The 213850-nt window shown below is 44.2% G+C and overlaps 1 protein-coding gene, 1 non-coding gene and 1 pseudogene across 4 annotated transcripts; 2 read left to right on the top strand and 1 right to left on the bottom strand.

The window, feature by feature from the left end:
* Window positions 1-19465: 19465 nt before the first annotated feature.
* SEZ6L (seizure related 6 homolog like) lies at window positions 19466-188884 on the top strand. Of its 3 annotated transcripts, none has more exons than XM_016129667.2 (17): window positions 19466-19758; window positions 122732-123502; window positions 124331-124464; window positions 126166-126358; window positions 128288-128473; window positions 132034-132199; window positions 135920-136086; window positions 136950-137144; window positions 138592-138730; window positions 160660-160856; window positions 166673-166867; window positions 169019-169210; window positions 178315-178509; window positions 180276-180308; window positions 182045-182156; window positions 183524-183626; window positions 186160-188884. In XM_016129667.2, exons 1-17 carry the CDS (start codon window positions 19665-19667, stop codon window positions 186187-186189), a joined length of 3102 nt encoding a protein of 1033 aa, XP_015985153.2. In that variant the 5' UTR covers window positions 19466-19664; the 3' UTR covers window positions 186190-188884. The 3 variants fall into 3 exon arrangements, with proteins under 3 accessions (XP_015985153.2, XP_015985154.2, XP_015985152.2); XM_016129668.2 differs by having other exon boundaries at window positions 19476-19758; window positions 182048-182156; XM_016129666.2 differs by having other exon boundaries at window positions 19476-19758; window positions 182042-182156.
* LOC118603089 lies at window positions 109795-109913 on the bottom strand (annotated as a pseudogene).
* On the top strand, window positions 124800-124918 carry LOC118603200. Its single transcript, XR_004951130.1, has one exon. It is a non-coding gene; the product is annotated as a 5S ribosomal RNA (ribosomal RNA).
* Window positions 188885-213850: the final 24966 nt, after the last annotated feature.

Raw genomic sequence — 213850 nt, 5'->3', positions numbered from 1 at the left:
GTAAATAGCCAAAAAGTAGAAAAAATCCAAATGCCTATCAACAAGGAAAATGTATAAACAAAGGGTAGTTTATCCATTCGGTGGAATACTACTCAGTAATAAAAAGGAATGAAGTACTGATCCAGACTCTAACATGGATAAACATCAAAAATATTATGTAGAGTGAAAGAATGCAAAAAACCACATGTCGTATGATCTCATTTATATGAATTGTTCAGAAAAGACCAAGTCTGTCAAGTCAGAAAGCCAATTAGTGTTGTCTAGAGCTGAGGGTATGAAAGGAGGGATTGCTACAAATAGGCAAGAGGGATCTTTTGGAAGTGCTAGGAATGTTCTAAAATTGGATCGTGGTGATGATTGCCCAAGTTAATAAATTTACTAAAAATCATTGAATTGTACACTTAAAATGAATAAATTTCATAGCAGATAGATTATATTTCAACAAAGCTGTTTAAGAAGTCAAATATCAGCTTCGAAATATCTGAACTGAAAACTGATAGAACTGTAAGCAAAAAAATATATAGATAAATCTACAAGTAAAGACAAAGATTTCAACATCTCTATCTCAATAAGTAATGGAACAATAGGTATAAAATTTAAAAAACGAGTATTGAGACTTGAAGAACATGGTTAACCAATTTGATCTAACTGGCATTTATGGAGCATCTGCCTAATGGCAGCAGGATACATATTCTTTCCAAGTGCATATGGAATATTTTACCAATATAGACTATATTATTGGCCACTAAACAAGTCTCAATAAATATAAAATGATTCAAGTTATACAAAGTGTATTTTTTAACCATAATGGACTTAAATTAGAAAGTCATAACAGATATCTGGAAAACTCCCAAACATTTGGAGACTAAAAACACGCTTCTAAATAACCAGTGGGGCAAGGAAGAAATTAGAAGAGAAATTAAAATGCATTAGAACTAAATTTTTTAAAAGTGCAACATATTAAAATTTGAACGTGATTGAAGCAGTACTGAGAGGAAAATTTATAGTGTAAAATGCCTAAATTACAAAAGGAGAAATTAATAACCTTATTTTTACCTTGAAAAACTAAAAAAAGAAAAAACACACAAAGTAAGCAGAAGAAAGTAAAAAAGAATAGAGTAGAAACAATAAAATAGGGGAAAAGCAACAAAATCAATTAAAGCTGTTTTTGTCAAAAATTTAGTGAAAATGACAAACCTGTAGACAGAATGATCAGGAAAAAAAGAGAAGACACAAACTACTAGTATCAGAAATGAGAGAGATAGCATTGCTAGAGATAATAAAGATACTATAGATATTAAAAAGCTAATTGAGGAATATTATGAACAATGTTATAAATTCAACAACTTAAGTAAAATGGAAATATTCCTTGGAAAATGCCAACTATGGAAGCTCACTCAAGAAAAAATAGATTGCCTGAATAGCTCTGTATCTATTAAAGAACTTGAATTTATAGTTAAAAACTTTCTTACGCAGAAAACTTAAGGCTCAGGCGAGTCCACTGGTGAATTCTACTAAACGTAAAAAGAGAAAATAATACAATTAAATACAAATCTTTTGTTAGAAAAAATGAGAACTTGCCAGTCCATTCAATGAGGCCAGCATTACCTTGATACCAGAACTAGACAAAGCCATTACAGAAAAGAACACTTAAGATCAATTTCCCTTATGAACACAGACACATTTTTTAACAAAGTTTTAGCAAATCAGATCCAACAATCTATGAAAAAGGATAATACATTGTGACTAAGTGTGGCGTATGCCAGAAATGCAGGATTCATTTAAAATTAGAAAGTCAATAAATGGAAGTCACTATATCTAGAGACTAGAAAAGGAAAATCAAATGATCTTCTCGATAGACACAGAAAAAACATTTGACAAAATTTAACATCCATTCCTGATAAAAATTCTCATAAAATCAGAAAGAAAGGAACTTCTTTAATCTCATAAAGAGCACCTACAAAAAAACCCCTAAAGCTGCCATCATCCTTCATGGTGACACACTGAATGATTTCCCTCTGAGCTTAGGAGTGAAGCAAGGGCATCCATTCCCATGGCCTTTCAATGTTGTACTTATGTTCTAGTCAGGGCAATGAAGGAAAAAAATTAAAAGCATATAGATTGGAAAGGAAGAAGTAAACCTAACATATTTTTTTTGCAGTAGACATGATCATCTTCGTAGAAAATCATAAGAATTTGACAAAGAAAGAATCTTAAAGAATCTTCAAAGAAGTTACTAACAGTAATAAGTGAGTCTAGCAAGGTCATTATGCAAAAAAACAAATTGTATTTCTATAAACTAATAACCCTTTGGAAGTTGAAGTTAATACTACCATTACAGCATGAAGAATAAGAAAGACTTAATGATAGCTTTAACAAGAGGTATTCAAGAGCTGTACTCTGAGAACTATAAAATATTGTTGAGAGAAATTAAAGAAGACATAAATAAATGGGAAGATAAATCATGTTTATGGGTTAGAACATTAAATATTGTTAACATGTCAGCGCTGCCCACATTGATCCACAGATTCAATGCAATTTCAATCAAAGGCTGAGTAGTCCTTTCTGCAAAAGTTTACAAGATTACATAATTCATACGGAGGGACAAAGAATCTAGAAGACCAAAATTAACTTTGAAAAAGATGAACGAAGTGGGAGGACCTACACTCCTGATTTTAAGATGCATTAAAAGGCCACAGTAATCAAGACAGTATCACTGTGGTATTGGCATAAAGACAGGCATATAGATCAATGGAATAAAATAGAGAGTTGAGAAATAGACCCACATATGTATGGCCAATTGATTTTCAATAAAGCTGCCAAGGCCATTCAATGGGGAAAGGACAATTTTTTCATTTAACGGTGCTGAAACAATTGGCTAGCCATACACACAAAAAAGAAAAATCTTGACTCTTACCTTAAACCATATTACAAAAATTACTTAAGATAAATCATAGACCTAAATGTAAGAGCTGTAATTATAAAACTTCCCAGAGAAAACATAAGATAAAATCTTTGTGGCCTTGAATGTGGCAAAGGTTTTTAAAATATGACCCAAAAAGCACAAACTATGATAGAAAATATCAATTGTTAGATGAGATCAATATTTAAATATTTTGCCCTTTAAGATACATTTATAAAAATGAAAAGGCAAGCTACAACTTGGGAGGAAATATTAATAGAACATGTACGAACCAACAAATATTTTTTTAATCCATATAAATAACTCTTACAACTCAAAAATTAAAAATCACCCCCCGAAATGAGTAAAAGACTTGAACCTACACAAAGAAGATATATGGATGATGAAAAAGCATGTGAAAAGATACTCAGCATCATTGCGTTCTTAAGACAAAGAAAATTGAAACTACAATGAAATATGCCCTTAGACACCCACTAGAATGACTTAAATTAGAAAAACAAATCACTCCAAACATTAACAAGACTGTTAAGTGACTGGGACTCTATACTCTACTAGTAAAAATATAAGTGGTACAGTACATTGGAACGCCATTTGATAGTTCCTTAAGTAGTTAAATATACACCTTCTGTATAATATAGCCATTCTACTCCTAGGTATTTAAGTAAGAGAAATGAAAACATATGCTCTCACAACGGCTTGTACACAAATATTTGTAGCCATTTTATTTGTAGTAGCTGAAAAGTGAAAATAATCTGAGAGCCCATCAACAACAGGTGAATGGGAAAACAAATGTGATATAGCCACACGAGGGAACACTACTGACATCTTGAGACTTCTGATCATCTAGCATATTTCAGCACGTTTCCATAAGGGAAGTCAGAGAGGCTAAAATAAACCACTCTGAGGGGATATCCTAAGATCTTTACAGACCTACCCCAGGCCTTCGTACCCTCCATACCCAGAGCCTATATCTCCATCCTGATTGAAGGATCTAGTCCCATTTCCATAATGTTAGATAGTTTTCTTTGTTTCAATATATCCTATTCCTCAAGAATATTAGTAAGCATGATTATATCTTCATACCTATGCAAAATGAAAAAAAGGTACTCTTTTTCAAACCATGCATGGGAAATTTGGCTTGGGAAATATGGTCTTCAGGCTTTGTTTGGATTCCTACCTTATCTTCTCTTGGTGTGCCCTTTCCCACATTTGGATTCCCTAAGTCAGGATGCTTTAGTCTCTGTTGACAAGAGGTAGCATAGTCATATATTACAAGGTAACGTAGGTTCGAAACCTGGCTCTCCCTTCTATTAGCTGTGTGACTTTGGGCAAATATTCAACCTCTCTGTGCCTCAGTTTTCTTACTTGGAAAATGGCAATAACCAGAGTGCTACCTCCTGGCATTGTTGAGAACATGTAAGGTTCTTAATATTGAACCCGTAATAAGTGGTCAATAAATATTTGCTATTCTTAATATAGGAAACCAGTTTCTGGTCTGATTTACCTTATCACACTCTCTTGTAATGATCAGTCTCAATAGATCATCTCCCAGGTGGAGATTGTATTCTAACCCAGTCTTGTCACAAGAAATAGATTCTAACTAGGATTTCAGGCCTGATCAAATAGGGCTGAGTGAAGAGGGACGGTGCGGGGTGGGGGAGGGTAGGCATTATTGTCTAAGACCACATTAGGTCCTAATCCTGTGGGCATCAGAATGACATGAGAAGCTCATCACTGAGGAATAGGCCTGAGAATCTGCGTTTTAACAAACCGGCCAGACACTTCTCATTTTCAAGACTGTTTTAACATCCCTGCCTCTTGCACGCCATCAGAATATAAGCTATATTTTTCACTACCTCTTGTTATTATATTTCTATATTTCTTTCTCCTCGGTATTGTTACTTTTGAGGGAGTGGGACAAAAGGAGGACTGGAGAACAAAGCTTTAAAGATAATGAAACTTAATTACCTGAAAATCCTTTTTTCTTATTATTTTCTTTTCCTCAGGACTTGCATAGATGCATTTTTTATTTTTATACCTCTGTAGTAATGTATATGAAGAATTTTGTATCCTGCCTCCCATTAACATTGTACTATATATATTATTTCATCTTGCTACACTTTTTTCCTCATGCCTTCTTTTCCTCACCTCTTATTTCTCTGTTCAGGTAACCATCCAATGTAGTACAGGTACCTGTGTCCACACTCTTATTTAAATACATAGTTATATCCTTGAACTGAATTTTGGGAGTTAGATATATCTTAGGTTTCTCTCACTGTACAAATTTTATAAAGATTCCGAAATTTTTTTTCTGAAAACTAAGTGAATAAAAACTTTAAAAGTTGTGGTGAGGCTGTGCCAATGCTTAAAGTTTCTCTATAGTGGAGAAGGTTGATTTACGTTAATGAGAATCATATTTACTCTTTTGATCTCACCTGCAGTTATTGGGTGAACTCAGGTCTCCTTAGTTCATTACCACAATTATTACCTGTCAATAACAGGAAGTGTGCCTGAAATGCACAAGTACGTGGGAGCTCAGGGAGTGTTCCTGTGAGGGCAGCTCTGGCCTGAGAGGTAGAAGGCCTGGGGTTTGATCCTATGAGTTACTTCAACTTGGGTCTCTTTTTGGGCCTCAGTTGTTCCATCTATAAAAGATGGCTATTAGGCTAAAGCCATGTTTCTCTCAGTGTGTTCTGTAAACTACCTATTTCAGAATCATCTACACACCAGTTAAAATGCAGATCCCCAGCCCTCACCCTATGACCATTGAACCCCATTCCCTGCTGAGTAAGGTCCAGGAGTCTGCAAGTTTAACAAGTTTCATAGATGGATCTCATGGAATATTAAATGTTGGGAACCACAGATTTGTGGCTAAACATCCTGTGTAGCTAATTTCCAAATTCCTTTTTGTTCCTTCTTGGGCAGGAAGGAGTTAATGCCAGCTAGCCAGTGTGGTGGTCTTTACCTGCACCTGTAGGAACAACATCAGGCTCCAGGGAGGAGACTCACTGACATCTGGCTACCTGCTTAGCTGCTGCCTGGCCTCCCACAGGCCATGGACAGAATCCAGGGTGACCACAGCTGACCTTCGCGGTAATAGCTGAGACCTCAGGAGGCCACTTCAGTCCTGGCTGGGTCTCCAATTTACAGAGAGAAGACTGAGATCTGTCCAGCGGCTTGCAGTCCTATGGGGATTTATCTTCCCTCCTAGAGCCTGAGATTAAGGCTAAAATCCTAAGTGCCCAGCATAGATCAGAAGCACAGTGCAAACTGATGAATGAGTAGAGTTGTGAGTGAGGAGAGTACCCTCAGTGGATAACATAAGGAGAATGGGATTAGATCTTATATATGAGGCCAATAGTGGTGGACAACAAATATTTGTTGGGCAAATGTGTGTCACTTAATAAAATTCAGTTACGTGGTGCACAGTAGGTATTTTAAAAGCTTTTTTGGCAGATGTATTTGGTAGCCTCCCCTTCCCCAAAGCCCCGCCACCCTTGACATTTCATGGTACTGGCCCCCAACTATTAGCATGTGCGTCTCTTTGCTGGAGGGCTTTCTCCACTAATGTAAGCTGTACAGGCCAAAAGTGCTGGAGAATTAGTTCATGACCCCCAGCAGACCTGGAAACAAGGGCTGATTGAAGTTGTTATATAAAAACCCAACTCCCTCATCTCTTAGGAGGATAACTCTGAGATGTGAGTTCTCCCCACCCAGGACTTCAAAGAAGTAGAGCCCAATTGCCCGCGGTGGTATTTGCTTGATAACACACCCTTTTTTTTGGTGGGGGGTGGTTCTTTCTCTTCCCTCTCTTGCCTTTCCACTCCACTATTGATATTTCCCATGATCACTTCCCAAATCAACTACTTCCATTCAATTTCTTGCCTCAGTGTCCACTTCCAAGGTACTTTATGCTAGAATTGTTGTTGAAAAAATGAATGACTAAATGTTGTCCCTAAATATTTAATAAATAAAGCAAGAGGACTAAGTACTATATACTTAGAACATAGTAAGACCTTGTAAGAGGTTGCTGAATGAATAGCATTCAGTAAATGAAAAGTGTTCAAGATGGACGCTTACAAATCCAGTACTTGAATTTCTGGTACAATAATGCTTTGAGAAAGAGTCAATGAATGAGTGAATGGACATCAAATAGAGTCAAGAGCTAGAAGTCCATGTCCCGGTACATAGCGTTTGATGAATGCTTTTCACGTGGATAGGAGGAAAAGGAAGGAGAAAGGGATAAAAAAAAATGGAAGGAAAAAAGAAAGGAAGGGAGGGAGACGGGAGTCTCAGAGGCTTAGAGCCTGAGGTGCCCATACACTGAGCAATCATGAAGGGGCCTGAGAGCCCGTGTGCTCTGGTCCCTGCTCGGTCATCGGTGTCACATCGCATTACTTACTCCCTTTTCCTGACACTTTGCACCAGCCTCCTTTCAGCTCCTGGTCTCTACAAACGCCGTTACCTTGGTCAGGAATGATCTCCCACTAATGATCTGACTACTTAACTCCTGAGATTCTCAATGTCTCAACTAAGAATTTGCTTCCTCAGAGGAGCCTCCCAGACTCTGTTACACGTATTTACGACTAGAATAGCTGTCATCTCATATGACCTGGTATTTCCCATTTATGTAATAAGTTAATTAATGGGTAACTCACCCCAGTTGAATGGAAACTCCACAGAACCTGGAGCATAGTAAGTGTTCAATAAATATTTGATGAATGACATAGGTATGGCACCTGGTCCATCCTTAACCTTAACCAAAGCTTTTTTGGGCAGAGTCGGGGTTGCAGGAACTATCATCCATACACACGGTTCCCAGCCCCATAGGACCCCAAACCAGCCAAATGGCAAAACGTACCCAAAATCTGGGAAAAGCCTTCGACAAGTCATCTTAGAATAGTAACAGCTTCTGTCCCAGCCAGCATTGTCACAGGCAGCTTAATTATGGTAATTAGGACCCACATTAAAACATGATTATAACATAAAATTGGAATTAGCTGTATAACACATCCAAAATTTTTGGTATGCTCATTGATTTTCCTCCCCTGTTAATCAGAGGGCTACAGTAAATTCAGATAGATCTGATATAATTAAAACTGAGCCTGTAAATGCTAGTGAAAATTCTAATTAGCATCTGTCTTTTGTTAAGGACAATGAGGTGGAGATGTATATTTTTATGGAAAATGTAATCAGAGCATTCAGGTTTCTTTTCTGGATCTTAGGTGGGGTGGGACACTCTGTTCTCATTCCTTTTTAAGAACTATTTTGAAAAAAGATGCAACTCATGGGGATATATAAGAAATGCCTAAACAAGAGGTGGTGAGCCTAAAGAAAAAAAAATTAGTCAAACTTCATAATTAGAGGTGTCTGGTGGAGTGGCTTTGAAATTAGGCAACCTTGAGTTCACATCTTAACTTTCTATTTACTAACCGTGCGATCTTAAGCAAGTTCTGCTTTGCGTCTCTGAGTCTCAATTTCCTCATCTGTGAAAAGGGGATGATGGTAGAGCCTATCTTACAGGTGATAGGGAGAATTAATGAAATTACATATTTTTCAATATAAAGTAATACTTTAATAATTAGGAGTCGCCAGCATCTCATCACCATCACTGCTACCACCATCATCATCTTCATCACCATCACCATCTTCACCATCTTTATCATCATCAGCATCATCACCATCATCACTGCCACCACCACTACTGTCTCTATCACCATTAGCATCATCATTCTTATTGTTCTTATAATGCCTTCCATGGCTCTGGTGAGCTTCATGCCATAGTGGAAAAACCACGGCTTTGGATTCAGGAAGCCCTCCAACCTGTGCCACTCATAAAGTATGCAACCTCAGAAAAGTTGTTATAGTCTTCTCGGTTTGTTTCCTCATTTGTAAAATGAACACGATTTACAAGAGGATGTCGGAGACGCGATGAGGAATGTGGAGCTTGCCCGGCACAGAGCTAGCCAGTTGAGCAATGCTGACTTTCTATCTCTAATATTCAGTCTCATCCTCTCAACAGACTGCTTTGGTGGTGGTATATCTCAGGCATGTATAAAATATAAAATAAGGAATCTCCAGGTTTCTAATCACCAGCTGTCACCCAAAGGCTTTTCTGTGCTTCATCCTAGAAGGCCATGTCCCACTGCCGCAGCTTTCATTACGGAAAGTGCTTCTGTGTTCTGTCTGTGTGAAAGAGACAGTAGAGTTCATCAGCTATTTCACGTGCTCCCCTGCATTTCCCAGCCTCCCTTGCAGTTAGAATGAAGCCATGTGACTCCAATAGCCTATGAACAAAAACATGTCACTTGCATTTTCTAGGAAACCACATGTAGAGATAGCAAAACTATAAGATGGAAATGATATAGATCATTAAGTCACTGAAGGAAGAGCAGCTATCCTAGAGAGAAGCTGAATCCCTACAGGAGTTTTGTGAATGAAAAATAAGTGATTGTTACATTAAGTCACTGAATTTAGAAGTTTCTTTGTTACAGCAGCATAACTTAAACTATACTGATTAATACAGTGATTGGTCTTTGCAGACAAGTCCATTTTTTTGTTTGTTCCCCTTGTTCTGAACACACTAATGGCTTTTTGGCTATTGGCTATTCCCAGACTTAGGGCCTTCATTTAAGAGAGATTTTCGATAGGCTGGAGGGTAACTGGGATTCCTGAGTCCAGAGATTTGCTATAATGCTCACACCTCTCTATGCAACCTGCAGCTAATTCCTTACTTTTCATATGTCTCAGCTGGTTTGAAGGATTAAAATGGAAAACCCAAAACATCAAGGTTCTTGCATGGCTTGTTCATAGTCATATAACCCCCTATACATATTGGGATGTCCAATGGAACTAATATGTCAAATACAATGTAAGCTTGTTGGTTTTCCCTGACCAGAATCCATACCCATCCTTATTTCGGTATCAGCACCTTACTTTTGTTTTGAGAACTACTCACTGGATACGAGTCTGTTTGGTGGGCTTGTCAACCAAAAGGCTCCACCCTCCTTTGCCTACGGGGTGGGCACATGACTTCACCTGGGTAGTAACGCATACCAAGTGCAGCCTCTTTAAAGGACTGAGGAGGGTCTCTGCTTCCTGGATCGCTAAAACTGCTGTAGTTCTGTCCTCATGCCTGCTTTTCCAACTCTTCTTTGGTCTATGAAATACTCCTATCCTTCCAACAAAGCCCTTCCACAGTTCTCTGGTTGAATCAAGCCAGTGTCCTTTTCATCAAAGAGTCCTAAATAATATATGATAATGAATTCCACCCAGTATCGACAAAGTCCCTATCATGTGCTGGGTGCTGGGCTGGACTCTATTGCCCTATTATTTTAAGTTTGGAATAAATTTCATGATTGATAGACTAACAACTCAAAGGGTAAGTAAAATATGGACTCATTTACCCATTCAGCAGATATACTAGGAATGCCGATTATGGGCAAATGTACTTCTAGGTGCTGGGGATACAGGAATAAATGAAACAGACCCAAATCTCTGCCTTCATGAGACTGACATTCTAATTGGAGAAGGAAGACATAAAAACACGAATAAAAAAAAAATGCAGAGTAGTCATATGCTCGGAAGGGCTATGGAGAGAAATAAAGCAGGACAGGAAGACGTGGAACATGGGCGGGATAATGAGATTTCAGTGAAACTCGGAAAAGAGTCGTGTGTCATCCTGTTCTTGTTTCAAACTCCATTTTGCAGGTGAGTTGGTTTATAGGGCTGATGTGGCGATATAGGGCCTGACACTTAAAACATATACAATGAGTGACAGCTGGAAAACAAGTGTGAAGGAGGACATCAGCTCAGCCTTGAGCATGTGGGGAGTGCCAGCACCTCATCCTCTGACCCTGAACCGTCACCTGGGGGCTGATGTGTCCCTGAGACCCCAGGCGTAGCCCCGGCTCCTCAGGCCCTGGAAACTGCTGCAGCCGTGGCCTTACACGGCGGTCTGTAGTCACTGATCTCCCGCTCTCCCAGGCTGCCCTAACTGGGCACCTCAGGCAGCCCCAGCTACCGACCGGTACTGCTGTAAGAAAGGGGGAGAAAGGGAATGGAGGGAGAGGATGAGAGAGACAGAGAGAAAGAGAGGAAAAAGGGAGACAGAGACGCACACAAAGAGAGACAGAAAGATGATAGAAAGACAGACGGGGGAAGAGAGGAGAACAGAAAACAACACAGAGAGAGAGGACCTGGGCGAGGCAGATGGCACTCCTCTGCAGCGAGTCCCACCACCACCTCCCTGGGGGACGGGGTGCTTCTAGCACCTCCAGAGTTACCCCGCCCCTCCCATATTCAAGAAATGCTCTTGGGTATAGGCTCTGCACAGAGGTAGACCTGGATTCAAAGCCTGTCTCTGACAATGGCCACACATGTGAACATGGGCAATCTCAATCACTCTCTGAGTCTCGATTTCTTAGTTAAAGTGATGGTTGTGATGTGATGCACGGAAAGCACCTAGCTGCATGCCCAGCCCGTGGTACCGGGATCTTGGCTCAGTCCTCCTCCAGATCCTTGGACCCAGGGACCGGCAGACCCTGGTCTCACATTCACACGGAGAGCCATGCTTGAGGCTCTGAATGAAGGCATTGAACCCAGTGGTTCTCCAGCCCTCCCCCCACCCCACCACAGTGTGATCTCCTGGGAAACTCTGAAGATTACAGGTGCCCAGGCTCCCTCCCAGGGAGAGCATCTGTGTAATTAACTTGGGGTGCAGTCTGGGCATTGAAATTTCTAAAGCTACCAGTGATTCTAAAGGGCAGCCAAGGCTGAGAAGCACTGCTTTGGCCCACAGCTTTGATTTAAAAACCCCATATTTATTCCCAAAGAATGGGATACACTCAGACACCATGTCCTTAGACTGCCTTTCAGACCATCTCCACCCGCCCCCCCCCCCACTCATGCTTCGCCCCAATTAGGTCCGACAAGCATTTATTGAGCATCCACTGTGTTCTTGGCACACTGGTAGACACTGAATAAAACATAGAATTAATGCTATACTTGAGAGGCCCGTGAGAGCAGAGTAGAAAGGAATCTCACCCATGTTGGAGGATGGGCCGGAAAGAAGGGGACTGCAAAGTGACACCTAAACTTCAGCTTGAAAAACTGAGTGGCAGGTGGCCTGGCAGAGACAGAAAAGGAAAAAGGGTAGCCCAGTGACCTATAGAATGGCATGAGCAAGTGTGGGGAGGTGGGAGACCTCAAGGGTGGGAGGGATTTTGTGGCAAGGAGACAAGGGGCAGGAGAGGAAGCCAGAGCGCAGAGACCTTCCAGCCATGCTGAGACCCCTGGCCTTTAAATTGCAAGCACCAGGGAGCCATGGGACACTATAGGTTAAGAGGCAGCCTTTATTCTGTGCATAAGAATTCAGGGTGAGAAGGGCTGCAGTTGAGCGTTGGGGGTGGGGCATCCTGAGAAGGAAAAGCCTTTGTTTGGCAATTTTCCTCCAAGCAATTTTATTCCATTCCTTTCCATCCTGTAGAAACCTGAAGTTAACAGGAGAACATCACTGCCATGGTAACAGTAAGAGAAACAAACAATGCACGCATTGTATAAAATTGTCCATAAAGGCTGTTTATTTTTCATACCATTATTTTAATAGGTGGGGGTGGCAGTGATGGGATAGAGAACAGTAGGCTTTAATGCTGCCGCTGACATCGCCTTTTCTTGCAATGACTTGAAATGCTCACAGACATTGGCACTTAGATCATGTCTCTGGCTGGGAACTCCCGCTGGTTTAGAATCTCACTGCGAGAAAGCGGAAGCGTCACCTGCTCCAGATCCAAAAAGCAGTGTGGTCGAGTAGTTATAAACTCGAGCTGGAGGTCACATAGCCCTGGGTTTGAGTCCCGGTTCTGTCACACTTACTGACTGGTACCAGACTTGGCAAATTTCATCACCCCTCTATTTAATGCGTCTGTAGAGATTCATTCATTCACTTATTCATTCATTCAATATTAAACAAGACTTCATCGAAAACCTCCTATGTGCTTTGTGCTAAAAAAAGATCCTTACATTCATGAAGCTTAGCATCTAGTGGGAGAACACAGATAATACCGTACACCTGCAAACATGTTAGTAAATAAGAAAGATAATTTTAGATAGTGATATTTGTGAGGAAGAATTTAAAACTGATGAAGTTCTCTTGAGAGGTGCCTTTCTAGCTGACCACAGAAGGAACACAAAGAGCCAGCTGTGTATCTATTGGAAGGAAAGGCCTTCCAGGCAGGGGACAGCAAGTGCAAAGGGCCAAGAGGCAGACCTGAGCTGGGAATGTTTGCCGCTGAAGCTTCATAAAAGGAAGCACAAAATAAGGTCAGAGAAGAAGGAGGGACCAGATCCAGAGGACCCTACGGGCTAGCATAGAAGCTTGGGTTATAATAATACAACCACCGAGGGCGTTTGTGAGGATGAAGTGAGCCGTCGAATGGTAAACTCTCAGCAGCTGCTTAAAAAATACCAGCTTTTATGCTCAATGGAAGAATAGATGTAGAATCCTGTCATCTCTTGGGTATGGATACTAATGCCATAGAATGATGGAATTTAAGAACTGGGAGAGCTTTAAGAGATTATTTTCCTAGTTCTATTCCTGTTTTGTGAATTAGAAATCAGAGAGATCAAGGAACATTACAGACATTACACAGGAGTTAGTGGGGAAGCCTCCGGGCTCTCTGACTTTTACCCTCTGTCCCTTGGGCTCCTAAACTGAAGCCCATCCATGATCTCTAAGGAGAAATTCTTTGGCCTGCATTCCTGCTGACAGCAGTGTGGGGTAATGGATAAACGCAGATCCCCTGAGGCTCAGAGGGACCTCAGACATCAGTCCTCTTCTCCCCGTCCTTCTCCCAGGGCAATGGCTGGGCTTTGGCTGGGGAACTGGGAGAAAGGACAGGATAGCAATCAGCATAAACCTGACACAGCCTGGCCTCTTCCGTGTGCCACATTGAAGAGACTGATGAGGTTGGAGAGGAAAGCGAGGGTAGAAGATGTTTCTGCAATTGAACAGGACAAGGCTGCCTTGGTTAATTTCGAGTGAGGCGAGTAACATGAAAAATGTGTTAGATTGGCCAAGTCCTGATGGGCTTGGGAATTTTACTTATTCTGTACCCTTAACCCCAGCTGGATTTTCTTCTGAGTCTAGACATACATAAATACACTTAATAAACCCTACTAGAGAAGCGCTTTTTATGGCAGTTCGGCTGTTTTTCACTTACAATCTGTATAACACATTAAAATTGCTCTTGTTTATTGAGCACCTACTACAGGATGGGCACTTGGTTCAGCACTGAGCATGCGTCTCTTACCATTCCGAGAACCCTGGGAAGTAGTTACTAATGTCCCTCGCTTTGTACAGACAAGGAAACTTGAAAGGGTGATATATTGCAGGAGGGAGCTCTGACTCAAACTCAGGCATGTCTGACTCCAAATAAACCTGCTGGTTCCAAAGGACACGGGCGCTCATGGGGGCACCAAACAGGAAAGTCTTAGAATAGCCCACGGGCGTGTGCTCCTTGGCAAACATAAACTGCTTTTTGTGGTCTGAAAAATGTGGGTGTCATCGTTTATAATGCCAACAGAGCATATAGATATACATATTATCTTTAATTGATTTTTCTGTTGCCTCTGAGTCCCAAAAACATAAACCCAGAAAATCCCTCAGCCAGGGGTGCGGGAACTTGACTGTGAGGTCCCATCAGATCCTATGTGTTTGTCCCTGTCTTTCAACCTCCTTCGCATTTCTCCCTCCCCTCTGGCCAGACAAGATTCTGCAGAATGCAAATCCATCCTGCAGGCTCACTTTGTATTCTGTAAACTTTCAATTTGAAAATAAAGGCATTGTCTCCCTGTCAGATCTCTGCCGTGCACGCGCATTTCTCAGGAGCCAGGGCAGGTGGTATAGGCAGATGAAGCATTTCCAAGGAAACCAAAGAGGCGTAATTGCTTGTTTCCAGGTAATATGAACACACAGGATGGGGTGTCTGCGTCACAGTTGATCATTCCCTTGTTAGTATCTGGACAGAGTGATGTGAGGGCCTCGGGCTTCCAACATAGCTGTACACAGTTTCGTCTTCAAGTTAGCAAGACCAGCTTGAAACACAGGATGAAATGCTGGTTGAATGCCCTGCCTACCCTTCAAAGACCCAGGGTGGATTTCTCCCGGGCTATAGGATTGCTGGGACATTTTTTTAAAACTCTTTCCCTCTCTTTCAAGATGTCTCCTTTTGTATTTCATTTTTATTCCAAGACAAAAGATGTTTTCCTCTCCCTTTTTTTTTCCTCAGTGATAAAGACCTTCTCAACACCAGATGTTCCTGGGGGAGAAACATGATGCTGGCTTTGGGTGGGGCGGGAGTGCGAATAAGAATGGGAACTTCCAGCATTGTATGTTGATGGAGAGAGTAATTACTGAGTATAGACTTCCTGGCGAACTCAAAATCAAGCCGTGGTTAATTATGATTTGTGTGGACAGCGAAATGGCAAATGGCAGGGCAGAAACGGGATGACAATGGCTACCATTTTTTGCAACAACCCTATTTCAGCCCCAGAGCTTGTATTTTCTGTGCCCTCTCCGTGCTCTTTTCCAGTTCTTCACCTGGTTACTTCCTTCTCATCATTCACTCTTCCGCTTAAATGTCTCCTGGCCTTCGAGGCCATCCCCATTCGCTCAGAACTTGCTTCCTTTACTCTCAAACCATCCTGTTTTTTTTTTTTTCCTCATAGAACCTAGAGCTCTCTGAAATTCTTATTCATTAGAGGATTTACTATCTGTTTCTCACCTGCACAAGGTAAGCTCCAAAGATTAGGAACTTTGTCTGTCTTGTTCATTTGTGTATCTTCAGTGCCCAAAACAGCGCTTGACACATTGTAGATGCTTAAAAAAAAAAATGTCTGTTGGAAGGAAGGAAGGAAGGAAGGAAGGAAGGAAGGAAGGAAGGAAGGAAGGATGGAAGGATGGAAGGGAGGGAGGGAGGGAGGGAGGAAGGAAGGAAGGAAGGAAGGAAGGAAGGAAGGAAGGAAGGAAGGAAGGAATAGATGTTTGGATGAATGAACAAACAGGTGGAGGAAAAGTTTACTATACACTACATGCACCATCCTAAATGATTTATAACAATCTAAATGACAACCTAGTTTCACTGAAATAGTTTCGGAGAGGTTAAGTCAGTTGTTCAAGGTCATACAGTTATTCGTAGATGAGAAACTCACATTCAGGTCTGTCAGTTTTCAAAGTCTGCTTTTTAACCAGTCTGTTATACTGCTTCTCCTGTCATAGAACATTAATCTTGGAAAGGATTTGGACACTCATGTTGCCAGACTTACTAGACTGTCAGCTCTAGAGAGCAGAGATAGAATCTGCTGCATCCACAGCACCTAGCACAGAGTTTGGTACCTAGTAGCCACTTGAGAAATAGTAGATCCCTGAAAAACATTTGTAACTAGATGGGATAGATGGATGAGCGAGTGGGTGGGTAAGTGGATAGATGGATGGATGGATGGATGATGAATGGACTGATGGGCTGGGAAACACAATTCTAAAGAGCCTGGTTACAGCAAGTCAGCAGAGGAGGGGTCAGAACTCAGGCCTCCTATCTCAGTGTTTTCTCTCACACAACACCAAACTTCTGAGAATCAAGTTGAGTGTTTTCCTCACAGTCTGAACTGGACTAAATGCTTTAGTGCGTCAGCCCATGGGATCCTTTCTATAACCCTATGAAATAAGTTCTATTATATCTCCTCATGTCACAGGGGTTATTATCCACTTGTGTCAGTCACCACACATGATTAGTTTTATTTTTGTTTCTACCCCTCAGAAAAGGAAAAGAAAGCCCAGAAAGGTTAAAGAACTTGCCCTCTTACCCAGAAGGAAGAGATGAGGCCAGGCTCTAATGCTTCGTGCCCACCAGACAAATTTTTGACCACATCTGATCAAGAGGTAACATATAAAGTAGACAGAGTTGTAGGCACACATCATCTTCTCCTCACAGAAGGTAGTATTTTCTCCTCGGGCAGCTCTGACACCAGAATCCAGGCCAGAGGTGCCCTGTGGTATTAGAGTACAAGCCTGGACAAAAGGTAGAGTATACGATATTTAACAAACCCCAGTTTCCTCATCTGCCATATGAGTATCAAAATTGCGATGGGGGAATATTTTCATCTGCAGGCTGCTCTGGTCCCTTACTGAATTTCATACATATCGTGAGATTTCTTCTTGAAAAAGTCTTAATATTGCTTCTAGAGGATCCCCTAGACGTTCCCAGCATCAGGTCTGTGTCCCATTCTCTCAGGATTTTTCTCAGTTCCATGTTTCAGCTGGCACAGGGAATGAGTAAATTTCTGCCCAAGTATTCGATGGGTTAATGGTTTACGATGTAACTTCTTCCGTATAAGACACCTGCATACCGGCAATGATCTTCTAGGGGCTCAATGCCTTTATCTAAAGGAGCGACTCCGATGGTGAACTTTTAGTCATTGTGGCTTACTGGTAACAAGGAGGTGTTCAAGTGCCAAGGGCCATCCACGGAATCATAGGATAGGGGCAGCCATCAAATTTCCAGGAAGCAGCATGTCGAGGTGGAATGAGTCCTGGCTCTGGACTCAGACCTGGCATTGAATCTGCTTTGACCCACCACTTCCTGGTCAAGTGACCTCAGCTACGCTGCGACCCTCTCTAGGGCTCACATAATGACGACCATACCTCACCGTCAGGATCACTGTGAAACTGAAATGAGCAACCATGCACTGCGTGGTACATGGTAGATGCATCAGGCTAATAGATGCTCGTGAGCAGTAGTTGTCTTGCCTCCAAGTATGGAGCTGGCCTATCACTTTGTTTTTCCTCTCACTTTCTCCCTTTCTCTTTTCTTCCATCTTCCTAGCTTATTTAAGTTTCTGTTCAACAAGTATTATTGTGCGCCTACTGCATGCTCACCCTGTGCAGCCTGAGTGTTTGGTAATGAGGAAGGCAGGCAAGGTCTTTCCAACAGAGCTCTCAGCCTAATACAGCAAAGCAAGGGGGTGCTTCATCTTCCCCAAAGGAGAAATCAGCTCGTATGTACACCTTGCCTCAGCTACCCATCCCCCCTTCATAAAGAACAATTGGCTTTACTGCCAGGAATGAAAACTTCTTTCAGCCAAGGATTGGGTTTTACGGGGGGCTCTCTGTCTCCCAAAACCTGGACCTATAGTGAGTACCCTGTAAAAGAGCATCGAATGAGTGAATGGGGAAGCTTTGCGTGGAAGTGGGGTCCTTTGATCCCATGGGCTAGAGTGCTCTCTCTCCCCTTCTGTCCTCCCCACCCAGTACTCGCCTCTCCCACCCATTCTTTATAGGGACTCCCAGCTCCACCACTCTGCTAAAGACATATTCCTTTTGCTGCTGCCTACAACCTTTTCTCCATCTGCTCCCTCTGCCTGTTCAGGCTACAATGTGTAGATGTTGTGGCAAGGTGGAGTTGGAGAAGAGAGAGGGAGGGCTTCTAACTGGGAGGAGAGGCCTGGGAGACTAGCTGGGTTTGCAAAGGTAGTTCACGCAATCAGTCTCCAAGCCTGTCTTGGCCAATGCCTGTCCCCAGGCATCTGCCAGTCTCCCTCAACTATTGTCTCTGCCCCCCGCCCCATACACACATCTCCATTTGTGAAGAAAAGATTATTTGCTGAGAATCAGGCAGGGCTGGGGATACCCACAGCATATGAGTGTGGGCCTTGAACTCCAGCTCATAGAGGGGAGGAGGTTGTAGCAGGGGTAAGGGGCTGAGCTGAAAGTCTTGGCTGGCTTGGGTGCCTTGTTGACAATGGGATGTGAAAGATGGAGTTCAAATTAGAACATGGATGAATATTAACTCACGGTCTCTGGTTGAACTTCAGAGGGGTATGGAGCCCTCAGGTATTGGTTGCACGATTTGTGGCCATTTGTATTTTTCTAGGGAGATTGACAGCTCTCATTAGATACATAGAGTTTGAGACTCTCTAGGTTATAGGGACTCACTTTGGAAACACGGGAAGGCTGGCAGCGAAGAAGGCTGGTTGGGGCCCAGAAGGGCCTGGGAAGACTTAAGTACAGCGGCGAGAACTGGACTTGGGATCCATCTGGAAGGCTGGGCAATGATAAGCTGTAGGCTGCTCACCGCTGAAGGATGCGCTGGGTGTTGAGGCCTCCATCTCACCGTCTGGAAAATGGTCAGGACTCTCTCCAGCCTCGCTTCGCCTCGCCAGCGCAGGGCTGCTGTGAGCATCCGCCAAGAGGCAACGCTCGGCCCCCAGGACGCAGGGGGAATTGGCGTTAAACTTTGCAGGGCCGACGGGCGGGCGGCCAGAGGAGGAGGCGGGCACCCAGGGCGCGGCGGCCCCTCTCTCTCTCTCTCTCTCTCTCTCTCTCTCTCTCTCTCTCTCTCTCGCTGCCCGCCCGCCCCCTCCCTTCCTCCCTCCCAGCACTCGCTCGGCACAGACTCAGCCCCAGCCCCCTCCCTCCTCCCGCTCGCTCCTAGCTCTCTCGCTCGCTCTCTCGCTTGCCGGCTCCTCCTCACTCGCCCGCCCGCGCCCGGCGCAGCTCGGCCAGAGCGATCGCCGGGCTGAGCGCGTCTGCCCCGGGGCTCCAGCGGCTGCCCTGGCCCGCGGCCCCATCCCTCGCTCCCGCCTTCCCTACCTCGCTCGCTGCCTGCCTCCCTCTCTCCCTCCTCGTCCGGCTCCCGCGCCGTCCACCCGCCCCGCAGCCCGCGGCTCCGCGACCCCCGCAGCCACGATGCCCGCGGCCCGGCCGCCTGCCGCGGGACTCGGCGGGATCTCGCTGCTCCTCGCTCTGCTCCTGGGGATCCCGGCGGCAGCTCTGGACGGAGGTAAGAGCCTGGAGGGGCGGGGCGGGGGAGGGGGCAAAGTTGCAACGAGTGCGGGGCGGCTGGGGGTCGTGGTTGACCCGGGCCACTCCCGCACCACCCACTGGGACGGGAAGTGGGGTCGGCTGCCCCAATTCGGGGCTAGGAACCACGTCCCCTTGGCTCTGGCTGATGGGGTTGTGGAGGCGGGGATGTGTCTGAAGGACTCGGGCGCTTCCCTGCTTTGACTATGGGCTCCCTTTCGGTCTTTCCGGCTGTGGGACTGACTCCCCTTTGCAGCCCCAGAGAATCTCCTTGGAGTGGAGAAGCTTCCAAACCCCAGATTCCCGGAGCTCTCTGCAACAGCACCCGGGAATGGGTGCCAGATAATTCTCACCCTTTCGGGGAGAGAACGGGAAGGGAGACAGCTGACCCGCCCTGCAACTGAGGACTAGACTCAAACGGTGTGTCTGGGGGGGCGTCATAGTGCAGCTCCCTCCCACTCTAGGGCACCTTGCCTTGTTAGGCTGCCCAAGGGACCGGGTTTCAGAACCGATCCCAACCAAGTGTCTAGAAGCCGAACTTGGGTGTGGCTTTCGCCTGGGAGGCCAGTTGAGGGGGCTCGCGGTTCTCAGAACTTGGCAGGGGTGGGGAAGAGGAGATGTCAGGTCACAGTCAGAAACCCTAGTGGACTCCCCACTTCTGCCGCCAACGCACAACCTAACGTCTTTTAACAATATTGTGAATGGTGGTGGTGGGGGGGGGGCGTTGCTAGTTTCGCCCACCACGTGTTTGCCGGTTGGGAAGGGGGATCCAAGTTTCGCGGAGGATGGTGGCTCCCTCTTCCCAGACTTGCAGCCTCACCCTCTCCTCCACCCCGCCGAGGTCCCCCAGGAAAAGTTGAGGAGGGGGTTAAAATGTAAAGAGGAATACATCGCCTAACTCACCCGAAGCTAGCACCGTGAGCTTCGAGGGTTTGGTCAGACCACTAAGACACCCAGGAGTGAAGGAGAACGCTGGTAGACTCGCCTTCCGAAAGGTCCAACTGCCTCCCCCAGAATCCCACTGGGAAGAAAACAGGCAGTTTGCAGAGGCTACCCAGGCTGAAGACCGTCGGAGGGTGCACACTCTGTCCATCTGGAGCCTGTCTCTCGTTTGAACCGTCCTGACCCAGAGTTAGAGGACAGGCGCGATGCCCCTTCTCCTTGGGGGAGTTTTGGACCCCTGGCTCGTCCACCTGCTTTCAGCACCAAAGGCCGCGGACAGCTCTCAGCTTCGTGGGTCCTAGATCAGGGTCCCTTTCAACTCTTCCCCCGCAGCCTGGAGTGCCCTCCGCAGCATAAATCAGGCATTTTATCCCCCACCCCTTTCTCTTCAAACGTGGAGCCCGGAAAGCAGAGCGAAGGAAATAATTCATCACCTTTTGTTTAACAAAGCATATCATTAAAGAACCCCTACTTATGAGGCAGTAATATTCACAATTTACACCAGGTCTGGACAGTTTCTCTGGGAAAGATGGGAGAAGAGAGTTAATTTAAATACATAGTTTCCACCACAGCATGCCCTTTCTTAATTAGCTGTCTCTTTCCAACAATGGCTTGGTGGCATTGAACAGACTCCAGACCTCCCTCCCTCATCACCACCCTTTTGAATCTGTGTTGTGACTAACACACACAAAAAGAACCTAAAGCTATCCAGTGGCTTGCTGGCTTTTCTAACATGATTCTAACCTCCGTTGACCACATTCTCCAACACACCACACTCCAGGAAAAACGTCTTAATGGTACCTATTGAACTGTCATCCAAGACAAGGATTTCGTGTCCTGCTTTCTTCACTGGCTTCAAACAAAATGTATATGTGTTTTAATTTTTAAGACATTTTTATATTATTTTTCTAATGTCTCCACACTATGGCTAGCCAGCATTTATTTTTAATTAATTTCAGGTCACCCCCGAATTAAAGTCAACCAATGTATTACTTCAGAAGGCTCATTAATAACCATGTTGTTCTGACTCTGAGACTGAGTCATCAGGAGGCAGTGAGGGTAGCCAATGAGTATTGCCAATTCTGATGGTGCTTTTGGAAACAATTGACCTTCCACAATAAATTCCTTTTTTAACATGGAGCCCAACTTCCGCTAATGTCAGAGAACTGTTCCTCTAATTCTGTATTGTAAACTAGTCCTTCTGTTTGCTGTGCAGTAAGGGAATTTGTAAATACTTGAAAGGGACTTGTTGCTACATTCTTATGCAGGTCACGTGACTCTCTGGGCCATTTTGCTGTAAGGCATGAATAAGTATAAAGTGTAACTTGTTTTTGAAGAGGCTTCTTATTGTCTGAGATATGCACATGGGGAATAATTGTAACTACGTGCTAAGACTGCAGAGCCCGAGTGTAATTTCTTTTCTTTTTCTCTTGAATTAATAAAGCGAATTGAGTAGTGCTCGATACAACTCAGAACTGCTGCTTCCTCTAGTCTCTAATGTGCGTTGTTAGATTCACTTAAAGATCATTTTCATTATGGATCGCATCCTTTTCCATGGAGTTTTGGCCGCCTGTGCCAAGGGCCACGTAATCCAAGCTTGAGGGATTCTTCTTGTGTTCACATGGCTCAGTTAGACATTAGGAAAGTAATGTTCTGTTTCTATCTTCTCTCTTCCAAGGAACAAGGATGTTTCTTCATCACAGTGGCTCGTTTTCTGATTTTGCTCACCAGTTCATTTCTGTTATTCGAAAAGCTATCCAAGGGGCTCAATTTATGGGTCCTGATATTTGTTCCACAATTTTTGCAACACACCAGTGGTACAGACCTCCACTAGGGGTGCTCAAAGCCATAGTGGTGATGGAGAGCGAAAGAGGCAGTTCTGACCTTTGGAACCTCAGGGTGTGTGCAATTCCAAAGGTCAGCAGAATGGGTCTCTCATCAGCTTGAGGATGGTTGCGCCATTACCTCCGCCCTCTCTATTTCTGCTTACTACAATTGATGCCTGTTTCTCAGAGACAAATCATTGATGACACTTGACATATGCAGTGAAAAAGAGGAAGGAAAGGTGGAAAGAGGACAGAAGAATGCTCCAAGGAAAGCATCATTGGAATACAGAGTTCGACTGCCCTTTTTATACCAGTTCGTGATTTCTTTCATGGAGCCAAAGTGCAAACACCAGAGAGATCATGGCAATGCTTTTCCGGGGAGTTTGGCAGAGCTGGGTGCTGGACTTAGATTTACAGGGTTCTGGTCAAGTATTGTGGTTTTGGAAAGGCAGTGATCTCAGTCTGGGTCCAGCTTTATTGTTTATAAATGTGTGACCTTCGGCAGGACTATCTTCTCTGAGTCTTCATTTCACCACCTATAGAATGAGGATGGGGATTATTGATGGTCCCAGCTTGGAAGGAAGAGTGCAATGATTACATAACGCTTACTTGTAAAGCACCAGGCACTTAGTAGATGCTCAAGTAATGTTTACTCCCTTTTCTTCCCTGCTTTCCAAAGAGCAAATCACCCCTATTTGTAGGAGCCAAGAAAGCAAATCTCTGAAGTTTATGTGAAAAAGACATTGCCATAAGTATCTAGATAATTTAGGCAAGAGTGGAAGGAGTAGGATAAATGAGTAGCTCCAGTTACCTATCTGCCTGTGGCAGGTGAGAATTTTCTATCACCTGGTGCAGAATCTGTTTCTTTCTAAATTCTCATACCGTATTTTTCAAACCTCATTATTAGTGTCAGGAAGCAGAGTTCATGGTACTGGAGATGTAGAATGGCAGGTTAATGGTTGGAAAGAAGACATAAGAAGAGAGTCTTCTGGAAGAGACATCTACTCATTCATTCATTTATTTAACATTTACTGAGTACTTTCTATGCATGCAGCAGGCCCCACATTGGGTGAGGAGACACGGAGTAATATCATAAAGTCCCTGGGCCAGTAATTGCAGCCTAGCAAGAGGGAACTGCAGGTAAACCACCAGTGTACATGATGTGTGATATGTGCTTGGGAGGGGGTATCAAAGTACTATGGAATCCTGTAGGTGGATGTGTTAATTCTGGCCAGAGCTATAGTGGCGATGGAGAGTGAAGTCAGTGAAGGCTTCCTTGAGTGGGTAGTATTTGAGCTGGCCTTGAGGGAATGTGACAAGGACCAGCAGGCAGAGAGAAAATTTCTACAGTGGAGTAGTGAAGATCCTGAAGAAAGAAGGCTTCCCTTTCATAACACGTTACTCACCCATGGAATTGGAGAGAGGGGAACAGGAGTGCGTGGGAGGGGTAGGCAGGCAGGCACGCATGCTCACACATGAATAAGATCATCAGACCTGCCCATTCTCCTTGCGCTCCCCTGGACTTCGTGGGCTCAGAGCTGGAACAAAGGCCTGTGAGTTGCGGTGCTCACTCTTGTCCACTAGAGGTTGTGATGACACCGAATGAATTCTCTCCATAGACAGCCAGGCCCAGCCGCTGAGGACAGGAAGCAGAGCACAGCCCTGAGTAAACACTGCCTTACTGGATTTGCATATTTGTATAAACCTTGGTTACTGCAGTTCTTCCGAAGCCCGAAGCCCGGCTGCTTTTAGGGAAGGATATGAAGATGATGAGTTCAGAGGGCGTCGGCGGACCCGCATGACATAATTTACAGTTGACCCTTGAGTGGGTTAGGGACATAAACATCGGCCCCCCCAACAGTCAAAAATCCACATATAACTTCTGACACACCCAAAACATAACTGCTAATAGCCTACTGTTGACCAGAAGCTTTATCAATAACATAAACAGTTAATTAACACATTTTGTACATTATATGTACATATACTGTATTCTTACAATAAAGGATGCTAGGGAAAAGAAAATGCTATTAAGAAAATCATAAGGAAGAGAAAATATATTTACAGTACTGTACATATTTATTGACAAAAATCCATGGATAAGTGGACCCGTGTAGTCAAACTTCAAGGAAGTATAGATACTGGCGTGGAAGGCTAAAGACCCCAATCCCCCTCATGTGTTTCTTCCTGGGCTTGTTATGAAAAAGTGACAAGATATAACACTTGCTATTTGCCATTTAGTGTGGGCCTACTCTGTGCCAGAGGACTGTCCATGAGCTTACCTTATATTCATTCATTTGATCCTCGCCCAACCCTATCACGTGAAATCATTAACTGGATAGTACAGACGAGGAAGCGGAGTCTTAGAGAGGTGCAGGCACTCAGTCAAGGGACCGTGAGTCAGGATTTAAACCCACCACTGTTTGATTGCAAAGTCCAGGCTTGTTTTAGATGCTAAGGCATGAGGCTATAGGTATCACATAGCAATGGCCAAATGGAGAGCTGATACGAGCCCAGAAATCAAGGTGGTTTGACTGGACGGTGGGAGGGGAAATGTGTACTCTCCCAGTGGCAAATGCCAGGTGTCTCAAGTCAGCTCACCAAGAAGAGAAACAGTTCATCCCAACTTTCCACACCCACTCTGATGACTTCTAGGTGAAGCATTCTTCTTGTCTTATTCACGCTGTTCTTTTAACCTATATTGTCATCCTAGGAGGTTTTGTAGCTGAAGGAGTTCAGAGAGGAATAGATTAAATTCCCAGCTGGCTGATTTTAGCAGCATGATCTTGAGCTATGTGCTTTAGTTCTCTGGACCTATTTTGGACTTTTATGTAAAATGGGATGGTTACGTCTCCCTTGCAAGATTGTTAAGCGTAGTCAATGTGTGTAGATAGGTGTAGCCCATAGCAAACATGAAATAAAAATTTGCCATTATTGCTATTACTCATCTAGTGAACTTCTATTCACCCTTCAAAACCCAGGCCCTAACTGTCTTTTTCTGTGAGACCTTCTCTTGCCTCTCTCCTCTCAATGCCAGTTGAAAGTTATTCTCTGGGCCCCCCATCACATCCTTCTATTTTGGATAACTTATGCACTGAAAATATATGAGTTACCAGTTTATGTGCCTCCCTCCCACGAGATGATAAACTCTTTGAGAATCTCGACTGAATCTTAATTATTGACATTTCTTTTAGCCTTTATCTAACCCAGTGTAAGTGCTCAACCATTTGTAAAACTATGTTAAATTACCTTCCACCTTAATCTTAATTGTGAGGTGGTGTAATCCGAGTCCTGAGACCTGAATTTAATTTCCAACTCTTTCTTCTACATCTTTGTGGTCTTAGGCAGCCTGTATGAGCCCCAGTTTCTCATCTGAAAAATAGGAATAATAATAGTATTTCTATGAGGAAGATTGACGAGATAATAGATGTGAAAAATACAAAAAGGAGAAAGAGAAAGAAAAATTAGATGAAGAAGAAGAGAAATATACTTTGTAAGGGAGGGGGGAAACCTTTGTGCAATGGAGCCACAGACAGGCCACTTAATGGGTTCTTGCTGAAGCCATCTTTCTTTCCAAAGGGAATATTGGCTTCAATTCTTTTACCCCGTGGTTTAGCTCATTTCAAAAGAGAAACTTTCTGGACACAAGACTGGTTGTTGTAGAATTTGCCTTCTCTTGGGTCTCTGGAAGCTGCCAATACTGCAAATGCCCAACTGAAAACTGGGAAAACATAGCAAAGTGAATAAAAACCCAGGCTTTCGAGTCAGGACAACCTGAGTTTATCTGATGCATTCTGTTAGATGTGTAACCTTGGACAAGCCTCTTTGTCACCCCAAGTTGGCATTGGATCTTGTAGAAAGGTGATGGTCTATGCTCTTTCCACTCCCCAGGGATCATGTAATTGGGTTGGAGAGCCTGTTGGCATAAACGTGCACTGCAAAAACAAAAAAATTGACTAGGTACCCTTTCTTGGATCTGTAATAGTAATCAGATTGTACAGTTCTTCAGGGGTCCCTGTTCTTTCCCTGATAATTTCATTTTATTGAAAAAAGAGACCCAAAGGCAGGAAAGAGCGTAGTCAAGGTCCTACTATAACTGAGTGGCAGAGCCAGGACTCAAACCCCTGACTCCTGTCTTCTGACTCCCATTCTAAAATGACTTCTCCCCTATTTTAAGAATGACGGAATCCCTTCTTTCCTCAGTGTATGTTCTGAGACCCAAGGAGATGTGGCAATGAAAGCCTCCAGGGCATCTGTCTCCATTAACTCAATGACATCCATTACCCAAGTTAGGTACTTACATTATGTGGCCATGGCAGAATGACTACATAAAAGAAGCTTTAGTAGAAGCTGAAATCAAGCCATAGCTCCCTCCCCTGCTGACTTGATGCCTGAATCTTTGAGGCCAGTGGACCAGCTTGCACCTGGGAATTGTGCCATCCAAGCAGATGGCTCAAGTCAAGCAAGCAAAAGTTGACCGTGGAGGCTCAGAGAGGCACAGGTCCGAGGCCAGGTGCCCTTCCTGTGCTTCCTTGCTCTCACCATGGGTTGTGAAGAGCAGCTGATTGAGAAACCCAGCAGTAGTGTGGAGTGTGAGAGCCAGGAGAGGATCACGTGAGGCATGGATGATGTGCTCAGGGCCAGCCTTGGGCAGTAGCTGGACACCAGTGCTAATCTGGGGGCCAAAGATTAGAGTAAAGTAAGTGGATACAGTCTAATATATGGGGTCTGGTGCTTGGGACAAGTCTTAGAGGGAAGAGGCTGGGTATGAGCTTCTGGGTGACAGTTTCCGTGTCTGGTCTCACCCCTTCCTAATTTGGAGGCGGCACATGCCAAAGCTTAGCATTGTAAATTGGTGAGTTCGGGATGCCAAAATGGCATTCAGCTCACAGTCTTCCCTGGAGGCATCCCACTCCCGACAGAAACCTTACTTTGGAGCTCCAGTGGCATAATCGGTTAGCATGCAGTACTTATACAGGATGCCAAAATGGAACATTGACCTAGGACTAAGAACCTAGCTGGGCAAGCAGTGTAGCATAATAAAGAATGCAGATGCTAGAGTCAGAGAGATCAGTTCCAACCTAAGTGTGTGATCTCGGGCAAGTCACTTAACTCTGAGATGGTGGGGTTGGGGGTGGGAGGATGATGATGATGGTAGCAATCTGTTGTTACTCTGAGCTGATCTTCCAATTTTCAGATCAGCGTTGGCCTCCAAGAGAGAAATCACTATTTTTTGGCTGTATAGAATGAAGACGCACTCAGGATAGTTCAAGAATAAGAAGGCTTGCTTGTGGAGTACCTCAAATATTGAGCCAGGGATGTTCCAGGGACTGCCTCTTCTCTCCATTTCTCTTTCATGGCATCTATTGCCCTCTGTCATCTATTGCTTCTGGCTCCCTCTCTATTGCCTGCCTGCTTCTGCTCACTCACCAGAGATCTGCCTCGTCACCATGACATGTGGGCCATTATGGCTTCTCCAGCTCAAACTCTACATGTGGAATGTCTAACATGGCAGCCACTGGTCACATGTGCCTATTTAATTTTAAATCTGAGTTAATTAAAATTAAATTAGAAGTAGAGTTCTTCAGTTCCACTAACCAAATTTTAAGTACTCAGTAGCCATGTGTGACTAATGGCTGCCATCTTGGACTACACGCATAGAGAACATTTTCTTATGAACAGAAAGTTCTGATGGACAACACTGCTCTAGATGATAGCAGTCCAGACATACCTTCTAACACTTGGCCTCTTCATGTTTTCTGGTTCACATTCCTAAAAGAAATATGGCTGATCCTGCTCAGGTAGTAGGTTGGCTGTTCATGTTTAATCCAGTCATCTGTGGCTGGTGTGGTAAGTAGGGTATGGGGCATCACACAGGGCCACTTGGGTCTATGTTTTGGGCTGAGTAATCACTGCTAATGACAGTTCACACACTTGCTCTGCTGGCCTTGATAGTTGCTTCCTCAGCTCTTTTAATTTGCTAGAATGTGGCTCTGGAACTCTTTTGCCAGTCCATCCATATTCATCAATCTACGGCCTCACTGATACACATATCGAAGAGAGATGAGAAGAATAACAATGTGTCGTCACTGTCTGTTGACTTTGTCTCCCTCCCTCACAGGAGAGTGAGGTATTTGGGGTCAATAGTTGGCTCTTATTATCTCTATTCTCAGCTATTTTGTTGAATGGATGAATGAGTGAATGAATGAATGAATGAATCACTCAAATTTGGGAGGGCATAGGACATAAAAGCATTTGCAGAAAATGCACAATCTTCACATCATTTGGGTAAACTTGACTTAGGAAAAATAATTTGGGGTAGGAGTATATGAGAGGGGTCCTCAGAAACTGGTGTATTTAGGCATTTAAAGGTGATCCATTTTTTCTGTAAAACAGGCTTGGCTAGAAAGTGAAAAGAAACTTCTAGATAGAGTCTCAGGAACCCTAGAAAGTGAAAAGAAACTTCTAGATAGAGTCTCAGGAACCCTCGCCTTCTTTGTAAAAGATTCATCAGGAATGACAACAATGCTTTTAGGAGCAATAATGGAGATCAATGGGAAAACAGGATGTGCTTTTTGAAACATGTGGTTCTAAGCATGATTTTAGTAACACAGCCGTTATATAATGTGGTTTCTTCAAAGTTTTATTATTATGAAAACATGGGGAGGAGGTGTATAAAGCATGTACTCAGAGTAAACTTGCTGAGAGTGGTGGACTCAGCACTGGAGTAGGACTGAGACCTGCCTGAATGTAGATCCCAACTCTGCCATTTATATGTCTTACGATGCCAGAGAAAGTCACCTAATCAGCTCAAGCCTCAGTTTCCATTCGCAAAATGGGAATATAATGCTTCCTCTGCCTCAATCTACAGGGTAGATTGTAAGAATGCAAATGCATATGGCCACCTTCACTCCCAGCTCCAGGAGGAGCTATTCATACTGCAGTGTATGCGAATGGTACCCTCTGAAGTTAAGCAGTACACAACCTGTGCAGCTGTATGTGGTAGCCCTGAATGGGAAGTGTACCACTCAACTGATCAGCCCTCCACCTCCATGCCCCCTTTTGAAACAGGCTTACCAAGCTGTAAAGCTAATGTGAGACCAACTACCTTAGGCTACTTTGCATGCTTTTACTTCAATTGGAATTTAAAACAACATTTTGTTGTTATTGTTAAAGAAAGCCTCAGCCTCTCTTATTAATCCAAATGTGTTAGGTCAGGCAAGTTACTTAATCTCTCTAGGCCTCAAATACCTCAACTGTGAAATTAGAATGAGAAATGGATCCACATCATAGGACTGTAACGAGGAGTCATGAGATGACGCTGTAAAATTCATAGAATAGTGGTTGGTACATATAGGAGCTCAGTAATTGTAGTAGCGTATGTAATATATGATAACATGTATCATATTGTCATCATTCATTAAACATGTACCTAGTCCTATACTTGCTATCATAGAAAAGTAAAAAGGATGCAATATCACTGTGTACCCAGCCCAAGACCTAGATGCTTGCTAGCACATAACAGGCGTCCAGTCATGGGATACATGAACAAATGGATTATAATCATCATAAATCAATTTCCCACAGATGCAGGTATTCAAAAGTCTTCCTTTCCTTCTAGATATTGAGGTCCTCCCAGACAGGGAATATGTCTCATTTCGCTCTCAGCCCCCACCACCTAACAGTACATCTCCCAGATAACAGAAGCTCAATAAATGCAGAGTTGTTGACTGAATGAATGGATGCTGAAGTGTAGTTATTTTTAATAGTGTGCAGGAAATGTTTGTTAGTAGCATGGTTGTCTTCCTCACAGACTAAGAACTCCTCCTGTCTGTGTCTCCAACATCTACCTTGGAGCACAGCATGTCAGATAGTCAGCAGGTGCTTATTGGCATATGGCCACAGCCAAGAGTTCAGAATTTAGGGTCACAGAGACCCAAGTCTGAATGCCAGCCTTATCACTTACTAGCTGCATAACCTCAGGCCAGTTGTTAGTGCTTTATGGAAAAACTATGGTCAGGGGGAAATGACAGTGCCTTTTTCATCTAGTTGATATGAGATGCAAATAAGGAATTTTCCGTCAAGAGCTTAACACAGTACCTGACACAAATTAGATACTCAATATAGATACTACTATGAATAAATGAATGAATGATCTTTCCCAAGAATCCTGATAGAGGAAGAAGGACTTAGTGTATAATAACCAGCTGGAACAGAGGTCACAATTGCAGGAGCCCCACAGATAAAACGTTCTGTGTGAGAGGACCATTGATTTTACAGCAACCACATCTAAACTCTACTTTCCAGTTTAAGGTGTTTTATTATCTCGGTTAGTAAAACTGAGGTTCCAAGAAGGCAGAGGTTCAGATGGGTGAACCCATCATTCACTGGCTGGTGTTTTATCACCAATGTCCATCTTGGATTATCTGCAAAACCCCAGACAAGGAACCCTGTGGGTGCTGTCAAGGACTTCCAGAAGGCAATGTCTGGGTCTTATCGGTCTGTCTCTCCACTATGCCTCTTCCCTATTTCCAAAGAAAGTAGACTCCTGGAAAGGCTGAGAAGGAAACAAACTTGTATAATGCATAGGGATCCCTGCTGAGGCTTCATTTATAGACTCTCACTTAATTATTAGCTAAATTTCAAAGGTGAATTATAGCCATTTGATTATAGATAAGGAAGCTGAGGCTCAATGGCTAAACAATAGTGGATTAGCTTGCTTGCTTGCTTGCTTTCTTGCTTTCTTTCTTTCTTTCTTTCTTTCTTTCTTTCCTTCCTTCCTTCCTTCCTTCCTTCCTTCCTTCCTTCCTTCCTTCCTTCCTTCTTTCTTTCTTTCTTTCTTTCTTTCTTTCTTTCTTTCTTTCTTTCTTTCTTACCGTTCATTCAAGATCTACTTTTTCTTCCTTCAAGATTTTCTATTCTGTACCAAGTACTTGGTAGAAGCTAGATATGCAGAGATGAATAATATATATCCTTGCCCTCAAAGAACTTAAAATCTAACCATTCTTTGAACTCAGGTATGGCTCAAAAGTGCAAGTTCTTTCTTCTCTCCTCTCTCCTCTCTCTCATATTGCCCTAATGACTTCAGGCAGAGAACTGCCCTCTTCAAGAGACCAGGGCTGGGAGTGGTGGATTCTCAGGGCCATAGCCTGTAGTCCTGGTTAGTATCTACACAAAGCAAACTGGTTTGGTCTTACCTACCCTCATTTCTAGAAAAAAAAAAAATTAATTGATGCTCTTTAATAGGCAAAATAAAGGCATCACTTTAAGAGAACCTTTAATAAACATGCCAGGCTTCACAGAGACAGATGAGAGAACTTCGGCAGGGTCTGCTGAGAGCGATGTTACTGACTTCATCTGCAGTGGTCTCCAACCTTTTTGGCATCAGGGACCAGCGCTCCTATGAGAATCTAATGCCTGATGATCTGAGGTGGAGCTGAGGCGGTGAGGCTGGTGCTGGGGAGTGGCTGCAAATACGGATGAAGCTTTGCTGGTTTGCCAGGGCCTCTCACCTCCTGCTTGCTGTGCAGCCTGGTTTCTAACAGGCCACCAACTGGTACAGGTCTGCAGCCCAGGGGTCGGGGAGCCCTGATCTATGGCAACAATATGTTTAGCGCTTTATCCTCTTGTGTATGTGGGAAAATACATTTTGAGCAGAATTGCGGGGGATTATATAGATGTACCTGAATGTATATGCATAATTAATATGCCTACTATTTCCATAAAGCATAAGCTAGGACAAACAGCTCATGAGATTTGGCCAGAAATAAATTAGTTCTTTTGGGTCCTGGAGTAGTTTTATTCTAAGTAGTTATAAAAATGGTCATTAACTTGGGCCTAGTATGTAACAAAGAGTACCTACCTACCCATTATTGTATTAGACTGTCTTAAACAACTTTGAGGGATTAGCAATATGGAAAATTAGTCCTATTTTTCAGAAAAAGAAACTGAGGGTCAGAGGGATGTGATAAAACAGTTCCTTGGCTTTGATTTTCCTGACATTGACATTTTTTGAAGAATATCGGCTCATTATTTTGTCACATCAACCTCAATTTGAGCACATACACTTTGAATTCTTACAAAATGTCACTGTGTCATCCATATAGGTCTGTAACTCACTTTTCTCCTTCTCGAGCCTTTTTCCTGTGATTGGAACAAGGCCCAGAACTTTCCCAAGTCAGGTCCTCTTCACTGGCTCCTTCCGTCCTCAGTCTCCAATACCCTGTTCCTCTTCTGGGATCCCTTCCCGGATGCCTCCCCAACCTCTCTCCCTTCCTGTCCCTTGCCGTGCTTCTATAGCCCTAGGCTGGCTTCCCTGCTGTAGTAATGAAGCTGCACTATTCTTAGGTCTTCTTTATGCATCTGTCCTTCCCACTAGGCTACAGAAAATCACTGATTCAACCACAAACAGCAAATATTTAATGAGTGTCTGCTGTGCAGTCTGGGCCAGGCATAGGAATAAAACCCAACAGGGCCAGCCTTCAAGGAACTTACACTCTCTGTGATCTTTCATTTATTCACCCATTCGGCACACTCACTCATTCATTTATTCAACAAATATTCATTAATAGTCCACGTGCTGGGCTGTATGCCTTTAGCATGCTAGGCACTCAATATTTGCATATGGGATGGACCACCTTTGCTGTGAGAGAGAAAAGGTTAGGCTGGTTGATCTCACATAGTAGCAAAGAATTCCCGAAGAACTTCAGACATTCTCATGGGCGCTGTATACTTGAAGGAATTAAAAAGAGAGCTGGAGTCTCTGAGAGCATCTCTAACCGCAAAGAGCTGAGAGGGATTCCTTACACTGTCCCTGGGGGCTCGGCCAGATCTGGGCACCTTGGTTCAACTTAATATAACTTCTTGCCATGGGCTTCCAGAAATACCAGCTGACCGAGATTCAGAAATCTGCATTCTGGAGCTGACACAGCTGCCAGAGGTGTGCTTTCTGACCTTGGACCCACCTCGTTCTCTTTCTGGGCCTCAGATTCTCTCTCTCTAAATGTAGTGGTTTGGGCTGAATCAGTATTTTCCAAAATGCACTGTGAGTTGAAATCTCATGGGGAGCTTTTAAAGACACGAACACTGAAGGTAAACCCTGCCTGCTGCCTAAGAAGCTCCACACACACCTCCCCAGAGATTTCTAATGCATCAGTAAACTATGCCTGGATTATTTGACCCCCCAAACCACGACCTATTATAATTCCATCATTCATGATAATTATGCTAACTATTTATATGCCAGGCACATGCTGAGCTCTTTACTCACATGATCTAATTTAAGCCACATAATAGTCCAGCTGGGTAAAGATGATTATCCCCATTTTACAGCAGTAACCACTGAGGCTTGGAGAGATCCGTGACTTGCTCAAGGTTACAAGGCTCAAAATAGACTCAGAGGTGGGATTTTTACCCAAGTCTGAGTAACTTGAAAAGAATTTGCTGCCTCTCTGTAGTTTGGGTGAGGGTGCTTGTCTACTCACCGTGTTCCCAACCAGTGGTCAGTCCAGATCTCCCGGCACCTCTCTCCCATGAAAATCTAGTTAACTCTTTTAATGAACCAAATAAATGTGCCCCGTAAAGTGTGTGATAGATCACACTCAGCATTCCATGAACCAGGCACAGGTCGGCCATGCATCGGGATGACCTCCCTGACATGAACAATTGCTGCAGTCAGCCCTCTTTCTGCTCCTGTGCTTGCAGAGGACAAGCTGAGCGAGGGATGCGTTAGTACTCAGGTTGCAAGTCTTGACTTGGCCAAAGATAAGTCACCCCAGTTTGGGGCATTCGAAGATCTAACAAAAAGTCTTTGTGCCCAGAATATCGAAAACAGGAAGAAGTGGGCAAAATGAGTGAAGAGGTGGATGAGGCCAGATTCTATAGGGCAGGGAGGCTGCCAGAGGGGTTGAGTTTATTAGCAGGTACTTAGAAGCCACATAAGTGGGGAAGTGGCCTGTTCTGGTTTGATGACATTGTCCGTGAAGCAGAGGGGGATTATGTAGGAGGCTGTGACAGACAGGACTTGAAAGAGTTAATCCCACCCCCTCACACACTCCAGTAAGACAGACTTGCCTGTCTCCTGCCTCCCAGCTAATGTCTAGAACCATTGAATCTCAGTCTGCCCCGCCCACCACTCCTGGCACAATCTCTCCCCATCCGCATGGGATGGAGGTAGAGGTTCTGAGCCTGCTTAAAAGTCTATAGCATTCCCAACCCTGGGCCCTTCGGCTATGTTTAAAACCCCCAACTCATCCACTGACTTGTCCCCTCAAACCTGACCTGTGCTTTAAAGACTTTCTTTGTCCTCCCTTCATAGCTAGAACACAGAGAAAATGGCAGAGAGGAGAGGTAAAGAATATAAATTTAAACAAACTATGATGAAATCCACCCTTCCCCTCCTCCCAAACTTGATCAGACTGTACTAAATTGATCTTATATATATTATCACTGACTCTCTGTTTAATGTAGGCCTGACCTTGCTGGGTAAATGAAATGACATTTATAATATAGCTTAAATATAAAAATGTGCTTGGGGCAGAAATTAGACATACCATGCCTTCTTCAGCAAAAGACATTTTTACAAATGCATGAGCACCTGAACCAATTTGGAGGCCCTGTCATTTTGATTTAGAGCCGGGGAAGTGGGGCTGATCCCTAAAGAGGAAAAACAATTACCTGGTGAGAAAGATTTTTAAATTCTGGTTCTTATCACCGAACTGCCTCGAACTCAAAAGCATCGTGTAGAAAAGAGGATTGACTCTTGAGCGAGACCCTTCCTCACCTGCAGAACTCAGAAGTCCCATATGATCGCCACATGCTCATTCTTCCAGGCAGTCTTCCTTGTACCACTACACTGGGTTGCAAACATCTCATTGGAGGATTCACATCCACTTTGTTTCTGTTAGCTAATGCTGCATAACGAATCACCCCAAACTTAGTGGCTTAAAATGACAACCATCTATTTATTATCTCACGTGATTCTGTGGTTTATGTGGGCTCGGCTTGGAGATCCTTCTATTTCATGTGGTGTTGGACGGCGGCACAGTCATTGGGTAGTTTGGGCAGTAAGGTGCGAAGTTCACTCACATATCTGGCAGGTTGAGATGCTTGTCACCCAAGCATCTCGGTTGTCTTTCACATGGCCTTTCCGTGTGACTTGGGATTCTCCAAGCATGGCGACTGGATTCTAAGAGGCAAAAGCTAGAGATCTTTTAAGGCCAGCTTCAGAAGTTGCATGCTGCATTCTTTTGGTCAAAACAAGCCACAAGGCCAGCTCAGATTCGAGGGGAGAAGAAATAGATCCTGCTCTTGGTGCGGAGGAGTGGCAGAGACTTGGCAGCCGTCTTTAATCTATATGTCTCTCATACTGATTCATGCTCTAGAATTTATTGTGCTATTACCATGTGCTTGGCAGTTGCTATGCTAGGTACTCACCACTCTATATGCAGTTGTCGGTTTCTGCCTCTGTCTCCTGGTGCAGAGTGTCCCTTGTCTAATTCATTTTAGGTACAAAAGAAGTGCTGTAGGTTCATGTTCAATAGAGAGATCACAGTCCTGGGCGTTCATTACAAAAATGGTCATTCTTAACCCAGGAGATTATAGTAAAATTGCAGGAATCTGAGGGCCAACATTATATTCTTTAATAGTAGCAGCAGTAATAATAACAGAGGTCATAGTGATGATTAATGATAGTCCATATTAATAGCAGTATAATTCCTACTGCTCTAGTACTAATAACTGTAACACTGCCTCACACTTAGGAAGCATTTGGCCGTTTAAAAACATTTTTATTTCTTTTATCTTACTACCTTATCCAACGATCTTGTGAAACGTCCCAGGATGACTTTCATTATAATCCAAAGTTTATAAATGAAGAAACTGAGCCTGAGAAGGGATGAAACCTTGTCATCGGTCAATCATAATGGATGTAATTTATCAAGAGGCTACTATGTGCCTGGCAAATTACATCAACGATTTAATGCCTTCTTGTAGCAATGGTGTGAGATAGATATTATTAATGCCACCATTATACAGATGAAGACACCAAGGCTCAGAGGTGAAGTTCTTTGCTTGTGAGCGTCATGGCTTGGATTTACTTCTGGATCAGTCTAACTCATGAGTCAATGACTCTTTCCACGAAACTACACTGACTTCCTCCCACACCAACATTTTCTAAATCACTTTGAAGCTGAGAAAATTCATGTAAAATAATGTTCAAAATCAGAGTGAGGGATTCTTCTACGAATAACTTGATAGCCTACCATTTGCAGTGCTTAGGACCTTGGAAGCTTTCATTCTTCACCTGCTTGGTTTCCGGTACCAGAGGCTACCAGGAAGTAAATTTCCAGGTAAGCGAGTTTCTGTATGTGTAAAGTTACATGAGGTTATTGAGATGTGCAGAGAATGTTAATCAAGGATTGAGTCACTTTGAAGTTGTAAATTAAGCACTTCATGGAAGCAAACATATATGTTTTTCAGCATCTATGATAAAACTCATCAGCTGGTATTTTTGCAAGTACTAAAAGGCAGGATATTGCAAAATTAAGCATGCTGATTTGAAATAAGGTCATCTGGGATCAGACCTCATCTCTGTCACTTATCAGCTATATAAACAGGTCATATAAACAAATTATTTAACCTCTTTATGCCTCAGTTTCCTCATCTTTAAAAGAGATTTATAGTAGCACATACTTCACAGTGTTATGGAGAGGATTAAAGAGGCTAATATATTTACTATATGGTCAGACGTGGTTCATGGCCTCATATTTGAACCATCATTGGGGCTGGAGTGATATAGGACCTGCCTGGCCCACACATGGATTGAGAATGGGGGATGGGACTTTCCCAAAAGACAATCGAAATGCTGCCACCAGGAGAAAAGCCACAGAGAAGTCCAATATGCTAGGGAATCAAAGACTCCTTTTTTTTTCCTACCATGCCTCAATTGATACCTGAAGGACTCAGGAAGGGACTAAGTATGTGCTAAAAATAAGATGGCATCCGTGTGAATTAAGCAGATATGTTTCTTCACAGCAGAGTCTACAGAGCAGCTTGTGCCCAGACCCAACACTGCCATTCACCATTCTACCTTCTTCTGGAGACAGCAGGGAAAGTCTGCAGGGAAGATCCTGGGGCTTGGCAAGACAGAGACCTGTCAGTTTAGCAGCAAGTTGTCATCAGTTGTGAAACACTATTCTATAAATATGTAGGGTGTCTGAGAATTAGGCATTTGCCAGGTGTCTCCAAGAGGCAAACATTTAAGCAACAACCTCCTGTTCAATGAGAATAAAGAAAATGTACCATCAGCTAAGTCCCTTCCTTTCCCTGACCCTCAGTTTTTTCATCTGCAAAATGAGAAAATGTACTAGATGATCGATCTCTTGGGACTCTTCCAGTTCTTGTGCTCAAGAAATTGTGTCAAAATTTAAATGGCTTTAACAACAGCTTAAAAGGGAGGAATCAGGGCACATCTACTAACTCAGAGAGTTAAATTGAGCAAGTAACTTCATCCATTCATCTGTCTGTCCATCCATCCATCTACCTAGCCGTCCGTCCATCCATCCATCCATTTGTCCGTCCACTCATCCATCCCTTCCAACTATTCATCAGTCTATCCATTTATCTTTCCATCCATCCACCCACTGTCCATTCAACCATCCATCTTTTCATCTATCCATAAATCTGTTCCTTCATCAACTCATCTCATACAAGTCCATTTTAAGATTTTGGTTTGCCCTAAACAGTCTTATTTTGGAGCCTTGAACTCATGTCATGTCATATAAATTTTTATTGTAACATTTTACAGGAAATATTAAAGTTATGCTTTTGAAATTATTTTGTTACCACAGTAACTTTCTTAATTTATATTCATCTGTATTTTCTTTAAAAATCATTGAGTATACTCAGGACTTCTTATGAAATGAGACTAACCCATCAACTCTTTTTCAAATATAATGAGATTTATATGAACACTAAAATTTTTTAAATACTAAGGTTGATATAATGGTATGTTATGAAGGCATTTAATTTAAGTCTTTATTAATTTTGCTTGTGCAGTTTTCTTTTACCATTTTGGAGCCGATATATTGTTTTTAGTTCTCAGACATTTTCATGGGCTCTTAAAAAGCTCGTATGCCTCCAGCTCTAATGGGTAAAATAAGCCCATTTCCCAGTCCTTTACTATGCTTCCTGCATTTCTTGGCTCTCATCTGAATGAGAAGAGGGAAATCATGCAAATGAATTATCTGGTCAACCTAAGATAATACGATACATAAAGGAAGCACGACGTGAAACACACCAAAGAGATTTCTTCACGTTCATCCTCTACCCCTTTGGGCAGTCCTGTCCTAAATAGAAACAATAATTCTGGACAGATGAGAGAGAAAAATAAAGACAGTTTTGAGCACTAGTCATAAATTGTAATGGATACCTATTCTAGTAAGGAGCATTTTGATTACTTTCTGAAATGCGAAATAGCATATTTATCTTTTCTGATCACATCAGGAACATTTTTTTTTCAACATAAAAAGAGGTTTCAAGAAATGCCGAAAGGTTTAGGATAATGAAGGCAAATTGCTCTTACAACAGCAGGGAATTGTGAGCAGTTTGTATATCTTTGAACATGGAAAAATGAGAGAATTCCCCAGGGGAAAAAAACCCTCAATTTGTCATCAGAAAATCCATGTGAGAAAAACATGGTTTGATGCCTGCGGAATACATATGAATCAGAACTCTTGGTGAATATTCTAGTCCATCACCCTTACTTAAAAATGAAGCAAGTATGACTCAGAGAGGAGAGATAACTTTGCCAAGATCACAAAGCAAGTTTTGTGTCAAGGCTGAGAGCTGACCCTGGCCTGATGCTCTTCTTCTAGCATATTGTGACACATCATCTTAAAATAATGGAAAGTGCCTGAATAAAAATGGTACTCTTTACAATTGGATTTTATTTGATATTTTTGAATATTTGGGAGGCATGTAGAAAAGTTAATTATCTCATCCCCACCCCCACTGCACCAACAAAACCTATGTTAACATCCAATGCCAATCTTTTCTTCCCTTCATTATAATTTTGAAAAGCAATTTTCACTTTGTGTTTCTATATGCTTCTCGAGTCTCTATAATGTTTAGACATTCCATGGCATTTAATTTTGCACAATTCCCTGTAGCTATTTGGGTCAAATTCTCCCAGAAATAATTACCATGCTGGAGATCATGGTGCTGTGTGTACAGTGCACCCGAGTTGGCTATCCCCTTGAGTGTCAGGACTGTGCCAGTTATTGATGGAAAGAAATTGCCTAGGACAGAACCCCTGTCCCCAAGAGACTCAGAGCCTGATGGGGAGGTTGGATGTATAAGTAAACAATTCTGACAACCAGCAATGTGTCCTGTGATAGGAATAAGCTCCAGAAGTCCAGGGATACACCTGACCCAGACTGGGGCTTAAGGAAGTGTTCCTGGAGGAAATGATTCCTTAGCTGAGTCCCAAAGGATGGGTAGCACTTGGCAAAATAAAGATGGGAGAAAGAAGGACATATCTGGCTCAGAGAATAGCAAGCTCAAAGGTTGGAGGCAAGAACTTTGGGGAACAGCAACCTTAGGTGCAACTAGACCATACTCCCATGATTACCATTTCACAGATGGGGAAACCAAGACCCCTTTGAGGCGAAGCTGCTAGTACACAGGCTAACTCATTCTGTTGGCCTTCTTGGCCTTTATAGAAGTAAATGATATTGTCTAGGATGATTATCTTCCAGACTATTGTTATAAGCAGTGCATCTCAAAGCTAGGAAGATGTGGATTAAATGTGCACATGAATCTCTATCCCCACCCCTGAATTCAGAAATTCTTACCTTGCACTGGCTAGTTGGCAAAATTGGACTGCATGTCAACTGACTGATCCACGATTACTGTTTCATCCAGGCCAAGCTGATGATATTTGAGACTCTGCATATAAATAAACCACTGGGCAATACAATAAATTCTTGGGAAAGGGTTGGGGGGTTTTTTGGAGGTCAGGGTATTCCTGGTGGTATAGGAAATAGAGCATAGTTGTTAAAAGCTTGTACTCCAGATTGTTACGTCTCAGTTAGAATCCCAGTTCCACCACTTACAGGCTGTGCATCCTGGAGAAAGTAACTCCATCTCTTTTTCTCCTCACCTGGAAAATGGGGATAGGAATAGTTCCTGTCTGGAGGGACACCGAGTGGATACAAATGCATGTGAAGATCTTGATTGAGTGCTCAGCAAAGTGCCCAACAAATGAGAGCTGTTGGCAGTTATCTTCTTTTAATTCAAGCCAAATTCCCTCAGCCCTCCCTCAGGCCTCCCAGAATTGTTTGGGGCCAGCTACGTCCCCTGCCACATTCTTTTTAAGAAAGGTTTATGGCAGGCATAAAGCAATATGGAGATGTAAGGTGCTAGAGAGCCTCTCAAGTACCCTGCAAAGCCCTCAGGTCGCCATCAGGAATGACTCAGTGTTGGAGTTATTTTGGTTCACCCTTTGTCTCCCCTGCTCTGGTTTTTCAGATAACTGGACTTTTCCTGACTTTGCAAGACCAGCTCACATTAAATGCCACCTCAAGCTCTCAAGCTATCTTTGACATGCCTGCTGCCTATGAGTGAAATAGTCCTCATACAATAAAGTAGAGAGGGGTGTTACAAAGCTCTTCAGGGTATTAGGAATTACATGGTTATTTAAAAGCCCAGCATCGAGAGTCAGAGTAAGCTTAGTTCTAATTTCAAACTAGTCGCTGCCTAGCTGTGTAACCTCAGCTTCATTAGCAACTCTCTCTGAACCTCAATTTACTTATTTCTATAATGGGGAGAGTAATACCCACCTCACTGCGTTATCGTGAAGATTAAATGAGATCAGAATATGTTAAGTGTTTGGCACTGTCTTGCAGTATACTAAGCACTCAGTAAATTCTAGCTGTTTTATTCCCATATTTACTCATTCATTTAGAAAAAAGAACTGTCTAAACATTGTCTACATATGCCATGTCCCAGGATAGATGCTGGTGATACAGTTGCAAGCAAACAGATGTGATCTCTGCCCTCATGAAGCTCAGCCCGTCAGAGGAGAAAGACAATATGCAAGAAGTTTATATATATATATATATATATATATATATATATAAATATATTATATTATTATATGTTATTATATTATATTATATATTATTACATATTATTATATTATATTATATATTATACATTATAATATATATATTACAAACATATTCTTACAAATAGAAAAACGAGTGCTATGAAGGCATCAACCAGGGTGCTGGAATGAGGGAATTAGTGGTCAAGGAGGGCCTCCCTTAGGAGGCGACCTTTAAACTAAAGTCTGATGGATGAATAGGAGTTCGCCAGGCTGAGAGCAAAGGAAACAGCATGTGCAAAGGCCCTGAGGAAGGAATGAGTTTGTCCTGCTTGAGTCAGAACCCAGGCCACTGTGGCTGTAGTATGGTCAATAAGGGGCAGGCATGGCCAAACATGGAGTTAGAGAAATAGCCAGGCTCTGGAACACACAGAGCCTTGCAGTAAATGTTTGGAGGCAATCTAAGAAGAGGAGGAGGGAAGCCATTGAGAGGTGTTAAGCAGAGGAGTGAGCAATGGGATCTGCATTTCAATTGTGAAATCTCCCTTTGGCTCCTAAATAGAGAATGAACTATAAAGGATGGCCAGTTTAGTTGGGAAGCTATTGTAGTCATCCAGTGAGGCAACATGACGGCTTGCACTTGAGTGGAAGCTACAGAGATAGAAGTGGCAGGGTCAGGTCTAATTTGAAATTAAAGTCAATAGATTGGTTGATGAATAAAATGTAGGAGAAAGGATGAAAACAGAATCAAGGATGTCCCTCAGGTTACTGCTTGAGTGACTGGCTGGCTCAGGTGGTACCATTTGCTGGGATGGAAAAAAATTTGGAGATAGATCAAGATCAGCTTGAGGGTTCTTGCAACATAACATTGAATGAAAGATATCTATCAGCAGCAGCGCAATATGTCCAGCTTGTGTATGCATCTTATACACTGATATATTTAGATGGGTGTGTACAAATAGCTGCAGATGTGGGTACGCCCCCTCCCACAAATACACTCAGACTCCTTCTATTACATCCCCTTATTTTATTTCCTTCAAAGCACTTATGAAAAACAGAATTTTCTTATTTATTTTTTTCATGGGTGACGTTTATCTACCCAGCTTTCTCCCCAATTAGAATGTAAGGTGCACGAGGGTGGGGCATTTGATTATCTTGTTTATTGTCAATCCCCGGCCCCTAACACTGCGTCTTGCACATAGTTGTTGCTCCATAAATTCTTGTTGAAAATGTAGGTATATATGTGGACATGGTGATGTGTGCATTTAACTTCCATTGCTTGCCAGATGCTCCATTTCATGTACTTAAAATGGCCAAATGGATTCTCCATAGGTCCTCTCCACGGGCTGTGGAAAACCTGAGGCTGGCCTTCCTAGGCAATCTGCACACTGCCATCTATGTTGTCATACTTCCTGGGAGGAGAAACTGCAATTTTAGTGAGGAGAGAGCCAGGAGGGGTCCTGGTGTAGGGACAAATGAATGTCAAGAGCTTTCTGTTATGAAAATGGGATGGTTGGTGGCCTTCCAGGAAGACTCAACAATGTTGATTGACTACAGGAAGAGTTAATATCTGCACCTAACCCAACCGGGCTCAGTTGCTAAGCAACTGCCTCCCTGGAGTTATATAATATGTAAGAGAAACACATTTATTATTTTTTTTTTGCAAATGGAACACAGGCTTTCTAGGTAATAGGAGCTTTTCACCTTGATGTTCCTGATCTCCAGTTAGACATGGGAGTGACCTTGCAGGGGGTTTTCAAGCTGCCTTGACCAAAGAGAACGCTTTTATCCAATATGGGATGGATTTGGAGAGACATGTGAAAGAGCAGTCTATTCTGTTCTTTACTCACGTGGATTTCCTGGGGAGCTCTGGCATGGCCCCATTCCCCTCTGCGGATTCTCCACAGGGCTTTGGTGGCATCAGATCTCCCTGAAGATTTGACCAAACTTACAGCTGGATTTGGGCAAATAGAGAGAAGCTACTAGTCTTCCCAGGGTCTCACTGGCTCAAGGAATTATTTACCTTTTTGATCTTTGAAACTGTAAACATGTATTAAATAAATGAATATGTAACTCCACAATTATAATGCAGTATTAGAGAAGCAGAGGGTTTCAGGAGTGAATCACAAGCTTTGAAATTATACAGAACTTAGTTCAAATAGGGACTCCTATTTGGCGAATTACTTAACCACTTTGAGCCTCAATTTTCTCATTTGTAAAGTGGAGGTGTTGTTGATGATGATGATGATGATGATGATGATGATGATGATGACAACGACAAAACCAGCCTTAAGCGCTTTTCAGGGCTGTGGCCAAGATCTGTTGGGATAATATATATGAAAGTGCTCCAGAAAGCCTGTAAAGCTATATCAATATTAATTATCAGTAGAATTATGCCAAGACTGTAACTTAGATTTAGTGGTTCCTCTGGAAGTCATGGTGTGAATAGTGATGGCAGGAGCACATATGTATACAGAGATGACATCAGGGGGAAAAATGAAAATACAAACACAAAGGGACCTCCAGGTAAGGGCAGCTCATCACAAAAGTATGACTGTGTCTGATTTGCATGATAGGTAAATCGGGAATTGACTTATAGAAAGACTTCCTACTAGAGTCCTTTAATTCAGTGATTCTCAACTACTCAAGGACTGGGAAAGCTTTAAAATGTGTAGATAAAAAGACCCTACTCCAGTTTGGTAGGGCCAGAATCTGTGCTCATGGATTCTGGAACATTTATTATTTTACTTCTAAAAAAATTCCATAGACTATTTAGGGAGTGGAATGCTTTACCACATTCCAGGCACCATATAAGGGACTTTACATTCAGTATCTCAACCATCACAAGAATCTTATGAGATGAATACAATCCCCATCACTATATAAATGATGAAAACAGGCACAGAGAAGTAACTTGCCCAAGAGCACACAAATAAAATAGGGCTGGACTTCATTTCTAGCTCCCAAATCCTACTCTTAACTCTCCCAACAATATTGTTTCTCCACACACATTGAAAATGTGATTTTAAGGCACAGTAATTCCGTATACTCACATATTTTCAGAATCTTATTATTAGGTAAAGCAAGACTCACCTTTGCATGTTGTGTAAGTTATGAGTGATATTGGATCAACTGCTATGACAGAGATTAAAATAAAATTATGGCTTAACCAAGATAGAAGTCTGTTTATCTGGCGATGCGTCTGAAACTAACAAGGCAGATCTGGAATCATCAGGGACCGCGGGCTCCTTCTAACTCATTGCTCTGACATCCTCAACATGTAACTTCCTTTACATCATCAAAAACAGCTGTTCTACCTCGTGTTGTTGTACCCAACTTCCAGCCAATGGGAAAGGGTACCGAGAGGCTGGCGAGCACTCTCTTTGAGGGCATTCAGAGGGAGTCAGACCAAAATGGTCACATCCAACTACAACGACATCCAACTATAATATGTTAATACTTACGTAGCTTTCTGGCCTTTCTGGAACACTTTCATATGGAGCTGAAAGTTTTAATATATCCTCAGTGGCTATGTCATCAGCTAAAATGAAAGGAAGCCAAATATATGATGATAAAAGGAAATTTAATTTTGGGTGGTGAACACACAATACAATAAACATACATATATGACATATTATTGAATTATACCCTTGAAACCTATATAATTTTATTAATCGATGCCACCTCAATAAATTTAATTTAAAAATAAAATCAAATAATAAAATGTAGATCTTTATTATTAAAAAAAAAGAAGAAGAAGAAGGAAAAGTCTATTGGGGACAATTAGCAGTCTCAACTTCTCAAGTCCTGGGGGAGTTATTCCTAAGAATTTGAGGAGACAATGGAGTAATCAGACATCCAGCTAGTATCCACCTTCTAAGTTAATCTCTAACTTACTCTGTCTAGAATATAAAACCTGGAAGGGAAGGGGACATCTGGGAGCTATTTAACTTGTGTCTATTCATCCAAGAGGAAACCCACAGTTTGATGACGTCAGATGCTACTTAATGCAAAATGATAACTTAAGGGAGAGGCAAAGCAATCTCTTTAATTACATTGGTTTGATTCGTGTACCTGATGCTTTTGAGGAGAGGTTCATTTAATTGATTCTTTCACATGTGCAGTCCCATTACCTCTGGATGTTTCCGGAACATATTTATGCAGCAAAACAAGTGGAAAGAGGTACATCCAGGGCCCCAGGCAAGGACTGATTCTAAACCATCCATGCAGCTTTTCAGTAGTTCGGTGAATTTCCTTCTGCCAATTTGTACTTTTGGCAAAAGAGTAGAGGCCCCTCATGCCAAGATTGAAAGTTGTTGTAGTTTCAGCCCTGGAGGTCTTTAGACCTAACTAAACATACGAAAAGAAGGACAGGGAGCTGGTAGCTACAGAGCACCTCCACTACCCTGGAGGTGAGCCTGACACTTCTCACATGTCACCAGCCTTAATTTATGCATATTGCAAGTCAGGTCCTGGGCCAAGCACTTACATGCATGGACTCCCTGAAATCTCACACTATCCCTCTGAACTGGGCACTGTCATTTCCGTCGTACAGGTGAGGAACTGAGACTGAGTTATTAAGTTACTTAGCAAAGACCACACTGACAGGAAGTGCTGGGAGTGAAATTGGCATGTAGCTGGGTCCCAAGACTTACTGAATCCTTCGCCTTCCTTCTCCGTGCTTCAAACCATCTCCTCTTCCTAAAGTATTTTCTTTTATCTCCCCTCTTTTATTCTAATATTAAAACTTTAGATGTGTGTTGGCACTCTCTATCTGTGGGTTCTGCATCTGCTGATTTAACCAACCATGAATCAGAAATATCCAGGAAGAAAAATGTTACATAGTTTCTGACATGTACTACATAGTTAGGCCTACAATGATTGCGTCTGTACTGAACATGTACAGACATTTTTCTTGTTATTATTCCCTAGACAACACAGTATAACAACCATTTACATAGCATTTACATTGTATTAAGAAGTATAAGTAATATAGAGATGATTTAAAATGTATGAGAGGATGTGCATATGTTACATGCACATACTATGCCATTTTATATAAGAGACTTTATCATCCGGGGACTTTTGTGTCAGCATGGGGTGGAGGGAGGGGATTTTTCTGGAACCAATTCCCCGAGGATACCTAGGGACGAGTATATGTTTGCATGTTTGTGTGCGTATGTATGTGCACTCTCATATGCATGTAACTGTCTGTGTATGTGTGCATGATCCATCCTTTCAATAATTTATTTCTGAGCTCTATGTGGCAGGGTTGGTGGTTGTTGCTGGACACATAGCCTCTGACTTCAGGGGGTTGAGAGGCTAACAGGGAAGGAAAGGTCCTCCCTCTTTCCTATGTCCTGTCTCAGGTCAAGGGTCAGGGCTTGTGGTATCCCCATTGGCCACAGCTTTCCCAGCCTCATCTTCCCCGGGCTAGGACATCACTGTATTTGGACCACTGCAGTGTTCTCTTATTCAATAAGGGGTGGAAGGAGACAGGAAGGCAGTATGGTGCTGTGGGTACAGCCAGTGTTTGGATTCAGTTCACATGACTTTTGCAGCCATCATGGCCCCTGATTCTTGGGTGCCATCAGTCTTCCCCGTCTCAACCAGTTGCTGGATTTGTCATTTTAAAGGAACTCTCTGATCATGTTTGTCTGGTAATTAAATGGACTCTGTGCCTCTACGAGGCTCCCAGATGCAGCACAGCCTTGCCAGCTTCCATCCTGTGGCCCTTGGATCATATCTAACCTCATTCTCACTACTTCTCTCTGCCTACTGCCTCCCAAACACAAACACATCCCCCCTTCTTGGTCTTTGTTCAAGCAAGATCCTTAGCCTAGCTTATCTCTCCCAGCATCCACCAGTCAAAACCACACCGAAAATCCAAACCCAATTGAAATACTTCTAAGCTTCCTCTGGTCCCCCAACAGGGCCAGAGCCCTCTCTCTTGAAGCCCCAAGGCTTTTTGCACCTTTGTCCATATCTTATTTGGAATTTCCTTCCATGGAAGACTTATCTTTTCTCCTTGCTGACCTGTACGCTCTTCCAGAGATGAAAATATTTTCTATTCTGAGCCCAAACCCCTAGCAGAATGCCTGGCATACAGTAGGCACTCAACAAAAATTAACATAATAGATTTAAATGTCTCTGGAGGTGATAGTGGAGCTTAATGTTTAAAAAACAAACCAACTTCATAGATAGAGAACAAGCTGATGGTTACCAAATGTAAAGGGTCGGGGGATGGGATGCAAAAGGAAATTAAGCTTGCACACCGATGCTCATAACAGCATTATTCATGGTGGCCAGGACATGGAAGCAACCAAAGTGTCCTATGATAGATGATTGGCTAAAGAAGCTGTGGTACATATATGCAATGGAATATTCCTCAGTCATAAGAAGAGATGAAATACTGCCATTTGCAACAACATGATGGACCTCCGGATAATCCTGCTAAGTGAAAAAGCCAGACAGAAAAGTTGAAAATCATATGATATCACTTACATGTGGGATACAAACTTAAAAGCAACAAATGAACAGGATAAACAAACAGAGACTCGTGGACATGGACAATACACTAGTGGTTACCAGAGGATAGGGGGGAGGGAGGAGGTAGACAGAGTAAAAGGGGTCAAATATGTGGTGACAGAAAGAAATCTAACTAAGGGAAGTGAACACAGAAGGTAAATATGTATATGCCTTATTGTTAAAATGGATAGCTGAAATTTATCAGATTTCATAACCAATGTCACCATAAAAAAATAAATTTTAAAAAGGGGGTGATTAAGAGATACAAACTATCACTTATAAAATTAGTCACAGGATGTAAAATACAGCATAGGGAATATAGTCAAAAATATAAAAACTCTATATGGTGCCAGATGATTACAAGACTTATCGTCGCGATCACTTTATAAGGTATATAAATGCGTCATCACTATGTCGTATACCTGAAACTAGTATAATATTGTATGGCAACTATATTTAAAAAATAAATTTAAAAAAAATGAAATAAAATAAAAGCATAGACTTTGACAATGACGGTTTATATTTAAAGCTCATGATGCCGGTCTGCAGCAACTACCTCAATTTCTCTGGGCCTCAGTTTCCTCATCTTTAAAATGAGAATGACAATATCTGCCTTGCAGGATTGCCGACAATGGTCAAAAAAGCTGAAACAGCCAAAGCATTTTCACATCCTTGGCCCATAACAGAAATCCACTACATGGTAATTGTTGTTGTTATTATTATGAGTAGTAGTAGTATTAGTATTATTATTGCTACTGTAGCTACTACCAGTAATTTCTAAAGAAAACAGAAGCTTAAGTTTTCTCTCTTCCCTCATACTTTACCTATTTCCACATGTATCCTTTTTTTTAAATCAATTTGTTGGGGTAACATTGGTTAATGACATCTATATAAATTTCAAGTGTATAGTTTTATAATATGACATGTATCCCTTAAAACGGTTAAATTTCTGATTCATATGAAAGCAGACTCTATTGCTCGATGATTTCAATGAGAAAATGGAAAGACCATTCCCAGCCTCCCAGGCCACAGTATGATACCACTGAAAAAGGTCCTCACAGGATGAGCCATTCACAATGGCACATTCTCTAATAGACAGTGAAAGAGGCATGGGCTGTCTCAGGAATATTCCCAGCCTTTGAGATTGATGAATGAGAAGGCTGCCCAGCCTCCTCTCCAAAACTCTCCCTCGAGGCCACTGTCAGACACAGAATCCTGAGCTAGAGGGACAGAGAGGTGACAGAGGTTAACTCTGATATTCTTCTGCCAGTAAACAATTCATCAATTTTATGTCTTACTTTTTTCTGATGAGCTTAGTAGTGGAGGAGAGGGAGAATTTAATGATGATGTGGGCGGAAGGGCAGATCTGCTATTCAATCACAGCCACACAAAAATAGCGAAGACCTTTAGATGAATAATGGGCCCCGGGATGTTTTAGAATATTCTCCACTGACCGTATTATCGAGCCTGCGTGTATTTAATCATAAATCATCATTAACTAACTCTTAATAAAAATAATTTTTAAAAGTTTAAATTGGGCTGCAGTAATTTTCCTTAATCATAATACTTATACGGCACTATTTAATTTTCGAGTTTGTAGTAAAGCTCCTTTAAATGCCATTTTTGGTTTTCTAGTCACCCAACTGAGGACAGATTATCACTGCAGCGCCTCCTGGTGGAGCAATTCCTGGAGTTGCCCTGGTGAGAAGCAGCTTGGTTGCAAAGCTGTTCCTCTGCACCTTGTGACTGATTTGTGAATAGTCAAGGTGTCAGTGTCTAGATCATCTCTCTGGGACCTGGAACGCTGTGGGGTACATAAACATTACTCCACAGACATTTGCTCAAGGAGTAAATGAAGCTGGCAGTCACAACTTGCTCCCATCTCCATGCCACCCACCTTTTCCTGGAATGGCCTTCCCCATCTCTCACCTTCACCTGGGTGGCCTCTCCTTACATCTATCTTTGTGAAGCCTTCCCAGGAAATAGGCAGCATTTTAAGTCTTTGAAAATGCTGTTATACTATCTGGAACGACCTCTTCACCCCGTGCCACTTAGAAAGCTGCTATTTCACCCTTTAGAACTTAAATCAAATTGTTTCTTTTCTCGGTTAATTTCCAGAACCATCTCCTTTTCCCTCCATTCTGACCTCAGGGCAGAGATAGTAGCTCTTTCCTCTATGGTCCAGAGTTCTACATAGCCTGTAAGTTTAAAAACATGTTATTGTTTCCTATATTCCAGCCACTTTATGTCCTCTACATACATTATTTTACCTAATCTTCCAAAAATCCTTCGCCGTAAATACTGTTATTATCATCTCTATTTTGGAAATGAGGAAACTAAAACCCAGAAAGGTAAAGTCACTTATGCAAGTTTACACAGCTAATAAAGTAAAAAGTCAAGATTCGAAATTGTAGCCATCTGAATAACACTAAGCTGCCACCAATAACATGCAAAAACTCAAAAACCCAGAAAAGACACACTGACTGTTGTATGTGCCAAGGCAACAAGATGGTGCAGACCTCCATACTGCATTGTCTCTGTGGTAAATGAGAATAATCAGAGTATTCCTTGAAATAGGAGACAGCACTCATTTGAGGTACCATCACATAACCAGAGAAACTAATTTTAAGCTAAACTATCAGAGAACAGTGAAAGAACCCAGAGAAACTAAGCCATCTCTTTGTGAACAGAAAATCGAAAATGGCATTAAAGCATTGGACTTAAAGCTAATCTAGGCCTGGTGAAGCCACAGTGATTTATTTTGAAAGCTCCAGGGACAATTTATTCCTAAAAAAGATCTCTGAAATAATCCAGTGTTTTTTGAACACTGACAATGCTTATTTCATTTGTAATGCATCTGAAATTTTGTTAAAGCCAAAAGCAAAAATTTCCATCTTAGCTCTCTGAAAGGTTGACATATGAGGTCACTTTTGCTGAAGGCAGACATTGGGATAGGTATTTCTATTATGGTGCTCATTTCCTGTTTTTCTTTTTTCTTTTTTTTTTTTTCAAGTCACTCGCATCCATTGTAATTGTTATGAGATAGCGGGGAGGAGAGTGAATGCCATACTCCATTCTTCTTGCTCTGATACCACAAAACTTGGTAAGGGGCAGGATGCTGCAGAGTGTTTAGAAGCTTTACAGTCAGACCTAAAATCTTGGTTCTCTCAATTATTAACTTCCTCATCTTAGGAAAACTTCCTGATTCTCAGTTTCTTTATTACAATGAAATTGAATGTTTATCTCCCAATGTTGTTATTAAGATCTGATGAAATAATGCAGGTAGGGTAGCTGGTACCTAGTAGGTCTTCAGTATCATCAACATATTCATTTAATAAATGTGTTGATATGGGTGGATTTAAATCTTCCATCTCAGTTTTATTTATTTATTTATTCATTCATTCATTCATTCATTTATTTTGGTCTCTGTTTCTTCTTCTGTCTCTCTTTTTCGGTGTTCTTTTGAATTATTTGAATTTTTTTAATGATTACATTTTAACTTATCTAGTGGTGTTTTAGCTATATATCATTGCATTTTTTGATGATTTGCTAGGGATTACAATGTACAGTCTTAAATTTTCATTGGCGTTAACATTATACCGCTTTGTATAAAATTTAGAAACCTTACAACCATAGACCCTTGTGTTGGTCATGTATGTTGGGAGGATGGGAGTTAAAGTGTTTACTGCCTCATTGACCGAATTACTGCATCGGTGTGAATTGCCATGTCTATGAACTATCTCAAAGGATGCTCTGTGTAAAGCAGTCACATCTTAGATCAATGGTTGAGACTCTAAAGTCAGCTTATAAGGTAAACGTCACACAGCATGAAACAGTAGCAGAGAACCACACACCTTCCCTCTATCAGTCCAATATGGCCAGATTTGAATCCAGTTTTGCAACAGTTATCATTTCTTCATTTAGGGAAATAGCTGGTGTATTAGGGCAAATCATGCTAAGAGACTATAATAAATACACCCTCCACACCTCAGTGACTGAAAACAATAGAAGTTTATCTCTTGCTCATAAAATGTCTATTGCAGACATTCCAAGTCAGCAGGCAACCTTCCTCATAGACATTCAAGCATGCAAATTCTTTCTGTTCTGAGGCCTTTGGGCCTTGGAGTTCTTTGATGGGTCCTCAGCATCTATCTGGAAGACAAGTCAAGAGTGAATATGGAGGACCACATGTAGGGGCTTTTAATAGGTTGGGCCTGGAATTGAACAGAACTCAGTCCATACCTAACTGCAAAGGAGGCTGGGATATGTAGAATCGTCCACCACACTTGTCTCACATTGTGAGGTAAATTCACTCAGTGGAGCAAGATGCTCATACTTTGAGAGGTATGAGAGGACTGAGACTGACTGAGAGGGCAGCGCATACTCATGGCTTGTTGCTTGATAAATACTCATCTTGTAAAATGTTAAACCAAATCGCCCAAATTATTTAACTTTCTTTCTTTTATTATCTGAACTTGTGTAGATGAATTTATATGACTTAAATGTGCACTTGATGTGACTCAACTAAGTGCTGCCTAGCACCGTGCCTGAGAGGTAAAGGATGCTCATTAAATGTTTACTGAATAAAGAAATGGATGGAAGAGGAGGAAGAGAGGGAGGGAAGGAAAGAGTAAGGAAACAGGAAAGAAGGAAGAAAAGGAAGGAAGGAAGGAAGGAAGGAAGGAAGGAAGGAAGGAAGGAAGGAAGGAAGGAAGGGAGGGAGGGAGGGAGGGAGGGAGGGAGGGAGGGAGGGTCAATGGAAATATGTGTCCTGTGAAGCTGTAGGTACCACACACCTATGTTAGCAAAAGATATTATTTGTCTATGAACAAAGGAGAAAAAGTAGGAGGATAACACAGTCCCACCACCTGAAAACTCAGTAAATATAAACCCCTACACTTCTTCAAAACAACAATAAAAGTATAAAGAAAGGAAGGAAGGAAGGAAGGAAGGAAGGAAGGGGAGGGAGGGAGGGTGGAATGAAGGAGGAACGAGAGAAAGAGGGAGAGAGAGAGAGACAGAGAGAGACAGAGAGAAAGACATAGAGAAGAGAAAACCAAATCCCACCCCCCCAAAAAAAAGAAAAAAAAATCTTTTCTGCGAACTAATCAAGAGCCTTAATCAATTCTCCAGTTCTCTTCTCTGCCTCCAGGGAGAAAATTGGAAGGCTTCCATTTAGATAGCTCATTTTCCTGAGTGGGTTCTGTAAAAGGACAGAACATTAGGTTTTTTTTTTTCCTTTAAGGGAACATAGTGCTCCTTTTAGAATTCATTGGGACATTTTGAAACACAAACAACAGTGGAAGGCACTCGTGTGGTGATAATTTGATGTAATTTTGATGTCAGTGACACGCCACTGTGGTCTTAGTCAGCTTCCTCGGAGGCGGTTTCTTTTGTGCTTCTTGCCTGGGAGAGTGGATGCCCGCACACTCATATACAGCCCGGCACCTTCGGGCACATTGCCTCTCTTCCCATTTCCATTCTCACAGTGATTTTCTGATTCCGAATTCAAAGGATTTCTGGGGAGACAAAGGAACTTGGAAATTTTTCCAAACTCTTAATCAGAAGCCATTTCACAAGTCAAAATGAATCCAACTGCATTTGGGGGTTTGGCCTGGAAACATTTTACAATGTTTTAAGTTAATTATTTCAACATTTGCAATAGAAAACTTTTGCATGAAAACCACAAATTCAAGCATCCCTAGAAAAATTGGAAGGGTTAACAACACAGGACCCGCACGCCTTCTCTCTAACAGTTGGCTGGGTAGAGCAGTGGAACGTGCCCTTAATGTGGCATGGGTTCTCTGATATACCATGGTCCCACCTCATCCGCATCACTCATTTGCACTTTCCACCAGCCTTCACAGGCATCCGACCTTAGGAATTCTGCCCTGCCCCGTGGAAGTCCCCCAAGCTCTGGCCTCCCCCATAGACTTGCCCGAGTTTCTCCATTTTCTTGCAGAAGCCAACCAGATCTAGACTGTTGTAATGGAAATTTCCACCCCACGAAGGGAAGGGCCAATTCAAGATATTTTCTTAATTCAAGAGGTTTTGCTACAGTCAACTTTCAGTCCTGCCAAGGCATTTGGTTGATGGCGTGTGTTGGAATGAGATGGGGCCCTTTGTGGCACTAGCCAAACTCTCTGTGGTGTCATGGAAGAGCAGTGCCATCTGGAAACAAGGCTGTGGCAGGAATGTAACCCAATCCCCCTCTTGCCCTGGATCCTGGGCCCGGAAGATAAAGTCTGAAGGAAGAAAGACCCAGCTCTGCCTCCCTGCTCATATTGCTCTTTCATTTTATATGCACCGGAGCTGCAACCATAGTTCTATAAAGATTTAGGCTCAAACAACACTGTACAAGTGATTCAGTCCAGCGGTTTTTCTATCAGGGTCTGATGGAAACTGGAGAAGTAGTTGGTCAGCCTAGGGGGCTTCGGAGCATCCCACTGCATTCAGGCATTCATCAGATATTTATCAAAAACTGTTCTGTGACAGGCAGACAATGGTAAGCAAAAGTAGATAGCAAAGGAAGTCAGATATAAATGAGAGGAGAAGGGCCTGGGACCATGTATTTGTGTCATAGAGATCCAGCCTGGCCTTGGTGACTGGGAAAGACACCCAGTGAAGTCATAAAATCTGAAGGAAAAAGGCAAAGAGGCAGTGCAGGGGTTACAGAATGACAGTTTCTGCCCACACTTTGCTTAGAATTAACTTGTCCTCACAGCAGTCTTATGAGGACCAAAAAAGAAACTGCAAGAGAAACTGATGACTTTTAGGGGTCAGTGACATTCTAGAGTATCGAGGGTAAGGGAAGCTGTAAAGTTTTGTAGTTAAGAAAGAGGCTTTGGAGTAAACGTTATTCAAAACCTAGCTGTGTGTCCTTGGGCAGGTCACCTAACCTCTCTGAGCCCAGTTTCATCACCTGAGAAATGGAAGCAGTTATAGTGCCTCTCTCACAGAGCTGTTCTGAGACTTAAATGTGTACTGATGCCTGTGAAACACTTAGTACAGGGTCCAGCACACAGGAAAGCCAATAAATGTTAGCCATTCTTAGCTAACATCGAGATTCACATCAAGACCCGTTTTCCCAGATGTGACATTTTGCAGGACCCTGGATCCAAGACAACAGATTCCCTGATGGAAAAGAAGAGGGGGATCAACACTTTAAAGTCCTGAGGGAGCCAGAACTATACAAAGCAGGACTATCATGTGGTGTATGCTATATGAGAATTTGCTGGCCAGAGCTCAGATGAAATTTCAGGAAGGAAGCAGCTTGCCCAGAGGAAAGGTGTGAACAGACAGACAGCAACACCTTGTTTTTTAACGATCTTCAACAAAAGAAATTCAGAGCCAGTTGGCCCAGATTTGGAGGGAAGGGAGAAAAGAGTGGGCAGCCTGCAGTTAGAAAAAAGAGATCGAAAGGAAAGATAAAAGTAAATCATAGAATCATGATCTGGGAAATAGACCAGGTATGGCAGGGAGGGGCAGGTTGGAAACGAACTTATAACCTTGATAAAATCATATGCCCAGCTTGAGGTCATGAGCCTGGCTTCTGGTTCCACTTTCTCTCAATCCTTTTCTGTGTGTCCTTGGCCAGTCATTTCCCTTTCTGGGCCTCAGTTGGAAGAGGAAAGGTTTAAATTATGTTAGCCACAAGGTTATTTCACTAGATCGTCATGAATCTAACCATCTAGTTTCTAATACTCTAGACAGGATACAAGCAGGATCTGTTGTCCCAGTGATGGACACAGAGTTGGGGTATAACACTGAGAGGACCTGGTGCTCTTCAATAAGAGGGCATCATCTTGAATCCTGACTCTCTGTCACTTGCTGGCTATGTGGCTTCACTGTCTGAGCCTCAGTTTCTCCAAGTGTAAAATATTTCATCAACTCTAAGATTCCACTGACTATAAGATACTGAATATTTTATGGGCCACTAAGGAAGAAAAAGTGTTGCCAATGAGACTATGACACACTGCCAGTTATAAGATGCATTTCAATTTTGGAGATGTTAAAATGCAAATCTATGTGCATCTGAGAATCAGTGAAATACGGCAATGCCTACTTTATAGGGATGCTTTGGTAGTAAGTGAGATGATGCATTTAGAATGCCTGGCATAGAACAAGTGCTCAGTGTGAGTTATTAGGTATTAATTAGGCAGGCACTAAATAAGTGTTCATTGAACTAAAAAAAATGATTGGAAGGTGATACACACTTTTTAAAGGAGGAGAGTAAAATGGTTTAAGAAAAATGTTCCTCAGAACCTAACTTTCATCAATTTTGATATGGGTGGTATTTGGTTAGAAGAACTGAATTACATATGTGTCAATATCTGTTGTAATTTTTTAAATTTGTTTTTTAAATTATGATGTTAAATCAAATTATTATTGTACAGTCCACTTTTGGCCTAAGACACAATTTTGCATCCTTGACGAGGCCCTGGTTTTCTTCTCCCTTGCTTAAAGAACTTTCTCGATGGACTACTCCCGCCATCTTGCAATAATGAACCAAAACGGCATGGGTAGCTAGCTCCTCTTGTTCTCTATAGGAAATTATCCCCTAATGGAGACGCATAAAGAGGTGAAAGAAAGGAAGAGGAGACTTGATCCAAAAGGAAATTGGAGCACAAAGCTGTGAGAGATAGAGAGATAAGGGGAGAAGAAAAAAAATACTCATAAAGAAGTAAATGAATACAAAGAATTCCTTAGCCAGAGGGTTATGCCCCAGCAGCCTGTACTGGGCTTTGGATCAAGTTTTCAATTCCAGGGGCTTGTCAGGGATCATTTCAAATGCGTTCACCTCTGGGAAGAAGGGCCATTGCTCGCTGGCTAGCAGGGATTTGCGGGAGTTGGAAGCATCTTGTCTGATTAGCTGGGCCTTATCTGCAGAGCTCAGTGAACTACCTAATGCGATGAGCAAGCTTTGCAAAGCACTGAACCATCCCGACTTCTCGCTGACAGAAGCAGAGCTGAGGTCCCGGCTGCTCCTTATCAAGTGACAGGAGCACTTGGTGAAGCCACAGAAATTGGATTTGAATGATTTCCATCCTTTTTTCTCCCTGCCCCCAACCTGGAGCATTCTGATCATTCAGAGAGTTAAAGGACAGCTCCTGTGGGAACAATGCCCAGAGAGCAGGAAACAGAGCCAAGGGGAGCTGGGGCCTTTCCAAGGCCACAGGGTCAGTTGGGGGAGGGGCTGGAAATAAAATTCAGTTCTTTCAGCTACCTCTATATCAGTCTTTCTGTTGAGTTGTCTTAGAATTGATCCTGAGACGTCGCTCTGCCCCTGAGCGAGCATACAGCTGAAACATCTCCAAGGTGGTGGATGCTCAGTTTATCATCCTAAAAAATCATCTGGCAGGTAGAGGCAATGTCCTTAATGTGAATAAAACCAATTTGACAATAATTATAATTATCATTATTATAACTTATCAGACACTATGCTATTAATTTTTATTAAAACTGCCCACTATGAAGTGGTTTCCATTATTGTTCCCAGTTTGCGTATGGGAAAACTGAGGCTTAGCTAGGAAAAGCCACTTGCTGCTCAAGGCCACTAGCTAAGTGTGGGGGGTAAATGGAAGGATTATGCCTAGACCTCAGGCGTCTGGTGGCAAAGCCCGAACTCTTAACCACTGGGCTCTACTGCTTGCCCAGAGGGCTAAATGTGCAGAACCAGGATTTGAACTCATGACTCCTGTCTCAGCCCAGTACTCTTTGACCAATGATGATGACAGTAACTTTTTAATTATTATCCCATTTACTCTGCTCGACAGACTTATGAACTAATAGATGACTAAGGCATTTACTTACCAGCCCACTATTAGTAAGTAATAGAGCTGGGACTCAAAAACGCTCCATCTTTCCTCTCCCAGCCCCCATGGTGTTATTTCAAAACCCAGTCTGATCCTGTCAGTCCACTGCTGACAACCCTCCCACTCTTAAAACCAAACCCATCCTTTTCCTCGGAACTTACGAGACATGCACGATCCTACCCATTTCCTTCTCCATCTGCATTACTAACATTCTTTCTTCACTCTTTGCTTTGGCCAAACTGGCCTTTTGCGGTTCCTCTCACCACAGGGCCTTTGCATGTGCTGTTTCTGCTTCCTGAACATCCTCTTCGGATATGACTCCCTGTCTTTCAGCCTCATGTAACTTCTCCTTCAGATCTCAGCATGTCACTGCCACAGGGAGCTCTCTCTCTTCCTCTTGGGTACCCATCCAGTTTTGATTCTACATTAACGATGTGAATATTTAATTATGTAATTAGTGAAGTTCCCCACTCATCCAATTCCTATCTATATGGCCTCTCCCCTTTCTGGGCCTTGCTCTCCTAATTTGCAAAATGAATGACAAGGCTCCAGGGTTCATTCAAGATGGACTGCTAGCTGGGCAAATGCAATTTGAGCTTCGGGCTTCTGTGAGAACTTTCCTCCGCAAGGGATTTCCATATGGTTCTGCCATAGGAACAGCTTCTAAAATCCTCTTGCCACCACTGCGATGAATGGTGAGGCGCCTGGCTTTCTCTCATGAGAGGTGAATTGAATCCTGAACACGGAAGGCATGCTGAGGCTGGTGCCAACAAGAAATGAACACAGATGTTCGCTCCTTCACCAGACAGTTCCTGGAGTCCCTTCTCTGTCTAGTCAGTCTCCTGGGTGCTGGGGAGCAAAGGTAAATTAGGCAAACTCCCTGCCTTTTATGAGTAGGGAAACAGATGCAAGTATATAAATAAACATCAGGTAGAAAGGAAGAGAAACAACAGTAATATCTGCCATTTATCAAGGGCATGCTATATTTCAGGCAGTGCTAAACACTTTATAAATACCATTTCATTATCTCTTTTCAGCCCCAACCAAAGCCTTCTGACATGCTAGTAATAGCTCCATTTCATAGACACAGGCTCTGAGACCTAAAGAGGTAAAGTAAGTGTCCAGGCCTCATGGAGATCAGTGGGCTTTACTCTGTTACTTTGCCAAAGAGTATCCACTGGCCACACCCAGAATTCTCATGTGTCTTGTGGGAGGCAGCGTGTGTAATATTGGAAAGTCCCAGGTTCAAGACCTGGTTCTGACACTAGTTAGCATGAGACTTCTCTACCCCTTGGCTTCTTCAACTGGTACAGTAAGGACAGCATCATCTTCCCCATGGAGTGGTTTTAATGTTTAAAGGAAACAAATCTTGTGGATATTCCCTGTTCCTTTTCACAGAAAAGGGGGGGAAAATGCTGAAAAAAAAATTGTCCTTGCCCCGGGCAAATATCAGTAGGAAAGCAGGTAGGATGTGATAAACTCACAATGGAAACAGAAATGAGATTGGTTGAGCTCTGTGTACCTTTTTTTTTTTTTTTTTAAACAAAATCTGACTTCCGTATGGACAGTTTGAAAGAATTCAGAGACTAGAACTCGTCGTTGAGCAAATGACTTGTGACTTTCTTTTTCCTATGGACTCTTGTCTCAGACTCTGAGGACCTTTCTGGTGTGACTCTATCTTCTTATCCCAGGGAACATATGTAAGCCAGTAAATTTACCACTTTCTAAAGAAATTTTTCTTAATCTTATAGCATGAGAAAAAAACCAATAATAACAACCAAGCAGAAACTCGAGGAGAACTTCTGGCTGTAGGAATAGTACAGCTGTGGCCTTGGCAATGCATGGTGGCAGCAATTATAATAATAAATAGAACCATGTCTGTCCACCAGGGCACGAGGTAGGAGATGGGGGACTTGGGTGGTGATACAGTCAGCTTTGGTGGTGGAACTAAGCCTCGCGAGAAGTGAAAAGTACTCTGACGCTGGAATCTGATACCTCTAGTTAGACCTCTGGGTCTACCACCTACTCGCTGTGGGACCGTGGGTAAGTAGCTTCACCTTTCTGGGCCACAGAAGCCATTACTGCAAGATAGAAATCATCATACACTTATTCACTTTAAAAAGTACTTACTGAGCACCAACTATGTGCTGGGCACCATAATAGGCATTGGAGCTATAGCAGTGCCCAAGACTGGCAAGTCCCTACCAGTGGCACTCACATTTGTACAGAAGAGTAAGCCAGAAACAGTAAAAATAATGAACTCAGCACTGATCATGTCCTCTCCAATCCTCCACTTCCCTTTGAGGCAGACAGAGCAGCTGTCGTGTTCCCACTGGACAGATGAGGAGACTGAAGCCCAGGAGCACACCCAGCATAAGGCTGAGAGCCGCCTGGCTCTTTCCACTTCACTAATTGCTCTGGGTGAACCAAGTGAGATCGCGAGACAGGTACTGCACAGGCTGCTTCCTCAGTCTAGAATTTATCCCTCTGATGACACCATATGCAGCGTCTGCAGAATCTGTCATGGGAATTGCCATGTGATCCCCTGATCATCTACCTGTCTCTTCCCATTAGAGTATGAGCTCTTCCAGGGCAAAGGCCATTGTATCCCCAGGGCTTAGCATGGGGGCTAGCACCCAGGAAGCATCAGGTAATACATATTGAATAATAGACTAGGTGAATGAGGAAAGAAGGAAAAGGAGGAGGGGGAGAATGAAAGAAGAAAAGAGGCAGGGAAGGAGGGAGTGAGGGAAGGGGAATACCTGTCTTATATCACCTTGGGTGGATGTATAGATAATGGGTGGATGGATGATGGATGGATGGATGGATGGATGGATGGATGGATGGATGGATGGAAGAGAAGAAAAAGATGGAAAGATGAAAAGAGTAGTAATGGAAAGAGGGAGGAAGAAACTTCCTCTAGAAGAGTCAATGAATGTTGAACAAATGAAGAATGAAATGCAACTTGAATCCTTTCTTTCACTTACTTCCATAGCTTAACCTCTGCCTTTGCACACCTTACTCTCCCCACAGCCCTCAACATCCAATTAAACCTTACCTCTGTTGTCTGTTTCAGGCCACAGAGACTGACTGGTCTTGTCTAACCTCGTAGTGTTCCTGTTGTCTAATTAACATCTCAGCTGCACGCTCTTTCTTCCCCTGATTGAAACCAACCATAGCAGTGGTGAGCATCAGGCAATGGTTAAATCACTGGAAGGAGGAAGATGGGCTGCGGGAATTTTGACCCTGCCACATTCTAACAAAAGTAACCGAGAATGTTACTCCAACTCCTGGAAGCTCCACTGTCCCATGTGTGAAATAGAGACACTGTCACACAGAGGTGTTAGGAAGATTGCCCATGAGAAAGTGTGCAACAGGCTTCTTGTGAGGTCCAGCAAACGGCAAGCACTCACTCGAATTAGTTGCTGCTATTATGTGAACGTCTCTTCCACCCAACAACCCTGTAAGGTTCTAAGAGACAGCTAACATCTCTCTCCTCCCAGGACACACACACACACACACACACACACACACACACACACACACCCCTAGCATAGGATTTGGTAGTTGCCTCAGTGGACCCAAATCCAGGAAGTTTCATTTCTAAATGTCTATATTAGGTAAGATTTTATTTGCCAATGATTTTTTTTATTCAGGCCAACTTTTCAGAAATTATTTTATTGCAGGAAATGAGAGAAGAATGACATATGAGTCTCATTACATGTTCTCAACAAGCCTGGAGGGCCTCTGATCACTTGGGTTATGAGTAGGTGGGGACAATGGTAACAGAGCACAGACCCAGTACTGCTTCCATTGGAATCAACTGCAGTGGAGTTGAGGCCCAGTTAAAATGAAGATCTCTAGAATTCAGCCCAGAATTACCAAATCAGAAGATTAGGGCTTAGGAATCTGCATTTAACCAGTGCCCTAGATGATTCTAGTGCATGCTCAGTTAGGGAATGACCGCCATGCACAGCTTTGCAGAAACCTAGAGTTTAGTGCTTGAGAGTTTCTAGTCAAACTTCCTTACTTTATAGACTGGAGAAAGTGAGGCCCAGAAAGAGTCAGTGAACTATGAAAGGTCACACAGTAAGACAGTGACAGGGCTGGGACACAGACCAAAGTCCCCAGTCTCACTACCCTGATGGCTTTACTTTATTGCATCACTTACCTTTTTCTCTGGAAGGGGTCCTTGCTGGTTCTACAAGGGGAAGAAAGTAATTAGCATTTATTGAGCCCTTACTGTGTATCACGCACTTGACAGAGGACCCTCTAGCATTCCTAAGTGCTGGATATTATCATGCACATCATTCTAGAGGAGGAAGCTGAGAATGTGTGTGTGTGTGTGTGTGTGTGTGTGTGAGAGAGAGAGAGAGAGAGAGAGAGAGCGTGCATCATATTTGCTGAGAAACAAAGCCTGCTGGTATATAAGACAAATGCCAATATTACTGGGGAAAATTGGGGAGAACCTTTCCATCACACATGTGGTGAAAATGATTTTAAAATAGCTTAATATGAAAAATCTATTTTTTACTCATGTAAACAGAATATATTATATACTAGAACCCAATAGGAATCCCTAATAGTACTGGCTCATGAAATGTTGTTAGAGTTGTATCCATAGCAGTGATTCTGAACTGTAAGCCATTCTGCTCCCCAGGGGACATCTGGATCCAGAGACATTTTTGGTTTTCGCAATTGGGGACGTACCACTGGCTTCTAGTGAGTGGGGGCCAGGGATGCTGCTAAACATCCTATGATGCACAAGACAACCCCCCATTACAAAGAATGATCTGGCCCCAAATATCGATAATACTAAGGATGAGAAACCCTGAAGGATGAGACGTCGAACTCTTACTTTTGTTGTGATGTTTTTGTGGCCACCTCCACCACTAGGAGGCAGTACACCCCTAGTTCTGGCAGCTCGCCCCAGACTTAATAGTCACATGACTCTTCCTTTGGATGTTCCTGCTTTATCTACAAAATGGGTACATTACGGTGGTGTGAGATGACGTTGGTGAAAAAAAAAAAAGAATAAGGTATATGGGAATGAAGTCTTCTGTCAAAAACCAAACATCTGCTAAGTAGTTAGATTTCGACTTTAAGTCTGTCTAATTCCAAAGTTAATGATTGATATTTCAAGTGTTGTCTCGTGACTAAATAGGTGAATGCCCCATGAACCAAGATTTTGCTGCATACGCCATTAAATTCCTTTGCATCAAACACAATCTGTATTTAACTACATTGTAAAGTAAATTGAGTTTCCCAAGTTTAATTTCAAGCATAAGCTATGATTTGGAACAGGGGTCCCCAACCCCTGGGCTGTAGACCAGTACCGGACCATGGCCTGTTAGGAACCGGCCCACACAGGAACCGGGCCGCACAGTAGGAGCTGAACAGCAGGTGAGCAGGCAAAGCTTCATTTGTATTTGCAGCCGCTCCCCAGAGCTAGCATCACTGCCCCAGCTCCACCTCAGATCATCAGCCTTTGTATTCTCATAGGAGCACCGGTCCCTGGTACCAAAAAGGTTAGAGCCCTCTGACATGAATATCTGCTCCCTGGTCTCCCTTCAGTGGGAGGAAGTACTGCTTAGGGATTAAAAATGCAGACTTTACAGTCAGCCTGAGTGTGAATTCCGGCCCTGCTGATTATTAGCTGTGTGGCCTTGGGAAAATCCTTTTGTTTCTCTAGGACTTTGTTTCTTCATCTATAACATGGGATAATAATAGAACCCAACCGAAAAGATTACTGTGAATTTTAACTCAGACAATGCATAGTAAGTGCTTAGTATAGTATCTGGTCCATGGGAAACACTCAATAAATGTTGATAATAATAATTATTATTATCATTGCTATTGTCATTATGATTAAGGCCTCTTCTAGAATTGGGAGAAGGTGGGAAATTGAGTCTGGGGAATACTCGGCATTTGTAAAGCAAAGCTGGTACGGTCTGGGTCTGGTAATTCATAACTCACTAATCTGACCTGTCATTTATGCTTTTAATGAAAATATATTCAATATTAGAATTAATTACTATGAAAGTGGCCTTGTTATTAAGCATCAAGAGATTAATGGCAGACTCAGTGGGATATCATCATGGAGTAAAACGTCTTGAGGGAGAAAAGGCAGAATGACTACACCATCCTGAATCTAACTTGAAAATTCCTAATAACACTGGCTGCTATTGATGATTTAAGGCGGTTGGAAATTATGAGAGCTTTGGAGGCAGAAACTAAGATTGAAGGGAAAATGAGAAAGAATGCAACTTATTCTGGCTCTCCTGGATATTTCTAAATGGGTGATTCTATAGCCAAGGAGGAGTTGGGGAGATTTGAGACATTCATTACCCCAATGAGGGGTTACTCTGTGGAGCAGAAGGAGAACTAGACTGTGAGTCAGGGTGGCTCAGCTTCTGTTCCCTATAACTAGATGTGGTCACAGAGAGAGAGAGAAATAGAAGACATCAGAGAGACAGGCAGGGACAGATTCCGCAGTACCTGTGAAGCTATGGCAGAGCACGTTTCCCTCCCCCTCCCCCCACCCCCACCCCCACCCCCAAGTGTAATTGGAAGCCTCTGTTGTGTTTAGAGCAGGGCTATGATTACTATGACTGTTTAAAACTCACTCTGGCCACTGGCTGGAGAACAGACAGAAGAAGGATATAGCGGGAGACTAGTAGGATGATATTGCGGTCGTCTGGATTAAAGTTCACAGAGGCTTGCCTTAGGGTAGTGGTGGTAGTGATGGAGAGAGTGCATAGATACAGGTACGTTTCGAAGGTCAAGTCGGCAAGAGGTGCTGATGGATTGGGTGTAGAGAATAAGGGGAAAAGGGGGCAGTCAAGGATGTCTCCCCTAGATTAGAACTTAAGTAGCTACATGGATGTCAATAGCTGTATTGGTCAGCTATTGCCATGATAATGCTGCATAACAAATCACCCCAACTCAGAGACTTAGAACTGAAATGGTGTGAGTCTGCAGTCACCTGAGAATCAGCCTGGCTCAAATAAGAAATCTGTTTTACTCATGCCATCAGCTATTATTACAAAAATTATACAATAAACATGTTTTACATGGAATTTGGGGGCGAGGGGAAGATACCAAAAAATTAAGCTACTCTAAACAAATGGACACATTGATGGTTTGAAGATTTTGTAGTGGTATGATTCTAAAACCACTTGAAAAGATTTGTCCCAGACACCCTACAACTCAGGGCATTGAGAGAGAGGAGCGTACTTCAATTTACCTCAGGCTCAAGCAATTTCTGTTTTCTGATTAGCTTTGTGCAACTAGCAGGAACTTTAATGGGCAGATAGCTTGTCACACCAAATACATGACAAGCCTGTCACTGGTCAAGAAGCAGACTCAGTCAGAGAGATTAGCTTCCCTCCCCCTAATCAATGCCATCCACGTAACACTAATAATCACAACAACTGCCAAGTCAGTGCCAGCTCCTCCATTACTAGCTTTGAGACGCAGGATCACTCAGTTTGTCAAGGAGCCATTAGACTCCAAGGGTGGCCGATTTTGAGAATGAGAGTGGGGGTCTTTTCAAGGACAAGCTGAACATACAGAAGGGAAAAGGGACAGTGGCCCTGGCCAGCATCCATGACTGAAGAGTAAGATCACTCCAAGGAGGAAGAGAACCAACAAGACAATACTTTTTGCCATGTTGAGGTAATTCATCATGTCCCTTGTGGAGCAAGAGAGATTAGGGATGCACTTGAGGAAAATCGTTGCCGTCCCAAGTGGCGATTTGCAATATGAACAGGAAGTAAGTAAATGGGACTTGACAAGAAATGCGAAGCAGCTGCATTTAAGAACAGACAGGGCTAACTGTAGCTGTTTAAAATGTGAGGAACTTTGCAAAGAAAGGGTGGCTTCTAATTCCATACCGCAGGAAACCTTCCCTTGGCTTGCATTCCTCAACCCACGTTTTCCCCTGTGCCGCAGACCTGGTTCCCTCTGTAGTGCTTGCTGGCTTGGGGAACAGTGCCGCCATATGTGTACTTGAGCAAGACAAAAACTTGGAAGTCATCCATTACTCCTTTCCCTCCCCCATTCTCCTTATCAGATGCATCACCAAGTCCTGTTAATTGCGCCTCCTAAATATTTCTCAAAGCAGGTCGTTTTTCCTCCATCCCTGCTGCCACCACTCTGGTCTCAGCCACCGTTATGTCTCAGCTGGCCCAACGCAGCTGTCCTCTCACCGGTCTGCTTCCCAGGTTCCTCCTTTCAATCCATTCTTCACACCACTGCCACAGACATCTTTTTAACACACAGATCTGCCAACGCCACCCCTGTTTTAAAAGCCTTCTGTGGCTCCCCATTGCTTTCGGAATAAAAACTGAAATTATGAATATAATCCACTGTTCCCAGCACTGTCTGGGTCCCTGCCCGCCTCTCACTGCTGCCCAAGCTGTTCCATCAGCCTAGAACATAGTTCCTTCCAACTTTCACCAAGTTCACCTAGCTGTTCCTCAAATTCCAGCTCAGGCATCAATTATGCAAAGTGGCTGTCCTTTCCACAGCCTCCATTACACTTGAGATCAGAAACTTAAATATATACTCAGAGAATCATATTCACTTCCTTCATAGCCCTTATCTCAGCCAGTAATTATGTCTTCATTTTTCTGATTATCAGTTAAAATCTGTCTCCCTATGAGCTTATGGCTGAAACTGTGAATGAGTTTACTGAACGCCCAACCCATTTTCGTCCTCGTTAGCCTTTCTTTGCTGTGGTTGAATTCCCAGCCTTCCTTCCAGCTAGGAATGGGCACGTAACACTGGCCAATGAGATGTAAGCAGAAGGTGCTGATTGAGATTTCTAGGAAAGATTTTCAATAGAGGACAAATTTGACTAGGATACCTTTCGCCCTTCTGCCTCTTCACTCTCTGGAACACAAAGCAATGAAGACTAGTGCAGTAGTCATCTTTCAGCCACAACGAGAGTGGGGGAGCAGAAAGAGAAGGAGCTTGTTGCCTCTGTTGAGTGGTAGGTTAACCACGGTTCACTTACCACTGGCCATGTGACTAAGAGTAACTGAGTTAGCTGATGCACTTCCATAGGACTTGTGTCTTATTCCATAAAATCCTAACTGATACAAGCTCCATAAGGATGTGACCTATGCGTATTTTTGCTCTGCAGACATCCCCAGCAAAGTATCTGGCACGTAGTATATGCTCAGCAAGCATCTATTGAATAAGTGGATGGATGTGAGCTCCAGTTCCTGCTCTCTCACTGGTACCGTGTGTTCCCACTTAACTTCGCTGAGCCCAAATTTCCACAAGTGTAAAACCAGGCTAATAACATTATTTTCAGGGCGTTATTCTGAAGATCTGAGAGATGATGTGTGGAAAGTGCCAGAACTTGACTCGATAAATAGTAGCTGTTGATATTGGGTGATTACGAGTGACTGGCTCTCTCACTTCCAGGTGCCACTCTGAGCACTATGTACAAGGCTCCATGATAGGCATTTGGGGGAAAGGGTCTGCAGAGTGACCTCTGCCCTCCAGGATTTGGCAGCTCAGTTGGTAAGAAAATATTTGCACAAACACAGGGAGAACTCACAGTGCCTCTCAGTTAAAATGTGTTAATGGCTATGGGAGGGGCACAGACCCCAGACATAGTGGGAGTGGAGAACAGGGAAAATTCATTTGCACTGATAAAGTTGTCCCTGGGAACAGCTTGGGAACAGGAAGCCTACTTCCTCTCTGTTCACTTAGTTAACAAGCACTTATTGATGCCTCTACTAGCGGCTCAGTGCTGGGATAAAACAGACACACTCCAGCAGAGGTGCAGAAGCGACTAAATGAAGATTCTTGCCTGCCCGGACAATGGACTAAATGAGCAAACATGCGAACAATGAACCTCTGAAGAGAAGCGAATGAGCTAGAAAATAAATGTCAGTGTTCCTGAGGAAATAACCGTGCTCTGAAAAATGGGAGTTTGGGAAGATGGAGGGCCAGGCTGCAAACGTGTGACCCTTATCGGCGGAGGGAAATGAGGTGAGAAGAGAAGGCAAATGAAGGTGGACGTGGAGTCAGGCTTCACAACACCCCACTCCAAGTCCAGCGTCCTGTCTGTGCTGGACAGCACCCCATCTGTCACTCCACCCATTTCTATTGAAAGCCCAGTATGCACCAACATGGTGCCACGCGATGGGCACCCAGTGGAGGAGACAAGACGGCTCAGCCATTTTCACTTTTCGCCCTTCCCAAGCATCTCTCTCCTTCCCAGTTCTCTCTCTCCTCTCAGCCTGCCAGAATAGTGGAGACAATGGTGGTGGGTCTGATATTAACCGAAGTTGCTGTAGAATGGGGGTTTACTTCGAGGAAGGTGTTCTCCAAACATCTCCTTCATTGCTCCTAAAAACAGTGAGATTTTGGGACCATCATGAAATTGAAGCTCAGAGAGATGACGCAATTGTCCCAGAGTCCCACAGCTAATAAATGGCAGCCCTAGAACAGGAACCCAAGTCTCTCTGAAGCCAAAGGCGGGCCTCTTCATTACTGGGCTCTCCTGTCTGCATTCTTCTTCTAAACCACCGAAGCTCAAAGTTTAAGATGTATACTAGGAAACCTTTGGGGTTTACTCTCTCAAATGCAGTGATGGTTTCATGGATGCATATATCAAAACTTATCAAACTGTACTCTTTTTATATATGCATTTTATTGAATGCCAATTAGATCTCGATAAAGCTGCTTTCAAAAAGCAATCAAAACAATAATATGCATAGCGATCACTCGGTCTGCTTATTAGAATATGTAGACTGTTGGACCCCATCAAATACCCACAGAAATTTTGATTTAACAGGTCTGGGATGACACGTGGAAATTTGTGACTTAGCGATCCCGACTCAGCGGCCCCAATTTATATAACCCGTGGTCTTTAACCACAGCCGTACCTCCATGTAATCTGGGGAGCTTTTACAAAACACTAAAGCTCGGATCCCCCCCTCCATAGCCATCGAGACAGACTCTCTGGGAATGGGGAAGTTCTGCAGGTGACTCAAATGTGCAGTTTGCACTAAGAATTTCTGATTAAGAAGCTCTTTCATCAAGGCTAGGCTGGAGCTACACGAAGTCAAGTGCAGGTGATAATCAATGCCCCCAGCTCTGCTGGGAAGGACAAGTCAGGCCCTGAAAATGTTCCAGAAAAAGACAAAAGCCCAAATTAAACCTTTGTCTTGCTAAATTAAGCCCTTTTCCTCTGCTCTGGAATTGTTCTTAAGGCACAAGGCATAGCATTTGGCCATAATCTGCCAGGCCAAGTCCCTAACAAGCAGTGAACAAAGCCCTAGGCTGCCGTGAAGACTTCAGCTGTGGAGGAGCAAGGCTGAGCCACAGCCCTGGCATCCTTCGGCTTCCCCAGAACAGGCACTCCTCCAGCTCAGCTCACAGGCTGCGGGGCCAAGGACGATGAGACAAGAAGGACCTGTGGTTTCATAGAATCCAGAGTCAGAGCTGGTATGGCCATGACAATAGTCTCGTCAACTCCTATTTGCCATTGAGGAAACCGAGGGAAAGGAACAGTAACCAACCATTTGAGGGTTATTTCTTGATTGTAAAGGTAGAAGAGAGAGAAAAGGGTTTCTCCTCCATGCAGCCTGCCCCGATAGCGCCATCTTTCATGTGCTGTGGGACCTTGCACAAGTTGTTCATGTATTCGCCAAATATTTATTGAGCACCAACTCTGACAGGCATAGGGCTGAATGCCGGGATTACGTGGTGAGCAAGAGAGACAAGTGATCTCCATGGCCCTTATAGTCTAATAGAACAAATCAGGCAATAAACACTTAACACACAGCTAGAGGAACAGAAGATGCAGTTAGGAAAAGACCTTGAAGAAAATCCTTCAAGGAAATAAAAGGGAGACTGACCATGACTGACCATGATGACCAGGGTCCAGAGTGGCCAAGTGTGGCTTCAGAGAGGAGAGGACTTTTAAGCAGATGCCTGAGGAAAGGGAGGCAGAGAGCTCCAAGGAGAACTGGGGAGGATGTTCCAGGGAAAGGAGTCATGAATACAAAGGTCCTAAAAAGGGGATAAGTTTAGGGCATTCAAGGAACCAAAAAAAGGCCAGTGCAGTGAAAGTGTAGTGAGCAATGGAGAGAGTGGTCGTGGACAAGGCCGGGAGGTCAACTAAAGACCAGCACCCACAGGCAGAGCTAGTAGTTCATTTCATTCTCAGTGCCCTGGGAAGCCTACGCAGGGTTTTCTGCTGTAAGGGACCCCTCTGACCAGGGGAGAGTTCGCACCGGGGGCTTAGTTTCTGCTCCACTCCGCAATGGCCCTTAGAAGTAGGCTTTTCCAGATCGATTCTCCTCACCCGTCAGTGCTGCCTCCAAGCTAATGGCTCCACGTCAAGACTCAGGAGCCAGGTTATCCATCACCTGCCCTGACTTCATGTTGCTCTGTGCCTTGGAAAAGAGAGAAACCATTCTGAACTCCCTCCCCTGCCTCCAAGATGCAGAAGCTCCTAGCCTCCTGGCTAAGCAAGTGGCTGCTGGTCTAAATCAATTTCTACCCCAGCTTTGGCCCTTACCCTCACCTGAGCAGGGGCCAGGGGGTTAGGAGGCCCTAGTGAGCCAATGCGGTGTCCTGTGACATGGGGGACACGCAATGGAGAGGAAGGGTACCTGCCAGAGGGTCCCGAAATATCACTCCACAAGGCATTGGGACAGACCTGGGTCTGAATCACAGCTCTGCCACCTATTTATTTGCTCCACCACCCTCAGCGATGACTTAGCCTCTCTGAGTCTCAGTTTCCTCTGCTGTAAAGTGGACTTAGGGTACCTTCCTCCTCATGGAATAGACAAGGAGATAAACGTGAAGGCTGGGCACTGTGCCTGACACCTAGTAAGCTCTCATTCAATCAGAATTCCCTGTCTCCTTCTGGTTTCAATCAGGCAAGGCCCCAGGAAAATTCCTTCCCCCAGAAGAGCTTCAGTTTCCCCATCTATGAAAGGAAGTAGCCATATGCGCTGACCTCTGATGTCCTTCCTGCCCAAAACGTCTTTAAGTTACATGCATGCGCGCGCGCACACACACACACACACACACATACACACACACACACACACACACACACACTCCTGGATATGCTAAGAGCTTGGACCCCAGAAACAGAGACATGTGTTCAAATCACAGCCTTACCTGCCTGACTGTAGCCGTGTGCAAGCTACTTAACCCCCTCTGATCCTCAGTCTGCTCATCTGTAAAATGGGGACACCCGTGTCAGAGAGTGGTCTGCGGCTTCGGAGAGATCCTGCAGGGTAGCACCTAGCACAGGTGTTTTAGAAACCCTATGTAAATGTCAGCTATTAGGCGCTCTCCTCCCCCGCCCCGCGCACCCGCTCGCTCTCGTACTCAGCAGCACTGCCGCAGGTGAATCTGTGATGGGAGCAGAAACGCAAATTTTCCATTCAAAACCCACAGCCCATTTTCGTTGGGTAATAGATTTAAACAAGGTTTTCTCTCACAGCCCTCTTCCCTAATCTTTGATTGTTCCCTTTTTAGAGATGCAATGTCCTTTCGCATTGCTCAAAGGATACAAATTAGATATTGTCTGAAACTCCCTTGTCTTTCGTGGAGTTTTCTTCAGGGGAGTTTTGCTTCCTCTCTTTAGGTGAGGCCTCTTTTCGGAGCTGCCTCATCCTGTCACGTGTGGGGTGGTTCTCGCTGATCTGTCCTTGCAGATGGACGGTGCATGCTTGTCTGGCACTGGGGGTAGGGAAGTGCCCTGTAGCGGCTTCTACAAGTCCAAATTTGAACACTCCACACTCAAGGAAAATAATAATAATAATAATAGTAATAAATGAAACTTCATGTATTAATGACACTCTTTGTGTGAGGCCCATGCCTCCCAACACCACCATGGGGAAGAGAAGTCCATTTTGTCCATTCTACAGATGAGGAACGCAAGGCTTCAGAGAAGCTAAGCATGTGGGCTAATGTCACACAGCTTTTCTTCAAGCTTGGGTGAATGTGCCACATCAGACACTCATTCCTTATTCCATGTGTATTTATGGAGAACTTAGCATGTACGAGGCTCCAGTGTAAGCACAGATACAGACCACAGGTAAGTAAACCCGCACAAAAACAAGGTGACTTCAGATTGTGGCCACTACTGTGCAAGGGGGAGTCACTGTGAGTGCTGGTGGGGGCAAATATGGTTCACGACAAGGGTGGTCACCTCTTGGAAGGTGACATTTGAGCTGACACGTGGGCAGTGAGGAGGAGCCGGCTGTGCAGGGATCTGGGAGAAGAGGGTTCCAGGAAGGACGGCCAGGCTTGAAGACAGGAGTGAAGGAGGCGAGGCTGGGGAGCTGGGAGGAGCCAGTCCGCATGGGGTTCTGAGGCCCGCATAGGAGTTTGGTCTTATTCTCATTGCAACTAGAGGCCACAAGAGGGAAGTGAATGAGCCACATGACACTTTAAGGGACCCCTCTGATCACCCTGGGGAGACTAGAGTGTCGAGACCCAGAAGCAGGAGAATGGACGTGATTCTGAAAGTGTCAGACTAGTTCTCTTCTACAGCTTGGGAGGCACTGAGGAAAGATGTAGTGGAGCGAGGAAGGGGAGGCAAAGAGAGAGAGGCAGGACGGGAGGGAAGGCCAGGCATCCAGGGACAAAGGGCCAGGTGAGGGCTTGGCATGGTATTCTAAATGCCATGGGAAGCTTGAAGGGGATCAACTTTGACACTGGTCCGTGCAGGCACAGGATAGCACCGCCCCTCAGTTCACTAATCAGCCAGGAGAGGGAAGAAGCCATGTGGTGGCACCTCAGGCAAGAGGGACAGTGTGGGATGGGTGGGCGCTCTGTGCAGTGTTGTCTGGAGCCAGGGGTAGCTCTGAGGACAGCAGGGAGTTTAGGGAACCAGACCATTCTCTGCCTCTTGGGCCTCCATCTCTGCCTGTCTGTCTGTCTATCTGTATGTCTGTCTCTGTCTTTGTCTGACTGTCTCTCTCCTGTCTCTCTCTCTCTCTCTCTCTCTCTCACACACACACACACACACACACACACACAAATGATATGACAGATAACATCAAACCACTGGGGCTGATGGCAGAATAGCCTAGCAGTTGAGAAGTGGGGCTTATTAGTCACAACTATTGGTCACAACCTCCTGGGTTTGGGTCCCAGCTTCACCACTTACTACCTGGGTGACCCCTGCAAGTGTCCTAAATTCTCTGACCTTCAGTTTATCTTTCTTTAAAATAGGAGTAAAATAGCATTGACTCCATAGGGGTGTTTTACTAGCTTTATTGAGGTATAATTGGCATTCATTTAATTGCACATGTTTATAATGTACAATTTGGCAAGTTTTGATGTGTATATATGAAACCCTAGAAACCATCACCACAATCAAGATAATGAACACATCCGTCACCCTAAAAAGTTTTCCTGCTGTTTTGTAAAAATTACTTCCTCTTATTTTTTCCCATCTCCACCCCTCCCCCTTCCTCAGGCTACTACTGTCACATTAGTTTGCATTTTTCTAGAATTTTTTGTGAATGGAATCATTTTCTTGATCTTTGTGAATGGAATCATTTTCTTGATCTGGCTTCTTTCGCTCAGTGTAAATTTTTTTGAGGTTCACCCATGTTGTCGTGGGTATTAGTTGCTCATCTTTTTCCAGCTCAGTAGTATTCCATCATATAAACATTCTGTAGTCTATTCATCCCACCACTTGATGAATGGACATTTAGGTGGTTTCTATTTGGGTGCTACTATGAGTAGTGCTGCTGTGGACATGCGTACACATCTTCACATGGACATATGTTCTATTACGAAAACGCCTAAGAGTGGAATGGCTGGATCATATGATAGGTGTAGGTTTAACTTTCTAAAAAACTTTCTGTTTGTTTTCCAACATGGAGGCACCGTTTTGCATCTCACCACATTTTTATGAGAGTTCGAGGTCCTTTACATCCTTATTAACACTTGTGACTGCCTATCTTTTTCATTTTAGCCATTCTAATAGACGTGTCAAGGTGTCACATGATGGTTTTAATTTGCATTTCCCTCATAACTAATGACGTTGAGCATCTTTTCGTATGCTTATTTGCCATCCATATATCTTTGGGGGGCAATGCCTGTTCAAATATGTTGCCCACTTTGGCAGGTTGCTTATTATATTACTATTGAGTTGTGAGAACTATTTATGTATTCTGGATACAATTCCTTATCGAGCATGAGATTTTCAAATAGTTTCTCCCCATCTGTGGCTTGTCTTCATTTTCTTAACATTGTCTTTCAAAGAGCAGAAGTTCTTCATTTTAATGAGGTACAATTTATCAGTTTTTCTTTTTATGGGCACCGTTTTTTTTTTCCTCCTAGGGCGTTAAGATAATTGAGTGCCTGGCACATGCGTAAGCACTTAATAAATGGCAAATACATTGTTATTTCCACGAAGGAGAAAATGCAGCACACTGAGTGAGGCTGGGAGGTCCAGCGCTTCTGCAGCCCTCACCATGTAGCCCAGCTGAGTAAGTTCCCTTCCTCTCCCTGGGCCTCAGTTTCCTCGTGTGTACAATGGAGGAGTTGCATGGCTAAGTGATGTCTGAGGCCCTTTATCCCGGACAGGTCAGAGTGTTAAAATTCTCTAAAGGGTGAGCCTGGAATAGGGAGGTCTCTTTCTAAAGGTCAGAAGCACTGTTTCCCTTTTGAACAAAGCATCCTACAGGTCGTTTCGGATCCTCTGAGAGTACTTGGAAGATACTGAAGTAGAAGCCATGGGAGAACCTCGTACCCCAAAGACCTAAGTCATTCCCAGAACTGCCCAGAAGTTGGGATTCTATAGGCGGGGAAACTGAGGCTCAGAGAGACAAGGTTACAGAGTGGCAGAGCCAGAATTTGAACCCAGGCCTGCATTACCCCAAAGCCTCCACACTCTCAGCTCCCACCCAGCTGGACCCTGGAGCTGGGAAATGACAGGGCAGGCAGAGAGAGGGGAACTTCAGCCAAAGAAATGTTCCAACTGAAAGTCACAGTGCATTCCCTCCCAAGCAGCTGCGAGGAAAAAATAGAGTGGGTCGGAATTAGCAGATCTTTTTTTTCTTCTCCTTTTTAATTTATAGCTTGTTAGTTGACGCGCTCATTGGGAGAACGTCTTGCTCTCTGGCTTGGCAGCAAAGTCAATGACAGAATACTGACAGCTCAGAACAGCCTTCCTCTTCCATGTCAGGTACGGACTGAGGTTGGGAGCTATCTGCACCCTTGGCCATCTCAGCAATAGTGGCCCTTTTACAGGCATCCCTCAGGCTCCAGAAGGTGGGAAAACCCCACCATTGGCTTGAGGGCTGCAAGGGTCCCATTTCTGATGTTCATTTCCCCAAACATTTAGTAGACCACTCAATATTCTCCAAAGTACTGGAGGAATAAAGGCAATTGGGACACTGCTCCTGTTCTCAGACTGAAGGGAACACAGTTCCATATACAAATAATTATAAGATGGTGTGATAGAAATTGTAGTAGCAGAGAGAAAGGGCAGACCGAGCCTGGATTGAGGCATAAGGGAAGGCTACATGGAGGAGGTGCTATCTAAGCTGGGTCTTGCAGGATGAGTAGAAGTTCAACAGAATAGAGATATAACCCCATCCCTGATAGTGGGGGGTGGGGGAGGCGGCACTTAATAAATATTCCTTCCTATTCTGTTTTCTAGGGGTTTCTCAAAGTTACTCTTGTGTGCCTTGCCAGATAATAAACTTACGAGGGGAATTACGCCTTTGCCTTCTCTTTTATTTCCTATAGCAGTGGACATAGGACCTGACAGACAAAGAGGAGTTTCTCAACCTTGTCACTATTGGCTTTTTGGATTGGATAATTCTTTGTTGAGGATGGGGGCGGGGGGAGTATTTTCTGCGCATTATAGGCTGTTTGATAGCATCCCTTGCCCCTCTACCACTAAATGCCAGTCGCACCTCTCCCTCTCCTCCTCTCAAGTGATGACAAAAAAAAAGTCTCCAGACATTGCCACATGTCCCCTGCGGGTCAAATCACACTTGATTGAGAACCACTGTCACCGAATACCCATGTATGCATTCATTTATCCATTTAATTTTCATTCATGCATCCAATAAACATTTGCTGAATATTTACCACGGGCCAGGCATTTTGGTCAGTGTTAGGAACACAAGGACTCGTAAGAAATAGCCACGGCCATTACCCTCAGAGAGCTGCCAGGCCAGAGAAGAAAAGAGACAAGCCAATGAGCTATGACAAAGCATGGTAGGGCAGGGCAGTGGAGAGATGGGTGTATTCCCAGAAGGCTGCCTGGTGGAGGTAACACCTATACTAAATATCAATGATAAATAGACACTAGCCAGGTGAAAGGGAGGGATGGTATTCTAAACTAAAGGGAGAAAAGATATTCTAGACAAGAAAATGAGTTAGGCAAAGGCCTGGAGGATGAGTATGGTGGCCTTTTCAGGGGAGTACAGCAGTTCTGCAAACCTGGAGCACGGAGCTCTAGGGTGTCCGGGGTTGTAGGGTACAGGGCTTCTCATGTCATTGAAAAGCATTTGTGTTCATCCTGAGGGCCGTACAGGAGCCATTGGAAGATTTGAAGCAGAGAAAGAAGGGACAAGATCAGATTTAGAGTAAAGCTCAGTGGCTATCAAGTAACAGAGAAGCCCCATAAAGATGCATGAGTGGTTGGCACAGGGCCTGGGCCCAAGCTCTCACCACTTCAGAGGCGCCTCCTGGCCCTGAGCCACCCTCAGTCCTGCCTTCAGGTTCCCTCTGCAGGGGAGACATTTGGGCCTCACCCCTGACCCCTTGATGGCTCAGTGTCCATCTCATCCCGGCTGCCCTCCACAAAAGCCTCCCCCCCACCCCGCAGTTTCCCAGTGATAAAAAACCCTTCAAGCCGACGTGAGAAAGCACTTTATCTACCCCTGCCGTTAAACTTGTCATTAAGCCCCTGACTACATTTGGAGTTTGAAGGCTGACTGGGGTAGGGTACACCGCTCATCTCCAGAGAGTCACAACTGCCAGCCCATTATGTCCTCGATGCTAAACCAAGAGGGGCCAACCCTCCAATTGCTTGAGAATGTTGGTGTTTTCGAGACTTCCTCATGCCTGAATGACACGCAATCTTCCAGTGTGCCTCAGGCATCTCCAACGGCTCTCAAAAACAGACGGCGTTTTATTTTTTGTATACCCTTTATTTATGTATTTGGTTGATCCATCTGGGAAGGGAAATTCATTAAATATTAGGAAAGGGAATGGGAGTGTTAGGTGGCCAACTTTTCCGAGACTGCGGACTTGATTAATTCCGGTCGTGGCATTTCTTTCAAAAGGGCCCTTCAAAACGGTGGTTACTATAGTCTCCTCTTATCTGCGGTTTTGCTTTCTGCAGTTTTAGTTACCCGCGCTCATCCATGGTCCCAAAATATTAGATAGAAAATTCCAGAAATAAACAATTCATAAGTTTTAAATTTCATGCAATTCTGAGTATTAAAATGAAATCTCGTACCTTCCTACTCCATCCTGTCTGGGATGTGAATCACCTCTGTCCCGTGTAGCCACGCTATTTATGCTACCTACACGTTAGTCACTTAGTAGTCATCTCAGATCAACTGTCTTGGTATTGCAGTGTTGTATTCAAGTCACTTTTATATTACTTAATAATGGCCTTAACGTGCAAGAGTAGCAACTCTGGCAATTCGGATATGCCAAAGAGAAGCCATAGGTGCCTCCTTTAAGTGAAACACACATATACATACAGGGTTCGGTACTATCTGGAGTTTCGGGCATCCACTGGAGGTCTTTGGGCATATGCCCACAATAAGGGAAGACTACTGTATAAACTGAACTGCCGGTTCCCAGTCTGGAGTCACCAGACCCTAATGGTCTTTGAAAGGAGTGATAGGGAAGGTCTGAGAGTTTGGGTGAGAGTTTTGAAAATCCTAATGGGGATTCTATACTAAACAAAACTAAGGTTGAATCTGCTAGCAAAAAGGTCAGGTTTTCCTAGCTTAAAAATTCGTTGATATTGCCTTCAGGATGACACCTTAACCTTGACCTCTGAAGCCCAGCTTGACATAGCCACCACCAGCCTCTCAGACCTCCCCGTCACCATATCCTTTCCAGGTTCCCCCTCCTCTCCTTCCTGGGCGGAAGCCCATACACATCGATCCCCCATATACACTGGTCCGCATATATACAAGCCTCTCTCACATCCAGGTTCCCTTCATCCCCTGCCTCACCCAGGACTCAGATCGCCATCCCACCTCCCAGATGCTACCGCTGACCACTCAGGCTATATCTGACCTGTGCTCCCAGGGGCCTTCTAAAAGCCCTCGAGGTAGTGCGATCTTGAGTTACACATACTTGGGTTCAAATCCTGGTTTAGCCACTTACTTACGGCATGACTTCACCTCCCTGAGCCTTAGTTTCCCTACATGTCGAACTAAGTTTCTACCTCACAGGGTTATCATGAGGATCAAAAGGAATTATCACTGTAGAGACATCAGAGCGGGCACTGGAGCCACTTACCAGCTGGGTGAACCCGGGCAAGTTATTTCCCCTCTCTGTGCCTCAGTTTGCACATCTGCAAAATCGGTATCATGATAGTACCTACCCTGCAGGGTTGCTGGGAGGATGAAATGAGTTAATACATGTAAGGTGCTTGGCACAAAGTGAATGCTACTTAAACATTACTCTTATTTCTCGATTAACAAAACCAAACGACTGAATGATTTATTACTTTGCCACGATGACATGGCTGTGGCCACTGAGGTGGCTCTATCTGCCCCCAATCCCGCCCCACGTGCTCCCAGCCCTCCAAGCAGGTGACTGTGGGGAATAATGATTTGGGATTTTTTTTTTTTTTAATAAGCAGAGTGCTGGAACACTGTTCCACATGCCGGCTGTTTAAGTGTATACCTAGTTACAGCTGACTGCCTTAGATGATTGGTTGAGGGGGCTGAGTTCCCATTTGTCCCCAATCAATTTTGAAACTGAAAAGCGGCCAGAATATTCATTTTCTACCATCAGGCATGCAGCCTGGGATAATTCTTGGTGGAGGAGCTGCTGGGCCCACGTGCCTGGGAGGAGGCAGAAGAGGCAGGTTCTTCCAGATATCTCAGGGCAGTAGGTGAACTGACAGGGGCTTGAGCAGACAATGTCTCCATTATCAACTAGGGCACCAGGGCTCCGGTCTGAGGGCAGGAGAGCTAAGGTGACTTCAGCGTAGCTCTGGGCCCCATGTTGTTGATATCAAGGTTTTATCCTTGACACCATTTAGCCCACAGCGACGTGCAGGCATGTAGGCTGTCATTTCATAAGCACCTACTATGAACTTCCATCAGGCAAAGCGCTTGAGAGAGGAAACACAGAAAGGAGTGTCAGAACTAAAAATACGAGTCCCATCTGGAAGAAACAAAAAGTTGGGGAGCCGTGTTTATGAAGATGGCCCCGTGACAAGATGGCATTCATTCAATCACTCCTTCGTTTACTTTGAAACTGCGGAACTGCACCTACGATGAGCCAGGCACGGTCTTGATGACTCGCAGATGCCAAAGAGAGTAAAATGCAGGCCCCGCTTCCCAGGAGGCAGCAGCGTAAGAGGCGAGATGCAGAAAGTGCCTCAATAACAACGATAAAAGCGAAAATAGTGGTGCCGGCTGTTTATCAGGCACTAAGAGTGAGCCAGGCTTTGCATAACTTAGTTCACTTAATTCTCCCAATAGCTCAGGGAGACAGGTCCTATTTTTACCTTTGGTTTGCACATGGCAAGCCTGAAGCTCTGAGAGGGTTGTCATGACTGAGGCCCATGCAGTTAGGAAAGAGTCGAGATTTAAATCAGTCCCATCTGCCCCAAACCTGTTAGTAACCGCTAGGATACCCTGACTCTCAAAAGAAGTAGAACACAATGTTTTAACTGCTGGCTAGGAACTACAGAAAGTCCAGTGGGAATTCCAGAAGTGAGGGTGGAATGGGATGAGCCCTTGGCAGTGATGTTAAGCATCCCCATCCCCAGCATACACCTTAGTATCTTGCACATAGTAGGTGATCAATAAGCTCTTGCTGGTTGCTCAACGAGTTTGTTCGAGGCCTTTCTGAGCCCCATTGGTCAGGCTTCTGCCCCTTGTTTCTATACTGTCATTCACAACGCATCATTTCATCCAATGAGTCCATGAAGAGGGATTATTTGATTATGGTAATCTTCACTTTACATAGGAAGAAACTGAGCCTAGTGAGAAGTGGGTCCAGACTTGAACCCAAGCCCCCCGGCATCTAAAGCCCAAGTTCTTTCCCTCAGCCTTGGAGGCACTCAGCGTACTGATTCAGGACAAGACCCAGACCCCAGACCCCGAATCCTTCTAGCTCCACATGCTGCCTTCTCAGACCCAGTGGGCAGTTTATCCCACTTGAGTGCAAAGCATTCTCTCTTGTCACTTTCCGCACTGGGAAAATGCATCCTGAACCTGCTGGCATAAGTGCATCCTGAACCTTGGGCTGCTGCACACAGACCCAAGTAGGGAGCCATTCATTTCAATGTCACTCTCTTTCTCCTTCAACCTCTGACAGCTCCCCAGGCCCCAACTACAGCTCAGCCTCAGCGTAACTCAGAACCAGCCTGGGGCTGGGGCTGGGGCTCCTTAAGCTGCAAATATCATTAAATCGTGGAATTTATTTTAATCCTTTTATCGTTCGCTGGTGTTTCACAGGTGCTGTTTCTACAGCAGGGATGGATCTCCTTGTGTATCTCCAATATATTTTTCCCAGGGCTGAGCCCATAGTAGACAAGAAGCACAACTGATTGACCGTCCCCTCTCAATGCCTTTGCTCATGCTGTTCCCTCCATCTGTGTCCCCTCCCCTTCTCTCATGTTCGACTCCTTTTTGCAAAGCCTCCAACCAATCAACCCTTCCTCACTGATGAGCAGGAAGCCACATTCATCAGGTACCTCCTACGCTCAGGATCTTGATAGACAGGGCTGGTGCTAAAAGGCGAACTTCCAACTCAAGCCAAGGTGATGTGGAATTGGCCCTTGCCTCTTGCCAGTCATTTGAATGCGGGCACGTCATCTTACTTCCCCCATCATCCGTTAGACGGGAGTGATAAGAGACCCTGCCTTACTTGGTTGTTGGGGGAGACTGAAAAGGTAATGCATTTAAAAGCATCTGGTCCCATGCCCAGCAGACAGCAGACATCTAATGTTAAACACTTTGCCTGGAGCAATTTAAATAATAGCTTATATGGTGCCACCTATTGATCTACTGCTATGTAATGGGCACCAGGCTAGGTACTCCATCATTTATTCAACATTAATTGAGAACTTACTATGCTCAAACATTGTTCTGGGCACTTGGGATGCATCAGTGAAAGAAAAACACAGGCCATAAATCCTTGCCTTCAAAGAGCTTGGAGGTGGTCAGGGAAGACCTCCTGAAGATAGTAAGGTTTGATCCACGCCCACTGATTCTCCAGCACAGAGGATCTCGCCAGAGGCAGATAGGGAAGAGCGACCCGAACAGGTGTCCAAGCACCACGTGAAGGAGTGATCCCTGTGGACACTTTAGAGAAGAGTACCCAGGCCCGTTCATCCATCCATTCCATCCCCATGAGATGTGTTGAGTACTATTATCCCCATTCGAGAGATGATAAGGCTGACCCTCAGAGAGGTTGAGGTCACATGTGAGGATCACAGAACTAGCAGGGGACATCCCTGGCCTGCTGCGAATCCAGGCAAAATAGAAGGCCTCGTATGATCCAGAGATTGATGCCTTGTGTGATAAAGAGGGGGGGAGGCAGCCCTTACATTGCTGCCACACCTGGGTTTGAGGCATCCTTCCATCTCTACCTTCAAGAATATAGTACCAATTACGTTGCACACATGCCCTCCAAAACCAGGATTGGATGCAGGAGAAGGAAGGGAATGTGTCACCGTCTTGTACTGGGCTTGACTCTGTCTTGGAACGTGAATCTCAGAACATCTGCTCAAACGAGCCCCAGCATATTAAACAGCCACCAAAACTGTATTGTTGTCTCCTTCAATACATAGCAATTACATGGTGTGTTTTGCTCATTAGCAAGAAATTGACACAGAGGCAATCCTGGTTTTTAAATTACCACTAATCTCACTGCACCTGTTTGGGAAAGAGGCAGGAGGAAAAAAATAAAGGTTGGTAATAACCATTTCATGATATTTTAAAAACAAACACTTTCAGATCTCCCTTAAAAAAATCTTTTTGGGCTTTTGGGCTCCCGTCTAATTTTAAGAGGAGTCCCTCTGCCTCGTGCCACAGGCTGGTGTGACTCTCTGTTACCATCACAGGCTCAAATGCCACACATGTCTGGGCAGAAGGAACAAGGGAGGCCCAGAGGACAAGCCTGGCTTCCTTGAGTTATTAAAAGTGAGATGCCATGATTAATCGTGTGTTAAGGGATTTGGTGCACATTAATGACATCCAGAGGCGCATGGAAAACTGACTTCTCGGGGCTGTGGGGTGATGAGGGATGCAGATGCCTCCCCAGGGCTCAGAGAGGGGGGAGTCGCTTGTCCAAATCACACAGCTCTCCTTGAAGCTGGCGTTCTGACTTGCTACCCAAACTGGTTGCGGGGCCGCGTGCCATGCCCAGGACAGCAGCTCACTGTGCATAGTAGGCACTCCATACGCACATCCTAATGGGGCTGCTTCTCTGCTTCCTGATGCCCCGCGGTCTGTCTCATTCTGTAGGAAGCAAGCTGCCCTGGGGTCAAGCCCCTCTCCCACTGGGTGATCTTGGGCAAATCTCTCTAGCTCTCTGAGCTTTTGTTTCCTCCTTTGGAGAATCGAGATAATGATTACGTCTCAAGCTCATTGGTTGGTTGGCGAGGGCGACGTGTGATCTTGGGACAGAAGGTGCTTAAGGAACTGGAAAGCAGTATGGAAACCATGACTATTGCCCTGAGGCTGGTCACTAGTTGGATGACATGCTGGGCAAAGCCTGTGGTTAATGAACTTCCGAGCTTAGCACAGTGCTGGGCACATAGTGGGTTCTTGGTGAAGAGTGCATTTATCCCACTAAAACATATATATTGATAGAATGCCTGGTCTAGGTGCCAGGGACACGGCAGGAAACAAACATACAGTTCTGTCCTCGTGGAGGTGATGATTTTCTAGTCAAGTTCGTGTCATAAAGCTGCTGTAACAAAGGTCCGCAACCTCGAGGGCTTAAAACCCCAGAAATGTATTCTCTTATGATTCTGGAGGCCAGAAGTCTGGAATCAAGGTGTGGGCGAGTTTGGTTCCTTCTGGAAGCTCTGAGGGAGATTGTGGTCCCCACCTTACTCTGAGCTTCTGGTGTTTGGAGGGTGTCCTTGGCTGTCCTGACTGGTAGACGCATCATCCCAGTCTCTACCTCTGTCGTCACATGGCTCTCTCCTCTCTGTGTCAGTGCCCAAACGTCTCTCTGCTTCTAAGAGCACCGGTCATTGACTTGGGGTCCACCTTAATCCAGTATAACCTCATCTTAACTTGATGACATCTGCAAAGACCCCTTTTACAAGTACCAAGGATTACGGTTTGAACATATCTTTTTGGTGGTGACAATCTGACCCGCTACAAGGAGAGAGAAGGTAAACAAATATACATAGACTACGTCAGAGAGTGGTAGGTACCGTGAAGACAGTGAAGTGATAAATGCTCAGAGAAGACCTCTGTGAGGAGGTGACATTAAGCAAAGAAAGCTGAATGAATGAGGGCATGAGCCATGTAGAATCTGCTAGAACAGCATTCGGGTTGAGAGAAGAGCAAGTGCAAAGGCTCTGAGGTGAGACTGGGCTCGGGATGTGCAAGAGAAAGCAAGGAGGTGCTGAGCTGAAGGCGGGAGAAGAGAGGAGACGGGCCAAACAGGACAGCCTACTGTCTGAGAGACCCAGGGCTTCAGCTGTTCCTCAGACAGAGGAGGAGGGTTTTGAGCCATGGAGGGACCTTATTGTCGTTTAAGTTTCACAAGGGTTACTCTAGCTCTAGATGTGCGGAGAACGGACTGTAAAGGGGCCAAAGATGGGAGCAGGGAACCTAAAAGGAGAGGAGGAGAGACCCCTGAAGTTCATCAAAGGACTTGGTCCAGTAATTCCGTTTCGCCCATTAGATCCCTCAGAGAAGAAAAATCAGCAGAGTGGCCCGTCGCCCAAGATGCAAGTGTGTTGCAGCTGTGAACCTCCCTACCATGGACTGAGTTAAGAAGCCCTGAGCACTTCACGGCAATAAGTTCTAGCCACTGGGGGCACAGGGATGAAGAGTGCAGCTTCTCTAAACCCAGAGGACTTACACAGAGAGAGACTTTTTCTGTGCGCACACGCGGCTTGTCACAGTGAGCTCTAGAATAGAGAGGTGCATTCATTCTAAATGGAGCATCTGGGAATTCTTACTGGAGGTGGTGGCAGCTGAGCTGAGCCTTCCAAGGATGCATAGGATTTGGGGAGAATGAGTTGTGGTATGGACCTGCCAGGTCTCGGAGGAGGAACTTTGAGGAAGGTGGTAAATTTCAATGTGTCGCGTGGACAACTGAAGCAGAGAGTCTGCTGATGGTAGGAGAAGTTGGCACTTTTCACTGTTAGTTCCTCTCTCCTTTTTTTCTCCTTCCTGAGTGCCTTCTGTGAGCTGGAAATTATGCTAGGCATCAGGGAAGCGAGGTAGTCCTGGTACTTCTTGGAGCCCACAAATTGGTGGGGTTTTAATCCTCATGTGCAGCTATGTTGGGAGGTTGGAGGGTAGGCACTTAAATACCACAACAAAGAGTTTATGCTAATTCCTTCCGGCATTAAGGAGCCATGGCAGGTTCTAAGCAACGGAATGACATGACTTGAACTGGACAAGAGATAATCATTTGGGCAGCATGTATAGGACGGATTTGAAGAAGGCCAGAGGCAGGGTGGTGAGTGTGCATCAAAAAAAGGAGCTGCATTTGCAACCTGCCTTTATCTGGGGCTCTCTGGTCAATCCTACTCCTGCGTGGCAGAGAGGTGGGGGACGGAGCGTCAGGGGAGGGAGAACAAGCGGCAGGTCTGGGAAGGGATGAAGGGTTTCCATGGCAACCTTTGCTTGCCTGTCACCAAGGTAGCTCTGCAAATTCCCCAGGCATCATTCCCATGGACCTTGAAGCCGGCATCCCTGGCAGCTGAAAGCTTGACTTTAAAAAGACTGGGATGCATTAGACTTGGGAGGGGAGAGGGAGAGCGAGTTGAGGTTAAGTTGTTCTGTTGGAATCAAGGTTCAGGCTCCCAGGCAGCCCTTGAAACACCCCTGTACCCTTCTGTGGGCTCCTAATTCCCTCCTCCAGGTAGGGACCCTCCCAAGCCTGCCCTTTTCCCCTTGGCTTACATTCTATACCATGAGGCATCAGGCCATCTGGAAAATGGGCTGCCAGGATCCTCCTTCAGGGTTCTTGTAATAGCTTGCCATACTGTTTGTCAAGCTCCCCACACAATGCCTGGTCCAAGGGAAGCAAGTCAAAACGTCAGTGGCACTAGGTGTCAGGACACCAGGTCCTTCTTTCAGGCCAGCCCCTTGGCATGTGACCTTGAGAGAGTCACTTCCCTTACCCTTGGTCTTGCTCTCTTTATGTGCCATGTGGAGATGCTGGCCCCTTTCCTATGCACTACAAGTTCTTTGGTCAGATTGCTATCATTGTTACTGTTATTTTTCCTGCTGTTATGGGTACTATTATCATAACCTTTATACTGTTGGCCTCTGATGCAAAGGCAAGATAATGAGTCCTGTAAATATTCTACTTAGCTGAGGATGTAAAATTATTATGCCAAAGCAGACAGTGCAATACTCTTTTATCTTCCCGTAGACATAATTATATGAAGAGTTAATGGAAATTAAATGCTATATCATCAAGTTAGGACTGCTTGAGGGTGTTGAGACTTCCTAGGCAAGTTAATCCTTAAATATTCATTTGTCTCCATCTTAGCAATTGACCTAAATCTGCTGTCCCTGAGTTTCCCACACCAGGTCTGAGTTGTATATCCATTTCCACCCTAAATGACCCTAAATTCAATCCTTTACATGATGCGGTCCCTCCTCCTGAAGAAAAGCTCATTCATAGACCAGGTTTAGTTCACAGCTTGATTCCTACCCCCCTAATCCTGGGTAATGGGCACATGACACTCACATTTGTTGACAGGAAAAAGGGAGAGTTGGGAGGGAGGGGTGGAGGCAGGAGTGAGACAAGTTAATTTCTGAGCCCAACACCCTCCAGTTATTAATCTGAAGAAGGTAGAAGCAGACTCTACCATCTTCTTCTAAGTGAAGAAACATTTTTTTTTTTTTATCTCTGGCCCTAGCCCTTCTCTGTTCCCTCTTACTCACCAACACTCAAAGGAAGAAAAATACATATTTCTAAGATGCAAGAGCATCAAAGTTTCAAACCTGCTAGCATTCCTCTTCACAACAGAGTCAATTAATCCCACAACACTTCTCCTGGGGTTGTCGTCGTTAATTGAATTAAATGAGATAATATTTGTCGAGTACTTAGCACGGTGCCTGGAAATGTTTATTGCACAGAATTGAATCTGTAATAAGTAGTGACTATTAGCTTTGTTGTGGCTGCTCTTAATTGGGGTTATTAATAACCTCCTTCATTAGCAGAGCACTTTGGAACTTCCACCCCATTTTCCAATGCATTTCCTTATGACACCGTCTGGGTCTCAATTTTCCCATCAGACAAATATGGGAAGGGTGATAAAGCAAACCACGTGAAATCATGGGGAGACCATTCGCACAGTGCCGTGGGTAAATGCAAGTTGCAAACTCTGGAGGGTTTTGCAAGCATCGTCTAGATGTGCCGTTTTATGTTGTCTGAGTAGAGAGGTGGAGCTTTCTCTGTCATTATTGTGGGAAGACCCCAGATTTTTATCCCATGCTGTGAAATGACTGCCAGGCTGTGCTCTTTTTCCTATACTAGGTGTGCACAGGGCCCAAGTAAATGGCGGGAATTTGTAGGGTGGAGAAGTCCCAACTCTGTTATTAGTGAACTAGCTAAGAGCACAGACTTAGGCGCCACAGAATCTGGGTTCACCTCTGAGTTCTGCCACTTCTTCGTACAAGTCAGTCATCTCCTCTCCTGGGTTAATAACACCCTCCCCAAATTCACGTCTACCCAGAACCTTACAAATTTGGAAATAGGGTCTTTGCAGATATAATTAATTAAGGTGAGGTCATATGGGATTAGGGTAGGCCCTAAAGACTAGTGTCCCCATAAGAAGTCCATATGAAGCTACAGAGGAGACACACTCAGGGAAGGACACCCTGAGATGACGGAGGCAGAGATCAGAGTGATGCAGCTACAAACCATGGAATGCCAAGGATTACCGGGAGCTACCGGAAGCTGGCAGAAGCAGGGAGAGAATCTTTACCAGAGTCTTCAGAGGGAGCATGGCCCTACAGGCACCTTGATTTTAGACTTCTGGCCTCCAGAGCTTCAAGAGTACACATTTCTGTCATTTTAAACCACCTAGTTGGTGGTGATTTGTTACAGCAGCAACAGGAAGCTAATACGCCCTCTATGGGCCTTGGTTTCCTGTAAAATGGAAACCAAGGTTGTACGAATCTCACATATGGCTAGGAGGATTCTGTGAGATGGGCCCTGCAAAATTCTTTGAGCAGTGCTGAGCATATAAATGTCTCCAGATAATCATGCCTAGACACCTGACTCTGATTAAGAAGGCCAGACCTGCTTCCATGCCTCCATCACAGAGCACCATCCTGGACAAAGAGCTCACTATGTGCATGACTGAGTGCAGGGGAAGTGAGGGACAAGGCAAAACTGCAATAGCTAGACAGAGGCCCTGATGACCACCCAGTGACAGGACCGACTGGGCACCAGGCACTTTGAACACATTGTCACACCGAATATTCAGAAAGCCTTCTGGGCTCAACATCACTATCCTACCTCCTTAAGCCACGACGTCCTCATCTGTAAAATGGGAATGGTGACATGAGTTGTGATCAGAATTGACTATGGAAACACAACACATCACACAAAAGTATTTATTAAGTGGGAATAACTTTCAGTGTTTACATTGTCATAATTACCTCTTTTTCATGTTTAAGAAAGTGAGGTTAGGAGAGGGAAAGTAACTCACCCAAGGCTGAACACAGCCATCAGGCCCTTGATCCAGAACCTGGACAGGGGATTCGGACTCTGACCTCATGTGTCTCAAGTCCTGTCTGGAGAAGCAACTGGCGTCCTGCTTCCAGAAGGAGATGGGATGACTGGAGTTGAGGGTAGGGTCCTCAGCGTTGAAAAACAAATGTTCAGTCGATGGTGCAAAAAAGCCGACTCCGTTTTACTTGGTGTTCATGAACCAGTGGAACAGAAATGTGGTTTTGAGGCCGAGAACTCCATGTAGTAGATCGTACTGCAAGCTTGGCACGAACAGCCCATCTGCAGAAGCTGTTCTGCAAGGCTGCCCCGCTAGTGGACCTGAACCCTGTTGAAGCCTATGCATTTCTTATTCAGTGCTGCATCCCCAGAGGTCAACCCAGGGCCTGAGAAGACTGGAAAAGAGTCAGGCATCACGGGTATGAGTGATCCGGGTTGGGGGAGTGGGGCAGGGGGCCAGGGGGAGGCTTGGAGTCAGCTTTGCATTCAAATCTCATCTCCGCCCCCTCTGATAGTTAGATTCTGGATCCACACATTTTGCCTTCTCAAGCCTCGGTGTCTTCCACTGTAAAACACTGGGGTATGATAACTACTGGCTTATCTCAGGGATACTGGATAGACTCTCACCAAAGCAGAGGGGCTATCATAGCAGAGACCGCTCAGTGGTGTTTGTGAAGCTGAAAGCCTCACCTCAAGGCCAGGGAGACTCACAACCCCTGAGCCAGGGTGGGCGTCTTTCTCGAAAAACACATTTAGACCTTGCTGTTTAGAGCACAGGGACCGGCCTGCATGCTGCCACTCACGCCCTGGCACAACTGTGAATCTGCTGTCCACTACCCCCATTCATCTCCTGGATGCCTTCAGAGTGCCGAGATCACCCCCACCATGTAAACCACTCCCATCTGAAAAGGTCACCTGAGGTCACTCACCCCCATTGAAAGCCACTGGGGCAGCCTGACCTTAAGGGGAATCTGCAGACCAGCAGCAGCAGCCCCTGGGATCTAGTTAGAAGTGCAGAAACGTGGGCCCCATCCCTGACCTACTGAGCCAAAACCTGCATTTTAGCAAAATCCCAAGTGGTTCGTGTGCATATTGAAATTTAAGAAGCACTAGACTAGAGAATTAAAAAAAAAAAGAAAAAGAAAAGAAAAGAAAGGAAAAGGATTGGGAAAAAAAGAACCTGGAAAGGGGGTAATAGTTTTTTAGTGATTATTATATTTATTTTTGGTTTCACATCTAAAGGTCACATTCTGCCTAAGACCTTTGAAAAGTCTTTTGGCAGAACCATTTCTCACACCCAAATATCTGTCCGCCTACAGACAATGTTCTCAAAATTAACAAAGAGTGATATTAACGGTAATAGCAAACAGTATTGGAGCCCTAATTCTGGACCAGGCACTGTGCTGAGTTCAGGGAGCACTATCTCCTTCAATCATCACACCCACCTGAAGGGGCAGGTCTTATTATTCACATACATCCCTGCTTATAGATTTGGAATCTCAGGTCACCGTGGCTGGCCCAGATCATGTAGCTGGTTGGGATTTACATAAAGTAAATTACAAACTGGGCTTTCAACCAGGTCTTTCTGCTCCTGGGCCCCTCTTTGACTACTAAGTGGCCCGGCCTGATGAACTTGGAGAAATTCTCCAGCCTAGTCCTTGGCTTCACCTTGCTCCAGCCAGCAACACATCTGCTCACGGACTTCTCACTTGCTTTGTGGTTGTTGCTGCTCTTGGTGTTATCCATCTGTTATTTTTGTTTGTTTGTTTCCACTGTCTCTAAACCTTTAGTTCAAGCTGTCCCTCCTCCCTCCCACTTACCATGCCCCTTCTCAACGCCCTCATCTATTCACATTGAAAATAGTAGAAAAGGTATCAGAGGCTTCGACCTCTTTGTTTTTGAATCCATAGTGACTAGCTCATTGCTTGTACATACTAGATGCCCAAAAGATGTTTGTTGAGTTTAATTTATTTATTTAGTTGAATCATTGTTTAGTTCCCGATCATGAGCTTATTACCACTTCATAGAACCACTTAAGTGAACTTAGTTTATTGCATGCATTCTCAAGGTCGGTATTGCCCCCACGAGGACAAAAATTGGTTCTTGGGTCCTTGTGTATGTATAATGCGCAGATCTGCATACAATGCATAGATAAATATATGTGCAAGATGAAATTTTTCATAGAAAAATTATCTTAAAAGGCTCCTGGGATGGGTGATTATGAAAAAAATTGATAAACAGAGGTTTTTAACAGAATTCATTCCAAGTTATCATTTTTAAAATCTGAAGCACAAAACAGAAATAGAGTGCATAATTAAATAATTCTCCAACACGAACCATTAGGGGAAAGTTCATGGGAAATATTCATTCTTCATAGAGGTCAAGTAAATGCACCTGAAAGTGCCCTTGAGGGATCACTTTACACTGACTAAATTAGCTTAAAACGTTTAAGCCAGTAACACTGGGTGCTGGCAAGGTTATTGTAACATTGATAAGCTCAGATGTTTAGTAATTTGAAAGACCTCTTAGGGAAGCAATATGGCAATTCAGTTCTGCTATAGCTATAAAAATCTTCATGCCCTTTGACCAAAGAATTTCGTTCCAGGGCAATGGATTCAATGGTAGCAAAAGTTATATGCATAAAGATGCTCATTAGTTATAGCTAGCATTGAGGGTGGAACAAAGGAAGGAAGGGGAGAGGGAAAGAAGGAAGGGGGAAGCATGGAGGAGAGGGAGGGAGGAAGGGAAAGGGAGATATTTGTAATAAAATTAACACAGGAGATGAAGCATCTAATGGAGTGCTGAGCACATGGCGGACACTCCAGAGATGGTGGCCTTCCCATTAATCTCCCCTCTCAACTAGCATTAAGGTAAGAAGAATTGAGCATCTGACCCATCTGGGAAGATTTGGGAAGGAGGGTCAGCATCAGAGGTCATATTGCAGAAAGTTTGGAATACAACCCCAGCAAGCTTAGAGAGTGGACAGCTGCCAAGTCAGGGAGCATCCTCCATGGGTCTTTATCACCAGATGGGTGTGTCCGGGCATGAATTTGAGGGCTCTTTCCTGGCTTCAGAATTCTTCTACCTGATTCTCTTAGCTCATTGCCAGTGAGAAAGCTAGTGTTTCCAACCTCTATAGGTCACTTGCTTTGATTAAGAGGATTCCTATGGAGAGCCAGCCTGGGGTGCACTGTGTAGACCAGTTCTGAAGAATACTGTTAGAATTCTCTCCCACTGCCCATTTTCCTCTGGCCTAGAGGTGTGAAGGCATCATAAGGCATTATGTATCCAAGACCCAGGCAATTGCATTTATAAACTTGCCCTTTGCTCCTCCCAGGAACCTGGTTAATGCTTTAGGAAGTCTGTGTTAATCTCCCCAATACACACACACACACACACACACACACACACACACACACACACACCATGAGGCCTGGAAAGACACCTATAATCCCCTCTGATGTGTAAATATCAGAAGGCTTGGGATTTCAAACTCAGAGAGGTATGCTCCCAAAGAAGATGGCTACCACACACTTCCTGTCCTCTTATACATGGATGAGAAGGACTTTCTGTGGGTTTTGTAAGCCTGGGTCAAAATGCAATACTTGAATCCAGCTTGAGAACTGAGGATAACTTTTGCCAAAATGGTAGGGATTAGGCTTGTCTCTGTCTTTCTAAGTGATCTCACAATCCATCTATGTCTAAAATTACTGGGAAAAGAGTCCTGGGACTGTTGCTTCCATGCCCACCAGTCGCCAGCACCAAGAGCCTTGCCAGAGGCACACAGGGGAGAGCAACTTGCGGCAGGTGTCTGAGCTTGCAGTATTCCTTCAACACAGGGGCAGGCACTGTGCTACATGCTGGAATCCAATTAAAGTAAAACAGACAGAGCCCCTGCCCTCAAGTGAGACAAGTAGTAATCACATAATTTAAAGATCATTGTAAAGTTATATCCGTGAGATCTGCAGTGTTATAATAGTATATGACAAGGATCTGAGCTAGGCTGGGAGATCAAGAAAGTGATGGTGAGGCTGAAACTTCAAGGAGAATTAGGAAGGATGGGGAGGGAGGAGAGGAAGGTGGGGAGAGAGCTCCATGTGCGAAGGTCTATTGTCTTAGTCATCCTTCTCCCGCCCTCCTTGCTCACAAAGCAGGACAGGAAAATAAATGAGCAAAGATAAAAATGAGGAGGGAAGTGAGCAAACAGCTGGAAAAAGAAGAAAGGAATAAGAGACTAGGTGAAGAGTGAGAAGCAGATAAGCAGGTGGGATATTAAGTAATGAAAGGGAGGTGTGGATAAAAGAATAACAAAGGCATATGGGAACAAGGGGATAAGCTAACAAGAGAATGAACTAAGAGGATAAGAGGCCAACTCAGTGAAGGGGAGACCCACACATGATTGAAAAGCAGGTTTCCTCATTTCACCATTTCCCCATGGCCAGAATGGTCAAAAGGCTCTTCCTGAATGAACGGAAGGTAGCAAATGTAGAAGAGATGCTCATGGCTCAGTCTGTACCACAAGGCTGGAAGTCTCAGGCTTGTCTGCAACATTGGAACCACCCGGGAGCTTTAAAAAGCAAAGTCACCTCGGTGCCACCCCAAAAATGCTGATGTAGTGGGTTTGGGTGGGGCTTGGAGTGAGACTGCTAAAAGGTCCCCAGGTGGCTGTCATGTACTACCAAGGCTGGCAACTGCTGCTTTAGGGCACTGGTCCTTGAATTCTGGTCCCTGGACCAGCAGCATCAACAGCACCTGGGACCTCGTCAGAAATGCAAAATCAGACATCCTTCCCCAGATCTGATGAAACAGGAACTCTGTATCATAACAAGTCCTCTGAGGGAGCCTGAAACTGGATCAAGTCTGAGATCCATGGCTATGGAGAGAGTTTGTCACCTGCTGACAGTCTTTCCAGGGGAAGCATGCTCCTATTGCAGCAAGAAAGGTTCAGATTAGATGCTAAGAAGGATGAAGTTCAGAATCCTCCATAATCATCATGGCTATCATGGCCTAGGCCAGGGGTTCTCAGTAGGGGTGGGGAGCATCTGTGATCCCCAAGGGACATACGGCAATGTCCAAAGACATTTTGGGTTGTGAAAAGTGGGATGGGTGCTGCGAGCAGCATCTCTAGCCTGGATTGGCTAGAGATGTTACTAAACACCCCACAATGCACTGGACAGCCCGCACCACAAAGAAGTATCCAGCCCAAATGTCAATAGTGTTGAGGGTGAGAAACCCTGATCTAGATGAACGCACCCAGGAAGGCTCTAGTTATGAAATGCTTTCTTCCTGATCTCATTTCTGTAAGTTCAAAGACAGTGGACCTGGAAAGATCCCTATAAAACCCCATTCAGCTCTCTCATTTTACAAGAGAGGAAACAAGCAGAGAATGGAAATGATTGCTTGGGGTCTCACAGCACTCCATTAATCCATTCCATAAATATTTTTTGAGGATTTACTATGTGCGAGGTACATAATGGTAGACCAGACAGGAATGATTCTTGCTCTCATGGAACTCACAGCGAACAGGACATTGGTAAAATTATAAGGACTTCTTAATTTAAGGTGGCTGGAGAAGGCCCTTCAGAGAAGGTGATTTTTTATGCTGAGATCTGAAGACCCAGGAGGGGCAGCCATGGGGAGAGGGAGTACCCCATGTCAGTTACATCAGCCTACAAGGACAATCTGGCTTTTCCCTATAGTCCACTGTCTGCAGCTTGCTGATTTAGAGGGAGTTGTTGGAACTCAGAGAAGAACAGGCATTTAACTCAGGCAGCCAGCATTCAGAGTTTTATAAAAACCCCAGGGAGTTTATCACATCTAAGACCCTGATAACATCTGTATTAGAAACAAGAATCCAACCAGACTGCTTGTGAAAGATTAGCTTTAGTTCTTTCAAGAGAATAAATGGCTTATACCAACTCTGGCTCACTTTATCAGCATGTTTCTGCCAGCCAGCCGTCCTCTCCCCACGTCGAGATGGCCACACAAGGACTCCTGGAATGAGTCTGTCATTCCCAATTCAGTTGAGCTAAAAAGTCTTTTGTGATCATCCACTCCGCCTGGGTCTGGATGGAGAGCTATGGGAGGGGGACCAGGAGAGAGGGTGTAGCCGAGATCTTTGAAATACACTTGTCCCTTTGTATCCACAGGTTCTCCATCCAAGGATTCAACCCATGAGGATGGAAAATATTTTTTTAAATGTTACATTGTTGCCAATGTGTACTAACTACACACTTTTTTTCCTCGTCATCATCCCTAAGCAACACAGTCTAACAACTAATTTACATTGTACTATAAGTAATCTAGAGATGATTTAATGTATACAGGAGGATGCGCATAGGTTATATGCAAATACTATGTCATTTCACATGAGGAACTTGAGCATCTGCAAATTTTGGTATCTGGGGGTGTTCCTGGAAGCAATCCCTATAGATACTGAGGGACAACTATATACATAGGCTCATAGGAGAGTTTGATCGTTCCACATTCATTTATTTGACAGATGATACCCAAGTATTCCCCTATGCCAGGCACCATGGCAGGCACCGAAGATGGAAAAAGGAAAGACACAGCCCCTAAATCACATGGTGTGTGTCAGACACACGAATGGTCACAGGGCAGTAAGAGAAGTGATCAGGGATCAAGGATTTGTTAACCCAGGCCAAGAATCCAAAAAGCCTTCCTGGAAGAGATGCTATCTGAATTGAGAATTGAAGAGGAGGAGTTAGCAATTAACCAGGTGAAGAAGAGGGGGCAAAAGCACCAGTGTGAACCAAGCACAGATAACACAGCATGTTTCATAGGAATAAAAAGGTGACTGTGTTAAGGGCTTTGTGCTAATTCTCTCATCTGCACTACAACGACGTTCCGAAGTAGGCAATACTATGTATTTTTTTCTCTGTCCTTGGATACAAGGACATGACATACAGCTAGCAAATCGCAGAACTGTATTCAAACCCAGGCAGTCTGACTGTTGGACCTGTATTCCCAAACACTGTGCTTATACTACATATATCTAGAAATTTATATATAATTAGATAATTGAATTATTAAGGATCCAGGGTAGGAACTCAGGGGGAGTCAAGATTATGAATGCAGGCATGGACTAGAATTGAAGGGCCTATACACAATATTTAAAGAAGTCAAAAACCATATTCTTATTTTAAGTCTGAAGGATTTTAAGCAGACAAGTAACATGGTCATATTTAAATTTTAGAAAAATCACCATAGAAGGGGAAACTTTTGGAGGAAGAGACCAGAATGAGGGTAACCAGTGAGGAGGCTGTCATAATCATCCAGACAAGAGATGATCATAGCTTGGGCCAGTGGGCATGACCACTTCGGGGTGGAGGAAATGGTGAAGTTGAGAGAATGAACAATCACAAGAGTTTGTGATTGGCTGGATATGGAGGGAGCAGAAATGGAAGACTCCTCAATTTTTGGCTTGAGACAGGACTACCACAATAATTGAAGTAAAAAGAAAATTATATCTTTGTCCCAAATGAGAAAAAAGAGCTTTGGGTTAAGTTTAGGGTGAGGATGTGAGGATGAAATGGGCTGGCACTCTTGTAGCAGGATCGTAATTATTGATATCTCCCTCTATCTTCAACAATCTTGGAAAGAATTAGGGGCAAATCTCCAATGCCTATAGTAATGATGTTCAAAATAGAGTTTTTCCTTGAAGGGCAATCTGAGGTACACAGGTAAAACTGAGGAACCCATGAGATCACAGCACCAAGACTCCTCTGTTCTAACCAGCTTTATTTCTGAACTCAGCTTGCAAAGCCTGCTAAGAAAGACCAAGAGCACAGATCCATAGGGATCATGGAAAGGCAGAAACTGAGTACAAAGAATGGGACAGCAGGAGAGAGCATGGCAGAAAAAGGAGTCAGGAGGATAAAGAGGAGACTAGAGTTGGTGAGGACCCTGAAATGTCTTAACACAGATGTAGGAGCTTTTAAGGGCACAATCCTTTCAGGAATAGCTCCTGTATTTAGAAAAGGCACCCAAGCGAGTAGCCATCAATGAAATATCAGTGTGCTACAGGGTACTTACAACATCTTCTTCTAATCCTGGAATACTGGTCATGTCTGTCATATCTCTCCCTGTGCTTGTAATTTCTCTTAACTTCTTGATGAAAAGTTTATGATTTCAGTGCTATTGAAGAGAAAAAAATGAGCCATGACTTATGCATGGCCAATTAGGCATCTAATTTTAGGAATATTTGATTATGTTTTGAACCATTACAAAATGACTTTCGCCCTGGGACCTTGGATTCCCATGTCATGATTTATCATCCTTAGAGATCTAATGGGGAAATAAAATACATGTGGTGCAAAGATAAACATCAGTTTGAGGTATGTATTTGGTGTATTCATCCAACAAACACCTACTGAGCACTTATCTACGGCAAGGGATCAGGAAACAGGGGGTATAGAGATGAATCGGGTCCCTGCTCCCATGGAGGGTACAATCTAATGGGGAAGACAGTCATTGAACAAATAGCTAAAGGTGAAATGGATGTTACACATAGGAGTTAAGTAGTGTGGAGCAAAAAAAAAAAAAAAAAGGTTCTATAGAAAGTAACTTCACAGGGTGATCTGAACATAAAATCCTAAATGGGTAGGTCATGGTGGGTTGTTATGCCCCAGGCCTATAACTTTTTAGTAAAAGTTTTGTCTTTGCCTTAAGCAAGCCTTGTCCATTGTTTCTGTGCATCTAGGTTAACACACCTTTGAAATAAGACATAACCACCCTCAAGAGAGCACATAATCTTGTTAATTATCCTATAATCCAATTCCTGCCTTGCTTCTTCCCATCTCCATTTAATTTTCCTTACATTCCCTCTCTAACTTCAAATGCATAAGAGAAGCTGCAGAACCGTTATTCTCCAGAGCATTTGAGATCTTGCTCTCTGGCACATGTCATCAGTTTGGCCCAAATAAATTGTTAGAAAAATTTTCAACAGGTTTAGACATTTCTTATGTTGACAGTAGCATGTACCTACAAAGCCTATGGCACTGGTGTACAAGAATACAAAGTTGGCCTAAGTAAGGCCTCCCCTTTGAAAGAATATAGTTGAGGTGGTGGGGTAGACACAGGTAAAACAAGGATTAGATAGATAGATAGATAGATAGATAGATAGATAGATAGATAGATAGATAAGACTGGCTCATACAAAACAGATACAGGTATTTCGGAGAAGTCCCTTTGAATTGAACTGATTGGGGACAGCTTGAAGGAAGAGTTGGAATTGATCAAGGAGGAGCAACAGAGGGTACCAAAGGGCTTTAATCATGTGAATGTTCCAAGGAGGAGAAGAGCAAGCCTAATGATCCAGAGTCAGAGGGAAATAGGATCGGGGAGTTTAGTTTGGTCCTGTCTTGAAACCCTAGTGAAATTATTTGGATTTCCTCTTGTCTCCAGGGGGAGGGAGCTGGGTTATACTAGGGTGAAAGGAATTCCAGGAATAGGAATCAAGTGATCAAACAGTAATGGAGTATACAAATGCATTCATTCATTTGTTTGTTCAAGTATTTATTTAACTTCTAGTCTGTGCCCATCTCAGAGCTGCTGGTACTAAATTTGTTAGAATAGATTGTGTTCCCACTCTCGGGCACCTTTCCTAAGGGGAAGGACAAATGGTAAAGAAGTAATTAGAAGCACGAGCAGCTCAGGGAGCATGTAATGGGGACTGACCTAGTCTAGAAATCTACAGAGGTGATGTTTAAGCAAACAGCCTGAGTGAGAAAGGGCAAGATGGAGACAAGGAGGACCAACATGTGCACGGTTTGATCGGAGGCTGTTGAAAGTCCAAGATGTGAAGCTCAAATTATTAACCATTAAAAAGTTCAATTTCTAAAGAGAGACCAACATGAGGTCACTAGAATCCCAAAGAGATCAAAAGGATGAGGGAATGATTTGAGCATAAGACACAGAACTTTGGTTTCTTTTCAATCCATAGTGACTAATCTCATATTTTAGAGCTTCCACACCCATCTTCCTTCTTCCCATAGTGTTCTTCTACTAGATTGACTAGCATTCAATCTCAGATCTAATGCCACCCTCTCCAGGGAGCCTCCCAGAATACTCAAACTTGATTTCCTTAAACTCTTATGGGAAGGATTTGACACCAACCAGTACTTCCTGCTGCCCATAGTCTGTCTACTGGGTGCCAGACACCACATTAGCCTTTCCCTTGGTCTCATTCTTACAGCCACCCAGGAGGCAGACATTAGTCCTGGATACCGTAATCACTGCGGAGCCCAAGGGCCTGGATGGATTCCCAGTCCCACTCCACTGCTTAATGCGTACCCCGAAGCTGATACATTCTCCTCCTTGAGCCTCATTGCCCTCTTCTGTGACCCAAGGCTGGTAGTGGCAGCCCCAAGCTGCCAGGGCACATATGAGAGTTAATAGAGACATGGATGTCAATCACTTAGCACACGCCTGCTCATCCATGTCTCCATGTTGCCAGATAAGAAACCAAAACTCAGCTCAGTGAAATAAGGCATCCAAGGTCACTAGGTAAGACCCAGCCTTTGAACCCAGGTCTCTCTAACTCCAGAAGCCACCTTTTCTCCATCCTGCCACAGGCCTCAATTATCTCCTTTTACCTTCTTAGATCATATATTTAAGAAACACAGACTGTATGCTTAGCTCTGAACAAACATTATTGTACTTATTCTTCTTAAGCAACTGAGATCGTCAATTTCCCCTTTCTGCAGTGACCTACATGATAAATCTGATCTTCCTCCCCAAACTAGCCCTTGCTCAGCAGTTCCCTTCCTAGGAGTGTTTCTCTCCATGTGGTTGCTTAAGCAGAAACCTGGGCATCATCCTTGACACCACCTCCTCTATGAACCCCTTCCCTCTCCATATCCAATCCAATCCCAAGACCTCTTAACTCTAAGCAGGTCTGTCTTAAATCTTATTTATTTTTCAGCCTCATCATCTGTCCCATCTCCAAGGTCCAGCCAAAAGTAGAGTGACCTCTGCAAATCAAGTGATGTCACCTTCATCCCCTATTTAAAACACCCTATTGCTTTTGAGATAACACTGAACCCTTCAAGAAGGACAATTAAGATGACCCTTGACCACCTATAAGATCAAGGATTCTGATCACAAAATTTACTGCTAGTAACACAAGGAATAGACTCAACGTCATTCCAATTCTGGATTCTTCTCAGATTCTGAGGCCGCATTTGCTAGGGCAAGCACTGCAGGGGAGGATGTTCATATTGGTGACTTCAAGGACACGAAGGTTGACAACAGAGCACAGACTTTGTCAGGACGCTCTTGGAGGAGCTGCAGGGTGCAGAAAGGGCAGTTATCTTGGAGTTGGGCTCCTGAGATTGTGTCCTGCCTGACCTTGTCACTGTCCAGGTATGTGACCTTGGGCAAGTCACTTAACCTCTCTGAGCTTCAGTTCTATTTACTATACAAACAAAAATGAGGAAGATGAATGAAACAAGCTGTACAATCTCTGGAGTTTAACACAAAATGAGGCATTAGATTAAACCACATGAAATTGCTGAAAATTTGCCTTTCAATTTTCTTTACTAGTAAAATAGTAATGTCATATATTCATACTTCAAACCAAAGGTTGGCAAACTTTTTTCTATAAAGGACCAGATAGTAAATATTTTAGCTCTTTCAGGCCATTCGGTCTCTGAGACAATTACTCAACTCTGCTGTCGCAGCCATAGACAATCTGTAAAAGAGAAAACATGGCTGTGTTCCAATAAAACTTTATTTATAACAGCAGATGGTGGGCTAGATTTGGCTCATGGACTGTAGTTTGCTGATCCCTGATTCCAACCCATGGATTTCCCTTTGTCATTAATAATTTCTGCTGTGGAATTTTCATGGAGGAACTGTGAGTGCCTAGCAGAGTGCCTAGTGAGAAGCAAATGCAGGATGATTTTCTTCCTTGTATCCTCTCCCAAAAAAAGGCAACTTAGAACTGATATGTGGCTATCCTACAGGGCATGATGTGTTCATATTGTACTAGATGTGTTTTTAGGGGTGGAGGAATTACAGAGGACCATGAATCACTGACCCCTCCTTCACTTAGCTCCTACTCTTAATGATATCTGGGACAGTGACAGGGACACAGTGCCCTGGGAGGCACTAAAGATGGTATCATTGGGGCAAGTTTTCTTAAATTTGGACCCTGTGCACCTCTCTAGTTGACCTGAGTGGCTCAGGCTCTTCCCGCTTTGGTCGTCTGGAAAAGACCTCTGAGCTTGACACAAATTCAGATCTGCTCATGCACTCAAGTACTGAGCTGGGTAGGAGATGATTGCTTCCACCAAATTAGGCCAAGTAATACCCATTTTCTCTCGGGGGAAATTATTTAAATAGCATCAAAATCAATTTCCGTGCCATTAAATATTCTGGTCTGTGTTTTAATTGAGACAATTACATATTCCCCAAAAAGAGAAGAGCTATTTGAAGAGCCATTTCTTTTCTCTCTCCCCCTCACTGGAACTGACAAGGAAAGCCCCTCAGAGGGCTGCAGACTGGCAGTAAGCCTGCCTCTGTTCCTATTCATCTTCTTTAGCAGTAACCTGGTTTATTATTTTTCTTTGAGAAATAAAAATGGAGCTCTGAGAGGCACCCGGGGCACTGGGAACTCTGAGTCTCTTCAAATAGAATAAACCAGGTCATTCTCTCTTCTCCTCCTTAAGGGATTGGGCTTTTGGTTCGTTTCAAGGGGTAGATGTTCCAGTAGCTGCCAGGTATGTTTGGTCAAAAGGGGCAGGGGGATAAGGGTCATCCCCAACCTTTGCTGCTCCCAGACCCTTCCCTTATTCAACAAACATTTCAGGTGCATCTTTTATGCTCCAGGCACTCACTCTCCAGCTCCCTGAAGAAGTCCCTGTCTGGTGGAGAAGAGGTGTCTGAAAACAAGTCATTAAAATGCAGATATTAAGAGCAAGAATAGAAACCAGGGCCCAGTAAGTGTTCCCATAGCTCTCAGCCTGATTGCAGTTAATGTCTGTGTCATTTTTTATTTCATGTCTGTCTTTCCTTCTAGACATTCAGCTTCAGGAGGTCAGAGACCAAGTCAGTCCTGTTGCCGCTCTGTTTTCAATGCCTAGAACAGTGGCAGGCCCAGAGTTGGGGCTCAGTTAAATTTTAAAAATAAAGGAAAGAGGAAGGAAGGAAGGAAGGAAGGAAGGAAGGAAGGAAGGAAGGAAGGAAGGAAGGAAGGAAGGAAGGAGAAAAGGAAAGAAGGAGGGAAGGAGGTAGGGAAGGTGGGAAAGAAGGTCAAGGTCCTGCAGGAGGATGGGAGAGAGTCCCTATTTCTCCCAAAGGGATGTGAAAAAGGCTCTGCAGAGAGATGATATCAGGCCTATGACATCTATGATCAGTAGAGGTTTACCAGATGGCCAAGGTGAGACAGAAAGAGAGAGAGAGAATTTCCGACAGAGGGAATAGTGTGTATGAAGGCACAACGATATAATTAAACAAAGAGCTAATAGTTATTGAGTGTCTACTATGTCCTAGACCCTTTACTTACATCCATTCATTTTCTTCTTACAACTACCCTGTGAGGTGGGGCTCTTGTACCCATTTTACAGAGACCGAGGTCACTGGAGCTAACTCTTTAAGCTCATGCTACTGGAAAGTGGTGAAAATATGATTCAGTGGATTCAGTGACTCCAGGTTTGGTTGTGACCAGTACAATTCCAAAACATGAGATTTAGAAAATCTTAAAGATTTTGAAACGTCTGGAAGGTGAGTGCTGGAAGATAGAACGTGAGGCTGACCATGTATTCAAGAATCTTTCCATGGAGAGCTTTGAATGCCAGACTAAAGATTTTATATTTCTGTGTATAGGTCAGTGTTTCCCAGACTGGATTTCTGTGAAAGCCTACTTTACAAGACATAAATAGTGAGATGTAGATAAAGGGAGAGTTTGGGGGGTGGGGTGGAATTCATATGCAAATGACTTGGAGAAACAGCTTAAATTAAGCTGGACACATTTTCTTCTTTTTGCTGCAGGATTTGTCAAAGCCTTTACTATGAAGGTGGGCATTGTAATTATCCAAGAGGAGAAGAAAGCATCTCCAAACTCACACTTGTGGCACATCTCTCACTAGCTCCCAGAGTCGTGAATTTGGGATTGCTGACACAGATGATAGAGATCCACTGAGGGGTTTTAAGGCAGGGAGTGACTCATAATGGAAGTGACTGGAAATCATATGGGAAGTGACTGGAAAAAAATAGAGACAGGAGGTAGAGTTGGAGGATCTGCTGAATTCAAGACCCTCCCAATGAGGATGTGTATAAAGGCCATGTAGGTAGGATGGGGGAGGGAGTACGAGGGGTGTTGCTGGCCTGCATCTGGCCCACTGGCATCAAAGAGAGGCTTTTACTCACAGTGGGTTCAGTAGGGAAGAAACTGAATTCACACGCATGGTATTATCCAAATAAAGCCATGTTACTTCTGTATAGAACAACAGGCTGGATTTTCAGAGTAATTTAATGGCTGTGGCGTATTGCCCAAGCCATCAATTAAATTTCAATCCAATTTCCTCCCAAAGCATTCTCTGCCTTGGGAGTTCCTTTTTAACGTGGAGCAAATCTGGCTGATGAGGCGGGAAGATGGATCAGCCAAATTGTACAATGATTCTGCCTTTCACAAGGGCTAGCTTCTCAGATCTGGTCTCGCCTTCCAAAGGAGGTCACCCAGCATTAACAGAAAATTAAACAGAATTAGATCATAGAATGGTTTTAAAGAGATAAGAGAACTCTCGTTTAGCCTAATCACTCTATCCTTGTTCTACATAAGAAGAAACTGAGGCTCAGAGCGGAGGGACGGCATGGCCGAGTGCACATGTCTCTTAAATTAGCTTCATAAACCAGTCTCCCAGACTGGTTTACTTTTTTTTCATTACAGTCCATTCTCCCTTCTCAGCTAGAGGGATTCAAAGCCTTAATCTAATCATATAACCCCTTGCATTAAAAACTCTCCGGAAGCATCCCAGTGAACTTAGAATAAAATCTGGGTAGGATAGAGTAGGTGCAGAGGCCAGTATCTCTTTGTGTTGGGGGACATTGTAGGGTGGGGAGCAGCATCCTTGACCTCTACCCAATAGATGTCAGTAGCACTCCCCACTCCGGTCATGACAACCAACATTGCTAAATATCTCAGTCACCCCCAGTCGAGAACTACTGGCCTAGGGAAAATCCTAGCAAGCAAGCTGTGATTGAGGGAAGGCTATGGAATGCATGTTGGCTGCTTCGCTTACTGGATGTGAGGCCTTTGGCATGGTTCTTTACCTCTCTGAGCCTCAGTTTCCTCATCTATAAAACAGGAAGGATAATTTCTCCTCTACAAGGTTTTTTGTTCTAAGGTCAAATTAAGCAATGAATGTGACTATGCAGCGTACTTGAAAAAGTGCTATAAAATATTACAGGATCAACTACAATGCAATTCAATGCAACTTTGCATAGTTATAGGGCTATTATGGGATGTAATTTTCTCCATGCCCGAAAGTCTCACAAGCAATGGTTCTCTAACACCAGTGGGCATGTGACTCAGCTGGGGTACTTGGTAAAAGTGCAGACTCCGTGGTCCCATTCCCCAAAATTCTAATTCACTGGATCTAGGTCGAAGCCCAGGAATCCGCATTTGAAAAATCAGCCCAGAAGATTCTGCTGCAAGTGGTCTTTTGAAAAATACTGTTTTGGAGGAAAGCAATACCCAAGTTTTTCTAGTAGAGGATCAGGAAAGTAAATGCATGATTAAATCTTGAGCATGGCGAGGTGTTGCCGACACTGTCCCAGGGTCAGCGTTGGAGCCCCTGGCTTCGTGGCTTGGAAGTCTGAGCATTCATTGAACTTTTTGTGCCCCTTTGGAAAGCTGAGGTTAACACCACTCTTCAAACCACCAGCTCCCACAATTGACTTTATTTTTTATTTACTACTTCCTAAACATATTTGGATGTTAACATCACCCAGTCTCTGATCAAAAATTATGGCAAAACATTGTCTTGTCATAAGGCTAATAAAGCATGTTACCCTGCCTGTCACAGAAGCTGCCTTACAGATGCTGTTTGCTCTCTGCCAGGGCCCTGCATTAATCTCCCTTCCACTCAGCTACAAGGAATAGAGTTTACCTGGGAAGATCGATATTGTATTATCTCACCCACCAGTGTCAATCTAGCTATGGCCAATGAGTTGTCATTCCTATGTTTCAAGCCTACTGCACAAAGGAAGAGGACCAGGAAAAAAGGGGAGAGAAGTCATGCAAGAAGGAGAAGAATGTTCTCAGGAAGAAGAGCACTGAGAAGGACCCAGAGAGCCAAGGGCACAAGACGCAGTTAAAGACAGTTGCCCTGGAAGAGGACAGACCTGGGAACAATGCTAAGCTTACTTCCAGGAGATTTGGAATAATTTTATTTTTCTGAACTTCAGTTTTCTTATCTATAAAATGAACAAAAGCACATGACTTGACACAGAAGTATTAAATAAGATGATGCATGGTAAAGTGATGAGCCCAGTACTTGGCACATAGTAAGGGCTCAATTATTATTGTTGAAATATTGTTATTATTGTGGTTTTATTGTCATCTTCATTACTTCCTGGGTAACATTGGACAAGTCACCTTCCTGGGGCTCAGTTTTCCCAATTATACAGTAAAAATTCTTTTACATGTCTAAAACAAACAAACAAACAAAAAAGCAACAACAAAAGCAGGAAGCTTAAGTAATAATAGCAGAATTAGCAAACGTTTTAGAATGAAGGTGTTGATGCCGATGGTTGCGATGTGTGTGTGTGTGTGCATGTGTGTGTGTGATGCACACATGCTTGCACATGTGCCCATGGTTTTGTGTGCCAGGGAGTTAAGCACATTTGGTGGAGGAAATAGCACCAGCAAAGACAGTGTGGGGAAAAAAAAAAAAAAGGAGGCAAGTTTTCAGAATAGAAGCTATGGATGTCTCCAGTGCCCTGCAGTGTAATGACGTGGACTCAGATCTCTTAGAGATTTAAATTCTGGACCATTGCAGAATTGCCAAATTTTATCTTTGCACCCCTCCTTTTATCTCTTTTTCATCCAAGAGGCAGTCAAGATGGCACACAGGGGATGCATTGCCTCCAGCTCAAAGCCTGGTAGCCAAAGCCTGGACCTCATGGAAAGCACTCTCCGATGTCTCCTGGCCACTTGCAGCTCTGCACTTGACTCTCTGCCTTCCCCACTGTCCACCCCCTACCCCCGCTGTCCCGCCCCTCTACATGGGCAGCCACCTCGAAATCTCATTACAGGCAAGCCAAACCCCCTGGATTTATTTTCTGCTTAGTTAAAGAGGGAGCTGCAAGAAGCAATCCCCACTCAAGGATGTAATAAGGTGTCCACTAATGATCCAGACACCAAAATGAGGATGAAACGTGGCCCGCCATCCTTTGGGAAGTGAAAATTTGCATTGGAATAATGTCTGATTGGCCTCTTTGAGTATTCGCTTGGTTCAAGTTTTTGTCCAAACCATTCATGTGGTGCTCAGCATGTGCCTTCATTCCCAAGTCCTAGAAGGATAGGAACAACAGAACAGCACTGAAAATAGTAATTATTATTGGTATTTATATAAACAGAATTAGGTTTCTGTCAGTCTGCTAGTTACTGCATTGTAGGAAGGCAGCTGGATAGATTTTTTTTATCAAAATCAGAAGATTTGTACTAAATTTTTGGCAGTATCTACTAAAAATGAACATGCCATACTGTATAACCAGCATTCTGTTGGAAATATGCCCAACAGCAATGAGTATACATGTGCACCAAAATACATGTGATAAAATGTTCACAGTTATACTATTCATATAGCCAAGAACTGGAAGCAACTCAAATCCACATTAGCAATAGAATGGATAATTGGTGGTATAGTCATAAAATGGAATACTATGCAGCAATAAAAAAGGAATGAACTACCACGACACTCAACAACGTGGATTAATCCTACAAATATAATGAGTGAAAGAAGTCAGATACAAAAGAGAATATATTGCATAATTATCCAGTAAATTCACAAGCAGCCAAAACTGATCCTCAAACGCAGAAGGCACACTAGGGAACACCTTGAGGGGAATATGACCAGAAAATATAGTATGTGCTGATAACTTTTGCTTCCTGATCTGGTTGCTAGTTCTACAGGTATGTCCAGTTTGAGTAAGCTCATCGAGTGGACTTTTCCATGTATATATTACACTTCAGTAAAAGTTTATGAAAAGCATGAAAAAATATGTTTGGAAGCCAGAGACTCTAAATATGGCCTACATGACCATCTTCACTTTAGGTGTTGGACACAAGGGACCTGAGTTCTCAGCTAATGCTCTTATCACTCAGCCAGGCTCTATCTAGTTACCTTATGCCAAGTGGAAAACTCAGGCCAGGCAGGGGTTAAGAACAAACCCCAAGACACTCCTTGCTCCTAGCTCCACACCTTCAGTTAGGTGTGGGTGCCTTGGAAGGAAAAGCAGGGGTTCTGGAGTTAGCTCACCTCCCTTTCATCCCCACCTCCATCTGGGAACAGAGACCGTTTCCCACATATTTTACACTGCCTTCCATATCGTTGATCTCAGTGCCTGGCACCCAGTGGGTTTTCAGGGAGTTTGCTGAATGATTGTGTAACGGTATAGGTGAATGAACAAATTGCGATTGTGAAAAATAAATAAGACAATGTACTTAGAATGCTTTGAACAGTACCCGAAATGGAGTAGAGCTAGATGTTAAGGGACTTGTATTTCGAACAGACCTGGATTGAATCCCAGCTCTACCACCCCCTCCCAGTGTGTTCTTGGGTGAATGAAGGTTCCTGAGTCTCAGTTTTCCCATCTGCAAAGTGGGAAAACTAACAGTCTTAAATCACAGAGTAGTTCTGAGGATTAAATGAGACGGTGTGTGTAAAACACTTAGCACATCATAAGGTTCAAAACTGGTAGCTGTTATTACCATTACGTAAAATGTATTAGTAGCATCGGGAATGAAACTACAGTTATTGTTCATGAGAAAGGGAGATGGTTGCCTTTCCTTCTTTGTCTCTCTGCATCAATCTCTTTCTCTTTGTTGCAAGCCCCACGTGCGCTGAGCCAGCCTTGGCAGAGTTGGCTGCTGAGTGAATAAAAGAACATCCTTCCTCCACCCATGGAGATGGCCTGGTGCCAGTGTGTACAGGCAGAGTGCCCATGATGGGGGCCAGGTGGGCACCAGGATACTGAGGCTCTCTGTGTAGTCTCTGCTGGTTGGGAGGCTGACAATGGCCACTCTGAGGACTGTCAAATCTGCCCCCTCCAGTATTACCCCAAGGCCCACACCCACCACCTGCCCACCAGGCAGGCCTGGGAGTGAAGGGAGGCTCTGTGCACCACCCCAGCCTCAGGCCCGCACACACCCGAGGCATTGTTCTTATTGGCTGCAAGAGCTCATTAGGCTCTGGGCAGAGGCTGGCTGAACTCCAAGAGGAAGACATCAAGGCCCAGGAGACAGAGATGGAGGAGCCTGGGGTTTGGCATTAGATGGTGCCAGGCTGCTCCTCAGCATACACTGAGCTCATCTGCTTGGTGAGAACCTTGACCTGTGGAAGCTGAGGCTGTAGAAATGTGTGCTATGCATACTGTATTCCCCCAACACAGTGTGTGGTCAATTTGTAATGATAAATAAGATGGGATGAATTGAGATAGGATGGGATGGGATAGGATGGGTTAGGAGGGGTGGAATGGGATAGAATGAGAAAGAGGAGGATAAAATGCAATAGGATGGGATAGAATGGGTGGGATGGGATGAGATAGGAGAGAAATGGGGAACTACAAGGGAATGTTTTCTCCTATTTCTGGCCCAAGTCACCCTTGAAGTTGACCTAGAAGGTAGCCTGCATGGGAAAAGTGGGGATATGCAGAAACCCTAGAATTCTCAGCTGTGGGCCCAAAACGTAAATTGTTCCTTAAAAATCACCTATCTGTATGACATCAGATCTGTAAGGGTATGAGAGACCATTCTGCCCAGTGTTTTACAAATTGTATTCAAATCCCAACTCCGCCAGCTATTAGTTATGTTGCTTTGGGCAAGTGACCAAACTTCTTTAAGTCTCAGTTTCATCATCTGTAAAATGGGGGTAATAAACAATATTACCTGCCTCCCAGGGATGTTGAGAAGAAGAAATGAAATGATGATCCACTTGAAAGCATGTACTATAGGACCTGGTATGTTGTAGGCACTTGCCCCCATTAGCCTCCATCATCATCATCATCATCATCATCATCATCATCATCATCAAAGGTGGTTCAGGTAAAGGCAAAACTTTGAAGGCAGCTCTCAGACCCCCACCCCAACTCCTGATTCAACCCATGTTGACCCATTTTTGGCTGATTATGGGGGTTCAGTGGTTCCCAAGACCAACCTCAGGTTTAATAATTTGCTATAAGGACTCACAGAACTCAGAAAAACCATCATACCCAGAGTTCCGGTTTGTCACAGGGAAAGGATACAGACTAAAATCAACGAAGAGAAGAAGCATGTAGAGCAGAACCTGGGAGCAACTGGGAATAAGCTCCCAGCTGTCCTCTCCCAATGGAGTTCTGTGGACAGTGCTTACTCCCAACATGAGGTATGACATCCACAGAACATTGTCAACCAAGCAAGCTCACCTGAGCCTTGGTATCCAAGGATTTTACTGACAGTGGGTCACGCAGACATAAGTGACCACTCATGTGGCTGACCTTTGTCTGTAGACCCTCAGAGGTTAAACTGATACCAAGCCCAAGGCTCCCATCATAAATCACACTGTTAGCATAGAGTACCTAGCAGGGCCCAATGCCCGCAGGTAAACAAACACATTTTCATCAGGCAGGATATTCCAGGGTCTTAGGGATTCCCTTCCAGGAGCCAGGGACCTTTCTCTAGAAAGAGCAGGGTGTGGACAGTCCACACCTGCTGAGTTAATCCTTTAATGCATAAGTATATATTGTCATTCCTCTTACAGTTTTGTTTGAAGAAACTATTCTATTATACAGAGGGTAAAATTGAGCCCCAGAGATGAGAATGGACTTAACAAAGGCCACAGAGTAAGTTAATGAGGCATCCTGACTGTCTTAATTCAGAGCTTTTTCCTTCACACCACAGGCTTCAGTCTGCCCATCTGTAAAATAGGGATGTTCAGCAAATTCCCTCACCTTGGAAGTGCCTTTGGGTTCTGCCTTTGTAGAGGTTGTTCTTTCACTTTTCTCTGCAGTCCAGTCCTCAGGAGGAGCACCTGGTTTTCTGCCACCTGTAGGGCACAGTTAGTGTTTTCCTTAGTCTCTGGGGAACTCTTGGCTAGAGCAGATCCTGTGCTCATTTGTTTGTACACCACTTGGCATTCGCTCTGGAAGCATCCAGGCCAGGGTTCAGGGCCAACTGGAGGAGAGACATAGAACAAATACAGTTGACCATGGAACAATGTGGGGGTTAGGAGCACCGACCCCCCATGTGGTCGAAAATCCATATACAACTTTGACTCCCCAAAACCTTAACTGCTGTTAGCCTACTGTTGACCAGAAGCCTTACCAATGACATATCCAATTAACACATATTTGTTTGTTATGTGCATTTTTTTTTTAAGGCGAGGCAACTGTTGGTTGACCTCACAGATTGCAAGGCCCTTGTCATCTTACAATCCCTGTTTGTTTGTTTTTTGTTTTTTTTATGCCTACAGCACTTGGTCTTCCTGGGTGGTCTCCCATCCAAGTACTAACCAGGCCAGAACCTGCTTAGCTTCTGAGATCAGACGGGATTGGGCTTGTTCAGAGTGGCATGGCTGTAGATGTTATGTATATTACATACTGTATTCTCACAGTAAAGTAAGCCAGAAAAAAGAAAATGTTATTAAGAAAATCACAAGGAAAAGAAAATACATTTACAGCATTTATTGGAAAAAAAAAAAGTGAACCCGTGTGGTTCAAACTCATGTTGTCTAAGGGTTGACTGTATAGGCTCTGGCTCAAATCCTGACTTCACTACCTATCAACACTTCCTCAGCATTTCAATGCCACAGGTAAAGCCCTGAGAATGTCTTATTTGTCCACAGAAAATAGAGCCATTGTTGTCTGCATTACATCTAAAGGGAGGCTGCCCTCATCTCTGAAATGAAACAAATTAAGCCTTGCAGTTGTAAAGCTGCTTCGAACATCTTAAAACTCAATCACACACAAAACACCCCCTGCCTCCCCAATTTTTGTTTTGTTAAGGTTGATCAGGCAAAGATCACAGTCCTAACTTTGCAAAGCCAGAAATGAAGGCTGTGAGAGAGAGAATTTGCTCAAAGTCACATAGTAATTTGGTGGTAAAACCAGCGCGAAGGCCAGGCCTCCTGACTTCCTAGGTATTCTCCAGCTCTGAGCACATCTTACAAGCATCCTGGGGTAATGATTTGCTCTTTACTTTTACCTGTGAAGCTGAGCAAACAGGTGAAGAGAAATTGTCAGCTTATGATGTCTTTTAAACTCTCTTGCAAACCATCTGGATTCGTCTGCAAGTATTATATTTGTCTATAGGAGTAGAGAAGTAATTGAATCTAGATAGATTTCCCACCGTGGGTTTCCTCTATGAGCTGTCTTGTGTGTCTGTCTCCCAGCCCTCACTCAATGACTCACTGATTTTCGTGTACACAAATAAATCACACTGTGTTCCTCTCCCCCTCACTACCGTCAAGAAATCACAAAGTCCACCATGAGACATGAATGGAGTAGGGGTGGGCAGAGGGAGGTGGGGATGGAGGTGGGAAGGGAGAGGGATGTTTAAATGCTAATCATTTGGCACTGATGTCAACCACAGTTAATCAGATTGTTAAAGATACAAAGGCAGGATCACACCCCTGTGCCAACAGCTATCAGGGCTCATTCAAGGGGAAGATGGATGCACTGCCCGGCTGATGCTCTGATGAGACATAACTGGACATAAAAGAATGTTCAAGGCTTTCTGAACCCAACATGAATTACAAAGGAGGCCCATTTGTGGGGGCGAAGCCAGCTCACAGAGGACAATTATCGGATAATTACTCTTGTAGCCGAAATACTGAAAGAGTCCTTTCTTGCCTACATGATCTTGTCCTTTTAACACCTGCTGCAAGTCTCCTGCAGCCCCCTGAGTTTCTGCAGCAGACTCAGGAGGGGTTGGGGTGTCAGCTCACAGGTGCAGTTCGGTGTGCTGTTTTGGGTGACGCATACCTCACTCCCAAATTTTCCCTCCACCCATGTGACTATAGCATGCTGGACAGTGCCAGGAAAAAAAAAAAATGAAGAGACCAAACAAATTCACTAGCTGGGCTTCTCTCTGCCCTCCGGTTGCTAAGGCAAACCATGTGATTTATGGGGATGGGAGGCCTTTCTACTCTGCTTGTACCGTGATGAAATTATGTTTGTAATTAAAACGACTCAGGTATACGTTACATCTTTCCATTCACGATCTTGTAAACCAAAGCATGCTTATCAAGCATGAGGTTGACCAAGGGCTCACCTTTATGATAGCCGGTAGTGTAAACCATTTACTCATCTACACTCCTCACTTACAGAGGTGGGCCTTATCTAATACACCGAGTCTTGTCGTCAGCCAGCGATGCAGGCACACTCGTGATTCATTAAATAGATATTTGAGGGGCCTACCATATGTCAGGCCTATGGCCATAGACTAGGTCCTAGGGGGACAGTGGTGAATGAAACAGAAGTGCTGTCTCTGCTGGGGGAACTTACGTCTAGTAGGGAAGACAAGAAAGAAGCGACAGGTAAGATAGTGTGATTGATGATGTAATGTACCTTTTTGGTGGTGTTAAGAGTTCAGGGAAGGAGAGTAAATGCAGCGAGAGGTTAACGGCATAATATGCAAAGCAATGGAGCTATTAGAGCGGGGGAAAAGAGAGAGACGTTGACTGAACTCAGGAGAACTGAAATAGTTTTGTTGTGATGCGCCAGGCAGTGAGAAATGGAATGGGGAGGCTTGCTGGAACAGGTCGCCAGGAACCTTCTAGGAAAAGGCAGAGTGTCAAGTTCACCAGAGAGGACCACCGGCCAGTGGCAGGGGATGGTTTGGAAAGATCTCTCTGGCAGGTGGAATGGGCTCGAGTTATGGAGCACAGTTCGAAAGAGAAGCAGAATTTCCATAATAATGGCTATGGGAATAATAAGATAGCTCAAAGTGTCTTCTTTTAAGATGTAACTTGCTCTCTTTGCTTCTCTCATGGTGAGACTTGCGTTCTTTGGTGCATTATAAAAATGAAAAGCTGAGCTCATCCAATATCTCACTGGACTGTATTGAACAGAGGAGCCCTGGTGCTTCAACTGCCCATGGGATCTGGCCTACTGTGTGGATGTTTCCCATCCTCTGTGTGCAACTACACAGCATCACTGAAAATAATCACATTAGACAAGTGTTTTAGTGTTGGATTCTAAGCCTGGTAAAGACGATCACTTAGATGCTCTGGTTTGGGCTGATCCCCTGTTGAGGGAATTTGCATTCTCCTCCCGCAGAGGGTGAACTGCCTGGGAGAATGCAATGGGGCTTTGCTTCAGGGTCTTGATTTTCTTTCCTGTCACCATCCACTGAGGGTCTTGGGCTTTTCCGGTGCCCTCACGAAGGAGGTGTTGAATCACAGGTGCTCAATCAATGACCCAAGCCTTCTGCCACTCATGTCCCTGCCAATAAACTCATCTCCAAGTGGAGGGAGGACATGGAATACAAATCTGTTTATTTCAGTCCTGAGGAGAAATTTGGTTGAAAGAAGGGAAGTTAGAACGACTGGTCCTTGAGAAGGCTGAGGACCAGACCATAGCAGCTTTAATCAGGATGAGTCCTGGCCATTTGGTCTTGCGTTAGTCATGTCTACACCCTGCTCCCCATCATCCCTAAACAGCCACATTCGGAATTCTAGAATTTCTGGGTTTCAGGGAAACTTAATCAGCTCCTAAGGTGCTAAGCACCCCAAGGCACCCTTACTTTTCTTCTCCCACATGTTCACTGGAAGTCCAGTGTGTGCTGGACACTGTGGGAATCCAAAGATGAATGACGGGTCTCTTGTCTCAACTTCCCTGGCTTCTCTCCATCTCTCCTCATCCTTCCTAATCTCCCCTCTCTTCTGCCTTTCTTCCTTGATGAATTCAACAAATATTTACTATATTTCACCTACATTAAAGACACTGTTATAGGTGATGGGGGATAAAATAATGAACGCAATAAATCAAGTTTATATACTTTTACTTTTCACTCAGCACTACTTTAACTTAGATTTACAAGAAGATCCAGGGCACACCACGACTCAGCATGTGGGACAATAACATAGTGGGGTCTTGTGGTTCCCCCACAGCTTCTCAATGTCCTGGTTATTTCACACTTAGGACACATGTAGTCATGAGAGGTGATGCTGTGTGGGTATGGACTATCTTGTGGGGACAGATAATGAACAAAGAAACGAATCACCAAGATTAATTGAGATTGCAATAACGCTCAGAAGGGAATGAGAAGGTAAGGGATAAGGGGGATCTTAGAGAAGGTACATGGAGACCTGAGTGACCACAGGGAGTCATCTAGGCAAAGATTGCAAAGAAGAGAGTTTTATGCAGAAGGAACAGCACGTGCAAGAACTCTGGGATGCAAAATGAATTTAGAAGATTTATGGAGCAGGAAAACAGTGTGTGTGTTCACACTGTTGTTTGAGAGAAGAAAAAGGTAAGAGATAATGTTGAAGAGGAAACTCTAAGGCCAGAACCCAAAGGCTTTGTTTTGACATTATTCTCAGTCTGATGGAAAGCCACTGGAGGGTTTTAAGATCCTATGATCTGATTTACATCTTAAAAGTACTACCTACCTGCCCCAGCTGATTTTTCTAACTTTAAACACAAAATATGACCATTCGATCATTTCCAAGGGCTCGTCTGGTACAATTCTGATTGGGGATCAATTTTGTCCATTATGTTATCTCCCATAACCTTTGGCGGAAAATCTGCATTGGCTGATGGTCTACCTATATATGAAGAGTTCCACCTGTCCTGCTGACAGTGGAGGACCACCAGAGGCTATCTGACATAATTGCAAAGTCAGTACTCCCTAGAAGAGCATGATGTGTGAAGTCCAGGGTACTTGTGCTTAACCTAACTATGGTAAACAAGACAGATCTCTCGAGACTCTGAATTCTAATTAGTCAATGCAGGGTGTGGGGAAGGTTATCACTCACCTCATCAGTCCTCACCTTTGATTTTAATAAACTGGAGAATAGACACAAAGAGCCAGATGGGATCAGCTTTATTGATGAAACTGGTGAAGTTGCGATATGGACCACTGTTGGACACCTATACTCGGTTCTCCCAAAGTGACTTTGATTTTGTGTATCCAGGTACAAGTAGAGATGGAGGGAGGCAGAGAGAGAGACAAACAGACAGACAGACAGGCCTTTGGTCTTTCATTCTAGTGGCTCTTTGCTGAAAATAGGATGAAGTGGATCAGTAATATCTTTAATGCCTCCTTAATACTGCCAGTCAATGGTCCCTCCTCTCCCAGGAGGAGCAAGGAAAGGATGGAGAGGTGGAGCACTTGTGGTGTTTCTTGGGACTCCCTGATGAAGCAACATGGAACTTCCCACCCACTATGGAAATGTGAGCACAGTTAGAAACCCTGAGAAAAGCCAGAGTGTGTCCTCTGCCTTCCTCTGAAACTGGGGTGATGAACCTCAGGGAATTCATTATTATTATTAATCATTATTACTAATGGTTAATACTATAAAAATAGTGTGCATGTGGCAAACTGTATAAGATGATGCACGATAAAAAGTGATTCCTTCTCCCACCTCAGGCTGAGCCATGCAACTTCTAGGAGACTCTCCTGAAGAATTACCTGGACATAGTCACCAAAGTTATGTGTTTATTACAGTGTTATTTGGCAAGAGGGGCTGGAGAATGGCAATGACATAAATATTAATTGATAGGAGCCTGGTTCAATAACATATATGTTTATATTTTAAGGTAGCCATTGAAAAAGAATAAAGCGGCCAGTATATGCTGATGCAAAAAGATATTTGTGATAGGTTTAAAGTGAAAAAATAGTGGTGGAATACTAATGTATGAAATACTATACAGCAGTGAAAATGAATCAGTCAAAAAACTACACTAATCAATATGCATCAGTTGGACAGGGTTGCGCAAAAAAGAAAAGAAAAGGAGAGGAGCAGGGGGGGGGGAAGGAGAGGAGGGAAGGGGAGGGGAAGGAAGGGAGGGAAGGGAGGGAAGGGAAGGGAAGGGAAGGGAAGGGAAGGGAAGGGAAGGGAAGGGAAGGGAAGGGAAGGGAAGGGAAGGGAAGGGAAGGGAAGGGAAGGAAAAAGCAGCTCATAGGAGGATTCATATGGAATGACTGTATTACATAGTTTTAAAACATGCCACCCAATATTATATATTGTTCTGAGACATTGACATGTGTCATAAATAATTACACACGATAAAAAATAATAATGGTAAAATAATAACAATACATATAATAAATGAGACTGCCGAAAGTCAAATTCAGGACCGTAATTCCTCCCAGGGGGTGGAGGAGATGGAGAACATGGTCACGGAAGAACAAAGGCTTCGACTGCGCTGCTTGCATTCTCTTTCTAGACCGAAGGTGTGCACATACGGGTGTCGGTTCCCTTAGTCTTCAACTCTTTCTGAATGATTGAAATATTTCAAAATGCATTTCTTAGTAAGTGACAGAGCAATACATACAGTGTAAGAGCTCTGTGACTGTTCCGATAGAAAGTGACAACAGTCCTCATGAGAGCTGACAGGCTGCTCTGGGAGAAACGTGCTTTACACTCGAGATTTTATTTTATACTTTCTAACGACCCTAAGAGATAAGGCTGGGACAACCCTACCTTACAGAGCAGAACTGTGGGGCCCAGAGAAGGGAGGTGACTGTCTAGAGGCTCATGGACAGTTAGCAGCGGGCTGAACCTGGACCAGCAGCAATTCTGACTCCAACCTCACACGCCTAATGTGCTTTTCATGTAAAAAACACTTTATTATTTTATATCAATACATTTTATTTGGAGATTAAACAAGAGTCTACTAACGCCAATTCCCTTTAAAAGGCAGGATGTGGTGGACAGAGCAGGGGCAGGGCAGCGCTTATATTTCTGATTATTTTTTCAAATAAACTATGTTGCAAGAAATAAAAACTGAGGGTATGGGAAAGAGGAAAGAGCACAGGAAGCAAGGTCAGAAAGTGTCTAACTCCACCCCAGTTGGCTCTGTGACCTTAGACAAGTCACCTCCTCTCTCTGAGCCTTGATTTTCTTTCCCTCTATAAAATGGGAAAAATAAAATGCTGACCTCACAGAATTCTTTGGAGGCTGGAATGGGATCACAGCTGGAGATGCACTTTGTAGAGTGTAAGTTACCATCTGAATGTGGGTATTGTTAGTACGGGCATATGCTAGAGGGCTGTGACTGAGATGAAACCCCACAGCCCCTCAAGCCCACCCCGTCTCTGTCCTTTGTCCTGGGGAGTCTTCTCCACATCCAGTCAGGATGGACAACTTTAATCTATCCAAGTGTCCTCATTCCCATGAGACTGAGTAAGCCAGGGGTGCTGCGTCTTCTCTGGCTGAGGGGAATGGGTTGAGTTCATCAGCTCTGGCTAATCACTATCCAAGGCGAACCTTTGGATGCCGGCCCAGTGGCTGGCACATAGTCAGTGCTTACTAAATGCATGAATGAATGATCAAATGTGAATGAGAGAAGAAAACTCAGCCTTCACTCAACCCAACTTCCTTATCTATAAAATGAGGATTTTGCTAAGACCTTCTCCAACCCTAAAATTCACCAATACAAGCAAAACAAAGCTGACCAGCTCTGGGAATGGGAGGGAAGATTTACTAGGTTCTGGGGGCAGTGCCAGCTCACCTGTTTTGTTCCCTGTGGTTAACCCAGTGATCATCAACCAGGGGCAATTTTGCCCCCTGCCCCCACCCTACCAGGGGACATTTGACAGTGTCTGGAATCAATTTGATTGTCACGACCAGAAGCAGAAGGGAAGTTGCTACTGGGCAGAAGAGGCCAGGGACGCTGCCCCACACCCTGCAGTGCACAGGACAGCCCCTGGCCCCGCAGCGAGGAATTATCCAGCCCAGATGCAGAAGGCATAGAATTAACAGACATTCTTTAGAGTAGTTCAGATGTTCCTGGTTTAGTTTTTGCTTTGTTCGGTGTGCTTTGGTGTGGTTTTTTTTCCAAACCTCAAACAGCCTTGTCTTGTTACTAAAGTGTCGTGTGACCCCAGGCAGCCAGTTTTCCCTCTCTGAACCTGAGTCCCTCCTCAGCACAGTGTATCACCATGAACTCGAGAAGCCTGTGGGTCTGTAAGTTGTGATATTTAATTTTTTGGTTTTATCCTTGCTGGGGTCAGGCAAACCAACCGGGGGCAGGCTGGGTAAGCCCTTGTTGCTGAGTGTGAAGGTACAAGAAACCACCACTGAATCGGATAATAATAACAATGTTTAGAATAGTAACTAACATTTTTGTAGAACGCTTTACCAAAAATATATCAACCAATGCACCCGCCACTCCTGCGAGGGGAAGTCTGATGAGAGGAGAATTATCATCACCCTCACCAGGAAACTGAATTCCGAAGCGGGGGTCAACGACTCAGCGAATGAGGCACTTCCGTGATTACAAATGTGTCTGTCTGCCTCCCTTTGGCCTCTCCATCACTAGGTGCTAAAGGCAGCCCGCAAACCCTGCTCTTTTCGCAAATTTTTTCTTTTTCACTTAAGAAAGTATTAAATATTTATTATACACATTTTTTGGAAAACATCAAAAAGGAGAAGGAAAAAAACACATCACCAACAATCTCACCACCCAAAGGCAGCCGGGACGGTCCAGTTTTCATGCCGTTCCTTCCCCGTCAAAAGACGGCTCTCTGCAACGGCCTTTGTTTTAGTTGGTTGTTTATGGTGATTTTCACAACACAGTCGAATTTTACCTCTTGCTCTTTCCACGGAACACGACAGCAGACGCGTCCCCCAGCTTTCGTTCCCTCCACTTCGCGTTCCGCCGCTTTGCGCCCGTGGAATGACACGCTACAGCTCGGGATCCACACTGGCTCAAGCCACTCCCCTGCGCCCGGGCGTTGAAGATACAAACTTTCATTCAGAGCTTTTTTTTTTTTTTTTTTAGTTTAATGAGACGTTTCCCAGTCTAAGCTCCCCTCTCCCCATCCAAGTTAGGGGGAAGAGAGAGAGAGAGAGAGAGAGATTGATTGAATGAGAGAGAGAGAGATGCTACCTCCCCAACTTGAAGGCAGGACAAGATCGCCTTCAGTGTGGCTCCATTCTGTCCCAAGAGAGGAGAGAGGCATCAGTATGTGTTTCCTTAAAGCTCCCCACCTCTTCTGTTTGATATCCCTATTCGCTTAACATTGTGTGTCTCTCTTCCTAACTCCTTGAGTATAGGGACCATATCCTAGAGTGCTGACTCTCTCCTGCAGAGTGTCGACCAGCAAGCAGACAGAGTCTGGTACCCAACACTTTCACCCACTGATTGACAGCATTTGAGTGAGGCCCTGAACGCATGTGATAAAGGAAGAATCAGCCAAATGTGACTGCGATGATTGAAAATTTTAAGGGCTCTGAGAAAGAGGAGTTAATTTAACATAGTGGTCATTGGGGCCCCAGGAAAAACCGGCCTATTCGAGCAAGTTATTAAGTTGCTGGATCTCTGAGGCCCTGGAATTCAATTTTGACTAATTCCCAGTGGGATTTAGTTTCTTGTGGCAGTCCTCTGGCCAGCATATCAGCTGAAAACAAGGCCTTGGGGCCTTGCAGGCTGCACACACTGCAGACCACAGATACACACCGATCTGTCTTGAACATGGCCTGCAGTTTGGAGCCTGCCAGAGAGATCGTCGTGTGTGTGAGCTCTGAGGAGTAGAGGACACTGGGGCCAGAGAGGTAAATTTACCTGGTGGATATGCAGCTCTCCTTAGCAGCTTTCAGAGGGAAAGGGCTGACTCAGTAAAGCTGGATCTACTTCCTAAAATGCTTTCTAGCTGCTGCGGTTAGCAATGGTTTTACCCTGCGGATCCCAGACGGGGGAGCAGTGACTTTGGGAGGAACCCGATTACAGAATCTTTCTCTGGTTTTTCCTTCTGCTCTTCTCAGCCGTGTTGGATCTTGAAGGGCTGGGATGACCAGCAGAGGTCACAGACCTTGAAAAGGGTCACCATCTGCTGCACAAACTTGTTGCCTGCAACTACAAGTACTTAAAAGTCGAAACGAATGGGGAACGCTTAGGAAGTCAGGTGAGATCAAAGGTTCCCAAAGGAACTTCTCTGATAACCGTGATAATAAAAGTCACTGGAGGGGAGGAGTTTTTCAGTCCTCGGTGTTCAAGCCCCACCCCTGGAGATTCAGATGTGATAGGTCTGGCAAGGGAGACTAATTAAATTTGTATTTTAACAAGGAACATTGCGGGGGATAGGGAGTATCATCTGGGAGCTTTGAAAAACATGATAGAGAGCTCATCCAGCAGAGATGCACGCAGAACAAGGGTTAGAAAGAGAGAGTCTGAGAGGAAGAAGCTGCTTCAAGCTGGGGAGAAGGGTCCTAGTGATCACAATACCCCATAATTCTTAAGAGAGCTAGTAGCATGGTCTTTGGCAACAGGAAAACCAAGATTGGAAACCCAGCTTGTCCTGTGGCCTTGGAACATCACTTAACGTCCAAAGCCTCAGCTTACTCATCCATAAAACAGCAATAATAATTTCTACCTAATAAGGTTGAAAAAGAATTACATGAAGTAACAAATGAGGAATGACGAATTAAATGAGGAGAAAAGCATTTAGCACATCCTTGGCACATACTCAGCACTCGATAAAACAATAAGAAATAAAGCGTTATAGATATTACTGTTATTATGACCAAGGCACACTAACAGGCTTTATGTCATTCGTAATCCTTTTATCACCTTCTTTGACATGATTTGTTTTCCCAATTTCTCTATCTCCACCTCTCCCCACCCCCGCTTCTTTCCTCCCTCCTTTTTCCTCTTTTTCGCACTCTCCCCACCTGTGATCCAGGGGAGAGTGGGACCAGCTGAAACCAAGGTAGCCACAGGATCCAACAGAACGCGAAAGCCAGTATCAAGGTCTCAGCTGTCACTTTGCCCTTTTTAGCAAGATTCGCAAAAGTCTGTGAGGATAATTGCCAATTACCTGATCAGTCCAGAAACTGACAATGTCAGAACGGGAAGCGCCCTCAGATTTTATCTAGCCTGGCTGCCCATTCGACACAGAGAGAAGATGGAGAGAAGAGGAAACCTACGCAGAGTTATGCCAGGGAGTAGTATTCAGGAGACGACCACCATCGGAGTCCCCCAACCCCTGGTCGCATCCAAGCTCTTTGCATCAAACCACAGCTGGGTCTCAGGACATAGGTCTCCTGACCCCTTACACTCTACTTTTTTTGTCCCATCACCTTCTTCTCAAGCCGCAGTCTATAAAGATAATTGACATCAATCATTTGATAAAAGTGACCACGAGCATATAAGCCACAGCTTCGGGGCAGACGCCCATCTGACCTACTCCTATGAAGTAGATGGAATATCTCTATTACACAAAAAAAATGTTTAGTGGACTTACTTAGACTGACACGGCTTGTAACTATCAAAAGCAGGATTTGAACCCAGGTTCAACTCTGAAGCCTCAACGCTTCCCACCTGGGACCAGGATACCTGCTTGGCCCCTGAATGACCTTGACCTGCCCTCGGATCATCCACAGGTCCTCTCCTCCCGGGTGCCTGCTCCCGCCCCTGCGCCTTCGTCAGCCCGGAAGGCACACTGGCTGGTAATCAATGTTACACAACAGAAACATTTGTTGGCGCCAGTTGCAAACTGTTGCAGTCTGTACAGATTAAGCCACTGCCGCCAACTCCATGAAAGTAAATGAGCCTTCCCAATGGCTGCGGAAATAAATTTAAATGACAGCGCTGAAGGGCTGGAAACTGTGGCTGCGTGAGTGTGTCCTGCAGAAAATCGACAAGGACAGCTCTCGGGCCCAGCACTTTTGTCCCCAGATGTAATTTCTCTCTATCTCAAGATTGTTCATCATCAGGAATGTTCTGACCGCCCCAACTTCCTGCTTGAGAGTCATGATTCCAATGATGACAGTAATAATGGTGGCAGCAATTGGCCTGTACTAGGCACTCACTGTGGGAGAGGCGGCACCCATACATATGTATATGGGTGTATGCTTAACCTATTGAACGATGACCACCTTAGGAAGTACGTGATTAAAGACCCATTTTACAGCTGAGGAAACTGAGGCTCGGAGAGGTAAAGTCATTTGCCAGCTTGCAGTTGGCAGAAATGGGTCTCGAGTAGGCTCATGAAGCTGATTTCAGACGTGATTCTGCCAAACAGAACTGCTGGGGCCAGCCATTCCTTAAAATTACTGGATGGTTTTATTTTCAAGAAAAAAAATAAATCATAAGGAGTTAGCAGGGTATTTGAGGCCACCACGGCCTGGCCCCGACCTCCCTACCTCACCAGCTTTCTTTGGAATCGCCTTCCACCTCTGCTCCCTGTCCCCCCGCATTCCCCTTTTGCACCGACCTCAGCCAGGACGCCACAATCTTCCCACATCTCTCTGTTCTGAACCTGCCTTTGTGATTCTGAACCCTCGAATCCTTCTGTGTCTCCCACAAGGTCACTTTTATATTATTTAGCCAAAAAGCATACTCCTTCCAACCCAGGACAATGTAGCCATGAGTCAAGGCACCGAGCTTCGAGAAGAGGGTGTGGGCTGGTTTTAGCCCCACTCACCCTCTTAGTGGGATGTACTCGTGCTGCGGACAACCTGCCCAACTGTACACGGTGGTCCTGGCCTGCAGACTGGGCTGGGGACTGTCCTCTCTGCCCTGTTAGCACACAAAGCTTCTCTTTCTAAACATTTATCACATCGAATATGATTATCTCTACTTTCTTACTCCCTCTTCCGGTACATATACAACTAAATTGTGAGACTCTTGGGCCCTGGGTTTCTGTAGACCTAATGCTTAGTTCAGGCTTGGCATGATCAACGGTAAGTCTCCGTGGTCAGCAAAAGGAAGGAAGGGAGTGTAGGAAGGAGGGAAGGAGAGAGAGAGAAGGAAAAAGGCAAAAAGGGAGAGAAGGAAGGAAGAAAGGGAAGAAGAGATGGGGTGGGTAGGAAGAAGGACAGAGGGAAGGAATGGAGAGAGGGAAGGAAGAGGGAAAGAGGAAGGAGGAGAAGGAGGGAGGGAGGGAAGGAAGGAAGGAGAGAAAAAAAAAATGAAGGGAAGAAAGGAGGAAGGCCCCTTCCACACACCCAGAACCCTCATCAGCCCTGTCCACACTATTTCCGGAGGAAGCCAGCACAAAGCTCGCCGTCCTCCCCAGGAAGGAGCTGCCTTCACTCAAGCAGGTGAAGAAAGAAGGCAGGCAGGGAGAGAGAGAGAAGGCAGCCCCTTTATCTGTGGAGTGGGCTATGCCAGTGTCCTGACAAGTCTTAAGTGCTACTTTAGAAGGGCCACCCTCAAAGACTGACAGGAGGTGGAGGACCCAAGCCCCCTAGCTTCAAGCTAACTGGTATCTTTTCTCCTCTTCCCAAGATGCACCACCGGAGGGAGACGCCAACCCTTCAGGTACTTACCTTCTGCCCTCAGGAGCACTGGGGAGCACCAGTCTGAGCAAAGACAGCCCGGAAGAGAGAGTGACGACAGCCCCTCTGAGTCCCGTGCAGTCGGGGGAAGAGCTTCACGAGCTGGAGCAGGAAGGGACAGCCCCTTCCGCACACCCAGAACCCTCCGCCTTGTCCACGCTGCTTCCGGAGGAGGCCAGCCCCAAGCTCGCCTTCCTCCCCAGGAAGAAGCTACCTTCACTCAAGCAGGTGAACTCAGCCAGGAAACAGCTGAGGCCAAAGGCCACCTCCGCAGCAGCCCTCCCAAGGGCGGAGTCCCAGCCTGCATCCCCAGGCCTGGGTCTCCTCGCCTCTGCCACCGCCTCTGCCACCGAGAAGCCCAGCGCACCGGGAGACCTCGACCCCGTGGCCTCTGCAGGTGAAGAGACCCTTCGACTGCCGTCAGAGGAGCCCCTGTGGCTGAATCGGAAGGAAGGTGCGGTCCCCACCACTCCCGCACCCCTGCAGATTTCTCCCTTCACCTCAGAACCCTACGTGGCCCACACGCTCCCCCAGAGGCCGGACCCCGAGGAGCCTGCCATGTCTGAAGAGACCCACGAGGCCTCTCCTGAGGACGCCAGTCCCATGAACTTTATGGACAAAGGCGAGAACGATCTGACCGGGTCAGCCTCCGAGGAGAGCCAGGAGACCACGACGTCCACCATCATTACCACCACGGTCATCACAACAGAGCAGGCCCCAGGTAAGCAGCCCTCAACTCCTCCAGCCCTCCTGCAGCAGCAATGAGGCCCCCAGGGTGCACAGGGCATGGGGGAACAGGGCCAGGGAGGCCTAGGCCCCACCATCTGTTACCAGCTGTTAATCATTGGCTATGAGCTTAAAACCCTGTGGCTCAGAATTAATATTCTCATTTTAAGGATGAGACAGCTGAGACCCTGGGACATCAAGAACCTGGCCAAGGCCTCACAGCTAAAGAGCAGGATTCAAAACCTTTCCATTTGGAAACAATCCTTTAACCTACCTAGAAGGCCAGAGCCTTTTCAAAGCACGTTTGCCATTACTGTACTTCTCTAGACTTGGTAAAATGCACGTCCGTGTTCTAGTCTTTCTTCTTCTATCTTCTTTTCCATCTTCAAACAGAGAAGAGAGACATCAACTGTCAATCATACATGGGTTTTGGACAAGTGCGATGTGGTCACTCATTGAAGTGTGTGAGCTCTGGGTTCAAATCCTGATTGCTGTGTGATCTTAGCCCAGCCACTGTCTCTCTGATCTTTGGTTTACTTATCTCTAAAATGGGGACAAAATATCAGCCCCTATGAGGGAGGATGCTTGGCGTCACCCCTGTCTACTGGTCAGGGTGGTGCCTAGCAGCATGTAGTAGGTGATCATTCCATGTCAAGTATTGCTTTAATTATCATGTCGATTCCGAACCTGACGGAGAAGTAACAGCAGTGGGAGGGGTGGGAGAGGAGAACACTGGTTCCCCCAGAGGCCCTGTTCCCGCAGCCCACCTGAGACATTACCTCCGAGCTGTTCTCCATGTCCTAATCAAAGCGCTTCCCCCCAGCTCTCTGCAGTGTGAGCCTCTCTGATCCCGAAGGGTACATCGACTCCAGTGACTACCCACCGCTGCCCATCAACAGCTTCCTGGAGTGCACATACAACGTGACAGTCTACACCGGCTACGGGGTGGAGCTCCAGGTAACCGCAGGAAGGCACCCTGCTGTGGCTGCCTCTTCCAGCAAGAAGTCTCTGAAGGACCGACTGAGTCAGGCTCACTGCTATCATCCTGACTGGTTTGGTTCTCTCTTTGCCCCAACCAGGGCAATTTGAGCTGGGCTTTGACAAATGAATAGGAGTTCCCAACTCAGTCCACAGCCGAAATAGCTTGGCACGCATGGAGGGAAGGGAGTGTGTTGATAAATTGTGAGGCGTTACACTTGGAAGGAAAGTTCTTTGATACCCTGCTTATCACACACACTCATTCGGGGTTCATTTGACTCATAAACTTTTGCCTAAATTTAAAAAGCAGGGTAGTCTACGGCCATGCTGCCCTGAACAAGCCCGATCCCATCTGATCTCGGAAGCTAAGCGGGGTTGGGCCTGGTTAGTACTTTGATGGGAGACCACCTAGGAAGGCCAGGTGCTGTAGAAAAGTGGTGGTCCTTCTGATTCTGGCACTTAGTAAAGTCTTTCCTCTGCACCACGAAGAGACCCACTCTGTAACCAATACTATCCGGACCCCTTTTTCAGACACAGTAGAACCCCTTCATTTAGCATCTATTATGTACCAGTCCAGCTGTAGACACCGAAGGATATGGTGGCATTGGGCCTGCCCTAATGATGTTCACAGAGAAGACAGTAGGGTGCCATCTGAAAAGGTCTCTAGTAGCTGTTTCTAGGGGGTTGTAGAATCACAGTGGAGGGACGAGCAAGCTCCTCGGCAGTCAGGCTTCCCTGACTGAATACATAGGGGAGGGTAATGTTAGTGGGGCTTCGGCAAATGAATAGGAGTTCGTCAAGGAGAAAGGAGAGCAAGGTGTATGGCCTGAAAGAGGAAGGGCCTGCCCTGCTTAGGTGAGGGGCAGAAGGTCTGGGATTCCGGGTCCCACAGGAGAGGCATAAATACCCAAATTGGACACTGGGAACTGACTAAAGTCCCCGCCACATGCCCACTCTGTTTGTTCAATGTCCTTGTGTACAACTAAAATTTCTTCCTTCTTTCTCCTCCAAGCCCGGAGAGTACCAAGAACACGGTTCTTTGAGGAAGTTCTGGACTTAGGGCCACCATTTGGGAGGACAAGAGAGTAGGACGGAGAATGCCCCAGAAATGAGCCCCCCAACTCCTTCATTTACGAGTTTATACAGAAAGGGGGACAATGTATTCAGTTGTTCTATAAGTATTTTTTTGAGCACCTACTGTGTGCCGGGCACTATTTCAGGCACCGGGAATGCTGAGCGACAGGGAAAAGTCCCTACCTCTGTGGAGCTTACGTTCTGGCGGAACGCCTCTTTTCGTCTCCCTGGGGACTGGGCTTCAAGCGCCTGCTGATCAAACCCGCCCCCACTCACCGGCTCCAGGAGAACTTATCTCAGCTGCCAGCATCCAGAAGCCCTTCTCACAGGACCCAGCTTTGGGGGCTCACAGATCTTTGACTCTCTGCCCCTCAACTTGCTTTCACTCTTTCCCTTCAGCCTTTGGGGAGAGGAAAGAGATCTAGATGTTTCTGGGGCTGGGGCTTGGAGCCTGTCTGACTCATTGACTAGGGGCTGGTCAAGGGGTGCTGTGTGGGCAGTGTTGGGGGGCTGGTTGGGAGCTGCACTGGCAGCCTTGCAGCCTGGGAGGGCCCTGGCTCAAACACAACTCAGACCTTCTCTCTGTCTGCTGCTGACTGTCCCCAGGTGAAGAGTGTGAACCTGTCCGAGGGGGAGCTGCTCTCCATCCGCGGGGTGGACGGCCCCACCCTGACCGTCCTGGCCAACCAGACGCTCCTGGTAGAGGGGCAGGTAATCCGAAGCCCCACCAACACCATCTCTGTCTACTTCCGGACTTTCCAGGACGACGGCCTTGGGACCTTCCAGCTACACTACCAGGGTAGGACCAGGCCAAGGCTGATGGCACGTAGCCATTTGCCTCAGTTTTCCTCTGGAGCCAGGGATTCTCAAACTTTTTCTCCCAGGGGTCCCTCTGGCAGCGTAGTAAAATCTATGGACCCCTTCTCAGAATAATCTTTTTAAGAGTTGAAAATAAAATGCATACAGTTAAAAAGGAAACCAGTCATATGGAATTATAGTTGTCAAAATATTGTTTGGATCAATTACATCATAATCTGCATGCTTCTTTATTAACATTTTAAATAATGACTTCTCCTGGCAGTTGTGATAATTACCGTAATTTCAAACTACTGAAGATCATAAGAAATATGTCAAGATATCCATTATGACACGAAAATATTTGTGATTTCTCTTGATGACAAAGTCACAGGTTCTACTATGTTATAGTTGGTTGCCTGCATTCATGATAGAAGGAAATACTGCAGTTCAGTTAAACGTTCATGAACATACGCAGGCCACTTTTCCCCGTTCAAATTCATGGCCCCTGCATTTGATACATGAATCCCATGAAAGTCCATGGATTTCTGGTAAACAGCCTCTGTCTCTCTTTGCTGCTTCTACGACGCTTCTTTCTTTCCCCTTTCATTTGTTCCCTTTCTTTTGCTTTCTGTTCACTTCTCTCTTCTTTTCTTCCTCTCTTTACTTCCCTTTTTCTTGCTTCCTTTATTCTTTCCGTTCCTCCTCTCTGTCTCTTCATTCCCACCTCTCTCTTCCTTCTCTTTCTGTCTCCGCATCACCGCCCTGTTTTCCTGCCTCCCGGACAGTTCCTGTAACCTCAGGTCACTCCCCTAAACAAGGAGCTACCCCCAGGAAACTTGCCAAATATCTGAAAGGAAAGTGACATCATTAGCTACCCTCCTGGATATTGGAAACTGTCCACATTTATATCAAATTGACCAAACGTCTTGAAAAACAATTCATTTTAAACTTTTTGTTGGATGTTTCTGAAACAGGTGGATGACCAGACATGGGAATGGCTGTTCATTTCATCACAGCTTTTCATTACTGAGACTCACCTCTGTTGTCTTCACGAATTAAAAATGGGAGGGGGAAATAGCTTGTTGAGCCATGAACTTGATTTTATTCTTCTAAATAACCACTGGGGATACCGATATTTTATCCTGCAAGAGAGATCAGATGATAGTCCATAATGGAGCTGAGGTGAATCGAACATCCTCTTAGAAAACGGAGAAGCTTAACGGAATTGCGTACACACCTCTACCACCCCAGTGTGGTGAGTGCTGACTGAATGCCAGACGTGGGGCTAAGGAGGCCCTTCCTCGGCATTCCCCATTTAATCTTTACCACCACACATGAGGGAAGGATGATCTCCACTGGAAAGATGAGGAGAGTGAAGTAGTTCAGGACACTGTGTCACTTTTTCGAAGTCACACATTTTCTAAGTGATGGAGTAAGAACGTAAACTCACATTGGTCTCCCTCCAAAGCCCAACCCCTTACCTCCCAGGATGATTGTTTTCAAGTTTTCACATCCTCCAGCATTTTCTGAAGAGCTGGTTATTCTCTTTCTGGTCCACGAGTCTGCATTTCTAACAAACCCCCGAGATGCTTGTGCAGGTGGGTGGTGCTGCCCCTTCTTTGCCTGAGGAGAAGGCCATTCTAGGTCCCTGTGTATAGGGAGGTACCAGTGAGATTTGGCACCTCATTTTTCACCCCAACCCTACTGTTTCTGCTTAGGCAGGTGGGGAGCTTAGAGCCTAGAAGAAAGTGCTCATCTGGCAAGTTTTGCACCAGATGATCAACCAGAGCCATAAAAATAAGCTGAAGCTCTCCAGAGTCCCGAGGGGCTCATCTTTTCTCCTCAGCACAAATTTTCTCCTAGGATGTGGGTCACATTCTTTATCTCCTCACTCGGAGGGATGACCGTGTACTTTTGCATCTGTTCGCAGCCTTTATGCTGAGCTGCAGCTTTCCCCGCCGGCCCGACTATGGGGATGTCACAGTGATGGACCTGCACTCCGGCGGGGTGGCCCACTTCCACTGCCACCTGGGCTACGAGCTCCAGGGCGCCAAGACGCTGACGTGCATCAATGCCTCTAAGCCCCATTGGAGCAACGAGGAGCCCGTCTGCTCAGGTACACTCCAGCCTCTGCTGGACCAAGCGTGGATGGTCCACTAAGAGGAAGAGAGACCAGCTCCCTTAACACTGTCCTTAAGGGTAGGCTCTCGGCCCAAAAGAAGGGACTGCTCCCAACACAGATGATTGCTGCCACTTATTTTTTATTATGTGATAAAATACGTGTAATATAAAATTTACCACTAGTGACCTTTAGTACGTTCACAATATTGTGCAACCCTCACAACTGTGTAGTTCCAAAACAACTTCATTACCCCAAAAAGGGAGCCCTGTTCTCATTAGCAGTCACTCCCCATTCCTTCCTCCCCCTGAACCCTTGGCAACCACCGATACGCTTTCTGTCTCTATGGGTTTGCCTATTGTGGACATTTCATACCAGTGGAATCATATATCGTGATCTTTTGTGACTGGCTTCTTTCACTCAGCGTATTGTTTCCCAGATTCATCCATATTGTTGTGTGTATCACAACTTCATTCCTTTTATGGCTGAATAACATTCCGTTGTACAGAGAGACCACATTTTATCTTTTCATTCATTAGTGAACATTTGAATTGTTTCCACTTTTTGGCTATTATGAATAATGCTGCTATGAACGCTTGTCGTACAAGTTTTTGTGGGGACATATATTTTCGGTTCTCTTGGAGATAGACCCAGAAGTGAAATTTCTGGGTCGTTTGATAATTCTATGTTTAACTTTTTAAGGAACGTCAAACTATTTTCCACTGTGGCTGTACCATTTTACTTTCCCACCAGCCATGTTCAAGAGTACCAGTTTCTCCACATCTTTGCTAATGCTTATTATTTTCTATGTTTTCTTATTATTATGGCCATCCTAGTGGGTGTGAAGGTATCTCACTGTGGTTTTGGTTTGCATTTTCCTGATGGCTAATATTATTGAGCATTTTTCATGTGCTTGTTGGCCATTAGTATATTTTCTAGGAGAAATGTCTATTCAAGTCCTTTGCCCATGTTTTAAATTTGTCTGTTATTGTCAAGATGTAAGAGTTCTTTATATATTCTGGCTACTCACCCCTTATCAGATAATATGATTTGCGGATATAGTCTCCCACTCTGTGGGTTGTCTTTTCACTTCTTGATAGTGTCCTTTGATGCAAGAAAAAAAAAAGTTTTTAATTTTTGACAAAGTCTAATTTATCTATTTTTGTTGTTGTTACTTCTGCTTTTGGTATGACTGCTGCCATATTTTGAGCCCAGTCAGTCCGTACATACTGAGCACCATGCCAGGAATGCGATAAATCCTCACAGCAATCCTACTCGATGGAACCATTTTCCCCATTTTACAAATGAGAAAACCGAGGCTCATGGAGGTGAAGGCACTTGCCCAAAGTCGCTGGACAGAAATTGAACTGAGTCCATACGTTTCTATCCCTTACTAAAACTTCACTACTTAAAATGTGGTCTGCAGACCAGCAAGGTTGTTAGAAATGCACAATCCTGGGCCCCATGTGAGTACAACTGAATCAAAATCCACCTGCGTGATTCATGTGCCCATTGTAGACTGAGAAGCAGTGGACTATACCACACTATCCCTGCACCAGTGGTCAAAGCCCTGAACCATCTTCAGCTATCAAGGCAGAAAAACCCTGTTAGATTCTCCAAAGTTCTAATGGTGACCAGGAGAGTATAGGCTGCCCATATTAACTGGGTACCTACTGTGTGCCAGCCCATGAGCCATGTACAAGGAGAATATTGGGAACAATAAACATAATTCCTGTCCTTCGGGCGTTCATCATCAGTGGAATCCAAAAATCAAATGAGAGTTGATAATCAATTCTGAGATTAAATTGTTGTAGTGTTGTTCCCCCAAGCCCCTTCAGAATTTTTCTTTCTTTCTTTTATTTACAAAGAAAAAAAAAATCCCAAATCGCAAGGCAGTTGGTCTCCATGCCTCTCTTATGTTAATTTTTATCTATGTGTGAAATCAGGAAGGAATTAAGCCTCAATTTGTGCTAAGAAAGATGGATGGGGAGCCATGGCTGGCAAATTAAAACCAAAAAAGAGCCATCAGTCGGCTTGATAAGGCAGGCAAGGGGAGCGCAGAGGCAACAAATGAGGGGCAGCCTGAGGAGGACAGATGGCCAGCGCCCCCACCATGGACAATGTCCTCCATGTCCTCAGCTCCTGAGCCATAAGGCAGTAATGCTGGCGATGTTTCGGGCACCTATTCTGTGCCAGGAACTGCATCAAGCCCTCCACTTACATCATTTCGTCTCTCACTACAGTCCTCTAAGGAAGGTGGAATTGTTGTCACCATTTTACAGTGAACTTAAGGTTCAGAGAGCTTCGGTGACTTGTCCTAGATCCGCAGCAGACATATGGCTCAGGCTAGGTTTGAACCTCCAACTTAGGACTGGAAGGCAGCCGGAAGAGACAGCCGCTCCATCCTGTCCATGGTCCTGAAAAAAGTACGGGGCTTGTTGGCAATGTTTTGCAGTGATTCATCAGCAAAATCCAGAGCAAAGAGAACCATCTACCTCTCTCCTATTTCAAGTCCTTATTAGTCGTGCAATGTTTCAGTAAACATGATGAGAACCAAATATCTCCTAAGAAGAAGACGACCCCCTCATACTTGTGTAACTTCCCAGTTCACATATCACTTTTTAATTTTTATTAGATTTTTATGATAACAGTAGCATATAGTTCTGGTTAAAAAAAAAAGTCAAGTCATACAATAGTGTAGAAGACAGGAGGAAATAATTTTATATCCATGGTCTCAATCGATCCTTGCTTATTTCGCATTGAAGTAGGTCTGGCAGACCATTTTCTAACCTTTTTCCCCCACTTAAAATGTAGTGAGCATTTTCCTATATTCTCAAGTATTCTTTGAGAACATAGCTTTTTAAAAGTATAAGCGGAATGCATGTATTTTATTTCTTTCACCAAGCATCTGTGAGTGGACGTTTATGTTGCTTCTCATTTTCACTCTTAGAAACATCCTAGCAATGAACATCCTCGGTCACAAATTTTTGTGAAAATCTCTAAATCTTTTCTTAGAATGAATTCCCAGAAATTTAATTACTAGGTCAAAGTGTTTGAACACACTTTCGAGATTTTTCACCAAGTTGCCCTCCTGAAAGATTATAGCAATTTGCATTCTAATGTGCTACTTTTTATCTTGACCAAATAGGTGAATAAAAATAGAATATAGTTTAGATTTGTCTTCCTTTGCTCTTAGTGGCTGAATTTCTAGTGCTTACTAAGTACTAAAAGTATATTTTGTCTCTCGTAAACAGCCTATTTATGTCCTTGTTGATTATCTTTTTATTATTAAGAATCAGGGCACAACCAGCCCCAGGAACACACTTGGTAATGATTATAATCACGAAGTGAGATCTCCTATCAAACGCAATGAACCCCACAAAGGAGGATGGGGCTATTCCATGGTCCCTCTTATCCTGTTTCCTCCCATGAAATGGTAGGGGTAGGGATCAGGGAAAGATGAAACACTTACGTTCTTTCTCTCTCTCTCTCTCTCCCTTTCTCTCCCTCTCTCTCTCTCCTGCTCATCTTATTGCCCACTCACTTTCTGGCCACAGCCCCTTGCGGAGGAGCTGTGCACAATGCCACCATCGGCCGCGTCCTCTCCCCAAGTTACCCTGGAAACACCAATGAGAGTCAGTTCTGTGTGTGGACGATTGAAGCTCCAGAGGGCCAGAAGCTACATCTGCACTTTGAGAGGCTGTTGTTGCATGAAAAGGACAGGTAAACTTCTGAGGGTCCCCAGACAACCCCATTCCCTCCCAAAGTGGCTGGAGATTTGGAGTCTTAAAATGGCTGAATTTCTGGCTCATGGAAGTCAAGAAAGAAAGAGCCAGGGAGGATGGCAAAAAACTGTTAGATGCCATCAGCTTTGATCTCTTCCTTTTGCAGGTAAGGAAACTAGGGCATACAGAAAGGAAGGGAGTTGCCTGAGGCCACACAGCAGGACGAGAGAAGAGGCAAGAAGGGAATCCAGGTCTCCCACATTGCGCTTCCTCATCCTTTCTCATGCACATCCCTTTTTGCACTTGAACAAAGAAGGAGTATTTATTTAGCACCTGCCCCATGCCCAGTCATGTGATAGGCTTTGTGGAGAAGGGGAGAAAAGTAGAAAACATTGGCTGCTGGCATGATAGGAAGTCGGTGTGGGAAAAACTAGACTTATGAGCATGAAAGGACTAGGGAGAAGTGACAAGGCAATATCTACGTGAGAGCATACCTGCAGACTCTGAGATTCTACCTAGAATCCAAAACATTTTTTTTAAAAAAAACTTTATATTCTATGGCCTTATGCTAGAATATTCTTAACTGTTCTTGAAAACTAGGACCTTAGATACCTAGACCTGCTGTCTTAGGTTTTGTTCCCTTGGAAGCAGTGATGCGTCATGGATGTGAGGGAATTTAGTTTATTTGGGGGCTAGTCCTAGGAAGCACTGGTAGATGTGTGGCAAAGTAAGCCAGGAAGAAGAGGGAGTCAATACAGTATGTGTTAATAAACAGGTGACTGTGGGGGTGACTGGAGTTCTAGCCACTGGGGGCCTCTGGGAGAATCTGTTAAGCATACCTCAGAGTTATCCTTTTGGAGAAGCAAGGGAGCTGGGGTGTTTATCTACCATCCCACAGTCCATCATTGGATGAAGGATGCTCGTAGATACGCTAATCCCCAAACATGGCCTTCCACGCTTTGAGCTGGCTGAGCTGGCTCATGCTCATAGATTTGGGGTAAGAAGCCAGCAGAAAACACATGAGCAGAGAGCGCTGAGGGCATGTGGATAGCACATAACAGTTATTTACCACACTTCCAGAATGCCAGGACCTCAGAATTATGGAATCTATCAGACTTCAATCTTAGAATTACAGCATCCTGGCTTCTTAGAAGCTTCAAACCTATACAACTAACCTCTTTAGGTGTGAAAGGATTCTTATAGAAAACACCAGACCACTGAATAACTTACCCACCTCATGAGTCCACTTCCCTTCAAGTAGTCCCAAACAATCCCATATCAATAAGCCACTGCTTTAAAGTGGAGGGGCTCCGAAACATGGGTTTCTCAGTAGCATCAGAATGAACTTGGAAGCTCTTTTAAAAACCGTATTCCCAATCTTTCCTTCTGGAAACTGAGAAGCCAGACCTGGGAACCCTCGGTGAAGGCCACATTCTAAAGCTTAGACCTTGGGTCTGCCTCTTGTGAATGATGTTGGAGATAAACCAGATCTACATTTATACCAGACAATGAGAATGAGCAGAGAGAAAAAAAAAATAGTTAACCAAAATGAATATTTTCTGAAAGGCATTTAAATCATGATAAATGAGCCAGGTACACTGACACTGTAGTTTCATTAGTAGTTTCTGTGGGGCCCTGCAAAAGTCTATGAAAGGTGTGAGTTGACAGCCACCAAGGCAAACCAGTCCTCACGTGTGTCAGTAAGGAAAGAAGTTTGTAGTAGCTCATCAAGGTTAAAGGTCAGCACACACACATGCAGACACTCGCTGTGCTAAGAAGAAAAGAGAAAGTAATTTTATCCGCCCCATATACTTTATTGAAGAAAAATCGGCTAAAATACCACAATATATCCGTTGCAAGAGCTTAGAGCTCGAAAAGGCTCCACATAAGAAATAAGACCTTGACCTAGACCCTGGAAAGAGATGGGATAAGCGATCCCAGAAATACAGTAAGAGTACTATTCCAAGCTGGCAGAGTGAGAGGGAGGGAATAAAGGTGTGGAGGGAAGAATGAATGAGTATGTTAGGGTGTAGGGGGCTGGGCAATAGAAGTTCTCTGTAAGAGGAGGAAATAAAGCTGGGAAGGTAAATTAAGGTCATACATCGATGGGCTTTGAATGGCAGAATTTTGAGTAGAGGAGATAAACGAAGAAAGATCTTAAGAAGATTTTTCCCAAAATGAAGTCTTTCTAAACTACAGTCCCATAACATGCAACATAAAAGGTAGGTTCTGTGGTCAAACAGGTATAAGCTATTCTTGTCTTGGAAGGTATTAATGCACATTTGGTAGCAAAGACACTGACAAGTCCTACAGGAAAAGTGTTTCATTTTTATTTAGCCCAGCTTTTTCCAAACCCATGTGACCACAGACACCCATATGGGTTTGTGATAAAGCCTATTACTATTTCAGACATTCTAGAGATCATAGTTAAAAAACTGCTGTTTTTGGAAGATTAATAGGCTAAAGAGACTTTTGAAATCTTGGGGTTTTCCTCCAGAGTGGCCTTTTTTAGCCAAAGACTTCAGTTCTTTGACAGAGGAATCCTGGGGCATTGCCCCCAAGATACAACAGAATCAGCAAAAATCAGAAGACTGTGAAGAGGTCCCTTCTCACTCTTGGAATGACCCCTGGCCTCTACTCCAGCCCCGTCCTAATCCCAGCCACAGTGGACACATGGAAAAATGAACAAACTGTAGCTTCAACATTTATGTCTTTTAGTGACATTAGAAATTTATCTGGGCAACATAATATAAAGTCTTTTTATGGATCATAGTAAAAAAAAACTCAAAAGATTTTAAGCGTCTGTTTATGACTCCATAAAAAATATCTTATTGAATTTATATACTGTTTTTTTCTACTTTTGCATAATTTCTTTAAAAATACCAAGACTAGGAAAGAGTCAAATATCAAATAGTTTTAATAACAGTAAAATTGAATACCAATATTTTGTCTAACACATTTTATTTTTCATGGCACTTTATCCTGTCATAGCCTCAAAGCCCTCCTGTAGGATAGATAAGAAAGACATCATGATCTCTCCTTTCATAGTTGTGGAAACTGAGGCCCAAGATGTGTTGAGATTTGTGTAAACTCAGTCAGTGGAGAATCGGAAACTGGAAATCAGGATTCCTGACTTCTCACATGATGCACTTAGGAAACAAGAATCAGAGACGAAGGCTGTTAGAGACCAAATGTTTAATAAATTTGACTTGCCTACCTGTTCTGCCCTGGGTGCGGGGTAATGATGGTCTCTAATTCCCACACTCTGATGTAGGTGGGATTGTACCCATTTTTCAGATGATAAACAGAGGCTCGGTGAGGTGAAGTATCTTTGTCCAAAGTCACACAGCTCAGAAATTAGAGTTGGGACTCTGACTGTCTAACTGTATATAGCACTGTTTCATGAATGTTGTTAGCCCATTAATTCCAACTTTTCAATTAGTAATAATAATATAATATCAATTAATTCGCCTAGTTTGTTACATCATACGCATCACTTTCCCTACAACCTCAGAATCAATTCATGAGTCTGAGACAAACATTCCAAAGAAACGAAACAGGTTCTGTAAGGGAAAGCAACTTATCTGGGCAAATGAAGGGCAAAATCAGGATGCGAGTCTGGAAATGAGGCAGTGCTCACTGCGCTCCTGTCCGACTGCTGTGTGTCAGCGACCCAAGAATAACTCTCAGCGGCCCTCCTCTCCTTCCTTACTGCCAGGATGATGGTCTACAGTGGGCTGACCAACAAGTCCACTCTTCTCCACGACTCCCTTCCAACCGAGAGCGTCCCTTTTGAGGGCTTGCTGAGTGAGGGCAACAGCATTCGCATCGAGTTCACATCCAACCAGGCACGAGCGGCCTCAGCCTTCAACATCCGGTTCGAGGGTGAGGGTCTGCGGGGGCCTCCCCCTCTCCTGGGGTGGTGGTGTGGGGTGCAGGAGAAGCATGGCAGGGCTGGGGCTGGGTCCTGGGAAGTAGAAATCTGGCTGGCCAACGATGAGAGAGGCCAGTGGCCAAACTGACCCTTGGACTTTTAAAGGCAGACTTAGCTTTACTAATAAGGATGCCTACCATTTACTAAGAGCTAACTATGCACTCAGTGTCTTATATGCAGTGTGCATTTGATGCTCACCACATTGCAACATGAGAGCTGTTATTATCTTTTAGTAAACTGAGGTTAGGAAATTTGGGTGACTTGCCCAAGGCCACAAGTTTGAAAAAAGTGGAGGTAAGATTTCTGTCCAGCTTGAGCCTGGACCTATAAATTCTGCTCTACTCAGTGAAAGCCACCTCTTCCTCCAAGAAGCGTTAGTAAGGACCTCTCCTGCTCAGCCCTGGCCCCTTAAGAAAGGGTGCCATTGGGTATTGCATGTACCTCGGGGTTCTTTCAGTTCCGTCTTCCCTAAAATGATCTTTCTCTTAGACAAACTTACGGTTTCAAGTGGCAGGATTCTTATTTATGAGACATGAAAAGGATCCATGTGGGATGTTAAAAAGAATTGAAACGCAACAGTTCTGCAGGATTGAGTGGGAAGAGGTCCTTAGTCTCATATTAGATATGAAAAAAAATAACCCCCAGAAGCCAAATGAATGGTCCAAGGGCCCTCAACAGGTCAGTCAAAACGAGATCACAGGGTCTAGTACCCATTTCCCTTAGAGCTATCCTGAACATCTTCTGAGGCACAGCGCTGCGAGTGACCCTTGACTCATCTGAGCTACTGCCCGTCTTTTGTATCTCCCCACCCCAGCCTTTGAGAAAGGCCACTGCTACGAGCCCTATATTCAGAATGGGAACTTCACCACATCTGACCCTACCTACAACATCGGGACGATAGTGGAGTTCACCTGCGACCCCGGCCACTCCCTGGAGCAGGGTCCAGCCATCATTGAGTGCATCAATGTACGGGACCCGTACTGGAATGACACCGAACCCCTGTGCAGAGGTGAGTGGCCCGGCTGCCTTCTTCTCTTGGTGTCTGAGGAAATCCACCCCCTCAGATGAAAATGCCATGGCCCCAGTTTAGAGGCATGTCATTCTTTTTCATACTGAATTGAGCATTAGAACCCCTTCCAGAGCTCACGATCCTTTGGGTCATGTGTGCTGCTTGTCCTTGAGACAATTACACAATATGTTTTAAAAGGTGCCCCTTCCTCCAGGCACGGGCCCAGTAGGGCACAGCTTAGCGAAAAGATTCCTGCCTAGGTTTCAGCTACTCTGTACCTCCTTTGCTGTGCATTCTTGTTCAGTCACCACTCACCCAACAACACAGGGCAGTCCCGAGCCCGATTAATAATCATAATGATGATAGTTGTTAACAGGAGTGCAAGAACTGTGCTACAGGCACTCTGCCAAGGGCTCTATGCACATTCTCTGATTTTATCCTCACTACACCGTTACTATTGAGCCCATTTATAGATGAGGAAACAGAAGCTGGGAAATGACCTGCCTAAGAATGTAATGAAGGTAATTGGCAGAGGCGGGAATGGAACTTGGGTCTCCCCATTCTCAGAGACCTGTACTCTGAGCCCCTGGACAGTGTCGGCTGTGTAGAACCCTCACCTGCATGGGCCCCCAGTGCCCTGCTCTCCACGTTCAAGGCTACCAAGGCTCTCCAAGCCTGGATCGCTGTGGGGCATGGGAATAATGAAGAGAACACTTGCTCCTGGCAGCCACCACCTGGATGGTGGTTGGCGTGAAATCACAGCCTCTCTGTGGTGAAAGATTGATCTCTGTATTAAATGTGCTGGTTTAACAGAGCGGAATTTATTGGTGCTTTGGCCTCTGCCATGTTGAAAACTTTCCAAAGCGGTAAACAGAGTGGAATTTAAAGGGCCAGGTGCCAGGCGCAGCCACATCTATACTTCCAGGTCAGAGCTGGGGTCTTTCACAGGTATGTTAACTAATAATTACTGGGCACTTACCTTGTGCTAGGCACTGTGCTACATGTGACACCCATGAGCTCAATTAAGCTTCAGAATAACTCGAATGAAATCAGGAGGGGTGTCACTCCAGCTTTGCAGAGAAAGGAAACTGAGGCTTCAAGAAATTGCATGCCTTGACACAGAGCCAGTTGATAGCAGCAGCAAGACTAGAACCCAGCTCTACCTGGCTCAGCCACTACTCACCCTGCAGGGAGCAGGGCCGTTGATTAGTCATGCAGCGCTTTGAGCTCTGTCCTTGGTCCTGAAAGTACTATAGCTCCACCTTCATCAACCCTCAGCTGAAGGAGACAGGTGGCCATTCTTAATTGAATCATCCCACACACGTATGGACTGCCTGAGGTGGAGGCATCTTCCACCGTGACTGTATGACTTCATAGCCCACACTCTTAACTGGTATGCCATATTGTCTTCCCTATAAATAAAGCGTGTCTGTCTGTTCTTTTACAGCCATGTGTGGTGGGGAGCTCTCTGCTGTGGCTGGGGTGGTGCTGTCCCCAAACTGGCCAGAGCCCTATGTGGAAGGCGAAGATTGTATCTGGAAGATCCACGTAGGGGAGGAGAAACGGATCTTCCTAGATATCCAATTGTGAGTGTTTTTCGGTGAACCCCCAACCCAGCCAGACTGGAGAAGAAACTAGTCATGCTTTATTCTTCCCTCCAATATTAAATAAGCATCTACTATGTGTCAGGAGCTGTGTAAAGAACTGGGAGCCCAACAATTAAGGAGACAACATTATACACACAAAGAGAAAGTCCCTATGCTTGGGAAATTCTGTCTACCAAAAAAAGCAGGCATTAAATGAGGAAATGCACCAATAGTTGCACACTATATCTTGGATAAGTGATGTAAGGAATGGTGCATGGTGCTATGAGATTCTACAATGGGGATACAATATAAAGAGGAAGGTCAAAAAAGTCTTGCCCGGGAATCTAAAAGATAAGTTGGAGTGAATCCACCCAAAAGGAACAGAATATGCAAAGGCCCTGTGACAAGAGCAAGCACAGCAATTTTAAAGGACTGATGGGCCAGTGTGGCCAGAAGCAGGAGGGCAGAGTAATGTGTACTCTCCATACTGCAGAAGTTTGTTCCCTATCTGTCTCTCTCAACTACCCCAGAAGGTCCTTGCAGTCAGGGCCTGCTCTGATTTAGCTCTGTTCCAGAGTCTAACACAGAGCCTGACACATAGTAGGTGCTAAATGAAGAAACGCTATCATGAATGGACTTACTGGCTATGTGGCTATTTTCTGTACTCAGCGGGGTTACCTATTAGATGCCCCATCCAGAACTTTTCCCCACAAACTCCCCAGGGATTGGGGCTCTTACAAAGTTTGGGGAAATGCCTACTCTGGACCAGATGCAAAAGTGATTGCTCTCAACATATATAACTTAGGTAATTCTTACACAAAAAGACCCTGCCTGGTAAAGCAATTATCCCATCATCTGGATTAGGAACACCCAGCTAGCAAGTAGCAGAGGCGAAATTTGAATCCAGGCTTTTGCGGCTGCTCATTCATGCTCTTTCCACTGCCCCACGTGCAAATGGGTTGAGAAGGGAACAAAGATGGCTGCCGATGTCTGGAGAAGCAGAAGAAAGGCTTCCCCGGCAGACTCAGACACGGTGACGGGCTGCGGGTGGAGGGGACGTCTGGTGCGGAGGAGCCTTTCTGGATGTGGCAATGACCTCTGGGGCTCAGTTCTCCCCTCAAGCCCCTCAATAGGCTGCAAAGCAGAACTTAGAGGCTGTCTGACTCTGCGGAGGAAACTTTCAAGAGAAGAGGGAAATTATTTGAGAAATTTCGAGTGACTGTCTTTTGAGGCTGTCCATTAGAGACAGTGGAATGTCCTTAGAGATTGTCCCAGGACCTCCTATTCCAGGTGAGCAAAAAGATTTACAGAACCTAAATGGTTCCCTCTTGTGAACTTGGGGCCAAGCCAGCCTCGGTCAGAATTCCATCTCCTCTGCCATGCGACTTTGGGTTTCTCTCTGGACCCTGTTTTTTCTCATCTGTAGTAAGGGCCTTGGACATTAGTGTTTCTGTGGCTACTGAGGGAAAGTTTTAAGCATCCTTGGCCCATCGCCTCACTCACTCTTCAGTAAGAATTGCCCCCCTTTCTCCCATTCTCATCTCTCTGACTTTTAGAATCTGTAATAAAGTGTTTATTTATTCAACACATAATTTTTGAGTGTTTACTATAAACCAAGTACAGTTTTAGGCACTGGAAGAACTCTGATAGTTGTCCCTTCTGCAGTGAAGTTTATATTGGAAAAGAGTGGATTGAATGGTCTCTATTCACTCTGAAAAAAAATATCTGTGCACCTACTGTGTGCAAACGCTAGGCTTGGTACTGGAGGTGCAGTTGTGAGAAAAGTGGAAGAGTTTTTCTGCTCTCACTGTCTAGTGGGTGAGGCATTCAAGAAACTATATGCAGTATAATAAGGGCAATGGTATGTGGAGGACAGGCAGCTGAGGGAGCCTGAGTGAAATCAAAGAGGGCTTCCGAGAGGAAGTGACTACTAATCCGGAATGAAAGAGAAGGTATGTAAGTGAAGAGGAAAAAAGAAGTGTCCCAGTCAATGAGAATAGAATGCGCAAAGCCTGGAAATGAGAGAGAAGGTGGACCACTTAGTTACTTAAAGGAACTTCAATGTGGCTGGAGCATGGAGGTTGGGTAGGAGTTACAGAGAGTCCAAGGGAGGCTCTAAGGTCTTCTTAGCTGAAGCTTCAAACAGAGAATTTTATTCTAAAGCTGATTTCTCTAGGAAGACCTCTGTGGCTCCCCATCACTATCAAGATTAAGATAAATTTATGGTCCTGGTTTATGAGCCCCCTCCCAGAAGTTACTGGGCAAATCATCTCAGTCTTCGGCCAGGAAAAGGCGAAATCAGCTCCCGATTTCCTGACTTCTCTTGCAAAGGTCCCCTCCAGCTCCACTCCACAAGAAAGGGTCTGTGGTCCCCTCCCTTCTGCTGGGTTCAGCCATCCTGTCCTCACAGTGCACCTCCCAGACAGATGGTCTTGCTTCACCCAGATTGGCCTATGTCTCCCCTTGGCGTCAGAGGCCTGGATGAGGAAACGAGAAAATGGGAAACCTGCTTTCATCCCCTCCAGGCATCAAATATTCAATTAACCTTCAGCTTGACACCAAACGGGGTTTTATTTTCACAGCAAAGTCCTCAGTGAGGCAGCTGATGCAGGAACATGAAGCAGTTAAAGTGGAAACCCTTTCCCAAACCCAGGCATCACTGGCATTAGCACCAGGAAGGGAGCAGACTTTCTCTCTTATGGTCATCTCGGCACCCCTAGATGTGAGCGTTGACTGAAAGAGAAGACCCCTAGCTTCCTTCTTCCATGCCCTGACAACGATCCCTGAGCAAACCTGGACCCATCATCCAGCCTCTCTGGGCTTCACATTCCTTCTCTGCAAAGTAATGTGTTGCCTTAAGCCGACAGGATGCAAACTCAGACTTCTACAGGGCCAGGCTAGCAACGTCAAATGGGGATTTGGAGCTGGTATTGTCCATCCTACCAGCTGCACAGGCAAAACAAAACTTGGAGATATTCTAGACCAGGGGAAAGCTGGTAAATGTTCAATCACTGGCTTTCTTGGCAAGTAGGTGGGTGGGGAGCAGCACCCTGATTGGTAGCATTTGCCAGTTTCCATTGTTTAAATACGCCCACAATGGCCAGTTTTACCTTACGAACATAATGCCAACAGGCTCGCCAAATGCCTGGATGATTAGTATCGGGTCATATGACCCAGCACACTGACTATGAACTGCATTCTTCTCTTTCTTTCATACCCTGTACCCAAGTTTTTTATGCATCCTGTTGGTTCTACTCAAGAATCAAAATATGCCCAAAGTCCAAGTGCCTCTGGCACCTTCACTGCCCCTGCCACTGTCCAAGCCACCACCATCTCATCCCAGGATTGTCACAGCAGCCCTCTCGCTTTTGTCCCCTTCGAGACTATTTTTAACCCAGCACCCTGAGTGATCCCCTGACAACCTAAAGCAGATCACAGTAGCTCCATATTCTATCCAGGGTAAGAGCCGAAGCTCTTACCAAGGGCCCTCTGTAATCCAGCCATGGTTACTTCTTCCCACTCTCCTCCTCACTTTCTCCATTTGGCCACAATGGCTTCCTTGCTGTCCCACAAGCGTACCTCAGGGCCTTTGCACCGGCTCTTTTCGCCCCCAGGATGCTCTGCACTGATATCTGCACAGCTCTGCAGGTCTCTGCTCATAGACCACCTCTTCTGAGATGCTCCCCAACTCCCCTTATTTAAATTAGCATCCCCGTCACTCTCAATACTTTTACCTTGCTTTACTTTCCTCATTCAACATACCACACGTGGTCATATTTGTTGAAGTATGTCAACCTGCACCTCCTCCTGCACTTACAATGTCATCTCCATGAGAACAGAGGGTGTTTTTGTTTGTTTGTTTGATTCACTGCTGTAACCCCTATGTGTAGATGAGTGCCTGGCCCTTAGTAGGTGCTCAACAAATAAGAGTCAGTGAAATAAAGGCAACTCACCATGGTCATATGGCCATGAAATTTAAAAACTAGAATGTGAACTCAAATTTACATCCAGTTGGCTGTGATGCGCAAGGAGGGAAAAAGTCAAAAAAAAAAAAAAAAGAGAAAAGCCTCTGGGGATATGGCCTCCATTTATCAATAAATGCACATGTATTATATCTCAAGCAACCTGGTTAAGAAATAACATTTTGGCTAAAAAATTATCAAGCAAATTAACCCAGAAGACCCCTAAAAAAAGTTTTATATAGTACCAAAGGGTTTGCCATCACAGACTTAGAATTAGACTCTAGAGTGGGAGGACTTCAGAGGTCCCCAACACAATGCTCAAACCCACTGGTAGAGTTTAGGGACTGAGTGGGATAGGCTTTGGGGAGATTATCTTCTGGATGATCTGGACACCAGATGCTAAACCACAGGTGAAGATGATGGTGGGACCACAGACAGGCTTCAGGATGGGGCCAGCGAGGAGGGTATCATCTGCCCAAGGCAGCTTTCCCTCCCCCGCGGGCCACACAGCCAGCATCGTCCCAGGGCCTTAGGATTGGAAGGGACATCACAATAGGTTCAGTCCAGTTTCAGTCACCATGGACACAGTTGTGAAGACTGTGATTTTTGTCATCGGCCAAGTTCAGTTTGCTTCCACACACACTGACCGAGAGCCCACGGTGAACAGGGTACTGTGGCTGGGCTCGGGCCAGGAACAAGACAGATGCAGGGGGCTCGTGTCATAAGCCGACATGGCACAAGGCAAGAGGAAATACAGGGCCAAATGAGGAAGGCGAAAAAGCGTTTCTGAGAAAGCAATACCTAAGTCAGTGGTTCTCAAATGGGGCAGTTTTGCCCCCAGGGGATACTCGGCATTTCTGCTCGTCACATTTGGTAGAGAGCGGGCGCTATTGGGATCTAATGGGGAGAGTTCAGGGATGCTGCTGAACTCCGCAATGCACAGGACAGCCCCCCACCACAAGGAATTAGCTGGTCCAAAAATGTCAATACTGCCAAACTAGAGAAACTCTCATCTATGCTGAGACCTGAAAGACAGATAGGAGATGCACAAAGATGGAAGGGAACAGTGTTTCAGCAAAAAGGAACAACATATGCTAAGGTTCAGAAGCAGGAAAGCCCAACTTCTCTTCTCATTTGTCCATAATGTCGAATATATGCTAAGCATGTAATGCGTCCCAGGGGTTCACATCTCAGGCACCTTCGCAACAAGCGCATGCAGTGGTTTCTGTTATTACCTCTGTTTTATGGATGAGTAAACTGAGGCTCCACAATGTGGAAGAGTGGCAATGATCACGTGGCTGGGAACTGGCAGAGCTAGGACTCAAACCCTGCTTGCCGGGTCTCCAGGGTCTGAGGTCCTCACCAATGCTTGAGAGGAGCTGAAAGGAGCCCTGTGTATTTGGAGCTTAGCTATGCAGGAGGGGCAGCACCAATGAGTAAGGACCGCCAAGCAGCAGAGGAATCAGGCTAGGCCTAGAGACAGCATTGGGGAATCTGAACTTTCCCAAATTGGGTAGCTGTTAATAGGATTAAAGCTTTGCAGAAGGGAGCCTAGGCCTGCAGTTACCAGCCCAAGGCTTTCTCTGGCAAACTCTGGCTCACTCTTGGCAGAATGGCATCTGGACTTGGCACCTCTTTCCCTCCACAGAGGGAGTGAAAATAGCATCTCACCAGCAAGGGTTACATGAGGCCCAAGAGCTGCTGAGTTTAATTTATCTTGCTTGGTTTCCGCTGACAGTTTTAGTAAACCAATTTGAGTTTGATAGTAAAAATAATTCTGTCCTCAGGGCCCCTCAGCCCTGCCTAAGTGTTTGCAATTGTTATTCATCACAGTGGCGGGGAGGAAGGCATTTGCACTGCAGACTGAGCTGGGTAGGTGGCCCATAGTAGGCACAGAGCAGGGTTTGCTGAGTCATGAGGACACAGCCACGTGTGCCGGGCGAGTGGGGCCTTTTTTTCTCCCTCACCTACTGGGCAGGTCTATTGATGCTGTGGGCACTGAAGATAACTTCTAACTAGTCACCGTATATGAGGGACCTACTATGTGCTGGGCCCTGATCTGCATAGTTTATATCCATGAGCAATAATGAACGTGAATGTTATTATGTAGAGATAATAATTACATAATTTAGAGCTAATGTGAGTAGAGATAATTACAGAGGGGTGATTACCCAAATTAGAGATAATGTATGCAAAGCACATTGCATGGGGTCTAGTGCGTAGTTTGGCGCTTTCTGAATGGAGATTATGATTACCAAAAATCCTTATAAGGCAGATATTATTGTCATAACTTTATGGATTTGGAAATGACAGCACAGAGAGGTTAAGTGGCTTCCTCAGGTCACACAGCTAGTGGTGGACATAGCCAGGGTTTACACACCACTTTCAGTGATTTAAACAGCCTTTTGGGGAACCAGCTGTATGTCTCAGGGATGAAGTAGGCTGGCTCCCAGGCCTCCAGCAACTAACTCAAAGTTCAGAAAGGGAAGTAAGGCCATAAAGAGACAACCTGGCGAGAAGCAGGCGAAGTGCTGTGGCTGGCAGTGAACTAACTCAAAGTTCAGAAAGGGAAGTAAGGCCATAAAGAGACAACCTGGCGAGAAGCAGGCTAAGTGCTGTGGCTGGCAGTGAAGGGGGCGGAGAGGTTGTGGGTGCCGGATTTAACTCTGTGAGTTGTGGAAATGTCACAGAGAGGATGACATCTAAGCAGAACCTTTGAAGAATGTCAGTTGGCCAAGCTATAATGGGGGAAGGGGGCTTTCCGGGAGGGGCTCATGTGAGCAAAGGATTCAAGCAAGTAAAAACAATGACCATTTGACACTAAGCGGATGCCTGGAATTGCAGTATTAATTAGGACCATCCGCCTTGCACTGTTGGTGTTGGAGGTGGGAAGGAGGTGCATAATTTTAAAATGAATCAGAATCCCCCAGGCCAGTACCTCCCAGCTCCATCAAGAATCTGCCACTTACTTTAAAACACAACTGAGCATGCAACTTTTAAATCCATAAGGATGTGTTAAGTCTCTCTCTCTCTCTCTCTCTCTCTCTCTCTCTCTCTCTCTCTCGCGCGTGCGCGCGCGCACACACACACACACACACACACACACACAAATACACACAGAGTAAAGCATAGAAAGGAGAATAAAAGAACTAAGGAATTATTAGTGAAGGCATTATTAAATGAAAGAGCTAGGAAAGGCCCAGAGAGGGAAGGTAACTTACTGAGCATCACGCAGCAAGTCAGAGTTAGGACCAAATTGACAACCTGAGTGTGGCTGCAAGACCTGAGCACAGAGGCTACAACCTTGAAAATGCCACAGGGCAGAGAAGACACAAAAGCTTCATAGTCAAAAAGAGTCTCGTTTAAATCCTGACTCTTCTGCTCTGTGGCCTTGTCGAAGGTGGTGATAGCTGCTTCACAATGGGATATTTTGTTCACTTTATCCTCAGTGCCTGGCACATAGTAAGTAGTCAATAAATATCTGTTGAATTTTTAAAAGAGAGATGAGGAGTATGTAAGTTTATTAAATCATGTGTAAAGTTCTTAGTAAAGTTTCTGGCCTAAGGCAAGTTACCACAACTAACAGTTTTCACCCCTTCATATGCTAGATTTTATGCTAAACAGCGTGCATTACTTCATGGATAATGATAGCCATCATTGTCATCATCATCAAAATCAATGTCTAACACTCACTGAGTGCTTGCTATTTGCTAGTTACTAAGTGCTTTTTACCCATATAGTCATTTTACTCTTACAAAGAAACCTACATGATATTACTATGACTATTCCCTTTTTACAGATAAGGAAACAGGCTTGGAAAGATGAAGTCACTTGCCCAAGGTTATACAGCTAAGAAGAGGCTGGGTCAGGATTCAAACCCGTGTCTCCGGGCCAAAGCCAGTGTTATATTGCCCAGTGAATGGTAGTGAGGTGCTCCATAAGGGAGAAAGCCCTCGCCCCATCTTACAAAAGAAGAAACTGAGGCTCAGAGTGGTACACCCTCCCCCCCCATTTCCTGAGCACCTATTGCAGATATAAATACTAAGCTCCAGCTTGCCTTCCCTGGTTCCACTGCAAAGCCGAGCCCCAAATCTCTCCCCTTTTATGGGCCCCAGAACAGTTCTCTAACCAGGAAATAAAAAGACCTAATAACAAACCCCAATGACCATATGATTGATAGCTGCAGAATATTTCTCTTTAGCTGCTGCCAACTTGCTTTGTGCTAAGTTAATTCCAAGCCCTAAAAATTAAGTGCCTTGTCCAGAGGCACTTCAGCCCTTCAGAGATATAGCTATGTCAGGCTGCAAAAATTCAGCTTGAGAGCCAGACAAGGAGGGTGAGTCAAGAGTTAAGGATAGCATTGGCCCCAGGAACACAGATTTCCAGACACCAGCAGAAATTTAGGGACAAATGGCCATGATAGAAATAAAAACGTTCCAATCCATTAGTGGAGGGAAATGGAATTTCCCCAGAGCCAAAAGTTCTAAGGAGTCCAAGAAAGAATGGCCAAATTCATAGAACCCAAATATCATCATGTTGCCGAAGAGGAAACTGAGGGCCAGAGATGAGAAGAGATTGCTCCAGACCATTCAATCAGTCAGCTGTGGCTGCATAACAAATTACCCCAAACTTAGCAGCACAAAATAGCAAGCTTGCAGTATTCATTGCTCACTAGTCTACAGGTCAGTGAGGTGGTTTCTCCAGAGTCAGCTGGCCCATTCATGTGTCTGTGGGCAGCTATGGGTTACGTAGGTGGCTTTGCTAATCGTGGCTGACTTTTCTCATGGATTTGGGGTAAATTGGTGTCGCACAGTCTAGGCAAGACTCGATTGGGATGGTTCATCTCTGCTGCATGTGTCTCTTATCCTCCGATAGCTAACTCAGGCTCCTTCCCATGGGGACTGGCTAGGGTTCCCAAACAATGAGCAGAAGCACTGAAGGCCTCCTTAGCGTAGACTAGAAATTGACGTGGCATCATGTCTGCCATATCCTATGGCAAATCGCAAAGCAAGAACCAGCCCAGACTCAAAGGGTGGAGAAACAGACTTTCTTTCTTGATGGCAGATACTTTGAAGCCTCATTGCAAAGAGTGTGGACACAGGTGCGAAGCTTTGAAACCATTTTTTGCACTTAAGCTACCACAGCCAAAGAATAGTGAGGCTCAGAACTCAGGTCTCCCAACTTTAGTCCAAAGCTCCAAATAACATCACTGTGTACGGTGACCCTCTGGGTGGCCATCATTATCCCCATTTTACAGATGAGGAAATCAAGGCTCAGAGAGGTGAGCCAACTTGCCTACGATCCCCCTGCTAAGAAGTGAAGCAGACAAGATTTGCATTTAAAATTTGATGCCTGGCATTTGGAAGGCTCAGAAAATGTGCTCTTCTCTACATGATGCTTCAAATATGTGGGAGGACACTCTGCAAAGATCCTGAATTTTCTCTGAAAGAGAAAATTATGGGAGGAATTCTTGGGTTCCAACTCTTCCACTTATTAGCTGTGTGACCTTGGATAAGTCACTTCACTTCTCTGAGCCTCAGTTTTCTACCAGTAAAATGAGGAATGTAACAGCACCTACCTCTTTGAGTTTCTGAGAGGATGAAACACTTGGCAAGGGCCCAACATGCAATACACACTCGATAATTTAATTGGCACCTCTGGTAGTGATGATGAATTTCTTCCATGGTGTGTGCACAAACTGAGCTTCATTATGGACACACACACACACACACACACACACACACCGTGCATGTACAAAAGTCGAGCTTGGGGGTTGGGTGTGAGAGTCCAGAATGCAGTGGGTTATATTCCGAGGGTGCTACCCCAGGATCCCACCTAACTGCTTACTCCCCTTTCTACAGTGGGCAAGGAATTGTCATGGTTGGTGGGAAGTCAGACACACAAGCTCCAGGATAGGTCCTCCCCCGCATGCTCCCGTTTCCTGCTCCCCGGCCATGCCAGGCTCTTCCCAGCCTCAGTGATCGTGAGAGCATCTGAAGGAGGGCATCTGTGCCCTGTCTAGAGCTGGCACGTTGCCAAGCTAGGGAGCCCAAGGAGTTCAGGTGGAATTAGATGTGACATCCCAGGGAGCCACGACTGCTGCTTAATGAATCCCTGACATGCAGTGGCCTCATGCACTTACTTTTTGGCAGGTGTTTATTGAGGGTACACGGTGTAGCTGGTGTTGCATTAGACCTTCCAAGGCCAGGATATAACAGGAACTTCATGGACTGAGCCCTTACTGCCTGCCAAACTCGGCTCTGAGCACAGTACCTCTGTTAACATATTCCAGTATCGAAACGACCTGTAGATTTACATGGTTGTGTTCCCCCATGCCACAGATGAGGACAGAGATGCTCAGAGGGGTTCAGTGCCTCAGCAGCTACACGTAGGGGTGCCAGGGTTCAGACCTGGCTGTTGGATGCTGAGTCACGCCCTACATCACCTCTTAACCGTGCCGCACAAAGTGGAACCCACATGATGCCGACGGCAGCCAGCCTCCCTTGAGAGTTCTGAACAGGCCGGCAGCGTGGGCGGCACGGTTTAGACAGCACACCCTGGCAGGATGCGTGGGGCAGAGGGAGGCGTCAGGGATAGAGGCAAGTAGCCGAGGCCCAGACTGTGGTCCTGTGATGGCCGGGACCCCAGGAAGTGCCTGCAGTTGTCTGGTGCCTCCCGCGGAGAGCCGGGGTGAGTCCTCCAGGTTGCAGACAGTTCGGATTTTGCCTTCAGGACAGTTCTCACTCAGAGCCCACACTCCTGACCCTGGGCTTAGGTGGAGTCATTTGACAGCTTGGAAGAGCCACAACAAGGCTTTATCAGGTTACACCTTCGAGAGGACGCGTCATGTTGGGGATTCAGAATGACAGGAAACACACATCCAGCAGCTGTCAGCTCCTGCTAGGGTCTCTCTCCAGCCGTGCACAGCCCTGGGCTCACCTCCCTCTGCACTTCTGCATGTGTGTACACACGCACACCACATACCATGCACATACCACATACACCAATGCATGCAACACACGCAGTATACCCCATACTACACACACACTGTACCACGTATACCAACAATAACTACATACGACACACACAGTCATACACATACCCCATACCACACATGCATACCTCACACCACACGCCTTACATGCACGCCGACAACAATCCAAACACCGCAACACACACATCGTACCGCACATGCCACCAACAAACCACACACAACACACACATCGTACGCCACACACACACCACACACATATCACACATATAATACACAGTGCACATTGAGCACATACAGATATGCACCGCATACACACACCACACACACACGTCATATACCACACAATACACGTACACATACACACGCACCACAGATCCCAATCCACCCTTACTTTTTCTCTATTTTAATTATGCTTGAATTATGTTCTCTCAAGGTCAGTTCTTATACCCTAACTCAGAGGTACTAACATGAAGAAGTCTTCATGTCCCAACCACTAATTGTATAAATCTGAGGGGAAACATCCCAAAAGAAGAAGAGGTGTAGACATCTCCATGTAGAAAGTCATGGGAGGACCACAGAGTTTGACCATGGTCATCCTTGGGTCTAGGAAACCCAGACTTCACCAAACTACTTCTGAATCCTCATCTTCCCAGATCGATCCCTGAATTCCTATCAAATGATGGAGTGGGGAAAACGTGGGGTCCCACCTTCTGAATGGAAGGGAAGCATGAAATAGTTTGGCCATGGCTACTGTTCAGTAATTTTTTTTACAGTTCATGGATTCTGAGGTTTTCACCTGGGGACAGTGAGGCCCAGGCCGGGCAAGCAACTTCTCCGTCATCACAGCAAAGAAGTGGCAGAAGGGATGGCCTCTCACCGAGATCTCCCGACACCAGATTTGTTGCCACACCCCCCTGTCACACCCCCTCACCTCTTAGCAGACCATATAGCTCTTCATAAAATTTAAAATTTTTATAAAAATTTTATAAAACTTATAAAAAATTTTTTAAGATGAAAGATGCTCTTTTAATTGTACAGTTCTCAACAATATTACCCCCATTTTACAGGTGAGGATGCTAAGGCTCAGAGAGGTTAAGCCGCTTTCTCAAGGTCACCCAGCTAGAAACCAGCAAAGCTAGGATTTAAGCCCAGAGCCCGTTATCTTAGCACCGCTTCTGAAGACAGAGCGAAAACACCAGAGTAATCGAGGACTGATTTCTTTGTAGACAAAGCAGCCAGAAGCCGTTGGGTCTCCCTGGTTCTCAGTGCGTGGTATGTAATGTCGTGTCATTGGCCTTGACAAAGCTCTGCCTGCCGTGTTCTGAGATGGCTCGGTCCAGGGGCATGGACATGCAAAGCAGCTCAGCCTCTGGGGTGGTCTCAGAGGAAAGTCAGGCCCTGCGCAAGGGGGTGTCTTTCTTCTTCTCTTTCACTTTGGAGATGGGAGGGGAATCGATTGAGAAGGGTAGACGGGCGGAAGAAGAGGAGAAACAAAGAGAGAAGAGAGGCGGTAGAGGACGGAGCCTGGTCTCCTCCACACTGGACCCTCAGAAGAGCGGTTTTCAGCCCCTGCTGCTGTGCGACATCCTGGAAAGCTTGAAGCGACCCTGACAGCTGGGTTCTACCCCGGAGATGCCGACGGTCTCATTGGTCTGGGGTGTGGCCTGGGCATCAGCATCAGCATCAGCATCAGGCGTTTTTAAATCTCTCTGGCAATTTGCAGTCAGGACTGAGAACCGCTGAGCAAGGACTGGGTTCTGAGTGTGATACAGACAAGTACTTGGTGACTGTCTCGGGGAGAGGAAAGGGGTAAGGAAGAGAAGGAGGAAGAAGAGGAAAAGGAGAGGAACAAAGAAGGAAATAAGGAAACAGTTCATGTTTTATGCTTTCGGGTGTCCTTTTAGAGAGCCAAAGAGGTTGGTTTTCTGTGTCCTCCCTGGCGTTGACATGCTTTCTTGCGCTGTCTGCCATTTTATCAAATTAAATTGAAACCAAATTAGCACTGGACCAAAAGGCCCCTCAGCAGTTCCTTGGTGCTGAAGAGTGTCTGGTGCTGGCTGTGTGGCATCGTGAAGGAGCAGAGGCCTCGGGGTCTGGGCTCAGTTTACTCCTCTGTCAAATGGGATTAACAACCTTTGGTTTAACCACCTCAGTGTGTGATTAAGGGAATTCGATGAGAATATGGACACAAAGGAACTCCGAACAGGCCTTTTTTAAAATAGCCTTCCAGAAAAACATATGTGTTTTATAGAAGTCGTATTGCTCATACGACTGCATTTATGGGGCTTTGGTTCTCTTTTATGACTTTTTAAAATTCTGTGATGGATTTAATCATCATTTCTACTATCCCGTGGACATCCTATCTTATTTGCAAGATAGAGTTTTCTTAGGAAAGTCATTTAAATCCCTCTAAGCCTCAGTTTGCTTATCTGGAAAACAGATAAATTCACCATAATTCATTCATGTGCCAAGCCCTGTGCTGAGCTTCAGGAATACAGGGGTGAAGAGCACGTGACTCTGGGGGGCTTGCAGCTCTGTGTGGAAGCCGACACAGGCAAGTGGTGTCCTGTGGCTTGGTGCTGAGGTTGTCTTCCAGCTACTTAGGTGTGAATTCTGGCTTTTTGTGTGATCAGCTTTTGAGCTTCAGAAAGTTTCGTCACCTCTGGGTACCTCAGTTTTCTTATCTGTGAAATGGGTGACAATAATAGTACTTACAGTGTTTGAGAATGAAATGAAATGGTGCATATGAAGTGCCTAGAACGGCTCCTGGTGTGTAGGAAGCCTTATGGAGAACTCACCTCATTATTACATGGCTATAAAGGCAGGGTGGGGTAGGAAGCACAGAGGGACCTTGAAAATTAGTAAAATGTCATCAAGCAGAGAGGTGAGGAGAGGCAATCCAGGGGGAGGGACCAGCATGGGCTAAAAGCAGGTCTAGAAACTACAAAGGGTCTGGGACAGCGGTCCCCAACCTTTTTGGCACCAGAGACTGGTACTCCTATAAGAATCTAATGCCTGATGACCTGAGGTGGAGCTTTAGTAGTGGATGCTAGTGCTGGAGAGTGAATGCAAATATAGATGAAGCTTCTCTCACCCCCCTGCCGCTCACCTCCTGCTGTGCGGCCCAGTTCCTAACAGGCCATGGACCGGTACCGGTTCACAGCCCAGGAGTCGGGGACCCCTGATCTGGGGTACAAAGTTGTTTGAGACAGCAAAAATGGGCAGGGGCCTGACTGTGGACCACCTGGAAGTCCTGGAAGGCTGAGAAACTGGATTTTATTCTATGAGCTAATTTTTGCTATTTCCTCAGTCCAATTTCTATCAGCAGCTACTTTTTCCCCTTCAAAGTGCATATAAAATGGCTTGCCTTTTTCACTTAGCTTACTCTAAGCAAAATTATGTCCATGAAATTAAAAGTTTGATGTGCAAACCACATATTTATATATTTTTCTAAGTCACATTTAAATAAATTCATAACCATTGGACATTTTCAAACATGTCTGTGTACCTGAAATCATCATGCAAACACCACTGGGCAAAGCCTTTTAAAGTTAAGATTTCTAGGCAAAGTTCAGATGTTGGTTTAGAAAGAAAGAAAAGCAAGGCGGCTTGGTCATCATTTCTTTCTACACCCTCTGCGGGATATTAACTCCAGATCCTTAGTTACAAAGCTCACCTACCACTGTCTCTGCACATCCAGGCCCCTGATTAGTTGGGGTGAGTATGGGGCCGCCCGCTGCAGGGGAACTGGCAACCCCTACCATATTTAGGCATACACTGCTCTCTAGTGGCCAAGTGAAGAATTTCTTCATCAAAAAAGAGGTCGCTAATTTTTCAAATTCAAATTTGCATTCTATCCTCACCTCTTTGGCTCTGCAGACCCTAGCGGAAAGCAATAATGATTGTCCCTCAGGCTGTTTTTATCCTTTTTGAAGCGGTAATGCACTCACATGATTCAAAATCCGAGGGTGCAAAAGGGTCGGCTGTGAAAATTGTTTCCTACCTTTCGCCAGCAAACAGCTCGCTCTCTCTTGTTCCCCTCCCTTGAGGCAACCACTAGAACTAGTTTCTTATGCATCCTTCCCAGACTATTTTTAAATATTTCAAAAACCACAAGAGAAAGCTCATAGCTACCAAAATTAAGCCACCCAGACTAAGTAACCAGTTTAACACTGGTTTTATTACATACTCTGTTATAGATGATCAATAAAGGCAACAAAACAAAATAAATTTAATTGTTACCAAGAGCTATATAACATTTAGGAGACAAAATCATTTTAAAACAGAGAGTCCATAGAGAGCAGGACTATTACCTTGGTAGGAAATATGTTGGAAATCGTGGGTTTAATCAAATAAACTTGAGTAATAATGTCTTAAGAACAAAAGATGTGCTAGGATGGGGGGAGGGGAGTCAAATGGCGCTTCCTCGTCCAGCAGATTTTATTTGTAACTTTGTATTTACATTTTCTCATGCAAGATTGAACCCAGGTACACTTAAAGACACATACCTATGGCTTTCACAGAGTAGCGTATAAAGTAGTGGTTCATATTTCAGGCTTTGGCATCTGACAGGCCTAAGTTTGAATCCTGAGTCTGATATTCATGCAACCTTGGGCAAGTGGCTTCTTCTGATTGAGCCTCAGTTTCCTCATCTGTAAAACGAGGATGACTCTAAGTTTTAGTTTGTGCAGTTGTCGTCTGAGTGCCTGATACTCGAGAGGCCCGCATTGTTGTTATTCAAATGCTAAAGGAGGGTTTGGGGAGATCATTTCTCAGATATCCCAAGGGACCAGTGGTTTTAGTGCCCTGAAACAGGGAGGCGCACAGAGAAGACGTCGAGAGTGGAAGTACTGCACAGCAGCCCGCGAATGGCTGCTCAGGCTCCGCAAGGGGCCACGGGATGTGCCTAGAACAGGGTTAAGGTGGAAAAGAAGAGGAAGCTAGAACCCTGCTGGTCAAGGTCATGGGTTGGCACTGGAACGGTTTAACAGGCAGGCAGAGGCATCATGGTATCAGACTTGATTCTGATGACCTTCCTATCTAAGGACAATGAAGAATGTAGTCAACAGAGGCCCAGGAGGTGAGTGGGAAAGAAATCATTTGAGGACGATTTAGGACAAATCAACCCCTGGGAACAAGTGCTGAAAACAGCCAGAATGAGGAGTCCTCTCTCCCAAATTGATGCAAGTAAGAGTGTGTTTGGGGGTCAGGGCCCCAGGCAGGAATGGAGTCAGACTCACAATCCATCCTGGGCTGATGCTGATTCACACAACACACACTCAGCCCCATTCTGAGAGCTAGGGATACAGTGGTGAGTGGGACAGCATGCTCCCTGGCATCAGGGAGCTTCTGGTCTAGTGCAGACATGTCTGGGACCATTGAAACATGAAACACTGAGCTCCATATGAGGGGTGAGCACAGAAGGGGCTCCCAGCCCAGACTCAGAGGGAGCGCTATGCATGAGAAAACCACAGAAGATTGACACTGGAGGATGGTAGACGTTACCCAGGTCTAGAGAGAGGAGGAAGCTATTCAGGGCAGAGGGGATGGCATGCTTCCACATTCTTTGGAGGGATTGACAAATAATTCAGTCTGGCTGGAGTGTAAAATATTGAATTGGAAGGGGTAGTGAGAGATGAGGCTGCACAGAGGCGAGAGGTTGCAAAGCATAGAGACACAGAGCCTTAAAGCTAGAATCAAAGTTTGCACTTTAACCTGAAACGAGGTGCATGTTTTTAATTGAAATGAAATTCACACAATGTAACATTAACTATTTAACATGCAATTCAGTGGTGTTTAGTATATTCACAATGTGTGTTCCTAAACATTTTCATCATCCCCAAAACAAACCTTGTCTATTAAACAATCACTCTCCATCCACCCCACCCCTGCCTCCAGCACTTGGCAGCCACCAGGTTGCTTTCTGTCCCTATGGCCTTACCTGTTTTAGATATTTCTTATAAATGGACTCATACAATATGTGATCTTTTGTGTCTGGCTTTCTTTCACTCAGCATAAAGTGTTTAAGGTTCATTCGTATTGCAGCATATATCAATACTTCCCTTTTCATGGCTGCATAATATTCCATTGTATGTGTGGACCACATTTTGTTTATTCATTCATCTGTTGAGTGAAGAGGCCAGATTTGTGTTTCAGAAGGAGTCATATGGCTGCTGATGAGAGAAGAATTGGGGTCAGGCAAAGATAGAGTCAGTAGGCAATGCTGTCCCACAGTCCAACTGCAAGACAGTAGAGAGAAGCTGATAGCAATGACCCAGAAGAAAGGGATGAACTGAAGTGTAGAAGACACAGAAACAGATCTGCTGTCACGAGCTCAAAACCCTGTGCCCATGGAAAGCCCTCCCTTTTGGCAGCTAAGACCGACTGGAGGAGGCAGGGGCTGGCCTTGGGGAATTCTATTTTCCTGAGGAATTCTCCCTGAGGGGATCCGGCTATACCTGGTCCAGTCAGAGCAAACCCACCTGCCTGCTAGCACTTCTCCATCCCCCCTTTGTTCTGGTGTCAAACCACCATCCTGATTTCTCAGCACCTCCTCGGACTGTATCTGGCTGACATCTCACTTCATTCCTTGCAGAAAGCCTCACTCTGCCCTGTGGCCAATCTCCAATCTCTCTGCGTTTCAATTCTTTGCGTTTTCCTTAGGGCTGAAAGCACTCTGTGTATCAGATACAGCCGGATAGGCAAGTGAAGATTCAGGCTTCTCTTAAGACTGTGGGGTGGGGTTGGGCTGGTAAATTACCAGCATTTGTGTATATCGTCGGAACTAGTCTATCCCAAAGATGGGTCAACAAGGATATAGCAGAGAGTAAATTTATTCTTTCTCCCACTGCCCCTTCATGCACAGTCTGCGTTTTTTGATTATTTCTCAGGATGAAAGCATAGTTCTCCTAGTTCTTCTGGTCATAACAGATGAAGTTCAGTCAATTATCGGAGAGCTGTAAATGTTATTCATTTGAAAACTTCTCCCCTCCCTGGGCAGGGCTCCTCAGGCTAGGATTTCTGCGGTGAGGAAGGGCCTGGAGGGCTTCTTCCTTCTCACAGGAAAACTACATTGTCAACACTGTTAAGCTACAGAAGATATAGAATATTGATTTTTTCTTTCTTTCTTAAGGAGCACTTGATGTGGGCAAAGCCTTCTGTGCCTTGCTGCTCTGGAGTTTCCCCTCTGCTGGGTCCCAACCCCCTTTCAGGATGGAGACGCTTTTAAGGACATCCACAGTGGCTGCCTTCTTCAGGGTTCTCATCTAAGACCCGAGAAACATGTCTTATCCCCACTCTCATCAGGGATGGGCGGCTCACTCCCAACAGCCCCTTTCCTCTCTTGGCTCTTTCCCGGGCCGCTCCACATTGATTTATATTGTCATCCTTCTCTTAGTGAGCAGTCAAATGCAGCCACTGTTTTCCAAACCCCAAAGATACCTGCCAAGCCATTATGGTGAGGGTGATCCCCATCCCACAGTGACACATCCCTTGAGGCAGTCTTCCTGCAAACCTCTATGATGGCCCAGTGCACTTTTTGCTTTCTACAAGCTAGAGGTGGGGAAAAGTCTCAGATTAGAAGATCTGCATAGATAATAGTAGCAGGTACCATTAGTACCCAGTCTGAGCCCTGTGGCACTTGTCACTCTGGTCCCATGATGGCTTCTACTGCAAACCTGTCCACCTGAAGGCTTTCTCTGATGCTCCGGGAGCAGGCCAGAAGAACTGAAGATTCAGTACCCCTAAGAGCAGCGCTCAACCAATGAGTGATGGGAGTCAGAGGATAAATACCCAAGCTTCCTCTCCCCTGAGTATAGTTCTGCACCACCTCTCACGGTTCCTGCAGGACCGAGCCCAGTGCCCTCCGTGCACCTTGCCCATCGATGCACCGTGCATTGACTCACCAGTGCTGCCTGGGGTGGCCTCCCAGATAAGCCAAACTCCAAGGAACACACATCTTCATTCAGGTTCTGCTTCTGGAGAACCCAAACTCAACGGTCAGGTATATCCCTTTAGAAAGTAATAATAAATGCTCAGTACCTATTGGCTTATTTTTAGCTTAGGGGACATCTGCTAAAATTCTCGAACAGCAGGAGAAGTTGCATTTAATATTCTGTTGCACCCTGTTTATAAAATGCATTCACATAAGTTAGAGTTTCTCCACCTTAGAACAATTGACATTTTGGACCAGATCATTCTTTGTTGTGTGAGGCTATCTTGTGCATTGTAAGATGTTTAACGGTATCCCTGATATCAACTCACCAGTGGTACCACCTCTAGTTGGGACAACCACGTCTCTAGACGTTACCAAATGTCTCCTAGGGGACAAAACCACCCCTAGTCGAGAATCACTAACATAACTCATCTGATGTCATTTGGTGTAAACAGCAATCCAAAGAGAGGATGATAATGGTGGTGGTGATGATGATGATGATGATGATGATGATGATGATAGCGGTGGTGGTGATGGTGGTGGTGATAACATTGCAACATGACATAACATTCAAATGACTTGACTAAACTTACTCAGGTGCTATCAGTGAACCTGGATTTTGATCCCAGACCTTCTGCATGCCTTACCTCCCTCCAAAATCCCATGACATTGGCTGGAAATAGTAAGCTCGATTCACAGACAAAACTTCAGAAAGACCGCATATCCTCCACGAAAGTGTCAAAGCCAAGAATCAAACCAAAGCTTTCTGATTTCCAAGGCAGTGTGCTCTTTCCTGCACACTGCTCCTTCCTGTTTTACAAGGAACAAAGAGTTGTGCTAGGGTTTAAAATCAAAGCTATTTTCACCCTCGAAGATGATTCTACTGCATTTAGATCACTGAAATGAATGATAGAATAAAGCCAAGTCGTGCGCTGTCTGGAACCCACTGTTACCAGCGGATCAGCTGTGAAGTCAGCTTAAGGAATAAATATCTGCCATCTACCATGTTTCACACTAGCCTAATCCAGCACTTTCATGAGCTATTGATATTTTCATGGTACTTAGAGTTAAGAGGCTCTTCCCTACTACAGGTTGAGAGCTCACATCAACCCCACTATTTCTGCTGTCAAACAGACTCACTGGCAAAGCTCTTTCATACCATAGCACGTATTGAACTCCTATTGTGTGCAAGAGAAGACGATGGCAACTCCAGAATTTCGATACAATAGGGGTGTTGAGGCTGTAGCCTGGTTGGAAACTGGCAGAGAGGAGAAGGAGTGTAGGGACTTTGTCTTGAAGCCATGTGTACAAAGCAAGCAGAGAGCTTTTATTCGAAGGGGAGGTTTGCGGGGCTGGTGCAGGGGAAGCTGATGGAGATTATGGGGGCAGTTAGAGTCTCCCTGAGTCCCCCGTTGGGACAACTTTACACGAGGAATTGTGAGAGGTGCTATGGAAGATATTTTGCTATAAAAAAAAAAGAATAAAATACATGCCCTTCATTCTGGAAACAAACCTTTAGCAGCTACCTTGTGTTTCTGTTGTTTTGCTCTTAGTAATTGAAGCCCCAACACCGGCGGTTTCCACTCCTTCTCTCCGCTCCCAGACCAGCAAACAGGGCTCCAGCCGATGAAGCTGTCAGTGGGGAGGGCTGTTGTCAGTCTGCATCAGTTCCAGAAACTTCGCTCAGGGCCATTTCCCGGAAGGCTCTCCTCTGGCACTGAATTGCTCAGTCAAGAGGCGCCTGAATAAAACTCTTCACTGTCTCCCATCCCCAGCATGATGATATCTAAATGCATAAACTTGGTTCTCTAAGCCTCTCCAGGCTCCCATGTCTATACCCATGCCCACGCACTCTGACCAGGCGAGTTCTTTCAGGAGCCCCAACCCCTCTCCCTTCTTTCTCTGCCTCGTGCTTTGCTTTCTCCCCACCCCTTGCTTATAGCCTCATGTCCCCTTATACGTTATTGGTAATCGAAAACAAGCACCACCTCCTCCAGGAAGGCCTCCCTGATACCCCCGGTCTCAGTTGATTCCCTCCTCTGCACTTACCTTGATCATAATTCCTACTACAATCCTTGGCTTTTAATCTAAACTTACCACTGCTCTGTGACTCCTCATGTCTTCTGAGCACAGCACAATGCCTGGCACATTGTAGGTGCTCAAAAATCTTAGGGAGAGGGTCACAAGAAAAGAAGAAAGATGTAAGAGAGAAAGGAAGGACAGGGAGGGGAGTTAGGAGAAAGGAAGAAAAGAGACATGAGTTAATATCTATCCATGATGACGCAAGCTGGCATTCTTATCATCAGAGACCAATTTTATCCAGCACAACTGACATGACACACATTTCTGTGACACACTGAAGTCCTTTCTGGTTTATTAGCTGTCCATTGCAGTATAATATTTAGTGTCAAGGTACTTTGTTTCATCTGAGTCTTTGAAAATGCATCCTCCTTGAACACTATGAATAAGCAATAATGGCAGGCTTGAGCTGTATTTCATGAATAAGGGGCTTGCAACCCACCCTCTGCATCACTGCCTAAACATAATAGATAACCCGTTTGATTTTGAGGAACTATCCACATGATAAATGGAAGGATAATTTCACCTTACATGAAAATGCAAATGGTAATTAGCAAGCAATCAGCTTTCTGCATCAAAAAAGAATGAAAGACCCAGGTATGCAGCCCAGTGCCCAGTACTTAGTTTCACCCCTGAAATGGTTGCTGATGACGGGAATACTAAAGGCAATTCTACTTACAATCCAGCATTTGACTCTGCAATGAGCTCCATGCAGGGAAGACAATTACATGGCTGAGTCTTCAAAAGCCCAATCCGCTTGCCAATCTCTGTGCCTTGCAGGGCGAATCAGCACCTCTCAGTCACATTTGGAGCCCATGCCTACCTTCCTAGCCTGGGGCCTGACACATAGTATGTCTCAAAAAAGTGTGTTACCTGAAAAAAAAAAAATGTAACCAAGGCATGTTGAACACCCACGACTTTGCTTCACAAACCCCCTCCTTCTCTCTGTCCCCGCCCGCAGCCTTAATCTGAGCAACAGCGACATCCTCACCATCTACGATGGAGACGAGGTCATGCCCCACATCTTGGGGCAGTACCTTGGGAACAGTGGCCCCCAGAAGCTGTACTCGTCCACGCCAGACCTAACCATCCAGTTCCACTCGGACCCTGCTGGCCTTATCTTTGGAAAGGGCCAGGGATTTATCATCAACTACATCGGTAGGTGTCTGTCAGTCGGTTTTTTCCTTCGTGCTTAGATGCAGGTTAAGACAATTTCCTTGAGATATGTCTTTTATTGGGGGGGGATTGTGTTACACGGGTTTTGAGTGTATTGGCACAGTAAATATTTGTCATTTCTAAGAGCTTAAGCTCTCTAGTCAGAAGGACCAAGGTTTGAGTCCTAGTACTGTCATCAATGGCTGTGTGACCTTGAGCAAGTCACTTAACCTCTCTGAGCCTCCTTTTTGTTATCTGTAAAATGGGAATAGTGATAATCTCCCTGACAAGGTTGATATCAGGACTTAGTAGATACAGCCTTATAACTTTAAGATTCATCATATTTCATTTGTAGTCAGCTAGAACTATATATCGTCAACACCGTCCTGTATTTGCAGCTTCTCAAAGCAATATCTTCACCGTCCTGCCTGACCTGAAGCTCAGCTCTCTCCAAAGGACTCAACTTCCCCTGCAGCCCTATCCAGTGGAGACAGCCCTTTTTCTCCACCTCCCGTAATTTAGGACTTAGAGATGTCTTCCTTGGTCCTCAGTGTGGGTTCCAAACCATTTATCTCCCCTTAATCTAAAAAAAAAAAAAAAAGAAGAAGTAGAAGAAGAAGAAGCCTGCTATTAAGTTCAAGCTAGGTTCATATCTGGCCATCCAATACCCTCTTCCTATTATTTTACCCACTCACACTCTTCCCTCCTCACTCTCCGCCCTGTAAATCCCATTTATTCATTACTGACTCCATCACCCTTCTCGGTTCGACCTCTAAACACCGGAGGGTCCCAAGCTCCATCCTGGATTCTATCCTCTACCTATGTGCTCTCATTCAGTCCTATGGTTCCAAGCAATAACTATTATACTCCATTGACCCCTAATCTGTACGTCCAACCTTGAACTCTCCCGTGAACTCCAGGTTCATCTAACTCCCTTTGTACCCCCTTGCATGTCTGATTAACATCTCAGATTTAACGTCGCCAAAACAGAACTAGTTCTTTCTCTACCCCCCGCCCCTACCACCACCACCCGACTGCTCCTCCTGCTCTCTGCCCAGCCCAGGAGATGGAGGCACAGCTCGCCTGGTTTCGCAGGCTGCTTCCTCTTTTCTTGCCCCTATATTCAGCCCATCTTTTCAACTCTATTTCCACAGATCCACACACTTCTCCCCATCTATTCATGGCCACCACCCCAGTCCAAACTGCAGTCATTCTGAGCAGTTACGGGAGTGAAATACTGAGAAGTCCCACTGATTCCATCCCCAGAAGGAACTTTAACTGACAAAGCTCTGGTCCATCCCTGTCATTTTACAGCAGAAGCAGCCCTAGACCACCGAGGATAAGGGGCTTGCTTACTCATCAGGGTCACACCTGAGAGTCACAGTCAGACTTCCTGGCTCCCAGCTCTTAGGGATTTTCCATCCCAGCATTCTTCCAGAGAACCTGGGAGACACATGGCAGTAGTTAAAACCTAACTCCTTTTGGCATCCAGCGTGGCAAGTGGTTGCACCCTGAGAATTTCAACGGACAAGATTTCACCGGTAATTAGGAGAGGTACTTGCACCTCCTAGAAATGAGATTGACATCTTGATTTAAGGAAAAGGTAGATTCATCCTGCCAAGTCTCCTGCTCCCACATCCACTGCCAAAGACCCTCTGGCTGGAGGAAGATTCTGTGTCTTCAGTTCTTTCCCTTGGCTTGAAGATTTGCCCATTTCAATCTAACATACAGTGTTCTCTCTGTGCCACCTTCTGCCTCTAAAATACAAGCCACTTCCCTGACCGTTGACTGTGTCAAGTCCCTTGCTTTTTCTGTTTCCAGCTGGTGGATATTTCTCACCCCTGCCTGTGCTACATGCAGCTCTCAGAGAAGCAAACATGAGTGTTGATCTTCTTTTTATGTTTCTCAGAGACCTTTTTAACCCTGATGGATTTGCAAAGTATTTTCAGTGTTATTGCTGCTACTTTGCATGGGTTCCCCACTCTTTGCTGGGCAGTGTCCCGGGCATATGGGGACAGCCCATGCTGGCCATTCAGGCAAGGTGCCCTCCAGAGTCAGCTGCTTTTGACGGGAGAGTTTCTAGTGACTTGGCTTCAGTCTACCTTCTTAGACTTCTCCTCCCTCCTACTGGAAGATGAGGTCATAGTTTTGCTCATTTGTCTCCTCTGGTGCCTGAGTCAGTCTTCCAAAACTGCATTCAGCTTGACGGCAGAAATCTAACTCCATCCAAGGCTGCCCAAGGTTAACCAGAAAGTCTGGCCAATGTTTATTTTGGCAACATCTTGAAGAGGAGGTGCTTTTGTTAATCGAAGCTGAAACTTAGATTTGTGTGGCAATTTGAAGTTGATGAGCACTCTCACACGTATTATTTTATTTCATCTTCAAATGCATTATCTTCATTTTCCAGACAGTTCGGTTCACAAGTCTCTTGACTGTTCCTATGTGCCTGAATTGGGCACCTGGATCTAAGAAGGAATAGAATATTCTCCCTGCCCTTGAGCCAGCTAGTGAAAAACAAGAGACAGCCTCTTAACAGACAAGGTCAGGGTCATGTGCTGATGCTATGGGCGAGGCAAGCGTGGGGTTTCAGAGACTGCTTCCCAGGAGTATACAGCCCGGCTAATGTGGATAACACAGAACAGTTCCCTTTATTCTTATTTCTCTTAAAGAAACACAGTTAATTTTACAGGGAAGGCGAACGGGCTTCTGTACTTAGTTTTGATGCCAATCTAGTGCTTGTGACCCCCTATGTTGAAGACCATGCTGAAAAGAATTCAGAACAGGCAACACCTGCCGTCAGTGGGAAATAATGCCATGATTGATTACTGATGACTGCCATGGCATGGGAAAGGTATTTGCTATTCTAGGTCTAGATTTAACCAGACACAGATGTAATTCCTATTTCTCTGAACGAGATGGAAGGGTCAGGGGTTTCTGTGGCCATCTAGAGAATTCTGAGGTTCCTAAATTGATCGCAAGGCCTAAACCCCAGCTCTGGAAGGTGGCCAAGGCGTTTCTGCTATGACTGCTGTCAGAACCTTCCTAGGAACACTCTGAGCTTGCACGGTTCTGACCTCAATTCTTCTTTGCACAGATAGAAGCAAAGACCACTTCTCATCACTGCTTCTTGTGCTTTGCTAGTGTCTTTGGCCGAGTGCATGGGAAGGAAGAGCATAAGGAAGCAGAGATGAATAAGCAGTGTTTCTCAGAGATATTGATCACTATTAGATTTATTCCTCTATTCCTAGGGTAATAAATAAGCTCTATGTTGTAGGTCAACTCCAATCAAATGACAGTGCCTCCCTGGAATGCTGTATGGAGTAAGACTGGGGGTTTAAGCTTGATTCAAAGAAAGAGACTGCTATGATCAATTAGTGATATCTGCCATGAGCATAAGACTGGTAAATAATGGCCTGTCTTTAGTGCATTTAGGTATTTCTTTTGCCCACGAGTTAGACCATGTTGCTGATCTTGACCGTGAGACTGGAGCCATGACTTCAGATTTTTGTATTCCTAGCATCCTAGCACCTGGCCTATAGTAAGCACTCACAAAACCTTAGTCAAACAAATCAATGAATCCATGTAACTCGTCTTAGTGTTACTGTCACATTAATTAGCTTAGTGTATCCTGCACATTAATTAGCTTTCACGTTGCCCTTAGGAATAAACCGGGGTCATGATTTGTCTCTGTGATTGAGGACAATGAGGATCAGATATGTTTATTGACACGACTGGAGCCACACATCTTCTAAAAGAAAGAAAGAGGACTAGAAGGGAAGTCTTCCAACTCCTAGGCCAGTGTTTTCATTCTTAGCAAAGTTCAGGGCCCAGAGGGACAGATAATTCTGGATCCTCCACCTAATGTGCTTGGTGAACATACAGATTCCTGAATCACAGTCTATGGGAGTGGAGTTTAGAAACAGAAGGACAGGAAGTCGAAGTGACTTAGCCAAGGCCACCAGATTTGTAAATAGTGGGGCCAAGATTTAAGTCAAGCTTTTGCTATATGGTGGTGACAACTGAGTAATCGCGAATTCGATGACTGCTACAAAGGAGACAGGAGGTCCCACGGGAATGCTGGCTCCCATCGAAGGGAGACAAGCAAAGCTTCCCGAGCCTCAAAGCCGTCGGCACGCGGCGGACCCCGTGGCCAGTGTTTGCCCCCGTTTCTCCCTCTCATCCACAGCTTGAGCATTTGCAGCTGTGCCCTAAATCCAGGGCTTGGCTGATTCTTCAAAGGCCTAAATATAGAGGCTCCTGTTCCCCACCAAGCAATTCTAGAAGCCATCTCCCTCGTCCCTCCTTCTTGCAGACACCCATGAGATCTCCTTTCTCCAAATAAAACCATGATGAAATCCCGGGAAAAGCCATTGCTTGTTTCTCAGAATGACTTTTCCGCAGTGGAGGTGCTTTGCTCTCCCCAGAAGCATGTAAGAACTGCAAATTAATTATATGGAATAATTAGCTCTTTCTCAAAATCTGTGCAGTAGGCACTTGGAAGCAAGAATAGTAATAGTGGGCTTTGGATTACTACTTTAGAAATGAGGGTTTGCAGAAGAGAAACAGAATTATTCCAGAGGAAGCCTCTGTGATAACGAGCTGTGTTATCTATTTTCTGAAGTGTGGTTAATGTTCACAGATGGCATACAATGTGATTTGAAGAATGCACTAATAATTATTTTTGTTTTAATAATTAAGTATGTATTTTAATATGAGTTACAAACATACATTACTGATCCATCAAACATGGATTTACAGACATTTTTAGGATGAGGCCGATAGTAATTAGCTACCTATTGCTGTATAACAAATTACCTCCCCCCTCCCCTCCAAAAAAATTAGCAATGAACACTAATTATGTCACAGGTTTTGTGAGTTAGAAATTCAAAAATTAATGTTGGGTGGTTCTGGCTCAGAGTCTGTCATGAGGTTCTTGTCAAGATGTTGGCCAGAGCTGCAGTCATCTAAAAGCTTGCAGTCACCCACTTCCCAAATGGCTCACTCCTGTGGCTGAAAATCAGGGCCGATCATTGCCAGGAGGCCTCAGATTCTCCCCATGGGGATCCCTCCCGAGGGCTGCTTGAGCATTCTCACAAGATGGCAGCTGCTTCCTGCAGAGAAAACTGCGAGAGAGACAGACAGACAGAGAGAAGCAGAGAGACAGAGACAGACATAGACAGAGAGAGAGAGAGAGAGAGAATGTGTGTGTGTGTGTGTGTGTGTGTGTGTGTGAGAGAGAGAGAGAGAGAGAGAGAGCGAGAGAGAGAGAGAGAGGAGGGCCTCAACAACTTTTATGACATAGCCTCAGAGGTCACACATTATCACTTTTGCAATAGCCTATTGGTTACACACACCAGCCCTAGTCAGTGTTGGCAGGGTCTACACAAGAACGTGAATTCCAAAAAGTAAGAATGATGGAGGTTTGGGGTTGGGGGGACATCTTGGAATCTGGCCACCACAGCAAGGCAGGCATGATGATGACTATGCTCTCATGAAAGGTGGGAACCTGAGAGATATAGACAAAAGTGATTGTCCCCAGTCACATTTCTAGTAAGTAGCAGAGTTAGGGTTCTGTCTGACCCTAAGTCCTAAGCCGACTTTATCAAACCAAGAATGTTTGGCAAGTTCGATGACCCATGGAAAGAGGTCATTGTAAAATCTCACTATAGAAGACTTCTTGAAGTTTAAGGGGTTCGGGACTTATGCTACTTATTTCTGGAGAGTTTTCTTCTATTTACTGTTTACCCTGACATTCATAAAAGGGACCCCCAAACAAAAAGGCCACCTCCCCATCTTAGATTGATATTTGTGTTTTAAAGAGGTGTCAAGGAACGACTCCTGCTCAGATTTGCCTGAGATCCAGAACGGCTGGAAAACCACTTCTCATACAGAGCTTGTGAGGGGAGCCAGAATCACCTACCAGTGTGACCCCGGCTACGACATCGTGGGAAGCGACACCCTCACCTGCCAGTGGGACCTCAGCTGGAGCAGCGATCCCCCATTTTGTGAGAAAAGTAAGCATTGTCTTGTTTTCTTCCTCTAGGTCAGTGAGTGATGAATCCCTTCCATGGGCTTTATTTTTATTTTTGTCTTCTTTGCGTGGATACAGTGGAGTTATTTAATGTAGACTCTGGCCTCCTTCCTACTTCACCAACTCACTAGTGCTTCCCACACGTGTCATTTTGTAGCCCTAGGGCAAGGACCTCAGACTAGGTACCTTCGGAAGCCTGGCAGATAATGCAAATGAGTGAAACAGACTCGTGTCAGACGACAGGGAATGGTGTGGACTGTGGTGATAGGGAACGTACTTAGCCTGTCTTTAAAATCCCTGTGGTAGCCAAGCAAAACAAATTAAGTTAGACCTTGGAGCCCCAGCTTTAAACCGCTGTGGTCGGTAGCTGACCTTATCCAGACAACATCCATCCCGGTCTCCCGGTCCCTTCCGCCCGCCGCCCTCAGGAGTGCAGGCCAGGCATGCCTGTGTCTTGAAAAGGGGCAGAAAAGGAGGGGCTTCGGGTTTCTGCACTGGCGCCTTAGCAGCAGGGGCAGGAGCTGAATTCCAAGGTACCCTCTTCCCCCAGCTGTTTGTCTCCCACCTCCCAGGCAAAGCTCTGGTCTGCAGCCCTGCTGCTGGGACTCCTTGGCAGTACTTGGGCAGACCTGGCCAGCATGACTTAGATCAGCAATTGCACAATAATACAATAATACAGTCATCCCTCTGTATCCACGGGGGTTGGTTCCAGGACCCCACCCCTGCAGCTCCCCAAATCCTCGGATACTGAAGCCTCTTGTATAAAATGGTGTAACACAATGCATACAGTCAGAAAATACTGTCTCTAGTCTGCGACTGGTTGTCTCCATGGATGTGAAACCCGTGGAGATGAGGGCCGGCTGTGCTGTGCTCAGAGAAAGAGGGTTTGGGGGAAGAAGTGCGGAGTCACATACAATCCCTGTCATAAATATTCTGACATCAAGGGAAATTACTTATAATGGTGAGAAACATAAAAGCAGTTGCTAAAAACCCACAAAAATCAGCTACATAAACAGAACTTATTTGTTGTAAAACGGTATGTGGTGTGTGTGTGTGTGTGCGTGCGCACATGCGTGTGTGATGATAGAAAATTAAAAACGGACAGTGAGAAATGCCATGGGCAGCCATCAGAGAGACTCATCATGAACTCATTAATGTGACCTATGTCACACGATCTACATTATATTATTATTATAAATATTACATATATAACATATTAATGTATATACAATAAGATATAGTATTATGTAATGATGTTTAAATCTTTTAAATAATGATGATTTTTTATAACTTAAACTTACTCAAATGACAAACATTTACTTATATTACCGAAGCAGTAGTAAAATTATGAAGTAGAAAGTGAAAATCCTTTACAATCTTACTCCCTAGGAATGATGCCACTCTTTAAAGTTCATTTTATATGGTTCCAATTGCATGTTTGTGTGTGTGCGTGCTACACATATCCATATATATAGACACGTGTGAATATATTGTATATATAGATATATGTAGATATTCATATAGAAACAGCTACAGATATAAATATCTTACCATAAAAGGGATCAGTTTATACACGTTTTCTTGCAACTGCAACTGAAATATACAGATATCTTTTCATATGCACATGTTGTCTACTTCATTCTTTTTTAATTGTTTTATTGTTTTCCTTTTACATATTGATTTTTTAATTAAAAAGCGACAATTGCTCGTTTTTCTATAATCAAGCACTACAAGGAAAGCACTGAGCCTCATTTTGTTCTCTCTAGTGCTTGCTAAGGATTTTATGGATGGCCATTGTCTTCCCCTGTTAAAAGGTTTACATTGTACTGTTTTTTGTGAGTTTTTTGTTTTGTTTTATTTTTTTACCATTACAAATAATGGTGTGATGTACAATCTCATACACAGGTCTTTGGGCCCAGATGCAAACATTCTTTGGGCAAATTCCTAAAAGTGGAATGAAATTCAAATCTCTCTCATCCTAACTTATTCTCCAGTCACCTTTGATAAGATGAGATGCATCATCTTGCAAACAGGAAAGGAGCTGAGTTCGGAACCTTTCTAGATCATCCTGTAATTCTCAGGAAACCTGTGATCAAGAGCCGAATGCCCACTTGGTCTATTTCATCTCTCACAGTTATGTACTGCACTGATCCCGGAGAAGTAGACCACTCAACCCGCTTAATTTCGGATCCTGTGCTGCTGGTGGGCACCACCATCCAGTACACGTGCAACCCCGGCTTCGTGCTGGAAGGGAGCTCGCTTCTGACCTGCTACAGCCGCGAGACCGGCACTCCCATCTGGACTTCCCGCCTGCCCCACTGTGTTTGTGAGTGCTGTTTATTGATTTGACATCATCCTCTTATTCATGGAGGAGGGCTGGGCTGCTAGGAGGAGGCATCCCACCCTGTGGGAGTATTTTTTATTATTACTGTCATACAGGAATGGATACTGTAACATTTACAGTAAATGTATCAGACGCTGTCCTAAATCCTTTAGCAAATGTCCTGCTCTTCTTCCTCCAGTAGCCTTGTGAGCATGGTATTATTGTCTACATTTTAAAAAGAAGATACTAAGGTTCAGAGAACTGATATCATTACCCCAGGTCACAAAGCTAGTTAATAGTGGAGGCCAGAGGCAAACCCAGATTTACCTGATTCTTTTTTCTTTTTTTTAAATTTTATTTTATTATTAGTTTCGAGTATATAGAACATCATTTAGACATTTATACAGCTTATAAAACAATCCCCCTTATTGCTCTTTCTCTCCTCTGGCTCTACACCTAGCCAATACCTTAATGCTAACTGCATTCCCTATGCCGTGCTCCCCATCCCCATGACCATCCATCAACTTCTAATTTGTACTCCTTTAACCCTTCACCCCATTCTTCCAGCCCCACAATCCCCCTCCCCTCTGGCTGTCACCAGATTGTCTTCTATTTGTGAGTCTGTTTTTGATTAGTTTGTTCTTTTTGTTCCTTAGATTTTGCATATAAATGAAATCATATGGTATTTATCTTTCTCTGTCTGACTTTTTCACTCAACATAATAACCTCTAGGTCCATTTATATGGTTGTGAATGGTAGGATTTCATTTTTTTAAAGGTTGAGTAATATTCCATTGTATATACGAACCATACCTTCTTTATCCAATTGTCTGTTGACGGACATTTAGGTTGCTTCTAAATCTTGACTATTGTAAATTGTGCTGCCATGAACATAAGGGTGCATAGATCTTTACGAATTATTATTTTGGTTTTCCTTGGATAAATACCCAGAAGTGCAATTGCTGGATCAAAAGGTATATATCTATTTTTAACTTTTTGCCATAGTTTTGCCTGACGTTTAATGTTTTCCATAGTCCTGCCTGATTCTTTAACTGCTTAAAACTAAGGAGGCCACAGAGCACTAAATGAGTGCAATTAAACTCTCTTCAGCCTCATCTACATGACGCCACCGAAGCAGATATCTGGGGCGAGACATGGTCCAGGGGTCTCATTTGTGACTGCACCTGGGAATCACCTAGAAAGTCTTAAAACCCAGTGGAGATTCTGATGCAACTGGTCTGGGGCGTAGCATGAGCAGTGAGGATTTTTAAAGCTCCCCAAGGATTCCGACGTGTGGCCAGGGGTGAGAACTGTGGCTTAAAGAAATCAGGCAGCCTTACAGAAGGAACTGAGCCTCACACCGTACCTGGAGTTTAGAAACTGTCAGCAGCACAAATACTTTACATCTCTGTGTTATAAACAGCTGCAGGAAAGGTACAGTCAGCCGAGGCTCCAGGTAGGAGCTGCAGGTAGGACTACATCAAAATTTAAAGCTTCTGCATGGAAAAGAGGGGGCTTTATTATTCTTTTTCATATGTAATGAGGAATCTTAGACCACGTGGCCCTGTGTTCCCAACTGCCTCTTCAATCTGAGTTCTAGAATTTCAGTGCTGAAGGGAATCTGGGAGATAAAATACAGCTGAGGGGTAATTTAGAGATAAGACACGACTGTCCCATTCTTCAGATAATAACAATAGTCGTTATTTGGTTGTGTAAGGTATTTTGCTGAGCATATTATATGTATTTGTGAACATATATGTATGTATGTGTGTCATATGTATATATATATACATAAATATATGTGAGTGAATATATATTAGGGAAACTAAAGCTCAGGGGGCAAAACGGGTAACAGTAATTATCATTTATTGAATGTGTAAAATACATTGCTAAACAGGTTATATATATTTGTGAATATGTATGTTTGTGTTTGTACACACACACTATATATATATACATATATAATAAATAACTGTGTGTGTGTAAAAAAGAAATCAAGACTCAAAGGCAAATACTATTAAGGTCATAGCACTTCTTCGTGGGCAGAGATAGCAGTCACACCTAGGACCCTGGTCTCCAAGTCCAGTGCCCTTCCTGGCAGCCTTGCCATTATTTCATCGTGCGTCACAGGGTACAAATCCATGTAGGGACACCCTAGTGGAATTGTAACCTATAGCCCTAACCCCTTAACCACAGCCACATCCCCTCCCAGATCTTCGGGCCGAACTTACACGGGTTGGTTCCTACTATGGTTTGAACTGTGTCTCCTGAAAAGAGATATTGAAGTCCTAACCCCCAGCGCTTGTAACTGTGACCTTTTTTTGGAAGCAGGATCTTTGCAGATGTCGTCAAGTTAAGATGGGATCATACTGGATTAGGATGGCTACTAATCCAATGACTGGAGTCCTTATAAGTAGAGGGAAATTTGGACACAGGTGGAGACACGAGCGTAGGGAGAATGTCACATGATGACAGAGGCGCGATCAGAGTGCTACACCTGCAAGTCAGGGAACACCAAGAACTGCCAGCTACCACAGGAAGCTGGGAAGAAGCAAGGAAGGACCCTCCCCTACAGGTTTCGGAGGGAGGCTGGCCCTGCCTCCACCTGCCTCGGACCCTTGGCCTCCAAAGCTGTGAGACAGTAAATTTCTGTTGTTCTAAGTCCTCCAGTGTGTGGCACTTCCTAATGGCAGCCAAGGAAACAAATACAGTTCCCTTTTCCTCCTAGTGACTTCTAAGAAGCAGCTTGAGTAATTCCAGCTGCAGAGACCTAGACATGAAAAACTAAAAATAAAATAGTGAAAGGTGGAGATACCATTTAAAAAAAAAAAAAAAGAAAAAGAAAGAAAGGAAAGACACTTCACTAATGAGATACAGCCCCCAAAGACACCCCGGGCTGCAGTGGCTGCAGGCTTTCTGAGAAGCTGCCTGCCTCCCTTTGGGACTGCCTTCTCCTGAAATCTCAGCTCTGGATCTGCAGGGCTCAGTGGAGACGGCTTCCCTGACACTCATGCTAATGAGCTCACGAGCCAAGATGGGTGTCAGGAGATTCGCAGCACCCCCCCCCCCCCGGCCACCGGAAACCTAAGGAAGAATCCAACATGTGGTGCCAGCAACATGACAGGCAGGCGAGGCTGGCGAGAGAGGACACGTGGGGCAAGAAGATGGTCAGGTTCTTGCAGGGAGGTGCTCGGAGTGAGAGGGAGGCTGCAGTCTGGGTCCTGAGGGTATTTTAAAGGACAAACGTGGTAGATATCAAACAGCTTTAAAATGTTTCCTCTAGTGAACAGAGGGAAGAGCCTCGTTTTGACGGGCGCCTTTGCTGTGTCGTGCCCACTCCCAACATCAACACGTTTAACCCTTACGAAACGGCATGAATGGTACATAGGTCCACTTAGAAGCAGGCGAAGAAGACCCAGAGGGGGCGAGTAGCTTTTCTGAGGTCACGCAGCAAGGAAGGGAAGAACCCAGGATTCCAACTCAAACCCGATGAACCCCAAAAGCATCACTTTCCCACCTCGTCACTCTGCATTCCCAGCTTCTGGGCAAATCTCTGGTGCTTTATTATTGACAAAGCTCTCTTACCAATGAGCTCATGATGCAGACAGAGAACACTGTATAAGCTCTGGTTGTCTACAGCAAGGATCTACAACCCCCGGGCCGTGGATGGATACTGGTCCGTGGCCTGTTAGGAACAGGGCCACGCAGCAGGAGGTGAGCAGCGAGACAGCAAGCAAAGCATCATCTGTGTTTGCAGCCGCTCCCCAACATCAGCATCACCACCTCAGCTCCACCTCAGATCATCAGGCATTAGATTCTCATAGGAGCACTGGTCCCTGGTGCCAAAGCAGTTGAGGACCACTGCTCTACAGCTTCTATTGAGGGTCACTTGTCCGAGGCAGTACTTTGGTCTGGCTGGGACTCAAAGCCATGTCTGTTCACTCCTATTCTATTTATCCCATGCCACTGTAAGAACAGACAGGTAAGGCATTGGTAAAAGAAAGAGCTCTCATCTGAAGTAAAAAATAACAGCCCCTACCAGGCGGGGTTGTTGGGAGCAAGTCATCTGGTCGTTCAGTGATGGAAGCACATTGTAGGACAGAGGTTCTCACACTTCCTCAACTCACGGTACCCTTGGAGTCATAGATTTCCTAAGCCAACATACCCAACCAACAATTCTATTTATTAAGCAGTTAGACCCAAGCAACTCAATAAGCATCTATATCCTGATAACTTAGTTGCCATTTGAGAAAGCAATGTGCATAAATTGAAAGAAGAGATTATATTTTTATTTCATTCTTAAATAGCCACAGTTACTACTGTAGGGATGCATGCGTCTGTGGGGCTCCGCCAGACTCCTCAAACGTTAGCATCAGGCCGGACTCTGCCACCTTCGTCTCCTGTTTCGTGTTGATTTGTCACAGTTCTTGCCTTTTAGCACAGCAATCACGGAACCCCCAGTTTTGCAGAGATGGGGCACCATGAAAAGGAATGTAGCTCTATCTCATGCTGAAACCATGAACTTCCTTGAAGCTAGTAGTTCCCATGGGTCTGAGAGATGTCACTGTGTCACCTCAAAATTTTTTTTTAAATGGTGGCACCCTAGGGCACCCGGGGCACAGTTTTGAAACCACGATGCTAAGCCCTGAAAGTATAGCAACGTGTAAATAGATATGGTCCACGTTCTCATGGAGCCTGGGGTCCATTGGAGAGGAGGAGAGGAAAGCCAAGTCTATGAAGGAAATAACAGTGGATCCTCAGCATCACCTCCTCCAGAAGTCCTCACTGACCACCTAGTCGTGTTTCTCTCCTTTGAGCTCCCATGGTGCCTACAGTTACAGCTATCACAGCACCTGCTGTAGCTTAGTAAAATGATCTGTTTATATGTTCACAGAATCAAACACACAACTCACTTGCTAGGATTGTACCCAATCGGTTCTTGTATCCCTCGGGCCCAGCAGTCTCAACAAATGACAGTATTTTTTACTATTACTGTCATTGTTATTGTTGGCAATACTAATGTGGTCTTTATTACACCTCATGGCTTTCTCGCAACTTTCCTTCTTTGATGGCGGCATGGTAGATGACTCCTCAGGCTCCCGTCCAGAAGGCATAAGCCACGCCACCAAGAGTGATGGGGATCTGGAGAATTTGGCAAGGGTTTTGTGGGAGGCTCTCCAGCGGGGCACTCAGGATTCCCCAGGAGGCCCTCGCCCTTCACAGCCCTAACCCCAGAATACCACAAGACCTGAAGTTCCCTGGCCTGGGCAGAGCCCATATGGCCAGACAGTGACCTTAGTAAAAGCTCCCATGAATGAGCTGTCCCTAGCAGCCTCACCTCAGCCAGCATGCTAGGCTGTAGCTGGGTGTTCATCTTCATTTAGAAATTCCTGTGTCTGAGCAAGTAATAGCTCAGAGGAATCCATGAAGCTGAGGGGATTGAATACAAGAAGGGCCCTTCACGGTAGCAGAATCATTAAATGTACAGGGCTCAAAATCCAGCAGGTCTGGGTTTGCATCCAGCTCCTGTCAGTTTTGTGTGACTTTGAATGAGCTAGTGCCCTCATAAAAAAAAATTCACAAAGATCATGCCAACCATAAATATAAAAGCTCATAACAATGTGTCTGGCATATAATAAATGCTCAGTTAACACTGTTTGATAATTACTACTCAGTTTCAATGATTAGTTAGTTACTCCACAGAATGTATTATAAACCATTCATGACAATAGGTAGCAAACTCAAGCTCTGAGCATTTTGCTGAAGTGTGCTCCAGAAATGTACACTTTTTTCTTATAGTTAAAAACAGGGGGGAAGAATGAAAAATAGAAATGGGGTTAGGTTTGTGATCATGTCTGTATGACCATCAGTCTAACTCACTTGGATTCCTGGGCGAGAACAAAATGGAGTCACATGGATTGCAACAGAATTGTTTAAACCTTGGACAAGAGGTTCTTAAGCAGGGATGATTTTGCTCCCCAGGAGGCATTTGTCATTCAAAATTTCTAGAAACATTTTTGATGTCGTGAGAGTGGGGCAAGGTGTGCCACTGGCATCTAGTGGGTAGAGGCCAGGGATGCTGTGAACATCCTAAAAGGCGCAGACAGAACAGACCCCACCACAAAGAATTGTCAATAGCACCTAGGTTGAGAAAACCTACCCTTATCGATCTTATTTCAAATTGCGGGTACGGCCTCGGAGTGTGAATGTCACTGCCCAGCCATGTCTCAGCTAAGGTTGGGGTCTTGGTTCAGTCCATTTACTTAGTAGGCAGGAAAAAATAGAGTTCAGAAATGTAATGATTCATCCAAGGTCACCCAGCAGCTCCAAGCCTCCAGGCTCAAATTCAAGTCACTTTGCATGTCACTCTCTTGTCATCTTCTGGGAGCCGAAGATAGATACAAAGCTGGTTTCTGCCAGGGAAGAATTCCACGTGAAACTCTTCCTAGACTTTTGCTGGTGGTTGGATCAAAACTGAATTAGACTAACTTTAGAGAGGTCCTGGACTCAAATCACAACTCAGCCACTTCCTTTTTGTGGGAACTTTCACAAATCACCTTCTGCCTGATCCTGTTTTCTCATCTCTAAGGAGGATGTATGGCGCAGTGATTAACAGTGGACTTGGAACACCTGGCTTTGAGTCCTCTCTCTCTAACAGAATACCCAACAGTTCTGTGCTTTGCATTTACTCAGATATAAATGGGGATGGTGATAATAATATATGCCTTGGGGTTGTTATGATAATTAAATGAGTTCATAGATATAAAACTCCAAATACTGCCTGGCGCATAGGATGCTCTCAGTAAATGTTAGCTATTCTGGTCGTCACTGTTTACTGCCTTTAAGGATTTGGAGGAGGAGTGTAAGTAATATATGCAAGTCATCTGGTACTAAATGGGTGTTTGAATATGTTGAAAATTAATTAAATGATTTCTTTCTTGTGGTCCAGAGCTCGAAACCCTTCAGCCCTAAAGCTCTGGCTGAACCTTAGAATCACCTGGGGAGCTTCAAAAAGAATACTCTGAGGGACTAATTAAATCAAAATGCCTTAGGGGCGTGGCCAGGGCCCTGAATAACCTGTGTGGGGGTGGGGGAAGGATTCTAGTATGGCCACGTGAGAACAGGTGAGGACAGCTGGGAACACCTCCACTCACCTTCCTAAACCTGCTGGCAACATCTTTTTCTACATCCAGGTCTAAAATTTTATCCTTTGTCATTTTCTACCTTCCTAGGGCTGGGATAGTGCCTGGCACAGGGTTGGCATCCAGAAAAATATTTGTGGAATATTAATATACATGAAAGCAGAGGCCCTATCTTTTTGCCCTGGACATCACTATATGTCCAGGGCCAAAAACAGTGCCTGGCACATAGAAGGTGCTCAACAGTATTTGTTGTACTCACAGGTCTGTTACCTTATGAAAGGAAATGCCGGGAAAGGTTGTGGGGAAATTCTTCTGAGTTACCACTGCCACCTGCTGGCCACTTTGCTACATTGCAGCAATACGGAGGATTTGCCTTAAGGGTCCTGGAGGGAGGGACAGAAGTGGCTGGGAATCAGATCAGCATCTCATCTCCCACACACCTCCAGGGCTGACTCCTCACTCTCACCCAGCAGAGCACTGGATTTCCAGGTTTCCTCCAGAAACCTTCTCTAACCTTCCCACTGTGGCTGAGGAAGCTGAGGTTTCTCCTCTGTGCTTCCTACATCACAGCTATTACCGCTCCGGGTTGCAGGCAATCACCTAACTGCTGGTCTCTCTCCCACCAGACGGAGTTCTGGGAAAATAGAATCTATGCTCTAGTTTACCACTCTACACTCGGCTCCTAGCACAAGCCTGACATAGAGAAGCAGAGTAATGTCCGCTGGAGAAATAAACAAGAGTGAATGCTATACTCTGGGGTTCATAACCTGTAGAGTGCAGTGCATCGGGCTGCATTTCCCAAGGAGTGTTATACACACCAACATGGTATCAACGGGGCTTTAGACAGTGCCCAGTTAACTGCTAGGTGTTTTGTTTGTTTATTTTTAATTTAAACTGACATTTGAAACCTGTGATTATTAGAATATTATTTCGGGTGAGGCTAAATTGTATAGCACTATTTAAAATAGAAAATAGAAATAGAAAAGCAAGTCAACAGAAAAAAAAACATTAAGTAAACAATAGCACGGTTGGTATGAAAATGTGACAGAAATTGTAAAGGACATACAAGTAGCCGGCGTTTATTGGGTACTCGCTCTACGCTGCTCACCTCACTTGCATGAGCTCATTTAATTCTCATAATGACAATATGAGATAACATATTTTACAGACAACGAAGTTGAGGCTCACAGAGGTCAATATTTTCCCCACAGAGATGTTTTTGATGCTCCTACTGTGTACATTGGGGTCATTAATGATTCTCCTACTGTATGCCAGGCCCTGAACTTCAAACATGCCTTAATGGGATCATTTCCAGTGAGGGAAACTGAAATTAAATGCATTAAATGATTTTTATGCTGGATTGGGAGAAGAACTGGAAAGACTAATGACTCACTGGGGATAGGGAGCATCAGGGAAGGCTTCCTGGAGGTAGAAAAACGAGAACTGAGTATTGAAAGACAAGACTTATCCAGGCTGGGTGGACAGGGGAGGTATAAGGTAAGAAAGAAGCAGGAGGACTATTTCATAATGTAACACCACCAACAACTATCACTGACTGAGTACTTAGGACATGTCAAGAGCATGCTAAGTATTTTACATTATCTTATTTAATCTTCTAAGTTCCTATGAGATAGGTACTACTATTATTCCCATTTTATTGATGAGGAAACTGAGGCTCAAAGAAGTTGTGGCCTTTTCTGGAGAAGGTCACGCATCTAGTAAGTAGCAGAACCAAGATTTGAATCCAGATTCCATAGCCCAGGACATTATATCGTGCCCATGTATAACCCATGCCGAGAATGGGAGGGAGAAAGGTGAGCTTGAGAAATGGAAACAGTTTGGTGCGAGATAGAAATATAGAGGGGGGATGTTGGAGAGGGTGGCCAAAGCCAGATCACACAGACTGAGTAGGAGTCCCCAAAGATTTGCATCATCTCATCAGAGCTCCTTTTGGCTTGCATTTCAGCGGAAGAGTCCCTGGCTTGTGACAACCCCGGGCTACCTGAAAACGGGTACCAAATCCTGTACAAGCGACTATACCTGCCAGGAGAGTCTCTCACTTTCATGTGCTACGAGGGCTTCGAGCTCATGGGTGAAGTGACTATCCGGTGCATCCTGGGACAACCATCCCACTGGAATGGGCCCCTGCCTGTTTGTAAAGGTAAAGAAACCTACTCACAACATGGGGACTGTGGGGCCCAGAGATGTCTGGATGGACTGGGAGGGATTCTGAATCTTCTCTAAAATGCTGAGCTACTCTATTTCATTAAATCTAAGACACCACCATTATTTTCTGCACTAATAAGAAAGAAGACAATTGCTGCCAATGAAACTATGACACAATGCCTTCTCCTCGCTTCGTATTTTTATTTTCACTTACTAAAAGAGCTCTTTCCAGCTTAGATTTTTATCATAAAGGAGACCCATTCTGCTCTTGACTCTTGCTTTGACAATGTGGCTTAAACGTTTCCCACCTTCTGCACCCCCTTCTCACAACCACTTTGTTCCCAATGGTGACAAGGCTTAAAGAAATTAAGTGCTTATATAAATTAAGAAATACAGCAGAAACTAACCCAAATGCTTTTCAGTATCACATGATCTGGGAGATTATTAATATTAAAGCTGATTTAAGTTTGGTCTAATTAAATAAAAAAGAGATGTATTTACAGTTATTAACTTATCTGGCATAGTTGAACAGAATTTAAAATAGCCTCACCTTCATGGACTGGGGTCCCTTAGAACCAGGTGTGGTACCTACAGAGCCTCTTTTGTGCTCATAGCCTCCATGGATGCTGTCTCCCTGACTGTGATGCCCTCTCAGATTCGAACCTCCCTGCTTTTTTGGTTGAGGTCAAATGCCTTTATCTGAAATCAGGAGAGTTTTTAGATTGGTTGGTTGGTTGGCAAGTTCTTTGAGTGTTTTTTGGTTTCTCCATCATATTGTAATGATGTGAGTCAGAGTGTAGCTTTGACCAAGGCACTAATTAGGAAGTCTCTATATTTGTAGATCATGAATATAGCTGGGCCGTTGGTGGGACCCCCTTCCCTCCTTTTATAATGCAATCTTTTTGTCTAAGCCTTCTCTCTGGAGTTTTGCATCCTTGAAACCCATCCATGGGGCTGTGTTTTTGTACTCAGCTACCATGATGACTTTGATGCCAAAGCACAGAGACACTAGCCCCCATCATCTTGAATTTCTAGAGAAGTTTTACAAGAAATACAGGGAAATGAATGAATTCCAGACAGTTCTAGTCTGTGGCAGTCAATCAATGAAAATAGTTTTACAGGGAATGCACACCTTAGTCAAATAAATACAAAATAAAAATGAAATCAGGTTCACATAAATATTAATTTTTAAAGCAAGAAAATAATTTCACCTCTGGCTGGATTTTGGATTTTGGATTTTGTCTTGACCCTTGCCATTCATCAGCCTTTGTTCTACATGAAAACTCTGAAAAGACCAGCACTACAGAGTTAAGAGCAGAGGTCAGAGAAAGTTGAGCAGTCCAGGTGTAAAGCCTCTATCACTTAGAAGCTGTGGGATGTCAGAGAAGTTGCTTCTCTTCTCAGAACTTCTATTGCTCATCTGTAAAAGGGGGGTGGGAGGAGAATAGTATCTACCTAATGAGATTGTTGCGAGGGTTAAATGAGCAAATATATGTAAAGCTCTTGGCACAATACCTGACATATGGTGAGTGTTCAGTAATTATTTCCTATGACTATTGTCATGTCCATCTCATCTTCTCTCAGGAACCGAGAAGGAAAAGTGTCCAGGGATTTCTGCTAATTCCACTAGCCCAAGATAAATAAAACACATCGCTAACTTCAGCAAAGCGTGGCATGGGCTTTTGCTCCTGTTCTTTTGGCTTCATTTCATGCACAATGAGTTTGCTTGACATTGACCAATGCTTTCGATTTCTCTTTCAGTTAATCAAGACAGCTTTGAACACGCTTTAGAAGGTGAGTTCTATAATGAAAAAAATCCAATAAATCAAACTAATAACAGAACACAAGGGCATGTTCTGAATATCCTGATTCTGGTGCTTACAAAAGATAAACCATAAAATCTACCTCCACTTTGTCTCAGTACTGTAAAAAAAAAAAAAAAAAAAAAAAATGAATCTGCAACTTAGGGTCCTAACTGACCAGAAAGGGATTTGACATCAGTTCTGTTCATGGGATAAGAAAGTCTGAGAGTCCCTATGCCTGACAAAGGCATGACCCTATGGTAAAACTTTTCAACCACGTGGTACTATTTTGGGAAACTAAATCCCCCTTGTTTTCTGCTCTCCCTCTATTAGGAATTACCAAGTAAGATTTATTAATGTGGGACAGATACTGAAAGCTATCCAGAATCTTGTTTTTGTTTTTATTCTGTGGTTTCTTCCTTTTCCAGCCCTTCCCATACGTAAAACATCTTCATTCTATATAATCTCCATCCAATTTGGTATGAAACCACTCACCCAGGCTATGACATCAAAAATAAATAAATAAATTGTTTTGTTTTTTTTAAAAAAAGTTTTAACCAATTAAATAGCTTATATTATTATTATTTTTGGAGCCATTTAGCTTTCAGACAATAAGTAGTTCACTCAGAATCTGGGGCTGTGGGAATTACATGGCACCAGTTGCTTTCCTTGTAACAGATGACATTTTAATCCAAGCAGGCAGAGCCCAAGCTCATAATATAAGTGTAAGGGAGGAGCGTGTATTAGTCACTCCACTGGGGAAAGAGAGAACATTTCATGGTGTCAGTCTCTTTCAGGCTTTTCTCTGCCTTTTCCCAACCAATGAACCATGAGAACATCTCAAAGGCCCGTGATTGCTCAGACATTCTAGCGCCATCATAGTGTTTTGTGCCCTTGTATTTATCATGGGTGTTAGGGTCGATTTTGCAGACCTTGTAGAGTGGCAGTTAATTGATTAGAGATTGGCATATAGCTGAGCTCTATGAGACTTGGCCATGGAGAGTAGCAGAGAAAACCTGGAGCCAAGTGTCTAGAAGAGAGTTGGGGTCCCCTTCAAGCCATGCTGAGAAAACATCCTTGGTCCCCACAACAAGTATCATAGTTCTTATAATTTCCACCACTGTTGGAAGGTTGCAGGAAGCTCCAGGTGAGGCCAAGAAGGTATGCGGCCATGGCCTCTGAGAATCAAAACTGGGCCTTCACAGTTGGGGTGACATCGGGGTGTGCAGTACTGAGAACTGCCCCAGCTGTCCTGCGCCCTCTTTTGGAGAGTCTGATTGAGCAGCTCTGGGAGTAGTCTGGATGCAACGAGCTCCTCCTGTCCGCTCCATGGCATGTCAAGTAAATCTGCCTTCCCAGTTAGCACATTCAGGATTTTCTCCAAGTCTTCCCTTAAATTGAATTTTAACCAGATTTCAACTGTAACCTCATTCTCCTCAAAAATGGGCATAGTATGATCATAATTCTCCATAACCCCTATGACTATCCCCACCTACCTCCATGACCAGGGTGGGTCTGGACTCCCTTGCAAAGAACCAGCACCATCTTCTCTAGTTTCCACTTCTTCCCCCTGTGGAGATGGTTCTCCAATAGCCAAGACTCTGTGATGTCAATTCTTTGAGTTGATGCATGACTAGGAGGGCGGGTGCTCACATGGGAGCTAGGTACCTGTGTGGGTTGGGCATGTGACAGACACCTGAGGGCCTCACAGGCTTGTGTGTTTAGTAGCAGAAGCGGCAGCCGAGACATCATTGGAAGGGGGAAACATGGCGCTGGCTATCTTCCTCCCCGTCCTCATCATCTCCTTACTGCTGGGAGGAGCCTACATTTACATCACCAGGTAGGGGGCTTCGGGGCAGGTTGGAGGCTGTCATCCACTCAACCACCAGTGCCCTGGGGACTGGGCATTTCACCTCTCTGAACCTCAGGGTCTCTACCTGTAGCATGGGGATAGTGGTATTTATGTGATTGTAGGGATGGTGTGATTCAACTCAACTTAGGGATTAATATCTATATCGGACACCTACCAACCCTCTGTGGGAAGAGCATGGCATATGCAGCAGCAAATAAGACAGATGCTATCCCTGACCTCAAGAAGCTGTGGTCTAGTGTCAGAGATAGGCATTTCACATTGCGAGGCATACCAACTTATTCATTCCTTCATTCACTTGTTCAACAAATACAGATGGACAATTTAATATGTACTAGACATTGCTACAGGTGTTGGGGATCACAGAACTTGCCCTTAATGAAAAATGGATGACAATAAACCATGCCTACAATAGTCACCAATTCATCCACATGCACAATTACTGAGCACCTACTATGTGTCAGGCAGTTTTCTGGGCTCTAGGAACATTATTGTGGTGGGGGAGGGGGGACAACAGAAGGAAGTCAGAAAGTCTTTGCCGTCATGGGTCCCTAGTTCTAAAGGGAACAAATAGACACTAGCACATAAGAAAAGAAGGGGGTATGTTATAAGGTGCTAAATGCAGGGTGAAAAGGGGAGCTGGGGTAGGAACAGTTATTCCACCTTAAACGAGGAGGTAGAGAAGGCCCCACGAAGAAATGACATTTGAGTAAGGACTGGAAAGCAATGCATAAGTAAGCTATGCAGATATCTGAGCTAGGAGGATTCCGGGCAGAGAAACAGCATGAGCAAAGGCCCTGAGGCAGGCATTTACCTAATATAAATTGTTGCTCTTCACATGGAGCTCACAGTCTAGAAGGGGGAGAGGAGAAACACACAAATTATAACATACTGAGATAAACACTGTGCAGGGAAGAGAGAGTGTGGTAACAGAGGAAGTACCTTTAAATAGGTGGTCAGGGAAGGCTGCTCTGAGGCAGCACAGTATACAGTTGGTGCTCCATACATGCTCATTATTGTTGTTGCTCTTTGCATTAAAGAGGGACTTGAGTCATTTTTCAAGGGAAAACAAATTAAGCTCCACCCCCCTCTCCAGTAAGCGGGGACACTGAGGTTTTCGCTGTCACCGACTGGGTTAGAAGTTGAGAGCAGTTATGATTCCAGCTTTCATCCCGCTCAGATTCTCGCCTTCAAGAGGCTGTTTCCACACATCCTCCTTGTCGCTAGTGGAGGTGCCAGGGCTCACTAAGTGGCACAAACTGTTCCCCTCAGGTATCGTAAGGTATCTCCTAGTCTCAGAGAAACAACCTCTTTTTTTTTTACTGTCTGTTCTCCAGATGTCGCTATTACTCCAACCTCCGCCTGCCCCTGATGTACTCCCACCCCTACAGCCAGATCACCGTGGAAACTGAATTCGACAACCCCATTTATGAGACGGGGGTGAGTTGGTCTCTCTTCTCTCCCCAGTGCCTCCCTCTTTGCTCTAAATTCACTAACAGCAAAACCGAACATTTAATTTCCTTTTGCTCACTATGCCACTGGCAAAAAGGCACGGCTATGGGTCCTGTCTTACTCCCACTATGATCCCTATTGAAATCACTGCTAAGAGAACCCAGCTCTCTTTGCAAGCCGATGACAAGCCTGTAATGTTGTTTACTCTTGGCACAAGGATCACAGAAACAAAGGGCTGCACCAAAGACCCATGGAGAGACAGCTAAAATAGATCACAGCCCACTGGTGGCCTGGTGACAATGGGCAGCATTTCCACACACCTTAGTGAGCTCCTCTCCTTATGGATCAGCAGTGTGCAACATTCCCACACATATGAGTGGCAGGCTTTGCGTTGGGTACTAGGGACACAGTCATGAACCAAATAGACATGGTCCCGCCATTAATGAGCTTACAGTCTTGAAAAGGAGACAGGTATCAATAACAAGAACAATAATAATATGTACCATGGGCCGGGCTCCTTAAATGTATGATCTTCTTAAATCCTTGCACCTCTGAACTCTTTGTGATAGATTCTTCAGCTTTCTCTGATTGACCCATAAGGACACTGAGGTTCAGAGAAAGGAAAAAATGATTTGACCAAGGTTGTACATAGCCAGAAGGCACGGCCTGGATGCAAACTCTTATCCGATGGCATTAATTATTATACTAGTCTGCCTCCCCATCAACCTCAAATGATCAAATATGCCAATGAATATCTTGATTGCAATAAATCATAAATTTTAAGGACCATGAAAGAAATCAGACAGGGTGCTATAAGAATATATGATGGGGGACACTTTTAAGGGGTAGGGGAAGGCATCTTTGAAAAGTGATGTGAAGCTAAAATGTGTAAGGTGAATAAAACTGAGGTGGTCGTTGAAGAAGATGCCAGGGAGAAGGGAGTACATATGCAAAGGCCAAGAGGCATATGTGAGAAACCAGAAGGTCAGTCATGACTTTGCAAAGCCACAGCCCTTCAGATACCCTGTGCAATGATGTACAGTCATTTTCCAGTGGGGATGGAGGGGCATTAACTTGACTTACTCTTTGTCCCTGCTAACTTTCAACTCACCATTCCCCTTCCTCTGACCTCCTGTGTTAGTCATTGATTGATATATAATAATAGTATTACAAATTTAGGAGCCTAAAACAACACACATTTATTATGTCATAGATTCTGTAGATCAAGAGTTCAGGCACATCTTCACTGAGACCTCTGATTCAGGGCTCACAGGCTACAGTTAAGGTGTCAGTCAGGGCTGCGGTCTCATCTGAGGCTTGACTGGGGAAGGATTTACTTCCAAGTTTATGTGATTGTCAACAGCATTCAGTTCCTTGCAGGTTGTTGGACTGAAAGCATCAGTTTCTTTCAGGCTGTCATCTAGAGGCCACCCTCAGTTCCTTTCCATATGGCCTTCACCATACAGTAGCTCGTATCATGGCAGCTTGCTTCTTCAGAGCCAACAAGAAAGAGAGAAACTCTCCTTGCAAGATAGGACTCACAATCCTATACAATATAAAACATAGAAGTGACATCCTAAATCTTTGTGCTGTATTCTGTTGGTTAGAAGCAAATCACAGGATCTGTCCACATATAAGAGGAAGGCATCACACACGGTCATGAATACCAGGAGGTAAAGACCACAGGGACCACCTTAGAGTCTGCCCACCACACCCTAATATACGACAAAGCATATCTGTTTTGACTCAGCAGGAACTACAAACCTCCATTAAAGCGTGCGATAGCGACCTCTTCCAGGGCCGAGCCTATGACTTCTTATATGTCCCTCTTCCTCCGATCTGAGGCCTGGGGTATATTACACACACTCTGTGAATATCAGAGAAATTGGACAGGTTCCTACCCATTTATAGTAGTCACTTTAGATATGACACTGGTAAAAAGTCATATTATTTTCCATTCTTTCTAGCTTGTTTCCAGATCCTAAAAGAAAGTCAAGCTGATGAAAAACAGCACTTTAGAAACTAGACCTTTTTAATACTTATCAGTATAGTTTATCAATTACTACCGTTATAATCATGCTGAGTAACAAACGATCCCCAAACTCAACCTGCTAATTTACTCACTAGTCAGGGGGCAGTGTTTTCAGGCAGTTTCAGTTGGTTGGTAGTCCTGTTTCAGCTGCACTCATTCACACGTCTGGGATCCTCTAGTCACTGGCTGGGGGACTCAGCTCCCCATGGCTTTCATCTTCTGCTGGGACTAAAGGCTGTCAGGCATGCTCTGCTGATTGTGACAGCAGAAAGGCAAGACACGAGCAGAAACACACATGCACTTTTCAAGCCCCTCTTGTGACCCATTTCCTTATACTCCATTGGCCAAAGCAAGTCGAGGTCAGAGGGAAAGGCGCTGCAAAGTCATGTGGCCAATGTTGTGGACACAGAGAGGGGTGAAGATCTAGAGCATTAATGGGTCACTCTTTCTTGCCAGACTTTAATAAAGCTGTGCTTCTCTTGCTTGCAGGAAACCAGAGAGTATGAAGTGTCTATCTAAAGAGAGCTACACTTGAGAAGGGAACGTACAGATGTGAATTCAACTACAACCTCCTCGAGAAACTCATCCAGAGACCGTATGGCATTTGATTGAAAAACTCCAGAGCGTCGGCTGTCTTTTCTTTAGATTCTTTATCGAAGACTTGCTGTTTTCTTCACTGTATTTATTATATTTAAAATTGAAATAGGTGTGGTTGGATGTATTGCAGCTGCAGTCAGATTATGTTACAGCCTCAATTCTGAAGGCAGGTGGAAGACCTACCGAATGGCAAACACAGCAGCAGAAGGAAAAAAAAAAAAAGTAAAAACAGGTTGGGTCGCTCCCATCAGTAGTGCCATGCTATGGCTGCATCAAATTGCATGCATCTTTGGGATCCATGCCCATGGTGTTTTTAGTACAAATCTAAGTCCCCAGATTAGGTAGGGTTGGAATTTCGCATGAATACTTAAACAGGTCTGCTCCCAAACAAATCCCGGGTTTGCTCTTCCAATTTTCCCAGCTTCCAAAGGGTCTTGCCACACCTAGTCTCCCCTGATCCTTCTGAAGGCAGCAAAGGTGTTACATAAACATTCTCTTTTACCTTACTGGATGCTGGCAAAATAAGAAAATGTTTTTCTTTCTGTGAAGCTGATAAATGGCAAAGAAAAGTTTTCAGACGGGATGAGAAATTTTGGAGTTCTGACGAAGAATTGGGTGAGGGGGAACACTGGGTGAGGGGATCAAGTTAATAAAATGTTCTTTTTGTTGACCCTCCTTCAACGATGAAGGAGCAGCTAATTTAGGCTGCAAGTGCCAGAATCAATCACCTTGTTCAGCAAGGCTACCCACAAAGCTGTGAAGATAGATCCACAGAGTCACGGCTGCTTCTCTCACAGAGTTACGAGGGTTGTATTGCATAGGAAGTGCCACGTCCTAAAATCTGGGTGAGCCCTGTCTTTCACCCTTATATTTTATCAGGGTCCTTTCATCGCAACCCACTGGGACTAGTGAGAGTGTGACTAACAAGGAAGATGCTCTTCTAAATACAGGTTTAAAGAAAAGGTGAGGAGGCGGAGGGAGGGGGAGCAGGCGGAGGGTGGGCAGATGTATGGAAGGAATAGTATGCACAAGGCAGATTCACCTTCCTGAGACCGTCATTCACCTCCCTAGTGACAGCTGTTGGTTCAGAGAGGCACACAGGCTCAGTGCTTCGAAGTCTTCTTTGGCACCCTCCTACAGTCCCTAGAACTGTTTTAAATCGGCTGCTTTTCAAAGATCTTTCTGGCTGCCATGCCGTTGAGAGAATGGCTGGAAGTCCATATTTTGGTACCCTGTTTAGGAAGCTTCTGAACCAATATAAGGCAGTTGGCTTTGTACACACACACACACACACACACACACACACACACACACACACCCTTCCCGGCCAGGAGCTTGGGCCTCATTCAGTCTTGGGGTCTAAGGATAGGATAATTTCCTTCCGCCAGAGAGGGATCCTGCATCTACACTCCTTGAGGCATACATATGTGACACACAGTGAGAGATCATTAAAGGTCGCTTTCCAGCCACTCAGAGCCCACCCCAGTTTCTGAAAGAACCAGAGGAAAAGTGTTCCAGAACATTAGGGAGCAATGTCATGTTTGGAGAAAAACCAACAATGCAAATAACCTAACCTTTTTTTAAAAGGCAGAATCCAATTTTGCTTTTATTTCTGTTTGATGCTTATTCTAACCCTAACCCTGGGGCATCCGGAAAAAAGAACTCTATTAATGATACTTAATTTTAGAACATACTACGGTTCTGTGAAAACTAAACATTTGCCTTTCGTAAAGACTGATAAATGTAAAATCTTACTCTAACCCTGTCCCCTAAAACTGGCTAGGCCATGGCCTAGGAATTCTTATTGGTTATTGGAGGGATAGAAAAAGTGTTGATTTTTTTCCAGGATACCGATGTCTTAGTTCTGTCTTATTAGTACAGCACCTGTAACTATATTTTAAAAGTTTGTTTTAGCCTAAAGATGGATCGTGTGAGCTTGACAATGTACAGTGTGATTGAAAAGACAGGCTGGTGTCTATTTTTCTTTTTTAAAATATCTGAATGTGTATTTGTAACATGTAAAGGTAAAGGAATAATAATAACAGTGCCAAAAATGTACCAGGCATCTCATTTCAGTTCATACATGTCTGTTTTTATAAGATCAATATTAAAACCCATTGGGATTAAATATTTTTGAACAGGATACAATCTTGAGAAACTCGAGAATGGACTGAACCTTCCTACAAGCCACTCTTTGTTTTTAAAACAGTGGGGAAATACGTTTACAGAGATTTTGAGCTTCAAAGAATGCATGTGATGGTGTGTATTACATGCTAATTCATATAAGCTGGATCTGTCAGCTACCACCCTGTGCTTTTAAAATGCACACACTGAACCCTCTTCAGCTTGGAGCTCACATCCTTTTGCTTTTTTTTTTTTTTTTTTTTTTTTTTTTTTTTGGAGGGGGAATAGAATTATTTAGCCAACCTAAGTACTCTGGTCATTCCTTGATGGCCATTCTTAACTTAGTTCCATAGACATGCTTTAAAGTCAGCTCCTTGGAGAGCCTACTGAACCTCAGGCTGATAGCTTTGGAAACTGCCAAACAACCCCGCAGGAAACAAAGTGGCTACATAATCAAGATGGTTGTAAAAATGGAAGTGACTTGGCAAATATATGAGTAGGCTGAGACTGAGCATGAGCCTCGGGCAAAAATGACTTTTCTTTGGGGAAAATCCAAGGAGTATGACTTTTCTATGCCCTTGAGTGGTCATGATGGGTCATGAGCGGTCAGATATTATTGAGTTGTTTGGTATCCCCAAAGGTAGGCTTTCTCCTGGGAAGATTTCATTATCATTTTATCCCAAAACAGAATCAAAAGCAAAACCAACTTTCTAAGCTAGAATAATGAAATTAAGTCATTTTCCACTTTGTATATATTGATGCTAATAAAACAAATGAAAAAGAGTCAAATCTATGGGATTTTTGTTACATCCACTCCACAATGGCAGCAAGGGGAGTATCTCCAGTTTCTGGGGATCTGGATGGGGAAAACCTACTGACACTTTGAATGCCAAGACAGGAATACCAACTCAGGGACCACTGGGAAATGTTTGGGACAAGACAGGACTCTGCCATCATTAGACATACCGTCATCCTCCCTGTCCTAGTCAGCTTGGGCTGCCATTACGAAATGCCATAGATGGGGCAGCTTAAATAACAAACATTTATTCCTGCTTTGGAGGCTGAGAAGTCTGAGATCAGAGTGCCTGTTGATTCCATTCCTGGTGAGAGCTCTTCACGGCTTACAGACGGCCTTCTCACTATGTCCACACATGGAAAATCTCAATCTCAATCTCTCTCTCTCTCTCTCTCTCTCTCTCTCTCTCTCTCTCTCTCTCTCTCTCTCTCTCTCTCTCTCTCTCTCGCCCCCACCCCCACCCCGACACACACACGCACACACACTCCTCTCAGGTTAGGGCCCCACTCTTTGACTTCATTTAACCTTAATTACCTCCTAAAGTCCATATTTTCAAACGGTCACACTGGAGTTTAGGGATTCAGCGTATGAATCGGGTGGACACTTCATAGCATTCCACTCCTGGGTCCCCCAACTCATATCCTTCTCCCATGCAAAACATAGTCATCTCACCCAACGATCGCAAAAGTTTTAACTCATTCCAGCATCAACTCTAAAGTTCAAAGTGTCATGGAAATTAGATATGGGTTAGACTGGAAGGTATATTCATCTGAAGGCAAATTCCTCTCCAGCTGTGAACCTTCAAAACTAGACACATGATGTCTTTCCAAAATATGATGGGACAGGCATGGGTACACATCCCCATTCTAAAAAGGAGAGATCTGAAGGAAGAAAGGGCGATGGATCCCAAGGAAGGCCAAAACCTAGCAAGACAAATTCCACTAGATCTTAAGACTCAAGAGTAACACTATTTAGTTTGATACTTGCCCTAGAGGTCTACCAGGGTGGCAGCATCACCCTTAGGTGTCCAATCACCTTCCATTTAAAAATAAATGGGTGGGTTTCTGAAAAGGCTCCTGGAGAGAAGTTTCATAGGTGGGCCTGGGGCAGCTGGCAGGACCACTGTCAAGCCGAATCATTCATGGGCCAGCTGTCATTCAATCAGTTCTGGAATGGAGATTCTGAGGAAGGACCTAAAGGGTGAAGAAAGAAGATGAAAGGTCAGGGCACCCAACATGCCTTCCGAAACCAAGATTCTATTTTCCAGGCCACTCTACAAATTTAGAGCAATAGTAGAGAGACATATCTTTCCTTGAGACCAGAACCCACCCTCACTGGTAGATGTACTTCAAGCAAACTGGGCCTGATGGACAGCCCTGGACTTGGAGAGAGAGCACCAAAGAGAAGTGATTGAAGAGATCCTTGCCAGGATAAATAGTAATAATAATAGTAATAGTAGTAGTAGTAGTAGTAGTAGTAGTAGTAGTAGTAGTAGTAGTAACAACAACAACTGGCACTTTTTGGTTCCTAGATAGTTCTCTTTTTTTAATATTTTAAATACACTTTTATTTTAGAATAGTTTTAAATTTCCTAGTTATTTGATTTTACCCCTTGAGTAAAAAAACTATTATTATTCTCCTTTTACAGATATGTTATCTGAGGCTCAGAGAGGCTGTCTCTCATCCAAGTTCACACAGCTGGTACACAACGGAATGGGACCCAGGAGGTCTGGCTCCTGGTCAGTGTCCAGGGCAGGAATGGTTGAAGGCCTCCTCCCAGGGCACCCAGAAGCAAAGCAGGCCTTTTTAGCCTGGGGTGCCCTGCCTTATTCGACAGTTGTTATAGGAGGTATTTGGCTGGGTTCAGCAGTGGCTAAGAGCTGAAACTCTGAGTTTAAATTTTGACTCGATCAATGATTCGCAGCTCATTGGGATGAAGAACTCACATTGGGGGGAAATACCTTCCTACATTACTGTGGAGGTCAACTTCAATGAGAAGAAGTTGGCTTGGTGTGTGTGAGGGAGCTAAGGGTTGCTCTAAGAAAGTGTTTCCTGATAAAAGGGGACACAACTCCTACAGCCCCTTTTCCTCCTACCTTGAACCCGGTTATATAATTTCAGTAGCCAACGGCCACCTTGCAATGCAAGTATCCAGCATGAGGGCAATAGCAATACGCTAAGAACGGTGGGATGGGAAGAAATCCTGGGTCTCTGATGGTGCCGGCATCAGCCTGCCTGACACAAGCATAAAGCATAATTCATGAAACCAGCTCCATAGATTACAATACACAGATGATGGTTCTATATATTTTGCAACAGTATAAACAGAAAATAATTCATCGAAGTGGAACCTAAAAACAAAGATAAGATTTGAGTTCCATTTTCTAAAAATTTGTGCTTTTCAGATCTAATGCCCTCACGAACCTCCCATTCCAAATTTTTTCTCACCCGCCCCCCTTTCCTCCTTCTCTCCCGCCTGCTCTTGCTCTCCCTCACTCTCTCACTCTCCATGTTAGGACTCTGCCCATGATTTACTAATCCTTTGCACTAAAAGGATGACATAGGATAGAAAAAGTAGTTTCAACATGAATTTTACGGCTTAATAGTTTTAAAGATCTAGTTTTTATTTCCTTACATTTCCAGTATGCTTTTGTTTGCACTAAACTGGTGATAAGAAATTACCATTCTAAAACTGTACTATTATTAGTACTGTTTGCAATATAATGGCCTGGCACATAGCAGGCACTCTTAAACATTTGTTGAAGGAATGAACATCAATCAACAGAGAAGCCCAAGGTATGGTCAATGTCACGAGTGTGCTGGGTCCTTTTAAACCACCAGATGGCATCCTCAGCATGGTTTATTCAACAGTCACACTTCACTTCCTCCAAATGGTTATTCTCTTTGGACGAAGTCATCTGATGAAATGGGTTGTTTTCAGTACATCAGAATTTGATTTGAAGAAGTAGTGGGTACCCTTCTCTCTTGCTAGAGAAAGAGAAACCAACATCGATATTAACTAATCCTTGCCCATGAAAGGGAGCTAGGCTGAGTGTGTTATCGGTAAAAAATGAGGTCACCTTAGACCCAGGGCTCATACAGTGTAACCCTCAACTAGAGTACCACTCCAAGACCACAAAGATTTTAAGAGAATCTAACTTTTACTGACGTTGTCTTGAGAGGACTGAGTGGGAGGCTATCACAAGGCATATTAGCCAAGGAAGTGTCTTTTAAATCCTCTGTACCCATTTCTGTCCCCGAGAGAATCACATGCCTGGGACCTGCTCCAATCTCTCTCCCTCCCCAAACTCTAGTGCTCTTCTAGTAATGGAGCTGTGGTCCCCTACTCACTACCCCACCCTTAACCCCAACATTTTATTTTCTTTCACATAGGGTTATAAAATTTAGAAAGTATACCCAGTTAAATTTGAAAATCAGATTTTTTAAAAACAAAAATATAAAACTTTAGTATAAGTAAATTGTGACTCTGGGTACCATCTGGCCAATTCGAGTTTCCATGATTATTCAGAGACGGCACATGACCCAAGCTGGGCCAATGGGAAAGTACAATATTTGAATCATGCTGAAAATTATTCATCCTTTACCTGAAATTCAATTTTAACTGGGCATTTTATGCTTATATACAAGCAATGTATCCCTTTTTACTTCCTTATCCCAAAACCTGTAGGCCCTTCCTTGATCCCTAACCTTCTTAGAAGGCAGGGTTAGCAGGAAGTGTAGAGTTCAGTATTTTGAGGTTTCCTACTCATGGAATATATTCATTTCCCTCTTTATATTTTGTTTCATTGCATGTAAATATATACAGGTATAAAAATAGTGCACACCAATTATAACAATTCACGCAACACAGCCGACTAATAAGCAAGCTAAAGATTTTTCCCAAGCCATCTAGTGCCACACTCCTCATGCATTAATGTTTACTACTTGGTGGGTATCTTTCCATACCATTCCTTTTCCTCAAAAAAAAAAAAATCATTACACATCTTGCTCCCACTTCCCCTCCCCACCCCCACTGGGGGCCTTTGATATATCTATATAGATAGATAGGGAGAAAGAGAGAAGAGATGACGTATCTTCCCCTAACATCTCTCCAGGTCATTACACAAATCTCCAAATCATTCTTTCTAAAGCTGAGTTTTAGTCCATAGTGTGCCGCATCATAATTTATTCCATTTTTTTCCCCCACAGAAACACAAGGCATCTGGGGTAAGGATTTTGTGCAAAGTTGTTTACAGCAGCGGAGTTTGTTTTGCCAAAAAGCTAAAAAGAATGTGAGGGACAATCAGTAGGGAACTATTGTGCTTATTTATCTCAGGTTTCACCACTGGGTCTAAAATTCCTCTTTGCTTGCTATACTCCAGGATCTTACCTGAAGGGCCATGTCTGCTTCTGCCTTGATCTCTTTACACAGATATTTAAAGCCTTACTCTGCTTCCCCAATAACCCCTTACCCCCTACAGTCCCTCCTTCCAGACTGTCAACTATTTACTAGAAAACCCTCTGAGACGTTTATATAATCAAAAAGATTTCATCAAATTATGATGAAAGGGCCATACTTTCATTCTGATCATATCCAAACAACTACATGCCTCTTTTCGGAACACTCTGGTACAATTTGGTCTATATCCCAACATTTCTAAAAAGAAAGTTCCCTTTTTCAAGTCAGGTACTACACATGCTGGTTGTAATGGAAATCTAGGCTTTCTTTTCTCTGTAAGTACGCTCCGGTTTTCTTTTGCAGAACCACGGAGATACAGACTCACACCGCACATGGGCCCTCAGGACCCCGCCTCCTGACACCAGAACACCTGACCACAGTCTGGCCAATCAGAAGTTCCAGGATTGGCTCAGAGATGGTCACGTGACCCACGCGGGTCCAACTGGCTCACTCTTTCTGCGGAGGTGTGACTTGCTAGCAGCCATCTTGCTGCCACACGGAACAAACGTGCGTGTAAATGAAAATAAAAGCGAGGGAAACAAAGCCCAGAAATGGAAAAAGACAGATTTCTGGTGACGTTTGGGACTCTTGGATTCAACTGGGCTGCAAATCAGGCCTACTTTCTTCTGCCTTTCCAATCACGTGAATCAAGCCTTCTCTTTTGGATGAAGCCAATTTGAATTGGGTATCTGTACCTTGAAAGTAAGCGATATTACTAATAGAACATTCTTTGTATTTCAGTTAATAAGAAAATACGTTGTGTGTGTGTGTCCATCCCCTCCCCCCCCACACACACAACTATTAAGAATTCAGTCACTATACACAACATCTATATCCACCTGAAAATTTATAATATGTTTGTAATGTATAGTCAATTCTATATCTAACAATAACTCTGGTGCCCCTAAGGGTTCAAGAGTCACAGGTAACGATTAAATATTCTCTGCCAGTGGCTCACAGGGCATTGGGAAGTGCCAGGGAGCGGCCCTCAGCCAGTGAGGGTTGGGGTTGGGGGGTAAATACCCCAGCTCTCACATCCCTTGAGGTATGTTCTGCTCCATTCCCAGAGTTCCCAGTGGGGTTGAACCTCAGTCGCCCACAGCGCTCACTAACACACTTTTTATTGGCGTCCTTCCTTTCTGAGCCTTCCTTCCCCATTCCCTTTCTGGCACTTAGGATAGCACCTCCCAATCACTTTTCGTGGAATCTTCGCTCAGGGTTTGCTTCTGGAGAGCCCCAACCAAGCAAGCTACCTCTACACCCCACACTAAAAACTGCTCTTCTAGAGGACTCCACGCAGGCATCCGGTGGTGCTCACTGCAGAGCAATCTGACAGGGTGTGTTAGCAACTTAATTCAAAAAAAAAAAAAAAAAAAAAAAAAAAAAAAAAAACAAGCCAAACACAAAAAAAACCTGTAATTCCTTGCACCTGATGCTCTACTTGCCCATCAAACGCTGAATTTCTGAACTCTTCTTATTCCCATGTCCTTAGGGCACAGGTAAGCTATGCTGTTGAGGACATGATTTATTGTTTCCTGCCAATTCTAACCATAACCACACACACCCCCACACACGTGTGGCAACTCCTATGTTTATGTGGAACCGCCTTCTTACATTTTAATTCTACCCTCCTTTCCCTTCCTCTGATCTCCCTGTTCACTAGAAGGATTCCTGGAGCAGGTGCTCCTTTCCCAACCTGCTGAGCCTCACTGTCTGTCTCCTGTCCCATTTAGAAAAGGAATAATGATGGGAATGGCCTGACAGTAAAGAGTGATGGCTCTAGGCAGGCAGGCCTGGCTCTACCACTTTATAACCCTGGGACTCTGGCTAGTGGCCTCTATTTCTTCATCTGTAAAATGGGGCTGGAAATAACAACAAATCTATCTAGTTATTAGTGAGAATGAAATAAAATAATGCTGTAAAATGCTTAATAGAGGGCCAGGCACTTGGATAGTGCTTGAGAAATGAGGGCTTTTGTTGCCATTTAAAGCTAACAACCTTAGTATTTGTTGAATGAATAAATGAATGAATGAATGAAATCAACAGAGAATCCCCAGGTAGAGTCGTGCCTTTTGTTGTCTAAGGAGATCTGGGGCCCTGCCTATCTCACTCAGTCTGCAGGATCTAAGTGAGAGCATTAGGTTCCCTGTACTCAGAAGAGCCCCACACTTAAATTAATGATCTGCTGTCACCATCCTAATACTCTTAATAATTTTTGAACAAGAGGTCCCATATTTTCATTTTGTCTCACAAAATTCTGTGCCCAGTTCTGGCCGTAGGTCGATCACAGGGTTTTCCCAAAGTCATGTCCTAAGAAAGAGCATCGAGAACCTAGAAGAGGGGTCTACTTAGGGGCAGAACATGGTGGGGAGGAAAGCTGAATAAACCAAATCCATAAACTTCCAGCTCAGCCTGGATACTAGCCTAGGGCTCGGCTTCCACAGATGAGGAATCATTGCTAACTTGGCCCTCGACATCCAGGAGAAAAAATGCAGGAGAAAGAAAAATGGCAAAGGGGTGGGGCACCAGGCTATCCCAGCTTAATGAGATCTCTCCTTCCTTCCTCTCTTTCCCTCCGCTTTTCTCTCCTTCTTCCTGCTCTTTGCTTCTTCGCTCCTCAAGTGCCCTGACTCTCTCTTTATTTTCCTTCCATTTTCTCAGATCTCTCTTTTCTTTCTCTTTGACAAATGCTTTAGACCCTGCTCCGTGCTAAGCATGAATCTAGGCACCATCCTCTGCCTCTCTCTTCTGGTCATCTTTTCTTTCTCTGTGTTTATTTCTATTCTGCTTTTTTTTTCCCTTTCTCAGTCTTCCTTTTCTCTTTCTGATCTTTCTGTCTCTCTTTGTCTCTATCTCTTTCTCTGCCTTTCTCTGGGTGTTTCTCTCTTTTCTTATTGTCTCCCTCCCTATCTGTTTCTCTCTGTTTCTCTTTCTGTCCCTTCTCTCTCTCTCTCTCTCTCTCTCTCTCTCTCTCTCTCTCTCTCTCTCTCTCTCTCTCTCTGTTTCTCTTTTGGTCTCTCTGCATCCCGCCCCCACCACTTCACCCCCGCACCAGCTTCCTCTCCCTGGGACCCAATTGTCAGGCTACTCACGTCCTGGGCTGCCTTAAAACCTGCCATGCATATTCTCATCATTGGATTTTACCTGTGCCCACCTCTGTTAAAAAAAGCTTTGACCTTTGAGATTACAACAAAAAGAGCATCATATGCCCTGAGGGAACAGCAGCACCTGGAACAACAACAACAACAACAAAAAACTCATTCCTATTGTTTTGTGTTTTTGAAAGATATGCAGCCTGAGGATGTGGAGGTCCCTGGAGGTCTCGGTGGGAGTTGCCCAACACCCAGCCCTGGGCTGTTTCCTTTCCTGCCCCCACAATAAGCACTAGGGGGGGTTGAGCTATGACTGTTTGTTTTCTGGAGTCTTAACTGAACAAGACATCCACCCAGCAGTTGGCTCCTAATCCTGCTGAGCCATTTGCCACAAATCCCTCTTTTGTCACAATTTAGCTGTGAGTTTAAGAGAGCTGCAAGAGAAGAGCAGAACGAGCCTATGGAAAGATTCTGGGGAGGTGTTTAGAACACAGCAGCGGAGCAGACATCCTTGGGATTGAGGCTGGAGGTATATACATAAGGGCTGAATAACCCTGGGCAGGGTGATAGCTAACAAGTGTTAAGCTCATGGATGAAAACAGGGCCACGTACTAAACCAGACAAGCTCAGGGGAGGCTAGCATGCAGGCCTTACAAACTCAGAGACTGAAAGTAACCACATAGGATGGTCTGAACAGAAAAATCCATAACTAAAAGCAGGTCATGACAGGTAGTTCCAATCTGGGCCAATAGCTTCCTTGACAAAGGTCATCTAAGTGAGCCTGTCTATTATATTTTTGCATCTAAAATCATACCTTTGAAATAAGTGTCAGAATAATCTTTTTTTCTATACCCTTCAGGGCACACCCACAGAACCCCTCATTGTTCTCTTGTTCCCTGAATACCATCTCTATGTGATGTAAATGTTAATTAACTATCCCCTACGCACCAATGTAAAAGAAGTATGTATCTCTCCATTTTACTTTTTATCCAATCTCAGAGATTTTGCACTTTGCTTTCTCCCACCTCTTAAGCTACCACCAATGGATTTCATGTAACTCTCCTTAAGTATCCTCCTTTGATTGTGATGTATAAGGTAAGCTGCAAAACTGCCATTCTCCAGAGCATTTTCTTAATTCATTGAGATTTTGTTTCCCAGCAATTGTCATCAGTTTGGCTCAAGTAAACTCATAAAAATTCTTTACGACTTTAGGGGTTTCTTACATCAAAGAGCACTCCCAATGTGCCTGGCATTGTGATAAGCTCTGTAGTGATGATCTCATTTAATCCTCCCAGCAACCCTGTAAATGACAAACCATTATGGATAAGAAAGCTGAGGCTCGGAGAGCCTGGATTATTCGTCCAATGCCACACAGCTAAGTGGTGACCATTCATACAGTTTGATTCCTGAGCCTCCTCCTTCCCAGTGCCCTGACCACCACTAACCATCCTGAAGGCAATTTCTCATATCACAGACCCGCCTTTGGGAGCTGTGGAGCTGCCTCTAGTGCTGCCCTCTCACCGGAATGGAGTACACTGCAAATTCAAAGAACCAGAAGACCCTGATTGTCAAGGAAGATGGGTAAGTAAGTATAAAGCATTTTCAGCAAGTCTTGGGGGAAGCTGAATCCATTTCCTGAGCATCCAGAGCTGCAGCCAGCAGCCTCACAATGAATATGTCCGGAGCAGCAGAGAAGGGGCAAAAGGGTGTGGAGAGTTAAAGCAGCTCTCCTCAGGAAGCATGCTCAACTCTGCAGACAATATCTTCTCCCAAGAGAATGAGATGGCCAGCAATCAAGGACACTTTTTTCTTTTCCCATTTGAATGTTTCTGAAATCAGGGTGTATCTTATAAGTGATATCCTTTCATAATTACTTGGCAACACTTTCTTTAGTGTGTATTAAAAAAGAAAAAAAAAAAAACAGTAAATCCTACAGTCAAAGATGTAGCCTTCTAGTCTATGAACTACGGTACCTCAAAGACTGACTCTCATTGGCCCAACCCGTATCGCATGCCTCTCCCTGGCCAATCACTGCGACTCTGTTCGTAATGTCTTAATCGGGTACCTCTGTAGTGTTAAACAAGGTATTACTACCAGAAGAGAGGGCTGGGGATTCTGGGCAGGCAGAAACAACTGCCTCCTCCACCCAGAGTCAGACTTTTGGTGAGGATATGTGCATGGAACAATGAGCTCTTAATAACTGCCCAGTACTCTAGTTTGCTCTTATTATTAAAGATTCTAAGTTGAAACTTTTCACTTGAACCTCTTTGGGCCTCTAGACAAAACTTCCAGTTTACAGAAAATACCCAAGGTAGAAGAACATGACACCACCAGGAATTACTCAGACAGATCCAAAATACTAACTCTAAGTAGAGGGTATGCAGGTGTTCTGTTTTGTTTTGTTTTACCTTTTCGGTGTATTTGAAATTTTCAAAATAAAAAGAATTGGTGGGAAAAAGCACATGAAAAGATATTTAATGAGATATTTTTCACATCCACTAGGATAGACATAATTTTAAAAATGGAAAACAATAAGTATTGATGAAAATGTAGAGAAGTTGGACCCTCGTATAACTGCTGTGGAAACAGTTGGGTGATTCGTCAAAAAGTTAAACATTGAATTATCAAATGATGGAGCAGTTCTTCTTCTAGGTATATACCCAAATGAATTGAAAACCAGGACTCAAACAAAACCTGTACATGAATGTTCATAGCAGCACTATTTATAATAGCCAAAAAGTGGAAACAATACAAATGTCCATCAATGAACAAATAATAAACAAATTGTGGTATATCCGTACAATGGAATATTATTTAGCCATAAAAAGGAGAACGGTATCGACACATATTACAATGTGAATAAACTTTGAAAACATCCTGAATGAAAGAAGCCAGACACAAAAGGTCGCATATTGCATGATACAATTTATATGAAATGTCCATAATAGATAAATTTATTCAGATTGGTGGCTTCAGGAAGCTGAGGTAAGAAGAGGAGGGGGAGTAACTGCTTAACAAATAACAGGGGTTTGGGGGAGTAATGAAAATGTTTTGGATTAGAGATGGGGTTGCACAACATTGTGGATGTATTAAATGCCACTAAATTGCTCATTTTAAAATGGCTAACTTTATGTGAATTTTACTTCAATAAAACAAAATTGGTGGGAAAATAAAAATAACTATAAAAAAGCCCTCCCAGGAAATATCCATAGATAAGTAGGGAAATGAGTCAGGGAAGGAGAGGCAGTTAATAAAAACTCAGTAAACAATTTATATACTGAGGAACCCTGGGACATATCTTATTCTTCTCATTGTAAGCAATGAGAAAGCAAAGAGAATTGTCTCCCAGCTCCTATCAGTCACTGGATAAGGGCTATTCTCAGAGGGTGTTAATTCCTTGACATTGCTAGCCTGCCACCTGTGCCAACAGATGGGGCTTTCCAGAGAAAGCCCTCAGGGCAAGGGACACAGGTGCCGAGAAATGGTAAGGGCCATGAGGATATAAAGCTTCTCCTGGAGATTCTAGGATGAGCATATATGAGAAGACAAATAAAAGTCTTTCATCTGCCGCCAAATAGTTTGTAAAATCCAGAGCAAATCAGATATAATAGTTTCTCTTTTTTCACTTGTGAGAGTAGCAAGATGTTAGCTGAATCTCACTAAGAATTCCTTTTTTTTTTTTCTTTTTCTTTTTCTAAACATTGAGCTCATTAGGAAGCTGGAGAGGTGGGGCAACAGCCTTTTGCTAACAATGCCCCAGTAATTGAACTTTTTGCATGTGGGTCATCCATTCACCAGGAATATCTCCCCAAACCCAGCAGGATCTTGAAGTTTGTGAAAAATGTATGCCCCTCTCTCACCACCACAGTCAAATATATAAAAATTATGAATTCTTAAAGCAGCTAACCCAACCTGAACTTTTCTAGCCAGACATGCTAGAGCAACTGGGAATTAATTCCACAAGGAAAGAAACACCAGCCAATGGGCAAGTCACCCTGCCAGAGCCTTCCTGTCTCCCTAGTACTGTGATCACACATGCCTGGCAGGTGGCAGTTACTGCATCTGCTCTGTTGGTGGCTTGAAAGTGGGGGTGCTGAAAAGAAGTCAGGACATTGGTGATGTAGAGAGGAAGAGTACACAGATCCAGAACACTAGAAAAAAAATGACTTTATCTTCACCATTCTGCTTCTCTTTCTTTAAAAGGTCAAGTTGACCATGTCAGAGAAATCCCCAGAACATGGTAGTTTTGACTTTAAACGATAGACTGACATGCACTCCCCATGGTAGCTAGGATGTGCTGAACCTGTCACCACCTCTTCAAAACATTGCTAGTTTCCATGGAAACAAAAAAGGCATTTACTGAAAGATCTGCTGGAAATTTCAAGATGTCCAAAACTCTCCCTGCAATATATTTTGAAAGAGAAACAATAGCACAACTTTGCAAAGAAAACAAAGGAAGATAAATGATAAAAAAGAATGGTTTGACATCATTTCTAGATCCCAACACGTAGTTGTTTTAAGAATGAGCTGAAGGAAGATATTGGATGAAGCAGATATACTGATCCACGGGCTCTTGATTTCAGACATGATTCTGTTATGGCCACCAAGCCTATTTGCTGCTCACAGAATTTAAATCTTCACAGGACAGTGCAACGACATGACTCTTTATACACTTGCTAAATGAACCCAAAGTCTCCTGCATGTCAATCTACCTCCTACTCTTAGAGCTAAAAAAGAGCTTCTTAACTCAGATGATTATATATCTATTTTTTAAGTCCCCTCTTAAGGCATTAATGTGAAAAGAAAGATAATGGCTTTATTTAACAGTTGTCAGATTGGCATATCGTAAGATGAAATTTTCTTCCAAACTCCTAAAGAAGGTGTTTAATTTATATTTTTAAATAGATTCACAAAAGAATTAGACAAACTGGAATTTTTAAAAAAATTCTCTATTAGTGATATAAGCACTTGTCAACTACATCCTCCTATGCTGGCCTTAGAATTTGGTTTGGACCATTAGAAAACTGTGATCTTATTCTCTTCATTTCCCCATGATTCAAATAGTAAAAAAAAAAAAAAAAAAAAAAAAAAAAAAAAACTTCTGACTTCTCCATTTCACGCCGGAATCACCATTTTTCCATCCAGTTACCCAAGGTAGAAACCTGGGAATCAAACTTGAATTTTCCATCTCTCTCAAGTCTCCTGTATTAGTCAGCTTCGGCTGCCATAACAAAATACCGTGCACTGGATAGCTTAAACAACAGACATTTGTTTCCTTTTGACGTTGGAGTTTGGAATCTGAGATCAGGGTGCCAGCATGGTTGGGTTCCGGTGGGAGCTCTCTTCCTGATTTGGAGTTGGCTGCTTTCTTGCTCTGTTCTCACATGGCAGAGAGAGATAATGAGGAAGAGGGATGTGGGGAGGGAGAGAGAGAGGGAAGGAGGGAGGGGGAAGAGAGAGAGAGAAGGAGGGAGGGGGAAGAGAGAGAGAGATTGATTATGTCTGGGGCACTGATCTCATCATGTGAGTCCCACTCTCATGAACTCATCTAAATCTAATTGTCTCCCAAAGGCCCCACCTCCAAATACCATCACATTGGGAGTTAAGGCTTCAACATGTAAATTTGAGAGAGACACAGATCAATCAGTAGCATCGCTACATCCATCAATCACCAAATCTTGTTCATTTTATCTCCCAAATACTTATTAAGTTCTTTTCTCTTCTCCATTGTCACTACCATTGTCCTAGTTGAGATGCTTGTCACCTGTTGCTAAGAGCATTGCTGTAGCCTCCTAGCTAATCTCTCAGTTCCTGAACTTCAAGTCCACCCTCCATGGAGTAGGCTTGTTTTCCAAAGATCGGGGCCAAATATTATAGTATGGAATCCAAATATGATAAGAAGGCATAAGTATAGTTAAGAAGTTCAAGCAGTTAATGTGTCAGTCATAATTGATGCTCCATCTCTTGGAAAGCCCAGTCATCACTACCATGACTAAAGACTTTGCTGCTCCACTGCTGATTCCCTTGCCTCTCCTGGAGCAAGGCTGGGTCAGGCACAACCTCCATTGCACTTGCCGTGGCATGAGCCATGGCAGCTCTGGCACCTAGGTCCGTGAACACACCTAACTCATGGGGACTATGCTCCTCTTACCATATCTAGACTTCAATGAAGCTCCAGGCTGCAGGGCCTGGGATCTGGCCTCCCTAGCAGCTTCCCGAAAGGGCTAGGTAAGTATTGGGACTTGATGCCCTGTGGGATAAACTTTGACCAATGAGGGTCAAGACGCAGGATAAAATTTCTCTCTTTCTCTCTTCAGTGAACTGGCCTGAGGTGCAGCATTTCTATACAGCCTGTCCAGAGATATCCCATGTATTTGTTTCACTTCATTCTTTGGCTCATCTTCTGCTGTCTAATCTTCGCCTAACTACCCAATACTACTTCTTCTATATTATCTTCTCCATCTCCCCATCAACACTTCCCCACAAACAAGGCTAGAGTCAAGTACCCCTTTACTGTGCTTCCATAGAAATCTAAATTATTGAAACCATCAGCTCTCTTGAATAATCTGCTTTTCCATCACTCTCCCATATTAGATTGTAAATTTCTGTGAGAGCAGGGCCTATGTTTTATTCATTTCTTCATTCCCAACACCTAGCACTGTGCCTGGAGTACTCAGTAAAGATTTGCTAAACTGGTAGACCCATGTATGAACACTTTGTCAAGCCTCAAATAATGAATGAGATTTCTGCAGACATAAGACACTAAAGGAAGGCATTCTTGGACATAGAGACAGCCTGAGCAAAAACTCAGAGGCAGGAAAATGCCATCGTGTAGGGGATAAGCATGACTGGGTAGGCTGAGGCTCTCTTTTGGAAGGACTTGACAACCAAACTGATCAGTCTCCATATCATTTTGGTGGGTAAATTGGGAGCCTTCAAAACCAAGGAGTTGCTTTAGAGAGTATAAACTGTCGGTGATGTATAGGATGAATGGAGGGGTCGGGTACAGAATGGGACTATGCCGATCAGTAGTGCTATGGTAGAGGGAGAATGGGGAAGAGAGATAGATGCCTGTGAGAGAGACCATGGAGGTAGAGTCTACTGGATGTAACAAGCACTTGGGAGTGGAAGGAATCAAAGTTGGCTTCTAGTATTCGAAGCAAGGCTCAAAAGAATGGTGGGGTCAGCAACAGAAAAAAGAAGGACATGAGGAGTTTTGGGTTTGGGGCTGGGAGGAAGGATTCAAGAATCATAAGTGTTTTCATGAAAGATGAGACCATTGCCACACACACACACACATACGCACACACACACACACAACAAGCAACAGCTGACAGCCAGGTGTGGTAGTTGAACTTTCATTTTTCCACCACTGTTTCTATCATCAGTGATGAGCGCAGGAAGAAAATAACATTTCTACAAATTCAGTGGGCAAGTCCCAGCTGTCCTGCCAACTTGTGCTTTTCTTATGCTTTAATTATAAAGTGGGTCAGCAAAGGCAAAAGCGTTAGCTCCCTCCTTCCCCTCCCTGCAAAGTGCCATCTCCCTGTGTCTACCTAAATATTCATTCTGTGGGCACAGGCTTCTTGAGACTAATGAAGAAATTCCTTTAGGGACAGATTAGGATAGTGGGGCAGACAAGAAAGCCAAAGAGTAGGGAAGAAAAAGCGAAAGTTATATAACAATCACAAAATTCCTCCTCGTTAACACCAAGCTATCAGTCTTCCAGAAAGGAAGAAACTTGGAGGCTATATTTCCAACAAGCTGTTATTATTATTGCACTTGTCATCGGTTTTCACATCGCAAGCACTTTATTCAGTGCACAGCTGTGGCTGTTAATTGGTCAGTGAGTTAAGATCCTTAATGGAGCATCTTCTTAGACAGCTGCCACCCAGGGAAGATGGAAAATGGAAGCTGCAAGCCCTGCCCTCTGAGGCTACTCACTACAGTGGATAATTCAAATACAGAGGATCGTTTAGAAATAAGAGACTAGAGATGATTAAATATGGAGCAGTAAAAGGCTAAGGGTAAAAATTTAGTACTTTCATAGGGTGCAAGGAAGTAGGACACTTAGGCAAAAGTGTATGGAGGGATGGAGCAGTTTAGATAAAGTTTTCTCTTCTTTTTCATTAAGTTATTCTGGGTGGACTGCACCAAGGTGATATATAAAGATGGGAAGAGCTGTTAAATCAAGTGCTTGGATATTATAAAGTGATCCTGAAGTAAATGAAGAGGAGAACATTCCAGAAGGGAGAATGGTTGGGGGAATCTATCGGTTTCTATAAGGCAAGTCCAGTGTTTCTCAGTGTGGTCCTTGAAACATCTGCACCTGCACTGTCTGAGCAGCTGGTAAATGCAGTAAATGCAGACCTCCAGGTTCCACCTGAAGACTCCGATTCAGTTGGTCAGGAGTGGGACCAGAGAATCTGTATTTTAATCCAGCCCCAGGTGATTCCGAGGCATCCTAAGTTTGAGAACCACTACAACACTTTGTCCCAGCACAGTCCCTGTAAACATTCTTATATATTCAATCATTTATTCAAATATGTGTACTTAATCTCTACTGTGTGCCAAGATCTGTTCTAGGCACTGGAAATGCGGGAAAGAACGAAAGAGACTAAGTCTCTTCCCTTCTGGAATTTATATCCTGGTGAGGAAGACAGACAATAAAATAGCCACACAATAAGTGTACAATATGGTGACAAGAACTGTGGGGGAGGCAGGTGAGGTAGGGGCTCAAGAGGACTGAGGGGGTGCTGCTGTACGTCAAAGGCCAAGAATGGCCTCTCTAACAAGTGGCATCTGAGCAGAAATCCAATCCTTCTATGGATCTGAGACCCTTGCTGGTTTACCCATTCCCCCAGTCCTTCCTCATCCTCCAAATTAATTTGTTCACCGATATTTAGCAAGTGCCTCTTGTGTGCTGGACAGATCTTTCCAACAACCCCTGCCCAACCTCATTAGGATTGCTTAGTTTTCACTCCCTGCCCTCCTCAGGAATTCCACAGCTCTCACAGACCCTTCTGATGCATCAAGTTTCCCCCATGCCCTCAGATTCTATGACCCTCTACCCATCCACCCATCCACCCCCTGCACTTCCAGTTCATTGTTCTGAACTTGCAACTTCCTAAATCAACATGGCACTCTAACATATCATACTATGTATGACACAACTTGCAGAAGGTTGGGCAAGGGCTTGATGATGGCCGGATGAAGGGAGCTACACAAAGTAGTGAAGTCTGTGAATAGCAACACATTTCTTTATGATGATGCTAACTCTTCTTGTGGTTAAGCAAGATCCTGAAGTCAGCAGCTTGAATGAAAAGGGTTAAAACGTGTGTGCTTTGGTGAGGAAGGAGGCTGAGAACAGGAGGAAACTAATACTTTTGATCACCTCTAAACCAGACAGTGTGTGAGTGATTTGTCTGTGTCATCCCATTTAATCCTTACAGCAACGCAGCGAGGTAGGCATTAATCCATATTTACAGAAGGACAACTGAGGCCCAGAGAGCTTAAGTAACACATATCTAAGGCCACACAGCCAGTGACGGGTGGTGCTGGGATTCAAACCTAGATCTGAATCTAAAGCTTCTTGTTTTCTCCCACCAAATGAAGTCGAAGTTTGTAAAGGAAAGAAATTCCGAACAGCGCATCTCAGGTTAACAGAAATCGTGATGACTTTGCCAGCTAAACACTCAGAGGAACTTTGAGTACACAGCCTTTTAGTTTTAGGTAGGTCATATGTGTCAACCAATAGGTTGAGTTTGTAACAACATCGTGACCTAACCACCCTCCCACTCCAAATCAGCTAGATAGAATCTGGCACTGCCTGAGACAGGTATAAGCAAGGAGAAAATGTGGACAAAAAGACAGGAAAAGGAAAACTCACCAAAAAAAAAAAAAAAAAGACAAATAAGAAAACAAACAAACAAAAAACTAAAGTTAACCCTACTACATCTGATTCAGGCTGTTGCAAACTCCCAGATGCATGAAAACCATGTTAATTAATGAGAAGTGCAAAAAAGAGAGCTCCGTGGAGCTGTCCTCAATTCATTTACTGTGCCTGAGTTTGTAACAGTGATCCAGGTGACTCCAGTTGTGGCTTGGTGACACTCACCTTCTTCCTCTAGGAATGTGGCTTATGATGATGAGACTTATACTGACTGATCTTTTTCAACAAGCTTCTTTTTCCCTGGAATCCAGGAAATTCTGATTACCTGCAGTGTGCAAAGGCAGCTGGCCAGGCAAGGATGCTGGTGCCAGGTCCCAGGGCACCTCCCTAGTGGAGAGCAAATGCCACTGGGTTGCAACTGCAGAAAGAGGGAGGACACTTGGGGGACAGGATGGAGAGCTGAGGAGGCAGTGGTTTGGACATGAACTCGGTGAGTCATGCCTTCGGCAGCTTTTTCCAGGAGTTGCAAATTCCAGTAATAGCAGATCAGGGACATCTCTCGGGGGACTTTCAACCAATCAAAGGTGGCTCTTGCTCAATCTTGGCAGTTCTGAGTCTGTTTCTGAATAACTTATCTTCCAAGCCAGATCCTGAACTTTTTCCTTGCTTCGGTCCTTGGGCTTCCCGAAACCAGAACATTATTCTGCCCTGAAGTTGGAGGAGTCTGATGATACCCATTGTCAGCGGACAGTACACCTGGGTGTGGTTCCCAGTCCAAATAGGGATGTGATTTTTCCCAGGTCCTGGAGGATGAACTGGGTATCTATCTTCCATTTGCCTTTCCAGGACTATTCTTTGGCCTTCTCCTCCCTGTTCCCTCCCTAGGGAAAGTGACCTATGTTGTCTCCATCAATGGGCTCACTCCACTTTGGCATCCAGTCAGGTGTGGTCCATGGGGAGTCCCAGCAGGAGATAAGAAAGTAGGAGGAAAGTGAAGTCATTTCTTCCAGCTTCCTCTTTGTGGGGTCCCACAAGCTGACTGTGCCCCTTATGGGAAGGGAAGTACAGCCCTCTCTAAACAGTAACTCTATCTCCAGGTTGTGGTATCCACATTCTCCCTTGTTACTTCAGGCCTAAAGGGGTAGTGGCTCCCCCTGTCAGTAGCCCTAGGTACTGCACCATCCTTGAGGAATCTTTGACCAACCCCTTTATTAAAACCCCTTCAAATGGCTCATTGTGAGTGTGCCGGCTCCTGTTTCTGGGCACTTAGGTAAAATTCAACCTTACAAGTCCCTATTTTCTCCTGCTGTTTCTGTCACCTTAACCTACCCTAACATACATGAACTCTCAACAAGTCTTATTCAAAGAGGCTTGGCAGGTGTCGAGCTAAACCCATGTCAGGCCACTTAGAAAAAAACCAAACTCCTTACCTCAGGAGTAAAAGACCTGAGCCTGCTCTCCAAACTTATCCCCCTCCACACTCCCTCTCGTCTGCCCCAGCCACAGGCGCTCCTTGCCATTTCTTAAATATGCCAAGCTTGTCCCCACTTTTAAGCCTTTGCACTCACTGTTCTTTCCTTCCCTCTGCTTGCTACCAGGTCCTACGCGGGTGAGGGAGGGGGTGTTCTCTTCGGTTGTCAAGTCTAATCCTCACTATTGCAACTCCCTGAGGCAGACATCCATTTTTTATTTTTTATTTTTATTTTTTTGGGGGGGCATCATCGTGTTTCGGGAGCTGCGAACTCAAGTGCCTACTAATATGTCAGGTAACATAAACAAGGCAAGTGGCCCTCTCTGTCTGGCTTTTATTTTCCCACTTTTGACAGAAATGTGCAAGCGGAGAAACATTTCCTTACTATAAACACACACGCACACATGCGCATGCACGCGTGCACACTGCAGAGTCAATGACAGTGGCAAGTGACAGTCATCCTTGGTGTTAGGGAGCAATAAGAAGTGGGTGAAGACCTTAACGAACCACTGCCATTCTAGCTGAGAACTTTAAGGTATGTCTGCTCCTGGGCTCAGATGCAGTCTGTATGAAATTTCATGAAGATTAGGTTTCTATGCCACTTGGTCTGGGGCTGATATGGGTCAGTATGCATCGATATGGCCATGCTTATTTTTTATAATTCACATCCATTCTGACGGTCAGTGCCATGGTGTACTGGTTATTAAATAATTTTAATATCAAACCCAACTGGGTGCAAAAATGGAAACGTGTATGGTCATAATCTGAAAGCTCTTGGAGGTGAGAAATGAATCGTGTTGTAAAATGAAGCATGTCTAGCTCGTTTAGAAGGTTGAATCTTATTCCAGGTTTGGTCGAGGGCTAATTCTCTTAAAGATCTTATGAACCTGGCCATGCTTCTCATGTTCGTCATCCCATTAGAGAGACTTACAAGTTCTCATACCTACCTTCCATGCCTGGCCAAAGCTATTCCAAAGCTTCTAGAGAATGTAGAATGCCTGGAGTGGTCTGGATAAAGGTAATGAGCCGGACTCTGTGTCTTTGTGTGTGTGTGTGTGTGTGTGTGTGTGTGTGTGTGTGTGTGTAGTGGGTGACCCAGTGGAACACGATGGCAGAAACAGGTGATGGCTTTGGGGAGAAGTTCTAATTAATTCACTTACTCTAATGTATAAAGCAAACTCTCCAGGGCTTCACAAGCAGCAGGCTCCTGTCTGCTTCTACCTATTTGCATTGTAAGCAGGAAGTTCACCGTCTGTTCAAACGCTAAATAGATGTTAGCAGCACTTTATTGGATCAGCTCAAAGTGATTGAGATTTCTTCTTGGAACACATTCAATATTTGATAACACGCAAGTGTGGTTCTGCTTTCTGGATAGATAGAATTACACATCTGTATATGCTAACCAGCCGGAGTGTATTACCCAATGCGATAAATCTGTTTGAAGAGATATGCAAACTTATTTCCTAGAACTTCTGACTCAGGCTTATCCTGATATTTCCCAGAGCAAAGCTTCCCAACTTTTATTTGGGGTAGGCTAGGGCAGTGGTTTACAAACTTATTTTAGTCTTAGGATCTTTTATTGCCCAAATAAGAAGGTCAATATATATATAAAGTCGAGGAAAGGCAAGCCGCTGAGAGGAAAGCAACTGAGAACTCCAGAACACGCGCTTGCCACCCCACTCCCTTCTGCCTCTTTCTCTTGTTGAACTCAAAGTTGGGACACAGTTGAAACAGCTGTTCTTGAATATCTCCAAATAGCTCAAGTCATATGGGAAACTTGCAACTTAAATTTGCATAAACAAAATTCACTTTACCTAATCAAATCGCCTTTTTATAATTTATATTTGTGTAACATTTCAAATACTCATAGAGATTAATAAGACAAACATTTATATGCCCACCACTCCACTCTATTAAATATTAGCATTTTGCTTTATTGCTTTGCTGTTTGTAAAGGAATAAAATATTGCAAATATCGTTGAAGCCCTTCCTCCATGTGCCCCTCTGTAATCCCATTTTTCTCTCTTCCTCCCTCCCTCCCTAGAAATAACCGCTATCCTAAATTTGTATTAATACTCCTCCATACAAGATTTTTTTTACTATTAATACATATATTAGTACATATTCATATGTACATTTTCCCTTGAACATATGTATTGCATACCTATACATGTGTGTATACATATTTCCCTAAACAGTATACTATATTGTTTGCATGAGGTCACACTTTGCATCTAAATTATGCTGTTCATATCAGTCTGGTTTGTTTTTCCAGCTCATTATTATATTTTGGAGATTTATCCATGTTGAAACATTTAGGTCTGGCTCATGCACTTGAACTGCTGTCTCATAGTCATCTGCACAAATTTATATGTGCATTTTCCTATTGATGAATGTTTGTTGCCTTCAATTTTCACAGAAGATTGCAATATACATTCTTGTACGTATCCTACTCTGAAAAATCCCTCTAGAGCAAAGGTTTCAAACTTATCTGACTGCTACCCACTATCGGAAATGCATTTTACACTGGGACCTAATGCAGCAACACACACACACACACACACACATACACACACACACAGAGTTCTCTCAGGACACATTCAGAAACACTCTCATAATTTTTATTGTAATTTATTCTATTTCATTGTTTTAAATTGTAGTGATGACTCACTCTGTAAATTCTACAACCACCAAACTGGGACTCCCAGTTTGGAATTCAGTGTTGTAGAGCATATACCAGAAAGCAGAATGGGAGATTCGGGGGAAGTACACACCTTCGACTTTGCTAAAGATGGCCAGAGTGGTTGTGCGAATTTATACTCTAACCAGCAGTGTACAAGAGTACTCACTGCTCCACAGCCTCACCAACACTTGTCGTCAACCGGCTTTTTGATTTTTGCCAACATGATGAATGTGAAATGACATCTCATTGTGCTTTTAATTAATATTTCCATGATAAGCAGCGCGGCACAGCACTTTCTTACATGTGTATTGGTTATTTGTGTTTCCTCTGTCTAAATTGTCTGCTCATATCCTTTGCTCATTTCTATTAGGCAGTTTCATTTCGCTTTTAGCTCTCTTGGCTCTTTGCTTTTTATTTAAATTTTATGATCGATTTCTCTTTTTGCACTAAAAACATTGAGATTTTAATAAAAATTGATTTAAATTTTATAGATTATTTGGGGAAAGTGACATCTTTATGAAGTCATCTCTTCATCTCCATGAAGTTTGCATACATTGTCATCAGTCACAATTTATTTTGTGCCCTTCAGTAATTTTATTTCACTTTTTTTATCTTCTCCATTTTAGTTAAATTCATTCGTGAGCCCTTTACAGTTTTGTTGCTACTATGAACAGTTTTTTCTATTACTGTTCCAAATGCCTCTTCTTTCTTTTTCTTGCCTTGTTGCTGTGGTCAGGAGTTCCAGGAAAATGTTGGATAGGAGTGGTGGGAGTGAACATCCTTGTCTTAGTCCTAATCTTTAAGGAGAAGCATTCAGTTGCTAACCATCAAGTATGATGTTGGTTGTAAGTTTTTCATAAATGTTCTTTATCAGACTGACATCGTTCCCTTCTGTTCCTACTTTGCTGAGAGTCTTTAATTATTGAATTTTGTCAGATGCATTTTCTGCATTTGTTGAGATGAAGTGTAAGTCTGTCCTTTAATATGTTAATATGATGAGTTCTAGTAAAAAATTTTCTGATGTCAAACAATTGTTCATTCTTGAAAAATAATTTTTAATATAATTCAAAATTTTATTTTACAAATCTATTTTAATATCACTAATAATATACTAATGTTTTCTTTTTAAAAGTTAAAATACTTCTATATTTGCAAATGTATTGCATTTTCCTAGAAAGATGCATAAAAGATTAGTTATAATGGTTTTCCCAAGGAAAAGGAACAGGGTGGTTGAGGGCTGAGGCTGGGAGGCAGTGCTAGTAACTCATTTGCTCTTTTGGAATTTGGTCCAAGAGCTTTTAAATCCTTCTGAAAATATTAAATCAAATGAAAACAGAAAATGGAGTTCTTCTTTGTCAATTGTGTCCAATTCTCAGTCCTTCTCGACCTCCCCTGAAGTTACAACTCACAAATTTGGTGTGTTTCCTGAAAGATAGTCTTCGCATTTGCAAACACTGTAACATTTTAAGTTTTAGAAAGAAGAACATATTAATGTATTCTTCTAGTGCTTTTCTCCTGCTTTTACATAAATATACGTATATATCCACAGAAACTATAGAGTAATGTATTGTGTGTGTATGTGTCTGTGTGATATAAATGAAATTATACTGTATGTATAATTCTGCTTTCTTTGCTCTATTATTTGTTTAGGAGCTTTATCCACATTTTTACATGTATACCTAGTTCCTCCTTTTTAATAGCTGCACAGTATTATAAAATATGAGAACATAACTATTTCATCTACCCTGGAATTTCTCTAGGGTAGATATATAGAGTAGTGAAATTGTTGGTTCTTAAGGTGTACACCTTTGTTATTGTTTTAACAAACACTACCAAATTGCTCGATAAAGTGACTATACCAGTTTCTTTAATGCACCAATCAAGCATTTTTTCCAGAGATTACACATTCTCCTACTGACTTGCTGTGACCTTGATTGAACAAGGCATGTTTTCTCTGGACTCTCAGTGACTCCATCTGCAGGAGGAGGGAGTTGGGCGGCCCCTGCAAGTGTATGAGATGGCATAATGATAGGCTGTGCAGCCTCAGAGTGGGTCGGGAATGACTGCCCTAGGGAAGACTGAGAAGAGGAGGACTAGGGTGGCAGCCAAGCTGAAGGCAGACAATTTAGACACATTTGGCCCTTATCTCGGATCCTCCATTAACACAGTGTTAATTTATCTGAAGCTCTCACCCAAAGATTCCTCTGGAAGGCCTGGATACCCTTATCTGGGGGAACTCACCTCCTAGGGTCTCCCAGAGGAAGAAATGACAAGCAAGATTAGTAAAATGTGTGTGTGATAATATTGCCATCAAACAAATAAATACTCTTAACAAAGCCAGAACAACATAATTGCACTGGTCAAAGATAATTACAGGATTTACAGACAATTTTAATTCATAATGTACTACAGATGGTGTGGTCCAGGAATGGAACACTCGTTTATAGCTATATAGTCTTTGTTGTCCCTGTCAACATGATGCTGTGACTGAATATGCAAGCACCTTTGGAGAAGTCTAAATTTGAGCAACTTTCTAAATGTGAGACAAACCAAATGCCCTACCACCTTCTCTAACCTACCCATGTTGAGGCTGGCAGTGAAAAAGAAACATCTTGTTTTATGTTTCTAAATCTGACGGCTGTGTCAATTACCAACATTTTGAGCAAATCTGGATGCATTTTATGGCTTCCCAATTGTGTTATGTGCATTTAGGCTTATTTCAGTAGAATAAAAGGGAAAAACAAGCTCTCCTTTGGAGTTGAGAAAAGGGGAGATGACAGGGGTGCAGTGGATTCTAAGACATGGTAGAGGTAGATTCTGGACCACGGTAAATGTGTATTCTGAGCCACAATAGAAGTGGGTCCTCGGACAGGGACCAGGTGGACTCTGAGACAGGGTGATAGGTGGATTCTGCACACGGTAGTGGTGGGCTCTGGAACAGGGACAGGATGGATTCCGGAACCTGGAAGAGGTGGTTCCCAGGACAGCCATGAGAAGTGGACTGTGGGAAATGGTAGAGGTGGGTTCTGAGGTCATGGTAAAGTTGGGTTCTCAGGTGAGGGATCAG

Source organism: Rousettus aegyptiacus, unplaced genomic scaffold (genome assembly GCF_014176215.1).
Source record: "Rousettus aegyptiacus isolate mRouAeg1 unplaced genomic scaffold, mRouAeg1.p scaffold_m13_p_5, whole genome shotgun sequence".
Taxonomy (NCBI): Eukaryota; Metazoa; Chordata; class Mammalia; order Chiroptera; family Pteropodidae; genus Rousettus; species Rousettus aegyptiacus.
This window is presented reverse-complemented; position numbering and strand designations above follow the sequence as displayed.

Coding starts and splice junctions, on each gene's coding strand:
- SEZ6L (XM_016129666.2), top strand. CDS start 19,665: ATGCCCGCGGCCCGGCCGCCTGCCGCGGGACTCGGCGGGATCTCGCTG. Junction 132,200..135,919: donor TTGTTGCATGAAAAGGACAG/GTAAACTTCTGA, acceptor CCTTACTGCCAG/GATGATGGTCTACAGTGGGC. Junction 166,868..169,018: donor TCCCCCATTTTGTGAGAAAA/GTAAGCATTGTC, acceptor CATCTCTCACAG/TTATGTACTGCACTGATCCC.